The sequence below is a fragment of the Streptopelia decaocto genome (genome assembly GCF_964273445.1).
Source record: "Streptopelia decaocto genome assembly, chromosome: 1".
Taxonomy (NCBI): domain Eukaryota; kingdom Metazoa; phylum Chordata; class Aves; order Columbiformes; family Columbidae; genus Streptopelia; species Streptopelia decaocto.
In genome coordinates, this window is record NC_138663.1 from 191,404,893 (window position 1) to 191,693,250 (window position 288,358).

The 288,358-nt window shown below is 39.8% G+C and overlaps 4 protein-coding genes across 7 annotated transcripts; 3 read left to right on the forward strand and 1 right to left on the reverse strand.

Annotated features, from left to right (window-relative positions):
- Positions 1 to 6,071: 6,071 nt before the first annotated feature.
- SPATA13 (spermatogenesis associated 13) lies at positions 6,072 to 53,271 on the forward strand. Of its 2 annotated transcripts, XM_082059618.1 has the most exons (12): positions 6,072 to 6,346; positions 19,885 to 20,247; positions 23,178 to 23,322; positions 34,579 to 34,715; positions 35,139 to 35,318; positions 36,388 to 36,573; positions 39,252 to 39,431; positions 40,102 to 40,334; positions 42,953 to 43,082; positions 43,655 to 44,027; positions 47,979 to 48,053; positions 49,300 to 53,271. In XM_082059618.1, exons 1-12 carry the CDS (start codon positions 6,122 to 6,124, stop codon positions 49,479 to 49,481), a joined length of 2,409 nt encoding a protein of 802 aa, XP_081915744.1. In that variant the 5' UTR covers positions 6,072 to 6,121; the 3' UTR covers positions 49,482 to 53,271. The 2 variants fall into 2 exon arrangements, with proteins under 2 accessions (XP_081915744.1, XP_081915745.1); XM_082059619.1 differs by lacking the exons at positions 6,072 to 6,346; positions 19,885 to 20,247; positions 23,178 to 23,322 and adding an exon at positions 31,918 to 32,155.
- Positions 53,272 to 59,983: 6,712 nt separating this feature from the next.
- On the forward strand, positions 59,984 to 63,144 carry LOC309435267 (uncharacterized protein; the record flags this gene model as incomplete). The annotated part of the gene is made up of 3 exons (XM_082043325.1): positions 59,984 to 60,149; positions 60,832 to 60,894; positions 62,339 to 63,144. The coding sequence occupies 3 exons, from the start codon at positions 59,984 to 59,986 to the stop codon at positions 63,142 to 63,144; spliced, it is 1,035 nt and encodes a 344-aa protein (XP_081899451.1).
- A 1,837-nt stretch (positions 63,145 to 64,981) lies between these two features.
- Positions 64,982 to 142,122, forward strand: MIPEP (mitochondrial intermediate peptidase). Its single transcript, XM_082044690.1, has 19 exons — positions 64,982 to 65,226; positions 68,545 to 68,718; positions 72,560 to 72,648; positions 72,959 to 73,045; positions 73,966 to 74,029; positions 75,796 to 75,978; positions 80,035 to 80,191; positions 80,634 to 80,682; positions 81,333 to 81,393; positions 82,057 to 82,109; positions 96,444 to 96,597; positions 97,399 to 97,476; positions 98,451 to 98,655; positions 101,926 to 102,035; positions 108,594 to 108,668; positions 115,305 to 115,424; positions 131,388 to 131,509; positions 132,256 to 132,329; positions 141,870 to 142,122. The coding sequence occupies exons 1-19, from the start codon at positions 65,053 to 65,055 to the stop codon at positions 141,962 to 141,964; spliced, it is 2,124 nt and encodes a 707-aa protein (XP_081900816.1). The 5' UTR covers positions 64,982 to 65,052; the 3' UTR covers positions 141,965 to 142,122.
- A 19,353-nt stretch (positions 142,123 to 161,475) lies between these two features.
- TNFRSF19 (TNF receptor superfamily member 19) lies at positions 161,476 to 224,895 on the reverse strand. Of its 3 annotated transcripts, none has more exons than XM_082060081.1 (10): positions 224,408 to 224,895; positions 210,804 to 210,879; positions 208,836 to 208,946; positions 198,730 to 198,908; positions 195,303 to 195,388; positions 171,151 to 171,315; positions 169,920 to 170,045; positions 169,043 to 169,145; positions 166,163 to 166,563; positions 161,476 to 163,818 (listed from the first exon to the last, which is right to left on the reverse strand). In XM_082060081.1, exons 2-9 carry the CDS (start codon positions 210,867 to 210,869, stop codon positions 166,170 to 166,172), a joined length of 1,230 nt encoding a protein of 409 aa, XP_081916207.1. In that variant the 5' UTR covers positions 210,870 to 210,879; positions 224,408 to 224,895; the 3' UTR covers positions 161,476 to 163,818; positions 166,163 to 166,169. The 3 variants fall into 3 exon arrangements, with proteins under 3 accessions (XP_081916207.1, XP_081916209.1, XP_081916208.1); XM_082060083.1 differs by lacking the exon at positions 224,408 to 224,895 and adding an exon at positions 219,284 to 219,397; XM_082060082.1 differs by lacking the exon at positions 224,408 to 224,895 and adding an exon at positions 219,280 to 219,330.
- Positions 224,896 to 288,358: the final 63,463 nt, after the last annotated feature.

Here is a 288,358-nt window from a genome sequence, read left to right on the forward strand (position 1 = left end):
TTCAGATTTAAGAAAATATTTGAGTAATTATTGGTCTCTAGTAGGGGAAGTTAATCCTGTTCTCAGACACACTCATTAGTGTGCTGCATCCATGCTTCGCTAAATACTATGCGCATGTGGAAGGACAGACTGACTCAACGAACCTGTGAGAGTTAGCATACTACCAGTAGAAAACCAATGACAAACAAGTCTGGAAGGTTACAACCATAGTATTTACTTTTAGAAACTTGACAAATGTCTAATTGACTAAATACTGCCATATCTGTAATCGCAATTTTCTAGGTATTTCTTTTATTAAATGTAATGACTTTTAGGAAATATGACATACAAGGATGTTCTTACCTAATTACGTGAAGTGAGACTTTTAGCATGGCTTTCTAAGAAAACTGAGTTCTCACAAACATCTTGTTAGTCTGTCAGTACCTTCTCACGTAATTTCCGTCTCTTCGAGCAGTTTTTAACCTGCTGATGAACTTAACATATTTGAAAGAATGGTTCAGTTTATTTGAATTTCTGAAGTTCCAGAACCACTGTTGGCTGGATAAAGAAGAGACCCTGATTAGTGGCTCCATTCAGCTCAATGTTTTTTTCTGTTTTGTCTTTTTGTCCAGCTGGTAGAAAGGACATAGGAGGAACTGAGGGTTCCCTTCTCTGAGGGGGCCTGCGGATTAAAAAAGGTATTCAAGACTAATGCGATGGATATAGCTGGGATATTTATGGAAAGGAACATAGGAACACAAATCCATTGAAATTCAGGTTTGAATAGTGCTGTTAGACTATTTTAAAAGGCCAGCACAGGCTCCTAGAAGGCTGTGAGATAAGTTTACAAGACCTGTTGAAAATGTTTTGAAGGTTAACTTCTTAGACACTTCTTGTCTCATATCAATTAAATAATATTTCCCTTAATGGTGCTGCCATTAAGGTGCTTGGCCATTTCCACACCTTCACTGAATCTCCCTTCAGAGACTTCCTTTTCCCATGGTCTGAAGCAGATAATTCTTGCCTGCACTGACTTGAGAACTTCCTGCAGATAGTCCCAAGCTAACACAGATCATGAGCCATGGTCCATATAGACCCTCTCCATACTCTGTCAGTGTTTGCAGTCCTAATGTCAATTTCTCTTTTGCTTTCCATGACCAACACTGTAAAGCAACCATTTTACCCTCTTATTTGAGTCATGGGTCAAAACTCATTCCTTCCGTGGGATGTACCATAAAGCTGAGGTCAGCAAAACCTGGGCAGGTGGCAAGCTGTGCCTGCTGCAGCTGACTGCTGGAGAATCCTGTGGTCACTCCCAGAGTTATTTGCTACCTCATTTGACCTACATCCCTTAAACCCATTTGTTTGCCTCATCCCCTAACTACACCTTGCCTTTGAGAGTATGTCTATGCGGCTCTCCAGAGAAGTAATTACAGCTTGTACAGTCACATCAGTCTCAGAGGAGAGGCAGTGGCACTGATGGCCTTCGTTACTTCTTTAGAGTGTCTGTTCTGCGACAAAATCTGCGTTGTCCCATTTTCATTTTGCCTCTTATCTGAGGTACGTTAAAACATTTTTAGTTATGTCTACAGCACCAGTCCAAGTGTAGAAATATTTTCAGACAATAAATTGTTTGAGCAAGGGCTACCAGTTGTTATGGAGCTGTAAGACATGGTCTCACAAAATTTTCCTTGTAGTATATGAACACTGTTCAGATTGTGCATAAAATGTTCGTGCTGTTAACTCTGAGGAACAGTGGCAAACCAAAAAGTTGTCCAGATTTGGGACTGAAAGACAGTTGAGAACCAAGCATGACTATCTGAAAGAGCTTGCTGATGGCAAGAACTTATTTTCCAGCATATATGTTTTTAAGCTTAATAAAGTAAGCCATGTTTAGGAAAATATGCTGATTTGTTCACCAGTAAGAAATTTGTGTTTGACACCACAAACACAATGGGGTTCCAGCCCAATTTAAATACCAAATGAAAATACATTTTTATCTTCTGAATCATTTTGTTACAGAATACATAACTAGCTACTAAGTATACTTTGCTGGGGTGAAAGAGAACAACAAAAGACCTGAAGCTTTTTTCAATTGGTTTGGGCTTACTAGGAGGGTCATTTATATCGTGTAAGGAAGTGGACCGTTTAACCCACAGATTATAGCTGGGAAAAGAAACTTGTGTTTGGGAAGGGGTGAGAACTGGTATGTGTTGGCCAGCGCTGCACAAAGAGAAGCCTGTGCAAGGGCTGTGACCGTGACATAAAACAAGGGTGAGCAGAGCAGACGTACCTATAAAGGCAAAGTGAGCGGTGAGGCGATGCGGGGACAGCACGCATGACATTTTGAAGGTACTAAACACGATCATCCTCGCGTGGCCGGGTGCCTGCTGCTCGGGCACCGCCGTCGCACACGCCGAACGGCGGGGAGGCTCCTTCCAGCAAGTGGCCACGCTGGGGACCCGGCGGGAGCCACCTCGGGGCGGGCGGAGCAGCGCAGACCCTTCCCGGGGGGCAGGACCGAAGCCGCCGGCAGGCTCCACGCACAGGGGGAGCCGGGGGATCCCGCCCCGCCCCGCCCCGCCGGGCCACCGCCCCCGGCCGGCGCTGCCCCTGTGCGCCGCGCTCCCCGCCCGCCCCCGCTCTCCGCCCCGCTGCGGCGGCCGCTGCCATAGCGATGCGGGAGCGGGCGGCAGGGACGGGTTGCGGCGGCGGGGTCCCTAGGCTCCCCCCAGGTAAGGGCGCTGCTCCGGGAGTCGCCTCCCGGCAGCATCGCGGGGAAGGTTGTTGTAGACTCCGTGCCGTGAGCTGATTTTTTAAAATCTCATTTCGTCGTGTTTGTTCTGCGTCTCTCCCGCTCCCTTCTGCGTGCTCAGGTGCAGTTTCTCCCAAATCCGCTTTCTCTGCGAACTTTTTTACCGAGAGCAGCGTCTTATTCTCCTTATTGTTGTATATCCGCGTGGAACTTTGCGAGCGGTTGGAGAGCGCAAGGGCCAAGGGCGGGCCGAGGTTTCGGTGCCCGGCGGGCTTTTGTCCGGGCCCCGGAGCCGTGGTGGCGGGGCAGGTTGGGCTCGGCTGGACTCAGCCTTGCAGCCCGGCAGGCTCCCGCCGCGACTCTCTGAATGAGGGGGATTAAAAACAGCGGCGAGAGAGATTGCAGGCGTCTCGCTGAAACACGAGAAAATCCTTTTATCCCCAGAAGGACAGAGGCTCGCAAAAGCCCCTTTAAAGTGCATTCAGGAGGGAGCAGCCCTGAAAGCAGTGGATACGAGCTCCAGAACTCCCTCGTCTCACGTGGTGGTTGGGGTTGCGGGATCTGCTGCCGCTGCCCGGGCCCGCTCGCTGCGCTGGTATCGCGATGAGAAACCCCGACAGGTTCCGGCATCTCCGGCGGGCTGCGGGGGCTCTGCCGCTAGATCCCCACCTCGCCCGACCTCCTCCGCTGGCCAGTGGCCACCCCGCTGGCCCTCGGAGGCCCCGCAGCTACTTGGGTGGGAAGGAGACAAAGAAGGAGCCGGGGCTACCTCTCTCCCTCAAGCACAGCTAGACGTTTTTCTCTCCTCCTTTTACGGGGGATCCCTCTCCCCTCACCCTGGCAGTGGCAGGTTGGTGAGGGTCCCGCTGGCCCTTGCAGAGAGAACCGTGCCATGACCTTCGTTTTTAAGGTGGTGCCAGCTTTGATCTGGACATCTCGGTGGCCTTTGGTCCTTGTGTAGCATGGTGGTGCAAGGACCTGCGTGCTCAGCAAAGACCCTCAGCTGGGGCAGGGGAGGGGTGATCGGGGGTCCCCACACAGCTTTCGCAAACAGCGCAGCATGGCTTGGGCTGCTGGATCTCCTATTCTCAGCTGAGGGATTCCCTTGTACTACATGTTCCAGTAACAGAGACTCTGGTCACTTCCAAAGTCAAGTTTTCATCGTGCCATCATGACAGCATAGGGTGGCTTCTGGCTTCACATATTACTGAATCTCTTTTTCTTCACTAGGGAAAAATACTTTGCTGTGCACTTGATGTAACTTAAGTTTACCTGCTAGGGGACAGATAAGACAGTCAAGTGTTACGCAGCCTTCCGACAGCACCAAGTGTAGGAAAAAATGTGTGTGTTTTCCTCTTCTTTGCCTGCTGTAGGAGGATTAGATGGTGCTTGGTGGACATGCTCTTTTTTGGGGATGAAAACTTCTCATATATCTTGGGACTCAGTACCTGAGCGCTGTGAGCAAGATCACTGGATTGATGTTGCTGAGGGTTTCTCTCTCTAAATGTGTGCAGGGGATATATGTTGTGCTGTAAAGTAGGCATGATAGTCATACTGAATGTATTAGCTTATGAAGCATTAGAAAAACAAGTACATATTGAAATTATTCGGATCTCTTGAATTGCTAATGAATGCAATTATACTTCGAAGGAGTTATGAATGTCTCCTCACCACCACTGTAACACACCTTTGTTCAGCAAAGAACTCCTCTATTTCATGCATGCCTTTATTTCCTGCACTGAGACTCAAACTGCTTTTACCTGGGGACTTTGTAAGGAAATTTCTCTAATGATTGCTTTTGTTTTCCTGACGCAGGCAGTGCAGCCTGAGGAGCTGAGCTCACCCAGGCGATGTGAAAGCAAGACAAGCCAAGGTGCAGCAGATGAAGAAGAGGCAACGAGGTCAGCTGATGGGGACACCAGTGTCACTCTGAGCTACCCCAGCCTCAGTCTCCATGCGTACAGCATCGAGAACATGACAACGTTTCCAAATAGCTGTGGAAATGGCAGTGCCATTACTTGTGTAGTTATGGATAATAAAGACTCCGTAAACCAAGGTACCTGTGTCAGTCATAATGGGGGATACAGCACCAGCAACAGTCATGAGGAGGACATTCAAGAGGATAAGCTCAACCCTTCCAAAATCATGCGCTTTTTCACCACCCCTCGTAAACGGGCTAATTCCAGCTCCGACAGGCCTCGTTCCCTGGTGTTGATGGGCAACTCGTCCACGTGGAATGCTTTGTCTTCTATCAAAAAAATGGGATCTTTCAAGAAGTTGAAATCTTCAGTTCTCCAAGGAATTCAAACAAAGGAATGCTCAGACATTTTAAATGAGAACACTGTAGACAAACATGGTTCAAACGGGGAAGTGATGAGAGTTCAGACTAACAGGTATTCTTATTCAGGGCCTTTACATGATTTCCAGAACACAGTGGATGGTTTAGCTTCTGACTGCTCTGATGCAGAGGAGAGCGATGAGTCTTTTCTGAGGAATACTCATCGCTCACGCAGCATCCGGCGGGCTTATGGTGCTGGCCGCATAAACTTGCTAGACACGGATGAAGTTCAGAGTCATCACAACTGTACTAGGCCAACATCACCTGTCATTGCAGAGCCAAAGATCTGTGAAATTTTGGTGAAGGACCCTGAAAACAACAGGATCATTTATCGGAGAAGCAAAAGTTCAGATAATTTGAACTTTCTGAAAAAAAGCTCATTCAAACGGAAATCCACCTCAAACCTCACCGACCTCAAGGTTGGAAATGAAAAACAGATGCCAACAAGGACTGTGAGTGTTACTTCTGCTGACTCGGACAAGACCGGTGGGAACCCTGAGAGGAGATCCAAGCGATGGAAGAGCCCTATCAGGGCAAAAGATTTTGACCGAGTTTTGAAACTTGTCAGTAACGTTACAGATGTCGCATGGAAGAAGGATGCCCCTAAGAGCATGGCTCCTTCTCCCAGCAAGCAGTCCCAGAGAACAAGGTCAAACAGCAGACTGCACGATGACTACTCCCGCAGGGTTTCCAGCAGCACAGATCATGAAAGAAAGAGATGCACCTCCCCAGTGTCTAGTCCAGACTCTTCCTTGCCAGGAACACCTTGTCTGCAAAGCCCCACGGTTGCTCAGGATAAAGAGGCTGAGATGAATGTAGCTGTGGCTGAAGACAGAAGCCTCAGGACGTCATCGGGTATCCCAGACTCTGATAGCTTATCACCCACGCTGAATGACATTAGTCCATTTCCCAATGAAGTGTTTTATTCGGACTCAGATGAACCAAAAACTACCCAGCAGTTTACGTATGAAGCTGAAAACCCTCATGCTCCAGTCAGGCCGACTACTCCAAAGCCTCAAAGTCCCACTGCAGAGAAGGTGAAGTGCAATATGAATTTCCAGTTCCCAAACCATCACAGCACATTGTCACTGAGCTCATCGGAGAGTGAGGAGAGGGTTGAGGTACCGGGGATGAAGCTCGGCAGGAATCCTGTTTGCTTCCAGGACTCGGTGCAAACTGTGTACTACGATGATGGAAATGAAGATAGTGGCATAAGCAGCCACTCTCAGCTGAGCCTCAATTTAGCCTCTGGTGCTGAAGAGAAAAAGGAAGAGGTAAGAAAGAAAGCAAAATCCTTTAGAAGGTGTATATATATCTATCCGGTTTTGTCTTTATTAATGCAAAACAATGCAAACAATGCAAAATAACCTGAATGCTAATGGCTACTGCAGCTTGTTATTGCTAAAATATGCTGACAGCAATTATTTCCTTTAATATATTCTGTTTGGATGCTAACATCAAATTATTGTTTCTTTGTGCATTAATATCAAAGTTTTGGCAGCAAATCTATTTATGTACATTTTCAAGGGCAGCTTGTTGCCCCCTGCAGATATACCACCTTGTCATGTGGGCTTGTCAGATTTTACCAGCCTAGGCACGGTCTGGCTGTGTTTCCTTCCAAGCTGAAAGGTCTCTCAAGAGTCTGTATATTTTAAAGTAGTGTTGATTCAGTGTAAACCACTTTGCCTGTGGAAGCCTTGCAGAACATGGTAGTACTTGTAGACCAGTGTGGCATGAAAGATACAGTATAGAGGTTTAAGCATTCAGTTGTATCCGATGTTTTCACTATGCAATCATGGCCATGCTCAGGGTTAGTTTATTTGCCTGCAAATTTACATGCTGGGCTGAGTGTGTTGCTACTAATGTTTTGGTGAAGACACCAGTGTTTTACTGCACCTAATGCATGATTTCCTACTCCCAGGAGATGGGTACGTGTATTGCAGCACCTCTGAGGTAAGTTCACTTAATAACCCTGTGCCCTTACCTAAAGTACTGTGTGAGCTGGGACTAGAGCAGTTGCAATGACGTGTCAGTGTTGGTGAAGAGCTGTCAGACATATCCTGCACCTATCTGAAACAGTGTGGCTTCCCTCAGCCCCGGCAATGTACAGTAATGTGGTTTTGAGCTACTCGGGGTAAGGCAGCAAAAAATGGTTTGCTGCTCATTGGGCAAAATACACCGGGGCAAAAATCCCTCTGTATCTGTATGAATATGGAAACTATTTACAAAATAAAGCTGAGGTATCTTCTAAGCCACCTAAGTTGGACTGAAAGTATCTTACACCTTAGGTATGAGATAGACAAAGGCAATTGTTGCAGCTGCACAAATTTCAGCCTTACTTACAAAAAACTGCCGTTTTTTTGCCGACTGGCTGTAAATTGTTGCAGAGCTTATCAGTATTGTCCTTCTGCAGGAGAAAAGTGTGTGTGTTTACTGTAGTGCTTGCAGCTATGGTAGGACTGGAAAAATAAACCCAATATGTATAAATGTTGGGGCTCTGAGATTATTCCTGTTGTGGATTCCCAGATTTGCCACAGCCATCTGACTTTTCCAAAGTTCTCACTTAAGATCGTGCTTTCCCACTGCAGAAGAGGTGTGAGCCCTAGTGTGGACATGCATCAGTTGTATTTCTCAGGAATAAAATGAGAAGTAAAATTAATGCTGCTGATCTACCATCTAGTGGTGATCTGTGATCACAACCCAAGAGAAATTCAGCTTGTCCCTCCCCTTAGCTCCTGACAGACCAGCATAGTTTTTAAACGAATGTGTATATCGGGTGGATAAAAGTTACCACAGTTTTAATTTTAACACCACATCCTGTTATTATCCATCATGGAATTTAAACTTTCTCTTTATATTATAACATATTTCAGGTTGGTTGTGAGTGCCTTTTAGTGCTTGCTTCAGTTGTGTACACAGAGCATGTGCACTGCTGGCAGCTCTGGGTCTGTGCAGTGCGCAGGCAGCAGGTGTGGGATGGAGCCCTGCAGGAGATGAAGGAAGTGGTGGCCAGGGGATGGACCCTTGGCTGCTGGGGCAGCAGTGAGGTCCTGTAGCCCCCTCACTGCTGTGAGTGCTGCCTTGAGCCCTCTGGGAATGGCAAGACAACTGTGCCCATCCACATGGTGCAGCTGCATCCAGACCTCTCTTCTGATCCAAAAATCAACATTTTTGAAGGTGGTAGCTGTGGATTGGAAGCAGGAGCTGTGCAGGACAGGGTTTGCTACTGTCTTACTATGCAAGGAATGTAAACTCTGTCTCTGCTTTTTTCCACGCCTGCTCCTCATCCCATACAGAACCCTAAAGCTGTGGCACTCAGGGTGACTACAAACCAGGGAGAGTGGTGTGGTTTCTCCCTGACATTTCTTTGAAGGCTTTCATTGCTCATTTTCTCCTCCTTTACAGCATGCTTCCCTCAGCATGGAGCTAGCTTGGTACCAAAGATATTGTCTCTTTATGCCAGGTTATTTTTTAATTGGAGTTTATTCAGCCGGCAGGCACTTTTATGAATGCTGCATACTCACACAATGAGGTCATTGGGGTTTGAACTTTTGACTACAATTCACTTTTAACTCTACCTTACACCTCCATGTTACAGAACTGTACCCACCCAGAAAATTTTTCCTGTGACAGTCAGGTTCATTCTCAACAATTATTTCATATGTAATCCTGAGCAGTGTAAATCCTGAATATTTAAGGCTTTGAACCTTAAATACATTGTGTTGATGGACAAAGCTGCACAGTTTCCATGTTTCATGCATTTTCGTTCTATATGGATTTCACATAAAAGCCAGTATGTATTCCAGTACAACCACTAAAATCTCTGTGGCTTGGAGACATATTTCAGTACAAAGCTTACAAGGCACTAAGTGGTCAGGCTCAAACGTGTTCTCCTTCAAGGGGTGGCTGCTGTAGTTGGAAGAAAAGCTAGTTTATTCCCTTACCCACTCATCTAGTAGATTAGTCAGCAAATTAGGTCTGTGGAACTTGTTAATCTCTATATTTTCCCAAACGTGGAAACTAAATGTTTCTACCCTGCATTTACCCAACACTGTAAAGCTGATTTTGCAGTATTCACACAAGGGCATCTATCCATTTACCTGAACTGATGTTTTGGAGGATTTTTTTCCTGTCTGATTCAGGCTTGAGATCCTGTCACTTCTGTCACTTTGTTGGTTTCACCAAAATGCAAGGTTTAGACTGAAGCAGGGGAGGTGTTTGGCCTCCTCAGTTGTTGCCATAGGCTGCTTCCCGGGAAGAGCTAATTGGGTGCAGCCCGGATCCCTGCTGCAGCACTTCTGAAGCTGCAGAGGGGTGAGTCACCCTAACTCATCTGTGACAGCCCTTGCTTTCCCAGTCTGCTTTGTGCTCCTGTCGCTTACATTCAGTATGTTGCTTTTAAATAGCATCAAGAGATGATTAAGTACAAGTTTTTATTTGGACTGTTTTGCGTAGTCTTTACTGTCCTGAAAAAGAGCCGCATGTCACTGTAAATAATAAAAACTTAAACTCTTTGCTTTGGACTGGCCTGTGTCAGTCACTAAGGCTACATAAACAAGCACTGTTCTGAATTTGTTACAAAATAAGACAAATCAAGTTATTTGACATTTCCCCTAGTCTTTCACAGGCTCTTAAAGCACCTGCTATTTAAGTTGCCATGCTGGCATCTGGCTTCACAGTACACCAGACTTTTTATTACTTTATGACTGTAAGTGAAAGATAAATTACAGTGAAGAGGTAACTCTGCTGTAATGAGGGCTGAGTCACATTTTGTGTGCAAACTGTGTTTTAGGTGCTCTAAGACCTGTCTGTTGTCTTATTTATGTTCATGCCATGCAAAAGTCAGTGTTCCAAATTAATCCACATCATGCAGACCTCCAGCACACAGCTGCTGGCAGGGCTGAGCTGGTCTGTCCCGTACAGGTCACTGGGCTCTGAATATTGAGCACGGGTGGCTTAACTTGAGGACAGCTTATGGAGGAGAAGAGGAAAAAGAAGAGCTGCATGGGTGAGAATATGCAGAGGATTCAGCCTTGTCGTTACTGTTCATCCTCCCCATTTCGTGTTTCAGAGTGTCCTCACAGGGAAGGAGCAAGGGCTGGTGGTTGGATGTGGTCATGTTCAGTACCCACAAGGAGCATGGAGCATCCAGGAGCTGAGGATGGGCCTCCTTGGCACCTACCACAAGGTCCTGAGTGCTGTGGGGCTGGGCATGAGCACCCCTGCTGGGAGCTAGCTGGTTTCAACTCTCTGGACTCTTTTTGGGCTTATTCACCTGTGGTTCATCCACAGGCAATTAAGAGTGTAGCTTAATCAGCTTAATCTGTATAACTGAAAATGTACTAAACTGTGAAGGATAATTAGGCAAAGTAAATAAGGGGGGAACTTCTTAAACTAGATTTAGTCTTGTGGGGCTTGTAACTAGAAGCAAGGGCTCACCACTCTGGTGGCACTCTGGTCCTGCTGGCTACAGACCCTGAGGACAGAGCAGCAGAGCACTGGAACAGGCTCTCAGAGCATCTCTGATGGCAAACTGAGGTTTCAATTAGACTAAACAACATTAGATTTTCACTAAACTGCCTGAACTGTCCTGCACAAGTCAGGATACCTCACACAATGTCTTCACAGTTGCTCAAAGAGTGAATTCCAGGAGCACTTGCCCAGAGCTAAACCAGAAACCACTGTGCATTGCTACAAACTCAAGCTGCAGAACTGATCACTGAAATTATGCAGAATGGAGTCCTCAAAAGACACAAATATTTTCCTGTTGCAGCACAAACTCTTCCTACTTGCTGCAGCAGAGGTGTCAGCCATTCAGTACAGCCTGTAATCTTTTATTGCTGTATCCTCTACTAGGAGGAAGAAAAACAAGGCAGTGGTGACAGTAAACCAAATTCTGTGTCAGGTTAAATTTTAGACTGAGTAATTCTGCAGTTCTGAATAAAATTTGCCGTTCCTGAAAACCAGGGTTATTGTCATCCCTGTGAAAGGGTTTGTGGATGCTGAAAGGGGGAGCTTGAAGGGACTCCACTGCAGTTCACAAGCTGTGCTCTATCCTTACTGCATTCATGCTCCTCTGCTTTTCTGGAGTGTCAGATGTCTGCTCTGTCTCTCCTCTGACACCTCAGAGGCACTTCTCACCCTGGGATCAGGAGTAATAGTACCCTAGAGAGTGGAACAGCACTTTCTGGCCATGTCATTTGCTTTTTATATCGAGCATGGTGTTGAGTTGTCAGTGCTGAAAATCCGTCTCGATGCTAGCAGGTTGTGACGTCCAAATTGAGCAGAGGCAGCTGCAGAGTTTCCTTTCAGCTGCCTGCGTTTCCCCTTTCTGGCATCTGGAGGCTGCTGTGCTGCTCGTGGTAGTGGATGCTGAGCAGGATGCTGGGTGGGATGTTGGGCGGGATGCTGCAGCAGGCCAGCCCAGCACTGGGGTAGACTGAGCACAGTGACCTTGGCTCTTCCTATTCCCAAGCTCAACCACTGCAGCCTCACTCTTACTCCATGTGCTAGGAAGTAATGATTTGCAGATGTAGAGTTGTGCAAGCGTGGGCTGGAGTTTGTGACTGCTGCTGGGACCTGCTGATGGCTGGGCTTGGGCAGGGATGATGAGGCTTTCCTCAGAAAGGGCGGAGAGAAGGAAGAGCCAGAGGACCTCTGCTGGGAGAGACACTGAAGAGACACAAAGGCCTATGGCTTTTTATGTTTTTGCTTTGCTAGCATAAAGTTCCACTTCCAACCTGTGGTTGTCATCCGGCTTTTGAGGTTCTCCAGTGGATATTACAAAGCCTGGAAAAAGTTTCTTGTTTTGATAAATAAAAGGAAAATTGATTTTTTTCCTAGACTTGTTACTTGATCTAAGGTGTTCTGAGTTGATTTAGAAATTACTTAGGGATTTATTTAGGGATGATTAATGCCTATACATCTTCTAAAAAGAGGTAGAGGGTTTGAGTACTCCTTTACTATATGCTACATGCTTGCTGTTCCAGTTGAGATACTGAAGTAAAAAAGGGACAGGGTTGGAGCATCACCCAGCCATTCCCAAGTATCAGTCACCAGAAAACTAGTGGAAACAGTTTTCTGATTTTAGCACACTTGCAATTTTATATGACTGATGAGATTATTCCTGCAAAGCAAATACATTTTCCGCAGACTCCCCTATGCCAGTCGGAAATGTTAGCTGATTTGGTTTTGGAAATAGTTTGGAAGAGAGGACGAAGGAAATCCTTGAGGCTGAAGAGCAGATTTGAGAATCATGAGATCCGCCTGTCATTTCCAGTTCAACCCTGTACTTCCTCTGTGATTTACATGACTTAACTGTTTTATGTCTGCTCCTTATCTGCGAAACATGGATATTACGAAGGTGAACTTGCTAATCTTGGTAAGGCTTGTTGCTGAGAGGGAAAACATTATGCTTGTTGATTACGATAAGCACGTTTCAAGGATCAGGTTAAATGAAGCAAACCTGAATAAAAAATGGCTTAGAAATACATGGCCAAATTTTGTTTGTGGTTGTATCTATAACGCCTGATCTTTTAATGCAGTTTTATAGGTCTGTTTGTTAGTTAAAACACTACAATTGCTTTGGTGTCAACCAATCCCAAGAGTAGAATTATATTCTTTTTTCCACTTTGTAAAACTTTAAAAATTAGTGTTTTACCACAGTAGTTATTGTTGCTAATGGGGATTGATTTTACTATATTACCAGGCACAGTAATGTAATTTTCTTTTATTACAAAACAGTTTTTCCTATATTCATTGTAGGAGCTCATATAGTATAGTGCAGTGGTATTCCTTTAGGGGTCCACCTTTGACGCAGTGCTCTGCAAATTTTTAAGCTGTGGGTCTGCCAGATTTTGGGTGGGGGGAAAGAAAAGCAGATTATCTTGCTATAATGTTTATAACTTCAAAGCACCTAAAACTTACATTAATTTTTGAATATGGTTGTATTATTTTGATTTCTTCTGCTTTGCTTATTTGTATAGTTGTAAATGCGTATGTTCTTGAAGGTTTTATTTTGCAGTTGTTCACAGATTGTATTCTCCTGTCTTGCAGACCACTGGTCAAACAGCACTGCGCATGCTTGGGATAGATAATCAATGCATTCATTTGGGATCTTCTCAAAGGCAAATTAAAAAGAAAAGGTGCTAGTAGCAGAGGAGGCAGAGGGATGTAGAGAAAAAGAATATAGTGCAATTTGCACCTAATTAGAAAGGAATAGGTGAAAATTTCCTTCCTGTAAGTGAACCGGACTAGTTTAATAATTCTGATAGAGGATGCAAACACGGACTGAATTGGTGCTACAATAAAAGCAATTATTTCCACAGTTACTATTGCTGTGATGGTATCACTGTTGCAAACTGTCAGCCTGATGGATCAACAGGGAATCTCTAGGCCCTCATAAGACTTCAGGATCTTTTTATAAAATCTGGAAGGCAAGCAATACATATATTTTCTCTGGGAGGCTGTATTGTATCTGGAGTCTCATAATCTCTGTGTCTATCACAACAGCTTGCAAATAAAAATATTGATTATGTCCATGAAACATAAAACAAGCTTTTGACTTCAGTTAGTAGTGATGATAAATGAACTTCAACTAATGCTCCCCTACTTCTGTTTAGCAACAAGAAAAAGTGCAAAGGTTAGCTTTTATCATGTACCTGGGTGGGGACATGTCATTTGGACTTTTAATCTGTTAAGTGAAGGTGATAAAATAATTTATGATCACTAGGTCATGATTACTTGCTCTTTTATATTTTTACTACCTTACATGAATTGAAAAATCAATTCTAATATTACTACTGAGTTCCTAGCATTTGGCAGTTAATGTCAACTATTAAATAGTCACTAGTTGTAATACTCGCATAAAAATGTCATTGCTAGCATAAGAAGTTTGTACATTTTTTATATAGACTCCTAAACATACACAGAAATGCGTACGCATGTGATCAAAGTACAGAGCTACCTACACAACATAGGGCAAATACCAGGATTTTTCCCTGTAAGTATTTCAGTTTCCTCTTTTAAGCCTTGTAATTTAGAGAAGAACAATTGATTATCCATCACAAGTTTTCACTGAAAGTATGTAGTAATTGTGTTTTGAAACTTCTCAGCCTACTCGGGTTTTCTTTGTCATTTATTCTCAGGCAGAATGATTTTTTTCATTTATCACACCTTTTTATAAATTATATTTGGAAGTGAATATGCATTTCTTGTGAAGACATTAGCAGGAGGTTGGACTCAATGATCCTTATGAGTCCCTTCCAACTTGAGATGTTCTATGATTCAATTATTAGATTTTTTATTATCTTCTTCCTCTGGATTAGAAAAAGGCAGCTGTAGTTAGCAAGGCTGCATTTCAGCCAGGCAGCTCAAAAATACAGAGATACCAAAACAAGAAGCAATGCAACTTACCATGAAGCTAAGAAAAAAAATAAAAGGCAAAAGAGGGCCAGTTGTTCTAGTGAAAAACAGCTATAAAATACTCTTGAGCAGCATTTCCCTGGGGGTTTGTGTGCAGCAGGAGGAGCAGCAAGAGCCTGTCGGGTGGGCCTGTGGCACAGCGCCGCGGGAAGGGAGGATGACGCTCTTTCCCCTGGAGAGCAGCAAACCTGAGGGTCCTTATCTAAGAGGCACCTACCTGTGACTTCCCAGCAGATTGCCACGTAGGGCTGTGAAATCCAAACATTAATAGGTACTCTGCAGGTCACAGGTGTTTGACTTTAAATGAAAATCAGCTTTTTGAAGTAGGACTTTGAATAAGCTTGAAGAGCGTCTAACAGGCATGGCCTAGAGAAAAAGACACCCTGCAGCCTTTCCTGTGTGGCAAGAGAAAAAACTTGCTGGAGATTTAAGTGTCCCCTGCCATACTTGTCTATAAGTACATGTTAGGAAGCATTAATTGTATCCGTGCATTTATAACATAAAAGTAACATTTACAAAATCCAGATAGGTAATGGTAGGGGTAGAAATGCAGATTAATGGGCAAGGAGCATCAATAATCTACACAGGCATTAGCCTACGTATAAAGCTGTGATTTTATTTTCATTAGGGAGTTTATTGGCATAACTACATTAACAAAAACTTACCCAGGGATTGTTTTTTCTTTGCCAGCATGATGGCAATAGTATGTGAGCCCTTGCAAGCTCACAACAGCAGCAAGCTGACCAGCAGCAGGTTGTGTTGGGTCAGACCTACAGTCTAGGCTTCTTCTGCAGTGGAGCATGTGGTCAGGTATAGGATGAAGTGTTATTCATGGTTGGTATAAATGTGCCAGCAAAAGTCCTGCCATGCAATTTCAGGTACTGGCAAATTTTGCCATTTCACTGATAAAAGTTGCATCCATATAAGTGACTCTTTATCAGTACTGTACAGATCAGATCTCATGCTCCATGGGTAGTGCTCCCTCTGAAGACAATTTTGGGTGTTGAATTTATCAAATACACACCATAGCCTGAGTTATAGTTGCAGAACCTGGCTCTCACCTGGCTCTAAAGACTAAGCTAAGATTTCACTGGTTAAACACCCGGTGCTGATGTTGCTTACATTGGTATTAATCAGTAACAGCGAATGCTGACAGCAGTCATGCGCCACTAAATTGTACCAATGCCAAGTCAGGATCAGTGAGATCATGATTAAGTCCTTCAAGCTGTTGTGCCTGGATTGGGAAATCAGCGTGGGCCCAGGAAAAGGAGAGATTTGGTCTGTCCGGGCTCAGACTCCGCGGTGGAGTTGGCTACTAGGGAGTAGGCTGGGAAATCACCCACTGTAGCCAGGTCAGTGTGGTCAGGGGGCCCTGGGAAGCACACCCCAAACAGCACATCTGGAAGTGGCACCTAGAGCTGAGCCGAGTTACCTAAAAATAACTGTCAAGTGCAGTGAGGGGCAGGTATCCAAGACAGCTGTGCGTGGCTGGAAAGCACCTTGCAGGGAAGCAGCACCTTGCTGGAGGAGGAGATGGTGACCAAGCAGGGTTCCCCACAGCATTGGGGAACATGGCTATAGTGCCATCTTACATCTATCTGCAATTGGTTTGACACCTGATTCCTGCCCACAGTGCTGCCTGGCTGGCCTGCTCTGTAGGCTTGGCTGCTGCTCCTGTTTGGGGGCTCAGCTCAGTTACCTGAACATAAGCACCAAGCGCTGCTGGAGGTGCCCTGGCTGGTTCCCCCTCATCTCTAGGGGCTGCCCCTGGATGGCCCACACCTCCCATAGGTCCTGTGTCAAGGTCACAGAATGCATGGTACATGGAGCTATTCTAGATCCTTTAGGACATTTGAAATGGCCCCAAGTGCCAGTGTTCAGGCAACAAAATCTCAGCCCAGATTTCTACAGGCTGCGGTGACAGCTTTAACATCTGGCTAACACGCGAACATACCATTGCAGACATCAAAACTGAGATGTGGGAGTCTGGACCCAAATCCCACCCTAAGAGCGAGATATTACATGGGAACAATAGCAAATAAAAGTGTAGCCTGGATCAAAGTAAATATTCATTTTAAACAGTTGTATTTGCAGATAGCTATTGTCAGGAAAAAAAGGAAAACGATTGAAATATAATGATTTAACTAATATGCTGTCATAGGAATTTAGCTGTCCAGATAAAACGAATTCATTTGCATCAGTATAAATAAATAGATGTGTTTGTGTTTGCAGTCTCAGAAGAAACCTAACTGAGAATGCAACCTAAAAGATAAGACGAATAATCTTGATTGCACAGGATTGGTGATCCTGTGCTGTTGCTAGATTAGCAGGTGTGAATTTCAGAAAATGCAATGGGGATTCAGCTTAGACCTTTATTTCTCAGAAATACTGACGTTCCTTGCAATTTTTGACCAACACTTACAATACGTGACTCAGTGCATGACATTTTGATTTTCATCCTATATGCAGTGCCATGTATATCTCTGCTCATGTCTACAGATGTTACCAATAATAATTATATAAACCTGATTTTATGTATAAAGGATTAAATCAAGAGAAGGTCATTTGAGGTGAGTGTTGCTGCACCAGTATAAAGCCAGTGATAGGTGGAACAAAATTTTTTCCTCAGAACGTTTTCATTGGTGTCAAGAATCACACTTATGCTTAAGGGACTGCAATACTGGAGCCTATGAGTTGTGTGCTGGATATTTTATTTCTAGTAGTAAGTGGTCACCTGATCAGGTCTCGCTTGGATAGGTCACTTAGAGGAATGTGAGGTTATCAGTCTGGTTTCCTCTGATTTTTGCTATGAGAGGATTACATTTTCTGTTTTATTAGTATTCTTCAATGCAGTTTATAGGTCTAAGCCTAAAAATACACGTCCTTCAGCATTGTTTATTGCACAGCAGAGATTAATCTCATTGTCATTGGGGTCAGTCACTACTTGTAGGTGGAGTGCTGCAGGAGAGCAGTCCTCTCTTTGCAAATGTTATTGCTCAAGATAAGGGTGGAAAAAGCAGATTAGGAGACAACACGTGACGTGTCCTTCCCTCAGTCTAAAAGTACAGGATCATGGGATGAACTTTGCCTGACTGGTTATGCAGAGAGCGTGCTCACGTTAGTAGCTCTTACAGACAAGATTTTGCAAAACAAAAACATAAAATGACCCTTGTGAGCTCCTTTCTCAGCCACTGCATATGTGGAGACCCTTTACCTGTGTCTGATTCTGAGGTAAGAACCTTATTTAACTTGTGATTTTGCTCTGCTGACCTCGGAGGGGCTGGTTTAAGAGGCAGGTTTGCTGAAGCTGTGTTGGCGCACCAGCCAGGGCGTCACTCTTGAATTATTTCCTCTTACTATTAAAATGGCTGAATCTGCAGAGAAGCTGAAGCATGCTTGAGTGACAGGTGTGATGCCATAGAAATCAAAATTTATGCAAGTGTTCTATTTAGAATGAATTTCATGCTGTAAGTGAAATAATTGAATGTAGAGCAATGTGTGACATTGATAATTTTTTTGCAGTAATCATGTTAAAATGCTGACTATTTAATAAGTCTGCCCACTAGTGGTTTCGTACAGTGAAGCTGTCTTTCAGATAAAAACCAAAATCTGCCTACTCTATCAGGTGACCTTCTAAAAAAGGCTCATCGAAGTTTTACTGATCTGGTTGCAAATGGTAGGTGGAGAAGAAGGTGACAGAAGAGAAGTCCTCTTTCACTGTCATAATTGTAAAACACTAGTTCTAGGCTGCATGGTTGCTCCAAATATGCAATACCTGAAATGTCTTTGTCTGGTCTGAAACAGATAAACAAAATGTAGCCAGAAACAGAAAAAATGATGCTTCTCTTTACTGGAAAGCTTATTACCTTTGAACATTCTCAGAAATGCACTTGGGTAGTCTAAAGTTATCCTAATAAAGAAGTAGACTGATTCTTTTACAAAAGGTCAGAATTTGTTTATAATTTGTATGAGAACTTGGGACAGTGTTCACTTGCTCAGCAGTGCTTTGGAGTTTGTCATTCACTCCAGGCGTTAGTGCGAGCTGCCACCCAGCCCAGAAACACTTGTCTTCCTCTCTCTGTTTCTTTTCTGTTCTTTATAGAAGAGCCAGGACAATCGAAGGAAATGCTGAGAATTTGGAAATTTGAGGGAAAGGTGATAATAAATTTTTATGTGCAGCATTTTTTCTCAAAATAAAAACTGCAGGGGTTTTGCTAGAGAAGTTTACAGCAGTATTACTTCAAATACATTTAAATCCTTAAAAATGTTCCTTCTAACAAGTATTTTATTTGAAGTTATTTTATTTCCAAAATTGCAGTACCAGTACACTGATGACACCTGTAGGTATTAACCTCTGTGAGCCAGATATGCTGTTAAATAGGAACAACATGCTCATTTTCCAAGCTTCTTCTCAAAAAACATCAGTTTTTCCTGTATTTGTGCTGTAACGTGTCTCTGGTCCTACTCCAAACGACTATAACCTCCCTGAGCATATAGAAAATTAGCTTCTCCCTTCCCAAGTGGATGAGCTCGCTCAGCCAATTCACATGTGGCTGCACAACCTCTGGATCTGACCCAAGTGAGAGTGGGAGTGAGCACACGGAGGCAACGGCGCTGCCCACTTTAGTATCGGCTCACGGTTACCTGGGATCAGTGAGCAGTCAGACTGCAGCCTTACTGTTTGTTTTCATCACTGGGTAGAAGTAAAGCAGAGGAATATCACAGAATCATAGAACAGCTTAGGTTAGAATGGATCTTTGAAGATCATCTAGTCCAACTCCCCTGCCATGGGCAGGGACATCTTCAACTAGATCAGGTTGCTCAAAGCCTCATCAAGCCTGACCTTGAACACTTCCAGGGATGGGACAGCCACAGCTTTCTGTTCCAGTGTCTCACGACCCTCATTGTAAAGAATTTCTTCCTTATATCCAATCTAAATCTACCCTCTTACAGTTTGAAACCATTGTTGCGTGTACTGTCGCTGCAGGCTTTGGTGAAAAGTCAAGACCTAAAGAGTGCTGGTGGAATTTCTTTCAGTGGTGTTAGATGTAGCATCCTACTTGTGCATGGGAACAAGTGCTGTGAGTGCCAGAGCTGTCTTTTCAAGACATTGTCCTGTGAATTCAGTGTTTATGATAGGTCTTGTCTGTACTGGTGAGGTAATAGGTAAGGTTTTAGTGTTATTAGTCACGTTTGCCTAAGAGGTGCTGCTAGTTGGGTGTTAACCTTACCACGCACTCAGTTCTTCCTGAACCGTCAGTTGCATTTGTTGTATTTATGGTAATGCTTTCTTTTTAGCAATGTTAAGTTGATCTGCCATATGAAAAACTCTCAAATTAATTGTATCAGAAAATTCTGTGGCTTATTTGACTTGTTCACATTTAAAAAGGTTGTTTCTGATGACCACTGGAAGAAGTCCCCATGCCAGGATGAAGAGAAGACAGACACACAAAGGGTCGCACCCAGGAGATGGGGCTCTGGAAAAAGATCTCGGCCCAGACCTCTCTCAGACTATGGCCAAATGTCGATCAGAAGTCTCTCTATACCAGAAGATACAGTTGCGTTGGAGTCTCAGAAGACAGACTGCACAGATGGAGAAAATCATCCAGTACTGGCTTCCGTCGGGTCTGCGATCCAAAGCAATACAGTAGGCTACCACAGAGGGCGAAAAAGAAGACCCATCTCTGTAATAGGTGGGGTCAATTTCTATGGCAGCGGTCCAGCAGAAGAGATAGAAGGTCTGCTGACACAAGTAAGATAAGAGATGTGCTCTCTGCAAACCGCAAAAGACCCTTTCACTTCCTTGTCTCTATCTTCAGCCTAGAAAATAGAACGAATGCTTCCTTCTCTTCCTTCCCTTTTGTCAAGCTGACATCATGTACTTACAATTCTGCTTTCCTGGTCACTAATTACTTTGTCTTGTTAAAAACAAAACAGCATGGAATAAAACTGATAATCTTTTCCATATTGTAAATTAACCTTATTTTTTATTGGAATGGCTGTTATGTCGCATGTTGGTGTATATGAGCTGATTTGTGTGTAATACAGCTGTGTGGTTAGTCACCTTACAGGGTGTAGGGCCTGAGGAACAGACAAATACAAACAATAGGATAGTAAAACATTTTTTATTCATCATTTCAAATTATCCAAAAGCAGGCCTGTTCAAAATCTGTGGCATGAGCTGTGCTGTTCAAAATCTTTGTATTGGCATAGCACTGATACTTAATAAGGAAGTAGCTTTAGAAACTTGGTAATAAATGAAGGAATTATTGAAATAAAGAGTCTAAGAAAATGGTGAATATGGAAAAAAAGCCTGTAAGAAAATAGCAAGTGAAATAAAAAAACTTCAGAAACATAAAACCAGCTCCTTTTTCTGTGCAGGTAGTCCTGAGCAGGTACAGTGGTACTGTTCTGATGGTGGCCCCATCTTGTAGTTGGTTACAGAGCTTCAGCCTCATGGGCTTTTGTAGTACTGCACTGAGCAGGTGTTTTCCACTCTCCAGAAAAGCTGGAGGACTCCTATGTAAAGCAATTGTCAAGCTGATAAAGCAACAGAAAAAAGGAAAAACAAACAACAAACAAAAACAACAAAAGAAAGAAGTAGCATTTACATCCTCAAAAAATGTATTCCCAGTGGTTATTAATGAAATTTGAATCCTCTTAATCTTTCTCATGCCACTCGGTCTCTTGCTGGGAAGTTCAATGCAGTGTCATTTATGGGTGCAGTACTCCCCCAACTGAAATAAAATGCAGAAACAATGGCAGGATTTTAAGTCTCCCGTGAAAAGCAATTTTTAGCATGAACATTGTTATTGCATATTGCACATTTTTTCTTTATAATTCCCCGATGAAAAAATGGATCCTGAAGTCTGTAGCAGCAAAACTCCAACTGAAGCCAATAAGTGTTTTCCCCAGGCAAAGGCAGTAATTTCAAACCTCATATAATTGGGATATTTTAAAAATAATCTTATCACTACTTAGCTTGGAGGACAAAAAGAAAAGAGTTATTGTTAAAAATTCTAGGCCATCTTCCTCTAATAGATGTATTTCAAGTGATACTGAATATCAGCAACCCAAATAATCCTTGGTGTACCGTGGAAGTTATTGAACGCTCTCCAAGCTCTTCATTTACTGCTGAAGACAAATTGATCTCTCCAAAACCTTGCTCACATCAGGTTATTAATGAAGGAATATGCATCAAGGCAGCCGTTTGAGTTAACTCTTTCTATGCTCTGATGCTGCTGCGAGGGCTGGCTTGGGTTAAAAGAGCACAGTGCCAGATCACTGTCAAGACCAAAACTGTGGAGCGTTCCCAAGTGGGGCACGTTTCTAACCCAAATGATGGCCTTCCTGGGCCTGCCACTGAGTAACAACAGCACATCCTTGCCTGTCCAGGGAAGGGATCTGGACTGAAGACCTACACGAAAATTTTAATTGCCCATAAATAAATAGCTTTATTGCTATATGCTGTTTGCATATAGTAACTGACATTACTTCTATTAGCTATTTGATGCAATATAGCTGACTTACTTTTTGTGTTGTTATTCAGTGGTAGGATCCTGACTTATTGCTAAAACACTGAAGAAATGGGGTTTAAAGGTGAGGTTGTAGTTAAATCATATTCAACATGCATAGAAGTTTTTGGCAGTCATATTAGAAGGTAAATTAGTAGCTGGAATGTAAAAAAGGACTAATGAAGCAGGAATACATGTGCTAGAAGTATTTTATGAGGGGCTTTCAAAGACTGATGTTCACCTTGCTGATTTTTTTTCTTAAAAGCTTTGAAAAGCCACAGGAATATTTGAAGAGCGTAATGCTCATCCCTTCTTTGTTGTGTGTTGTTTTGGTCTGACAGCTTAGGTGTGAGGAAATGTTTTCAAACAACACTAATTCTTTGGTTTCATAGCAGTGTCAAGACGTCAGAAAAATCCAACTCTGATCTTTCAGGTTACTTGGTAGAAGGTCCTATGAGAAGTAACAACTGAAAGAGAAGATGTAAAGACAACTTTCTGTGAGGCTTGTCTGCTGAGGTCTGGCTGTTTAATGTTGAATGTCTATGCAAGTTCATTCAGCCTGGCTAATGTGAAGTTGTTCAGGGTTGACATAAAATTAAACTCAATTTGCAGACAAAATGGGTAGGTTCTCTAATCATAATTAAGCAAATGAATGATTTAACTAAAGAATATGGCTTCTAGATAAAGTTATGAGTGAACTTGATATTAACTCTTATTAATGAGACTCTTGGGATCTTCAGAGCAGAGGATCATTTAGCCAATTATTTTGCCTTGTGAAATATATTTATTTTACTTAAAAGCAATACACTTGTTTGGAGAAAGCAGGTGTCCCAGGAAATGAGCACAACTTCCAGCTGTTGCATTGTGCAGGCTGTTCTCAAGGCAGTGTAGATCCCAGAACATTACAAGATGAAAATTATAGCATGTGTCTGATCATACCAGAAGGCTGTGGAGTTTTTAATGTAACCAAGAACTATAATGTAATAAAATAATTTCTGTAATGCTGGTGGACATGGTATGCAGTGTTTAAGCAATGTCGCTTCAAAGTAGGGGATATTACTGGCTCTGTAATTAGCTGGACTATCTGAAGAAACCTCATACCTGAGTTTTGCTCAGTTGGACTTGCTGATAGCTTTACTAATACTGGATTTTCCTGTTTTCTCTGTAGCCTGCAACACGGCCACCTGTTCCAGCACACCAGGTCCCCCCTTACAAAGCTGTTTCCGCCAGGTTCCGGCCCCTCACCTTTTCACAAAGTACCCCCATTGGCCTGGACCGGGTGGGACGAAGGCGGCAGATGAGAACATCCAATGGTAAGATGGGCAAGTCTTTTTAATTTTTTAGATCTCAACTTCTTACTCCAGCTTGGTCAGGAAGTAGATTATACTGCGGGACACAAAAGGGTACAAGTTAACTTCCTGACAAAGTAGTACCCAGCTCAGTTGCTTTGTTTTGCGAGTTTCTCATTAGTAGCTGCTGTATTCATGTAAAACTTGCATTTCACATGTACTGTTTGACATTGCTATGGTTTATTCTTCTGTACCATTTCCATTACTGTATTTTCCATTCGCTGTTCACATACTTGCCTGAAGATAGTAAGAGATCATGAAGGAAATAAGGTCTAATATGCTTGAGTTCATACCCAAACCACAGCCATACCACACATGTGTTTTTAATTTTCTGTTTGCACTGCATTCAGCTTATCTACCTAGATAGGCAAACCTTAAATAATTAATTAGCTTATTTCAGAGAACTGTATGTAGTTGCAGTTGCTTACGCAGTGGTGAGTGGAGCCCAGCCAGGGTTCTGGTACATGGTGTAGAGGTTCTTGGAAAAGATTGCCTTTTTGGAAGCATTACCCTTTATCAGGCTCTCTGATGTGCTCTGTGTATGTTTGCTGTAATTGTTTACGATTAGCATGCAATGCTTTCTTCAGTTAATAGAAAGTCTCATCTAGTACTAGTGGGACATTTTTTGACAGGTGCCACCAGCAGAACCTGGCTTGATACCATTTGTGTTCTTTCAGACTGCCATGGGCATAATCTGAACAGTTGTTCATGTTTCACTGGCAAAAGTCGGAAATAAAAGCAAAATTATGATATTATATCTTTCAGTGTTAGTAGTGAGCAAAACACTCCCAGGAACCTTTACTCTGCCTCTCTGTGGAGACAATAAGTGAACGTGTCTGCAACAGCGCTTGTCATGACTGAAGTAGGAAACCTAACAAATAGCATTTTCAATGTTTCTTTATTAAAATTATACATATGTTTACTAGTCAGTATTTGGCTTTTATGGTTCTAAGCTAAGTTTTAGCTGCAATGATGTCCAAATTCTGCTCAAAAAATCCCTCAACTACAAATTAATTTATTAAACATATTAAAACTGTATTTTCCAGTCTTCAATGGAACATGACAGTTCTCTTCAGATAATGCTCTCCAGGGACCAGACTTGAGAATTTCTAACTGTAGCAATGACATACATGGTATATATTATATTAGTATTTTCCTTATAATTTATATTGTAGTGAAATATTGGGGAACTACTGTAAAACCCATGTCTGGCATGTGTTTTTGCTGTATGTGTCTCAGTATACTTAATGATCCAGATTAGACATGAAGGTAAATTGGACATCTAATACTGCGACCTTTGCTAAGATTATGTGGTACCTCAGTCCATGATTCCAGAAAGACTGTGCACAGAGTAACAGGTTTGCCATGAGCTAGTTTTGAAGAAAAAGAGACTTTAAGTGTCCTAGAGTAGGAATTATTTTTCTATTTTTAGTTATCCTTTCCGTTTCATGTTTGGAAACCACATGAAATAATATTAGTTACCTAGACAACTGTCTGAGAGTAGTATCTTTCCAGGTATTTAGCTTTCAAATAACTGGTCTCCTAAACATAACCATCAGGATGACAAATACACAAATCAAGATTTCTGCCACTTTTCAAGACAATGAAGCCAAAGCAATATTGTTTATACTAGATATGACTTCTGTGTCTCATTGCAATAAACATAGAAGTTGAGCAACAAAAGCTTCTGAAATAAAAGCCCTGGAAGAAAGTGGGAATATAATGGGCTTGGCAGTTTGAGAGCAGTTGCAAAGATCCAGCAGAAAATAATAAAGTAACTGGTGTCACACATTCTGATCGCTTTCCTTTTTCTCTTAAATTCACAAGGCATTTCCTTGTCTTTGAACATGTGAGAGTTTTTTGTTTGCTCATGTACAGTGAAATTTGATAGCACAAAAGCCCTTTATTACAGAAAGAAATTCTAAACCCAAGCACTGAGAACCAGTGGTATCTTATTTTAGTTCCTTGCTGAAGCCTAATACATTGCATGTCTACTTTTATAACAATGGGAGGTTGAATTGGAGATGGAAATTTTTAAAGAACAGCTGTTACAAGATAGTAAATCATCATGCTGTAGGAGACAGAATAATAACCAGCCAACACATGAGGGAAACTTCCCTTGAGACTGATATTGCTACTTTTGTGCTTAAAGGGTTACAAGTGTTAAACTGTATTAAAGAGATTACCTATTTATCACAGTAGAGCAATTTTTCATAAGTATCTTAAAAAATAAGTCATCTTTTTTGCATATTGCGGTGTGAGACTTGAGTTTGGCTAGGTTATCTGGTGAGCTCCTTTAGATAGGGCTCAGCTCTGAATAGGTGGGATGGGGTTCAGCTCAAGTTTAAAAGTCACTTAATTTTAGTCTAAATGCAGGCACTTACATAAGAGTTAAACTTTAGAAGACCCATTTCAGGCGGTGGAGGACTAGGGCTTGATTCAGTTACCCACCCCAGGGTCCACTGCTGAGCATCTCCTGCAGCTGGCAGGCATGACCGAGGACCTATGGGAGACCTGTTCCTTTCTTCAGTGGCAACTGGAAGCCAGCCATCTTCAAATGGCTTTAAGTATCTACATTTAAACAACTGATCTGGAACCCTAGCCATTGCAGTCAATGAAGGTTAAGAGTAGGAACTGCCTTGGGATGAGGTAGATTGCCCTCTCAGCTGTGTTATTGTGTTAGTAATTGTGAGCAATACCTGCTGATTTAGATGGTTTGTTCAAATGTGGGTTCTGGCACTTAGATTAATAAATTTAAGTGTCTTTAATTCAAGTAGTATCCTGTCCTGGATATTTGCCTACAATATTACACTACCATCAAGCTTCTCCCAGTTCATCAAGGTTGGGTAACCAAGTAGTTTCAGCCTGTGTGGAGCACAGCTCAAGAACTGAGGTGCAAACAAACTGGCTGTTCGGGAGAGGAGATTTTCAGGTTCTCCATCCCTATCACCAATCAAATAAAAATCCCCACCCCAAGTAGGTTATTGGCTACAGAAGGGAACAAACAGAAGGTATTAATCACTCCTCGATGTTTGCTGCCATCTACTCGCTGCCCTGTCCTTGCCCCGCCTTGCCCCGGAGAGCAAGGATGTAAGTAGGACAAAATGCAGGAAGCGCAAATTCCTGGGTTACTACACTGAGTACCGTATTTGTGATTACCAGGAGGTGGGTGGAATATGTCTGATGTTGCAAGCACCTCCATGGTGGTTGCTGTATTCTGTGGCCAAGGTGTCTGAAAAGCTCAGGAAGGCGGAAAGACTCATGGACAGGATGTGTAGGAGCATCATGAAATATACTGGTCCATGCTAAGCCGTCCCAGTGTTGCTGGGGACAGAAAAGCCTGTGGACTGGAGGATAATGGCTATGTGGTCCTTTTACGGATTGCACACTTAACTGATGGGAAAAGACATTGTAAAAACTATGCTGGTGGATAATGGGATGGTTAGTCACACGGATAGCTGGGCTTGATGATACAAACGGGACTGAGCAGAGTGTTCGGAGCAGGTGGTACCTGCTCAAGTGAAGCACCTACGCAGGTGGTACCTGCTCAAGTGAAGCACCTACGCAGCCTGAGGGACTTTGGAGGGGAGCTGGTGGCTGTGGGGCAGGTGAGTGCCAGGGAGATGGCAGCGGACAGTAAGCAAGTGCTGGAGGCAAGATTGAAGCTGTCAGGTACAAGCTAAAAAACCAGGAGCCCAATGGTAAAATTGTCCAAAGTGCAGTCAATACCATGCTCAGCGTTGCATTAAAAAGAGGGAGATTTAGATTATTTATGAACCAATTTGAAAAAAGAAAAAAAAAGATCCTTTGTTATCTAAACCAAAACAAAAGCAGGCTGCTGACATGCACATCAAGAGATTAGGGAGCAGTTTCTAAACAAAGGACTAGGGGATAGCTGGCAAGGTAAAATAATACACCGTGTGGCACAGCATATCCTTTACAGGCAATGTCTATGATCATTGCATCCTCAAATGAAGGATGGGGAAGAAGCTGACAAAACTCAAGCAAGAAATAGTCAGAAACAGTTGGACAAGTGCTGTTTAAAGAGGATTTAGTAAAAGAGACAACCCTGCTAGTAACAGTGAAAGTTTAAAAAGATGGAGAAATAAACATATTTTTTAAGAAGCTAGATGGCATATATCCAAAACTTGGTCGAAGGAGGATAACCAGTGGAGAACAACCAGCATATCACCATTGCATGAGCTGAATAGGAATAGCAGTAAAGACTGTAGGAGTGAAAGATGGTCTGTAATGTATTAAAGAAAAACTGAAAGCCAAATCAGATAAACAAATTGACTCCATCATAGTGCCACAAGATCTGTGGACTGGAATACAGGGAAAAGCATAGTGACAGGATTAAATTATGAACTACCTGAGATCACCAGGATGGTGATAGTAAATTGGACAAACCAAGGAAACCAGAGAAGTTTCAAGGACAGCAAGCACAGTCAAAAAGAGAGACTTAAATTGCTGTCCTGTGGCTTAAGTGTTGTAATGGGGCACAGTGCTTTGTTTTTAGGTGTACTATCAATGACTCCTCCATGCAGCTCATCAGGAGACCTACAGGAATGGAAACAATTCTTGAACCGTTCCTGAGGTGTGTGCAGGTTCACACATAAGAGCTATTCCCTAAGGGTGGGATGTGTCTCATCTGATTTTTCAGACTTCTTAGCTGATCTGGGTGATCCTGACTGGAAGAAACACATAGGGTGCTGTTCATTGACGAAATACAGACAGATAATGAATCTTGCCCTCTGTGTCCATAATGCACTCTGAGCCAATATCCTTGCAGGGGTGAAGGGAGGCAAAAACTACACTATAGTATGTGTTTTAAATTAAAAGAGAGAATGTAAAGAAAGTGAGAAGTCCTTCATGTAACAAAGGAACTTAAAGGAGCAGCCAAAGGTGTTTAATGTTTGCAGGCAGCACAGAGGAGTATTCAAGGAGGTATATTAGATGCTTAGAGCAAATTCATGTCACCTGTCAAAACAGAATTTGGAAGCATCAGGAGAGTTCTGTCATTAAACACAAGGAAAAAGAAACTATGAGGAGAAAATAAAAGGCATCCTTCAGATTGTTGAATTGTATCCAAATAGAAAACAAAACAAAACAAAACTCTAGTAGTTTTGATGTAAAACTACAGGAACTTAGAAACAATTTGCCAAAGATGTAAAAACTATGTCCTTTTTCAAAAATATGAGAAGCCAATAGATTACCAGACAGTCTGTAGGCCTTGCAAGTGACTGAGAAATAAAACCTAAGCAAAAGTCAAAATCTCAATAACAGTTTTAGATTAACTTAATGAATAGTAACAAATTGCCAGAACTAACACTTCTGAAGGGATTTCAGAAGGAAATTGCCAAGCTACTGCCTCAGCATGGAATTTGTTCCCAAAAATTGCCTCAGTACAAAGAAGAAGGCAGCACTGGGATAACCGTTTATAAAGAAGAGTCAGGAGGGATCCACTGAACAATAGACCAGCAAACCTGATGTAATAGTACATAGAATATATAAGTTATGTATTTATGTCTTAAACTGTAACAGAGAGTAATCAACAGGGTGATGGAGTTTTATGAGGAAGAAGAGTCTATGTGCCATATGTAGAAGAAAGTTGTGCTCCATAAATGGATTAGGTTTTCTGAAAAACATCACTGAGGGTTTGACAGGTATAATTTACTTTATTCTCCAAAAGGCATTTGACAAGCTCTCTCAGAAGTGTCTCTTACTAGAGGCCTGTGATAAGAAAGATTCTCCCATGCTTTAATGAGTGAGTAAGCACTAAGAAACAGAGAAAGTGCTTGGTTTTCTTAAGGAGAGAGGTCATGGCTGGAGTCAGATATTCAGTGTCTTCACAAATAATGTGGTAAGGGATGTACAGAATGAAAATATAATTCTTGCTTGTGTGCTAAATTATTCATGGTAATAAAAGCACAAGCTGCTTGAACAGAGTTGCAGGAGGATTTCACAATACTGAGACACGGTGCCCTGCACTGGCAGCGGGTGAATTGGTGTTGATATAGGCAAGGTGGCGCGCATGAAGGAACATGAGCCTGGTGCGCTTGCAGAAGAATGGGCTTTGGGCTGGATGTCGTCATTCAGGAAGAGACCTTGCAATCCTAACAGATAAAGTGTCAGTTCAGTGCATAGTAACAGTCAAAACAGTAAATAGAAGGGCAGGAATTTGTAGGAAGGGAATAGAGAACAAAACAGAAAGCCCAATTGTGCCACTGGTGTGGTGTGTGGGGGTCATCGCTCTGTTCCTTTCTACTTCAAAAGGCATTTTTTACAGGGAACAGAGAAAGGCAAAAGGACAAGAAAACCTACTCTCTATGTGAGGAATGGTTAACGCGGCTGGGGCTCTTCAGCTTGGAAAAAGGTCAATAGGGGAATAAAAGTATCATTGGCATAGAAAAAATGAATAGATAATAGTTATTGTTTTCAATCATGTAAGAGCTAAAGGACACCAAATAAAGTCAGCAAGTTGAAAAAAAAAAAAAAAAGCTTTCACACTCTATAAAATTGAACTATGAAATTAATTGCTACACATATTTCATGTCCCAAAAGTTTACAGATATTTAGAAGGAGGTTAGGAAAATTCAGTTCATTAAACACAAAGATATCACTTCTGCCTCAGGAGGGATCTGACTCTGATCTGCAGATAGCTGGAATTTAGGAAAGTACAACAGAAAAATGCCATTACATGCACCATCTATTTTTATGTTCTCTGGGCATTTGCTACTGGCTGCTGTCAGAGCAGTGGGTGGGGGAACCTTTGATACCAGCAGGCTATGTAGAACTGGATTTTCTTGAGGTGGTAAACTAGCTTTTAGTTCTAGTATTTTAGTATGTGCTACCCACAGCCTTTTCAGAGTGCCTGGTGCAGTGGGTAAGCCAGCTCAGCATGTGTTTGAACAGTGTCACTGTGGACTGTCACCACAAAGGACAGCCTGCGCCTCCTCCTGTCCCCGGCTGATGCTGTGAGGAAACGAAGCCGCCACCAGTTCACCCCAAATGAGGACTTTTGTGGTGGTTCAGTTTGTGGCTGCACAGTTGCTGGACGTGCCCACACAGAGGAGGGAGAAAGATCACCCTGCTGCCGGCAGCATCCCACGGTGGTGCTGGGGTCATCATCAGGCGAAAGCACACAGTCTGTTCCATTCTGCAAAAATCAAACCAAATGACTGGTTTTAAGAGATAGTTTTTAACATTTCTTCTAGAAGAATTGTCTGGGGTTTGATCTCATTTTCCTTTAGCAGTTCAGCTGGTTTTCCCTTGCAAGTAGGAGTTTGACACAGCTGAGAGCTGATCCTCTGGCTGTGATTAAAAGCATGAAGCCTTCACTTGCAGGTCCCAGGATCATCAACACTTCAGTGTCCTTTCTGTTTGCTGGGTTGTGCTTGTTTGTTTTTTTTTTACTGATTTCTGCCAAGAAAAATTTGTGGGCCTTTGTATAAACATAATATGTAGTAGCTTCTTTTTACTGTGCTGTGCAGCAAGTCTCCTTGCAGCAAGAAGTAATAGGGAAGTTTGGGAATCAGTCTCCTATGTGGTGCAGCACAGTCTGGATTTTTGTGGGAAGATGGCATTAATATTGTGAGGCGATGTTTAGCCTTTCCTTCTCTGTCTGAGGCAGCGCTAGGGGAAACCATGTGATTTCAGTGGGTGTTGAGAGGTCTCTGTGTGCAGAAATGCCTCCAGGGTTTTGTGAACAGTCCCTGGAGGAGGCAGTCCCCAGTTTAAGGACAGGCACAGCTGAGCAACATAGTTTGCATGTAAAGAATGAGCCATAAAGTTTATGGAGCTTTCCAATCATGAATGTAGTGCTGTGTACAAGTGCAGGTTGCAGCAGGCTTTGCGCTCTGCTGATGAGAGCAGCTCCTGCCTCTGCTTCCAGTGCTTGAACAGATGAAGCTTCCCTGCAGAACAGTGCAGGTATTAGGGTGGAGAATTAATGATGTTGTGCTCTGGCTGGGTCATTCCCAGCAAAAGTGGGGACTGTTTCGGTGCTTCCCTACTTCATTCTCTGTTTTCTGGAGCAGCTGAATTAAGTTTGTAGTTTGAATGAGAAAATGTCTCTGTCCCTTTTTTTCCTGGGAGCAGTCTGCTGCAGCCTTAACGCTTCGGCTGCTTGCGCCCTAAATAATGGTGCAGCATTTGCCTGTGAAGCAAGAGAAGTTTTAATGGCCATGCAAAAAAATACCTTCATTGTTTACTTCTACTGGAATTTTAACCGGTATAATATAACAAAGATAGGCCGATACTCCAAACAGTGTTGTAATACAAAGAACTCCCAGCTCCCATCCAAGTAGTCTTTCCCTTTGAATTGCAGTCATTTGAATATAGATTGAAATCGCATTAAGCTGCCTTAATGAAAAACAAATGTACTCCTTGGCTTGCTGCGTTGGAGACGCTCGGGCACTCTGGGAGCGGGGTGGGCAGTGCTGGCAGCTGCAGGCGCAGCGCGGCCGGGGCCGGGCAGCCAGGTTTTTGTTTCTTTTCTGGAACTTCCTCCCCAAGGGCACCCCATGATGTCAGCGAGCGGCGAGGGAGCGGCGGCCAGGCTGAGCCGCGGCAGCTCCCCGCCGGGCTCGGGGGCACAGCCGGCAGCTGAAGGCAGTGAACGGGCTGTTTCTCCGTGCCGTGGGTAGCTCAGATCCTTCATCATCCTCCGCCAGCCCTGCAGGACCGAGCATCACCTGTCAGAAGTCAAGCCCTTGCTCTGGGGTCCAGGCTGACGGCAGCATGGTAGCCAGGGGGTCAATGGCACGATTCTGGAGTCTGGAGAGCCTTCAGATGGGTCCGTGTGAGTAGAACGTGCTCTCTCTTGCTATTTTTTACAGTGTTTTTAGATTGAGCTGATAAACTGTGGCAATCAGGGGGCCTGATTCTGATCACGCCTGCACCGTGTCATCCACGGGAGTCTGCAGCCTTACACTGGTGACAAAGCTGCTCAGAGATCAGACAGAATCAGTCCCAGGCTGTCTTTTAAGTTTCTGCATCCCGTTGGTGTGATCAGGAGAGCCCAGCCCTACCTCTGATATTTCTGGCTGTAAACAATAGAGGAATAGATGCAGAATGCAAGCGACTGGTTTTTGCTTGAGAATAACTACGAAGACAATGTAAGCTTGTTGCTTCGGTACAGAATAATGAACAGTTATTGGTCCCAAAATTGCAGTCATTTTTCATCTGAACACAAATGAATTAGGTTGTTTTGATGTGTTGTTATTACTGGAACAAACCAACAGGCAATACTCACAGTACAGTGGAGATGTATAAAGGATCATTTGGATTAATTTTTTTGGTGTTGCTTTATAAGCTAAGAATTTATTTAATGAATTATTTATTTACAGATTTTTTTTTAATAAAGCAGTTTCAGTAAGTTTCACAAGATGTATTTTAAAAGTTGATAAGTGCTCAGATTTATGAGTCTGTAGGGAAACAAATATTTGTTTTTTAAATAGGGATTCTGCATCTTCCCTGGTTAGGCAGATTGTGCCATTAATGCGAGTGTATATTTTAAATGCTGGGGAGTAGAAGAGAACTGCCAAATAGCCGTGTTCAGTTACATCAGGAGTATGCCATGGTTCTGCACTTTTAAAGGGAAGGGAAATCTTCTAACATTTTTAGTGAATCTGTGCAGTAATCAGCTTTGATCTCTCTTGCAAATTAATACCCAAGTGACCAAAGATGCTAGTGATGGTACAAGCACCCATGAGGAGGGGGTTGAAGTGTTTCTCCCTACAAGGTAAATAATGGATAGGCAACGGTGTGTCTGTTAGTTGTGCAGTGTGTGCAGTAAAACCAGGAGTCATCTCCCTGCGACTCTCACCCATCCGGAGCCCAGCACTGGGCAGGCAGGCGGTCCCCAGGCTTGGCGCAGGGCAGAGAAGAGGCAAGGTCAGGGCCAGGTGGAAGCGGCAGGTTCAATAACTCATCATAAAAGTCCCTTCCTAGACACTCAGGAATGAGAGAGATGCTCTGTAGGCTGCATGGCAGCTTATCTAGGACACAGTAACTGTTAGAAAAGGAGTTTAGTGATAGCCGCCTATTTTGGGTTTTTTGATACATATTTTTTACATAATTTTTAATGGGATTTTTGGGCACTGTATGATCTTCAGACTCTCTAGTTTTTCACAGCTTGAGCCTGCCATGGGAATAAATCTTTAGGGATAAATTAACAAGGACCACTCAAGCATTGGGCCACTGGTCATAAATGCTTCTTGATCACTATCTCATCTGTTTGAACTTAGAGCTGGCTTTCAAAGGCAAACCTGCTCTGAAAGGGTCTAGCACTGAGCAGTGTGGACATGGGTCAGTCAGTGGCCTCATCTGTCCACAGACTTCTTCCTCTGCCAGTAGAGATGATCACCAAAAGGATCTACCACCCAGCAATGTAGCCTCATATGGCTTTTACAGTTTTATACGGTAACTGCACATTTAAATGTGCATAGTGACAGTCACTTAAATGATGTTTCTTGTGGTTTATGTGGCTGGGTAAATAAGATGAAGCCCATCTTAGTTCTGGCATCTGTTTCTTTACAAAGCTGCCTCTTTGGTCAGAAAATGCACAATTGTCAAACCAAGGGGCTTTTTTTGTATTTGGGGCAAATAGAACAAGTTCTTTCACAGGCAGTCACACTGTGCTCAGGCTGGACTCCGTGGCCCTTTGGGCCACCCCACAGGTATCGGTGCTGTCAGAGCCTGCCGTGGTCAGAGCAGGGCCTGTGGTGTGGGCTGCCCACCTCTCTGATGGGTGGGTGGGCATGGAGTTGTTGGGTGGTTACATCCCTGCAAGGAATGTGATGAGGTGACAGTGCCCAGCCTGGGACCAGCAGTGGTCCCGTCTGGCTGCTGGGGGCCCGTTGGAGCTCTCCCGCCTGCTGTGTGGGAAACGGCGCTGAGCCCTCCCTTCTGATTCAGGGCCTCTGAGATCTCCTCTGGATAAAAAATAAAAAAATAATGGTCGTAGTTCTTGGTTTTGTGCACAAAAAGGAGAATATCTCACTTTCATCAGCTGCTAAATGAGAAAATACCGAAGAAGAATAAAAAGTATTTAATGGCGGAAAAGCAGTTTTCCTGAGAGGTTTGCTGCCCTCCACTTCTGCTGTTATTGTTATATTCCTGACAACAAAGGCGACTTCTCAGCGATTCCTCTGGTATTGTTTTTTGGGGAGAATCATAAAAATGATGAAGCAAACAGCTGTTGCACCTTTGTTTTAGTTGCTACAGATGGCGGGACTGAATCTTCAGCCTTAGTGGATGACAATGGCAGTGAGGAAGACTACAGTTACGAGGAGCTCTGCCAAGCCACCCCCAGGTACCTGCAGCCCGGAGGGGAACAGCTAGCAATTAATGAGGTAACGTCCTGGGCTTTACATGGCTGTAATGACGGGGTGGGGCATGTGGGGTGTGTGGTTTCCACAGGTCTGAGGTTTCATATTAATAAAAAGTGCAATGACAGTAGCCAGCATAGTGAAAAATCCAGCAGCCACAGTGTCCTGTCTCTGGCACAGCCTGCGAACAGATGCCAAGGGAAGAGCACAGGGACTAGTACTTTTCTAGGAGCCTAGCTCATTAGCCTAACTGCTTTGGAGTAGGACTCTTAATTGTTCTCACTATTAATATACGCAGAGATGTCTGAAAATCCAAAATGTTAGTTTTATCCTGTAGTAGGAGTAATCATGGACATGCTATTGAGGTATTTTAATATTTTTAGTAGTTTATAAGCAGTTAATTGTTTATCCTTTGTCCTTCACAACCTCATTTTCTTCCCGTCTCAGCTGATCAGCGATGGCAGCATTGTCTATGCAGAAGCTCTCTGGGACCATGTGACTATGGATGATCAGGAGCTGGGCTTCAAAGCTGGAGATGTCATTAGAGTCCTAGAAGCTTCCAACAAAGACTGGTGGTGGGGGAGAAATGAGGACAAGGAAGCCTGGTTTCCAGCGAGCTTTGTCAGGGTGAGTAACTCTTGCTTTTGCACCGTTGTCACACGAGGTTCCTAGCAGGGTGCATCAGTGCAATGGTCATGGCATTAGATTTAAGTGAAGGGCCTGATGCTTTGCATCTTTGTGTCTGAACATCAGTGGTGTAACTCTAAATGACTTCACAAGGAAAAAAAGCAATAGAGAATCACACCCCAAGATCCCTTAGCTCCTCTGACACCTTTTACTCTGCCTTCTTCCTTTCTATGGTCCTGTTGTAGTGAAAGGAATTTCTCGAGCAGAAATGAGGGCATCAGAAAGCTCAATCGTGAGCAATCTGTTTGGAGAGGACGCAGCAGTTTTCATGAGGGAGTGGGGAAAGTTATACTGCAGGGATTTATTGGTAACATAGGGCTTGATTTATTATCACAGTGTTGTGTAGGCATCTGGTTCACAGTCTGAACTCCCAAGTCAGAACTCAGCCAGATTAATGACAGTATAATTCTCGAATCACTTAAAATTGAACTATGTTTTAGAAATTATTTTGAAGTACCTTTTTGAGAGCCTGTAATGAAGCTAGGGCCACAATGTATGAAGTACTACACAAAGTGCCAGAAATGGTTCCTGCCTTTGCCCTTCCAAGATCTCTAGCCAACATGGGTAAAAGTTGAAAAAAGAGGTGCTGTTAGCCACATCATACAGACAGGGAACTGGGGCAAAGTATTAAAAAGTGTTTGAGTTGTCTACTTTTGTAATGTTTACCCATATGCTGGCTTGGCCAAAATAACACATAAACTACTAGTAAGGGTCAAAAATAAGCTTAGGTCTGAAAAATACATAGGCAACACAACATGGTGTTTCTCAGATACTATGAGTAGAAAGCCATGTATTTAACCAGGCAGAGAGCTCAACACTTGATTTGAATATGCAGTGGGTACAATGAAATAAATTCTGTTGTGGAACTGTCTCTATAATGTGAGAATGACAACATTTAACATTTCTGTAGCAAGTCCTCTCTTAATTCTAAGAAGTTTGTAACAGTTTTATCACATTTTGTAAAAGTTTGCTGCTTTACTCTAGTTTGCTTTGTTTGTTCTGGCTGCAGCTGCGAGTTAATCAGGAAGAAGTGCCAGAAAATGGTAGTAGTATCCAGGATGAAGAACAAGATGCAGATATGAGCAAGCATCGTCAGAAAATAGCTGAAAACAAGGATCAGATGAGAACCAACGTTATACAGGAAATTATGAACACAGAAAGAGTCTATATCAAGCATCTCAAGGACATCTGTGAGGTACACACCTGAGGGCATTCTGCTGACCTTATGTAATCCCATATAAGTTGAGAACTGGAGTGTTTTTTCATATCAGAATATTCCCTATTGCACTTCTGAGGCTGTCAGTCAGACTTTTCTTGTGTCTGCTTATGGCTTTCCTCTCTGCCGACTGCCACAGGGCACTGCTTCCTTCTTTTATTAAAAAACAATCCACTTTTGACATGGAAAATGTGCTTTGCTTATCTGACTATTTCCCTAATAATGCGAGAAGGAAGTCCAGTTTATTTAGAACTTTTTATCACTTGATTTAGATAGAAAACTTTCTGTCACTTTGATAAAATCAGTTACAGTCAGAGACAAAACTTTCTGAAAGTAACTTGCAAAGATAAAGTTTACTGGATTAAATTTTTTTGTTGTTGTTTTCTCCCAAAAAGAGATTTTTGCTGGATGCTTAGTAGCTATGAAGAAGTCTATATAAGGTGTTTTAGAGCTGCCTTGCTTAATGGAACCATAAAATGTGGGAATTTTTTCTGCTTTTTGTTCAAATTTTGTTGGAGGCCCACACTTGGACAAGAAGCTTCTTCATACTTTTCACTGAAGTTCGCCTCTTCTGACGTGGACTGTGACACATTTGACCTGCATTTGACTTGTATTTGTGGTTAGCATCTGGAAGAGCGCTGAGCAACCTACCAAAATATTCTTTGTACCCTTAGTTTGCTATGTCTCTGTCTGTATTTGTCATGTCATTCTCCAGTCCACCACTCATCATTAGATTCTTTCATGGACAACCAAGTAGACAAGACAGCAGCGTTTTTTGATTCTTGTTTTTAATTTTTAAAGATCAGGCCTTTTAAATGCAGTTTGAAGAAAAAAAGGAAAAACAAAACAACAAAAATGGTTGCTACTTGACTAATTTTTAAACATTAAATGTAAGTTTTGCCATTTAGACTCACTATTTACTTAAGCTAGTAAGCTTGACTGTGCCTAAACTATCAGGGAGGAATTAATACATGCAGCTGTGTCGCTGCCATAGTTAGCTGAGTTCTGGGACATGACATTCTTGTTTTACTGACCTATTAATTCTTAGACTGATATTAGTAATTATTTTTCTCTAATACATATATTCTGTAACTCTTTCTTTAATCTGACATGCCTCTGAGTTTAGCACAGGAGAGCAAACACAGATTTTCCAAGTAAAGAAGTGATGTTCCATGTTCACATGTGGGGTAGAGATGGTCTGCTTTCCTCAGATTGAATCTGTAGGGTGCTGCAAGCAGGTCATGAGGCTGAAAACATACTCAAGTAAGACTAAAACAGAAAAGCCTCTGCAGATAATAATCCAAATTTGCAACCTCTGCGCTAGAATGAATCACTAGGGCTGGTGCAGCCAGGATCAAGCTGGAATATATACTGAAAAACATCTTACACTGAAGAGGTGTCTGCAGTCTGCATGACAAGAGCTGCACAGGAATTAGTTTTCCTTCTGAGTGTTATCATCCTAACAGCAGTAAATGTGGTAGCTGGCTTGCAGTGTAGCCACGGCACAGCTCTCAGAGCAGATGGCTGTGGAGGAGCGCCAGCAATAGTCAGGGTTGCTTCCTGGTAAACCTCACTGGAGCAATTGCGAGGCTTTTTACAGCTGTCTGCTCCCAAAGCGATTTGGGGAAAACCTGCCTGAGAGCAGCCAAGCGGAGAAGCCTGGCAAATAACCCCTGTCACACCAGTTAACCTTCACTCTCATCTGCACCCCAGCACTGTAACCGACTGATAGCAGAGCACGAGCACAGCAGCTGTTGCTGGACATTCAACCCCTGCACTGTGTCCTCCTCACCACACTCAGCTTTGTGGAACAGGTACCTGGGGACACGCTGGCTGTGTGTAGCGGCTGCTGCTGCCTGTTTCAGCCCTTAGAGACCCCCACCACACCTTTGCCTCTTAGCCATGTGAGTGCTGATGCCGTCTAATGTTGGTTACTGATGGCAGAGCAGAATTTACTCTGAGTGTATTTTAAAACTGGAGGACTCAGTTGTGTATTTACTTAACACTGGATGTGAATGAAGTGTACTGGACCCCTGTGTTGTTCTTACAAGTAAAGAGAAGAAAACCGGAAAACTGATTGCTGATCGTATTTTTATGTGCGGTCTTGCTGATACTTTTACCTCCTGCCAATACTACATGGATTTTACCAAACAGCAGCATTCTGACTGTGTTATAGTAAGTTCTCCATTTTGCCTCTCTGGCTTAGACTGTGCCCTGCTTACGTACTTGTTAAGGAACCTGTACTTTCGCCTTGGTAGAAATTGTCTTTATATTAGTTGTTTTGGGGTTTGTTCTTATCCACATAGAGAAGAACTGTCATGGCACAGAGCAATTGCTATGGAGAAGCACGGTGGCTGAAGCAGCAGCACACAGCACACACGGGGCCTCACGCTGGGCTCACCACCGGCTTGGGGGCTGGTTGTAACAAGGAGATACGAGTAGGCTTCATGCACTCTGCAGGTTTCTGGTTCCCTGGTTCATTTACGGTACATTTCAGATGAAAATTTGAAACTGTGTGTTCGTGTATGTGTGTGTATGGCTGGGAAACCACTCACCTGCCCGTAGATCACAGGAGTTTTGCCAACTCAAACAGCCTTTTCAGGGTAGAACCTGTTTTCACATCTTCAAACTAATGATTTTTTTAATTTAATTTCCAGGGTTATATTCGGCAGTGTCGTAAACATACAGGAATGTTCACCGCAGCTCAGTTAAGCACCATTTTTGGAAATATTGAAGATATTTACAAGTTCCAAAGGAAGTTTCTGAAGGATCTTGAGAAACAGTACAACAAAGAGGAGCCTCATCTGAGTGAAATAGGGTCATGTTTTCTTCAACACGTACGTTGCAAAAGTAGATTTTATTTCTGAAATTATCAAAATGTGATAAGAAAATGCTATGTTATGATGTTAGGAGGAGATAGTAGTAATAAGTGCTTATCAAATACTAAACTATGTATAGATAGCATTTTAGAGTTGTAAAATAATTTACAATTAATTCATTATTTAGAAGTTTTAGATTTCTCCTCATCTGTAGCCAGCCTGTAACTTTGTACAGAATTAAATTTCCTTTTCAAAACTAATTATCACAGGTGAGCTGGACTATTTGCAGTGATCTCATATTGGGCGTGCAAAAATTTACTAAACAAAATAAGGAAAGAAAGTGATGGGGAAAGAGGCTGTGAATTCATGATAGACACTTTATAAACCTACAGCTGTCTTCCCCAAAGAAAAGGACTTCTTAAAGTGGGTTTGATTATCCTAATTCAATGGAGGCCTCTATTTTCTGTATTCTTATAAATAAGGTACATAGTTTGGACAGTTACGAAGTAGATTTCCGCATACTTTCAAGGCTGATCAACCTGGAAAGAATATAGGAAATGGATTATTTAATATAATTAGATATAATAGAAGTTACAAAAATCTTTCCTCTCCAGTAGACACATACTTTAGTTAAAGCTTTGACTTTTTTCTTTTTTTTTCTTTTTTTTTTTTTTTTTTAATTTTGTAGCAAGAAGGCTTTGCTATTTATTCAGAGTATTGTAACAATCATCCCAGTGCCTGCATTGAACTTTCCAAACTAATGAAACAGGGCAAATACCGTCACTTCTTTGAGGCCTGTCGCTTACTTCAGCAGATGATTGACATTGCCATTGATGGTTTTCTTCTCACACCTGTTCAGAAAATCTGCAAATACCCTCTGCAGCTCGCAGAATTGCTCAAATACACCACTCAGGAGCACAGGTGAGAGGATGAAAAAAGGCAGATTTTCTAATTGTAACAACACTCGAGCTTTCTGGGTGACACAACACTGAAGCTTTTGAGGTCAGGAACAAAAGTCATTGCTATAGGTGGGAGCTGCTTACTAGATGGGCATCTTGGAACCATCACAAATATTAAGAAAAACAGTATCTGAAATGTGGCACAGGGGACTGACAGGATATGAGACAGAATGAGGAAAAACTGAAAGAGGGAGAAGGAAAAAGGTGCTGAAATAAGATGCAGGGAGAGATGTGTGAATCAGAGTGAAAAAAGCCAACGTGTCAAAGAAATTAAGGAGAAGGAAATCCACAGTAGAAAGGGGGAAGCTGCATAAATGTTGTGGACACAGGAAAAGGTGAAGAGGGCCTAGAAAAAATAACCACAATCTGAGCAAGTTTGAAAGTGAATTTTTTGTAGAAGTTTATTAGTAATAAACATTGTCTTTGTTTGCAATGAAATCCAGCCATTAGATTTTTCAGCTGGATGAATAAGAACTGAAGTTGCAGGTTATTAGCCTTTCCAGTATACCCCTGAGCTGATTAATTAGTTGACTAAATTAAGATTTTATCTTTAAATGTCTGCTTTTTTACCTTGTACAATCACAAGAAAAATGTTCCATTGTGACCTCTGTGCTCAAAGTCCAAATGCAGCCTGAGGCAATGCTTCCTGGCCTCAAGTTGCACCAGGGGAGGTTTATGTTGGATATCAGGAAAAATTCTTCACAGAAAGGGTTGTCAGGCATTGGAACAGGCTGCCCAGGGAAGTGATGGAGTCACCATCCCTCATCCCTGGAGGTGTTTAAAAGACGTATAGATGAGGTTCTTAGGGACATGGTTTAGTGCCAAAGTTAGGTTATGGTTATACTTGATGATCATGAGTGTCTCTTACAACCTATGATTCTATGGTTCTATTCCTGGGCCAAACTCTGCATTCCTTTAATCTTGAGAAAACTTCCCTTGGAGATGAAGGGATTTTTCCAAGAGGCTGTTGCATAGAGAACGTCAAGTACTGACACTCAGGTGCGAAATGCCTCCATTCAGTTCTGTGGTTACCTGGGAAGACCTGCAATAACAATTTCTAACATGGGTATCTGTTGAGCTACTAAACCTGTAGATGAAGTGACAGCAAGGTCTCGCCACCTTCCACCCATAGTACCCATTTTCCTCTTCTGTGGCACAGCATCTAGAGATGCCCCCATACACAGACATATGCCCAGATACAGAGATGCTCACAAATGGGCAGGTCCCCACCCACACAGAGCCTTGGTAAAGCTCCAGACAAGTTTGGTTTGGTAGCTTTTTGGTTTGTTTTCCTAAAAAGTTTGAGGATCCAATGTGCACAGCCTGCTGCAAAGGCCAGAGGTTATATGCAGCAAGGAAAGAATAACTTACACACCAACAGAGAAAGAAGGAACTGAGATAAGGAAAGGCAAGAGCAGCAGCGTGGCTATCATGCAGTCACCCTGTGGGACATCTCCCTGGTGTTAATAGGATCCTGTTATTGTTAATCTCACTTTTTGTAGACAGGGTGGCAGAAAAGAGTTTCCAGAGGTATAAATAGAGAGAAGAGAGTAACGTGCAGATTCAGAGGGGAAGCGTGTCTATCAGCAGCAGGCAATGAAAATAGGAACTGAGACAGAAGCAGATTAAAAGGACAGAGAGGCTGACCCCTTTGCAGGATTTATTTCTGGCTTGTGCTGTTTTCTGCCTCTGGCTGCCTTTTCTGCAAGAGACATTCTGATAAAGGAGGGAAGGCAGCTGCTCTGCTGGGACTCTAAGGCAAGAAATACATCTCTTTCCTTCCCTCTTCTCAGAGACTCTGTTTGAGGAAGGGGAAGGAGCAATGGGTGCTATACAAATAGAACCAAAACCTTCCTACAGGTTTGGGAGATTCATAAGCATGTGGGGAGCTCAGGGAAAGAAGGAGAGGAGCAGAGCAATGGAAGAAGACAGGAGGCTTGCATTTGACCTGCAGCAGGCAGGCGAAGGTGACAGTCTTGGCTCTTACACATTTGTTCCATAAAAATGGGCCACTTTGTCAGCATTGTCGCCTTAATTCTTCTCTTTGGTGTCCATATTCTTGGTTCCTTTGCTCACCCTGTTTGAGGTTGCTTTCAGTATTTTTTTCTACCTAGATAGTGTTCTCTGTCTGCGTTCACTGACCCAGCCATTGGGAACAAGAAGGAGAAAATAAAATTGCTAAACTTGATTAAAGAAATGCCCTTCCCAATAAAATCTCAGTAAAATCTTACTTAACAACAAATTCCTTTGGTGAAATGTAGGTATCACTGAGGTCAATGAGAGTTCTACCATTTTTTTCAGTAGAGACAGTATTTCAATTAATTAATCTACCTCTTCTGCCTTCTTCTACCAGTTTATTAATTTGCTCCTGGACAAAGCCTAGCAGTACCACAACACTGAGTTGTACAGACTACTGTGTGAGGTTCAGGATAGCAGAGAATCAGGTTTCTCTTACTTAAGTACCCAGAATAGAGGAATAAATGGGCAACGTGGGTTAATACTTCAAGCATCATGTCATAGTTTTTGATTGCATCATATCCATTGCTTAAGTGATCTTTGAAATGTGCCTACATTTCACAGTGATTATAATAACATAAAAGCTGCATATGAGGCTATGAAGAACGTAGCGTGTCTGATCAATGAGCGAAAACGAAGACTAGAAAGCATAGACAAGATTGCACGTTGGCAAGTCTCTATCGTAGACTGGGAGGTAAGTGTCAGCGGGTTCCTTCCCAGAGCAAAGGTACTGTGTACAGTACTTAGTGTCCCCTACAGTGTATATTTTTCTGCATAGTAGGTAGTTTATGGTGTCTACTTTTCAGCTGGTCATTGCTCAGTTAAAAGTCCAGTTGCTTGATTTGCAGTGATTCTGTTACTGATTACCTTGTTTATTACTGAGGAAGAGCAGCATGTGTTAGCGTGGACACTTGTCTTTGACGTGACAATCAATTGAGTTGACAAAATGGATGTTTTTTAAAATGCTAGACCTATATCTGCTTTTGAATTTTGATAGTTTTATCAGAACTTGAACCTGCTTCACTGACTTTAATGACTTTCTTCCTGATTTGTGCAGAAATAAAGTAGAGGAGAACTACATTCATTGAGTTTGCCTGTATGAGATTATCTACATTGCATGACATTTTCAAATATATAATTTCAAATAATAAAAATACAAGAAAAGTGAATGAACTTAAGACTTGATTGTAAAATGAGACTGGTTAGGCACACAGTAAGATCTTAAAATATTATTTACTTACTACATATATATATATATCTCCTTAGGGACCAGATGTGTTAGCCAGAAGCTCTGAACTGATCCACTCAGGAGAACTGACCAAAATATCAAAGCAAGGCAAAAGCCAGCAGAGGACTTTCTTCCTTTTTGACCACCAGCTCGTGTTCTGTAAGAAGGACCTACTGAGGAGGGACATCTTGTATTATAAGGATCGTATTGACATGGATGAGATGGAAATTGTGGACACTGAAGATGGCAGAGACAAAGACTTTAACGTTAATGTTAAGAACGCTTTTAAGATAATAAACAGAGCAACAGAGGACATTCATTTGTTCTGTGCAAAAAAACAGGAGGATAAAAAGAGATGGATGGAGGCTTGCGAAAATGAAAGGAGAAGAGTTCAGGAAGACAAGGAAATGGGTGAGTGGAAGGATTTCCTCTCTAAAAGGTGGTAAAAACAAAGGGGAATATTCTTGCTTTTCCACTTCTTTATGCTTTGTGCAGATGTGCACTCTGTCTTCTGGGACTGTTTTGTCTTTCTTACCTGACATGACCTTTATCTGCGTAAGTGAAGCCTGTCCAGTGCATTCAGCCTGATGTCCAGGACAGCCAGCTATGACATCTGTGTCACAGCATCGCCCGTGTCATTCTGGTGCATTATGGAGCAGAATGAGATATGGCAAGATGCAATTCACAAAGACCAGTCAATAATAAAAACCCATCCAAAATCCCAGCACTTTTGTATGAATCATTGGCCCGAAACATTTGTTTGTAAAGGACACTTTATAATACAGCCAAGCAGGAATAATTTATACTGTCTGTGACCTATAATGGCACCTCCTATGCCAAGGAGACCTGTGCAGTTGTGTGGTACCATTAGTTACAGACCAAACAACAGCACTGGGCAGTTTACAGATAAATGAAGCCAAATGTTGAGTGAGCAAGGAAAAATGTAGGACCTTGCAAATCCTAGCATCAGCTTTAGACCCACAGCCTGCGGGACAATCTTCGGTGCCTTCTGCGTGAATGTACATTCAGGATTGTTATTTTAAAATTGTGGGGTTTGCATAGTTTCCTGCTTCCTTTAAGATCAGTGACAAAAAAATGCAACAAAGTTTCATTGGCAAAATATACACAAGGGAGACAGTAACACTAATAAGAAAAATGAAACTATTTTTAGTATTGCTGAAGAAGTAATAAAGTTATTAGTGCACCTGTGTGTGTTGACTGCATAAGAACTTATTTTTATAATATTGTCCAGGTTTTGGATTAAAATTGGAAGTGCATCGAAGTAGATGATATAACTCAGAAATGATTAAAATTTAAACAAGATGCCAAATCTCACATTTCATGTTCACTTAAAACATTGGTCAGAAGAAGAGGAAAACAGGACTAACCCTTGGATTACCAGTGTAAACCTTTTGATCTTAGTGGCTTTTGCTTGTTACTGTTGTATAGATGAGAAAAATAAGGCCTCTTCCAAATGTATTGTAGATACTCCATAAGCTAAAGAAAATACTTCCAAGTTTACCAATTCATACTCTAAACCCAGTTTTAACTATTCCCATTGCACCAACAGTTGCAGTTAACGCAAATTGTCTTGATTCCAGAGTAAAAAATGAAGCAGCCATTGTTAAACTTTCCTCAAACTTTCCTCAAACCTTGCAAATTTTTCAAAACCAACTATTCTCCTGTTCTGAACATCTGTGACATTATCATCCTGTTGAGCTCAACACTGATGGCTTTCACGAGTTCCTCTGTGTAGAGCTTGTTCAGTCACCTTGTGCTCATGGGGATGAGTGGTGGCCACCTTTCCTAATCTGCCTAAACAGAACTCTAAAATGAAGTGGATACTGCAAAAGGGTGAAGGTGATTGGACGGTAATAAAGCAGTGCAGAGGATCTGATGATGAGGATGCAAACAATCCCCCTAGTAACAAAGTTACTGAAAGCTTCAACTCCAGCATAGGGTGAGAACAGCAGTACAGTCATATGGAAGGACGGTACTGAATAAATCACAGCTTGTGCACTTTTGTGAACAGGGCTGAGCAAAAGAGGAGAAAATGTAAGCATTTGCCATTCCTGTGATTTCTGAGGAGCATTATTTAGCTCTTCAAATCTGTATCTACACCTCCTCCTGCAGTGGTTGCTATGGAGCACTGGGAGAGTATGTTGAGCAGGCTAAACACCATGTGTCAGGATGTTTCTGAGGCTTGTACCTAGTGCTTGCTGTGGGCAGCAGCAGGGCTTGCATGTGCAAACAGTGAGGTGTTACCATTCCTTGTAGGTGACACTGTTTCAGAAATCCCCAAGTATGAGGAAACTGCAAAAGTGTAGCAGCTACAGCCCTGCGTGTAATTATTTATTCTACTGGGACCTTATGAAAATCAACATGTGACACTCCAAAGGGTAACCATACAACAGCGATGGCAGTGGCAGTGAGGATATTCATCATAATAGCGCTAACCCTTCTTTAGGACTAGGTCACAAATTCCCCTGGTGCTGGGCACAAGTATTGTGAGGGAGGGTCCATCGTGTTTGCTGCTCTTAAGGCACGGTGCAATATCGTGAAGCAAATTCAGATAATGAGAAACTATTTTTTTATAATGGCACATAGGCACATACAGCCTTTTCTGCCCATGTGACATCCAGCCTTCTGGAAACTTGCTTTTCAAATATTACAGCTCATTATTCGGATTTGGTGGTACCTGGTTTTGGCGTAGGTATCATGAACCAGAGGAAAGATAGTTGAATTGTAATAGCTAATGTCCATCTGGCCTTGTGAGTCTTAGTGGCTCAGATCTTTTCTCCATTACCCAGAAGAACTGCTTATTTTCTAAAATTTCATTTTTTTGGCATAATTAAACATTTCCTTTAGCCAAAACCAGTGGAAAGGCGCCAGTATTCTCAACCTCAGGTTTAAATTTATCTTGTTGATTTTGTAAGCTATCATGCTGGACTTCACGCAAAACCTCTAATCTAACCTTTCAGAGAACAAATACATTCTCTTCCAGTTCAGAATTGCAAATGGCATTTTACTTCTATTTTCAAAGTCACTTTGGTACGAGTCACTGTCTCCCAAACCATATCTAGCTTTTCTTAGCTTTTGTGAATATATGGGAAGAAAAGGCCACAGCCAGAAAATCCTTCTCCAAACCACTAATAGTAACCCTAAGAAAGTGGTCTGATCTCTGTTGATTAAATTGCTTTCATTTTTTAAATCTGTTTCCTTGTTTCTATAAAGGAAAAAAACCCCTGCAAAATAAAATAAACTTCTGCTACCCCAGAATTATGGCTAAGTGCTGTTGTATTGTGAGTTAATAGGCTGATTTGTCATAACTTCTTCCTAAGTTCAGGCTAAAAATAAAGGGAAGATGCAAAATGGAACCAAACAAGACACTTCATTCTGACTTTGAATCACAACTTCTGTGCTCTTTATGTGCATATGAGTGAAACGAGTGACATCATGTGCATGCTGTGGTCTCCTTGTGCTCGTGTGTGTACCACATCAATGTATCTCAACTGTCCTTTGCACAGGGAGAGGACACTAGAGTGACACCGGCCACTGGTGTCACCTTTCACAGCACAGGTCTAGTGTCTCTGTACTCAGCACAGATCTGTCACACACCCATCATGTGACAGTAAATAGCACAGGGATCACCACACACTGTAGCATCATGCAAGTCATACAAGTACACAAGCAAGTACATGAGAAACCGGGGTGAGGGATCCAGCCCCAGTCTGGTGCAGCCCCAACCACATCTGAGCCTGCTTTGGGGTCTGATGGATTGTGTGATACTGTCACCTCCAAGTGGAGGGAAAGGTACCCACATTTGTACTGCAATACCAGTGACTTCAATTTGTTTACCCCATGTTAGCTCAGATTGAGTGAAAAAATAAACAGATTCTGCATTTGTGATTCACTATTTGGTGGTTTGTAGCTTTCTGAAGTGTAAATTTACACTTTTTTTTAATCTCTAGTTACCTGGACTTATTTATAATAATAACTTTTTGTGTACTCAGTTCCCCAGTGATTGCCATTTGCTGGAATTGGAAAGCAGCTTTTCCCAGTAATCTACAGGCAAATTAGTTCCTATTGGCATCCCAGTGAAAAAAACTGTATTTAAATTTATATGACAAAGTAAAACATACTTCTAAAAACTTGATGTATATCACTCTTAAGCTTTACTAAAATTGTTTAAAATATTCAGAGTATTTCAAAAAGATGGACCAAATTTGAACTCATACTGCTTTGAAATTGGGTCTATCTTTTTGAAACACCCTGTAGTTTGCTTATTGGTTTTAATTGAACATAATCAGTTATTAGATACAGTATCTTTATACCAGTGCCCTAATTTACACTTTGACCTAGGAATGGAAATCTCAGAAAATCAGAAGAAACAAGCTATGCAGAATGCCCGTAAGTCAAGGCATGGAAAAATTAAAGGTGGGTGTTCAGAATTGCTTTACATTCTTACTGTGTTCCAGTGTTCTTTATGTTAGGAAATAGCACAATCTGGCTGTAGTTGATTTCTTCAATCTTTTAAAAAATTTTCATGGTTTACATGGAGTTGAAATAGTTTCCATTAACCTGTATTTTAATATCAAATTTGAAAACCTTTGTGAACTGTCTGCTAGATCAGCTCCCCAGTCTCCTTCAGACAGGCAAGTCAGTATTCTCTTTATTAGAGAAGAAACTCAAGAGGTGAGGCAAGTGGTTTATTTCAGGACGTGAGAAGGTGCATGCAGAGATTAAACTACAAATGAGGGTTACTGATCCTTCCTTTGCTTTCACTCAAACAGCTTGTTCTTCTTAGCAATTCTGTGCGTTGTCTAAAATATCCTAAAGTTCTTCCTGCAAGCCACATGTTGCTGTAGTTATGATAACACACTCAAAATGTCTTCTTTCTGTCCTAGACTAGATGGAAGGGTGGACTAGAAATGTGTTTTTCTGGAAACAGTTTTTTTATTCCTTTTGTCTCTCAGAAAATGTGTTGCGATTTTGTCCTTTTCCATCTTAAAGTCAAATTTGGGTCAATCTCTAGTGTGTTGAGAGAATAAATTGAGCAAGTTGGAGCAGATTAAGTCTGAATTTAGAAGTGGAGGAGTTGATGCTAGGTAGTTCTCTGCTCCCTGGGATTAATATTATTAGAGCATTTTCTCTTGATGTCAGTCACTAGGTACCTATAAAGCCTGTCTGGATTTTCAGGGGAGTTGCTGAAAATTGTGATCAGGAAATTCTGCTCAGAATACACAAAGTCTGAGAATATTAGCCTGGAAAAATATTTTCCAAATTAAGAAATAGCGTTTTTGTTAGTAGCAATATTTTACCCAGCCTTCTACTGAGAGTTGACTAAAATACGAGTATCTACCATGTTAAGCTATTCCTTTGAAATACCAAAATTTACTTGTGCAAACCAAATAGCCAGGCTATGTGAAATTGCTGCTTATTTTTGGTAATGTTATTTTACTGGTATTACTCTCTTCTTAAGCCAAATCAATGCAGCAATTTAAAAAAAACCCTGGCATCAGAACATGTAACCTTTAGTTGTACTTCCATTCACAATCATGGCAAAATTCGACTGGCTTTACTGACTATCGAATTTGTCCCATGGTCCTGTGCTTCAGTTTTCCCAGTATTAGTTGCACTGCTAGCTGACTCATAAGCTTTCTTAAAACTGTTCCTTTTGCAGGTGTCAGCTATAACGGGTGTCCTGTGCCTCCCCCACACCAAAGCCTGCATCCTATCCATCAGCGCCACATCACTGTGCCCACCAGCATCCCGCAGCAGCAGGTTTTTGCCCTGGCAGAACCCAAGCGGAAGCCATCCCTCTTCTGGCACACCTTCAACAAACTCACCCCCTTCAAAAAGTGAGAGGCCAAGGACCTGGCAAAGGCATCGGCACGGAGGCAGACTTTCTCCAGAGAAAGACCTTGGAGACACAGTTAAGCTCAGTGAATCTCCAGTTGTGGAGGGAAAATCTTGGGCTCCCTTGAGCCAGAAATAGCACCTTTGTCCAGAAGAAGGAGGAAGATCCTCAACACTGCTCTGAAGTCAATGTTGCCAGGTGCGAGCATTGCTGATGAAGAGCGATTTCCCTTCTGACAAAGACAACTTGCTGTTAATCTGAAGCAGCAGCAGCAGCAGCAGCAGCATTTGATCTCTGTTTTCTCAGTTATGTTGAAGTAGTGATGGAATCAGGCAGGTCATTGTAACATTTCATTTTTCTTAATCTTACATAGATGGCCAAATTTAGGTTAGGGAGGGGTTTTTCCTTAATGGTAGGTATATCAGGAAGGACTCTTAGGAGAGTTTTCTCCTTCTTTCTGGAGCACTGAGCAGAGACTGCCCATTAAAATCAGGTGGAGAGATCCCATGTGATTAATCTGCTGTTGCAGAATTCAGTGGACCCTGATCCTTCCTGTCTTTTTCTATTAAATTGCCAAATGGCAGGAGAACATCCCGCAAGGCCTTACCATATTCCAGATTGGAACAGGGAAATTTTATTCTGTCATATAGAAACATGAACAGAGTGCGAAATGGACTGTAAAGATGTGTGCATTTTTTGCACACAAGTGGAAACAAGAGGAGCCCAGGGTGTCTTGGTTTGCTTACTTTCAGTCGCAGCAATACACTGCATGCATGTATGCTCTTCAGTGTAGAGCTTTTATATCACTTTTTGTGCACTTCTTAGCCTGGGAGATACTTCTTTGTATTTCCAATATGCTTTTTTCTCTGTGTAAAAAGTATTTTTTTATTTTTTAACAGAGATTATGTGAATGTACAAAGTCAGTTGAGACAGTATGTGCTGACTGCTTGCTATGTTACATAGTTCTCACACTTCATATATCTTGATTTAGAAAATGGATTAATGGTCATGTAAATATATTGAAGTGGTCTGGGATCCATGCTTCTTATACACAGTCAATTGACAATGGGTTTTAACCAATTATTTCTTCACAAAGAAAGAGAAACCCTTACTGAAAGAGACAAAGAAATTGTGTGGATCAGAGATGGATTTTTGCTCAGAGTCGTCAGTCTGGCATTGCTGTGATTTGCCTACGACATGAAGCTGGTTTGGGAAAATAACTTTTAAAAAGCCACCGGGAAGAAACAGGATCTTGATTATTTGCAGCACTGATCATTTCTGCTTGATAACTCTCACTAAGGATGACAAAACTGTTGATAATAAGGAAGGAAAGAAAGACTTCATATGTTTCAGAACTGATGTGTTATGAATGTCTTTACAATACCCTATGCTGCTGATTAGGGGCATTACCTGATGATAAGGATAGATCCAAGAGTATTCTTTGACAATGGACACAATCAGCGTTGTCATGAATCTGTAATATATGAAGAATAAACAAGGGGCTAGAAGCCAGGCATCTTAATAACAATGTAAAAAAAAGCCTTATTTTAAATATGTACTTGTTCCTACTACTTTGTTACCTCTATCTTTTTATTTATCGTCAGTGTTGTGAAGCCCACTAGTCACTAGATTTTGTGATCTGATAATTTTGTGGCAACTTCTGCAAAGCCCAGGTATGTAGTTTTGATTTTTAATCTTTTGAGAACTGTACATTTCAAATGCCTTGTGTATATAGTGCAGCAATAATGATGCTCAGCCGAATTGTTCACTGCATAGTGAACTTCATTGCTTGTGTTTTCCCATAGCGATGGAAGATGACCTGAAACTGTTAAGAACTGGAAATATGCACTGACATTTTCAATGATCCAGCTTAAAGAAAATGCACTGGAAAGTTAGTGAAAAAAAGCTGGCTGGGTTTTATTTTTCTTTTGATGTTTAAAACAAGCCATCTCCTTCCACATTTTTAAAAAATATAATTCTAAATGCTCAAATTAAACACAAGGAGCAGACTTCCAAATGCAGGCATGGATGCATGCCCTTCCCCTTAAATGAGCAACCCTTCTGTGTTTCTTACATAACCAATTTCATGGGTACTTGGCACGTTCAGGCCTGCAAACCAAAGTGGTGTGGAAGTGGAGATGATGTTTTTCATAATCATATTTTGAAAGATTTGTTCTAGATGCAAAAAAAATGCCTGAAGTTAGATTGCAGTGCTCACCCAGAAACTTTCGCAGCTGGACCTGAAGACATTATGAGATCCACACTTATTTATGTATTTGTCTTTGCTAAAACCTACTTCCATCCAGGCTTTGGTTCTGTGCAATGCTGCAAAAAGAAAAAGGAGATTTTGGGATATATCATGACATGTCTGTGCCCATGAAGGCTCTTCCCATGTAGTAGTGCTGGTGCCTTAGCCCTAAAAATGAACAGAAATGTTTGCATACGGTTTTGGATGCAGCAGGTTTTTTTCTCAATAAGCAAATTTCAGAGAGAAAAAAAGTAAATGTTTCATGGTGCAGATTACTCAGGACAGTTTTACATATCGTACCCTACATAGAGATATGGTTGTTTTATAATATTCTTTGTGTCTTTCTTTGCAACCTGACCTTGCAACAGATTAAGATACAATATAACAAGACAGGCCAAATTTAGATTACACCATAATCTTTAAAACAAACTACAGTTAAATGAAAACACAATTACATTATCCAACAATTAAAACAAATATTTATTTGGGGTTCAGCCTGACTTTAGAATCTGTGGGAAAAGGAGTTCCAATTAAAATGTAGAAGTTTGTATTGTAGCAGCTCTTACCCTGATACTTCATTCTGATGACAAAGCTTATAGATGATCGAAAAGGTGTCATGGCAGCATCTGTTCTTTTCCTCTCACTTTCTCATGCTCTAAGTTACTATAAAAAGTTTAGGGCAACTACTAAGCACATTTGTGCCTCGTTTAGATAAAGCAGAGCCAGAGCCTTCCCCATGGCCTGCTGAGCAGATAACCTCAGACTTCATGCATGAGATGCAGTAAAATATAGTTGTCCTCAAGTGTGTTCCCACTGAGTTAGGATAACGCCAAACCATAATTGCATCTAACTCAGAGCATTTGATGTATAAAATAATAAGATTGTTTTACAAGTGGCTTTTGCCATGCTAAATTTCACATTGAGTTTTAGTGGTCGGTGTAATAAGGGAGCTCAAAGACAGACTACTCAAATGTTCCACGTTTTAGTTGTCTTTTGAAAGTAATTATAACAGAATTTTGGAGCCAAAGGTCTTTAGCCATAACTAACACAGTACCTTTCTTTGACTGCCTTTCTGCTTTCTTTTCTATATATGTGGCATTTGTATGAAGGAGATGCCTTCTGAACCATCTCTAATTTAAAACTATTTGTTGTAAATACTAGGGATGACTTGCATATATATTTTATTTTGACAAGTGTTTTGTAACATTTTATCTTGCGTCCATTGCTTTGTGCATCTTACCATCTGTGTGCTGTTACACGTTGTAAATGAAGTGTCCTGGCTACAGAGCAGATGAATTGGCTGTTGACAGCTGAATTACAATGTATAGGACTGCAGTAGCTTGATGTGCATTTGTTCCGAAGTAATTGCATTACAAAGTATATTTACTCTTGGAACACTGTTTGTCAAATGAATCTATTTTCTGGAAATAAGTACACACTTACATTCCCATTATTTTTCTCTTACTGTACATGTTTGAATTAAATAATGTACAAAGCTGAAGTTCATCAGCTGTGTCTTATAAAATTTTACTGTGCAGTTTTAAAAATATTGTGGTGGTTTTTTAATGGTCTACAAAATCTCTTAACTGTCATATTTATTTTATTATTTTTAAGCAAAAAAGTCACACCCTCCACTTTTGGTTTTCCAGTAACAGCTACAGTACTTCCCAGTACAAGTTCATTTTAACAGGCTACTAAACCTGATTCTGGGGTTGAAGTCTTCGTCATTCAGGCAAAACCCGTCCTTGTTACTGTCCCAGCTGTATGCATCTGTGCTCACTGTGCTTTACCTTGTCCTGGCAGACAGCTCCCACAGCACCCCTGGGAAGTAAATGGAAACACAGCTTCTGTATTAATGAAGCTCCTGCTAACAGAGGACAGTGATTTAAGTACTGTGGTTTGGGTAAGGAAGATTAAATTTTATTTTCTTTGGAACAAAAGCAAAACTTTTTGGAGGGGTTCACCCAGAAGGCATGTTCTGTGAATGGGTGTGAAGAAGCTTACCTGACTGCTTGTTAGAGCAATTGCCAATGGTGCTGGAGTTTCTACTGCTCTGATTCAGGGAAGTTTTTCATTTCTTGTTATTTTGACAGAACAGAGAACCACATCTGAAAGTTGTGTGTGTGTCCTTCCTGCTCAAGGCTGCATCAAAAAATAGGTATCACTGAGACACATTAGCTTTAATAACATATTTTGCTGAAAATTTCTCATCAAAAACACTTCAGTGCGCTCAAATGCTGTCAGATTACTTGGGTTTGCCAGCTCTTTCCCCCTCTTTCCAATGTCCTTATCTCTGTCTCTTGGTTCACCTCAAAGCTCAGAGTTTCCCAGGCCTCCCAAGTGCACTTTGTGAGGTCAATCAGATGGCTGCAAACCATCCCTTGAGCAAGTGCTGGGGTGCGGCATTCTGATCAACAGGTTTTCTCAGGAGCCTGAAATGCATCTGGCCATGGTGAGCTCATTTGTGTGTTTTATTTCATTCTTTCGCATTCAGGCCCAATCCTGCAGATTCCATGCCACCAGGTTTTAAGTTCCTGGAGAGCTGATCTATCAGGTGGAGCCATTAGTGCAGAAATAGAAATAGCACTGCTTGTCTCTTTGTCTCTCTTTTTTTCTTTTTAGTTTGGTGTTGTTTTTAGAGGCTACATGATGGTAATGAAGATAAGAATTGAAGCTTTTCTATGTTACAGTATCAAAACCGCATATCATGTAGCCCGTAAGAAAAGTACACAAACATTTAGTGTGTTTCTGAATATTTTTCCAAACTCAGTTATTCTAACTAAGTGGAGAACATGTAATTGTGAGAATGTGTCAAAACTATAAACTGTCAACACAACTGTTTGACATTTTTTAAATCTTAGGTCTGTGTTAGGCTTAGTTCACTGCAGTCAGGACTGACTGGTTTTCCAGGTGAATATCTAGGGCTGGGACATCGCATACTGCCACTATTAGATATCTAGGCTCTGGTTTCAAAAAGAGGTGTGTGTATGTTTGTATACATATGTATTTACATACATCCCCACTCTCCCAAACTCCCCCTCCCCCTATAAGCTCCATATGGCACCCCCAGATAATGTCTCTGCTGGCACGTACCGCGGTTGCACCAGACAAGTGACCTACACCCATCACACCCTCCCTCTGTTTACGTTACAGCTTATATTTCTGTTGTGCAACTTGGCGGGGGGAAGGCAACACCTGGGAAAGGTTTTACCTGAGTCATTTAAATATTTCAAGCATTCAGCGTGAGCCATCAGCAATGGCAGACAAACCACTCTGCAGGCAAGTGAAGGCTGGAAGTTGCCTGCATCACTGGAGCCTGGTGTCAGCAAAGTCCAGGAGGACAAATTGAGAGGGCAGAGGTCAGCAGAGCAAGGAGATCCACTGCCCTTCATGGGCTGAGTTGCACTCTGAAGAGAAACACAAGATGGTGGACTAGTAGGATTTATCGACTCTCCTAGCAATTTTTGGAAAGCTGAAACTGCTTCAGGGAGAAGGAGCTCCAGGTGCTCCCGAGGGACTGTGCTGGCAGAACTAGGCACAAGCCAAATTCCTCCTTGTTTCTGGCACATAAGAAATGAGAAGGCAGAAGGCCCAACATATACACTGAAATGAACTGTCAGTAGATGAGCCACTAGGCACAGTTAACCTTGGCCTCTACCTATGAGCATCCACCAGACTTCAGAGATGCCGACTCATGAAAGACTGAAAAAGTGTTTAGAAGGTGTTCTGCTAGTAAGGTTGGGTACATCTTTTATTAATCATCCATCTCATTGTTATTACTGCCATATGAAGCTCCTAACAAAGGTAATTAGCATTGCAATCAAACTAAAAAAAAACCCCACATCTCCTGCCATTCAGTTGCAACATTTTTAAAGAGCAAATGATGAAGTGGTATAATTATTTCCAAGGTATTGTTTTGTGACGTGACAGGGCATACTAAAAAGCAGCTGATGGTAATGTGTCTCTCTAAGGCCATTCCTACAACACTTCTCGTGTTTCTCTGCTAAAAAAACATTAAACTGGACTAACTGCAGAGTCCATCAAGGCAGATCTAACTAATGAATGATATTATTCTCACCTCTGGATTGGGACAGACAGACCTTGACTGTCGAACTTGTAAAATTCACAGCCTCTTTTGGGCCAGTATAAGGGTTCTGCTGCCCCAGGAGCCCCTGCTGGTGCCAGTGCCATGTCCCCAGGAGCCACCAGCTCTCAGTGCTGTTCCACAAAGCCACCAGCCTCCCAGCATGCTGCAGCCAGGAAGGTTCATCAATAGATCCAGATTTTCTGCATGGCAGGACAGATCACTGAGGGTGCAGCCCTAATCTGGCAGGGTGGGCTATTTTTTAATGACTCAAACTTTTGAGATGTGAGAAGAGGCCAAGGCTGAGCAACCCTAGAAAATTTCACATGGTATCTAACGGGTAAAAAGAAAAGGATTGTTTGTCATGGCTCTCATTTCTTCTTCTCAATTAGCACAGCAGCAAGGCTAATTTGGTAACGGAAGTTCATTCAAGGACAGCAGCTAATTGCTGCACATTGTCCTTTCTTTTCCTCAGAGCACGGTAGACATAGCGTCCCAGATAAAAACCAGGGCACCATAAGTCTTGCAATATTTTTTTATTACCACAGGGTGGTGGTGAAGACCTTAGTGAAAACTATTCACTGCTCAGCTGCGCTGAGGGTGGATTATTTGATATGCAGACCATACATGTTGTATCTTTGCAGTGTGGGAACCCCCTCAGACACAGTCACTTGCACCAACAGGGTGAATTAAGGCCACTTCCTATAAAACATTAACTCCTGTCACTATTGGTTTTATCCTTCACTGTTCATGATCAGCGTTAAAGGAGTTGATGATACGCTCCGTTGCTTTACTTCCCCTAGTACTCAAACAGCAGCAGTTTCAGTAGTTTCAAGACACAGTTAAGTATCAAGTTATGGCTTCTTCAAATCTAGGTACCAATAATAAATTTAGCAGCACAATAGCTCTGACCGGTGCTTGAATGGCTAGATGGGGAGCCTGCTAATTACACGAGAAGCTCTCTTTGTCATTCAGTTTATTTACTTTAATTTAAGCTTGTTACTTCTTTTCCATAATCATCTAATACATGTAGTGCCATATTCACAACATTATTTTTAATTTCTATAGAGTCTTTTTGTCCCTATTTCCATTGCAAATTGCTTGATACAGAGGTTAACTTTATTACATGTTTTTGCAGCACAATAATGGTATAAGATGTGCCTTCTGTCCTACAAACCAACCAAGCTGTCAAAGGCTAATATTTGTGTAATACATTTTTATAATGAAATGTGATACATTTTTATAATGAAATCAAAGCCTTATTAATCCATTTTAACAATTGTCTTTCATGTAACAGTGGCAAAAGCCCAAGTACAGAGCACTTCAACCTTAGTATTGGAATAAACAGAAAGATTCCAGTTTAAACCTGTTTTAATTATTGAACAGCTCTCAAATTTAAATCACTGACCTTTGAGAATTTAGTGACCAAACAAGTGCTTGTCCTCAAGGCACGTATTTGGATCTCACATTAATTTACATGAAGCATTTACACTCTGGTTAAACATGCCCAAGAACACTGCAAGTACAGAGTGAATGAGGTAAGACCAGAGATCCTATACCTGTGATGATGGTTGTGATGATGATGATGATATTGATGTTGTCAGCTTGTGGAGAGGGATGCATGTATGGGGATCGGGCTGTCTGTTCCTTAAGCAAGAAACACTCCCTTAGACAACAGGGAATGGAGTTTTCTGTCAGTGAACAAGGACTGTCAGACTTCTCCGTGGGGTGCATCATATCCTATCAATGGCAGACAGAGCCCTTCTTCCTTTTGCACTCCTCTGGAGTTGTTTGACTAAGGCAGAAAATGTTTTAATGGCTCCGAAATAGCAAATGTTTGATCTATTTTCAACTTCCTTTCAACTAACCAGCAGCAGCAGACACAGCAAAATTTTGCTGGTGGTGATCAAACATCTTTCTGTAGACCATTGGTAAGGGCACCATAAATCACATCTCCAATAATTGTTGCAAATTGGCAGCTTTTCTGAAGTCATAATTAAAAGATTAAGGAAGATGTCCCAAACATAAGGTCTTCCCCTATAAATTATTTTAAAAGAGTATTTAGATTGAATATTGCTGACAGGGTGTAATTATTCTTATTAAGAACATACTAGTCTCTATATGGTATTTGTGTGCATTGCTTCATAAGCTTGCGAAATGGTAGTGAAGGGATTAAACATAAGATTAATTTATTTAGTCAATGCTAGTTAATATTTCAAAAGGAATACTGATCTTAGTATTAAGGTCTCACTAATGCACAAACCAATTCAAAAGCCAATTATTTAAAGTTTATTCATTCCGACTATCATTTTTACCTGTATAAGTACTTAACCTATATAGCCCAAGCTTCTGTGCATTAGACGTTTATGAATTCTAAATAAAATGGGCATTAATTTTGTTGCTGTTTGATTTTTATTCCTCCATCTAATCTCCTCCTGTTAATTGCTATTAGACTTACTTAAACCAGGTGTGTCCAGAATTAATATGAATGTATTTCAGCAGACATCTATTAGAAGCCTTAATATAGGAGTGACTCTCTAATGAAACGATAAATATAAGATGGACTTTAATAAGCATTGTCACACGAGCCGGAAGAACCAGACTAAAGACCTGTTTTTGCAAAAAAATTCTCATACTTGATCCCTCACGTATTTGCTCTCATCTTACCCTGCTCCAGCGCTGACTCTCAGAGGTCGACCAACTTATTAACCTGGTAGATGACTAACTCCAATTTAAAAAAAAAAAAAAAAAGGAGAAAAAGGGAAAAAGAAAAAAAACGGCTTTGTGAAGAGTGAATGGGTTGAATTGCTGTAGCAGCACCAGAGCCAGCTTCTGGGAGACAAGAGGCACAACTGAAGTCATGAGCAGGCGCTGGGAGAAATGTGAATGGAGAAGCGGACATTAATATCTCTGCTTCTTCTTGGTTATGAACTGTGTGACTGGTCCAATTATATTCTTTTCCCTTAAGAAGCTGTTAGATAGATACTAGGTTATTGATGTCCAACATTATCCAATCAAAAGTTGGAGATCAGAAAGATGAAAGGTCTGCTTACAGGCTCCAAATGCATAGGGTGCCATTTCATAGGAAGTCCTTGCGCTGGAAGACATAGACAGGCTTCTGCCTGGCTCTGAAACACAACAGTGGCCATGAAGTAGCTCCTCTTTGGGCACTGTTCTGGCCAGAGGAGTTTACAAAGCAATTTCTGAACAAGAATGCCTATATGTTTTATAAGATAAACTACAGCTCAAATAAACAGGACATTGTATGAATCATTGCTCCTACCTGAATCACCCCTCAAGACAAAATTGTGACTGTCCATTTGGGCTTAGGACAGCAATAACATTATTATTAGTGCACTTCCTTGTAGGCTTACCAGACATTGGGGTTTCAAGGTTTTGGTCAGAGTAAGTCAGATCACTGGAAGTTCTTTGGCATACAGCTGCTGCAGCTGTATATTCCTTGCTGGGAATAAAATAAAATAAAATAAAATAAAATAAAATAAAATAAAATAAAATAAAATAAAATAAAATAAAATAAAAAAATAAAATAAAGATGATAATTTTTTGCTTGGGTTGCCTTTCTATTCCGATCTTGAAATCCAGTTTAAGCTCAAGTGAATCCATGAAATCTGGACTTTGTCAGTCTACTCATGGTCAAAATAGAACAGTGAGAAACTATGGGATGCACAGAGCCGTTGTTTGCTGGCTACATCCTGAGGACATCAAGGGCAGCTCTAAACTTCTTGTGACTTTCAGCTGTACCCTCTTTGCAGAGGTACTTATTTCTACAAGTCGCATTGCATAAAAAAAAAAAAGAAACAGAACCTGATGCTCCAAACCACAGAGAATTAAGGAATAATTTAAGCTGTGTAGAGCTGAGTTAAAAGTCTCAACCATGTAATGAAGCAATGGCTGATATTCCCATTAAATTATTATTTGGAACAGCACTTAGTAATTTCCAGGATTGTACTTAATGCTATATACAGACCTGTAAATAAAACAAAACAAAAACAACAGACATGGTGAAAAACCATTTCCTCTTTTTCCTCCTTCCTCTACCCTACATCCCCTCCTTGAGCTCACAAGATAAATATGGAAAAATAGATAATCACTTAGGCAGATTTAACTTTTCTTTCTTATATCTTTCAGACAAAATCATATAACCTATCTAAAGAATGAAAAGCTGGATTATACTGCTGGCTATTGTAGTCAGCACAGCAGAAACACAAACCCAGGATGTCTGTACGCAAGGGTATCCTGGCATGCCTGGTAATCCTGGGCACAATGGCATACCTGGTCGGGATGGACGTGACGGTTCAAAAGGTGACAAGGGGGATACAGGTACTATGTTCAGAATTAATGATTTAATGTATCAAATTCAATGCCATTATTTTCCAAAGTTGTCTGTAGTCAGTCCACATTAACAGTATTATTCTGCCTAGCCTTCACAAAACATTTCAGACATTTTTCATTTGCTTGTTTGAAGAAGGAAATACAAAGAAAGACCTAATAATGAAAGCAAGATAGCTAATACTATTAAGAGGTCAGGTCTGTGAGATAAAAACAAAAGAAGAAAGACTTTCCCTTCTATCGTGGGAATATTTTTATGTCTGTTTGAAAATTTTAAAGCCTGTAAACCTGCTCCTGCACCTCTAAAATAGAAACTATATTTCTGCAAAGAACTTCAAGCCCAGTGAAAGAAAAAGCAAACAAACAAACAAACACACACAAACAAACAGAAAACAAACAACAGATACCATGTTTGGTGTAATAAGCAGTGTGCAGTGGTAAGAACATTTCTCTTATTTAAAGTCTACAGCTGTAGAATTTGCTTCTGAGCGTACCTACCTGCTGTAACTCAAGAGCCACTGGAGTGGAGGAATGGAGACTACTGAAAAACAATCAGGAACAAGGCTACTCGTTATATTAGCATTTAGCCAGGCTTGCAAGAGGAAGGATTAGAGGGTTCAGCTCAAGTTTAATGAATTGTTTAATGAAGATCTGCTTTTCTCTTCTGTACTAGGCGAAGCAGGACTTCCTGGCAGTCCAGGGAAAGATGGTGCAAATGGAGAGAAAGGCGAGAAAGGTCAGAGAAGAAGCATTTAGATTTATTATTTGTCTATCCACTGCTACCCTTGTGTTTGTGAGCCCAGGATGTGCTATACATTCTAGCTGTAGTGAAAGTACCATAAATTATTAAAAACCCTTTTCCAGAAGTAATAGAGGCTGCATATGTATGCTGAAAATTACAAAAATTTGCCACCTCCAGTTATCCCACTGCCTCTGATGGACAACTTGTTCCCTCAGCCTGTCATCCTACCTTTCTCATCTCTGATCCTTTTGTCACCTGCTGAGGAAGACACCACATCTGCAGCTACCTCTTGTGCATCCTTACAGTAATTGTGCATAGACAACGTATATATCCAAAATTGTGGAAGTCTGCCAAATACACTGTGTCTAGGTTCTCCAAATTCCTTACGGTGGTCCTGAAAAGTAGCACATGGTATACGCATCGCATAGGAGCAATGACGACTTGCTCTACACCCCTCAGACTTTTCTTCAGTCTATTAGAAGTGACAGCAGTCCTGGAAGGCACATGAGACACAAGGCCACAAATATTGTTTAAAATTACCCAAGCTACCTTTTCTTCCTGTGTCTTTGTCCTGATCGACCTGCACTGCTTTTCTCAGAGGCTCACTGTAGAATGTTGCCTATTTTCAGTTAATTGCTGCTGTTAAATAATCTCAATTGTAAATTGAGAAAAGCAAACTGTAAATATAGTGTTATTCCTAACATCAGAAAACAGAGGCTTTTATGTAGAAATTATCAGCTTCTTTCCCTGACTGATAGAATGTATGATCATCATGGTTTCTTTTTTCTGTCAACTGCTTATGTTTCCTTCACATCATGAGACCTTCATCTTCAAACCCTTGTGCATCAATCAGTGGATTTTCAAAGGCTTTGAGCTTCAGTCCAAGACTGGATGAAGGATAAATGAAGCATGGGGTAACAAATCACAAGGACACAAAGCCTGTAGTTGCACGTTAGTAGCAACCTAGGTAACCCAGGCAAAGTTCTATCATGTAGAAATTATGGAAAAACACAGCAAGCAAGTTCTGGGTGTTGTTCAAATAGAACCTTTTTCTGATTAAACTCCAAACCATCTCCCCCATTTTGTATATCAAAGGCTGAAAACAAGTGTCTGGACAGATGCCACTTGTGCCTGAAATGATGTGAGCTGTCAGTTCTACCATCAGCATGTAGACAAATCACATCTTCCTTTCTTTGAGCTTATTCTTGCTGCTCTCAGATTGGGCAACTGTTTTCTAACACAAGATCAGGTTCTGTAGATGTTATGCTTATCCTGCACTTGAATGTATGAGGAATTATATACATACAGTGAGCACAGTATGTACAATGGTGACATACACCTACACATACTTGTCTTCGTGCTGAAATTGGTGTTGTGCCCCACTAATCCAATAGAAGATCACAAAAAAGTGTGGTTTTTTTTTTCTTTCTCCATTTAGGAGCCAATGGGACTGTTGAAGAGAAGGGCAACAAAGGAGATAAAGGAGAAAGAGGACGACCTGGGAAACTGGGACCAAAAGGAGTTATAGGATCAGTGGGTTACAAAGGTCAGAAGGGAGAGCTGGGACTGCAAGGACAAAAGGGGTTAAAAGGAGATATTGGGCCCATAGGTCCAAAAGGGACAAAGGGTGAAATTGGCCATCCTGGAAGAGTTGGTTTCCCAGGGCCTATTGGCCCAACTGGTAATCCAGGTCCTAAAGGTAATACTGGAGATCTGGGACCACAAGGTAATCCAGGAGTTCAGGGGGAAAGAGGCTTGAAAGGCGACAGAGGGGATAAGGGGAACATAGGTGCCCCAGGAGTCCTGCCAAGGAGTGCTTTCAGTGTTGGCCTTACAATCGCCACCAAATTTCCCCCCCCGAATCGCCCGATCAAGTTTGACAAGGTTCTGTATAATAGTCTAAATGACTACAACCCAGCTACTGGCAAATTCACCTGCAAACACCCTGGTGTTTACTATTTCACCTACCACATCACTGTCTACTCAAGGAACGTCAGAGTAGCTTTAGTTAAAAATGGCATCAAGATGCTGCACACAGTGGACAGGTACCAGAGTGGAGAGGACCAGGCCTCGGGAGCCACCATCCTCGAGCTACAGCGGGGAGATGAGGTGTGGCTGCAGGCTCACCAAGGAGAGACTTTCAATGGGCTGTTTGCAGATGCTGATGATGACACCACCTTCACTGGGTTTCTCCTGTTCAGCACCTCTGACCTGCTGGAGCCGCTGCCATCACCCACCGCATAACTCCATGTTATCCATGGATGCTGTACATCTGTGTCCCTCGGCACTCTCTAATAAAGCTGTAATCTGCCGGCCAGTTTCTACAGGATTCAACGGAGAACTGAAACTACCCAGGGAGGCATGCTGAGGGCTGAAAGGGAGATGCAGGACTGTAGGGCAGGTTAGGACCAGCTAGATATTTCCCTAAAAGTTGAGTAAATTTTTTTTTCTGACTGCTGTAGTCATCACAGTGGGAAGGTGTAGGATCACACTGCCTGTACGTGTAGGAAACCAGGTCTCATTATGCACACAACTGCTCATTTGCACAACTTACTGTGATGAAGCTCTCATGACTAGCTGCTAAAACACAGCTCAGGGCTTCAGAGACATAGTCAGAAGAGTTGAATTAAACCACCTTCTTGTCCCAGCCACAAGATACCAAGGGTTTATCCATTAAACTGTCCTAATGTACTGTTGCCAGCTTTGTTTTTTAGAACTCAAAATTTTAAAGTTCCTAATGTGCATAAACCGTCTTTATGGCTGCAGCTGCTGTACAGTTGGTTTCAGGAATGGCTGCTGCACAAGAGAGGGCAACTCTAAAGTGTCTAGAGTGCTGGGCTTGACACATCACTGGTTTCATGACTTACTGTCACTATACAGGGCGCATGCACCAGTTCCGTATGACAAATGTTTTAAAAGAAAGTGGGATGAAAGAAAAGATAAAATTTCAAGTTCTGGAATTAGGACATGTGGGTCCTGGCCGTCTTGTGTAAACATCAAGCAGCAGTCACTTCCACTTTATATCTTTCTGGGTGGCATGTGTAAGATGGACTTGAAACTTGGTTAGTTTGCATCCAACCATTTCAAAATAATTTTTCAATCTGGAATTAGCAGTTTGATACCCTCACAGGGGCTGCTTATGAGTTTTGTTGCACCTAGGTGGATTTTGCAGCTTTTAAGTATGGTTCTTCACTCTCTGTATAGCTGAATGTCTGAAATAAGAGCAAAGGAGGAAGTGCCATGTGGCACATTCTTTGATGTGGGCAGATACTCAGTGTTGGTGCAAAAATACGGCATAATGCTGCTGTACTTCAGAATTAGCAGTGAAAAACAAAATCTCTCAAATGAAAGATAATTGACACTGAATCAGGCAGAGTGGAGAACCTATGAAGTGATATTTGCTGTACCATAAAACTTTTAGAAATTTTCTCAATTTTTTTTTTTCTCCCCTAAACCTCAAAAATACAACAGATGCTGGTAAGTCTTGCTCCCTCGTCTCTTCCAGTGAATAAAGTGGAGATGCCAACTGACATGGATCAGCATCATGAAATTCCGTGCAAATGCGACGCAGGAGCACTAACTCCACACCGCCCGAACGCTGCCGGGAGACACGGAAAGGTGGACACGTCCCCACAGCTTTTGAACCCCGAGCGCAAATACCAGATGCAAACCGAACATGGCGAGCTGGGTTTCTTCAGGAAAAACGGCTGCACTCCTCCTGCCAGCTGAATCACAGCGGGGGAGGGCTGGATTACAGAGGAGAGGGTTTTGCGACTTTAGCTGGAAAACATGTAGGAGACACATCAGTCGGCGGAAGATACTCCTGTCCCCGCGGGCTCCCGCAGGCCTGCGGCCGAGCGCGGCCAGCCCGCCGGGCCCCTCCCTTTCCCACACGGCAGCGCCAGGCCGAGCCACGGCCGCCGGCAGAAGCGGCCTCCGCCCCCCAGCGGCCGGGGGTGGAGCGCGGGGGGAGGGAAAGCGGCAGCCAGGCGGGCGGGCTGAGGGGAGCGGAGGCCGGGCAGCTCCGCCTCCCGCTGCGCTGGGCCCGCCGCTGCTCCTCCTTCTCCTCCTCCTCCTCCTCCCCTCGGCCCGGACGCGCGGAGGTCGCGCCGAGCCGGGCGCGCAGGGCCTGGTGTCAGGCTCCGCTCCGCCATGCTGGCCGGCTGCCGGCGGGCGCTGCCGGCGGCGCTGTGCCGGGCGCTGCGGAGCCGAGCGGCGGGGTCGGGCCGCCGGGCCGTCAGCACCAGCTGGTGCCCGGTGGGCGCCGCTTTCGATGCGAAGCAGCAGCCGCAGCAGCTGCGGGGCAGCGCGGCGGGCAGGGAGACGGTGAGCGGCGGGACGGGAAGGGCCTGCTGCGGGCGGGAGGCGGCCCTGGCCGCCGGCAGCCTTGGCTTGGCTTGTGTGTAGTTTTTTATTTTTAAACCTCTAAGTCGCGGTGACGGGGACAGCTGGGCTGTTACCAGAGCGCTAGGCGGTAACATCTTTGTAAGGGTTTGTTTTGGTTCTGGTGAACCAAAACGTTCTGTCTTCTGGACACTCAAGTGTTTGAAAATCACAGCCATGTTTATTGAGGCATTTACTTAGAACCTCAATAGAGACCATGTGTGTATTTATATATATACATTACCCTTTCCACTCCCAGCTCTTGCCTGCCTATGTCTCTTTTTAATCTGTCCGTGTCTGGCAGTGCTTCAGAATCAGTGAGACCGCTGACATGCTTTTGCATGGATATTGTTCCTGACATTCAGTTGCTTGTGGCAGAAAGCATTTGTTTGCTGGGTTGGTGACACTCGGGCGTTTTGATTTATTTCTTTTTAGGGTGAGTTGAGTAGGTTTGTTAATGAGAGTCCTGGGAATCAGAACAAGTTCCTGGACAGCATGTGTACTTTCAATGGCCCGGTGCAAACAGAATACTTACACCTCTAAAATCCAGGTGCTAGTCTGCTGACTCCGCTATTCCTGCCATGGTATCAAGGCTGATGAAGCTGTTGAACTATGGGATTGAGTGATTTATAGAATTATAGAATAGTTTGGGTGGGAAGGGACCTTCAAAGCTCATCCAGTCCAACCCCCCTGCAGTGAGCAGGGACATCTTCAACTAGATCAGGTTGCTCAGAGCCCCGTCCAGCCTGGCCTTGAATGTCTCCAGGGATGGGGCATCTACCACCTCTCTGGCCAGCGTGTTCCAGTGTTTTACCACCAAGCTTTTAGTTTAAAACCATTGCCCGTTGTCTTGTCGTAACAGCCCCTGTTAAAAAGCCTGTTGCCATCTTTCTTGTAGGCCCCTTTTAAGCACTGAAAGGCCGCAGTAAGGTCTCACTGGAGCCTTCTCTTCTCCAGGCTGAACAACCCGAACTCTCTCAGCCTGTCCTCGTAAGAGAGCTGTTCCAGCCCTCTGATCATTTCTGTGGCTCCTCTGGCCCCTCTCTAACAGGTCCATGTCTTTCCTGTATTGAGGCTCCAGAGCTGGACACAGGTGGGGTCTCACCAGAGCAGAGCAGAGGGGCAGAATCACCTCCCTCATCCTGCTGGCCATGCTCCTTTTGATGCAGCCCAAGAAACTATTTGTCTTCTGGGCTGCAGGCATACATTGCCAGCTCATCTTTCATCCACCAGTACCCCCAAGTCCTTCTCGGCAGGGCTGCTCTCAACCACTTCATCCCCCAAATTCAGTGAGAACAAACTTGACCTCTGTTTATAATCCAGCACTTGTCTGGGAAATTCTTCTGGCTGTCTTGCCTCTATGTGCACGCTGATGTAAGTCTTGTTCTGGGAATTAATCCAGTTGTGCTTTTGCTTGCTTTGGGGAATGAGTTCTGGATTTGCTTGGTCCACAGAGAGGTTGTAGAGTTCTTTGGGAATAGAGATGCATATTTCAGGCTTGCAAAAACACTGTGACAGGTAAAGTGTAAATGCAGAGGCCAAACAAAGAGAAGAATGGTGCAGCCTTGCAGCCATATTAAAGAACACGGAGACATGCACCAGGCTTCGTTTTTTGTAAATTTTAAATTTTTATGTCAAACCTGGTGTCATGTGGAAGAAGAGCTCCATGGCTAATTTATGTCTAAGAGAAGATACCTCCTGTTTACAGAGGAGTATATGTGCAGGAGGAGCTCTCTGGGGAGAGTGAATAGTGATGTCAGGCAGCAGGACCTCTCTGGGACATTGCAGAACTCTGCATCAGCTGGCTGAGGACCTGAGTGATGGAGCAGTCCCATGTCTCTTACACAGTTAGTGTTATTGAAGGGTGGTGTGATACCTGTGTATTTGTTTGTGTGCATGTGTTTATATACGTGGGTATATATATATAAATGTCTTCTTCAGTGTTCATTTCAGTCCAGTTCCTGTTCCCAAATAATATATTAAAACATGGGAAGTGTGAGAAAGGGTTTCTGTCTTAGGGTGGCCAGCTTACAGTAAGAGCATTAGAAAAAAAAAATCAGTTTTAGCAACAGCAACAGATAGAAAGTAGGAAAAAGCAACTTGGAATGTCCCAAATACCTTAGGACGTGCTTTTGCTTTAGAATATATACTTTTACAGATAAACTGTCGATTTGCAGCTTTTCATTTTATTTGGATAAATGCTTGTAAGCTACATGCAGACCTGCAACTGACCACTATAACACAAAGAGTTTGCAGAAGGTGCATTGTGAAGAGACTGGCCTGTAGATTTTCAGATCCAGATGTTGATTGTCAGATGCTGAGCTTGAATTTGGGGAGGGATGGATGTTTTGTGAAATTATGTACCTTGTACTGTTAGATGCTGTAGTCAGGAGGTTGCTCATGGTGCAGTTGGGTGATGGCAAAGGGAGTGTATTGTTTGCAGAGATGCTGCATTTCTTAAATGAAATTTTGTTCCTGTTTTAGGTCTTTATCATGGATCTTCTTTAGCAGGTAGTGTTAACAATTTTGTTCGCTCTGCAATAGGACTTCTAACTCTCTTCCACAAATGCAGAATGTAACTGCTGTTTGTGTCTACCCTGCCCAAGTCACTGTGTTTACTCTGCCCTGTTGGACAGGGCCAGGCTTGATAAAAACTTAAGGAATAAAACTGTTCATACCATAATGTTCTGAGTTTTTGCTGATCATTCCTTTTGAGATCTGGTTCCAGTATTTGAGGCTCATTTGGTAAGCGCGAGACTGCTGTCCCATTGCCTGCAATATGTTGATATCTGGGGCTGATGTCCAGCTCATTCACTGTTTTGACACTCCTCCATAGTCCTCACATTGCCTGATAAGACTCTTTTACTTCAGAGGGATGATTTTTCCCTTATTTCAGAATGTAAACAGACTTCCTATGATTTGTCTGGTGCCCGTGCTTTGGAAGTGAGATAAAAAATGCTTTGACAAAAGGATGGTGTAGGAGACTATGGAGTGGAAGAGAACAGCCCTGGCTAAAAGAACCTCAGTGAGATTTTGGTCTGGGAAAGGAAGATGTTTACCTGTGATACCAGTGTCTGTGACTGATTTTCTGACTGTTCTTTCTACAAAGACACAGGTGTGGGACTATTTTAGTGAAGCACCACAGTATACTAGCTAGGGTCATTCTGGTAAAATTTTATGGTGGTAATTATATCCTCAAACAAAGGGGCAGAAATCAAGGAGTGTAATAGTGATGTGTTTTCATTGTGTTCTGCACTGCAGGGTCTGTTTGGTGTTCCAGAACTGAGCTGTCCAGAAGGATTTCAAGAAGCACAGGACAAAGCATTGCAAGAATCAGAACAGCTAGTCCAGAAGGCATGTTCAACGCCGCCTGGGGCCGAGACAGTAATGATCTTTGATCAGCTTTCAGATGCCTTGTGCAGAGTGGCAGACTTGGTAAGTTACTTTTTAAATTATTATTTGAAGCAAATTCTTTTAGACTGCTTGACTGAGCAAGCCTACACCGTGTTCCATTTTATGATTTTCTGCACTGCAGTAAATAGTAGATCAGCTCTGTGAAATTTTGCATTGAGACAGAAAATTAAATTGATTCAAAGTTATTTACAAAGACTTTTACCAAATTATAGGTAGCTACAAATCCTGCCAAACTGTCCAGTTAATTTTAAGACAGATGTGAAAATAGTATAAAGGCCACAACAAGAAAAATAACAGTGAAATTGAAGCCTATTTCTGCTGTAGTATTAATACATAAACTTTCCAGTGTCACTTACATTATGGAAAATAGGGGGTTGCTCTCAAAGTTAAAGCTGGGGTTGCAATATACATGATTTTAAGTCCCTGAAGTTTATAGGTGAAGGTCCATACAGACTAGAAGCAGCAGATGGAACTAAAAAGTATCACCTTTTATTCACAGAAGAAATAATGCAGTGTTTCCTAGATTGCAATTTCTGTCATCCAGAGAATTAGACTACTTGGTCTGATATTCTGTATCACAAAATTTTAAGTTTAATGGAGCGCTTTCTATTGCTCTGTAGAAACTGTTTGCCTGAAGTTTATCTTTTATTGAAGCATCACTCTTTGTTTGGAGTAAGCAGACCCAATCTTCATACTGAAATGAGTTCTTAAGAAATGGGTCACTGATTTTTTTTTACTTTGGTTTTCATATTTGAATTTCTCTGTGTGTTTTCAAATCTTCTCTCTTATTCTTTTATAGATTCAAGAGATCTTTTGTGCCAGGAATTTCTTCTTCTGAAAGTAGTTACATGCTCTGTCGAGTCACTAATTCTCCTTTTGTCTGTTGTATTTTATATAGACTATGCCTAATTCCTCTTAATCAATCAATATCTAACTAAAACACTGATGTCAGAACTCAGTGGTCATATCACAGTATCACAGTATGTTTGGGATTGGAAGGGACCTCAAAAGATCATCTAGTCCAATCCCCCTGCTCTGGAGCAGGAATGCCTAGGTGAGGTCGCACAGGAACATGTCCAGGCGGGTTTTGAATGTCTCCAGAGAAGGAGACTCCACAACCCCCCTGGGCAGCCTGTTCCAGTGCTCTGTCACCCTTACTGAGAAGAAGTTTCTTCTCAAATTTAAGTGGAACCTCTTGTGTTCCAGCTTGATCCCATTACCCCTTGTCCTATCATTGTTTGCCACCGAGAAAAGCCTGGCTCCATCCTCATGGCACTCACCCTTTATATATTTATAAACATTAATAAGGTCCCCCTTTAGTCTCCTCTTCTCCAAACTAAAGAGACCCAGCTCCCTCAGCCTTTCTTCATAAGGGAGGTGCTCCACTCCCTTAATCATCTTCGTTGCCCTACGCTGGACCCTCTCCAGCAGTTCCCTGTCCTTCTTGAACTGAGGGGCCCAGAACTGGACACAATATTCCAGATGTGGTCTCACCAGGGCAGAGTAGAGGGGAAGGAGAACCTCTCTCGATCTACTAACCACCCCCCTTGTAATACACCCCAGGATGCCATTGGCCTTCCTGGCCACAAGGGCACAGTGCTGGCTCATGGTCATCCTGTTGTCCACCAGGACCCCCAGGTCCCTTTCCCCTACACTGCTCTCTAATATGTAATCTCCCAACCTATACTGGAACCTGGGGTTGTTCCTGCCCAGATGCAGGACTCTACACTTGCCCTTGTTAAATTTCATTAGGTTATTCCCCGCCCAACTCTCCAGCCTGTCCAGGTCTCTGGATGGCAGCACAGCCTTCTGGCGTGTCAGCCACTCCTCCCAGCTTAGTGTCATCAGCAAACTTGCTGATAGTACACTCAATTCCCTCGTCCAAATCGTCAATGAATATATTGAATAATATTGGCCCCAGTACTGACCCCTGAGGCACTCCACTAGATACTGGCCTCCAACTAGACTCCGCACCATTGACTACCACTCTCTGGCTTCTCTCCCTAAGCCAGTTTGCAACCCACCTCACTACTCTATTGTCTAGACCACACCTCCTCAACTTAGCTGTGAGGATGCTGTGGGAGACTGTGTCAAAGGCTTACTGAAGTCAAGGTAGACCACATGCACCACTCTGCCATCATCCATCCACCTTGTTACATTCTCATAAAAGGCTATGAGGTTGGTCAAGCATGACCTACCCTTGGTAAAGCCATGCTGACTGCCCCTAATAACCCTCTTATCCTTGATGTGCCTTGAGATGGCACCAAGGACAAGCTGTTCCATTACTTTCCCAGGGACAGAGGTGAGGCTGACCGGTCTATAATTACCCGGGTCCTCCTTCTTGCCCTTTTTGAAGACTGGAGTGACATTTGCTTTCCTCCAATCCTCAGGCACCTCTCCCGTTTCCCAAGACTTGGCAAAGATGATGGAGAGCGGTCCAGCAATGACTTCAGCCAGCTCCCTCAGCACCCGTGGATGCATCCCATCTGGACCCATGGATTTATGGATGTCCAGACTATTTAATTGCTCCCTAACCCAGTCCTCATCAACTAAAGCAAACTCCTCCATTGACCTGGCTTCATCCGGGGTCTCAGGGGTACAGGGCTCCCCAGGACAGCCTCCGGCAGAGTAGACAGAGACAAAGAAGGCATTCAGTAATTCTGCCTTCTCTGTATCTTCTGCCACCAGGGCACCCACCCCATTCATCAGTGGGCCTACATTGCCTCTGGTATTAGTTTTATCTGCTATGTATTTGAAAAAGTTCTTTTTGCTGTCCTTGACCCCTCTCGCCAGCTGTAATTCTAAGGAGGCCTTGGCTCTCCTAGCTGCCTTCCTACATCCTCTAACAGCAGCCTTATATTCCTCCCAAGTGGCCAGCCCCTGCTTCCATGACCTGTAAACTCTCCTCAGTTTGCAGAGTTAAAACTACCTCCTATACACTGCTTTCAGGTTTACATGTTCAAAGATGCAGAGCTTGCAGAGCTCTGTCTAGAAGCAATTTGGTGATTGTTTTCTGTTGGCAGGAATTTTGAGATCTGCCATTCAGCACCTATTCTGTCTATAGTATAGAGGATTCTAAATGGGGCATTCTGAGAAGTAAAAATCTTACGTGCACAACATTTGTAAGGTTGCCTTTTCAATCAAAATGCAATCACACTCTGAAGTCAAAAATGTTTCATGTGCTTTCTGTAAAGTCATGCTGAATGTCTTCAGTGTATTCCCAGTCTTTAATTATTTATAGTTTCAATGCTGGAACTTCCCTGAATTCATGTCAGCAGTCATGGAAGCTCCTAGCTCCACAGCCTCCTTTTAGCATCCTTCTGGGCTTCCAAACTCCTTTACATATTTGGAGACTTACTAAAAATCTATTTTTAATCTAGAGGAACTTATGGGTTTTCCCTTTAAACATATTTCTTCCTTCTAGGTAATGCTGTCAAAGCATAACTTGATTATCCGTGCACAAGAGTAAAAAGGGTTTGAAAACAAACCCTCTACACATATTTGGGAGTGTGCTTTCTTCTTAACTGTGAATTTTAGTTTTAAAAATCTTTTGTTATAACATTTGAATACATAGGAGTATCTCTGTAAGAACTCTAAGATACACACCATACTAAAATGTTTTTAAGAAGTGTATGGATTAAATATATTGTTTGGAAAGACATGTTCATTTCCTGGCTTAATAGTTGCCAGCGGTTTTCCAATAAGCTTTATTTTTTAGAAAAAAGGGCAAATTCTGCAAATAGATTGCACAGAACTATAGAAATAAATGTTAATGTGACTGGAACTACTTGAGTGCAACTTTGTTTATAATTCAAGACTTTTTAATTTGTCTTTTTGCTTCACTGTTTTCTTACAATGTCAGGCTGATTTTGTGAAAATCGCCCACCCTGACTTTGCATTCAGAGAGGCTGCTGAAGAAGCTTGCAGGAATATTGGTACCATGGTAGAAAAGTATGTTTTCTGCTTTTTTTTTTTTTTTTTAATTTCCATATGCATCTTTAAAAATTACTGTATGATCATCTGTGAAAACAGCAATCAACAAAAAAAAATGTAGCAAGGATTTGCATATTTGAACAAAGCATCAGTCTTACAGTTACAGATATTTAAGGATTTGGCTTTGTTACAGTATCTAATGAAAGGTTGTTCTGTTTTAGTTTAAATTTCTATTCTGAACAGTTTTTAAGTTACCAAATGACGCCAAGAGATTCGAATATTAGTGTTTGTTGCTCCTGCATGATTCTTTTACTCTGTATCTTTCCAGATTAAATACAGATGTTGAGCTGTGTCAGAGTTTGCGACGTCTGCTAGCTGATGAAGTTGTTATGAGTTCCCTAGATCCGGAAACTAGGTACTTATTAATGCTTATAGATTCAGATTTTTCAATAGTATGTATTAATTCTTTATTGTGCTTATATTTTGTGTTTTGTTAAATTAATTAAACAACTGGAAAACATACTACATCTCTGTTACTAATTTATTAGTCACTACTAAATTATCTGCACAGGAGTTAGGTAGTTTCTAGTTCTGTAGTCTTGTAGGATGTCTGTATGACTGTAGAACACAAGATATATTTAAGGTGAATTACTGAGATCTCAAAAAACGAAAATGAAAACAAGATTATCTTCAATAAAACCATTTTGATTAAAATAATGTGCTGTACTGCAGTGTATATATCAGTGTTTTTAGTAACGAAAGTAGGGAATAGACTATATAACTTGGTTTCAGTGTATAGAAACTTATTTATATATTTCAAAATAGGGTTATCAGTATGTTTATTTAAAACTTCATGATTGCAGTAAAATATTTTATTAGCTGCTTATTCAGTTACAGTTTTGAATTATTTGTTCATTGGCATGGTTAGAGAAGTTTCATTTTTTGAGTATGTTTCTTCCTTCTTCTTTTTTCCCCACATGCTAGATTTGAAGAGATCTTTTTCTGATCTGTTAGAATAAATGAAGTCTCAAATTAAAATGGTAATTTACACAAAATGCTTAAACATTTAGGTTAATGTAGTGGAATTATTTTGAAGGATATTTTCAATGCAGATGATTAAAATAACCGCAAAGGAAAAATCCGATTTTGCTGAATAAACTGTTAAGGACCTAAACCATAGGAAATCTATGTCCATAATAACAATATTCATATAACTGTGTCGTTATTCTTCATGAAAGACATCAAACCTAAATAACTATTAAGGGCAAAATCTGTTAAGAAATTATGCTTGCTATCGGATGAGGCTGTTTTAACAAGGATTTACTGTATTTTTAGGCGAGTGGCAGAACTTTTTATGTTTGATTTTGAGATCAGTGGCATTCATTTGGATGAAGAAAAGGTAATTTTTGTCTACAATATATGAACAGAAATTTACCTGACTACCAAAGACCAGATAATGAAACATGTGGGACATGAATCACATGATTCTGGGCCAGTTTGTACTCCAAGGTTCCCACTGACCTCTGCGGCATCTTGTCCTCTCAGAAGTGGTTAATTTTGTCCATTTAAAATCACTTCTAAATTGTGTTTTTTCATATTGTTTTTGGTATTAGTTGGCTGTTCTTCCCTCATCATTCCTTTGTCTGCTCCGAAGAGTTATAGCCAAGACCTAGGATCCTGCTTCCTTTGATTGCTGTCTGCATCTGATATTTAAAATCTTACTCAGCTGTCTGAACAAATTATTTAGAGGGGGGAAAGCAGCACCTTGTTAATCAAGGAGAGTGTTTTAGAAGGGATCAGGTGTGTTTCCAGTCTCTCCTTTGATGCTCATGTAACCAGAAGGTGTAAATTTTGTGCACAACTGAATGTCTGGGCATGATCTGAGTACCTCTCAGAGCTTTTACATGCCTTTGCAGTAGTTAGTGATGGATTTGCCAAAACCATCAGCTTTCACCATGCTTTGTGGTATGGATGCTCTGCTGGATGTCTGTTCATAGCTCACATCCCTGTATGAAGTTAATAGCTTATTTACTTGAGTCATTCCCTCTATTGAGATCTGCACAAAGGCTCTTTTACCAGATTTATGTGGTAAAGTTACTTTGGTTGTGATGGTGTTTTGTGACCTGGAAGATCTCTCTAGAATATATTTTTACAATTGTGTTGTACAAAGAACAACTCTGAAACTTGGACTTGGGTTCTATTTCTGTTTTGACTATTGATTCTACATTGCTTCATACCCTTTCAGTTACAATTTCACTTGCCCCCTATTTTTGCATGTTTTTCTCTTCTTCCCTGTCAATTCCGCTTTTCTACTATTACTTTTTGCTCCATGTCATTGTTTCTTTTCATTTCTCATTTCAGACTTTAGAATTACTTCACTATTGTAAATTGAAATTGACTTCTGCTACAAAGAATGTCTGCTTTTTAAAATAAAAATCAAAAGGTGTGTTTTAAAGAGTAAGAGTGGACTTGGGAGGACGGACTTGCAGGTTTTGTCACTCTTTGGACTTCACAAGTATTTATACCCTCAGCCTTTTCTTTTGAGCTATGAACCCACAGGCAATAGAGGGCATGCTCTACTAACATGAGCAAGTTCACTGAAGCAAATCTTACAGTAGGGTTAAATGTGTGAAATACTGTAATGATGGTGGTAAAAACGTAAATCACAAACTCCTCAGGGAAAGGTTGAAGTACCATAAATGCCTTGCAGTCTTCAGAAAATAATGCAATATGAACAGTAACAAAAGAACTGTAATTCTTTATTTCAGAATACTAGGAGGATTTATCCATCTCAGTGATGCTTTTTTTTTTTTTTTCCTCCTCTGTCTTTTACGTAGAAATCGTATTAGGCATAGTTTTATAAATGCTTTCCAAGCAGCTAACAAAGCTTATGTAAATTCTAGCTAAACTCTACTGTACATGTACATGTTCTTACTTGCAGAAACAGGTATTTTCTTTCAAGTTTCGATCCTATATGAAATTATAGATCTGTACAAGCATCTGATCTTGTTGACTTCAGGCCCACATTAGGATTTTATTGGTGTTGTCTTAAATGTTGTATTTTCTGCTTCATTTCTGGAAAAGTCCATTAGGTTTTAGAAACTTTGAGTTCACTTATGCCATGTCTGAATATGTTGTGTATCTTGTACTTTCTTTTTCTTACAGCGTAAAAAAGCAGTCAACCTCAACGTCAGGATATTGGATTTATGTAATGAATTTCTGACAGGAGCTCACCTTCCCAACAAGATTGACAAACATGTTTTACCAGAGCATATCCGGTATAATTTTACAGCTAAAGGCAATTACTTGCAAGTTGCTGGTCTGCATGCTGATTGTCCTGATGATCTGGTGTGTATTCCCAGAGTTTGCTTTGGCATACTCTATAGCAAAAGCGCATAACAATTATTTTAATTGTTATTGAGGCAAATGCATGTAGTTTACGATGGTATGACTTAACAAGTAAGAACTGTTTTAGAACATAATAATCAATGGCAGCCTTGGCTGTAGCACCTGTGAAATAAAGGAGGTGAAGATCTTGAATAGATTGAAGAAGGGGCGCATAATACGGACTGGGGATTTCAGGCAAGCAGACTTCAGCTTATTCAGTAAACTGGGAGGTGCAATCCTGTGGAATGCAGCTATGAAGGGTAAAGGAGCTCAAGAAAGCTGGCAGTTCTTGAAAGATAGTAGGATACTAAGATACGCAGTAGTGGCATGTCCTGGTACTTAGAAAGCCAAGCAGACATAATCAGGAGCCAGGCTTGGCAAGCAGGGAACTCATGACAAGGCTTCATCTCCAAAAGGCAGCAGACAGGCAGGGGAAGAAGGTACAAGATACAAGCGAGGAATTTAGAAATATTGCCTGTACCTGTAGGGATAATGCCAGGAAGGCCAAAGCTCAACTGCTGTTGAGGCTTGCAAGGGACATCAAAGGCAACAAGAAGAGCATTTACAGCTGCATTCCTACTAAAAGGCTGGGGAAGGAAAAGGTGGGCTCAGTGCTGAGTTAGGTAGGTGGCTTAGTGGCAGGAGACACAGATAAGGCTGAGGTGTCGATCCTTTTCTTCGTCTCAGTGTTCCCCAGTCTGTTCTCCCCACCCACTGTGCTTAGTGGGTGGGTTTGAAAGGGTTCAAAGAGAAGAACAGCCAGCAGTAAGTGAGGATCCAGTTTGGGATTACTTGAGAGAACGCAACCTGTATAAATCCTTGGGACCAGATGCCTACATCCAAGGGTCCAGAGAGAACTGGCTATTGTCCTTGAAATGCTTTCTGTCTTTGGTAGGCTGTGAAGATCAGGGAAGAACCCCAATGATTGGTGGAAATAATATGTTCCACTCACCTTCAGAAAGGCCTAAAAACCCACACTGGGGAACTACAGGCAACTTAGCATCACCTTGATCCCTAGGAAGATCAATGGAACAATCCAAGTTAGGAGATGGAGTTTAGATTGGTGTTCAACCAGACAGTTAAAGAAACCTCATTTCATGATCAGCGTCAGAGAGTGGTGATTGAAGTGTTGTACTCTACTGGAAGGCTGGTAATGGGAGAAGTGTTGCAGTGGTCTGTCCCAGGACCTCTCCTGTTTAATATCTTTATCAATGACCTAGAGGAGGTGACAGAGTGCTTGCCTACTGGATTTGCAGCTGATACCAAATCTGGAGGAATAATCAATACATTGAAGGGCAGGGCTGACATTCAGAGTGACCTGGAAGCTGAGGGAATGATCCAAGAAGGACAAATGCAAAGTCCTACACCTGGAAAGGAAGAATTCCTGGCAATAGCACAGGCTGAGAGTGCCTGGCTGGCTCTGATCTGTGGGAAAGGCCCTGGGGGCTGGTGGGCAGGACACTGACCATGAGCTGACAGTGAACCTGGCAGCAAAGAAGGCCAACAGCATCCTTGGCTGTGTGAACAGGGGCAGAGCCAGAGACTGAGGGAAGAGATTATAGCCCTTTACTTATCACTCTTTAGGAGTGACTTCAACAGAGGCCACCAAGGTGGCCAGGAACTGGAGTGCTTGCTCTGTGAGGAGAGGCTGAGGGATGTGGGCTTGTTCACCCTGTAGCAGAGGTGGCTTTGGGGGACCCTGACAGCAGCCTGTCCATACCTGCAAGGATATCATGGAGAAGATAGAGCCAGGCTCTTCACAGTGGTGCATGACAGGACAAGTGGCAGCAGGCACAAGTGGAAGTGAGAAATGCCAATCTGAGAAGTTTTTTTCCCAGGCAATAAAAGATAGAGGTCATGCTGTCTATCCATCTGTACAGAGTTTCAGGACCTGACTAGAAAAACCTTTGTGCAACTTGGGTCTTACCTCATAGCTGGCGTTGCTTTGTGCAGGAGATTGGATTAGAGACCTCCTGAGGTCCCATCCAACCTGAATTATCCTGAATGATCTTATTTTAGTTATTGCTAATGATGCTTTTCTTAAAAGAATTCATTTAGAGTTTGTTTCTTAATTTAAAATTAATTTAGATTCTTTGAAATGTGACAGTGGTTCCTTAGTCTTTTGGATATGACTTAAGGATCAGGAGTGAATTGCAACACTAAAATGTTCTGTTTTCACTTACTATATTGTTAAATAATCAAGCTGACTTTGAAATCTTGTTTGTCATGAAAAATAGAAAAGCCTACTGTGGTAGAACCCAAGCGGTAATGTTTATTTTCTTACAGAAAATAAACATGAATTAAATTATGGCACTGATAGGCCACAAATAAAGGAATAATATTAATTACATATCATCTATAAACTCTTTTTGTCCTGAAAACAGCGTGATCTGTAGAACTGGTACTGAAACTATGAGTAATACATCGATTAAAGAATACAGTGCTCTGAATCAGATCTTTGGAGAGGGTCTTTGGAAATAATGTCATTTTGGTTGGAAGGGACCTCTGGAGCTTGTCAGTTTGAGTCTGATCCTGTTCAGAGCAGGATCAAGTAGATCAGGTTTCTCAGGGACACATCCAGTTGAATTTCGAACACTTTCCAAGGATGGAGATTATATTACTTCTCTGGACAGCCTGTTTGGCCACCTTTGTTGTTGTTGTTGTTATGATTATGATTATTATTATTTTCCCTGATATCAGATTGGATTTTTTCATCTTCCAGCTTGTGTTTATTACATCTCCTCTTCTTGCTGCTCAGTAGCTAAAGATCTCTTTTGAGCTTTTTCTTCTTTAGGTTGGACAAACCCAGCTCTCTCAGCCTCCATTCTGTGCCATGTGCTTCAGTCCCCAAACATCTTGGTGGCCCTATGCTAGAGTCCCTCCAGTATGTCAGTGTCTTCCTTGTCCTGGGGAACCCAAATCTGGACATTGTATTCCAAATGTAGTCTGGGCAGCACCAAGTAGAGGGAAGCAGTTGCGTCCATGGAGCAGCTGGTTGTACTCTTTCTAATAGAACTCAGTATGCTCTTGGCCTTTACGGCAAAGACACGCTGCTGAATCAAGGATGGGAAACCATCTCACTTACTTTGTTTGTTGGTGGGTTTTTTTTGTTGTTTTTTTTTGTGTGTGTGTGGTTTTTTTTTTGTTTTTTTTTGTGGTTTTTTTTGGTTGTTGTTTTTTTTTTAAATGAAAACGTGGTGGAACAGAACAGGTATGAAATGACTTGTACATTATTATGGTCATATCATAGTTTCTATAAACCCAGGACCTTTATTCTTGATGAATATATGATCCAAGAGAGAAGCTTATTTCAAATGAAGACAAGTGTAAGTTGTTGCTGAATTTCTTAAGCCTATTCCATAAAGATTATCTTCAGTTGGTTCATGAAACATAAAAAACACTTTACCAAATTTTCTCAGGCTTGAGGTGATTTTTTTTTCTTTGAGAGTTATAAAAAAAGTCCAAACAAAGTAGAAATAGGAGAAAGCCTGATTGTCTGTGGGCAGATGGGCAGACTAATAGCTTGGTACTTCAAAAGAAATAAGGCTTTTCTCTTCCTTTTTTTTCTCTCCCATGACCCTGGCTCTGGTTCTTATCAGATCCTTCCATAAGCCAGCTTAACTGACGTGCAGAGAACAATTTGGCTTTCTTTCGGGTTTATTTTCAGAAGTTTTAGTGAGTTAAGACAGCCCACAGAGTGGTCTGAGAAGCACAGATGTTGGCAGGAGGAGGGAGGCAATGAGCAGAGAGGGGACTGTTGACTGGAGTAGAGAACAGGACCCTTTTTGGCAGTCTTGATCTGTTAAGTTGTCTCATTGCATTTTTTCATTTGATTTTTAATGGATAAGAGAGACATAATTGTCAGGCAGTCATAATTGCTATTGTTAAAAGGCTTTAGGCCTTTTCCCAACAATACCAGTGAAATACAGATGTAATGCCAGATCTTCAGTTGCATCTCTTGTTTCCCCTAAAAAATGCACTGTAGTAATGTGACTTTTTTTTTTTTTTTGGTATTAGGTGCGAGAAGCTGCTTACAAGATTTTTCTTTACCCAAATGCTGAGCAGCTGACCCGTTTGGAAGATTTGCTTGCTAGCCGAAACAGTCTGGCACAGTTGGTTGGGTATGACACCTTTGCCCACAGGGCTCTTCAGGGAACAATGGCCAAAAATCCAGGTATAAGGCATGTGTGGAAGGACATGCTGAGAAAAGAAAATGCACTGTATTAGGTATGAGGTCATAAGCTGCTAGTTTCTTTTGCTAAGTGTACACAAATTTCTTCTGGTGAAGTATCTTATTGCAGTTACATTTTGCTGTATGCAGTACTCATGCTTTCTATAAATGGCAATATGCACTGAGTAGGAACTAGTGTTTTTGTTCAGAATCAATGCTCACTCTTTAGATTAGGAAGTTGCCATTATCTCAGAATGTAACAAAATAAATGGAATACTGAATTCTCTTGAAATGATGGCACAGTGTTCAAAGGAGTAGCTTTTTGTTCTAAAACAACTTTGTTGTTCTAAATGAACTTGTTTTGTTTGGAATATTTCGATGTAAACTTAACATCTTTTAGGGGAAGGAATCACTTTCTTAATTTTTTTCCCCATTTTCCTTCTAGAGACAGTAACACAGTTTCTGGAGCAGCTTTCCGATCAGTTGTCTAAAAGGTATGTCTTGTTCACTAACTTATGTTTCTAACCATACTCTTTATTTCAAATATAGAGAGACTTGTGCATTAATAAGTCAGTCAGTGCTGCTTAACATATGCTCTGATGAAACAAAAAGCAAGACTTTCTCAGAGTTTTGAGGGCAGCTGTCGGCTTAGAATACATTTTTTGTCTATGATCAGAGAACACCCAGAACTGAATGTAACAAGTGATGTGCCAAGAAATGCGGGCAACAGCAAACAAGAAGATGAACTTTAAGTGTTGAAGAACACCTCTCCAGGTCTTCTTGCTGTATGCACAAATCCATATATTTTACACCTATAAGCAAATCCCCGTTTGTCCTTCTTGCCTCCCTTAGTTCCACACAGTACAAAACAGATTCATCGCTCTGTATAAATGCAGTGTGTTGTAAGGAAGAAAATGCTTTGGAGGTGTACAACCAGAGTAAGAGGGACTTGATTTGGAGGTACCTGAATGACAGAAGCAGAATGGAGAAGTTCTTTTACCATATGGGATATGAGCCTGCCCTTTTATAGAGTACTATCAATCTCTGATGATGGATATTGTCTTAGGACAGATTATTATTTTGTATTGTATTCCATTGCTCAAAAATCTTTCTTTAACATTTTTGTCATAAAAATATTTTTCAGAACTCAAAAAGATTTTGAAATGATGACAAAGATGAAAATGAAGCTCAACCCCCAGAATTCAGTAAGTTAAATTTTCATTTGTTAGTTTATGTTTTATTTCTTTTTAAAATAATAGTATAAGCTGACCTTGTTCTACATGAAAAATTAACTCTGTTTTAGTGTACAACATGTAGTGTAATTAGAAACTTTCTGTCTTCTGGTTTCAAATGCTTTTTGATTGCTTAGCTGCTATTTGTATTAAAACCAGTTATTGAGTGTGAGGTAGCTGTTGGTTTATACAGAATGAACTGAGATAACCAAAACATAAAATGCTGAAAGTGAATATTACTTTGTTTTGAATTAATTAATAGATTAATTTGAAAATAAATGCAGCACTTTGAGTTAGATACATGTCCAGTTTGTATACTGTGTTGTATGTATCCTAATTCTGTACATAACTAGGTTTATATTTTTATTTGAATTGAGTGTATTTCTTGAAATCTGGTATGTAGTCCTATTATATATTTGAATAAGAAGTACCATCTTGAAGCAAATGTTAAAAAGGTTTCAGGTTACAATACATGATGCTATTTCTGATTATATTCTTAGCACTGAATGTTTCCCATTGTGTTTTGAAAGTTCTGCAACTTGTCAAAGCTGCAAAAATATTCAAAGGAAACAAAACTTTTACTTTGGGTTCGCTTGTTGTCCATGATTGTAATTATAAGCTGGAATTCTCTTTCAGAAGCTGATGCCGTGGGATCACCCTTACTACAGTGGCGTCCTTCGTGCTGAGAGGTAAGCTCCTTATGTTTGTGATTGTAATGTAAATGAGTGTCTTTATTTCATTCCTTGCAATAAGGACAAAGAAAGTTCTCAATGTAAACAGGATTTTTTTTTTTGAAGATGTACTTCAATATGAAAAAATGAAGAGTGTCTGGTGGGGCAGTTGTTCGTAAGATTTCTTAGTTACTGCTGGAATGCCTGCAGAAGTTTTTGGCTCTTCTGTTGTTTTACGGGGGAGTATTGGCCCTCTTTGAAGATATAAGAGGATGAAATGGTTTCAGAACAGCTAGAAAATCCTTACTATTGTTTACTTTTAGCTCTTAGCTGAGCTTCAGTAATGTTTAAAAATAAAGTTTGATCACTGAATACAATCCAACTTCTCTTCATGCTTTAACTGTACTGTACTTCTCACTGAATATGCACCTATCGTCCCCTTCTACAGACTTGAAATAGCTGTTTATCACTGTTTATCAATAGAATTCATTCTCATAGCTCCTGCGAAGACTGGGAAATAAATCCTCTACACAGACTTAGATAGTGCACAAGACCTTTGCATATAATGAGGTAGCAGCTCTGAAAGACAGGAGCCCTGCATGTTGCCTTTCTTGCATCAGCAGTGGTGGCCTTTTAGATTTGTGTCAGAGAAGATGGTTTAAAGTTGTGCTTCCCTTCTAAGTGGAGGAGGAAAAATCTTCCTTCACCATATATTTGTAGGTTTTTGTTTTTTAAACAGAATTAGACTGGATGTGTCTGATTAAAGTAGTAGTTTACTCTGGATAAGAAAGCTATGGTAGTATAGATGTGGCCTGGCTGTTCTGCTTTCTTGTACTTTATTACTGATGCAGTAGTTTTATGAGCAACAGCTCATAAAATTGGCCTTGTTTCAAGGTACTGCATGCTCATGTGGGAACTGAGCCGTGTATATGCAGCAGCATTTGTGTCCAGGTGCTCAGAATTTGCCATGCAGGGGAGGCAGAGGGATGTCCAGCTGCTGGGGCTGCTCCTGGTACCTGATGCCAGAGCACACAGCACTCCACGGTATACACGTGGATTGCTTGTTTGTGGTGTGGCCTGGGAGCAGCTGCTGCTTTTGTTTCAACCTGTACAGGTAGCAGACATGCTTCTCTCAAAGTGGGAATGAAGTAATGGTTATACTGGAGGAGAGTCAAGGTCCATCTGGCTCCAAATTCCATCTTAGCAGTGGTCAATAGCAGTCTGTGGAAGAGCACTGTCCTACTGGTTCAAGATACTATCTTGTAGCTTATGGATCTCCTTTACCTTGTCTGTGGAGTGTCTTCGAAACAGGAAGAATTACATTCTGATATGAAGTGCTTAACATTACTGTGAAATGTTGATAAAATTTATTGTCTATGTATCCTCTTTGCTTTCTACATTTCCTACAGTGTCTGCTTTCCCTGGTAGTGTATCTTTGCTATTTTTTATTTATTCAGGCACCAAGTCTGGCAGATGGATCAGTGGGAAGAATCTCCTGAGCCTGTGTAGGGCCTCCCTGATTATAGCACAGGACTGGGGCCCAGCCTTTTTCTCCCTCTGGGTTTGGCAGGAGTATTTTTTTCTGGCAGGTATACATGCATCTACAAGACAGGGAAGGAAAATTAGTTTTCATCTCAATCGTCTGCAGCAGTATTTCGCTAAAAACCAAGGGCTTACATCTTTCACAGTCCTGTTTTCTGTATAGTGGTCTGTCTTTGGGAAAAGTTTTTAGTCTGGCAGTGTCTTAACAATGCTCTACATTCATTCTGCCCATATTGTAGGTATTTAACAGGGCAGTGAATACTGGGTAATCAGCTCTGAAAAGGGAAACTCCCTTCTCTACTGCAGAGTATCAGTGGCTGTGCTTTATGACTGAAACGAAGCAGGAATCACAGTATTCATACAGCAACCAGAGGACAGAAATACACCTTGTCATGTCTGTGCCTTAAGTGTCGTCTGTTATCTATGTAAATGTGAATCCACTGCCCTTTATCTTGTAATTGTATTTACCTCTCTTTGCCCACATCCTTTCTCAAATGCCCCTTGGATGCTATAGTATGTTCATTGGAATGCTCCTGTAAGTGGAAGATGAGAATCATATCTGTCACAAAGCTTTATAGTGGCAGGAGTTTGACTTCTGTCTATTTGTTGTTACTGTCCTTCTAACTGAGCCAATTATCTTATATTAAATTGTGTCTCTAGAGGAAAAGTGATGTTTTTTTCCTTTTTTTTTCCTGGAAAATAATTTTTACTTTTTTTTTTTTTTTTAACTTTTATGATGTTACATTTTATTTATTTATAAAATAAATTAATTATCTAATTTATTTTTTACATATTGTATCCTTTTTTATTTTGTGTTTTTGCATCATGGGAAGACAAAATATGTTTTCAAACAAGAAATGTTGTGCATTTCTCCTATTCTTACTATTCTTTGTTTAATAGATTATTTATTTTGTTCTTCAAGGGATTCTCTTTTTGGGAAGAAATTTACTTTTAGCTTTATGTCTTCTGCAGAAATGCCATAGTCATATTTGTAGTGGTGCTGTGTGCAGCACGTGGCTTACACTTTTTTCTGTTGTGTTTTGGGGCTCAGAACCAGTTTGTATGGTGGATGTCTATATTGTTAGGAGATTTTTTTTTTTTTCTGCTTACTAAAATGTTTTTGTTGAAAGGGAAGCAGATGTATGCTTTTGAGTATTGCTTTTGCACTAGTATTGTCACCATGGCTCCAGCTGCTGTACAGAACCATAGTTTCCAAGGTACTGTCAGGCGCATAAGATGCAGATTGTCTTTACAAACCTACATACACAGCAAGGGACTACAGGGGTTTAGTTCTTGATGAAGTAACTTAGCAATGTTCTAGTATGGGACAGTGTCTATGTCTGTTGAAAAAGGTTTCCTGTTTCCTGTTTTGGTCTGTGTGAGCGTGTTTTCAAACAGAAATGTTGTGAGCAAATGTTAGACAATGTGATCCTGCTGTCATCTTTTACCTCCTCTTTAGTTCTCTGGATTTTAAACAGCTGCATCAGTTTATCTCAAATGACACTGAAATTCATGACATATTTTAATGTGTCTATTTTATATCTATATGCTGTATATGTCAAATGTATTTATATATTTTTTATTCTAAATATGTATTTATTCAGTATTAGAACAGGACTAAGGAAACAAATCCTTTGTTAGATTCCTCATAATTAGTTCTAAGAGCTGGATATTTACTTCTGAAGAATGTAGGATATTCACATGCGTTTGGACTTGAATTTTATTGACATTTGCTGTCATACCAGGTTGCCTTTGTTTTCACTCAGCTTCTACAGTTGTTACTGACCATCTCTGCTGTTCTGCAAGTTGAACAGCAGGAGGAGCTCCAGACTTAATTCACAGGGTATGTTTTTCTCTATGAACCGCAGTAATTTTGTTTCTGTCAGCTTTCACCAAGTTTTTCCTTGGAAACTTGATCCTACTTCAAAAGCATAAGTCTCCCATTGATGGTAACAGGATAGTTTACTTCTTTTTTCTTTTTTTTTTTTTTTTTTTTGTTAAATTATCTTAAGTAGCCTCTCTGGCTTTAAACCCACACTTATGACAGTGTAATGTTTTTGTAGCTAAGTTTGAGTGGTAGAGAAAACAGACGTCAGTGTAAATGCACATTTAAGAGAAACTGGAGACAAAAGTCTGAAATTCATGGTAGTAGTGTCTTAAAAGAAGATAGAGTAATTAGGAGAACCGCAAGAATTTTGGCAGGCTAGGGTCATAAAACAGTCAATGCTAGAACATGCTTCAGCCTTTAACAAGTAAGAAAGTGTCTCATATGTATATTATAAAAATAATACTGCTGAGTTTTTAGTGTAGGCAAGTAACATAGTATTAATTAAATCCTATTATGTCTCAGTAAGTGCAGCTGCAGTTATGCAGCTTGCAAAGATGTAGCCTTGCTGAAAAAATCTGGAAGAGACCTTTTGAGGTCAGCTATTTACTGTGAAGGTGGATTGACTGTGCTTAGGCCACTTCTGACAGAGACACAGAGCTTTATTGACAATGGTCAGTGGTGAGCTCAGTGTGTTTGGTGTTGACTCCTGTTTCCCAAACTTTTGGTGCTTACCAGGCTGGGCTGTTTTCACTGGTTATGATCTACTGTTGGGATTTTTGCCAAAATGTCAAAGACTTTATTCAGCTTGCAGCTGGGATGTTCTCACAGGGTACTGCGCTCTGTGCTGGTCTGTCTTCTTGGGACTGCAGAAATAAATAAGACTGGCCATGGAGATGAACAAATCAATGCCAAAATAAACCAATTTCCTGCTGTGTAGGAAAAAGAAGCCACCACAGCAGCTTTAGGTGTTTTGGATCTTGGGGTGACCATCTGATCAGAAATTAGGAATAACTCATCTCCCTTCTTGCTGGGACTATACATGGGCTGCCAGCTTCAGGGAGAGGGGGCAGCACTTTTGTCCGAGGGCTAGGGACAATACTGAGGGACCTAAACATGACTCTGGATGTTTCTAAAGTTGCTAAAAGCTGCAACTAATGTGGAGATTTGCAAGTTACTTGTAAACAAACTTGTTTATGGCTGCTTTTTGTTAAATTATTTTTAGTTTTACGAAAGAGTGCTCTGTGTTGGAAACAGCACATGGAAAAATAACTCAGACCCTTTGTGGAATATGTGAGAAAACTGTCACTCTGTTTGAATTGAAAGCTGAAGTGAAACAATAGTGCAAAGTTTAAAAAGAACCAGAAAATCATTCAACCAAAGTGCTCATAGAGAAGAACTTTCTATAACTGTTTATAAAGAAGGGAAGGTATGCTTTCTATTAAATCAGCTAATGGATGTGCAAAAAGTCCATTTAACTTACCAGTCACTAAGCTAGTGGACTAAGCTTTTTGGAGGAAAACCTGAAAGTTATTGAAAAGTCTTAATGTGAAGCAGAATTCAGGTTTCATGAATTATTTCTTTGTCCAAAACATTGTGGAAGACAAAGAAATTGTTAATGATTTGAAAACAAAGTCAAATCTAAAAGTTGCATACAGTGTCAATACCAAACCGATATTCTGAATTACCCCCTGACCTCCTCCATGAAGTACAATTAACAGGAAAAAAAAAGGAATGTGAGATACAGGTGCTAGTTTACAGTTGATGAGAGTACAAAGGCTTTCTATTATTATTATTATTATTTTTAAGAAATCCAGAGTCTTCTATAAATCATGGTTAAGAGTCTCCCTTCAGGTAAAGAATTAAATTTCATAGTCTGGCATGTAATGAAAATTGGAAGGGATTTTCCTTGTCTTGATCTCTTTAAGTTAACCTGAGGGGTTCATCTCACTTTTATCTTCCAGTAACAAGATTTTTTCAAGTTTCTTTGAAAGTTTTAAGAGAATCTGTTTTAGATAGTTAATTTAGTGTTCTATATTTTCATGGATGCCAACAGCATAATAATTCTACTACCAAAAAAAAAAAAAAGTCAGGATATATCAAAGACTGCATATAATAACCACTGATAAGAATTCTTGCCAAGCAGCTAATTTGTGATTGTTAAGAGTCTGAATGCTCATGTTCTGAAGAACAATGATCCTTACTCAAATATCCCTAATGTCCAAGTTTATAAAAAGCGTTCTTAATAGAACAGATAAAAGTCATGCTACACAAAACTGTCTTAGTTTCCTTCCAAATATACAGCTTAAATGAAAGTGATTTTTGAAGTCTGGATTTTATTTAGACTCAGTGAAGTCATACAAGCTTAGAAATAATTATTTGTAATGACATACTACATCTTTGTTCTTCACAAGGACACAGCCTTTTTGTTGGAAGCTTGCTGTTCTTGAAGAATAACCAAACCTCATTGTGTCAGTTAGCTTCTTTTTAAAATTGATTTTTAAATTGGTTTAGCTACATTACTTCTTTTAAAAATAGTATACTGTAAAAGTAAGGTGTCTGGATTTTTAAACATCGTTTATCCTTTAATATAAAGCAGGAATTTACATCAAAGAAACTGCTGTTTTCTTTGATATTTCTACTTTCTTTAGGAGGGTACTAAGATTTCTCTTTGTAAAGTTTCTGAGCTCACATTTTGACACAAAGTACGTAAGAAAGTTTTCATTCTTTCCTGAGCTTTGTTACAAATACAGATGCTTTGGTGTTTAAAATCAGATGTTCAGTGTGAATTAAGTTATTCAAATATGTTTTAAGGTAGAATAAAAGCAGAAGGATCTTCTTTTGTTCATTGTTGTACTTCTCAGTCTAATAAACTAATAAACATCCAAAACTGTGAAAGACTGAGAAGTACAACAATGAACAAAAGAAGATCCTTCTGCTTTCATTATGACAATAAAAGGGACTACTTTTAATTCTTGATTTTTTTTTTTTTTTTTTAATTCTAATTCAAAGTATCTAAGAAGGGTTAGAAGAAAATTTACATGCTCAGGTTCAAGGGTAGTTGGGAAAACTTTGTAGCTCTACAAGTATCAAAAATCAATGCATACCTGTTTTTCTGACCCCAGATACCCTAGAAGAAGGATTCTGTGGTAAGAAATCCTTTTGACTGGAATATGTAGTTGTCTGCAAAGTTCTGTTGTGACTCATCAGACCACCTGTTCTTCCATCTCCTTTTCAAAAGCATCTTCCCATAGCAAAGGCTCTGCAGTTCATCCTCTTGGGATTCAGGCTTATGACATGCAGTCTGGTCAGGGAAGCCAAAGTTCCAGAGAGGAGCAAGAGCTCATAGCTGATTCAAGACTTCTGCTGCTAAGCTCTCATTGGTACCTTGCTAATCCTGAGAGTGGCATTATATTTGGGTATGCCTTTCTCTGGTGACACAGCCATCCGAGGTGCCTATCTGAAGTGCTCTCAATCACCTTGTCAGGGCCCAGAACTCACATTTTCAGTGAAAGGGTATCCAGACAGGATGTTTGATTCTTGGCCTGGCTGGTTTAGCTGACCTGTATCCTTTTTCTTCCTTAGGAAGTACTGTGAGCATGTTTCCATGTATTTGTCAGCTTTGGAGACAGCGGTACAATGCTCTCCAGGTGACATTAGTGCGCCCTGTGCATCATCCTCCCCACTGCATTCTGCCTGTCCGCGCTGCTGGTGCAGCAAGCAAGCTGTAAACTACAGCACACAAGAAAACCTGTCTTCGGGCACTTCTCTGCAGTTGTTGCTGAATGGAGCTCCAGTTGTTTTCCAACACAGATATTAGCTGTCTGTCTCCAGAACATTAACTGCTAGTAGCAGTAACCCTTATCAGAAATTTTACTGGTAGCAGAATGCCTGTTCGCATAGTTCAGTATGGGTCATAATAACTTCCTTTCTGATTTCTTTTCCCAAAAATACTTGAATGCATTTTCTGTTGGAGATAACAGTTGTAGTTTGGCTGATTAAATGTAGAGGCAGCTTGCCAAAGAGTGACCAGAAAGAGTGTGTTCATGTTAAAGCAGCTGCTGCTTGCAGTTTTATTTGAGTTTTTCACTATTTGTTTTAAATGGAAGGAACAAAGCCAGGCAACTATCCAAGTCCACAGTTGATAACAGCTTGAAAATCGTGCATAAAGTGATTCTTAGAATGGCTGCTACTTTAACATGTAGTATAATAAAATAATTATATGCACAGTAGAGTCATCAACAGTTCTTAGCCTGTAGATTATGCAGATTGCTTTGTTCTGACCAGTGAGCAGTTCAGGGGCAGGCTAAGATGGAGTACTTTGGAAACTGTTCCTTTTTATGTTGAGTCAGTCACTATCAGTTAATTAAGTAACTAAAGTTTTTGTCCTTTCATTCTGTCAATAGAGAAGTAATGTGTGGTGGAATGCCTTCTTTTGGTAGGGTTTTGTTGGGAGGCTTTTGTGTACATTTTCAAATACACTTGGTTTCAGGTTTGAAAAAAATGATCAAAGAAACACCGTACACCTGGGGTAGAAGATGGTGAACTTTGAGTTTCCCTTTTAGCTTCAGGAGAAATTCATTTAGCAGTCTTGGATCAGCCCTCAGAAAGGCTCTGCATCCTACACAGACAAGGTCTGTCTTTGTTACAGGGCAGTTTAAAGTGCTAAAGCAGTCTCCATCTTGGAGTTTTATGTGGTTTTTTAGATAATCCGGCCTGGGTCAGAGAGTGTTCTAAAGGTACAACCGAGGCCCTTGAACAGCATTAGGAATTTCATTCCAAGGGCTGAGGGAAGTTTCACTTGCTGTCGCGCTCACAGTCCCCATCGCTGCCAAGCAGTTGTGCTGCGGTGTTGTAGATTAACGCAAATCTGAGCACTGAAATACTGTGCCTGGGAAATGTGTTCTTGCCGTTTCACTAAGGTGATGAAACTCTGAGTAACTGAGGTTGGGTAATCATTTGCTAGCAAACAGATGCTTTTTCCCTGTCATCTGGAAGTGATGAAGTTGCTAATGGCTGCTACCGTTTGAGTGCCTGGAATCAAGCAAGGATCTTCAATAAGAGAGCATGTATTTTGTCTGTAAACCGTTCCAAATACTTCTCCACCCACTCTCTCCAGCCGACTCCAGTTTTACACATCTAGGAGAGATTGTAAAATTTCCTCTTTTGGTCATTGAGTGTTCTTTTTTGGGGAAAGATTCAAGTATTTTAAATTAATTTATTCCCTTTTCTCCATTGTCCTCTGATCTTATCTAGTGTCCTCTAATCTTGCCTTACACCTTTAATTCTGCAGTGAGTAGCATTAAATCTTGAAGGTGAGGGCTCAGAAAAGAGTCAGTCATATGCTTGCTCCTGCCACTGAGAGGCAAGATCATGTACTATTAATAATAATAATTCCAGGAACTGCATTTTTGGTTATAGGACATCAGCTTCAGATAACTGAGGTTTTGGCCAATTTCTGTTCCTAAATAAGCCCAAAGAGAAAAGTTTTCCTGGAATCGGTACAAATTTGGGATTAGACTTTCTTCAATTGTAATTGCTCTTGATATGTGAAAAGGCAGTTCATGTATGAGGTAGGATCACATTCAAAACTTTTGAATTTAATCTGTGTTCTGGTGTCTGGAATGTTTACAACATAGTGGGTATACACTGATATTAGAGAAAGATTTTTTTGAAGATGTGCTATCTACTTCCTGAGGAGTAGCTTGTTTTCAGTACCCAATATTCATTTTGAAGTGTGCTATTAATTATTATAATCTGTGAAAATTGCTTTATATTACCATATTTTAACCAGTTTCTTCACAATTCCTATGACATTGCAATGGCTAGTAAACAAAACCTATAGATACCAGATAACTTGCAGTATAATAATCACCACTGGCTGCTCGCAGGATTGTCCACAAGCAATTTAAGTATCAGTCTTGAGTCATGAGACACTAGTGCTATTGGAGGATTTTTTGATATCTCTGTCTTTGATCTTTATTTGTACAGTGGTGTAGCAGTCAAGGCGGAAATGAAGAAATAAGCGAGATCGAAACTATAAAGATTTTTTTTGGCATTTTGTATAAAAAATGTTGTTCTTGTAAACTTTTTTGCAGTTTTCCATTGACAAGAGGAATATTAACACACATCTTCCATTAAATGTGGGAGAGGTTTGATCCTAACAACGTTCTACCAACAGTGACTGACATGAACTTTCTGTAGTTATTATTAAAGTGGCTGTTTAATCAGGACCTAATTGTATTCAAAATGTCAGATTGTGACATCTTCAAACATGAGCCAGAGTAGGGGACTAGTTCTCCAGGGGAGTCTGCCTTAAGCCAGTATAGTCTGTTATTGCTATTTTCATGTGTGGGTGGATAAGTTTTGTGCTTTTCCAAAAGACAAAACTATTACAGACTATTTTCTCCCACTTTGGATAGTGACAGTTTATTACAAAATACTTATCAGAAAGCTTTCTCCCCATTGTCTTCATCACGGACTAAGTTCATGGGGACAATGCACATGTTCATACAGTGCTGAGAATGAGGAAGAAATAGGCGCTGCTTCCTGTAATATGTTGATGTCAGCTCTTCTGTACATGAAGAAATATCACTGCTTTCTCCTGCTAGTATGTATCTGCATTCTTGACAAAAACAAAATGAAACATAAAGTAGTTTCAGAGTTTTTCTGCTCTGCCCTCCAGCAAACTCGTTAATCCAGTATTTCAACTGTGGTAATACTTTGCAGTTACTGTGAAATGTTGTCCTACTCTAATAAAGCTGTAATCTATTTCATACTGTAGCTGTGTGGTCTTAGTCCTTGGCTCCAGATGACCTCTTTACAGAATCACAGAATAGTTGAGGTTGAAAGAGACCTCTCAAGGTCATCTGCTCAAGCAGTGCCACTTAGTGCTGTTTGTCCAGGACCCTGTCCAGACAGCTTTTGAATATCTCCAAGGAGGGAGACTCCACAGCCTCTCTGAGCAACTGATGCCAGTGCTTGGTCACCCTCGTAGGGAAAAAGTGTTTTCTGACCTGCTGGTGATACTTTGCCTGATGCAACCCAGGATGCCATTCAGTTTGTTTGCAACAAGAGCCCATTACTGACTTATGTTCAACTTGGTGTCCACCAGGACCCCTGGGGCCTTTTTGGGCAAGCTGTTTCATTTCTGGGTGATCCCCAGCATATACTGGTGCCTGGGATTGTTCCTCCCCAGGTGCAGGACTTTGCACTTCTTGTTGAACTTCATGAGGTTCCACTCAGCCCATTTCTCCAGCCTGTTGAGGTCCCTCTGGATGGCAACACAACCCCCTCATGTATCAGCCATTCCTGCCAGTTGGATGTCTTCAGCAAATGTGCTGAGGGTGCACTTTGCCCCATCATCTGGGTCATTAATGAAGATATTAAACAGGACGGGACCCCGTATTGACCCCTGTGGTACACTACTAGCCACTGGCCTACAAACAGATGTTGTGCCACTGATCACCTCCCTCTGGGTCCAGCCATTCAGCCAGTTTTCAGTCCAGCTCCCTGTCTGCTCATCCAGCCTGTACATCGACAGCTGCTCTGAGGATCTAATGGGAGATGCAATCAAAGACCTGACTGAAGTCCAGGTTGATGATGTGCACTGCTCCCTCTTTGTCTGACAGGCCAATTTGTTTCATCAAGCTGGTCAAGCATGACTTGCCCTTGGTGAATCCATGCTGACTACTCCTGATGACTTCCTGTGTGAATGTAGCTTAATTTCATGAAGTGTTTTAAAGGATGCTGTTACTGACTTTCTTACCATTTCATAGTCTCTTTTCCTGCAGCTGAACTCACAGGTAGGAGTTACATGTTTGGATTTCCTGCAACTGTGAAAATCCGATGGTTTGCTATGACTGTGAGCTATTGGTGGAGTGAAATTTTGATTTATTGAAGTGTGTGTTTGTAGTATTATATGGATTCTTTCTCAAAGTATCTCTTACAATCAGCTTTATTCTCCCAGTTGACAGGGAGGAAATGGCAGGGAAACTCTGGATGATACTGGATGTCTGGGGAGAGGAGGATGTGAAGGTACTAGATGGACTTTGCACATGGTCAGTATAGCTTCGGCAGTGCTGATTGAGATGGGCTATGCAACCTCCATGATAAACCACTTAAGTGTGTCTGCATTAGTCCCCTGTTTTTGAGATAGTGTTGCAGCTAGGCTTTGTGTTACACCCGGATTAATAAACCTTTCTGGAACCTAAACCAAGGTATGGGAAATTTGAGTGGCTCTGCAGAAACAAATGTGGGATGGGCAGGCTTGGGGCAGAGCCAGAACTAATAAATGCTGCTCATCTGAATTGGCTCTGAGGAGATCTAGCTCTAGGTTACTACTCAGCTCAAGGCTGAATTAGGACTAAAAGTAATGTATAACTGTCCTTTTTCAGTGTAATTTTTTAGCTGCACAAGAAGAGTATCATTACCTACTGTCTTAACCTTAATTAATTTTGAAATGTTGTAATTTTTATGTGGAGAAATCCTGCTTCACATTACAGTGAACTTCTGTTAAGACAGTACTTTTATAGCAAACTTTTCTTTTATGGTCAGTCCTTAGTTAAGGAAGCAATTGTTTGAATTACAGATGGGAAACTCAGCTTAGTGTTCATAGCACTATGTAGGATGATGGTGTAAGATTTTTAAATGATGTGACAAAAAGCAGTCCTAAACTATTACAGAAGTTGTTATGATTCACTGCTGAAAGGTGTTATTTTTCCTTTTAATAAAGGATCGTTTTAACATGTCTTGTAGTCTGTATGCAGGGAAAGCTTCCAAGCAGAATCAGGAGAACTGGAACACTTAGTGGTGTGTTTAGGTTTTCACAGTAGCAATCTGAGCAGAAGACAATCACAGGGTGATACTATGAAAGTCTGGAGACATCTGAGATTTACCTTCTACAGCTTTCTAAACAGTGCCACTGTCGAAGGAGCTGCAGTTCTTAGGAATTACTGACTTAAAAATCTGAGGATATTCGACACATAGACTAATTCTGTACTTCTGGGGGGCTCTAGTGTCTTTTTTACTCCAGATTTCTGTGTCTTGTTACATGGAGATTAACTCCTCTCCTCTGCTTTCTTTTAGAGACATGCTTCCAGTCTTTTTACCTAACTCTAAAGTTATTGATATCATATGGGTTGTTTTGTTTTCTTTTGGTGTAAAGATTCTTTTTGAGTAAAAAGGAAAATGTGTGTATTGCAGTGTGTGCATGTAGAGTATGAATTTAAATGTTGCTACGCATCTTGAAGAAGTTCTGTCAGTATGGTAGAGGCAAAATCTGCTTTACTTTCTGTGTTCTAGTATAATTAAAAATATAATGGAATACATTGGCTGTAGCTTCTTGCATTTGTAGTGTGAAAATAAGCAAAATCCTGCAGCTGAGCATACCTGTATTTTTGACAGATACATAGTTGCAAAATGCTGGTAGAGTATGTGATAAAGGTAACATAAAGAATGCTAGAAAAGGAAAACAAAATACAATGCCATATTTAAGGATGAGTGTCGTGGCTTAGAGCAGTAATCCCTCGCTGCTGCGCATTACGGTGCAGTGAAGCTGAGTAGTGAATTGGAGCTGCAGTTGTAAGCAGCAGCGTATTGACAATTGCAGTATCCCCAGTGGTCTTGGGGCTGAGGTCTTTTGTGTGGGGAGGGAGGGAGGGAGCTAGGGAAGAAGGAAGGAAGGGAAGGAGGGAGGGAGAGTAGGTAAGTGGATGGGGACTAGCTGGCTCTTTCACAGCTGGTCTCTCACTAAGCCTTCTGATCACAGGCCTTAGCATAGTGTGGTTCTCCTCTTTGGTGTTCAGCTATTGCAGTCTGATTGATGCGTGTTTAAATTCAGTGACTAGTTACCATGTCATTAAGAAGCAAAATCACAAGAGCATGAAAGAAGGAAGAAGATAGAAGGGAGAGACTGATATTCTTTAGAGTGAAACAGTCTTTACTATGAGACCCCAGAGAATGGTATAAATAATTTAACACTTGGACTTTGTATGTGAAATGAGAGAGCAAGAACATTTTTGCCATTTGGGGTACATGCACAACTACAGGCAGATTCCATTTCTGATTTTGCTGTCATCTCTAAAGAGTTGTGTGACCCTGAGCAGCTTGTGGAATCTGTAAGTTTGTAAAGCATTTGTTTGCTTGATACACTTACAGTTTGTTTACTTTTTAGGGTCAGAGTCTCAGGAAGCTTGAGCCCACATATAGGCTGCAGAAATCTTTGAAGTACCTTTATAATTGTTTTTTGTTCATTCTTAGTTTATGTGTCTGCATGCAGATGCACAATGTCTTCTTCACCATGTGTGTCTTCTTTGCTACACTGTCTTGACCATAACTTCATTGTTCAATGTTAGGCTCCAGCAGCTTGGCAATGTTTGAACTCCAGGTCACAAACTAAAATGTTCACGTGGCTCAAAGCTGTCAGATAACTTCTACATGGCTCAGAGAGTACCCAGAGCTTGAGGTGTGATTCATGCACGGGAGGTGATTGTGTCTCCATGGTGTTTCTATTGCTCCAGCAGAAGACCAGACTGCAGAGGCAGGGGTGCTTACTGGCTGGTGTCCTGTCCTACCTGAGGATGTGGTTACACCATGGCCAGAGCCAGTTCCATCTTCTCATCAGTCACACGATGTGGCCTTGGCATGGGAATTACATTTGAGTGCCGGTGGCTCAGCTTGGGCACCCATGGTGTTGCCCTGGTCAGTTTGAGCTATGTGTTCACCACATCTCTGAAAATCATAGTCATCATCTGCTGAATTTGGTATCCAAATTTGAATATAAGAAAAACTGAGTCACTGCGAAGCGCTGTGCCATAACTATTCTGATTGAGTTTCACTGTTTGAAATATTGAACAAAATATGCTCAATAAGGGCCTTGTGAGGCTCAGCTGGTGTGTGTTGTCACATCCTATGACCTGGAGGTGAAGACTGTAGTTTATGTAGCAAAGCTAACTGACTATTTTGGGATCTTTATATTTCTGTAGGTACAACATTGATCCTGGCTTGTACTGTCCATTTTTCTCTCTTGGGGCATGCATGGAAGGTTTGAACTCTTTGTTCAGTCAGCTCCTAGGAATCTCCCTTTATGCTGAACAGACACAGAAAGGAGAGGTTTGGTCTGAAGATGTTCGAAAATTGGTAAGTATTCTTGTTCCCAGCATCTGAAGTGACAAAGGGAAGTTAGACAAGGTGGTGTGCTCCTCTGAGCCATGAATGAGATTTTGTTTTTAAATTATTTGGGTACCTATCAAAAGCACAGATTAGCTGTCTAAATTTAGTTGAAGTTTAGTTTTTTTTTTAGTTTCAAATGACTGTAGACGACTAGAATACTCTAAGTGCATATTCTAGCAGCCATGTGTCTTATCCTTATTTTTGTATTTATATTCTGTATGTCATCTTTACTTTGAGATTGGTTTTCGTGTCTTTATTTTTCTGCCCTCTTTTCAGAGGAGGGTGGAAATAAAAACTTGGGCGATAGTTTACTCAACAGGCTCCCAAGTTCTTCTGTTGTCTTCCCTCCATGTATTCCCTGCTCGTCTTCACTGCTCTTCCACCTCCAGCAAGAGCTGATGTTCTTTATACCCAGTGGGTTAATTTATGATTACTCCTTAGTCTTTCTGTTTCTATGTTAAATAATATTGTCTTACTGTTGACTTCTCAGAAGTCATTTAGGGGCTACAGATGGTGTTTCTTTTAATACTAATCTGTGACTTACCAGTTTTGAGTGAAATGCAGAAATAGCTGCAGTTTGAGGGGTGAGCATTAACTCTTGTATAGTTTTTTTCAACTAAAATTACCAGTGGGTATTGCATTAATTATTCCCAGTTTATTTGTCATTTATTAATCGTAAATCTTCAGATTAGAATACTCCATCTTAAATTTACGGATCTTAATCGGTACTTTCACTGTGGAAGTTACACTCTTTGTTTTTTTCTTCAGGCCGTTGTTCATGAAACCGAAGGTTTGCTAGGATACATCTATTGTGACTTCTTTCAGAGACCTGATAAACCACATCAGGTAACTTTTATGATCTGACTCCAGCATAGGTTTTATTTGGGTAATGACTGTAGTGTTAGGGCCGTTTGCATTCAATGTTAGTTTAGTAAGATATCTCTCGATTTAAAATAAATTAAATTTAAACAGGGAAAGTCTGGAACTTCAAATGTAGTTTTAGGTAAAATATTTTTGTAACTAACCTTTCATTTAAAAAACGTCAGTTGATAGGCTGAACTCAGACTCTTAGTTCTACAGATTGTCAGCCACTATGAGAAGTCATAGAATTCTGTTTAGAGAACTATTTACTATATAAAAGTTAAAAAAATCTGAAATTTTAAAACTCTCTAAAGGTGAAAGGTCATAATGACAACACATTTTTATTCAAAATTCTACTTAAAACCATAGATGGTTCCAACTGTTGTGGATCACTCACTCATGGTGCCTAGTGCCAGTATATTAACTAAATGATGCAGTACAATAGACACTTCACTCTGTAGAAACATCTGCAGATTACCACTCTTGGTGAGGTGGTAAGTGGACAAACTTCAAATCTGCATTAGTTTAATATATTACTCTGTTTTGCTAGTATTTCACAATGTGCTAGGAGTGCTATGCAGTGTATTTTATAAGAAGTTACTGATGAAGAACTATCTATAAATTATGGATTTGGCACATCACTAAATTTCTTTGAGCTAGTGATATTTTTTGGAAAAATTGAGAGGGTTTGATAATTCTAAAATAAAAAATAATATTTTATTTTTGAAAAGCAACATGTTTTCTTTATGGAATAAGGTAGTTTCCTTATGAATATGAAGCAAATAATAAAGATGGAGAAATGCTGCTGTTGAAGAACACTATGGTAATTGAAATCAACTGGTGTAACTGAGTATATGTTTAGTTTGATTTAATAGTTTAATTGAATAATTTCATCATTGTTTTAATATCATTGATATAATGACATTAGCTATCCATATGCTTGCTTTTGCCTTGAAAAGGATTGTCACTTTACAGTTCGAGGAGGCAGGCTAAGGGAAAATGGAGAGTACCAGCTGCCTGTGGTTGTTCTGATGCTTAGTCTGCCCCATTCAACAAGGGGCGCACCGACGCTACTGACTCCTGGCATGATGGAGAATCTCTTCCATGAAATGGGACATGCTATGCATTCTATGCTGGGACGAACTCGGTACCAACATGTCACTGGTAAGAAAGTTAGAATAGTGATTTTTTTTTGTTTGTTTTACTTAAATGTTTAATTTCTAGAAGAAGGAAGTAGATTAAACAAACAAACAAAACAAAATTTTAAAAATAGGATGAATTAGAAATGATTGAATCATGTTGATACTTCTAAATCTTTGATGACGTGAAAATACAATATCAGATTCCCAGACATTATCTAAAATGCAACTAAACAACACTTGAATATTTTTCTTCTCCTAATAAGAATTAGCCATTTGTAACTTTTCTTTCTGTTCTGCTGATCTTCGTTCTAGTGGTGGTATCCACTCTTGCAAGTTTGCCTTATGTAGAGTTTATAATAATGAAATAGTTGGAGGGTTGAAAATAAATTAAGGTAAACTTGTACCTAGTATACAAGCACAATGAATCCTGGGTTGGAAATGATTTAGGAGAATCTGTAAAGCCAGACTTAGTTGATTCTGATCAAAGCAAAATTGATAAATTAAATATGTATTGAAATGGCAAACATGATAAACAGGTAGGCCTTTTTATCATACATAAATGAACATGAATGAATATGCAGTCACAGCTTAGTGGATACACAGAAAAGGAATACTGCCTTTTTTCATCTAGTCCTTTTTCTCAAGCAGTAGCAATGGGTGTATTGGCTGACACCTGGCAGGCTGCTGTGGCCTTCTACAGTTGTGGCAAATGGCTCAAAGACGTGATCTGACTACAGCTGTTCCACATGCTGCTTTTCTTACCTGCAGACAGCTTGGTATAATAGTGTGTTGGAAATCCCATTTGCATTAGACATTTACTTATTAAAAAAACCCCACAACCAAACAGATGAAATGGTATCTCTCTTGTCTGAAGGATTTTTTTAGTGTTTTACCATTTTTGTATTATGCTAATGATATAAAGGGAAATCCATGGTAGAGTTATGTGCTATGAGCAGATACTTTGCACCCAGTGACAGAACACACTTTCTTAAGTTTTCCACTTAAGATAGACTGAGCTGTTTGTCAGTATGTCACTACTGGTCATTGTTAAAGCAAATGACCACTGTATATGCTCTTTCAGTGTAAGCTCTGTGTGCTTCTTGGGGCAGTTAACTGCTCTTCTGCATCCCTTCCACTCACATGGCCTTGCTCTTTTTGACTTTCAGGGGTGCTTATGTGCCCAAAGTAACTGCTTTGGGGGAATTCTTCTGTTGTGGTGGTGAATTGTATTCATCTACATGTCAGAAAGGCCTGAAGGGGCAGGAAATGGCTAATTTTGAGGCTCTGACTTTCCATGAGCCCCTGTATGTGACTTCAGCATTGCCTTAGCTGCAGACAGTCCTGCGTCCCAGGGGATTTCACTCTAGAGCTAGCATTGCAAAAGCAGCATTGGAGGTCAGTCATGTTGTTTCTGCAGATAATCCTTTATTTTTAGGGTTTGGAATGTGTGACAATCAAATGGCTCATCCCCAGGGATATCTGTTAGGACTTGTCTGCTCTAAGGAGGCACTATGGTGGCTCATTTCCACACTATGGTGTGAAAAAAAGATGACTACAGGCTATTGTGGGAACAAGAAGTTTGAAATTCTAGTTGAGATGCACTCTGAGTATTTGACATCTTTCCTACTTTCCCCTGCCCCTTTTTTCTGATTAACATGCCCAGATATTCAGGAGCCCATTCTGCTGCTAATGGACCTAGAACTTGGATAACACTGTACATTTTCAACTTAAGATGTAATTCTTTTAAAATTAATCTGTCATTTTACTATATGCATGTATTGATTGTTTAATGCATATGGGCATAGATTTTTTCAACCCCCAACTTGTATTCCATTTTGGTTTATCATGCAGTAGAGAATACCTACATTTGTTTTACAGGAGGACTAATTTTTCCCAGATAACTGCCCAGACTTTTACCTTTCTAGTTTTCAGATAATGTAATTTTTCAGGAGTCTCTTTAATGGTCATTAAAAGAATTCTGTCACTTTATTGAGGAACACTGAGAAAGCATAAATGGCTAGACGAACATCAGTGTAGTTCTGCAGGCGTTTGTCTTCAGTGCTGCCTTGTTTTAGGCTTTTTAAAAATTATTTTCAAACAATATCAGACAACTCTACTAATGAAATGTGATGGCACAAAAGAAGGATTTGGGTTATTGTATAAGAAATGAATGACTGAATACTGCAGCATTAGAAGTATTAGAGTGATTAAGAAAGATACTGGTGATACCTCATGCAATGCTGGAGCATGGTTTTGTGTCTAGTATGAAGGTGAATTCAAACTGAAGCAGGTGCAGAGAAGAGCTAAAAGTCTTTGCCTTCAGATAATGATGGCTGAGAGTATAGTCTCAATTTAGAAGGTAAAAAACTGTGTGGGAAATGCTATTTATAGTAAAGGGCAGTACTGGTCTGAAACCATTGAGTATAAACAGATTATGAATTCAGGTTAAAAATCAGAGATTTGTAAAAATCAAAGGAATGATTTTTAAAAATAGCCTTCAAGGAAGAATAGTAGAAACAAACCCCGTACTTACATTTAAGACTAGTTTTGAATATTGACATTGTCTTTAGCAGATAGGGATAGAGGTGATGAACCAGTGGGTCCGTTATTAAAGCAACAATTCTGTACAACCTTGACTTTGGTATAGAAATTGGAAATGCAGCTCTGATTTGGTGATGTGGTGTACTTCCATTGTGTGAGGTGTTAGTAAAGATTAGAGTAAATAAGGTTTTTGGGAAAGTGCTTTTTTGCAGTTGCTAACTGCTAAGATATTACCTCTTGCACTTAGAACTTCAAACTGCAAGTGTTCCTTGGATGAGTGACTTGGTACTACAAAGCAAGGTTAATATAAAGCAGAAGTAGGCTCAGCAAACAGATGCAAGCTAAAAATTGTAACTGTGAATGGGATTAAGGCAGAGTTTTGTTTACGTTGTAGTTTGATTTAGGTTTAAGACACTTAAATGGATTTGGTGTTTCATGTAGGGCCAGTTTGGCTGCAGCCTGGTTTAGTTTAAAAAGGGTGTGATCCAGAGCTTTATAAGGTGCCTCACCCAGCTGTTCAAATATTTTGTTTTACTTTCTGATTTATAGTAAAATGTGTAGGATTATAATGAAGCTTTTCTGGCAATATGTACAATAATGCTATGGAAATAAAATATTGACTTAATAAATGAAAGAACATTGAAGTTCACCAAAAGTCCAAACTGAAAGTTGCAAAACATTTTGGGAAGAGTTAACTATTTGTGTTAATGAAAATAGTAAATGCTAATATGTACAATTATTCTACCTCTAGGAACCAGATGTGCTACTGATTTTGCTGAAGTTCCCTCAATTCTGATGGAGTACTTTGCAAACGACTACCGAGTGGTTAACCAGTTCGCAAGGCATTATAAAACGGGACAGGTAGGGCAAATTAATATGTAACACACTGAAAGTAGAAATAAGTGTATTTAGGGACAGTATAACATTTTCTTGAGTTATGTGTTAATAATTTTAAAGTAGAAATAAACAATGGATAGAAATAATGTTAATATTATAATTCTAAGTTTTCAGAAAAATGTTAACATTCTTATTCCAGAAAAAATAAACGTAATGTGTAAAAAATACTAGATCCTTATATCCAAGGTTCCAATTTCATATTTAAAATCTTTTTTTTCCTATGAAGGTTGTGTAATTTCTACACTAGACAAGCTTAGTGTGGTAGGTGAACAACTTCTGTGTGAATCAAGTTATGTGGAATGTTTTAATTTTATTACAAGTAAGTTATGACAAAAATAGTCATTCATCATCAAACTGTCTAAAGTCTGTCTTAAAATAAAGCTCAGGCACCAAATCATAGAAATAATTGGAAATGATCTTCAGTGTTTAAAAACTCCTATTTTTAGCACAATATGGGGTAGTGATTGAAATATTTTGTGATATTTCTGTGGAAAATTTAGAAAACAGTGCTCTTTGGAACAAGGTGACTTTTGGTGGTTGTTTTAATACACGATAGCAGAACATGATTTATATTTGTATAGCCATTTCAAAAACACAAACCAGGCAACAATAGCCAAAGATCTTTTTCTAGTGCTTTTGACTGGGACAAGTTTCAGTGTGCTCAGATGCGATGGTTGAGGAATAGCCTTCCCATCAATGCAAACCCAACAAATCCTCTTAAGTTGTGTAGTGTTACACTTCACTGAAGCCTTTTATCCAATACTAACCATTCACTATGTTTCAGTATTATGTTTGCCTCCATTGAACAATTAAGAAAATATGTTCCTTAACTTCTATTTTAATAGATACTACAAAATTTGCTCTGTAAATCTGCCTTTTTTTTAACAATTACTTCTGCAGAGTCGATTGCACTAAGAAAGTCTCCTTGAAAGCTGAGAGTTAAAAATACTTGGTTCAGAAGAGTTTATCATTTGTATGTTTGTGTCCACTTACCAAAATACTGCTTTTTAGTGTTCTCTATAAAGTTCGTGCAGTGTTTAAGCATAGCGGAGTTAATCTGATTGCATATGAGTTCAGAGAATGAGCTTGACTAAAACATCTGAAAAAGATTTATGGAACATTATATATGGCTTTGTATTTTCAGAATGGCTTAACAAATCTAAACCATGTTTAGTTGCAGTGCAAAAGCTTAGAACCAGGCACTGTGTCCTATTTGGCATTTCCAAAAACAACTTCTGTTTATAGATGGTGAAATCCTGCCCTTTCAGACAGCAATTGAGAGAGGTTTAATGTAGAAATTCGGTCTGGAAGGGGGCAAGCGTGGATTACGCTGGAAGACGAGAAAAAAGAGCCTGAAACTGCTGTGTGGTTTTTGAGGGCTTTAGACTGCTTCCTTTTAATTGCTTTTTTAGAAATTTTGAATGTAGTTTTAAACTGTTATCCAACATATCATAAGCATACATATGCTTATGCTGGTTCATCTAAGCTAGTTTTAAGAATCTGATATCAGATTTCTGTATCTGTCATTTAAATACAAATAGATCGAAGTTGTCTTTTCTGTTCTTGAAATTCAGTGATTGTTACAGGAATTCCTTTGATCTGTTGTGTATGTGTTGCAAAGTACCTCAAATAGAAAATCACAACTGTCTTAGATTTACAACTTCACAAAAATCCTTTTGGAGCTTATATTTTCTCTGCTCGTTCCCTGACTAAGTTTTTTGGTGTGCAAAAAGAAATGTGAATCAACATTTTATTCTCCAGTTTTTTAGTTATTTGAAGGTAAAATGAAGTCACTTTACCCCCTTTTCAAGGGGAAGGAAGGTAGATAGAACAGTTAAAATGTGCAGTTTTTAAAACCATTTCATCCAAATGTTGTTCTATAAGAGAACTTCCATTAGGCTGTTTGTTTTGTGGTTTTTTTATGAATACAGAGACAAAGTTTTTGTGCGCAAGAAGGATCTTTCCTGCAACAACCTTACCAACATAGCTCTGCTAGATATTGACAAAAGGCTTTTTACTGACCTAGATTGTTGAGGACACAGTGCAGATAATTTTTAAAAGTATTTTTGCATTGCTGCATCTATGTTATAGTTTTTGCATAGAAGTGTTAGGTGGTGTCATTTTAAACATTGCTCCTGAGCATAATTATGCCAAAAAACTTGGTAGCATAGTCCCAGCTTCTGAGCCAATTATAGAAGGATTGGTCCTGAGCTGCAGTCCATGCTGAGGATCAGTGCTTATGCTTAGGGGGAGAGGAGAGGAAAAAGGTGGTGTTTTGATTATGAAAACATATGCACTGTTAAAAGCTGGCTTTTAGCAGCATTGCAGAAAAAAAGATTTGGTGGGCTGGCTTTCACAGATGAGAATGCATTATGCATATAGATGTGGGCCATGAGGATCTGGTCTAAAATATCCTGTAGTTTATAAAAAGCCTGACCGCTTTCTGTGCATTTTGGATGGTTCTGCTGTTGAGTACAAAAGCTTGCAAACTCTTCTGGCAAAAGGAGCAAGTCTTGTGAGTTTAGTTCAAAAAGCTGGCCAGCACAAAAATATTGGTTCCAAGAAAGCAGCAACCCTAGTCCTTTCATCTTAAAGATAACTCAAACCAGAAAACCCTTGAGAAAAAAAGGAATAGAGAGGAGTGCGTTAATTAGTTACTCAAGTTGAATTGCTCAGGTAAGCTCATGAGTTCAAGCCATAGCAAACTGAGGTCCTAACAGTGCTTGAGCAGACAATCTGGTGCATGCGTACCATTCGTTATCACTGTGTTTGTTTGTTTAATTTTGTTTGTGAAGTGCACAGATATGTGGTAGGTCTGTTGAGCTAAATCATTTTAAGCTTGTGTGTCTTTGGAGGCTCTCTTGAACAAAGGCCAGTATTTCAGCTGTTCAAATTTGAACTGACTTCATTTTTCACAGAGATGGAATTACAAAGGCAGTATTGTATTAGCATGATTACAAGAATAAGCCCATGGACAGTAAACAGTCGTAATGTGTCACAGTTACTCCACAGCAGTAAGGAGTTAAACGTGCTTTGGGACACAGGGAATTCTGTTCTTTTAGTCACTGTGGCAAACATGCTGAAAAATTCATGCCACGTTCTTAAAGTTACTTAATATAAAAGGATGGAAAAGTGGAACCCAAAGTAAAGCATGTAGTGTTTTAAATGTAAAAAATTGAATGGTTATTCAATTAAAATAGTTTTAGCTGAAGCACTGTGAGGTCTTTCTTTCAGAATGAGGATCACAGTTCAATTCTGGTTTTATCAGAGAGCTCATCTTTCAGGATAAGTAAAATAATCCTCCTGATGCATTTTTTTATTTTTTCTTCACTCAGCTGCTTATTAAGGGGCTGTATGAGATTGTAATGGAGAAATAGTTTCTGTTGCCTGAAACAGTACAACTTCCTCAGTACATTCAAGACCTCAGCGTATCTGTATGCCTGACATCCCCCCAAAAAATCTTGGAGGATGTGTGATGATCTTTGAAAAACCCTCTGGAGTCTAATTTTAGTTCCCTGAAATCTTAAATTCTAGAATCCTAAAGGTGCTTTTTGAAAAATAAGTGATCTGTTTTTTATCATTCTTTCAATTTAATCTAATTTTGACAATGTTTTCCTGGTGCCAAATCCACTTGGCTTGTGATTTATGATCACAGCACAGTCTTTGAGCCAGATCAGTAGCACTGATAAATTTAAACCAAAGAACATTTATTTTTTTCTCCTGTGCCTTTTTGTCAATAGGTATTGTCATAAGAGTGATTTGTAATTTCCTGTTGATTTTAACCAGCTCAAGCTGTAGAGGTTGATCTTCAGAGCAGAGTAGAACTACATTGTTAGATATTCATATGGCTGCAAAAAAGATGGAGGCTCTTGGTACTGTCTGCATTTTACTTGATCTCTAGAAGGCAGTGCTAAGCCACTGCCTGTGCAAAGATATGTTAGTACTTTACTAATGATTGTTCCATGTCTTCCTTCAGGAGCTGGATTTAGAACAGGATAGATGCTTGTAGCAGAACATAAGGACGAAATGGGTGAATGCAGAGGCTGCCTTTTCAGCACCCTTCTCTACCTGAGCTCAGCTATTTGCAGTCCAGTCAAAAGAAGGCAAAACTCTCTTGGGTGAAGGGTCTGTAAGAAATGTTTAATCTGAACTGAGAATTAGACCCACTTCAGTTGTTCCTTGAGCGGGGCTGAATGCGACCAGCTCTCCAGGGAGTGTACAGGGTCTGTCCACATCACCAAACCACGCTGCTCTGTGCCCCTGTGAACTGCAGACTTGGATTTCCCAATTCAGTTGAGGATCTGTGGGACTGTGGTTTGCCAGAATGCCAATTAGAAAAGTCTTAGTGCCTTTTGTTCTATTTATTTTGTGTACCAGCTGAAAGTCTGTGCACTTAACTTCTACTTACCGTGATTTAGTGTAGCCAAAATATAAACTTGAAAATCCGCTATGTAGAAAGCGTTGGTTTGACCTTACTGGTAGGAGTGCTCTTGGCTTTAACACTCTTAAATTATAACTGTGTTAAATATACATATTTGCTATTGCCAAAATTTAGGATGTTCAGCTTTTCTAACACTGACAAATTACAGTCTAAGAATTCTCATTCAGTTTTCTCATACCTTACTGTATCCAGAGTACAGGTGCCCCTAGAAGAAATCGGTTTTGTTTAGTTCCCTACTGCACCACTTCAGTAGGAAGTGAAGGCTCCAAAAAGCTGCCAAAACTTGCTGATAGGCTTGCCGCTTAGTAATAAAAACTGTTCAAAATTCTATAGGTTTCTTACACAAGGGTTTCTTATATGACAGCTGAATCTGTGTTATTGCAAACCCACATGTGCTTTAGTTCCAGGACAAAAGTCATTGAAGTGTGTGCCTTACTCTGCCTGTGTAAGAGGATGAGACAAGATGTTCATAGAGCCAGGAGAAAAATTGTCTGGCCAAAATACTTTTTACCATTTGTAATTTTTTTCTGCTTTGCTTCTTGCCCGAATAACTTTTCTACATAGTTATTAATAAGTAATATTAAATCCAATGTGGAACCTCAAGGTAGTCAGCTACTAACATCTTTATTACTATGGATAAATGCCCATTTACTCTTACTCTAGTAGTCCAAAAATCATGATGTAATTTGAAATGGAATTTTTGTATTTGGGAAGGGTACATACTGCCCTAAGAAGGACATAGTGTAAGACAGATTTCATGTTCATTGGTTCACTTTTTTGTCTCGGAATTTAACAGCTGTGTACATTTATGACAGGCAAAATAGTGGGTGTTGTTCTATCCCATTTTTGACCCAGCTAACATTTGATATGGAGAAGAGGTTACAAGCCTTGGCAAACTACTGCATAAAACAGCTGTGCAACTTGGGAGTTTTTCTTATCTGCTTAAACTTCCAGATTCCTCAGAGTTAATTGATAATGTTTTCCTCACTTATGTGTAACTTCTCCAGAGTTGGGGTTTTATCCAGTGAACATCAACGTTGTTTCTCTTGAAGTCATGTAATTTGCTCAGAATCTAAACCTATGGCTCTAGCATCACGGTCTGTGGACTTTCATGTATTATTTCTTAAACACTTCAACAGACTGTGAAAGTGTAGGTATGCTTTTAGAATTCAGTCTAATACCAAACATCTTTATTACATGTACAAATTCTAGTAACTTTCTTAATATTTTAGCAAGAACCCAGTTATTTTAACCATTTTTAATATGTTTGGTTAAATAAACTACGGGGAAAAAAAAAAAAGGTTATGCTTACTAGGAAAAACACCTATTGAAAAGCTTCAGGAAGCAGAGGAAGAAGTGTGAGGTCAAGCATTCGTTTACAGGTATTCTTAAAAATCTGGTATTAAAAAGCCTTTGGATGTACTTGTCGAAGTCTGGATGGAAAGTCAAAAAGAGTTGCTTAATGACTTGAACAATGCGTCTGACTTTCAGCCTGTGGTGGCATGGTTAATTTTATTGCCATAGATGTGGAATAAATTGAATGTTGTTAAAAATTTCAAAGGGTAGATATTTACTGTTCAGTATGACCAAACGTTCTTATGTGCGTTAGGGTAGAAGGCCTGATGCTGTCCCTGTTGAAGTTACGAAATCCTCCCAGCTCAATGGGAGTTACGTGGGCCTCTGCGTAAATCTAAGTGAGCTATACCAGAGGACCAACAGGAGAATCTGTTATAATATCTGCTTTTGAAGACTTGTCAGCATGACCTGGGAGGACTTTAACTGCCCTATCTGTTGTTTATCTCTGAAGATACTCATAATATTTTTAACATGCATACAAGGGAGCATAGGATCAATTTATAGAAAAACAAACACTGACACACAGGTTTTTTTTGGTTGCTATATACATTACTGCTGATATCTTAATTGCCCATTTAATGCTTTATTTAGCAAATGAGATTTCCTTCTTTATTGTTAATTCCTCAATGCAAGGCACTTCAAATATGCCTTTTCTAGTATTAGGCATACTATTTACAAAAATGCAACAGTTCTAAATGTATTCTGACTTTTTTTTTTAATTCAAGCCACTGCCAAAAAACATGGTGTCAAGACTATGTGAGTCCAAGAAGGTGTGTGCTGCAGCTGATATGCAACTCCAGGTATGTTCTTTGCATACTAGTCTGTACTACATTACCTAACTATATGCAAATCAGCGAAAATAAATTATTTCTTATATTAATTTTAATGTTTGTTGTTGTGAACATATTCCGTTGCTGTCTGCTTAGAGCTAAATGTATAAATCTGTAGGAAAATGTCTTGAAAACCACAGGTTTTGAAAAATATTCAGATTATCAGAATTACCAAATGTAGTTTGAGTTCTTAAATTCGTAAATCATTTAAGGTGAACTTGCAGTACAGGTAGTATTGCTTACCTTGCCTCATTAAATTGTAGTAGGACTGAGAGATAGGGGCCACCTTAGTAAAATCAAAACAACTCGCTTATTTACTAGAATATGATTTGAGTTCCTTAACTTCTGCATCTCCAGTATGAAAGTGGCAACTTGTTACTTGTGTCAAAATTAATGGCTGGGCTATAAGGCTGTAAGACTTCTCTCTCATTGTGTTGGGAGCAGTAATTAAATTCATAAACCTTGATCTTCTGTGGATAGATGTGATCGATTAGTCATTCCCAGAAGCAAACTACCGCTGTTGTTTTTCTTCAAAGGAAATAAAGGAAATTAGGGTGCTATCTAAAATAGGTATTTACGATTTTTTGGTTCTGCAACAGCATTTCTCAGATGTGAGCAGTAGCATTAGCAACCAGCCAAGTTTTTTCACAATGAGAGTTTGGCTGCATTTAGTGTGCTACAAGCTTCTGCTGCAGGATTTTTGTGATTTCATCTTCTTCTTTTGCCTTAAGCCAGAAGCATGTAGTTTTTAGAGTTGACCTAGTGTTTAGGTGAGATAAATCTGCTAGTACCATAATAAAGAGTAGTCATTATTTTTTGAGATGTGGAAGAAATTTAAAGATCAGATCTTTCCAAGTCTTTACCGTGAGAAGTGCTCGAATGATTGCAACTTTGTCTACAAACATGAGCTGCACTGCTTAACTGAAGTTGATTTAAAAGAAAAACTTAGTTAAATATTTACAGTTTGCTCTGTGCAGTTATTGATAATGATTTAAAACTAATTAGAATACTGGAGTGTGGGCCTGTAAATGTATACATGTCAGTTACACTAATCAAAACCAGACCTAACACTGTTTTCAGTGTATAAATATGTTTTTCATTGGTTAAACTTAATGGATTTGTGAATTATGCTTTTGGTGCAGTGCTGGTAGTCAGTGGCCAGTGTTGGCTGTGCAGGAGGTGTGAACAAGAAGGGTGCTACCTGTCACTATACCTCTGCGACATGAAAAGAACTTCATCCTCTCTGCAGCTCTGTTTTTGAAGTGCATACTCTGGCTCTGAAAGGTTCTCTGATAGGGGTAGCTGAGAATCCAGAGAGAATGTGGGCAAGAACTAAGTCATATAGGATTTTTCTGCAGAAAAAAATCTGAATTGAAGTAAAATTTATACTGACAATGCTTAGTGCTGGACCTCTGTTCATAAAGTCCACCAACAGAATAAATTGCCAATATACAGATCAGTAACCATCAAGTGCTTTCACATGCACCCATTCTTTTCTGCTGTGTCCACACCAGCTCTATATAGATCTGACAGATTTCCTTTCAGCTTTTAGTATGTACCTGCTGTAATCCTGTCAAGGTTTAAGACCAAATTGGCAGTGTGGGCGCTAAATGGGCTTGGATACCAAGAGCACTTTAAGTCACAGATACATTAAGTGACACGGCCTTGTTGTCCTCGGTGGGAGGGAGATGGCGTACTTCGGGAGAGTCATTGCATCAGGCTCCTGGGTTGGGCTGTGCAATCCCCTGTGCAGCTGCTGGTCCTCAGCTGCTCCTGGGGTCCTGTAGGGTCTGTCCCAGAGTGACTCCAGACCCCATCATTTTAGAACTGAGAACACCCACTTCTGGTAGGCTCAAATTCCTGTGGGCACCTAATGACTGAATGGTGCTGGCGGCTTGCCTTCAAATGACTCTTGTGTAACTAAAGTTCAACCAGTTTCAACTCATGCCAAATGATCACAATGCCACACTGAGTAATATTATTAATTTCCTGCTTTCAGCGCCCTGTTTTTGGAGATTCCAATTGTAATGCCCACGGAAGTGATCACTCTTTTCAAAGAGACTGGCTGGCAGAGCCACTCTGTTTATTAATTGAGAAAAAATGTCCCAGAGAAGTTGATTGCATGGCAAATATAAAGTTCACACATTTCTTTGTAGAAGTGTGTATTGTTACTTATGCAGATTTAAAAGTATAATAATTAATTGAAGAAAAAAACATACATTTCAAGCTGCACATGCCAAAGTATACACGTACTACTAATGTATATACCTGAACAAACTGTGAATGATAAGTGTAAAGCCTTTCCTTCAGGCTTTGCGAAGAGTATATTCTATATTGACAACTATATGCTATGTAAGGCATATTTGACCTTTAAAAGAAAGAAAAATGCTTACAAATTTTCCAGCAGTGGGAAAAATTCCTAAAGGTTCTTTTGTGGTCTGTTCAGAAAATAATTCTGTTGGCATGGGAAAATAAGGAATGATGCTGGTTATTCATCATAACTACGATGCCTCTGGATTGTCTTCCAACTGATGCAGTCATTACTCAAGATGAAAAATGGGAGAATCCACACACCTTCTCATAAGGCTTTTGTCATGCAGATTAATCACAGAATCGTAGAATCGTTTTGGTTGGAAGAGACCCTCAAGATCATCAAGTCCAACCATAACCTAACTCTGGCACTTAACCATGTCCCTAAAAGCCTCATCTACGTGTCTTTTAAACACCTCCGGGGATGGTGACTCCACCACTTCCCTGGTCAGCCTGTTCCAATGCCTGACAACCCTTTCTGTGAAGAATTTTTTCCTACTATTCAATCTAAACCTCCCTTAGTGCAACTTGAGGCCATTTCGTCTTGACCTATCGCTTGTTACTTGGGAGAAGAGACCAACACCCTCCATGCTACAACCTCCTTTCAGGTAGTTGTAGACAGCGATAAGGTCTCCCCTCAGCCTCCTTTTCTCCAGGCTAAACAGCCCCAGCTCCCTCAGTCGCTCCTCATCAGACTTGTGCTCCAGACCCCTCACCAGCTTCATCGCCTCCTCTGCACTCTCTCTAGTACTTCAATGTCCTTCTTATGATGCGGGGCCCAAAACTGAACACAGGATTCGAGGTGCGACCTCACCAGTGCTGAGTACAGGGGGATGATCACTGCCCTGGTCCTGCTGACCACACTGTTCCTGATACAAGCCAGGATGCTGTTGGCCTTTTTGGCCACCTGGGCACACTGCTGGCTCATGATCAGCCAGCTGTCAATCACCACCCCCAGATCCACCAGCAGCAGCTTTCCAGCCACTCTTCCCCGAGCCCGCAGCGCTGCCTGGAGTTGTTGTGACCCAAGTGCAGGACCCGGCTCTTGGCCTTGTTGAGCCTCATACAATTGGCCTCAATCCAAAAATCCAGCCGGTCCAGATCCCTCTGTATGGCCTTCCTACCCTCCAGCAGATGAACATTCCCACCAACTTGGTGTCATCTGCCAGCTTACTGAGGGTGCACCCAATCCCCTCATGCAGATCATTGATAAAGAGATTAAACAGAACTGGCCCCATTACTGAGCCCCAGGGAACACCACTCATGACCGGTCACCAACTGGATTTGACTTCATTCACAGATTAAGTCCCAGAGTCTTTCAGTCAGTAATAGGAAAAAGCATAACTATTTACATTTAGTACTATTTAGCAGATAAGGAGCTGGGAAGAACAGGAATCAGTTGAAACTCATAAATACCAATGTCGGTGCAAAACAGAGAGACAGCAGTAAAAAGATAATTATTTGATAGCCTTTTTATATTTTTAGGTCTTTTGGTAATAGTGTTTTAATGAAATTAGATACCATCTTCTATCTACTGCTTAGTATTAAATGTTAGCATGCAGCAGTGTCACCTAAAATCCTGTGGTCCTGGGATGTGTCTCCTTTTCCCATTTCAAAGGCCTGTGTAAACACACGGAGCGGTGGTTTGTAGATGAGAATGCTTATGGATATAAAGTTCATGCAAGTTTATTTTCAGGGATGGATTTTTTTTTTTTTTTCAACTATGCTGTCCAGGTGGCCTGTCTCATAGCTTTCTTCCTACGCTTTACGTGTGCCAGGATCAGGGGAAACCTTATAGCTGGCTTCAGTGACTCATTTCCCTATCACCGCGTTGTTCTTGAGGAAGTTTGTTCCACTGACCTCCAGCTCCTGTTTCCTCTCTGCTTGGCTGCCTGTTAAACTTTTGCTCCAGCTCCCAATCCACAAACTGCTTGACTCCAAATTGAACTTTAGAAGGTCCACTGCAGAGCAGGCTGCTCCATCTTGTGAAGAACACTGAAGAGCAACTGCAAACAGGTCCTAACAAAGCTGGGAGACAGAAGACAGAGGATCAAGGATGGGCTGAAAGCAGGATGCCAAAGTTTGTGATCAGATGCAGAAATTCCTGATGTTTGGGTTGGGTTTCTAGACAGGATGTGGAAGTTGGTGTGAAATGACTCCTCCTAGAATCACAAAGGTGACAGGAAAAAGTGAGTTTTCTGGGACTATTAATTCAGGTAATTTCTAGATCTATTCATTGTACTTAGTGTTGATCATATTCTGAGTCACCCTTGCTACTGTAAATGCTGTAGCTTTTGTTAAACTTTGTTAAAAAAGTGATCCAAGTTTCTAGAGACCAGCTCTGAGGATGAAAATAACAAGCAAAGGCATTGCCAAACCTCTTTCTCTTCTAAGAGAATAATAAAAAATATTAGTTTTTACCATAGGTTTTTCTCTAGATTTATAGTTTTTCATGTTATCAGTATAAAGATAGAAAATTTTAAATACCTCTGCAAAGTTTGTCTTTAAGAAGTGAAGTACTCATCATTGTTTGCCATTTGGTGCAGTGTCTTCATGGAGTCACCCTCTGCTGCCTACTCGGGGTTTGTAGATGGGCTGATGTTAAGTGCTTCTATCTGTTGCTCAGTGTCAGTATCTAGGACACAAAACTTGCAATGTCATTAATGGCTGATGCTGCACGTCCAGGTCTTATTGACTTCATTTCTCATTAACCATGTAGGAAGCAAGCAGGAAATTCAGGAATAGCTCCTGCAAGCAATGGCTTCTTCACCTCTCTCCTTATAGCCCTCAGTTTTTCTTGAAAAAAAATCAACTATCATGCTTATAATTTGAAAGCAGTTTCAAAGGATTTCTCAAGATTCTGTGTTAGAAGACAGCTTATTTGAACAGAAGGAATATGGCCCTTTAGTAACAGTCACATTTTTGATATATGTGTTATATATCCAACTCCCTCCTCCCAGTGTTGGAATTCTAATAAATAATTAAAGAGTTCAAAGTGTTTCTGTACCTGATTTTCATAACAAAGAATCTTTTCAGAGGTTGGGGGGTTGTGTTTTTCAGATTGCTTAAAAAATCATCCATTCTTTATGGACAGAGAATGCCTCTGAAGAGCCTTTTCTGCTTTTCATGGTTATAATTCCTAAACCAGTGTGTTTCTATCATTTGGAATGGTATTGCAGTATCCCTGGGAGTGTGACTGGACCTAAATCTTTAGCCAAATTATTTGCTTCATCCGTTGTACAAAAGGTTTTTGGGGCTCCCTACCGTTAATTTACCACCACCACAGTGTGACCTGCCCTGAACTCTTTGGCTTCAATATTTGGATGCACCAAACTTCTAAAAAATATGTTGTGGTGCACAGCAATGGGTGTCCTCCTCTTCTGTCTTTCCTGCACTTCCACAGAATAGGAAATCTTTATATTACAAAAAATAAATACTGCAATTTTTTTCGGTGGTGGCACACTTTGAGCCCTGGCACAGTCTTCTGTCCATGCTTATGTCATGTTTGCTGTTAAAGTGCCAGATATTCTGCTTTGCTATCTTTGCCTGAAAAGTCTTTCTATTGGTGCTGCTTTCCTGATCTCCAAACACCTCAGTGCTTTAGTCGTGCATCTCTGTTCTGCCATGTTTCACATGCTTCTGCTCAAAAATTGCCTGTGAACCACCTCTTACCTCTGAGGTTAAGCACCCTCCTGGTGCAGTGTGATCTCAGGCTCAGCTTACACTGCAGCAATTTATTACTCTGACTGTGAGAGCTAAAACAAAAGAAGCATCTTCCTTAGTACTACACAGTTCCAGTGCCCTAGAAGAAACTCAGGGGCATCAGCAGCTCCATGTCCAGCTCCTTACATTCACTGCTGGGGCCGTAACTTGCCCTTGCAGGTGTGATGCGTCCTCATGGCTGCATGCACATCTTGGAATAGCTTATTGTGCTGTGCCCGCTCAAATAACTTTAAGTCTTTATTAAATCTGGTTTAAAGTATTTTTTTCAAAAAGGAGAATTGGGGTTTAGGGACAGGTCTTAGTTTTATTTTTAAATGCAAGTGATTTAATACTACTGGTGTTCTCAGTGACTTAAACACGGATTTATGGTAGGTCATGATGGTGGTGGTTGGTGTACTCCAAAAACCTGTTTCTCTCCTTGTATGTGATACTAAGAATAGAAGATTTACAAAACCATTTATATTTAAACTGTTCCCTTTCCCTGTCCTCTCTCTCCCATTCTTTTCTATTTATCTGTTTTGGTTGTCAAATGCCAATGCCATGTACCAAAGACATTTTTTTTTATCCCTTCAGGTATTTTATGCTGCCTTGGACCAAATCTACCATGGGAAACATCCTTTAAAAAAGTCAACCACAGAAATTTTGAAGGAAACACAGGAGAAAGTTTATGGACTGCCATATGTACCTAATACAGTGAGTAAAACACACTGACTGTAAAAGCTTCACCTTTTCTTTGATAGCATATTAATACCCCTACCTCTCCCTGTCACTTGCTCCCCACACTCCCATGCTTGTGTTGTTGTGTTAAAGAGTTTTCTTTCTTTCAGCAACTCCATCCAGAGAGTAACGTTTTGGAAATTTTCAGCTAAAAATAAAAATTTAATGTACCTGCTTTTGTACAGGTGTAGTCTTGTCATGCTGAACTTAATTACTTTTCCTTTATTTTCTTATTAAGGAAGGTATTAGAAGAAATACATTGGAAAGAGGGATTATTCTAGCTTTGCAAAGGAATGTTTGTAAAAGGCAACAAAACACTGTGCTGCATGTTGGTGTTTGTGCACTGTCAGTGTCAGCATGTGAGAGCCGGTCAGTCTGAAATAGGACATGGAAGTGAGTTTTTCTCACTGTACTGCTGTGACCTTTGGCATGTCACCTTTTTATCCTTTCGTGTGGTATCTGAAAGTGTTAAATCCTTGAGTTCTACTGAGCTATGTAATTTTGATCTTCATCATGACTAATCGTGCATTTGTTCTGTACTTCTTGTGACATCCAAAGGTACAGTTTGCATAGATGGTAGTCATGGGGTTTCCTGGGATGTCTGGAGCCGAATCCCCAGCTGGAACAGGGCCTGAATCACTGTTTGACACCTTGGTCAGAATACCTAGATACCTGCAATACCTCTGGTTTTTGCTTCTCAGGAAATGCACTTTTCTCCATAGCATAGGTGTGACTTCTGTTCTCTGAGGAGAGTATTAGGATAGCCACTGGAATGTTACTGCCTCTGCTGGCCTGGCAAAGCCAGAGAAGTGGAAGCAAGGTGTCTTTGCAGTAGAATGTCTGACTTCTTAGCATTTTTATAACTGGTGTTTTACACCGTTCCTATGTAGGTGTTAGTTATTCAGTGAAGAGACTAGTTTTCTGCTTCGAAAGTTAGCCTGTGTGTTTTGTTCCATTTGAAATATTATTTATTTAGCTGCTACCTTCGAAAGAGTGTAACATCTTGTAATGAGTATAGCCTCAATACAAAAAGGGACAGCAAGCTTTGGCCTGTAGCTTTATCCCAGCAAAATGTACTGTGAACTTTTGAATTGTAAGAAAGTCTATTGAACGTTGAATTAGTGTGTCTAGTCAAGAACTGTAACAGTATTTAAATTTCAGTAAAGCTTAGTGAAAAATTACATCAGAAGAACGTTAGCCCTCTGTAGAGTAATTAATGTCTGTAATTTGGCTTGGTGTCCTTTGCTGCTCTTTCTTCTGAACTTAAGATATGTTTTCAGTTTAATTTGTAGTCCAGATGAAAAAAAATGAATTTATTGAAAGTAAAAGTTTGGGGTATTTTAAGTGAAGAGAGTATATTCCTTCCTTTCATTTAATATCAAAACTAGACACTGAAATATAGTAAGAGATAACAGCATTTATTTTCATCTGTCGTTTGGCTAGGTGTATATATGGCTAGCAGAGAAAACACAGTATTTTGATTATTTTAATTTTATCTGCTCTATATATATTTAAATTCAATTATTAATTGCTAAGTGAGGCTTGTATATCTTAAATTAGTGGTGTTTGGTAAAAGTAGTTCCTCTTTAGTGAAGATCTTAACTGCATTAATGTGATTTTTCCATAGTAGCATTGTCTGTCAGGGCTGCACAAGCATCCATTATCTCCTCCTTAGAAACCGTAATTCTCTCTTACTGCTCTTGGCATGCAAATAAACTTAGTAAATATCCTTCGAACATACTTGGGTTTCAATCTCAGCATATATCTTCAGCAGATGAATTTCTGTCTTCTGAAGTACAGCTCAAATAATAGGACAACTTGCATACCCTGTCGAAGTCTGTATTTGCCATTCAGAAAAGTTTTACAGGCTGTGGGGCAGTTGCCACTGCATGTAGCAGTATTTACATTGGCTTTGTTGACACAGTTGCGGAAGCTGGTCCCACATGCAAGGCAGAAAGGGAGAGCAGAGCAGACTGCACACAGATGGGAGCACAGAGAACAGCACTCCATGAGACCTTGTTTTCCTGAATGATGCAAATCTCCATTTCTGGCTGGCTGTTGCTTAGCTGTTCAAAAGTGCATAGGGTTTGTTGCTGGCTCCTGGAGGATGAAATTCCCTGGGATTTCTTTGTTTTATTACCAAGTCCAGAAGCTGGCGGCTGCCAGGCAGGGGGGCGAGGAAATGTATCTGCCTGTTTTTGTAGTGTCTAGTGGCTTTGTTGCCAGAGGAGATTTCTGTTACTGAGTTTGGAAAATGAATAGAAATTTTGTGCAGGCTGGATTCTTGAGTCCTTGCGATGCCTTTAGAAAGCAATCAGTCTTCCTTTTGACTCTTCTATGAAAGCAAGATGAACCAAATAATAATGACCACACATTTTCATGCCATTTCTTCGTGAATGTACTTGGTGTCAAAAGCTTTGCACTGTGGGGAATTCAGTACTCTGCTTTTGCTCCACATTTTTCTTCAGCTTATTTCTCATCTCCTGTGAAGCCGGTTTCCATTTCCTACGTCCTGCCTTGCAATTGATAACACTGTGTGCTTTTAGAGTATCTCCTGTGGTCTCTTCTACCTTTGTCTCTGGGATGCCCAGAGTATCAAGTGACCCTTTGATCAACCTGAGACCTGATCAAAGTTTCTCCCCATGATCTGTTGCTTAGTCTCCTGCCTGTCCCCCAAGTTCAGACTTGACAATTACTTTCCTTTGAGACAGTCATCAAAACTTAATGATATGCCATTGTTAGTCCTGTGCCAAGCATAATAATTCCTATCTCCTGCTGTGGATTTTGGTTCAATATTGTAACAAAAAATGAGACCCAGGGTAAACAGGCTCTGCAGTGATAGTGGAGGTTGCAGCCTTCTGCAGCTACAGGAAAGAGCTCCCAGCAATGAAGTAATTTACAGTAAAAACCAGCTGCCCAAATCATCTTACCTGAATTTTCTTTGTGAAATATTGAATTAGTTTTAATTATTGATTCTTATTTAAAAAAAAAAAATATGTATTTACATATTAATTGCTGTCCATCATAGTAACCTTTCTTCATTCTAATCTGGAAGATAGATGCAGGTTTAACTTGTGTTTTTGAAGAATGATGGCACAGTGAATATGAGTTCTTTTTTAGATTGCTGCCAAATACTTCCTTTTGCATTTTATAAAATTACATGGCCTGCCAGTAAGCTTTTCTTCCAGAAGCAGAAGACGTTCTTGTGTGGTACTTGAATACACAGTGTAATGTTGGAACTAACCCACACACATCACTATAATTATATTTGATAGGAGGGAACATGTTGGTATGTAGGGAGCCTTTTGATATTTTTGGAACACTAAATAATTTGCTATATACCTTTTTGCTTTGGCATGTTAAGTACATATAAATTCAGAAGGACCACCTCTACTGGTGGCTTAAAATTTACATCAGGTTACAGGTTTAATTATGCTTATATACTTTTGTCCAGAGTGCAGGTTTCTTTGGCAGCATTAGAACTTCTTAATGGCCTATGGTTCCTAGTGACTGGGGAGACCAAAACACCTGTGAAACCAAATACGTTAGCCAGCCAAGTTTGCCAACAGAAAACAAGGCATGTATTGTTATAGATACCCTAGAGGGAAGAAGTGTATGAAAAATGGTGTATCACCAACGTGGTTATTAGTCTTGCTTCTTCCTGCAGCTGGGTGGACTCTGCCCAGACAGAGATCCTGACCGTGGAAGGCTCCACCTAAGTCCTTGTCTTAACTTGCTGGGATTGTGTCTGTCGTGTTCCTGACAAAGGAAGTCAGTGGATGAGATGCACCCTAACATTTGGAGCGTTTGTTCAGGGAGGCTGTCAGGCACTACAGGAGGATGTGGCTTGCCATGGCTGCTGAGGACACAAGGATTCCATTAACAGGGCACATGTAAAGGCATCTGGGAGGCTGGTCAGCTGAAGAAGAGTTGGTGTCACTAGGTGGAGAACTAGTTTCTCTGCAGAGAGAAAATAGTTTCTGCATCAAACATTGTCACCATGTGCCCAAGCCCCTATTTTAGTTTGTTGAAGAACATGTGAGAGCAAAAGAACACCTGTATGCATCTTTTTCCTGCTTAAGAGCCTTTTCTTGGGAGTTTGAAGGTGTCCTGACCCCATGCGTAGTTGTGTTAGGTAAGCCAGAGGTCACAAATGGAGTCTGCGGTTCCTGAAGTGCTGTATCGCAGTTTTGTACTGATCACAAACGCCATCAGTAGTAGTGCCGCAGTGAAGAGAGGAGTATCATTTTTAACAGGCCTATTACTCAGTCTGCTGAGGGCTGGCTGGCAGTTTGAGTGAAACATCTTGTTATTGAATCTGCCATCTGTGTCATTGTGGCATCTGATGTCTTAGGATTTCTTTTAGGTCTATGGAATGACTACTAATGTGTAGTTGTAATTCTGGTCGTGTATAACATTTCATGTGAATATCAGTAACACCATATAAAAAGAATAAATAGTCAGACTGGGCAAGTGATGAGTCAGCTGTTTTAAAATAAATAAGTGATAACCTTTAACCTCTGAAGGTAAAAGTGGTTTTGAATTCTGAAAACTTTGCTCAAGTGGTTAACATAAATCTTGAAATTATTGGTAAGGAAGACTAAGTAGTGGCTGTGGTTCATTTGCGCAGGGGGAAAACATGAAAGGCCAGAGTTCAATTAGAGTTGAAACTGGCCAGTGTTGTTACAGATAACAAGAAGGGCTTTTTTAATTATGTTAATAGCAAGAGGAGGTCTAAAGAAAACATTGGACCTGTACTTGTTGAAGATGGTCATCTAACAGGGATGAAGAAAAAGCAGAGGCATTCAATGTGTTTTTCCTTCAGTCTTTGATAATACTGATAGACCTTGGGCTGCTCGGTCCCCTGAGTCAGAGGACCACAACTGTGGGAACAATGACTTCCTGTTTGTGGACACTGAAATTGTAGGGGACCAGCTTATTGTTCACAAGTCCATGGCCCCTGATGGGATTCATCCCACAGTTCTGAAGGAGCTAGTGGCTGTTATGGCGGGATCCCCTCTCTACTGTCTCCAGACTCCCAAGACCTTTGGTAGAGGTCCCTGCTGACTGGAAGCTGGCCAAGGTTATTCCAGTCTACAAAAATGGTGAAAGAGAAGACCCAGAGAACTAAATACCTGTTAGTCTAACCTCAATTCCTGAAAAAAAATACAGAGAAGATAATACTGGGTACTGCTGAAAGACACTTGAAGAATAATGCAATAATCAGGCACAGTCAACATGGGTTCACAAAGAGAAAGTCCTGTTTAACTAACTTTATATCCTTCTATGATAAGGTCACCTGCCCAGCAGATGAGGGGATGGTAGTAGATGTCATTTTTCTGGATTTTAGTAAAGCTTTTGGTACTATCCCTCACAGCATCCTTCTGGACAAGTTGTCCAGCTGTGCAATGAGCAGGTTCATGGTGTGCTGGGTGAAGAACTGGCTGAAGGGCACAGCTCAAAGGTCTGCAGTGAATGTGGCTACATCTGGCTGGCGATGGGTCACCAGGGGTGTTTCTCAGGTTTTAATTCTAGGGCCAGTTCCGTTCAATATATTTATCAACTATGTGGATGCACCATTACTAAGTTTGCTGATGATGCCAAACTGGGACGTGCTATTGATGCTCTTGAGGGACAGGAGGCCCTGCAGAGGAATCTGGTTAGATTGGAGCATTGGGCTGTAACTAATGGGATGAAATTTAACAAACTGAAATGCTGGATTCTGCACCTGGGATGAAGTAATGTTGTGCACAAGTATAAATTGGTAGAGAAGTGGCTGGAGAGCGGCCCTGCAGGAGGGGACCTGGGGTGCTGGTCAACAGCAGCTCAACAGGAGTCAGCAGCGTGTGCCCTGGCAGCCAAGAGGGCAAACGCCATCCTGGGGTGCATCAAACTCAGCATGAGCAGCCATCAGAAGAGGTGATTGTCCTGCTGTATTCAGTGTTGGTGCGGCCTCACCTTGAATACTAGGTGCAGTTCTGGGCCACACAGTTCAGGAAGGATGTGAAGGTTGTTGAATGCATTCAGAGGAGGGTAACAAAGCTGGTGACAGGGCTGGAAGGAATGTCCCCTGAGGAACAGCTGAGGACTTTGGACTTGCCTACTCTGGAGAACAGGAGGCTGAGGAACTACCTCATCGCTTGCTACAGTGTCCTGAGGGGAGGTGGAGAGGGGGGTGCTGAGCTCTTCTCCCTGGGGCCCAGTGACAGAACATGTGGGAATGGTTCTAAGTTGCACCAGGAGAGGTTTAGATGGGACATTAGGAAGCATTTATTAACCCACAGGGTGGTCAAACACTGGAACAGGCTTCCTAGAGAGGTGGTCAATGCCCCAAGCCTGTCAGTGTTTAAGAGGCTTTTGGACAATGTCCTTAATACCATGATTTAACTTGTGGTGAGCCCTGAATTGAACAGACAGTTGAACTACATGATTGTTCTAGATCCCTTCCAACTTAAATTGTCTGTTCTAGTTTGTATATAGAAAAGCAGTTAAATACGTAAGTGTTTGAAGGACAATAAATGCCAAAAGAGTGTGCTTTTATTCATAGGATGCTGTTAATAAAATAATATCTGTGGGGTTTAAAATATATTTTAGTATTTGATGTTGGAGACTTAGCAGTGGGTATTGTTGTGTCCTGTAGTAGGTGTATACCTCTTAAAAAGATGTAGAAAAAAATTGAAGAAATACAGAGAAGCCGTTTTGGAAAGATAATAGGTTTGGAAACATGACCTATGAGGGAAGTTGAGGAAAAGGAGTTTATTTAGCTGGCAAAGAGAAAATTATGTGGACACATATGAGTATGTTCTGGTATTAAAAACCTGTATGAAAAAAAATAATTGGAATTGAGACTGTAATCATGTGTTCCTTATAAGTGAGCAGATAGTAGGAGAGAAAAACTGGTTTAATTTACAGCATATGTGATTATGGTTAGTACCTAATCTTTTAAACTCTTGTTAATATTTTCCTTCATTTGTTGAAAAGAAAAGCAGACACCCCATGGGTCTAGGATCTCCCTTATTGAGAGTTTCAAGAAACCACTTTTGTAGATCACAGACATAAATGTCATAGTAAAGGCATAGAGCCTTCATAGAAGATTGCTTTTCCACTTTTTCTCTCTCTTCAGTTACTTGAAGAGGCGCTGATGTTACTCATACTCCACTTTTTGGAGTGTTTTGAAGAGAGATGAAGTCATATGTCATTACTCAGCCTCTTGAAGTTTGTGTAACCCCTTCAAAGTAATTTTTTACCTTGCCATGTTGGAAACCAAAGTTGTTTACACAAAGTGCAAATCCCTGGATTAGTTTTCATCTGAGCCTTCTTAAAAGTATGCTATAAAATCAAGTTGAAGAGCCGGGGTCTGAGGAAAAGATTAATAAAGGAGTGCACAGTGAACTCTGGGGAAGTGATAGTTCTATAAATAATTAATAGCTAAAAGCCATTTCAAAAAGATTGGTGCCCTGCTGAGGTCAGCATTAAAGTAGATGCTGGGACTTTCAAAAGCTCTTAAAGTCACCCTTCAAGGTTTGTTTATGTTTCTGTCGTTCTGGAGCTGAGTTCATTTTACGATAAAGAAAATGCTGATAGCAAATACTGTGAAGATTTGTTTTCCAGTGGTAATATGACACTATTCACTGGGCAACTATCTACAGCAGCAGAGTGTTTGCAGATATCATGAGATATGAAGCACTTTTAAGGAAATTCTTTTTGCAAGTGTGAGCCCCATGAAACTCAAACATACTTCAGCGACAGGGCGTTTTAAGGAACAGTGCTGGAAGTAGTTGCATACATCTCCTGGTAACATTTTGAAATTGCTATATGTGCTTTAGATATATATATATATATATATTTGCTTTGATTGCTTTGTTTAGTTTTATATAATTGTGTTCTCACAGATCAGATGTCCTCTTTTTTTTTTTTTTTTTCCCCAGGATTGGAGTGCTGGAGCTATATTTGATAGTGATAGATATAACTGAATATATCATTGCCATAAACACAGGATAGAGGACCTGAAATGAAATGCTCTTCAAATGTAGTGGGAGATTGTCCATTCTATGAAACCTTGCAGTCAAAACAGAAAAGAACAAGAGAGAGGAACTGTTATCACCCTCACTTAACAGGAGGTAGCAATTAGATTGAGAGGGGAAAAAGAAGTAGTTTATACAAGTTCATACTGCTGTGTGTGGCAGACTCAGGATTAGAGAATCATGATCTCCTATATCAGGGATGTCAGACTCCTTTTTACTGGGGGCCACATCGCCTCCTGGTCTGGAATGGCTCTGGCAAAATATAGTAAATGAGCACTACTGTAAAAGAGTAGCTATTTCATCCTCCAGTATAAGTACAGATAACTTACATGATTTGATTGTATTGGCAAAATATTTTGCAGTTACAATGTTGCTTGAGATATGTGTAAATTTTTGTAAGAGCTTATCTAAAGCAGCATGCATCATGTTTGTTTTAAAATAATAAGTTAATACTTAAAATTAGGTTTAGCTGGTAGAGTAGAAATCTGTACCCAAAGGAAACCATGATGATCTGATTCTAGTTATCTTGGGCTTATGGATCTTTAAAGCTTAGGCAGTAATAGGAATAATTAATTGGTAATAGAATGATGTGTGTATGTGCTGCATGTGTGTGTATATGTTTGTAGAGTTACACGTTAAAACATGAAGGACTCGTTTGTAAATTGTCTGTTGCATATTTTTTATGTTTTACTTTAAAGACTAGTTATAATGTTTACAAGTAATACTGTCTCTCAACTTGTCCAAATAGGGTCAGTTGAGGGACACAATATAGAGCCTGTGCCTTTTAATCCGAGTTTTAAGGACAGTGGAGCAATGCAGATCATATGTGCAGCTTTTTGATGTCAGTATTCTTTGTTACCTCCCGTGTTCTTCTTTCCCTGCCACTTTGTGGGGAAGAGAGAAGAGGGTGAAGAGTAAATAGTTTTAAAATATTTTGCTATAAGCAGCTGAAATGCATTAATAGTTTATAAATGAAAATGAAATATTTTTCTTTAATTTAAGTAATTCGGAGACCATATGGTACATATCTAGAATCACCTAAGTGGTTAATTGCATGTTAAATTCCTTTCCTCTTCCCTAGTGTAAACAACTGCAAAAATATTTACATTCCCTGCCTTGCTAGATTTATTTATCATTTTATAATAAAAACACAGAAGTGTTATAAATTGAAATCTTAATCTCTTGCTTGACTCACTTTCTAAAATGTCAGCGATGTCTCTGGGTTGGTTTATTTGTGTGCTTTCCCACTCCTAACACAGAAATGCACAACACTGAAAAACTGAAGAGTATTGACATTAAGTCAGGGGCGCAGCACAAGATGTGGTTTCTTGAAATTAGCTCTCTATTATTCTAAACAAGATTAGAAACTGCAGCAAAGGAAGTGGCTTTAAAGCTCTTTATTGGATTTTTTTATTATTGTGAAACTCCAGAATGATGATGTAATTCTATAAAACTCAGAGGTGCTTGGGCAAAAAATACAGAAAGTAAGTTGACCGAGCAAGCCGCTGCACACCTATGGAGAGAGCTGGTTTTGCCAGGCAGCGAGTGTTCTGGCTTTTCCCCAGAGGCAGCTACCAGCACAAAACAGTTTGCAAACTCTGTGCTCCAAAACTCATTAAACTGTTTCTTCAAGAGAGAATGAACTGAGGACATCTTCAAAGCACACTGTAAGCTGATGTAACAAACTAATGCAATAAGGAAAAAAATTATGTTATTTGTTTCAGAACAAAAGAGTGAATTCTTTAAGCTGCAAAGTGTATGTGAAAAGCCTTTTCTCGTTTTGTAAAACAAATGAGTGGTTTAAACAGAAAAGTGGGAGAATAAATTCTGCGATGTGACAGTTTGGCCTCCCCAAAATAAGTGTACCCAGCAGCAGAACTTGAGCTTTGGAGCCTGGCAGCCACACTGGCCTTCTGCTCCCTGTGCTGGGCTGCTCGTCCCATCGCTCTGCGGGCCAAGGACAAAAGAGGAGCCTTCCCAGGAGGCTCCTCAGCTCATCTAATGGCAGGCTCAATTATTCTGGGACAGGAACAGAGAAGAGGTTCAGAAAAGGACATTTAATTCAAGTAGATTAGCACACTAATTCTGGGAGTCACTGTGAGGAATGAGACTGAAATTTTTTGTTCATGATGACTGGATGTTGTTGCAGTTCTGTGCTATGAGATCTCTTGAGTATCTTCCTTGAATTTTAAGAAAAGTGATCCTGAACTTCCATCTGGGACAGAATACGGGTGTGAAGAGCATGAAAATGCAGAGTGGACTGAAAGGAAGACAGTAAGACCAGATTTCCTGGTTGTCAGATAATAGAGTCTTTTCTTTTACTAAAAGCACTTTTTCCCTCTGATATTATATGATGCCTGTGAGTTCAGCGTGTACATCAGAATGGAAAACTTGGTAAGCTAAATGTGAAGTATCCCTCTGATCTGCACCCCACAGTAAATTTACCAGTTTTCTGTGCTGAAAAGTGGCCTCATAGTTCTTGACCTGTAACCTGCAGCTCCTTATATTCCATCTCTCGCTCCTGCTGTCTGAGTGGCTGACACAGTGCCAAGAAAACATTGCCTGTGCTAACTCACCATGCACTTGTTAGCCTGCCAGAGTGATGTCCCTGGAGTTCCACTAGTACTGATGAATCTTGGTCTCAGCAGAGGGAAATAGCTTGTACCAATTTCCATGCTAATCACCCTTCTCTTCTGGCTCCCAGGTTACCTGGAGCTTCTTCATGACTCTTAGGAGTTTTCCACCTGTGCTGATAGCTCAATTCAAGGGCATTAGGAGCAATAATATCGAGTTAGTGCCAGACCTAGGGGTTCTCCACCCGGTAGCCCCTGAAGGTCACAAGTTGGCTGCTCCTCTATTGGGTTTCCTGCCAGAATAAGAATTTAATTAAGAAGAAGGGTTCTGAATATCATCTCCATCAAATATTGTTCCTCGTGGAAACTCTTCAACAGCTTGCTCATTGATGTAATTACTGTAGCACACAGTTTGTAATTAAAAGACTTCAATGATGAAAACACTTTTCTTAATTTAGTGTTGTGTCTTTTCAGGTTCTCATTTGTGTTTTTTCTCTTAAGATGAAAAGCAAAATGGACTTAAATATACTTTGAAGTAACTGAAGTCACAGCAGAAACTGTTGGAAGAGCATTTTGAAAAGTCCAAGCACTAGTCAAGAATTCCTGCGGGATTTGTTTGTTTTTTTTTCTTTCCAAAAGATGTAGTAGGATTTTGTAGCACTGATTCCATGTAATTAGTGCAGCTACATGGAACAATGATTACTCACACTCAAACAATAGCTAGGTTAGTATATGTTAAGCTACTTGTAGGTTTGTTTTTGTTTTTTTTTTTTCTTTTGGTTTTGTCTTTTTAGAATCACACCTAAATTTTTATGTCAGATTATTTTTGTGATAATCTTAACAGTTCTAAATTTAAAATTCAAATAATTGAATCCTAGATTATTTTATGTAGTCTTCAAAACAATTTTGTTTAACTGATCCTACCATATTGTTAAAATGAATGGTGGCCTAACTTTTCAATAAAAGGTAGAAGTTGCAGTAAGTTTTTCTCCAAGAGCAGTAGTCCTGTCCTCTCCAAAGATAACAGGAGAAATGCTTCTGTCCTCTGACTACAAAGGAAGCCTATGTGACTAGTTTGGGCAAGATGCCTAGTATAAGGCAGCTAAAGTAAAACTTAATCTTATTTTAAGAATGTATCCTACAAGGACTTTAAAAAAAATCCTGATAAGGTGTAAGAATATAAAAATATAATTGAAGGGCTTTTGTTTATTACAGGATGGGATGGAAAGCCATTGAACATGGAATTTTGGAAATATTTCAGACATGGTTATAAGAGAAGATTGACGATGTTGGTGGAAGAAAAGGGCCCCTTTAATAAGTGCAGTGGATCAGTTGAACACCTTTATTTCAGTCTGTTGTGTTGGGGAAAAAGCAGGCATGAACATGACCTGTGGATGGCATATTATCATAACCCATGGGCTATGCTGCAAAATGCACTATTTTATGAACTCCTGGAATGGCTTCATGGAACTTTTTGAAGTTGGTGATTACTCAGAGTCTTCATTAACTTTCTAGCTGCTTACCAAAAATATAATGTTTAATGAGGAGAGTGCCCCTGTTCTACATGTCTAGCCTTTTTCCTTTCCAAAAGGAAAATTGATGTCTTGTCTTTTTTTTATTTATTTTTAATATGAAGAAATCATTCAGTGCTGAAAAGCAAGTAATTTTGCATCCATAGCTAATTTTATTACAATGAAGTTTTATGTAAAAAGGTGAACCATTTAGTTTTATATACATTTACAGTGGTGTATTTGGTTTTTTTATTGATCACAGAAGCTTTTAAAGGCGTATTAGCCTATATATTCTTGGCCTTTTTGAGTGTTTTATTGCCTTGATTGTAATCTCATCTGTACGAAATAGGTAGTTTTTCAATTCATACAGGTTATTCCATGTGAATTAGGGTAGAGGATATGTCTTAATGTTTAAATATTTGTTTACAGGTAGCAAAGTCCAGTTTTGAAACATTAATTGCTAGAACAGCATAGAATCACAAAATGTACTTGAGTAATGTATTAATAAAAATGTATTAATAGTAATGGGTAACAGGTAGTGGTGAAGTATTGAAGACTGGGAGTTCCTGGTCAGAAACTTTGAGTAAGGACTGAGAAAAATGTTGTGTCAGGGAAAGATAGCATACTAGAGTTATTAATACTCTAGAGTGGGGCAAATCTGTACTGGTTAAAAAATAAAAATAAAATGTAGGCTTCAAACTTCACTAGGGAATAGCAATGTTCATAATCAGATTTCCTTGACTGCTGTTTGCAGCATGAAAACAATCTTAGTTGCGGTGTGCCTGTGTGGATGGTAATCATCATAGATAACTTGAGGTGTCTGAAAGTATGTTCCTTATGTGTTGCAGTGAAAGAAGAGAGAGTCATGTATACCTTATCTGTCTTAGGCATCTGTCTTAAGATTGATTGACTCATCCTCTATTTTTGTTTCCTTTTTTGGATACTGACCTGTTGCCAATGAATTTTTGATTTCTCAACTTCATCATATCTGAGAGCCTCCCCAAGCACGGGGAGAGAGACGAGCAGTGTCTCTCCCTGGCCTTTCTATATCCTTTCCTTTTCTCTTTTGCAATGAAGCAATGTGAAGTTTCTTACTTCAGTATATTAGCAGAGATGAGGTCAAACAAAATGTCTTATATTTAAACAGAGGGTGCTGAGGCCTGTTCTAGGTGCAAACTCTGAAACAAATTCATGGTCTTGGACAACTTGCTGAGAAAATGTTCTTTTCTCCTTGCTTTCTTGTGATAGAGAGTTTCAGAATCCTGATGAATGGGATGGTTGGTCATCCTAGAAGTGCAGATGAGCGGGTTTAGGTGCAGCCCATTAAATGCAAGAGCATTTGACATGAACAATGTAATATGAGCTGTTGACGAAGACATACTGTCCTAGTTACAATAATTCCTTTCTGATGGGGAGGTGGAAACGTTCTTCCCTATGTCAAGCTCATAGAAATTATTTTTGTTTGTTACAGAAAAAGCAAATTGGATTTTTCACTGTAATGACCTATTTGGAAATTACTTAAATTTCTGAGTATGTGAAATCAATTCATCAGCAAAGCTTTCCACATTCCTGAGAGAGTTGTAGTTTCAAGTTGAAACCTTTAATCTTAACTTTGTAAACTTACTACACAATAAAATAAAAACTGACATGTTCTCCTGCTCAGTCTTCTAAAAATGTGGACTCTCTGATCTGTTTCAAAATGTGCTTTTAGTTTAGTGATTATGGTTATAATTAAGAAAAACTGTAGCTTTGAAGTATAAGCACGGCAACCATAATACTTTTCAGAGCAAACTGGAGAATCTGTATCCAAGTTGAATGTTTTTGTGTACTTGCAGTACAATGAGATACAATACCATTGCTGTTTACTTTAAAGGAAAAAAAAGTTGATCATTCTTTAGAATTTGCATCGTGCTTCAAGACACACTGGAAAATTGAAGGCTGGTGAATTTTTCATCTTCCCTAACTTTTCTGCTCCTACTTTAAACTGGTTGTGCAGGCTACCAGTAGAGGCTAAAATGGTCACCTATGGCAAATTCAGTCTATTTTTGGACACCTGTCTTAGGGTAGAGACAACCATCTTGTCAAAAGAAGCTTTTGAATGGCTGAATTACAGCTCACTTTGAGAACTTGATTTGTAGGTGTTGCTCAGAAAAAGAACCTAACAGCTTTGTTTCTCATAAGCTGTTATAGGCCACTGTTTGCTACCCTTTTTAAGGTGAAAAGGCTGATTAGAAGCCAAATACTTTATTTCCACACTCTCAGTTGGTCAATTTATTTAACATACACATAATCTTTGACTTGGATAACGGAGAATAAGATGCTGATCAGCACTTTATCGAATAAAGAAACGTAGTTTATTTCAGCTGTCAAAAATGAGGTTGTTACTTACAATGAATAATAATATAATAATATCAAAATAATTATAATGAATCGCGGTCAAAGATAAATAGTTGTGAGAAATGAATTGCTAAAGCCCCTTTTCTTTGTGGCTGCCTCAGAATTTCATCCACTGCATGTAGGATGAGAATGAGCATCTGACAGCCCATGGTTTTAAACTTAAAACATCTGTTCAGCCACTTTATTTATCTTCCAGTTTGTCTTTAAAACTCTGTTTTCTAGAATACCTACAAAAATCTTGGCCACAGTCACATCACAAGAATGTTAAGATCTTTGATTTTGGATAGGAGGACAAATAAGATATGGGACTTGTCTCCTCTTTGGTTTCCTCAGAGAGCCAAAAGGGCAAACTAAGTTTTTTACTCCTTCCTCTATATATTCATCCATATTCAGTTCAAAAAATGTGTATAAACCTGTAGGGAAACAAAGGCTTTTCACCTTGGACTTGCTTGCCTTTCCACATTGCACCAGGGACATGATGAAACATTCATCCCTGGAGATACTGGGACTTCAGGCAGACAGAGCCCCGAGAAACCTCATCAGAGCTGGCCCTGCTTTGAGCAAGGTTGGACCACATGACCTTCAGAGGTCTCTTGCAGTCTAGACTACTCTGGTACTGTCAGGGAAAGAAAAGAAAGAAAAGAAAAGTACGAATACTTGTGATTTTTCTCTGCTAAGAAAACATAAGTAAACAGTCAACACCAAACAGCATTAAGAAAGGAGTCCACCATCACAGGAATGAGTCATAAAGCCAAGTAACAATACATAAATGAATAATAATATAATTATGGATGGTCATCTGCTATGTATATACATCCAGAAATGTACAAACAAATCTGTGAACAATGGCATCGCATGTGGATGTAGTTTGTCTACCTCTTGAGTTTTTTGGCATATGGGAAGCTGTGTTTTATATAGTAACAAATGCAAGTACCTACTATAATTTTTTTGTGTGTCAAATGTTTATAGATTGAACTTTTCCAAGTGTGACATTGCATGGTAGATGATAAAATATGGTGTTACTTGTAATAAGGTAATGGTGGTTTTCTTTCAAGACCAATAGAACAACATAGGTAGTGTTGAATATGAATACATTTTTTACTGCTTGGTTTTCTCTAATTCTGTTCCTGTTGATGTATATTTTTAATTGTGATGATCAGTATATTGGACATACAGTACTTCAGCTGAAAAATGCTTCTTATAATAAAGGATGTGTTCATTCTGGGATTTCTGGTGGTGGTGGGTTTTTTCCTTTTTTCCTTTTGTTTTGTTTTTGTTTGTTTGTTAGTTTTGGTGTGTGTTTTGATGTGTGGTGTTTTTTTTTTAACTGTTTGTCATTACTAGTATAATAATTCTTCCATCATACTTCAGAAAATGCTGAACTATTTAAAGGATGGCTACTATTCTGTTTTTTTGTTTGTTTTCTCCTTACAGGCCTGGCAGCTGCGATTCAGTCATCTCGTGGGCTACGGTGCCAAATATTACTCCTACCTCATGTCTAGGGCTGTTGCCTCCATGGTGTGGAAACAGTGTTTTGCTCAGGACCCGTTTGATAGGTAAAAACAGAGAAAATAATAAGTAGAATGAAGTGTTGTGCTACTTCTTTCTGGAAAGCATGCAACAAATGGGGCCACATAGGTTGATTTTTTTTTTTAATGACAATTAGTTTTTAGCCTTTTTCTTGATTTTAAGAGGATTACAGAACAGGAAATAGCCGCAGGTATGAAGTGTACTTTCAAACATGTTCATTGGTGCAAAATACCACATGTCGATGTTTTAAAATACAGGTGTGCCAATTGGGAGATGCTGAAATCCATATATAGATGTAATTAGAGGGCTTGATTTTCATAGGTGCCTAATTACTTGTAATTTTCTATTGAAATCAAAAGCAACTGTGGGTATTAAACAAGCTTCATGTCATTGACTTCAAAGCTAAGTGTATCTGTCCTGCTCATTTTGCTTTGTGAAATTAAAAAGTAAATTGTGAGATCACAAATTTTGAGTGTTCTTATACCTTAGGTGAATGTTTATAGTGTTGTAACAGAGCAACTTTTCCCCTTGGAGCAATGAAGGCTAAAATATTGTTAGCAAATTAACTTCTATAAACACCAACACATATTCGTATGCATAAAATTTGTCTAGCTCAGTTACTTATAGTATAATTTTAGATATAATTTGAATTTGAGAAGTCAACATGGATTCAAGGCAGTCATTGTTTCATAGCGGAAGATTTAGAAGAAAACCTCACTGAAAGTTTAACAGATTGCATTTGCAGATCACTCTAACATCTGTGCTTCTCCAGGGCAATGGGTGAGCGTTACCGTAGAGAGATGCTGGCACACGGCGGTGGAAAAGAGCCCATACTTATGGTACAAGGTAGAAAAAAATTAGAACTGTTTTATTCCCTTGCTCAAGGAAGAAATAATTTAGCTGTATTTCCCAGTTTGATCTTTTTAGTTTAATCATGGTTTTAACTGGACTTAGGGAAGAAAACTTGTTCTTTTACATAGTTAAGTGGACTGGTTATCAACTTTGTGTCATGATCAGTAGAAGTCCTTGTGACATACAAAATAAAAGACACACAGATATTTGAGGTGAAGTGTTGGAAGTGACTGTATTACAAGGCTGTCTAAATAATTCATGCTAATAGTATCATATAGTTGAAGGAAGTTAGATGACACCATTTTTGGATACAAAAAATGAGTAACTTCTACATACGTGGAATTCATAATAGATCTGTTTATTTTGCATACAAGAATTTGAACTTGCTTTGGCCCTGTCATTTTAGTATCATCAAAATACTTTTGGTCGTATTAGTACCTTGAATATACATTTTAATGAAATGGAAGTCTGAAGACTAATAAAGGCACATGGTCATTATTTGCCTCAATACCATATTTGCCTTCTGAGTCTGGAAAATAGCTTTTTAAAATCATTCATATAGCAAAATTACTGCACTTCATATATTAAAAAAAATTATGTCAGGAGAATAAAACAAGTTTGAGAAGCTGCTGAGTTTTTCTCAGATCTGTCAATGAGATCAGGATAAAGACTTTCCTCTGTAATGTTGCAATATTCAAACCAACCAATTTTACATTAGTGTCACTATTTCTGATATGAGTGCTTGGTAAGTACTTCATCTAATGGGCGATTCTTCAAATTGCTCTGAAATTGTTAATATTGAAGATGAATATTAATTTGCTGACCTCTGATTGCTCCAGTTTGGGAGACTGGAAGTTGTGGCTTTTTTCTACAGATAAGGAACACAGTGGTAACATGTCTGTATTTCATCATGAACTTGGCTCAGTTTCATAACTAGAACATTTCAGTTCTTTGACCCATTTGTATATGTTTGAAGCAATAACCTCTGTTCTCCTTAGACTCATCATGTATTAAGTAACTATATACTCTCTAGATAAGTCTATTTATATTTCTGATCAACAGGGTTGCTTTTCCTTCAGCATGACTTTGAAAATTTACCTTTCTTTACTGGTCTTGACGAGCCTGTGGTTGTAACCTCAGAAAACTGCAGCTCAAGATTGTGGATTGTAGTTGCAAGGCAGGAATGCACATCTTTACAAGTAAATCCAATTCTATTGCAAGTCATATGGTAGAGAAGGAAATAATGGTTTTAAACACCATTTATGCTCTCTTCTGTTTCTGGGATGTATTTTTAATTTTACTGAGCATGAGATCTTCCAGGAATGTCCTAGAGGCTATGTTGAGGTTGCTGGCACTGTGCTCTCTTGAATCAAATGTTATTGAAATGAAGTTTGCAGAATTCATCTCTGGATGAACTTAAAAAAAATTTATGGATTTCCCTCTTGCATGTGTGAGAATGCAGTGGAACATGGTCCAATCAGTTTGGGGTTGAGAGTATGCATCAGTTATTTTGGACTTGTTACTGATATTAACCTGAAAAAATGACATAATAGTCCAGGAAATTTCAGGTTTATTGTAAGTTTAAAGGAAATATAAATATGATGAAGTATTGCAAGGTACATTGAAAGCACACAAGTGCAATAATTAGATGTTTTAGGCATTTGAATATTCGTAGTCCTCATGCTTATAGTTCTCATTTCATTTAGTGCAGATACTTCATCAGTGAGTCCTCAGGACCAATAGTGAGTAATGAAGAAGTGAGAGCTCTGCAGCCGGGGGGTTTGAAGAAGAGAGTGAACTGTTTTTAAGGAATAGTTGTGCATACTGCAGGACAGCGAACTTGGCATTAATGGTAGAATAATGGGATCTTGTGTGATGTCACCAAAAATCTTATGTACAGCTTGATTTTTTTTTTTGTTGTTTTGTTTTGGTTTTGTTCAAATCAGCAAATGAATAATCACTAAACAGAACTTTGTGTCACTTTAAGGTCAGTAACAGTAGTGGACCTGCTGGTGTGTTTGTTCATGTGCAACAGGAGAACCAGAGGGCAGTAACTCCTCTGCGTCAGCATTAGCATGAATGATATGGTGATAAGAGAACACACTTCTGATTTACCAAAAATGGCACAAGGCTTCAAGATGTTTTCACAGTATTACAGAATCATATAATAGATGAGGTGGGAAGGGATCTCTGGAAGTATCCAACCCCCTTGCTCAAGCAGGGCCACCTAGAACCAGTTGCCCAGGACCATGTCCAGACAGCTTTTGAATATCCCCAAGAATGGGGACTTCACAGCCTCTCTGGGCAACTGGTGCCAGTGTTTCCTGATGTTCAGAGGAAACTTTGTGCTGCCATCCAGCAAGACCTGGACAGGCTGGAGAGTTGGGTGGGGAAAAATTTAATGAAATATAACAAGGGAAAGTGTGGAGTCTTGCATCTGGGTAGGAACAACCAGTATAAGTTTCCAGTATAAGCTGGGGAATGACCTGTTAGAGAGCAGTGTAGGGAAAGGGACCTGAGGTCTTGGTGGACAGCAGGATGACCATGAGCCAGCACTGTGCCCTTGTGGCCAGGAAGGCCAACGGCATCCGGGGTGTATTAGAAGGGGAGTGGTTAGAAGGTCGAGAGAGTTTCTCCTTCCCCTGTACTCTGCCCTGGTGAGACCACACCTGGAATATTGTGTCCGGTTCTGGGCCCCTCAGTTCAAGAAGGACAGGGAACTGCTGGAGAGAGTCCAGTGCAGAGCCATGAAGATGATTGAGGGAGTGGAGCATCTCCTGTATGAGGAAGGGCTGAGGGAGCTGGGTCTCTTTAGATTGGAAGAGAGGAGACTGAGGGGGGACCTCATTAATGTTTATAAATATGTAAAGGGTGAGTGTCATGAGGATGGAGCCAGGCTCTTCTCAGTGACAACCAATGATAGGCCAAGGGGCAATGGATACAAACTGGAGCATAGGAGGTTCCACTTAAATATGAGAAGAAACTTCTTATTGAGGATGACAGAACACTGGAACAGGCTGCCCAGGGGGGTTGTGGAGTCTCCTTCTCTGGAGACATTCAAAACTCGCCTGGACACATTCCCGTGTAGCCTCATCTCGGTGTTCCTGCTCTGGCAGGGGGATTGGACTAGATGATCTTTTGAGGTCCCTTCCAATCCCTAACATTCTGTGATTCAGTTTATGCCCATTGCCTCTGGTCCTGTCACTGAGCAACACTAAATAGAGCCTGGCTCTGTGTTCTTTGCAGTCTCCCTTCAGGTATTTATACTCGTTAATAAGACCCCCTGAGCTTTCTCTTCTCCAGGCTGAACAGTCCCGTCTCTCCCAGCCTTTCATCGTAGGAGAGATGCTCTGGTCACTCAGTCGTCTTGGTGGCCCTTTGTTTGAGTCTCTCTAGTATGTCCATGTCTCTCTTTGTACTGAGGAGCCCAGCATCAGACCCAGCACTCCTGGTGTGGCCTCACCAGAGGCCAGAGGAGAAGGATCCCCTCCCTTGATCCGCTGGTGATACTTTGCCTGATGCAGCCCAGGATGCCATTCACCTTCTTTGTGGCAAGGGCCTGTTGCTGGCTTCTATTCAACTTGGTGTCCACCAGGACCCCCAGGTCCTTTTTGGACAAGCTGCTTTCTTGTTGGGTGGCCCCCAGCATATGTTCATTCTTGGGATTGTTCCTCCCTGAGGTGCAGGACTTTGCACTTCTCTTTTTTGAGCTCTGCCCCATCCAAATCAACCCAATAGTGACCCCCATGATACACCACTAGTCACTGGCATCCAACTATACTTTGCAGCACAGATCACTCCACTCCGGGCCTGGCTGTTCAGCCAGTTTTTCAATCCATCTCCCTGTCTGCTCATCCAGCCACTACATCGACAGCTGCTCTGTGGGTTTCTTAAGGGAGACAGTGTCAAAAACCTTGCACAAGTGTAGGTTGACAATATCCACAGTCTTCCCTCATCTGCCAGGCCAGTAGTTTCATCATATAAGGTTATCATGTTGGTTAAGCATGACTTGCCCTCAGTGAATCCTTGCTGAATATTCCTGATGATTTTGTTGTTGTTCATGAGCCTGGAAATGGTTTCCAGGCTTAGCTGCTCTGCTACCTTCCTAGGGACAGACATGAGACTAACCAGCCTGTAGTTCCCTGAGTTCTTCTTGAATATAGGAGTTACATTTGCTTTTTTCCAGTCTTTTGGCACTTCTCCCAGTGGCCATGATGAATCAAAGATTACTGAGAGTCACCTTGCAATGCCATCTGCCAGCTGCCTTGGCACTCAGCATCCCTTCAGGGCCTGTGGGTTTATGTATCCTCTGACACCCAAGCGTACATCTCCTTTGCTTCAGATTACCCCATTGGCCACTTTTATGTTCTGAATTTCACTTTTATACTCTGAATTTCTTTAATGTTGCTTTGAAAAGAAAATTTAGAAGGTATTCAAGATAATAAAAATAACCAGAATTCATCAGCAGGTTCCTTGCCTGTAAGTATTGTGATGTTCATCTATAGGCAGTACAAAACTTAAACAACCATGCTTGAATGACTCCCTGAAAATGAAATTGAGGTGACTCAGGTCTTTTGACAAGTTAATAATTTGATTGTTTGTTTGGGATTATTTGAAGTTAAATCATAGAACACACATGATGGAAAAGCTTATTATATGTTTATACTTAATTGCTCTGTAGTTATTACAAAAATTGAGAATTTAAGGAGAAAAGTAAGAACAGTTACTTGTTCTTTAGTTTGTTTAAGTTCCATAAGCTTCTGACTCCTTTTGCTGCATTTTTTCTTTTCATCCCGGATGTTTCAGAATACTTGATTTCCATCTTTTGTTTATTTTCATCAGTTGCAAAACTGTGCTCCCATAGCAGATGACCAAACGGGTTCCTGATTAAACACAGATTGCACCACACTTAAAAGCTTGTTGATTTTACTGTTCTTCAGAGAAAGAGTCCGGATTCTGTGCCCACTAGTGCCATATTTCAAAAACCTTAAGTTCTGTGGCTGTTATTTCAGACGTGTTTTTTATATAACAAAATGCACTTGTACAAGTCTGATTTCTGGAGGCACGTATGTAGCCTCACCCTTGAAGTGAGCCTCACCCCGTATCTCATTGTGAAGTGAGCCATGTTCATTGACTGAAAGCAGATAACTTAACAAGTACATTTCATTTATGCAGTTTCTTTGTTAGGATTTTTGTCTCAGAAGCTATCTATTGTCTTTCTTTTGTGTTTGGATATGATCCTACCTTTTCATCTTTCCCCACATGATTCCATAGACGTACTGATTGGGGAAGATAAAGGATTTGACCTGCCATCCAGTGGAGTTACTGACAAGACTCCTGTTTGGACTAGTCTTTAATTAGAAAACACAATACACTTTTCTGTTGTTGTTTTCATTTCATTCTCTTGGCATTTGTTTCCATTAAAAAAAAAAAAAAAAAAAAAAAAGCTTTATGAAACCTTTTTTAACATGTTCTGAAGTGACCTATTTTACTCCTTTGATAATCTCCAAAATACAGAAATGGTTGTAAATATGGATAGCAAGAGCAATTAAAAATGAGTGAACAATGCTTTATCCAAGAGGCTTCCTTTTTTCTTTTCCCCCCAATCCCCTTAGAAAATACAGTTTGAGAAAAACTTGATGCCTCTGTCATTTTGGGTTGGCCACATGGCTCTTTCAGACCCTCTCCTTCTCAGAACTGTGTGGCATTAGTGATTCCAAATTCCTTTAAAGATACATAGTGCAGGTGTCCCTTGCCGGTCCAGTTGTGTGCTGGCTGCAGGTCTGAACAAGATTCAGGTGTGCACCATCCCTCCCTCTCTCCCTTGGCACTCCTGACTGGAAGGAAACCCAGGTGCACAGGCAGAAAGTGAATTGCAGTGTGAAAAGTACTGGGTTGGATGATCTGGGAACTGAGAGAGTGGAATAGATCCTGGAATGTGCTGCTCCTGCAGTTTTGATGCACTCACATTGCCCTTTGGGTCTCTGAAGAAGACCTTGTGCGAAATACATGTGAAGTTTTTGTTCTCGATTTGTTAATGCTGTGTTATATTGCAGACAGACATTCAGTTGTGTACATGGTAATCAAACCAACTGAATCTGTAAATAAACATGCATTTGCTCCCGTGCAGTTTGAAAATTTGTTTTTCCATGCCTCAAATTGTATTTCATGAAATAATGATGATTTGAAGAGGCTGTAAAAATCTTCAGATAATGATTGTGTGTCTCTTTGAAAGTATAAGGAATATGCATAAATCCTAAAACTGATGCAAATGGCAACATATGTTAACTCAAACTACATGGTCCCAAAGTAATTAGTGTTCCAAAGGGACAGAGGCCAAATTTTGCCACAGGCTTTGTTCTTTGCCCAATTTCAGTGATTGTAGGTTATAGCTAAGCTGTCTCTCAAAAGGGTGTGGTTAACCACAGCGCTGTAATGTGAAAGAAAACTTCAAAGCAGAGCAGATAAGCTATGCAGTTGCCTTAGGCTTGGGAGAGACCGAGCTGAAATAGGAGTTGGGCTGAATGTATAAAATACACTCCTAGATTTTAAAACTACAACCTTCAGACCTTGTGGACATCTTACTAAATCATTTAGGCTGAAGTGCTGAGTACTGACAATATATCAAAGCTGATCTTGCTTTAAAGTTTACAGGAGTTTAAAGGGAGACATGACCATTTTTAACACATCTGGGTAGAGTAAGAGGTTAAAACACAGAAATGCCATCAGTGTCTGTTTCTTTTGGAGTTGTCTGCTCTAAAATCTGTGGTTATTTATTTCATAAGTGCATGATCATTTTACTGCAGTAGGAGTTCTTCAGCAATGACCTCAGTTACTCTTCATCCTTCCCTTGCAAAATCAAATTTTACTAGTGTCTGCTTCTGATGTCAGTGATGGGAAAATAGCAATGCAGTAGACCAGTAAGGCAAGAAATCTGTTTGTGTTATTGGAAGTTTGAAGTACTGGGTAGGAGTTCATTTGACATCACTAGTGCCAGAAAGATTTTGAATTTTCCTACATATTTAAAACAAACTATGTGAAGTCTAAACAAATGCAGTTTGTAGCACGTTTTGAGTAAGATTTGAAAACACATGATTCAGCTGCACTAAAATTCATTCGAGGGTACTGTAGTTAATTATGTTTCTTTTATTCATTTTGTAATATCCAGGGTTGGAAGGTTTTTGTTATGATTTACCATTTTTATGTAAGAGGGAAATTAAATCTATTTGAAGATAATCCCAGCATCAGTCTCTTCCCCCTCATCATTATACTGTTAGCTTTCCTTCTTTTGCAACATTCTGATAGTCGTAGTTTAAAAAATTGTCCCCAGCAGAATAAGTTTTAGTGTGTCAAATGAATTGGCTAGGCATTATCCAGGCTGGCTCTTTTTCATAAAGTCAGTATTGGAAGTGTGGTTTTGTATTTTGGGGCTTGGAGAGTCGTGGTTATGTCTGTTGTGGCCATCTTTATATACTGTCTGTGCAGCATTAGTCATCCCTCCATAGAAAAGGGCGTATTGGCTATAGAAAAACTTTCTTGTATAAAACCACATCTTAAAAATTGAAAGGAAGGAATAATTTCACCAACTTGAAATTTTTATACCTGAGTTATTCATCTAGGTTTCCTTTCTGGGATACAGGGAAAAGTAGGTTCTTCATAGGCACAACTCATCATAGAGGCCAGATGAGGGGCACCTGTGAAAGTCTTCCCACTGTTCAGTCTATAGAAATAGAGCCAGTTAGCTCAGATGTAAATGTCTGGGGCAAAATGAGGCCAAAGAAAGGCGAAATGAATTGCACTGTTGGGACTGGACTGCTCCAGCTGAGTTTAAGGTGAAGCTCCAGAGTCATGCATGCCAGTACATGTTCCAGTGGGCTGCCGTCCATGTCACCTTTCTAAGGCATTCTCTCCACTTCTGAGAAAACTTTGGGAAAATAGTAGGAGTTTTAACTGGTTGTTAGGGAGCAAATATGCATGTCCCCCAGCCAGGAACCAGAGAGGGGGAGTCTGCAAGAGGCCGTGGCTCTCTGGGGAAGGCAGATTAGTTGCTGGTATCTGGACACATCTGTTTCTCAGCCCAGCATATAGCAAGTCATTTTTCATTGTGAACTAGGAGTAATTCCACAGCAATTTTACTTACATTAGAGTAGATGAAAAGTTTACTAAGTATTTGGAAATATTAATTCTGTTCTCTTTCATTCTGAAAATAGCTTGATGCAAACTTCATTTAACAGCATTTTGGTCAACCTATATATAGTTAGATATTTGTTTTCCTTTAGTGTTCAGTATTAATCTACTGGGTCATGGCCATTTGTGATGACGCATGCGAAATGTGTTTAACTCAGATTGAAATGGGACTCTGCGAGGTCTTAGCAAGAGCATTATTTTTGGTCACATAAAAAATAACCTCAAGCTGGTCTGTTACCTGGTGGGTTTTGAATCATTGTGTTGCAGTGAAAGATTCCGGTCTTTTCACAGCATGCAATTATAATTTCCACTGAAAGCAAATATTGTTGAGGATGTGAAAGAATATAAAATTATGTTCTGTAGGTAGGCTGATCAGAAAGGGTAGAACAAGGTTATATTTACATTGGCAGTTGTCAGAAAGAACAGATCACTTCAAAGAAGTACGAAGATTAAATTTTACATTATTTGGCAGCTGCACTGTTTTTTTTTCTGGTACAAGTAATGCAGTAAATTTCCATATATAATCTTGAAAATGTTAATAGCAGTGAAAAGACCCACATTAATGTAATGTTAAATACAAAGAAACATCTGAAAATAATTTACAGTATATATTCCCATGCTTTCTAAAGACTGGGATTCTAGGGAGGAAGGTGTGAGACTTTTAGTTGGTCTGCTTATAGAATTACCTGACAAAGCATTTAAGTGTGATTCTTCATTATGCTAGTTTCCCTGTCTGTTATTCTCTAGCCATCTGCTACAGCTAACATATGCACTAGTAACAATTCTTAATAAAAGGTAAAGTCTTGGTGCTGTGAAAAGGCAAAACTAACAGTGCAGTGCACTGAAAATGCATTTGTTTAAGTATGTTTCATGCCTTGTTGTACATTTCAGAGATATTTGTACTTTGAATACTAAATAAAATGTTTTTAAGGTGAGTAACACTTTGAGAAAATATGGGATTTTTTTTTTTCTGGCTCAGTGAGACCTGAGACTCAGCAGATCAGGATTAAGATACCCACTCAATCATGGATTTATTCCCGTCATTTGGAAATGACAGTCTGTGGCTACATTACTTTAAAATGCTTATAATTCCCTGCTAAAGCAAGATTGTGATGATAAAAATCAATTAACAATCTTGAAACCTGTCAACTCTGTGATAACGTGTAACAGGTAGCTTGAAGAAATTAAATAATCCCTATACATTGCTTGTATTTCTCGACAAAGAAACACGGTAGCCATTTCTATCATATCATGACATTAAAAGTTAGTTAGCAATAAGCGTTGTTATTAACAAAGCTTTTAAGGTCACAGTATTCTTGCTAAGAGTCTGTTCTCTTGGTTTTGCAGGTATGCTTCAGAAATCACCTTCAGTGGAAGATTTTGTGGATGCCCTTGTTTCAGACTTAGACCAGGACTTTGAAACATTTTTCATGGACTCCTAAAAATGTTCTTCAGAATTGAAGTATTTTATGGAACATTGCATACATTTTCATAATTGTGGATACCATATTGTTGTGACTGGTTTTGCTTCTTGGTGAACGCTTGTAAAAGTTTGAATATTCATGTTGGTGGAATAGTAATAAATAATTCCATTGAATCACCTGGTTTCGTTTATGAAGATGATGGCTTTCCTTTGTGTAGAAACTTAAGCATGGAATTTGAGAGAACAAATCCTCTTACTTTACTGTTAGAAAATTTGATGTTGTTGGAACAGCTGGTTAAATGGCAATTGAACTCATCTTCAGGGTGAGTGGAGTGATATGAATGATCTTTTGATAGGCACATTGGATTCAGTATTGGAACATAGCTAGTGAGTGTCACGACCCAGAACTGGGTCTTTCTCACATGCTCGTGGATATTCTTTAAACTCGTTTAACCCTGTCCCTTGCAGGAATCCCCTATTGGGGAAAAGCAAATTGTGTTTGCAATGGGGAGGAAATTGGAAAGAAAGATAAAGTGGAAAACTGGGAACTATATTTGAGGTAGTGAACAAAAAGATGGGAGAAGAAAAACTGTAGTCATACAGGTACGTGGTGGAAAATGTTAGGGCGTGGAAGAAAGATAATCTTGCAACACAAAAAAAAAAAAAGAGAGATGAAAGAGTAAAATAGGTACCGCATGAGTGTTTCCTAGCGGATAACACGGAAGGTAGCCATGCTTTGGTAATTGTGTTGATCCAGTGGGTATATGTGTGACCGTGTTTGTAAGTAGAAATAGTATCTTTTGTTATACAGAGCCATTGAGCTGGTCTTCTTCATGTTTGGAACAGAACAGCAAACTTCAAAGTTAAACACAAAAGATGGACCGTTCTTTGTATCAGGTGCATAAAATGGTTGGGAGGAGGAATGGAATTTACAAGGTGCCATAAAACGGGTCTTGCTATTGATTTGGTAGTTTTTAAAACATCCAACAGAGCTAGTGTTCTAGTTGCTCGGCTTATCCTTTGCAGATCTTCCACTGATCTTCAGTGGTCAGGGGTCAGCAATTGTTTTCTGAGGAGTATTCTCCCATTATCTGGGTCCTGTTGTCCTTTTATCTGTTATCTAGGCATGTTTGTTTTATTGTGTAGTGGTGGTTTAGTTTTGTCACCGTTACTTTAAAGGCTTTACTGGATGAAGTCTGTCGTGTTTTGGTGAATACGGATTTGTGGGCGTATTGATGATTCCGTTGCAGAGAACCATTACTGTGGAAATATGTTGACAACATTGCTGCAAAGGTATGGCCTGAATCTGGTCCCTGCGTGTTTGTTCACATGGAGTTTACTTTTAATGATGAGTGGATGAGTGTTGGGGAACTGTTTAAAATACAGGAAAGCAGGTTTGGGGGGAAGGACGACACAAAATCATTCAAAACAAATATGTTTTTCCAGAATAGGCTGGAGCATTTTAAGGTTGCACATTATATAGTGAGGGATGAACATGAGAAATATTACTGGTGGGGTTTTGTTTTTCTCTTGAAGTAAATAATGAAATGGTATTGGAGTGCCTACTAGAAAAAAAACAAAAAAAGTTGACTTTTTCTTGAGAAATGGCTTTGTCTTTTTGAGGTCCTCTCTAGGTTGTTACAAAAGGTATTGGAAGTATCCTGCTCAGCAGAAAGGCAGTGGAAGAGACAAGTAAGGAAGAGAACCAAGGTTGACAGATGTGGGCTAATAGCTGGGTGAGGAGCAAGTGAAGAATAAAGATGAAGGTTACCTAAAAACATGGATGTTTGAGAAGGGATAAATAAGACGAGGAGCTGATTGGATGATTTGGCCCTTTTTTAGCAGAGTTTGTGCTATTTGGTATAATTTTATATTTTACCCTATTTTTTCACTTTGTCTATTTTTGCATTGTCTTGTATGAATAGTGCTGCCATTGTATTAGAACTGGGTTATGACATTTTTAGATACGAAATGTTTTGATTAAACAGTCGCAGGTGTATTTTTAGACATGTATCACAACAAGGCTTCTGTGCTGTATGTCTGACTGGCTACATTCTGTATCTGCAGTTGGTCCCACTGAGGAGCAAATGAATGGTTTCACTTATCGAACTAGGGTGGTATTTTGCTGGCATTTAAGTGATTAGAATAAAACCACAAAACCTAAACAAATTTGAATTTAAGTGTGAGTAAAAACACATTGTGAAGATGAGAAGCTCTCAAAAGGAAGCAATAGCTCATGAACATAAATTTGACAGCCCCTCATAGAATATTTAATTGAAGTATGTTTTAAAGGGAATTCAAGGGTGTTGCTAAGGGAGCCTTGTGGTGTTTATTGCCTGCTTTTTGTACTGGAGCAAGCTACCAATAATGTTTATCTGGAGTTGGCACATGTTGAAAGATTCATTGTGACAAAAATAACTTAGCAAAAGGAAATCCTAGTGCTGACATGGCCCTGGGAGCACTATGGTAAAGAAAATAAAGCATCGTAATTGGCGAAATTAGCAGAGTGATTAAAATCAAGAGATTAATTTGAAAGAAATGCAAGTGATGCTGGTTCTAGAGTGTAGATACTTTATCAAAATATATGTAGTAGTCACACCATTTTATGCCCTTGGCTACTACTGCTTCCTTAATTCACTGTCTCATTTGATCCTTCTTTAAACAACAGTCTTTTCAAGTTTTCATCAGAGTGATGTCAAACACCTTCCTAATACTGAAATCAGATATAGCTAAAGAAAGGAAGAAAATCTTGTCTTTTGCCAGAGCACAGCAGACTTCAGCTTGTTGTTGCAGATTCATAGCTCTTGGGACCTTTGACAAAAGTGGGAACTGGTAGAAAAATATAAGTCAGAATGACAGCTCCATTTTTGGTTGGTTGGTTGGTTTGTTTGTTTGTGAAGAAACTCTGTTGATTCCACTAATTTTTTATTTATGAAATAACCTTGGAGGATTGAACAGTAGTTGTGATTAAGCCTCTTGAGAACATATCACATCACCACTACCATGCTTACTACAGAAAGGGAAATTAATTTTTTTCTCTTTTTGGTAGTTTCTAAAAGTGCTTCCAGTTGTTCAAGTGTCTGATGCTTTTTCCTTTCTTTTTTTAACATTTTATTTTTATTTTTGAAAGACTTTTATTTTCCAGCAAATATGTGTACTTTCAGTAATGTGAGACCTTTCTTGTGACCAGCAGTGTAGCTCTTCTTAAATGTAAAAACCACTGTAATCCCTTTCCAGCATTCCATATTTTCCCACTGGGGCTGCTGAACGAGCTATCCAAAAGTTGGTTTTCTAATACTATAGCTCAGCGTCACGCTCTTAATCTGAAATTCTACTATGTTTTGGATTTTAGCTGCTACAGAAAATAAGTAGTGAACATCTTCAGAAGAAATTATACCCTTATGCAATCCTGAAATAATAACACATAATTAAGACACATCAGAAAAACATGTGGATTACGTTTGACCTGAGGTGTCAACTCTTTTTCATGTTTGATTTGATTATTTTTCTGATTCACTTAAGATAGACTGGAATATTGCTTAATAATTGCTTTCTGGTGACATAAATGCAGGTGGTGCTGCATGGAGTTCTCTGAACACCTTACCAAGAGAGGTAACAGGAGCAGAGGGCAGCAGCTAAGTGAAGAAGGCAGGGAAGAGAAGGGAAGCAGAGCAAGGAAAAACTGAACAGAGATTAGAAACCAGGCATAAAAAGGGCTTGATACAGAAGCAAAATGACCTCTGAGATAAAAACTTGGGGAGAATAAAAGAGGGTTTTCTTTCCAAAGCAATAGCTCGAAAATGGAAATGACAACACTGTCAGGAACAGAGAAAGCAGAGGTGTTCAAAAATATTTCTGCTTTGTCTTCAGTGGAAAGCCAGATGGAGGAATTCATGTGTTGATAAAAAACTTTCAATGGAGCAGCTTGTACAGTGGGTCAGACTTCAATCAGCATGCAAAAATAAAAAACGAATATATCTCAAAGTAATGGAGCATAGTGTCATAGGTGATACTAGAATGGAAATGAAGAGTGTAGGTCATAACACAGCAATATTGATGGCTCGTCAAATATGCATTTCACTTTATCAGAAGATTAACAAATCTTAATTGTGATACAGAAGCAGAAATTTGGAAGGTTGAGCACTGGTCTAACAACAAGTGTTTAACAGGAGCTGGTAGCTAAAAGTTTAAATTAGACAAATTTTCCTGTAATTTATTTTTTTGACAGCAAGGACAACTGGGCACTGGAACACACGTGAAGGATGGCGCTGGGGCTGACTGGCCAGCACTAGAAGCGTACATCAAAACTGGACAGTTTTCACAAAAATATTCCCTAGTTCAGATTAGTTCAGAGAAGCCCTGAACCCTTAGTTATGCCAGGGGACAGCCATCTTTTCTGGTTTTACGAGCTATGAACAGAGTGTCTTTGGAAGGTTTTGCCAGGAGGGCAGCAAGTCCCGCTGGCTGGGTGACTGTCCTGCTGACGGCATCACGGCTGGGGAGGAATTCACCAGTGGAGAGCTGGAAAAGTGATGTGAGCCAAAGCACCTCCTCTGCTTGCCGGGACGTGGGAGGCCCTGTGCATCTGCTGCTTCAGATTGCTTCTGGGCACGGGACTGGAGATTTTCTGTTCCCAGAGCCAGCGATTTATTTATGTGGTGTCAGGAATGAGTTCAAGTGAGTGCTTTACCCTGGCAGATTTGCAGTCTACCAAAAGGGGAATATAACATTAAAATTAGGAGACTTAAATAAGTCGAGAATTGAAAATGCACGACTGCAGAAAGCAAGCTCACGGATTTCCCTGGGAGAAGGATCGTGGGAGAACAGCTAGCGTGCTCGGGGAGGAGAGGGAAGGAGATAAAAGATAAGGAAGAACAAACCAGCCCCAGGACTGCCTGTCGGCCCTTCTGATCTTCCCTGGGCTGAGATTTGTTTACCTTTAAAGTCAGCTGCGGCTGCTCTGCAACAGATGGCTCTTTCCACGGAGCGCGGCGGCACGCCGGGGCTGCGCGGTTGTAGGAAATCGTTACGGCTTGTTGATCGGAGGAAGTATCACAAAAATCTGTTAAAGACAAAACGCTTAAACCAGAAGCAAAGTGCTGATAAAGATCTGACAGGATGACTAGGTGGTGCTCTGCTGGTGTGTAGATCTGAAATCACAGAGGAAATGGGGTGGGATGCTTCTTGCCAAGTAGTTGTCTATGAGCCTGTTGCCTCTAAGGCAACTTGTAGTGGGTGAAGGTTGCCATTCCAGCTGCCTTCACGCCTGATGAGAAGAAACAGGCACCTTCAAAATCGGACATATCCTGCCTGTCATAGGATGGGGTGAACCAGCTCTTCAACATGCCTCTTTGTTGCTCCTGGAACTACATAGAGAGCACAGACGGCTCCAATTTAAGTGTCGGGAATCCTGTTTTAAAGTCAGAATACCTCAAAATGCCAAACTTACTCTCTTTTCTTTGACGTCACCATTTTTCCATCATCAAATACCACCATCATTTACTTTTCCTGCCTGTCATATATAATTGAATTTATACATTAATGATAGTATAATGTAGGACAATACTAAAATAGTTGCAGAAGATGCTTTTAATTAATCTTCAGGACATCTTGGGTCTTATGAAGTGGCTTTTGGTAGATGTTCCCCTGGCTCCATACAGCTCCCTCACTTCACTCCTTAGATACCTCCAGATGGCTCCTTATCCCTCTGCTTTTACAGCTGCAGTGGGGCATGACCCACGAGGTGGGAGTAGCTGAGGTTTTGGACTGTGACTGACTGGTGGTTGTGATCATATGGAATCATAGAATAATTTAGGTTAGAAGAGAACCTCAAGATCATTGAGTCCAACCATAACCTAACTCTAGCACTAAACGATGTCCCTAAGAACCTTGTCTAAATGCCTTTTAAACACCTCCATGGATGGTGACTCCACCACTTCCCTGGGCAGCCTGTTCCAGTGCTTCACAGCTCTTTCCGTGAAGAAATTTTGCCTAATATCCAATATGAACCTCCCCTGGCACGACTCAAGGTCATTTCCTCTTGTCCTTTCACTTGCTGCTTGGGAGAAGAGACCAACACCCTCCATGCTACAACCTCCTTTTAGGTAGTTGTAGACAGCGATAAGATCTTCCCTCAGCCTCCTTTTCTCCAGGCTGAACAGCCCCAGTTCCCTCAGCTGCTCCTCATCAGACTTGTGCTCCAGGCTCCTCACCAGCTTTGTTGCCCTTCTCTGAACTCTGTCCAGCACCTCAATGTCTTTCCTGTAGTGAGGGGCCCAAAACTGAACACAGAATATGAGTTGCAGCCTCACCAGTGCTGAGTACAGGGGGATGATCACTGCCCTGGTCCTGCTGGCCACGCTGTTCCTGATAACAGCCGGGATGCTGTTGGCCTTTTTGGCCACCTGGGCACACTGCTGGCTTGTGTTCATCCAGCTGTCAATCAACAGCCCAAGGTCTTTTCCACCAGGCAGCTTTCCAGCCACTCTTCCCCAAGTCTGTAGCACTGCCTGGGGTTGTTGTGACCCAAGTGCGGGACCCAGCAGTTGGCCTTGTTGAACCTTTTTCCTCACATCAGAGAAAAAGCACAACGGCAGCATGGTAGATTGTTCCCACCCTGCCCACAGCTGCTGCTGGCACATGCCCACGTAGCCTGAAGTACATCTCGTGCTTGAGCAGCATTTCTCACCTGCCTTCCCTGTGCCATGGGAGGTGAAAGTTGGGAGATATGGGCCTTGGGGAAATGCCCTGAACATGACCTGCTGAGAAGGGGAAGCATGGCCAAGCTGGGGCAAGTGGGGATGGATGAGCCCCTTTAGGTCACACGCCACAGGACAGCAGCTCCCAATACACCCCAGGCAGCTGGATCTCATGAATAATGGTAATTTATCAAGTGAGTGTTTGAACAGTGGCTCATCCCTTCAGCATGGTCAGAAACCTGTGTTTAGCTGATGTTTGCAGCAGCCCTTGAGGTAAGGGTTGGGCAAGCTCAGTGACCTCCTCTGGCATACTCACTATGGGTTAGCAGGGCAGTTGTTAAAAACAGAGTCTGTTTATTAATGGGACCCTTCAGAAGTGGTCACAAGGCTCAATCAGAGCCTGCTTTCAGTGTTCAAAACACATATGAAAGAAAAAATGCTTATAAAGTCTGAAGAGATTGCTGGTGTCACGTAGTGCACACTCCTACCAAGCTCACTTTCCTTCCTCATGAAGGTGGAATCAAGTTAACTCGCTTTGCAGCCCTCTGTATAGAGCCAAATCCTCATGCAGGGTAAATTTGCATAGCTCAAATGAAGTTATTAAAGGCCTATGTTATTTATATCTGTTGAGCATTTTCCCCAAGGACATTTGACAGGCATCCCAGCTCCTGGTAGCTGAGCCGCAGCGTCTGCTCTCAGCAGCCATGAGCTGCATGGAGGCAGCTTAGTTATTGACGGCCTGGGAGGAAATTAGTATTATCTTCAGCTTTGAACAGCTGATAATGCTGGAGTCCAGCAGTGATTGCATTTCTTCACATGGATTTTAGAAACTAAAAAGGCAGCAAAAATGCCATGAATGTCTTGGCTGACAATGCTACTCTTGACATACAGATGTGCGCAGTTGTCTATGCTTTAGTTTCCAGAAGAATAGAGTTGTAACAGAATCATTTTACAAGAGGGACCTGGGGGAATACATGTGATACAGAAACTTTTATAGCATACTAAAACTTCTATAAAACTAATTATATGTGTTATCAAAATGATTCATGCTAGCCATAGTAAATCCCATTCATTACAAATGAGAGTTGAAATTACAGTTCTCTGCCTCTGAAGATTTGTGCAAATAGTACACACTGTCGCTATGGGGTTGAAACAGGAATTCCCTGAGAACTGGAGATTTAATTGCCTGCTGCAAGAAAGCCCCTGTGCTATTCAGACCTGTCACCCAACTCAGCTGCCAGAGAACAGGTAAGTTCTGCTCTGACCTGATTCCTCACCATCCTCTGCAAATTTCCTTATTTTCCTGTAAATTTAATTTGCTGTCTTGCCCTGACACCTGCCCAACAAACATGTTCTTCAGGCATTGAGAAGTGCCATGTGTCTGTGGATGTTGCTTTTGCTGAAACTATTTAACATTGAAGGCCTTTTGCAAAACAGTACTGAATTGCTGGCGGTGTTTTCCCTGAGCAGGGATTTAGATAACTTGTTCTACGTAATCAAATTAGTTATCTCTGATTCAATCTGGTGTTTAAGCCAAATTCCCAAGACAAGGTCGTTTTAGTAGTTTGTTCAGTTTTTAATCTGTTTTCCAAGAAAATCTGCTTTCATTTTTTTCTTTCTTTGGTTTCTGACAGTCTCAAATGTGTATGAAAAACTGATGAAGGCTGGCTGAGTACAAGGAAATAGCTAATTTGGCATTCAGTTTCTTAATTTTGTGAGCTATTCTGTTTTCCACACCTTTCCCTTGGTCTGTCAGAAGTATCTGTTTAGCTGGTCTGAAGCCGGTGCCTCGCTGGCTTCATTCTGATTTTTTCTTCTTCCCTGCCTCATGTTTGTTTCTCACTCCATCTTGCAACTCCAGCTTTTTCTGTTTCAGTTGTGAAAAAAATACATTTCACCAACTAAAGTGGTCAGTAAAAGGTAAACTCTTCTTGTAGCTCATTCTCTGTGTGTTGGGACCCTTTGGGCCAACTGAACAAACACTTCAGATCCCGGTTGCTGCACCCTACCTAACAGGTCACTTTGGTGCAACCTGTTCAGAAGTGCAGGACTTGTTTAAATAAACTGAACCCTTGAGCTTTTCCCTTCCTTTTTCATTATCCACCTTGGGTTTTAGGCTGAAGAAGTGAGGCTGTGCACCTTGTATCGATGTCAGGACTGGGGAACGAGACAGTCCGAGCTCACATTATCCTCAGCTAGAGGTCCTTTGTTGCTTCGGCTCTGGGCAGAAGGTCCATCAAGAGACACACACGTGTGTTTTATTATCTCTGGTCGTCTGAAAAAAGTGTTTAAGGACCAAAGTTAGTAATATCTTGGGAGGCTTTGTTAAAAGTGAGAGCCATCCAGATAGCTGCTTTGTTTATCAAGAGCTGAAGCGGCAGTCACAGTATGTATGTGGAAATGGGAGACATATGAATTTGGAGCATGCCAGACATGGTTTGCAGATGCACCCTGCAGTACACGGCAGGCATGCTGCGGTTCATATCAGACCATCCCAGAACTGATTGAGAGTAAAACATGTCCCATCTATTAGACAATGCACACAGCAGATGAGTACAATGTGTCTAGTAGGAGTATTTCTATGGTGCCAAGACACTCAGGTGATGAAATGAGGTGGCTGATCCAAGTGTCTCCTTCCTGGATCCCCAAGTAGCAGCATTTTGCTGCAGACCTACGTCACCTGTCCAAGGGCTGGCAGCCAGCACACTGCCAACAGGCTGCCAGTGCCTGCCAGTGGGATTGAGAAGATGTGGTTTCAACTGCGGAGGCAGCTGACAAATTACTGTCTGTAGATGAATCTCTGAGCAATTAAAATGTGAATAAACCAGCTCGCAGTGGAAGGAGGCACTGGATCGCGCAGTGACCACTGTTTGAAAAAGAGTAGGTGTTAATACGCCCAGAGGTCATCTGGGGCAATTAATAGTCCTGTAACATCCCTTGGCAGGGCATGTGGCAGTCAAACCGGTATTTCCTTACTGCTCTGGAGCACTGGGGTGTTTGGCAGCAGCTGTAGCCACCACATCTCCCTCCACTTTCAGGGTCATCATCAGTGGGGCTGCTGAAATGCCATCCCTCCTGCGGGGACTGGAAGTTGTTCATAAGAAACTGGGCACTGGCAACAAGGAGGGGATGAAAAGGTCAATGACTGGTGGCTTTTCTAGGAGAGGGCTGTGCCTGGCGGGTTGGCTTGGCCCTGCTCTCACTGCTCAGAGGTGCAGCCATTGCATTAATGCCCCAAGTGCATGTATGTCTTCCACGGCTTCTCCTGTTGGCCTGGGTCTGGTCTGCCTCTTCCCTGTCTCCCAAAACGCTCGCACAGGTCCCACGGCAGGGATACCTGCTGTGGGGCCACCTGACCCCCTGTGTCCTGACCATCCCATCTTCAGGGTGTGCACAGATGGTTTTGGTGTTCATGCTGGTTGTCAGTCCAACATGACAGAAGCCCAGGGGATGAAATGGTGACAGTAAGGTGGGGAGCTGGAGGGAAAGTGGGTGTAACAGCACCATGCCAAAAGCCCTGGGCATGGAGAGATGTTTGAGGATCGAAAGGCTAAATTAGGGTGAAGGGTTTGTCTTTGCAGATGCCAGGTTCAAAAAAATTCAAGCTGGTGTGGCAGGGAGGAGGCCGTGGGTTGGAATAAGGACAGAAAAGAGAGAAGGGTGCACGAAATACGTGTATCATGACATGGCCTTGAAATGAGAGCTACGAAATGAGAGTTACAGTCCTGCGCCACCACTCCCGGTTACTGGCAGGTCTCTATCTTTTTATGTTTTAATATTGCGTGTGAAATCTTCTATACAGGACAGAGTCCAACAAAATGTGTGCATTTAAACATAACTTTTTCTGGGTAAAGCACAGTTTAGGTGGCTCAAGGGCCAAAGAACAACTGTTCATGGTCAGGCCAGGTCCATCTAGGAAAGTCCCTCTCCTAGCTTTTGCTTTGAATGGGTCATATCACAGCTTTGTTATCTTCAAGGGAAATCTGAAAAATGCTTCTGTGAAGCCCCATGCAAAGTCCATGTGTACTTTTAATTTAGATGGCCACAGCTGGCTGCTGGAAAGCTGGATTAAATCACTGACTGAAGAGTGTCTTTGTTTTTTTTTTCTAGTCTCTTGGTATGCTCTTGAACTGGTCAAAGGTGTAGGAAGGGCATCCAGACATTTCTAGGAGGAGAGGTAATAAATAAAATTGATTCATAAAATTATTATAGTGTCAAATAAAAATAATATCTTATTAGTGCAAAAAAGCGTAGTGAAAATGGTGCAAGGTTCCGAAGGGAGCATCCTTCTTCACAGTAACCACAACATGCTAAATGATAAACATTGTTGGCTTGCTCAGCTGGAAGTTTATAGTATTTAAATTATAATTACAGGTCTGAACTGTTCTCTACAGGATGGTGTAGCGGGATCAGCCAGCAAAGGAGTAGGTAATTAAAAGTCCATTATATTAAGCTGGTCCCTATGGGGACGTAGTGGTCATGACGAACACACTTGCTGTGGTCAGGTGCTCAAGTGCACTCAAATGCCTTTCTGAATTCAGGGCTGCTGAAGTGTGTTCTTATGAGTCAGTCTGAACTAAAGTGTGTCCGTGAGAGCTGCATTCATTCAAAAAGGAGAAGTGTCTTAAGCTCTAAGGAGGAAATTAAACCTTGCTGAGGCCAGCCAAGAACATTTTGAGATCTTTTAGTTTCGCTGGAAACATGTAAACCTGCATACCTGAGTCAGACACTTAAAAACTGTTTTCAGAAGCATTTTTACGGAGAAAGCCCCCATCACTGTCCCCATATATTCATAGCTGGCATATACATATACACACTTTAGACTCTTTCAGGAACTGTTCACCGTGCAGAGAAAACATGAAGAGTGAACTGAGGCACGTGGATCTGCAGATCTCACCCGGGAGCTGCACTGCACTCAGTGGGGATGCAGAATGTTCCTTTCTGTGCAGGGAGAGCTAAGAGGCGGGTAGTACAGTTTCATATCACAGTTCAGCACATTTTGACAGGGAAATGTGCTCTTCCTCAGCCTTTGATGGTGCCTGGGTTAGAAAAGTGTCCACTATCCTGCTGGTTAGCACTCCCAGTACTCACAAATACTGAAAAGGAAAAGGAAGATGACAGATCGCTAGTGAAGTCCCAAGACAAGTTCTAGCAAAATCCAGAGCTATGTTGCAGTGCTCCCAGGGCAGCTGTGCTGTCCAGCACTGACCACGTGCTGCAGCAAGGTGTTCCACACCTTCTTGTTCTGTAGCTCTACTGGAAGTAAACAGATGGCAAATTAGCCCTTAGGTGTTGCACTAAATTCAGGACTGAGGCTGAGCTCATGTAATTTATACATTGTTCTGGGCTCCTTAAAATCATTGCCATTACACTAATTTTTACACCCACGCTTTCTCTGTCTGCAGCCTTGCCCATCCTTTACTCATCACCTTGGAATCTGGCCCCCTCAATCTAAAAGAGAAAATGGGATTTACAAACCCACTCCCAGCTTCATACCATCATCTTCTCCTCCAGGTGCAGCCTTCTGCTTTTCCACCAGGCTGTGTACCTGCAAGGACTTCTTTAGCCTGGCTTGGACTCAGGGCTCTGCACAGAGCTGTCTTGGCCAATGTCAGTGCATGGGTGTTACACATAGATGATGAGTCTTTAGCTGGGATGCTGTACAATGGTGGCAGCATTTTCAGTCATTTCTGAGTCTGGATTTTCACACACCACATATCGATGAATTGATTGCAGCCAGGAATATATCCTCCAGCTGCTGGACGTCCATGAGCAATGTTAAGAAAAAGGCTCACTCACTGAAACTAGTTTGCAGTTTCCCACTCCATCACCTAATAAAGAGCCAGAGCCAAACAGACCAAGTGCAAATGCTTCTTTATGGTCAAATTTCATAACACAGCAGTACATTGTAATCTAGTGTGTGTTTCCTGTGTAAAATCCATTCACCCACTGGAAGACCATGAGCAAACACCAATAAAATTCTTAGCAAAAAAAGGAGGGTGGGGAGGTGGAGATGTCAATATAATACAGTATTTTTTCTGCTGCAGGAATGGATGGAGGAGCTGCTGTGTGCGATGGTCACAGCATGACTTGTGCATTCATCTGGACGAGGTGAGGAGCATCACACTGCAGAGGATCTGGATCTGCCAGGACCCAGCCCTCATGAGCTGGGCCTCTTGAAGGGCCCTTGTCAGGCCCTGTAGTTTTGTTCCATAAGTAAATGTAAAGATTGTAACAGTATAATATAAACAAAAAACAAACCAGACCAAACCCAAAAAAACCCAACCAACCAAAAAACAAAACCAAAAAACCAAACAAACACAAAACCAACCACCACCACCAAACCACAAATCACATTATCAGCCATTTTTACATACTCTCATTGTTAGCTCTGTCTCCCTGCTGTGACAAATTCCTTGTCTTTAGTTTTCACAGAGGGTTCTTGTGAAAAAATCCTGATCAGGGCATGTCCTTAAAAATCACCATTTTAAGCACTCAGCCACTATTTTCCTTTTTAGAAGCAGCTGTGCACAGATAGGAATCCAACCAAATAAATTCCCGGTAGGCTGGCTTTGAATTTGAGCTTGCTCTTTCTGAAAGTAAGCTTTACCCAGTGCTGCACTGGCCAGCATTTGCTTACTAGAGTTGGGTAGCTTTATTTCCCTCTCTTTTTTTGTCCTTTGCATTTATATAAAAACAGATCAAAGCCTTGGAGAAGCTTTTGTACATTGTGTTACATCTTCCACGTTCATTAAATGAAATCCACAATTCTGCATTCACGTGGCGATGGGGAGCGGACCAGCTCGTGGAGGGAGGAGAATGGGAAACAGAGACCTGGAGAAAAGAAGGCAAAGAAATATACCCCATAATTGCAGCAGTCATAAATAAGGCAGAATGGTAGGGAAGAGCCAGGAGGGGAAGCAGAAGAGATAGAGATATTCCTTTCCTGGTTGGAAAGAGCCTTCAGTGCCAGGCATCGGTTACTATCTCTGGCACTGGGCAGGGGATGGAGAGGGTGAACCCTTCTGAGTCAAGAATGAGGAGCAAATGCTGCATGTCTGCTTCACAAGACCAAATTTTTATGAAGAGCAAGAAGACAAAATGCCTGGGATGCTGGCAGGGTGACTGTAAAGATCAGGAGAGTTTTTCTTCCTACTTGTGTTCCTGTGCAACCCAAGGTTATTTAGCTTTTGTACACAAATGGAAACTTTGCTGAATAAGCCTCCAGTATAATTCTTTATGAAGGTTTTTTCTCCTGTCTCTGTCTTCTTTTTTGTTTGTTTGTTTTGTTTGTTTGTTTGAACTACCCATAAGCTGTGATTCAATGACAGATTTCTAAAGAACAGGTTGTTGGTGCTGGTTGGGGTTGCTCTGGTCAAAGACACGTCTTAATTTGGTCTGGGCTGCTTCCTGACCGAGGGGACAGAGCTGCAGAGAGACACGCTGGTAACAGTGTGAACCAGCATCTGATTCCCGGGCTGTCTTCTGGGCGGCTTTAGGGTAACCGCATTTCTTTTCCATGAGAAAATGAAACTGTAGTCTTAACACAGAATCACAGAATGTCAGGGATTGGAAGGGACCCCAAAAGATCATCCAGTCCAATCCCCCTGCTGGAGCAGGAACACCCAGATGAGGTCAAACAGGAATGTGTCCAGGTGGGATTTGAATGTCTTCAGAGAAGGAGACTCCACAACGCCCCTGGGCAGCCTGTTCCAGTGTCTGTCACCCTCACTGAGAAGAAGTTTCTTCTCAAATTTAAGTAGAACTCCTTGTGTTCCAGTTTGAACCCATTACCCCTTGTCCTATCATTGGTTGTCACCGAGAAGAGCCTGGCTCCATCCTCGTGACACTCACCCTTTATATATTTGTAAACATTAATAAGGTCACCCCTCAGTCTCCTCTTCTCCAAGCTAAAGAGACCCAGCTCTCTCAGCCTTTCCTCATAAGGGAGATGCTCCACTCCCTTAATCATCTTTGTTGCCCTGCGCTGGACTCTCTCCAGCAGTTCCCTGTCCTTCTGGAACTTATGGGCAGCTTGTGAGTAATAGTGACTTAAGCAAAAATTGAATAAAGTTTTTTGGGTTTTTTTGGGTTTTTTTTTTGGTCAAAAAATAGGTAATGGTGAAAAGAACAGAGACTGGCAGGCATTTAAATCCTCCAGCTTTTCCAGCATGAAGTGTAACAAGGCCAAACTGAAAGGTAACTTCTACTCCCTAAGGTCAGGTGGGAATTGCAGGAACATTCTCAGAGCCACAGCAGCTGTAGACCTTTAACTAGATGCAAAGTGTGCAAGCAAACATTAGAAAGCAGATCCAAGAAGGCTTTGAGCCCAAAACCTTTAATTATTTTTCCTTCCTCCCCCTCAACTCACAGAAGATATTAATTTCTTTTCACTTATAGCTTTCAGCTACTGCAGCTGCAACACTGATACATCTGCAGGAGGTGCAATATTGCATCTTTGGCAATCTTTGTGCTTCTAAGCACAGTTACAGCTGATCTCTGCACAGCTGAGAGACTGGTGGGGGGAATTCAGCTGTGACGGTGTGTGCTGGATGCAGCAATGCTGTGTCCTGCTCTCCTCTGGCTTCTGCAGGCGCTGCTGCTGCTTCCCCACCGCCCCCATCCACCCACTGCAGAAAGGCAGTAAGAAGACATCTTCACTAGGAGCAGAAAGCATCTGGCTGTGAAGGCAACAAGACCTCCTCAGTGATATTCTGTGTATTAGGAAACATCATCTGGCAGACAGATATTTTCAGGAATCTATTACAGCACTTGCCAACACCTTGAGTAAACTCCAACGCTATCTGTCTGTTGTGGAAAGCCACAGGAGAGGTAATTTATGGCATTCTTGCAGCCCCCATAGCCTGGCTGAACTAATTAGAGAAAGGGCTGAACCCACACGGCTTGCTTCTTTTAACCCATCAGTGAAATAGGTATTTTATCATCTAAAGGATTTATAGTTTCTTCTGCCTGAGTCCATCTGTCCTGCTAGTTAAAGGCCAATTTATGAAAATAACTTTGAGGCAGTTCTTGTCTGCATAAATGGACTAATCCTCCTTGAGTAAAAACAACTAACCCTCCAAAGCTTAAAATGTATTTAAAGATAGATACAACTTCAATTAATATGGAGGTTTTCCATTTATTGACGGTTTAACATTGAGGGTAACTGCACAAACCCTCTTGGAGAAAATACTCTTATGTGACATTCCACAGCATTTTGCCATCATGTGAATCTTTTTTCAAACAAGGAATATTTTCTATTCATAGTGTCAATATGTGTAGATGTGGTGTTGAGGGGTATGGTTCAGTGGTGGACTTGGCAGTGTTAGATTGGACTTGATGATCTTAAAGGTCTTTTACAACCTAAATGATTCTATAAAAATATCAAAAAACAGTGAGGAATTTTGACAAAGTGTACCACGAGTCTTATTTGGTGAACGTTATGGGCCTGTTTTGCTGTCTCAGTAGGAAAGATATTCTCACTCTTGCACAGATGCGGTGTCACCTTAACCTCTATTGTTGAACATCCTTAGCATTAAGGTTTAATAAAGCTGAAGCTATGAGTTACTAATGATAAAGGAATTCAACTATTGTTGGGTCTAACAACATAAAACAGCATCAGGTTGGTCAACAACTTCCTTTTTTGTCTTGGAACAGGGTCAACCAAATGGCCGAGCCAATACTGGCTGTTGAGTTTCCAAAGGTTAAATTCAACTACCATATGTAGCAGGAGTCAACATAATCTACAAGAAGCACGTTTGCAATGTATGAACAAAATCGGTGCAGAAAATACTGTTATTCTGCTGGTTACAGATCTTCCTCAACTTGTTTTGGCCAGGTGCAGATTTTTTGTGAGTTTAAGTGAACATGCAGTTAGAGACATCAAGTGGCTGTAGACTAGATCTTTACTTTGGCTTTAAAAGTATGATTATTTTGCAACATAAGGGTTAGTTTTGCTTTGGTGGTTTTTGCTTTGTTTTGTGCACTAACAGCTAGATGTTGTTTTCTCATTATCATTATTATTTTCACAATGAAAAACCTCGTTTCTGTTTTGTTCAATGTTGTTCTCTTAAATGCCCATGCTCAGCGTGCTTCCATTACAAAAAAGTCCTGCTGAGATCCCCACCAGCAGAACAGAAGCTCGTGTAGTGCAAAGGTCTCATCGGAACTGGTCCATAGTGTTCTGTAATTTCATCATGTTTAAGCACTTAGGAATAAAATTACTGTAACCAGCCTGGCAATGCTTTGCCTCATATCACATGCAAGACGATTTTTTTTTTTTTTTAAAGAAGGTTATTATTTTATTCTACTGTAGAATAGACCTTTATGTACACATATACATTCTGTATTTATATATGTTTATCATTATGTTCCAATGAAATGTCTGATACAGAACTTGGGCAAAGCAGGGTGATTTATTGAATTCCAGTGGTTTAATTTTCTAAGCTTTAAACCAGCATGCTCTCCCTTAAACTGTTGATTAAAGACTAGATTTTAATATAGAATCTGCTATACTTAGGAAAATTCTTGCATGCTGAATATTACATAAATTGTACATTCGCAAACTGAAGCTGGGATCTGGGCAGAAGAAATGGAAACTTCACAAAGACTGAGGCTCGGGGAAAGCACTGCTTAAATGCTGCATTCTTTTGTGTGTGTGCGTGCTTTTCCACCAAGGCATGAGAAAAATGTCATTTATAAAGTTTTGAACAAGCCAAATCTCCCTTTGTCAGAACAACGAAAACAAATTAAATACAACTGTGGTGAGGAAGGATTGAGAAAATCAAACGATGGGAAAAGTCCCCATCTTACTCAACTACCCCTGCCGTTGAAGCCGTGGCTCTTGCCAGCAGCCTCGTGTGCCCTCCGCCAGCCACCCCGGCTGTCAGCACAACATTAGAGACATTCCCACTAATCCCATCATTCACCGCTCTTGTGGAAACCAGCAGGCTCACGAGCAAATCCACCCGCTCTCCTCCTATTGAAAGCGCCACCTTATCGGACATAATCAAAATGGCTCACGTGCAATGTGAAGAGCAAGTGGGTTTTACCAACACTCACGGCAAAACTAAATATGGATTAAATTGCACCCTGCCGGCACAAAGTGTGCATTGTGTGGCTTTGCTCTGAGTACCCAATCTCAGCTTGCTCCATGCCTGATAAAACACTACACGCTCCCTTCAATACCCTTTTTTAAAAAAGGGTTAAACAAAGCAGCAGTGTCTGCACTGGAATGTGCTGCAGGTAGCGATCGAAACCTCCATCACCCAAGTCAGCCAGAGGATTAATTTAATGCATGAAGGTTATTGCTTGGAGGGACTTCACAGGAATGCAAACCAAAGGCCCTCAAAGAGCCCACAACAAAGGGAAAAGCCATAAGATCTCCAGCTCAGGGTAGGATGAGGAGCTTTGGATTGAGAGCTTGGTCTACCCTGTAGAACAGACAGGAAACACCGTTGTACCGAAAAGCCATCCGACCAGGGAAAAGGTTTTGGGGTGGCTTTTTTTAAACTGTTCTGTAGACCTCTTTTAGAAAGATAGTTGGATAGAAGGTTGCAGCCTTACTTTATGACATAATATCTTTTATGACTATGCAAGTTTTATTACGACATATGTAATTTGTTTTGAATTGTATTTTGTTTCTAGTTGAAAGAGAAGAAATACCTGTTTTTCAATTCTTGGGTTTTTATTCCTTGTTTTTTGGGGTTTTTAAAATTTATTTATTTTGGGCAGGGGCACGCTCCTGTGATCCTTGCTGTGCTGAGAGTCACAAAGCTGCCTTTATGGACACAAAGGGGTAGAATTGAGCTGCCGCACCTGCCGAGTGCCCTGGGCTGCTGCCGTGGCTCGCAGCCTCAGCACAAGACACGAGAAGACCACTCAGGAGCACAGCACATGGGCACAGCCACACAGGGAGACCTTGCTGTTCTGGGAAGGTGCTCTCCAGCTACGCTCTGAATTATGTGCTTAAAAACTAGAGAAGTAACAGCAACATAGAGACAAGAACCAATGCAGAATTTGCTAGATGGAACTAGTGACAAGGACAGAGCAGCTTTCAATTTCTCTCAAACTTTCCCATAAAAACCAATAGTGCTATAAATTTTCCACCACAAGCAACCTGGCTCTATGTTGCTTACCATCCTTGTCTGGATTCAGTCTCCAGTCACTGTTTCTTACATCTTTTCCATAAGAAGTCATATAATTATATGCAATTATCAAATAACTCTTCTCAGTCCTCTACTCTTGTCAGTCAAACCATGCCACTCCTTTCTTAATAATTTAAATTCTGGAGCATCCCACTTGAGTAACATTTTTCTGAATCTTTTGAACATATAAACCTCTTGGACAAAGTTTGAAAAATGGCCCAGGTTAGTTTTCTCCACTGGTATTTTCTCATTCCCTCTTCTTTCGCCAAGGTTTGGAACCACCCCTGGCTGCTGCAGCACAACACAAGCGCAGGCTCCGTGGGGCCTCTCAGGGCCATGGTTAGCGCATCCTTTTCTGTTTCAAAAAGAAAGCTATTTTCTCATTATTTACCTGTCTACCTTCTCTGAAACAGTCTGCTGTGTGGAGTACTGGGTTTTCTTTTCAAAGACATTAGACTGTAGTGCTCATCAGCCTTTTTTCTTTTAACTTTCTAACTTACAGCTTCTTCGAGGCCCTCCAGCTTGAAGAACAACGCTACTGTTAAAAAGAAAGCATCTCAAGACAAAGATGTACCAAATTATACTGTAATTTTAACACAAATCATTATGGAATTCTAAAAATAATAAATAGTTTATCACTAACTTTGTACAGAATGCTATTATCAATTTGAGATCAACAAACCAAGACCAATTCATGTAACATTTTATTCACAAGTAGAAAAAGTATTACAAAACAATATATAAAACATTTTAATTTACATTCCTTAAAGGAGTATTTAAAACAGCACTCTAAATCCCTAGACATGATATGTGGGCAGTCTAAATGCGGTGGTAGCGTATGTTTTCTATTGGCATGTACAACATTGCTTGCCACAGGCAATATAAAAAAGACCAATTTGGTTAAATTAAAGAAAAAAGTATATACACAATATACACATATATTTAGAAAGCACTCTCTTAATTTTTTTCCCCCAATTTGCTCTCAAGTTATCTGTCACTCATTTAAAGACATGAGTATTTTTCTCGCCAGACAAAAACAATTATACAAAGTGTAAATTCCAATGGGAAAACATACTGTGGCAGATGCTGGCAAAACCTTTGAAAATAACATTTTAAAGAACTGTTATTAGTGAAAAGTTAAATCTCCATATGTTCTAAAAATATCTTGCCATATACTGAAATGCACTTTGGATTTTTTTCTATTTACAAAGTATATACAAAGAAGCACACATCTCTTCATGCACATGTAGTGAAAAAAGAATGTTTTGTCACTTCTTAAATGTATGGAAGTATTCAAAGAAATTATTCAAAACTACTCTTATTTGAGTATATAAAGTATTTAGCTGAGTAATTGTACACCCTGTATAAGTGCATATTATTCTGTCAGTGACCAAATGGTGGTATTTACCATCATATAAAAAAATTTAAAACAATCACATAATTTCTTCATTTACTTGGTTTGGATTTGGTAACTGTTATTCATGATTTTTGCACACATGAATAATCTCACAGGTTTTAGCTGAAGAATCTCACTGTCACTACATCTACTTCAGTTGTTCTTGTGCAGGTTCAAGCTTCTACTGGGTGCTTCCAAGAAAAAGTCTTCCATTTTGGAACATGAATACTCAACATTTCCATTGCCACACAAACCATGTGTGGAAAGATGAGTAATATTTATTGCAATTTGCATTTGTTTTGCTGATCACATTGCTTTTGTCAAGGCACACTGGGTAGTTTAAAGAATAATTGGTGGAGTTCATCACTGACAGGTTTGAGCCTGTTGAATGTAATGAATCAGTAGAGGTTACTGGGATTACCCACAGAAGTGAAAACTATTTTAGGGATAAAAATGGCTGCAGAACAAATGGCATTATGTTATGGGATGTGGTGCAACAAACTGCAGTTAAAATCTTAAAGAACAGTAGTGAGGGCAGAGTTGATGATTTGCTAGGCATGCGTGCAACTTTAAGGATTCCATTCAGAGGTATTTAAAAATGTTATGAATTAATGTTTACATTTTGCATGAAAAAAATGAATTTACACAATACTAGAGCGAGAAGGACAGAGTGACATGAATGAAAAGGCCTACTATATAAATGAATCAGATCACCATGAAGCTTGACCCTTGAAAATAATGCATTACTAAAAAATATTAGTAATAGTCTCATTGTATGAATACCTTCATGACATTTTGATGTGACAGTTGATTATATTTATTTCAACATCCAAAAATTACATGCTATAACAACAAGTGCTTTGTTCCAATACCAAAACTACCAATTAAAGACAACATCCCTACCTATATGGCTGACTTTCACTAAACTAAATCTAATTTAAAGCTAATTGCCTACTATATTTAAGAAAATAATGCCCCCTCCCACAAATGTAACAATTGGATGGAGGGGACTTCAACCATAGATATTGTAACATGCAAATTCTCTAACTTCCCAAACTAGCTTATTGACTATAATGTAGTACATAAGAAAAGCTTCAGCTTATCAATAGATGATCCTTGTATAAATAGAAATGTTTATTTTTTAAGTCCTTCAACAGCAGGAAACTGAGTTAAAATTAGAGCCAGCCAAAAAAACCTTAATGGATGCATAAATCTGCAAGCAGAATAACTGGCAAAGTCTTGTCCCACGCCTTCTGACATCTGCAGCTGTATTTAACATACTCACCTAAACACACTGAAGTATTTCTATTTCTTGCTCTATTTGTGTATGCTTTTAAACTCTCTCCATTAGACTTTTTGAGAATCTGAAGGAATGGAAGGTTTTGTTTGTTTTTTTAAAGAGATGCACAAGGTCATAAATCCACCTTCATGGTTCTCCCAGGATGCTCCTTCACGTTTCACTTTACAGCTGTTACGGCTCAGATGCAACTGCTCAGAAGGTGTGAAATGGTGCCATTTTTTTCCAGCTGATTTTGAAACCATGCAACATTGAAGACCAGATTATGTTTGATAAACAGCACAGGAGCATTAGGGAATCAGTCAGCTTCAGGGCTGAGAGAACTAGCGTGGCTTCCTAGAAGAAAGTGATAGAACATAAATTCATTAAAAACCTCTGTGTACGTCATACTTGACTAAACACTAAAAGAATACAACTACACTTACTGCTTGCAGTAGAAATTCACCTAAACCTGAATATTGAAACTGCATTAAAATACCCATTAAAAATGTATATTTATGTACACAGAAATAAAAACATGTGATCTTCTGATTTTATTACATTATTATTTGTTTTCCGATGTGATAAAAGTATGGCCCTATGCAAGACTGTAATGCATGCATATGTACTAAAAAAAATCCTTCCCGCCAAACATTTCAAAAAGACAAGAAATTTGAAGGGTAAATTGAAAAAAATGAGGTAGACTGAGATAAAATAATTTTCTTGGAGTTGTACAGTTTGTGAGTTAAGCCTGAAAATACATTTCTTGTAAACCTAGTCCTGATAACATCCCTCAAATGCTACTTGAATTTCTTCATCAAAGATGCATATGGACTGATGCAGTGTAGAGTATGATGATGGAGGAATTGTAGAACACGAATCAGCAAGGTCTATTAAAGCAAAAAAAATGAAGAAAAACCTAACCACCTAAATCATCTCATTCATAATCATACACAAATCTCAACAGTAATACATAATAACACTAAACCATTGAAGAATACAGGAGTTTGAAATGTCATAAAAGTTTTCTACACACACATATGAATCAGTAAGAAAATTTTCAATTTAGGTATTTTAACAAATACGGTGAAATGTAAGTTAATTTTTAGTGATATTTTGAAATTTGTGGTTCCTTTCATATAGAAAAACTCTAATATTAATCACATGTCTCTTCAGTTGAAAACTGAGTGGGCAAAACTACCCACAAATTAATTTCTGATTTTTAAAAAACTGTTTAACATGGCAATATATTCCCTTAAAACACTGAGAGAGCATTCAACTTCCATTGATAAGCATTGAAAAACGAAGAACTAGCAGCATCAATATTTGCAGTTACAGTGATACCATTGTCCCTTTCTATACATACCTAGAGAACAGGGCTATCACCTAATGGTATTTGGCATATACCAAACTGAAACTATGCCAGGGGCTACCTGACACAGGGACACTTAGTGCCAGACATTGTTACAGACAAACTATATATTATAAATAATATATGGAGAAAAATATGTGCAACATAGATAAGGTTAATATTTTCAATGACAGCAGTAGATTTTTGGGGTGATATACAAATTCCATTGAAGCCAATGCCAAAAAAATTCCTGACTTAGCAGTCTGTTTACCTGCTCTTCCACCTCTTGAAAACATCACCTAAAGAATTAAGGCCTGATTTACAAAGAATTAACTATTGCACTTGCATGTTTTCAGAATTTTTTTTTTTGTTGTTAAATACTAATTACTTTCTACTCATTTAAGAACAATACGAAAGTGGCATCAAACCAATTGGAAAAGGATCAAAGGAAGGCAGTTTTATTTCGGCAGATGGCCCAAAATTTTCATAATTACAGATAGGATAATTTTCTTAATTAAGTTTGGTGGATTATTAATATTAGTGGCAAGTACTTCTGTTCCTGCCTTTGTGTGCATGCACAGGAGGCTATTTCAGCTTTCCAACCACAGTCTACACAACCCTTGTGTAACACCACCAGTGCACATCCATACTCTGGGATCCTTTACTTCCAGCAGTGGAAAATGTTATTTTAAAAATACAGAGCACAGCTAATATTCAAAAATATATAATGATGAAGCAGCAGCAGTCTGACTTTTTTGTGATGGTAATAGTGCTTGGAATAGTAAGTTTTTATAGATTAAGTCATATTTTATGGACAAACTTACAGAATGTTTTGTCTGATGAGATGGGAATATATATGGCATTAAAAAGCATTTGAGATTCTCCTGTTTCTGCTGCTGCTGTAGTAACTTCAGAGAAGGCTTTGTAAATACTTTTTGATGAACACTTGCCATGTCTTTTATGCCTTGTGTACAGTAAGCAAAGACAAGTTCTCAGTTCTTCCCTCATAAACAAGACGAGCTTCACATTACAGTCTGGTCATAAGGCTATTAAACCGATTTTTTTTTCCCTGGAAATTAAATGGAGAAACCTGATAAAAGCTAACTGGTGTACAGACTTACCCCTGTATTCTGGTTCACATTCTCTCAAGGTTACACTATTCAAATTCAGTCAATGATTTAAAAACACAAAACTGTTGGATCTCTTGTAGAGTTTTAATTCCTTTCAGCAATAGCTAGGTGTAACCTAAGGAAAAACATCCTAACCCTACAACTTTTTACAATTCTATTTTTATCTAGCTCTACATGCCTTGAGTACTCATTCTCACTCCTTTGTAGTTATGGGTTTTACCTCTTTATCAGTCTGTAGAGCCATTTGCTGTTCCATTACACTCTGTATTTGGCTGGCTTTCAGCAGCCGCTGAGTTCCGAAGTGATGAAACTTCTATGCAGGTTCTATGTTTGGAGATTTCAAAGGACTTTGCAATGTTTCCATCAAGAGCCTTAGCTGAAATAAGTACTTCACTTAGATCCTGCTTATTATCCGACTCAACAGTGGCTGCATTTTCAGTCTCAGGACTGCAGGGTTTTGCAGATCCTCCGGCCACTTCTGAATATGATTCACAGAAAGAAATGCTGTCACAGCAAGCTGAGTTTTGCATAAGGGGCCAAGCATCTGAAATGTCTCCACAGGTAGAGTGTGAAAGAGACCCAAGGAAAGTAGGAATCATTTCTCCAACAGAATCAGAAGCCCTGCAAAAGGATAAAAAAGGACATGGTTTCAAAAGCATTCCAGAAAATATTATTAGTATAGTAATTACTGTCATTAATATAATAATTACAGGTATTTCAAGATGGTTTAACAGGGTTATATTATGCTAATACTCTAGAGGCACCCTGTACAAACAAGTTCTTTTGAAAAGGAATAGTTTGTTCTTCATCTGGAAATGAAGAAAACTCTGGAGAACACCACTAAACGTAAAGAGGATGCCTAGAACCTTTCATGCTGTGAATTCATGGTTTTAGAAAACATGAACTACATTTGAGGTTGTTTATAGTCTAAATAACAGAAATATGATAAAAAATACTATAATACTGTTCAGATACAAAGACTGTTTCAGAGAGGAAGGAATTTGTTTGTTCACAATGCATGGAGGGGTTAAAACAAGATACAAGATTAAATTGCAGTAAGAAAGATGTTTGGGAAGACTGTGGAAACTCCAACACTAGGTTTTCTTTTTAAAAAAAATCAAAACCAACCAACCAAACAAAAAACCACAGGCTAGACAAATATCTAATGGAAGTAAAAGAAGTAAAGTGGGTTCAGATTGGGAAAAGGGAATGCACAAGACTGTTTGAAACTCCTTGTATCTATGTGATTTCATACTGAACGCACATTCACTTTAGATTTTTCAGTTTTTCTGTCTAGCCTTCAAAACATGAAAAGTTTTTCTTGTATTGTCTTTCATGTGGAAAGAACAGAGTATTAGTGAAGAGCAAGGATTTTTAGTTCTCACAAGGATCATTTTTATTTAATAGAAAATGGGAGATAATGGAAGTAGAAACTCAAAGTTATCTGTCTCAAATGTATTTAAGGTACATGATGATACATGTGTGAGTGTACTACACATGCCTATCTCTGTTGAAAGCCCAGTAGTGTTTTTTACTATAGTATACCTAAATAAGTATTAAAAACCCCAAAATAATGTACTAATACATTTTGTTTTCAAAAACTGTGTACAGATTTATAAAATATAAAGGCTTTATTAAGTCTAATATACAGTAATAATTAGTGTGACAAAACTCCTCCCAAATTAACATTGCCTATAAGAAATTTTAAGTAGCCTTACTAATTTCTGAAACATAATGCTTTAATTGCTTTGATATACACACAAAGTATTTTCATAGATGAGGCCAAAAGTCAGGACATCGCACCACAATTGAAGGAAATACATTATTTTGGCAAAGGAAATTGAAGCAAACCCCGTTACTTCTGGAAGGAACCACAGGATCTTTGATGTCCACATAGCATGGGTATGACATTTATTTTTAAAGCCTTAACCAAAAGATCCCTCAGAAAGTACACAACTTTCAATTTGTCAGCCTTAGTGGTATAAAAGGATGACTCAAGCTTGCTGGTATTTAAACAAGTTATTATAGAAAATTTAGGTATTTTGTATCTTGTACTTTGGTCACTAAGTCACCTTGCATAAACAATACCTATGAAGAGGCTGCCTCTACATTTTTAGTTACATTTGGTCATAAGAACAAGGCAGCTGGAGACCAATTTAAACCTTATATGGAAAACAGTTCTAGCTAAAATAAATAAATACATCCTGTGTTAAAATCTGTAACCAGGAAACTCTGAATGACACCATAAATTTTATATATTTAGCTCACAGCACTGCTGTAGAAATAACTACTCTACTACTGTATTTTATTTAGCAGATCACAAGAAACTAATGGTTACATTCTGTTAGAAATAAAAAACTAGATCTTTCCAATCTCACAGTCATTAAGAGCTTCTAAAAAAAAGAAAATCTTCATGACACTTCTAAATGGTACCTTAATCCTCCCAGATTCGCAGGTTTATGCAGCACCTTGCTAACCCACAGCAGAAGAGGGGGTCACCAAAGCCTCTAAGGTACCATAGAATAATCACATAATCATAAAATCACAGAATGATTTGACAGTTTCCACTAGACCAGGTTGTTCAAAGCCCTGTCCAACCTGGCCCTGAACACTTCCAGGGATGGGGCATCCACAAGTTCTCTGGGCAGCCTGTTCCAGTGCCTCACTGCCCTCATGGTGAAGAATTTATTCCTTGTATCTAATCTAAATTTCCTCTCTTCCAGTTTAAAGCCATTACCTCTTGTCCTGTCACTACATGGCCTTGTAAAAAGTCCCTCTCCAGCTTTTCCGTAGGTCCCCTTTAGGTACTAGAAGGCTGTTGTAAGGTCTCCCCGGAGAGGGAGAAAGAGGACTGTCTGCTTGTGAGAGAAATAAGTCACTTCTTTGTCAGAGAAATGGATATATCATGTCAGTATTTATTAAGAAATACTCCAAACTCGTTTTTCACTATAAACCTCTTTTTGCACAAAACAGAAGTACATGGCTACAGTTCATCAAAATACCTCATTCCACTCCAAACAGCTATTCTATCTGTATAAATATTAATTTGACTGCATAAGAAATACATAATGTTTAATAGACATTTATAAAACTAAGTTACCTTTCATTAAGTGTAGTCTGTGAGTGGAAAGCACAATTGTGACTGCTGTGATCCATGCTACAGGTTTCATCACAGCACAGTGATGGAATCAAGTGAACTGGTCCTAAGGAATGAAAATTAATTTAATAATATTAAAAGTGTCAAAGGTCTGTGTAAACTTAGCCTCTATACTCTTTCAAACCTGAGTATTGGTTTTCCAGTTAGATTATAACATATGGATTGAAGAAAAAAATCTTATTGCAAAAAAATGGGTTCTTTAATTTATTACTTTAAAATGGAATTACTTATAAAAGCCAAGCCATTCCTCCAAAACTAATGCAGATGCCAGTCACGAATATCTACTTTTTAAATTAATTTACTTTTCAATTAGATACATGTGAGAGGAAGTATCACATTCTGAGTTAACATATTAGGATGGTACTTAAGCCTGTGCTCTTATCTTAAATTACATATTTGTCAATGTCATAAATGCATCTGCTCTGAAATTACTTCACAAAATCTCAATGATTTGAATTGTTCAGATTTTTAATGTCCTTTAGAGTTCATATCATGTTCTTAGATACTGTGTGGTAAATTCTTCACATCAATTTAAGTCTCAAAGCCAGATGCAGTGCTATTTTTATCAGAAAGAAATGAGATGATAGACATTTAAACTTTTTTTTTTTTTTTTTAAGTGACAGGTCATTGGAATGAAAACAGAAAAAAAATACCATAACCAAATATCTACTTGGAAATTCTATGTGCTTATTGAGAAATTAGCCTAGGACAAAGGGTACTTGACAACATTAGCTCTGTAGTTAAAGTTAAATGTTGCAACTCAAGTGTTAGATAAATGTTCATCATGCCATAAAGTCACTTTTAAGTAGACCTAACATACCACATGTCTGTGATGTGCTTCTCTGGCACTGGCAACAAGTTCTATGTTCATATTCATTTAGCTGTGGTCTATCAAAACATGACAATTCAGAGCCATTGTAGTGAATGTCTTGTGATCTCAGAGACCCTTTGGACAAAATGAATACAAATATATATTAGTAAATTATACTATTTTTCCTGTTCAGAGCCTCGTATGTTCACAGAATACTTAAATGTCACACTATACAGTATTTCCATACATTTTCCAACTGATCGTGTGGTTTCATATAAACCACAGATTTTGCAACAAGCCTTAGGACAGCTGGTTCAACTACAGCCTCTTCTAGGAAGACATCTGCTGTTATTTTGATGATGATTTGAGAGTATATCTTATTGACTGTTACATCTTCTCAGTGTTTAATGATTCCCAGTGATTCCCATCTGAAATTTTCCACATTCAGCTTTCAGCCACTGGGATTTTGTTTATGCTATCTTAAAGAGCTTTATATTAAAAGCAGATTTCCTTTAATCTGTATAGTTGTAGGCCAAGGCAAACAAGTTACTAAATTTCACTTACTGAAGTTTGGATTCACTATGTCTGAATTTCCTAAAACTTCCATTGCAAAGCATCTTCTAGGTTAGGAACAATTCTCACAATGCCTCTCTGAATCTTTTTTTATTTTTGCTTGTGCTTTAAGCAGTGATAACACTGATTCTTCCTAGTTATTGTTGTTATTGTTTGACATCCAGTGCTCATTAGATGCTGGCTTAGGTACTTAATTAATCTTGAATATGCCTAAAAAATCAAAATTCTAAATGAAAAATCTGCTATCTGCACTGTCCACTTCCATAATCTCGACGAGCTAAGTTGTTTCACAATGGCATGTGATGCACAGATCCTCCAAGTCGGTATTTCCACATTAGCACTGCAACTCCATAATGACATCCCAGCTTGGATCCCAAATGGTCCACATTTTATCTGTGCAGCATCTAACAGAGCATGGCACAGAATTAATGCAACTGGATTATTTCTGGATATCTGCACAGCATTTTCTCAGTAGAAGCTGGAACACCCAAACTGGCCTGGCAAACATGTATGGATATACAGTTTTGAGCTTCTGCTAGCTTGCTCATCTCAATGCTAAATTTGTTTGAATGCTGTGGAAATTTCATTTGTTTACCTACAGAGATATTTGCCAAACTAATACACGTACATAAACATCACAAAGAAACAATAATAACTGGAAACTTACAGCTTGGTTTCTTCTCCATAAACTGCCTCTTACAGTAGATAACACAAAGAATAAGAAGAGCTAAGAGCACTGTTGCAAGTGCACTGCATATAACAGCTGCTAGAGCAGTGTCTCGAGGACTGGAAGCAGTTGATGGGATCTTCACAAGGTTTACTTTGGTGGTACCTGAAATAAAGTTAAATAAGAATTAAGGCAAACTCTAAACATTTCAGGAATATACATTCATGTAAATGAAGGTATGGGAAATAAAAGAGGTTCACACCACAGAAAAAAAAAGGATGTTCCGTCAGCTAATGTATAAACATCAGTTGCACATACAAATAGATAAAACTATGAGCAACCACATCATGAAAAAAAACTTATTAAAATATATTGCAAGGTGAGTGGTAATGAGTGGAGATGAACACAAACACATTCTGACCGTCCATGGGAATGGAATCAGATCTTTACCATGGAAACAAAGACTTCTCAATTTTTAATGATGTCAGATTGTCTAATATGGAAACATATCCTAGTGCACAGTTGAGAAAGCTATCCACTAGAGGGGGTCACAAATACACGCACTTTCCTTAATGTGGAAACTTTCTGAGAACTGTGACACCCACAAAAGGTCAGATGCCGCCAAAGGTCAAACCATTTTGTTTGGTTGCGTGATGTCACGACATCATGGCCATTTCTAGGATCAAACCTACGAGTTCAACTGTGCTAACTTTTTTTGGTTCAGTGATAGTTTTTTAATACAGACAATATCTCTAGCAAAAATTCAGTAGACTGACTTTACATCCATGTTAGTAAAGACTTAGTGTTTCTAGCTTGGACAAACATAGTTACTTTTACATGGAAAGTAAGAAAGTATCAAAAGTTTTATTAGAACTATTGAAATTATCTTAAATTACAAATGGTCTTGTAAAATTAAACTCATAGAATTATTTAGGCTGGAAGAGAGAACGGAGAAGAGACCAACCCCCTCCATGCTACACCCTCCTTTCAGGTAGTTGTAGACAGCGATAAGGTCTCCCCTCAGCCTCCTTTTCTTCAAGCTGAACAGCCCCAGTTCCCTCAGCTGCTCCTCATCAGACTTGTGCTCCAGACCCCTCACCAGCTCCCTTGCTTTTCTTTGGACAGTCCTTTTTTTATTTTATTTTTTTTTAACAACTTACGAATTCTGATAGCTCACCTGTTTCAATCTATTTTGAAGTTCACATCAATGAAACAGTATTTTATGAGAAAAGGAACAAAATATTGAGTATTTCTCTGACAGCAAATTTTTAAAAAACCACAAACCATATTTTATTAACTTAGAAAATAAGTTAAACAAGCCTATTTCCCCCTGAAAATCTTCGGTTAAAACCTAAAGACTATAATTCCCAGGAAATGGTCCATGCAGTCAAAAGCTGAAAGTGGGAGATAAATGTTTGCCAGACTACATTAAAATCTCTAATAAAATTGTACATAGATGCATTTGTTTCAGGTCCTAACTGCAATATAATACTAGCAGGAGAGAACTAACTTACTAGGTTAGTTAATGCAATAAACTGGTTTCTACTATTCAGGAATACTTCCCCTACATACATGAAACGTGGGCAGCAAAACATTTACAACTCAATATTGCTTTGTTGTAACAGGCAGATTGCCAAAGAGCTAGATATATTGAAAATCAAATTTATTAGATCCAATTCTAAGTCTTCAGACCACTTACACCAAAGAAAATATTAATTTATAGGAAATAACCCAAAGTTTAAGAAAAAAATATGTACAACTTATCAAATAAAGACAGTTTCTGTGGATTTTAGTATCATGTAGTTGCTGGTAAGTGGAAGAATATAAAAAAAAGTGGAGAGGTCAGATCACAGCTATTATTCAGAAGAATTTTTGTTCAATGTGAAGAAAAACAAGTGCTACTGCATTTACATCTGCTTGAATATTTCTGTTTACCTTTGATTTGTACTATTATGTTCCACTGCCACATGAGAAGTGCAGAGGGCAAATTTATAGCATATCTTTTTTGGAGCTACTGGAGAGAGTCCAGTGAAGGGCCACAGAAACGACTGAGGAACTGGAGTCTCTCTCCTGTGATGAAAACCTGGGACTGCTCAGCCTGGAGAAGGCTCGAGGGATATCTCATCAATGTGTATAAATCCTTCAGGGGAGGTTGCAAAGAGGACAGAGTCAGGCTCTTTTCTGTGGACCAGAGGCAATGGGCACCAATGGAAACACAGGAGGTTCCTTTTGAACATTAGGAAACACTTTTTTAACTGTGAGGCTGACCAAGCACTGGCACAGATTGATCAGAGTGGGTGTGGAGTCTCTCTCAATGGAGATGCTTAAAAGTCATCTGGACATGGTCCTGGGCAGTCAGCTCGAGGCGTCTCTGCTTGAGCAGGGGTGTTGAGCCACATCATCTCCATAGGTTCCTTCCCAGCTCAACCATTCTGTGATTTTGAGTTATTAAAATACAGCAGATCTCAAAACTCAAGTCAATAAAGAGGCTGAAGTCTCCTACATGAACGAGAAATACATTTTTATACTGTCCCTGTGCTGAAATGCTATCATTTGCATTATCATAGCAGATAACCTATTTATCAGTTCTGTTTCAGATAATAGAGTACAATTTAAATTCAGGGTCTCTGGTACTTTTTCTGTTAAATAATTACTACCTACCCTTCTTATGTTCTTCTGTAATTCCTATTACTCACAGAGCTAAGCGCTATGACCTCTATTCCAGATCTTCATTGTTATTTAAAAGAAAAAGCAACCAATGTTGTAATCTTTTTGTCATAACTTCACTGCTCTTGGCAGCAGCAGTGCAATCTTGCACAGAGAAAGCTTTTTACTCAGAAAGCTTTTTACTCAGCAGTTGTAGTTTTAAGTTTACAATTTAACAGACTGCAGAAATTTCTGCATGTTATGAAAAGTTCCAGAATATAATTCTGTGAGAAGCAGTAAAATTATATATAAAAAAGCTATCCATACAGCAACATGTGTTGGCTGTGGTGTGAAAACCAAGCAATATGCTTTGATATTGGGTTTTCAATTTTAGTCAAGTGTTTGATCTATTCTTTAGAAGGGTAAATACACCCTGGACAAGTATTTAAAAACAGGAAAATAAAAACCTGATCAAAATATCTTCCAATATTTTTCATACACATATTAATATATATTATGCATATCAATAGCTGTATCAGTGTACCAACCCAAAATACTAAGCAGTTCTAACAAATTAGGCCTTCACAATTAGCAGTATTCTGGGAAATCACAAATTACACGTATTCCCTTAGTGCCCATCAGCAACATCCAAACTGGAAATACAGACATTGTACTTTACACTGAGATGGCAAAAAATAAGTTTATTTTAGCTATCTGTTTATTTAAGATTTACTTTATTTGGTTGATTTTTATTTATTTATTTACTTATTTGCTTGAGAAAGCAATTTTCTTTTCCTGAGAATGCCTACCACTCATCTTCACCTTCAAAGAACTTTTTGGAATAGCTACTGTGAGCAGTCCATTGTAGTGTAGCTCTAATTATAATGATAGTGATCTTCCCTGCAGAGACCAACACTTCAGAAGTGGATTGCTATTGTAGAAGTGGCCCGTTGGGCATTGCTGAACTCTGCTTTCAGTGTTAGGTGGATATGTATGTACTTTCACAAGCCCGCTCCTTCTTTTCAGGCTCACACACTTAATGGTCACATTTCAGTAAAGCAAGGAGGTGCATTTTAAACTTTAAACTTGCACTTACATCTATTACATGATTAAATTTAAATATGTAATTAAACCCTTTGTGGATAGGATGTGATACACTAAGAACAGTGCAAGGAGGTGCACATTGTTTTGATTTTGGAAATCATGTGCATATTACATATCACACAAAGAAAACAAAAAATACATTTCATTTGAGAAATAGATTCCTTTTTCTAAATCTTAGTTCCAACATACTCTGGAAATGTGCTGGTGCTACAGAAAAATTAACCAAAATACCAAGATGTCTCCTGCTTAATTTTGAGCAGGAAGCATAAACACACATTCTTCCTTTAATTAACCAATAGTGCATTGTAATGTCAGTATATGTGAAGGTGTGGTTCTTAAAAGCAAGTAAAGTTTCTGCTAATCCAAGATGGTTAAATAGCAGTAAGTCAGCTAATACGGAACATATGAATCCCAGCTGTATCACTAGAACTTTTGCCAATAAACAGAGTAGTTGAATTTTCAGCCTATTATACCAAACAACCAGAGACAGGACAAAATGTATAAAGGCTTCCTTTATCACTTATTTCATGTTTATTTTCTTGGATTTTTTTGTCAGAACCATGATTAGTTACAGTCACTACTGGAATCAGAATGCCTAAAAGAAAGCTTTTTGTGGTAGATTAACCATGTGAAAAAAGAGCTTGTGACATTTTATGTTTCTTCCGCGGGTATAATAAAAAATAATATAACAATAATAATTACCAAAGTTGAGGAAAATAAAATGTGGATTATGTTTGGGTTTTCTTTCTTACCATGTCAAGTCAGTGCTAACCCAAAGAGGGTTTACTCAATAAAAGAAAGCTAATCAAATTTCCGCTTAGATAGCAATAACATGGTAATACTGGACAGACTGCCATCGTTTACTATGAGGATTGAAAATAACACACAAAAGTAAATTAAAATATTGTCAATTCCTGGAATATGGGTATTTCTGGTCAAGAGAGGGGAAAGAAGCATTCGCCTATTATAAAAAGTGTTTTCCCACCTTTATGCTTATTGGCACCATGCAGTGCCATCAAGCTGAATTTGACAAGAATTAAGGGCTCAGACATACCCTCAAGTTACAATAATCTAACAAGTCACTGCCTGCCAGCTGAATTGCAGGGGCTATCTGTATGTGTGCTCTTGATCCATAGAAAATACAAGGCAATTTGGCTTATCTTGAAACTCCTTCATTTTGAAAAATGTTTAAAATATGTTTGTGTACATGTAAAAGAAAAAAGGCAATACTTCTACCTAGTCCCCAACAACCAAAAGAATGAATTATGAATAAATATGCTGTGTGTGTATATAATTCAGATACTACATGTATTATAGATGTGTGTATATATATAATACATGTTATATATATACTACTGAGCATTAACATCAATGGAAAGTAAGTGGTCCTGAGTATATTTTTTAGTCTTTACAAGGCAGAAGGTTGCCTCCCTTCTCCAGATCTTTTAAGTAGGAGGTAAGAAGCTTTATTAAACATTACTGTTGAGACTGTGGTAAACACAGAGAGAGAAAGTCTCCCAACATCTGTAAAAGGGCAGCCATTTGCGTGCATGGCCTATACCCAAAAGTTCATCATGTCAAACCACATATTTCAAATGTACTCCAAGTGCTGACTTTAAAGCCTTCAGTTTCCAAGTTAGTGCCCTACAACTTTTTTGTTGGTTTTGTTACTTTCTTAGTAAATGTACCAAGAAGCCCTAGGGGAGAAAATGACTATTCAAGTATTTATCCATTGTTTGGAAATCCTGAGAAATGTGCTTATAAATGAAAATCTTCTGAATTTGATTTATTTATTTCCAAGACCATTTCTCTCGCACTGCGTATTTTCACAGACTACAACTGCTAACAGCTTTTTATGTTTAAAACGGTAGAACAATTACACTGTGTATGTGAATTTAAAATATATGTGAACTCCACAATATTGGATACACATCACTATGTCTCTAAGGCATAGTCAACTTCTGCAACATGTTTTTCTTTTAGTAATTAAGAGCTGTTAATTCTTGGCACTACCATGGTCATCTAAATTGAATTGATACATGGGCACAAAAGTAACATTGTTTCATACACAAAACTTTCACCTTTGAGAACTGTGGAGCCATTTAAAAATACTAATATGTGAGGATAAACCCTCAAATCACTGATACCCTCAACCTGGAAAAACTGACATAGCAAAAAAACATAGAAAGTGGGATAAAATCTGTGTCACTGCTGAACTACATTTCCCCCTCCCTGCAACATAACATAACTGGTTATCAATGTGAAAAGACAGTATGTCTCTCCTCCATAAATCATAAATACTTAGCATGATCTGGTGGCACAAAGTATATATTGCTGTTAATATGACTGTGGTTTTGTCAGCAATTACATTTCTGAATTTTCCTTCTAGCAGCTCACTTTTCACCTCTGACAGTTGAGGTTGTTTAATATTGACTTTGCAGAAAAATGCAGTGCCTCTCTCAGGTGTTTTTATGTGTTAAATCAGTAGCACAGAAAGTTTCTGTCAGAACATATGAGATTGCCAGGCACAGCAGAAAAACTATTTCTCTGCTTTACTTCTAACTTGTACTTTCAACCAAATTCCTTTCCAGACATGTTTTGGGAACAAGAACACATTATTTTAGGACATTCTCTTGTTCAAATCCAACTATAGAATGCATCCATCTACCCCACTCAGATTATGAAAGTTGCTTTGTCTTTTCAACAGAAGTAGAAAGCACCTGTTTCATATTCTGTATGTGCAGTACCATTTCATCTCTAGGACTACCCAATTATACATTAAAAACAACCTGGTGCAGTATTTGAGTCAAGTCAGTTGATGACAGTTATTGCTTGTACACACACTCTATCACTCTCAGTTCCAAAATGCTTATACAAGGCATTACCCACATAAGCAGAAATAGAGTTTGTGTTGTCTAAGTACACACCATTTCCAAGTGGCTAACTGCTGCCATTACCTGCTTTCTGAAAGAGGAGGGGAAGACCATATACCCTTTGGAATCTAACTATTCACTAGTTAAGTGACAATGGCACGTGTGTAAATGCATGTTTGAATGTCTGTGTTGCTTCTTAAGCCAACAGAGAATAACTCACATCCACTAATCAAAAGTGTAATTCAACATCGTGAATCCCATGCATATTATGATCTGTTCTAGAAGTTTCAATCAAGATGCCATATTTGCAGTGTGATGAACTTGCAGATTGGTGCATGGATTGTTTTTCAGTATGGATTGAAACACGACAGTGTGGAAAGTTCCATCCCGTAAGCGTGAGCAGCCCGGCAGGCCTGAGGTTTGGCAGGGCAGCTGTGATACATCCCATTCTCACTCAGGCAGGGAGCATATACACTCTTCCAGTATGTCCACCACTTACTTTTTATCCTGTTTATAATCATGTTAAAATATCACTAATTTAGTTTAAATTCTCCAGGCAAGGAAACTACTTCTGAATGTGGAGTAGCTGTTGGTTTGGATTTCTTTTGGGACTGGGGGGCTTGGTGGTTGGGGTTGTTTTTTTGTTTTTTTTTAAAAACATAACTGTAAAAGATTTCCACATATTGGGGGGAAAATATGTCTGTACTGTGGAAAACAGAGTGTGTTTATGTAATCGAGACTGTTTCATAATACTTACAAACAACTGGGTTGAACTATGATTCTGAATTAAGGTGGCAGTTATGAGTTGCATAACCCACCACCCTACTAGTATTTTCTAACATTTTAATATTCAACTTCGCAACCTCAGCATCTTTTAAAAATGCATTTTTTGGGTAAGTAACCTGAAATATATGAGATTAAATATGAATTTTCATAATTTTATTACATATAGCCTTAACACTTTAAGAAGCTAGATATTTATCACCAGCTTTTTGTAATACTTCAAAAATCAAAGTAAATGTCATTATTTACTGTCAAGAAAGTTACTTACTGTGCAATAGTAACCCAACACATGAAAACTATAGTACAGATGAAAAAGCTGTAGCTTCCAAGTCAGAAATAATAACAGCTTATAAAAAGCAGTTTTTAATTCACCGCTTAAAGCTTTGGGGATAAAGTCAAGTCACATAGAACAAAATGCTACTGAGTACAATACCCTTGTTTTGTTATATCACCCAATCTGAAACATTACATCTCCCCTCCTTAACAGAATTCAATGGGAATTAGTCATAGAATACATAGAATACAGTCTGAAAGGTTATCTTGGAAAAGTCAAGCTCTATTGGTGAGATTCATCTGACTAAAGCAAACATCTGCTTCTAAGGGAGTCACCTGGACTTCGTCCACACAGTAGTGGGGGGGATGAGAAAGGCTCCTTTAGGGTGCAATTAATCCAATTGGTTTTAAACACCTCCCTTGATCATTTCTCTCCACTGAATACAGAGTGAGTCTAAGGTGACCAGTTTATAGATGTAGCCATTATAAATATCCAGTCAAGAAGGACACATCCTTCTCTGGGTTTATCAAGTAACAACACAGGGATTTGGATGTCTGACTATTCTGACTTTCATTTATCTGTTTCACTTCGTTAGCTGTATAACAGACACTATACATTTTACATCATTTCTACTGTAAAGATAAAACTCAACAACTGCAAAATTTGTAACAAAGTTTTTACAGTGGCAGAACCACAGAAAAGTCCAGCAGTAAATTAGAAACTCACATTCTGTATGAAATATAAAATAGTGTGTAGCAAATAAGGCCAGACACAGAATTATAGGTTTTGCCTATCCTGTGCTTTAAAGGAACAAAGGCCCAGTAGGAAATAACATATGCAACTATGTAAATAAAACTATATCAGAGTGACTATATATCAAGGAATCTAATTATGGCTGCAGGCCTCAGTTGTGGCACATTCTAACTTTGGCAAGTTTTCTCAGAATGGGGGCTTCAGTTCGTAAGAAACATTTCATCAAAGAATAAGAAAAGTATTTTTATGAATTTATTTAATATATGTTTTTACTTATTTAGCAGGAGTGAAAAAAAATCTACACTTCAAAAATCAAACTTTCCTCATATTTTATCTAAAAAATGGTAAGAGGAAGATCAGGTTTTAGGAAGACAGATACAATCATACAATGTTGAATTAGTAGTTTTCATCTAACTTGATATTGGCATCTAGATGAAACTCTGAAGTTCAGAAGCCTGAAGGTCTAAGGCTACTCACCTTAGGCTCTCTTTCTAAAACAGAGACAGAAACAGACATCTCCAGAGAAGTAATTAAGCTGAAATGGCTTGAAAGACTGCTTAGTGTTAGTCATTGAAGCTTACCTCATCTGGCTTGCCTGAACTCTAGAAGTACCTAATTCTCTCTGCTGATTATCAGTGGGAGTTTGAGCTGACAAATTCAGAGTTAAGCATTAACATTTATATACCTAAATCAAGGTGCATTAGTTCCATCCTAAATTTCCACATGCAGGTATAGTAACTATAAATTACATTCAGTAGGATGCACATACAATTATACTACTAGACTTAAATGAAACTTTATTAAAACTGGTGGATACAACCCTTTATTTAAGAAAGCTGTAACAAAGAGCTAATCTTTCTAAGAAACAGTCACAGCCTATACCTCAAAGGCACATGTCACTGCCTGAAATAATGCATGAGATGACTCTAAGATGTCTGTAAAAGAGAAGGTTTGCAGCGCACTGCCTTAGCACAAGTGAAACAGTAAAAGTGAGAATGTGCAAGGCCTATTACCCAAAAAATTAAAGGTGAGCAAAGCAGACGACAAGTGGAAGGATGCAAGCGATCAGTAGCAACACTAGGTCATTCTTCTATTGGGTTGTCTCCAGCTCATGAGGTGTTTATAATGAGTAAGTACTGCTAAGGCCCTTAGTGCACAAATCCAGTACTAAGGCTATCACATCTTATCCTGTTTCCAAAACATTCCAGTCCTCTGGAGTGATATTTAAGTGTTCTTTTGCTTGACAATGATTTTCTTCATAGTGAGTAGGCAATATGGGAAGTTTCAATCTAGATGGATTCCCTGTTTTCTGTGGTGTTTTTATTTTAAACAAGAAATTTAAGAGAAACACAGCTTAAGTATTTTGTAGCCAAGTAACATAGCCAACAGTATCTACCAGCAAAAAGTAGAATAAAAAACCTCAACACAGTATTGTACATTTAATATAGCAGTATTTTATACTCACATGTCAGTCACAACTTGGACTCTCTGTACCCAGAAGCCATAGCAGTCAGCATCTATTTATGTCATACACACCAAAGCTCAGTGCTGTCGCAATGGTGCTAATGCAACCATTCCCAGAATTAGCTGGGTCATTGTATGAGATAAATTTTAAGTAATATTTTCAGTCTGAACATAGAGTAAAAGCATGGCACTAAATTAATATATATATAAAATACAGCCATATGCTTCTGTGGTTAGAAAATGCCTAAAAAAATCTAAAAAAACCCCACCCCAAATTACTGCAAAGCTGTAACTACTACTCATTTTTTCAGTTTATCCCCAAACACAATAAAGGAAAAGTTAACTGAAAAAATGTTTTCCAGCTTTACTGCAATGTATGCAATACCGGAATAATTTTGATCAACCTAATGGCCAAGTTAAATAAGAACTTTGGAAACCCACTCCATACAATGAACAGATAATTACTTACAGCCACTGCCAGACTGGGCTAAAGGGCTAGCCACATTAGCAAGTACACATAAGAAAAAAAGCCCATAGGAAATAGTACTTATTCAGTACAGGTCAACGATTAGCCCCTTCTCTCTAACTCAGGAATTTCAAGTTCACTTTAATCTAGTGTAATTGAGCTAACCAGCTCTTACATTAAAAAGTAACGATTAAGTTAAATTTCTTGCAGACATTCTGTACCTAAAACAAACACGCAGCATGCCTCTGGCAAAGAAGGATACTAATTATAGGATTGACTCATAAGATGAAAGGTTGCACAAGTTACTACAGGAAACAAAAGTATGGTAAACTGGTCTGAAAAAACATATTGAAATTCTCATACTCTGCAGTTAAGCTGAGAATTTCATTTTCTAACTGTACCTAACAGTGTCAAGAAGCAAAACAAAATATGCTTGCAAACTACTTGTTCATATTTTAGATTAACAAACTAGAAGTGAATACTGCAATTACAAACTTTATCATTCCATACACTAATGAATTTCTTAACCTAATAAACAAGAGAGGTCTCTACAGTTAATTTTAGTACATAAAATAACGCAAAATGAAGTATTTTGGTCACTCTCAAGCTTTCTTTCCTTATATAAAACATGCTCTTAAAATGGATATTTAAGGATTCATTGCAATGTCATGCAATGAATGCCTAACTTCACTCTTAATGCAAGAGTTCATTCCCTGATTGAAAAAAGGATCATAAAAGAAACACATCACCAAGGCTCCAGACATCTGTGGGGAAAGATATGCAAGTTCAAAAGCAGTTTTGTATTTCAAACCGAAGCTTTCACTAGGATTAGTAGATAGGGCTGCCAACTGTGAGCTGGAACAAAGATATGAAATCTGCCCTATACGTTACTGTGTACTTAGTTGATATAACCTTCTGAATGCCAGATGGGCACCACTTCTGCAAACTCCTAACAGATGCATGACCTTGTGATATGAATTCATGAATTCATGAAATAAATGAAATTTGATTCAACTTTTTAAAAATCATAAGTTGACCTTTCCATTTTCATTTCATAGAATCACAGAATGTCCTGAATTGGAAGGAACCACAAGGATCAGCAAGTCCAACTCCTCTCCCTGCAAATGACAACCCCGAAATTCACACCATGTGTCTGAGGGCACAATGTCCAATCACTTCTTGAAGCTATACATTTATACATTTCAAGCTATATTTTTTTCATCATATTGTAGTAAGCAATGAGGAATGTATTTTCAAAGAGATTTACACTGGAATTTTGTGTTGTCCCCAAAATACATTACTACATGCTTTAGTAGATAAAAATGGATTACACATTATTAGTGCAACTCTCATGCTGAAGCTAGAAAGCCAATTTCTCTCAATGCAATTCAGCTTGGTCAAATATCACTTCAACTTCATACCATCTACTTAAAACTTCACTGGATTATATTAATATATTTTATATGTTAAATTTTCAGAGATTATAAAGAAATAGTGTTGAAAAACAACATTTTCATTCCTGATTTATTATATTATTTCCATTTCTGTGATGGAAGTCATTTACATTACTTCTCCTTACTCTGAAAAAGCATTTAATATTTATATTCCTAACAGCGTTCTAAGTAGGGACTACTAATAGTTATCTAGTAGATTTTATACTAGAGTAGATCTCAAACTTCTCAGACTTCTAGTACACAAATGTTCCTGTTCCCTTCCCCAATCATAATAAATGAATGCTGTAAAGAGCATTTCTTTTGCACTATTTTCCTTTCTGTAGATTTTGTGCTGTTGATGAATGTGGTAGGAGCTTATGCTACAACTTTTTCAATAACTGCACTAAAGTAGCTCTCTCTGCACTATTAGATCACTAGATCAGAAAATTCCTTGTCTAAGGTCTCTGTTACTCTGTCAGCATGGATAGAAATTAGTTATCAATGTCAAAGGATTGAAAAGGGCTAATAAATGACAAGAGTGTTGTATATACTGTGTTCACTTAGGAAATCAAATGGAAGAGGGCAAAATTTGAAGCTTATCATTTATCAGGAGAGGTTGGATACTTAAAAATTATGAAGTTTCCAATAACACTTGAATTTACAATTATGAAATTATTTTTAGCAGCTAGAAATGACAACTGTCACATCTAATGGGCCACTGGCAAGATTCAGCATGCTTAAAATAAGTAAGAGAGAAAAACAATTAAAGACATATGCTCTGTTCTCAGAAACCTGGACTTCAGTGACCAGGAAGGAAAAAGGAGTTTCCTCCCAAATAATGCTAAGCTGCCAGGGAGGAAAACTCTTTCACAGATCACAGAATCATATAATAGAATGGTCTGGGCTGGAAGGGACCTTAAAGATCATCTAGTTCCAACTCCACTGCCATGGTCAGGGACACTGCGCACTAGACCAGGTTGCTCAAAGCCCTGTCCAACCTGGCCCTGAACACTTCCAGGGATGGGGCATCCACAGCTTCTCCAGGCAGCCTGTTCCAGTGCCTCACCACCCTCATGGGAAAGAAAGTTTTTCTTTCTATCTAATCTAAATCTCCCCTCTTCTAGTTTAAAGCCATTACCCCTTGCCCTATCACTACATACCCTTGTAAAAAGTCCCTCTTCAGCTTTCCTGTAGCCCCCCTGCAGGTACTGGAAGGCTGCCATAAGGTCTCCCCAGAGCCTTGTCCAGGCTGAACAACCCCAACTCTCTCAGTCTGTCTTCCTAGGAGAGGTGCTCCAGCCCTCTGACCATCTTTATCGCCCTCCTCTGAACTCTCTCCAACAGGTCCATGTCCTTCTTATGTTAGGGGTGCCAGAGCTGAACACAGTGCTCCAGGTGGGGTCTCTCAAGAGCAGAGTAGAGGAAAAGAATCAACTCCCTCGACCTGCTGGTCACACTTCTTTTGATGCCACCCTGGATACGGTTGGCTTTCTGAGGTGCAAGCACACATCACTGGGTCATGTTGAGCTTCTCATCAGCCAACACCCCCAAGTCCTTCTCCTCAGGGCTGCTCTCAATCCATCCTCTGCCCAGCCTGTATTTGTGCTGGGGATTGCCCCCAACCATGGGCAAGACTTTGCACTTTGCCTGTTGAACTTTATGAGGTTTGCACAGGCCCACCTCTCCAGTCTGTTAAGGTCCCTCTGGATGGCATCCCTTCCTTCCAGTGTATCAACCGTGCCACTCAGTTTGGTGTTGTTGGCAAACTTGCTGAGGGTGTGTACTCAGTCCCACTGTCCATGTCACCAACTAAGATGTTACACAGCACCGGTTCCAATTCAGCTCAATCCAAATAAATCTAGAACTTAAATGACAGGAATCTAGAATGAACGTTTGACTGTCAGGAAGAAAGCACTTCCTATTGACAACCTCTTACAGCCTCAGGCACATCTGTGAGGGTCAATCAGCACAAGGGTGGGACACACCTTGCCAATTCTGGAAGAGGAAACCTGATGGCAGTATCCCATCTGAGATAACATCACAAGCTTGCCCAAAGTAACAGCAAGAAAGAAGTAGAAAAGGTAGTTTTAGTTTGGTATTTTTGCTTTGTTGCAAGAGCTACAACATTCCTTCGTTCTTCAGCTAGCAACAGAAGTAGTGATCATCACTGGTCTCTAGCCTCAGAGAGATGGTAAACTGTAGATACATAATGAAGTACAAATGTCTTAATTGGCATGTTAAGGTAAAATAAGTATTCTGCCTCCTTATTTATCACTTCCTAGCATCAACAGTATTTTCATAAAATGTGTATATATGACCGTCCCCAGATCTAAGGAGGGAGTATTATTTTCACAGCCACATAAAAAGCCTAGCCTTCACTTTGGCCAGGACAGAGTGAGGTTACGATATTGTCTGTGTACTGAAAGATGGATGGTTTTCGCTGCCTGTGTATCAGTTTGGCCTTCCATTAACTATCACTTCAATCAGACAGATTTCGCATACATAAAACTTCACTGTGAAACTTCCACAATCCACCATGTGTGAAATCAGTCTAACAAACCACATTTTGCTGGAAGAAAAGTCACACACTATAATTATCATATATGATAAAAGGAAAGGTTTAACAATTTCCTTGAAAAATGACACAATGAAAAGGGGAATTCAAAGTGCATCCTTCTGTAGAACCTCCAGAAAGAAATACTCTCAAGGAGTATGCATTAAATCCAAAATGTTTTTGGCTTTGCACTGCTACTGCAACGTTTATGTTGGTGAATCACACCTTGATCTTGCACATGCCACAGAAAAATTTATTTGTATGTCAAGGACATTCTGTGTTTTTTAAAACTGCTCAGAAGATATTTTCGTTACAGAAGTATGAATACAATTACAATCAAGGAAAGACAATATTTTTCTGAATTAAAAGGTACAAAACCCACACCAGTTAATAGAGCAGAAATGTCTTTTACTGATTCTTTTGTGCATATTCATTACCTGATGTCTAGGATTACACATTATAATGCATTAGGCAGATCAATAAATCATATTTTAGAATGTATTCCTGATGCTCTACTTGATGCTCTACTTGAATTTACAATTACCAAATTTTATCCCATTACTCATAAGTCAGTTCCTTGAAAACTGTTGCATACTTTCCTTCCTGTTGATCATAATTTTATTGGAAGGAAGAAAAGAAGGGGGGAAAAAATCGCAAGTAAAACTTTTGCTTTTTTCTGTTTTTCTTCCCTTTTTTGATATGCATTCATTTTTTGATAAATTTTGCAGAGATTTTTACAAAGCTATATTCAGCTTTTTAAATGTCCATTGGATGTTATCAGCAGACCTCCTCTATAATTTTCTGGCCAATCTTAACACATCTAGTAATACAAAGGTAGCAAGGAGCAAAACAGAAGACTACCCATAACTTGAGAGTAAAGAGCAGAATAATTGAAACAGAAAGGCTGACCTAGTCACTTGTACCTCACACAAACGTATAAGGCAGGAAGTAGGAAGGAAAGTTTGGTTGATTAGTCAGATAATCATTTAAATGGAAACTCACTAATTTACAGATTAAGCTTTACTTCAAAAACACAACTCAAATTCTTAACTATTTGAACAAATTTCCATTTCATAAAAGAACAGTCTTACTGGTATATTTTCATCAGTATACCCAAACAGCAAAGACAGCAGATAGGCTTCTCTCCTCTTTTTGAAAAGCTATATTAAAAGCTATTAAATTGGAATCTTTTAACCATCACCTGTGGTTGCAGTCAGAATGCAGTCAGACATTATGAACTATGTAATTATCTGAAGGAGGTATCTTAGAAGAATTGATCTGTATTCAGACTTATTAATTTGGTAAGGCATGGAAATAGGTATGCTGATTTTGGCTGGGACAGAGTTAATTTTCTTCATAGTACCTCGTATGGGATTCTATTTTGGATTTGTGCTGAAAACACTGTCGATAACCCAGGGACATTTTAGTCACTGATGAACAGCGCCTACACAGAGTCAAAGTCTTTTCTGCTTTTCTGCTCCTCACACCCACCAGCAATTGGACTGGGGGTGCACAAGAAGCTGGGAGGGGACACAGCTGGGACAGCTGACCCCAACTGACCAGAGGGATATTCCACACCATATGATGCCATGTTCAGCATATAAAACCGGGGAAAGAAGACGAAATCGGGGGACATTCAGAGTGATGGTGTTTGTCTTCCAAAGTAACTGTTACTTGTGATGAAGTATTGCTTTCCTTGCTTTACCTCAATCCATGATTTTTCTCATTTTTACTCTTCTGATTCTCTCCCCCATCCCAGTGGTGGGGAGTTAGCGAGCAGCTGCATGGGGCTTAGTTGCCAGCTGGAGTTAAACCACAACACTAGAATCACAAAACAGACACAGGCCCTGCATTGCTAAGCACTGTATCATTTAGGCTGTGTAAACAACGCTGGGAACCTACTCATGATGTAAGAGTCAAAGAGTAAGTAGAAGAAGTCAACACACAATCAGTCACCATGATAAGGAAATAATTCTGGACTCAAAGAAGTTATCAAGAAAAGGAATCCCAGACAATATCCTGATCTGATCATTTCGGCGTCAGAAGACACCATGAAACAGATTGTCCAGATGGGTGACAGACTGATTAGCCTGTAGATCCCAATGGCTTCAGTGCCAGATGGGCACACAGCTGCTGAGTGTTGCAAATGTTTTGGGATCACCACCGAAGAGCACAGAGAACTTTGAAGGTGCCTCCTTAAATTCCAGTTCCATTACTTCTTGGATTAACGATGACACAGACTGAGGCCTGTCTTCTCCAACTGGACATCTATTGAAAGCACCCTGCCCAGTCCATGCATATGCATTTCCTTTCCATGGCAGCTGGGGGAAAGCAAGTGAACCACCACCTTTTTGGCCTAATGCAAACCTGCAATGTGTGCAAGCCACCTGGACCCAGAGTCAGTGAAATACTCCTGGAGGTCATAGTCCCTTGGATTTTTAAGCATTTGCAGTTTGAAGAGAACAGTGATGCAGTTTTGGAGTCAGGATCCTAGGCCTATTTGGATATTTAAGCCTTAAGTACTTCTAAAAACCTGACAATGACAATGCTGCCTGTATTAAGCATATTTCTAAAGCATTTGCTACTAGCCCAGTTGTTTTAGTATGTAGCCTGAGCTGAGTTACTTGAAATTCACTTGGCGAAATAAAATTTTGATGTGCAAAGAAATCTAACTTAGATGAGATAGCAGGAAGATCAGGAAGTTCAAACCGCTCATTAGAATTGCTGATGTTGTTCAGGTTACTATCGTTTACTGTACTCAAGTGATAAATCTTTCGTAACAGAGCAGACATGCTCTCCTGAGTACTTCCACTCTGCAGAAGTTACTAGTAAATCAGTTCATTAGAACAGCCCTCACACACTTTTGCAGTCCTAAGTTATATTACAGATGGCTGAAAAATCTTTATAATACAAAAAATTTAAAAAGTAAACCACATGGAACAAAACATGTAAAGGTAGTGCAAGAAAGTGGGCAAAAGTCTACCAGTTTAGACTGACTGAAAGCCCTGGGTGCTTTGGCTTGATTCCTTGGTAAAGTGTCTGGCTGGCTACACACAGAGATTCTGTTGGGGTTGGGAGTAGCAGCTCCTTGTCAGGGCTTCCTAAATAACCTGTCACAGGAACCCAGAAATCCAGGCTGATATCACTTTGCAAAGCAACATGGGATGCTTTCTTGAATGTTTTAAAAAATGTAATTTCATTTTGGCAGTTTTAAGCTAAACTTTGTTCTACGGAAAGTTCATTTTTTTTTTCCCCTATGTGTTTCTCCCTCCCCCCTCCCCTTTTTTGTTTGTTTTTTTTTGCTTGGGCAAGGAATAGGGTGGATAGTGGATAGAAATGAGGGAAACAACTACAACCAGTTCTGCCTACTGACTGTAATATATATTTAGCGATAAGTAGCTACATAATGAAGTACTTCTCCAGATACAAGCACAGAAATGAGAAGTACAGACAACAGGACTTGGTGAAAGAAAGCTGGAAATGTATATGCAAAAAAAGGTTATTCTCTGATCTAGGCAAGTAAAAGCTTTGGAACATAATTAAATTATGCAATGAATCTAAATTTCCTCTCTGTTTCAGAACTACCATAACTGATTTTAGTGGTAACATCTCTGTGACTAAAAGAAGGAAAAATCTGCCCTCTTCTTGTTTGCAACTTTTTGTTTTAGGAAAGGAGCCCAGCCAATTCAGAACATGAAGAAAAGGAGTTGTTTCACTCCAAGTCATACATGAATCTTTCCCCAATGGGTCAGAAGCATCAAAATTATAAAGGAGAAGGAATTGAAAACATTTAGATTTTCTAGGTTAACTCTTTGATCTATGTTGAGTGAGAGAAATGGAATTGCAATAAAGCTTTATAAGACATGAATAGCAATTCTCATCTCTCTGAAACACCTAGTCAAATTTGTTTTAGACTTCCTGAAGATAAGCTACTCTACCATCAGGCCACATATGGAAAATATCAGACTGACTTATTACATTTTTACAGAAGTATACATTTCAGTTATGAGATAATGGAAAGCTAATGTCTGTAATAAAATAGTACTGATATTTATAAGCTAGTGATTCTATTAGCTCTACTTAAATTAGCTGTCACTCCTTATGAATTTCATGAAAGGTTTATACAATATTCCAGATGCTTTCTATCACAGTGTCCAACATGGCAAAGAGGATTATGAAAGATGCTATGAGGTAACCCTAAATCAGAAAAAAATACTGAAATAAGATGGGCATACATGTTAGAAGCAAATAATTAAGAATTATTTCACTTGTTATGTACTTCCAGCTGCCAGTTGCTTCATATTAACATAAGCAGCCTATCTTCAAAGGCTGCTTTGCATTAGTAATACAAAGTTTACTGTATAAAGCAACCAAATAAAAATTACAGAAAAACTTAATAACTGGAAAAACATTATCTGGAGTCTGACAGCTTTCAAATAACAAAATTCTATAAACAGAAAGAAGAAAGTGATACAAGTAAATTAAAGTTCCACTACGTAAACAGAGGAACTATTGTGGAATTGAATGTAATCCAAAAATTACTCTCAAGTTAAAATGCTATTTTTATGTTTAGTGAAATAATGTAAAAAATACAGTAAAGCTGAGACAGTAGAAATTTTCCTCTTTTACCATTAGTGAAAGTATTTTATAGGATACATATGTAGCTAGCAAGCTTCCAGCCCCTCCCTTACTTTTAATCATGTATTTTAGCACCCTACAATATTTCCCTGCAGATGGTAATTTCTAGCTTTTTATCATCTTTGCTCTGAAGTTTAGTCCTTGCATACTCCAAATACCCATTACACTCACACGAAAGTTTACAAAATCACAGATCCTAATCTTGTAAATGTAAATAAGTAAATCTTACTTTTACTATACTAGCCACTTTTAATATCAGGAAGAAGGAAATAACACCAAATTTTGTCCCTTACATAGCACCTTTCATTAGGGAAACAACATACCTTGTAGATTTAAAGAGTGAGACTCAGGTGCAGTTTAGGACACTCACATTTAATTCTCAGAAAAACGATTCTGTAAACATACAGAAGCAAACTAACTTTTAAAAATGTACAGAAGAAAACTGTAAGGGGAGCTTTGCAATCAGTCTTAGTGGAGGTAGTCAAAGTGTTGCAGAAGTTCCTTAAAGAAACAAAATTTAAGGCAGATAAGATATGGATGTCTCACACAAAAGTGTAATGTTTTCACTATGATCTGATATATTTATTATGTCTCAACAAGCTGTCCTCTTCACTTTTATTCCTCATGCAAGCAAAAACTGCTTATTTTCTAATTTGAGATCTTCTTTATATTTGAAACCACTATCACTGAAATCAATATCTCAAAACATGGCTCATGGCAAAAAGCAGCAATTTTAGAACTGAGTGAGGGTTTATTTAAAAGGCACATGATGTTACAATCAAATCATAGATATTTCCACTGCTGTGACTTATTTAACAAAACATTTCTGCTTCATTGAAGCAAAGAATGCATTTATTTCCTGGAACATGTAGAGGCCAGTTTCCCAAGCTCCACGCAGAATGGTATCTTGCCCCTGTCCTGTCCCCCCTCCCCATCTTCCCATGCTTCTTGCTTTATGTCATGAAAACAAGCAGAAGTAATCCTGAAGAAGGAAAAGTGAATTTGGCTGGAGATACTGTGCCATTATGTTGTTTGTTTGTTTTTTAAATATAATAGTGCAGATAATTAAAAAAAAAAAAAAAAAAGGACAAGGCTGTTCCTTTTGTGGTGGTTTGGCTATAAAATGCTCTTGGTGTCCAGGTGTTTATTTCATCTCTTCCTTGATTCCCACAATTTATTCTAATTTAACTGCTTGTACATCCAAATTCTAGACTGAATTTGCACATAACAGGGGAACACCACTAGATCTAGATTGATCTAGAAAAAAAACCACCACAGTAATGTGAAAGTGCTAGGGACTATTTTTTTAATAGAGCTTGAAAAAGTTCAATGTCACAGGCTCTTCTGCTTAGTAGAAAGCCTGTCCAGAGGCTAAAGGGTTCTGGTGACTCTGATACTGTTTTGCATTTTGAACTGAACAATACAACAGGAATCACTTGTAGGAATAGCTGACATAGCCAATCAGATAAAATAATTCTGCTGCTTTAATTTTCATGTCATGTTCATATGACTAAAGGAAGGTAATGAGTATGGTTTCTAAAGTTTTTTGTTTATATGCTAAGACAGACTAGCTGAAAACATAATGCTTGCTCAAAGAAGTCAACGATATCTTTGGAAAATCTTCTGCTCCTTACCCCAGCCTTTTGCACTACCCTCCTTCACTTGTGCCACAAACTCATTAGACTTAAAAATAACCTTCAGAATTGAGTTATTTTAATTCTTTTTAGATCATGGATAGAGTCACAATCTCACTTACTGAAGAGTTTTATTAACAGTTTAAGCAAAACCATTGTAGCAGCCCAACACTGGCCTGAGAAGACAGGAGAGTGAACTCACAAGCCTAAATTGGTGCTGAAAAAAACGAATCATTAAACGGTACATACATCACTTTTTCTCTACTGAACAGTTACCAGTTTAAGACAGTCTGTGCTGCTTTTCATTTCAGAAATTACATTTTTGATTGATAGAGTTTTCACTTTAGTTCCTAGTTCAAAAGACTCCTTTTCTGTCATTCAGTTGAGAAAAAAAAATGTCTTCAGTTTAGAAAGTGAATGTAAATAGTAATTTTAAAATCATGCTTTCATTTCTAATCTGATGTTTAGATGCTGATCCTATATATAGGATTGGTATTTACAGTTTATTTACCTGAACTAAGCAAATTAAAATATAACTATATTGTTGTGTATTTAATTTTCTGACATCCTAAAAACACACATAAGTCACGGTGTCCCTTTTAAAGTTTACACAAAGGTGATTGAAATTCTCCTGGCCTCTAATGCTCTCTTTACCTGCTCATTATGGAATCCTTTCAACTTTGCCTCTAGCAATTCACAAACTCATTTTTTCATGAGTAAATATTTAAACCAGATCTGGTTTAAAATGTCTACAGAAAGGAAGAAGATAAAAGAAGGTATTTAGATTTATAGCTAACTGGGTAATAATCAACAGCTATTAGTGCTAAAAGAACTTCATCCATGTCTCAGCTTTAAATTGAACCTTTAGTCCAGGTAGGGGGCTGTGAGCCTCTGTACCCTTATGGTAATATTCTTAAGCAAACAAAAGATCACCGCACACCTCATAGGACAACTGATTCATTGAAATAAGACATTTAAACTTTTCATTTTCATCTGTAATTTAAGAGATAGTTGCACTAATATTTGACTTTCAGTTTCACAGCGGAAAGAAGAATATGAAAGGCAGAGAAAGAAAACTTAGTCCTCTGATCACTGAGAACTTGCCCCATAAACTGAATGGCTTGTCTCCTTTGGACTTCAAGTAATGCAATCTTAACCATCTTAAGTATCAAAATATATTCATTATTGAAATAAACAGTAAACATGTTCAGCATTAGGTGGAAAAAGCTTGCTTTCACACACCATTATTTATACTTCATTGTAGAATCATGTTTTTGACTTAGTCTTAAAACTGAGATATTTTCACCTATTTGATGTTGAGTAAAATTCAAACCAATTTCAGTTCCTTTACCCACTATTGTAGGAATAGCTTCCTAGGCTGCTCTGAGGAAGGCATGTACACTTGCTTAAACTGAGACAGCTTATGTTAGGGACCTGAAGAACCAATATACAAATTCCAAACAAAAGCCTTCTGAAAACCACAGTGAGAGAATAACCATACTTCATGGTAGGATTTCCATTATTTAAGATTTTAATGGCTCATTAGTATGTAAATAAAGAAAATTAATGATTTCAAACTTTTTATTATTGCTTCTGTAAAAACTGGAAATACCTGCCAATTGTCACAAATTGACACTGTAAATATGAAAAACAAGCAATTGTCAACACTTCTGTTATCTAGCCAAAGGCTTTGTCACAGCCATGAGATTAGGGAACAACAAAAAAGTCTCTAATTTGGATTTACCACTGCAGTTTGTGCCAGAGAAAATGCTCTTCTCCATGAAGTTGTCTGTTGCCCACTTAAAATTAGCAGTAGCTTCCTAATAGTTCAATTTAGGGTCCAAGCTTAGGCTCAATTACAGAAGCCAAATCACTATAAATAAACAATTCTGAGTTATTTCAAAAGACTTTGTAACCATTCTTTCTCTGTCTTTTAAAAATCAAAATTTGTGACTTTGGAAAAGACAGAAATATGCCTATGAGTCACTAGCTACAGTCAAAGTAGAAAGATAACAAAGGTAATTTCTTCTTCTTTCCTGTCTTCTATTGCACCAGAAAGCAGAATTCATGTTTGAATAACATGCTTTCTTAGAAGAAGAGAACAAAAAAGAAAAGAGGAAAAACTGCATTAAATGAATTATAGTGAAGGCGATAATACCTAATTCGGTCAATTAGGGAGACTAAAAAAAAATGTACATATGAAATTGCCTGTTGGGTTCAAACTCTGTCTAGAAATACCTTCTGCAACTCATTGAATCTAAAGTGATTTGATTCAGTATGATCAAGTTGGTTCAGTTGGTATCAAACCCCATAGGACTGTCTATGAAGAACATACTTTCTCTAAACACTTTTAAGATATTATATTGTCTACACTACAGAAATAGTTGAAGAGTTTACTTTCTAAGCTTATGTTGTACATTGAAAGGAGATTTCATAAGTTTATTCCCCCAAAGGCACTAAAACTACAATGGAAACAAAACAAGGAAGGCTGGCTCAGTTGACAAACAACTGTCTAAGCAACACATGAAATGCTGAAGAATTGTTATGTAATTAAATACAATATAAAACCACGTAAAAGTACGATTTTAATGCACAATAGCATATACTTCATTACATTTTAATTTAGCACAATTAAAGAAGGAAAAATGTTTATAAGAAACAGTGTATTCTTATTAAAGTAGCATGAAGCATTCAGAACTTGACAATTCATTCTTTCTGTAAATAATTGTTTCTGTTTGGAATAGGGGAAAACATTGCCAAAATGTAACTTCAAATTACAGAAACAAACAAGTACCCAAGGTTTTCCACAAGGTTATGTTGAATCAATTATATTTTTAACATTATAAAGTCAACTTCAATAAATGCAACAAGAATAATTCACTCCTGTTATTGAATTAAAACTTGCGTCTTGGAAGAAGTAGTAAAAAGGCTTGTGTTGCAGAAAACAGATCCTATCTTGTTAAAGAGATTATAATCTTCCCATTGGCGAAAAACAAAGAGAAAAACTGATTACTCATTTTCTTTTTAAGGTATATGGTAGTATAAAGATATTTACCTATATCGTTCTCTCTTGCTGTAGCCTTAGTACAAAAGTTATTTTTAAAGGTATCAACAAGTCACACCTTTTGGTTATCAGGACAAATTCATACTCACTGAGGCCTACCTGGTAGTAGGCAGAAGGTCTAGGAAGACTGCCTTTCTTTCGGCATTAACACAAAACAGAAATTAAAATTAATAGCACAAAATCAGTAGTGGACTCAAGGCTCCCTAATCATGTGGTATGACAGAAATGTTTATCCTCAAGTGACTGGTCATATGAGGGAACTCTGCAATTATGGTGCTGGACCTGCTGAAATGTATTAATAAAATCATTCATTCAAAAGAACATGAGCCTTTAAAAGAACATGAGCCTTTAAAAGCATTCTTCACAACTGTGACTGTTATTTTTGGCCAAGCTTTCAAGCTAAAAGAGAAAACATTCTAAAGCAAAAAAGTTAATCCCACTCCAGCAGGAGGAAAAGAGCACTTACAGTGAGGTTCATAGGGAGGAGGAGGATCACCACAAGGAACACACTCCATGTCTTGAAAGCCTCCAAGCTTAGTCTTCCTATAAAATCTGGAAGAAAAAAGAATGAAAAAAAAACAGTAATTCAAAACCAGTTATTTCTGCTCACAAAATGAATCAGGTATTTTAACAAAATACTCTGACTGCAAACTTTTGTCAATCTGCATACCAATGCAAACTATCAGGAAATAGAAGAAAATAAAAGCAAACGAGAGTACAGTAGATATGAATAGTACAGCAGTAGATCTAAAGTAAACTGAGGAAAAATTCTAAATCTATCAGTCCAAATGCACAGCCACTATAATCTTGGATTCACATAATTCTGGAGATTTCAGACAGAAATCAATATCCCATTTTCCACACAGATCGCAACATATAAGACAAGTATGATGAACTTACATTATGCAAGCTTATTTACACATTTAAAAAAAATAAAAGTGAACTGATACAACTCTCCTAAAAGAAACAAGATATTACAAAGTAATTACCACCAATAACAGTATGTAATGGGCCAGACGCCAATGTTTTCTAATGAAAATCTCTAAGGTATCCTCTAGCTCAGAGAAGGAAAAATCACTCAGAAATTGGTTCATTTATGTACTTGTACAGAAGGGCATCCCCCCTTCAAAAAAGTTTTAACATGCTGTGTGACAAAATCTTCAGAAAACAAGATTATTCTGATTGCTATGTAGAAGAGCAATACAATAAAAATTGCTTTTCAGAACTATATTTTAGCAAACCAACAATCCCTCTCCGACTCTTCCTTCTCCTCCAGGAAGATCTTCACCACCAACCAAAATCACAACACGCAAATTAACCAAGTGACTATATGTGTCCCCATGTACATTATCCAATTCTCCACTTCATTTTCGCATTCTTACTTAGTTCTAGATAGCAAGCATTCTGAGGTATGAAAAAATGGATATTGCAAACAGAAGTATCAGTCAGACGGTTTAGATAAGTAATAGCAATGGGAGGCCACAAGCAGTAACAGGTGAACAATAAAATAAAACTCTAAAGCAACTAAAACAAACTAACCAGCCAGCTACCCATTCCTAAAGAAATTAATGCAAAAACATTTAAAAAAACCCCCCAAAAAACTACTGTCATACTCTGGAAATCTGCTGCAGTAAAAAAGGAGACATTTTATTCTAAAGACCCTTCAAGAACTTTACTGTTGAGTTTATGTTTGAAGAGCTTAATGACTACAGTAACAGGCAAAAGCCTACATTCCTAAACCAGGGAACAGAAGCACACCAAACAAAAACCCAGAACTTTTCTATATTTAAAATAAGTTTAAGTTTTATATTTAAATTTGTATGAGAGTATGACATCCTCTGAAGAACTTATCTACAACAGCTCCATAATTGAGTAGATATGTCTGTCTTTCAACCAATCATTAGTACTAAGCTAGAATCAATAGCTACGGTCTGTTCAAGCTGAGTACATGAATTGTTTTCTGTAGCTGTAGCGGCACATTAAATAAAAGGTACTAACTCTACTGATGTTAAATAACTAACACTGCAAATGCCATTGAAGTATGAAGGCTGTATCAAGTAAAGCAAACAGCTTTCCAATTGCTCAAGAAACTCATGTTTTAACAATGTGAACAGAAACTATTCATAGGCTGTAAGACCGAAAGGGGCCACTGTGGTAATTTACTCTGAATGTAATGTGTTAACATTTGGTTTTGGCTGACATGCTCACTGCAGTGTTTTGAAGCTGAATAATAGCAAATGGCATGTTGGAAATCCATCCAAAACAGAAATAAATATGATTGCTGAGAGGTAAAACATTAGCTAAACCATTTGATTTGGCTACCTATTAATATATCCTCCATTCACGTAGGCAGCATCTAAACTGATGGACAGGTATGAGTGGTGGTGTGTTCTAAAGTTCTGTTCCCCAAAACAGTGACCTGTGACTCCCCTACACGACTCTCTCTGTCCTCATATTTCCAACCTTGCTGCCAGTAAAAACAGGTTGTGGAAACAGCTCTCATTTTAACATGTACTCAACACACGTATCTAAAACGCATTCTAGACCATAATACTGAGAAGTGTCCCCAGTTTAGATTTACCCTTAATTCATGTTTTAATTTGGGTTCTTTTTTGTTCTTCTCTAATCTTCCAAAATTTAGTTTATATTGTTTACACCATGAGAAGAAAATTTTCTTCCTGCTGATAGCCAAATAAGCCCTACTATAGATATATATATATGTGTGTATATATATACACATATATACATAGAATATGCAATAAGAGCATAACTCAATCCATCATCTGGTTGTAGGTAGTATCTAAAGTGGTTGTGAGTAACATCTAACGACTGGGGCTGCACCTTCTTATACTGTAACTTAAACTAATGTTAGTTACCAAAGCTTTACAAAGTGTTTTTAAATGAAAAGACCTCACTTCTGGCTGAAGAGGCATAACTGTAGGAGCTTCAGTGTTCAGGGATTTGATAGCTGGCATTAAAAGTATATATATAAATAAAATATACTGGCTGAGATATATACAGAAAACAAATGTGTGAACCTTTAAGCATCTCTGAAACATATACCGTGAAAATACAAAGGCTGTTAAAATTGCAAATCAGTCCTCATAGCCTACCCCTATCAATTAAACTACCAATCCATTGTTCAAAAAAAGTATCAGAAATGCCTTTTAACAAATTCATGGGCAGGTATTTATAATAGCAGAACTTGGCCACAATGTAAAGAATAGTGTTTTAGAGATCTTAACTCTTAATACTACAAACAGAGAAGATTACCAACAGAGATGTGACGGGACAACAAACTAAGCACAGGTTTTCATTTACAACAGAAGTTTCAGTAAATCTCTACACTGTTATAATTTGTTCCAAAACAATTCTTTCAGATGCATTTATGATTTTCAGCCAGGATCATGTTCTATGAACTAACCAACATGGTGAAGGAAATTCAGGAGCATAGATCATAGCCACTACTTTTGACCTAAAAATATATGTGTCTGAAAATTACTAGGCATTGACCTAACAAGGGGGAAAAAAGCAAGCAAATAATGTGATCAGTCTTCAAGAAGGTAACTCTGTGTATTTCCAAATGTTTATTTCTTCATAACAATTAAGTAAGTCACCAGTAACACTCAATATTTTGAAGTATTTTGCTCAGGTACTGTATAGGCAATACTCCCATAGGTAACTATCAAACCCTTTTTATAGATGAGATAATTAAGACTGCAATTCTGAAATTAAGTAAGATCATACAGTAAAATGTTGGCAAGGTCAAGGTTAGAATCTAGGACCTTCATACACACTTAAAGGATACAAACATCCGTAAAACACAAACAAGAAAATGTCAATGCAAATTAGTTTTGAATTTGTTCAAATCTCATCTTCAGAAATTGACTTACCCTGGTAAACAGTCTCCACATAATGCATTGCTGGTGGCAGAACAGTTGGCCTTCTGAAACCGGTTAACTAATGCACAATCCAGACAAGGCTTGCACTTCTGAAAGCCCCAGTCTTCCTTGAATCTGTTTGGCCTGCATGTCATGCACTGTGCATCCTCCCCATATCCAAAGCCGCATTCCTGTAGAGATTAACAAGCAATAGCAAGCTATTCAGTCACTGAAAGCGTGAACAAGAAGAGAATGCTGGGATAAAATTAAGACCTAGTGTAATTATTGCCGAGAGTAGGTCTTTCTAGAGACAAAAGCCACCCTTTCAGCAAGTTCAAATGTGTCTTCCACTGCTAATAATCTCCCTTACTTCTATAAGTAATACTTAGTCATCCACTTTATTCATGAAACCACTGCGTATTTGAATGATAAAGGGCTTCAAGGACTCCCACAGTTTCATTATTACTAGCTTATGGCAGAATTATTGAGCTGTCTGTTTTTTAATTAGGTCAGTCATGTGAAAGTGCAGAAACTGGGACAAGTGAAGTATAAAGACACTTACTCAGTTACAAAAACAGCAAAGAAGCACTTTGATATTAAGGTTCATAGCTAAGGTGAACAAAGTTAATTGCCAAAGAGAGTGCAGTGATCTTCAAAGACTTGGAATTTCTGTTACCAAATAAAACAGAGCTGGTTAATGACCACCAGCTAGGCATGAAACATTGCTTAGCCACTAAGAATTTCAGAAACTCAATCCTCTCCAGTTCTAACAGTTCTCAAACTGTTGGAAAAGTTTAATAGCTCTGAGGGTCGCAGGGAGACATAATATTTTACTACACAAGGACTATTGTTATAGTTGGTTATTTATCCCAAATTTCGTTGTTTAAAGACGTTATTTCCATTTATTTACAAAAGGACACCTAATTGGACTGACAGGCTCCAAAGAGAAACACTTCACCCAACAATATGTAGTAAATGGGGACTGAATTCTACAAACTGACTATCAAGAACTATTAATCTACTTCCTTTTTACGCCACTATTTCTTAGAGTTACCAAGTTACTAAGAGCTGGTCTTCCCTTTTCCCACCTGAATATTCTGTATTTTTTTTCAGTACTTTGAGTTAGATTTGATGCATTAGTGACACACCACAAAACAGCAAGAGGAATACAACTAATTGCTAGAAAGGGCTAATAGGAAAGGGAGTAGGTGGGAAAGGCACAATCTCTTTCTCTAGTACATAGTCTCAGTGGAAGAACAGGGCATCTTCCCAGTGGGAAAAATATAGGAAATCTTCAGCTGGGGCAACTTAAGAGAAGGTGTCTACCAGTTTCTTCCACAACATATGCATGTTCAATGCATATAAGTAATTTTTTCTAGAGTCACCAACCTAAGCAAATCAGCTGCAATGAAAAAAGCTTTGAACCTTAGAAAGGCACTCAGGATTCTCCAAGGTTTCGCACTCAGAAAGCATCTATGGAACAAGCTCTGTGATGGAGTTGATCAATATGTATTTCATAGTGCCTCTAATTTGCAATTATAAAGTAAAAATAAACAACTTTGAGTATATCTTACTGGACATTTGAAGAATTTTCAATTTTCCTTTATGTTTTATGTCTTTATTGTTCTCTGAAGAAGAGCAAGCACTCAAGTACACAGAAAATGAACAATTCTAAGAAAGCAGCTACAAATGGACACTAAAAATAGCCCTCTTCCTCAGTCTCTAGACCCAGGAATTTAAAAAAGAAGTTTTAGTTTTTGTTTTGTGCTTTAGCTGAAATGCAGTTTCTTACTGTTGACTGCTATTTCGATTAAGGAGCAGACAGACAAATCACTGCAGTTAGTAACAACCAAAAAAAAAAACCATACTACAGTTTCATACTGTACGGCACACTCCTCCTGTGAGATATTGACCCTAATAAAGCTGGCAGGCAAAAGGGGATAAAAACAGGTTTTTTTTATTTACTTCAGACATAGAACATTTTCTATAATTTTATTTCAATCCTACTTTCTCCTGGGGACTAAAAATGAAGGTTCTAGCAGTTCTATTTTATGTCACAAAAAATATCTTGCTCCACCCAATTTTATACTCCATTTCATTTATGCAATTGTAAGCCTGTATACAAAGCTACATCACTACCACTGTGGACTTGAACCAGACTAAATTCTGTAAGGAGATTTTGCTCTTTGTAAATATAATAAACTTTTACATTGAATCTCATTATTCCTTAACACATTCTTTCTAAATACCTACTCTTTCTGTTTAGATCATCCAAATAGTAGTGTTACAGGATATATGACATAGCTCACTGAAATCATGTATATTTGGATCTTTTAATAAATCACTTGGAATAAGTCCCTTCCAAGTCCTAGTAAACTTTCAAATATAAGGCTCAAATTAACTTAATTATAAGTTTTCCTTTCCAGACTTCCTTTGAAGTTTCTGATCAAAACCAAGCAAATATCAGGAAATAAAGTTAGAATTAAATGTCTCCAACTCACTTGCCCAAACTACCAAAGCTTGGGTAAGTTGTTTCCAGCTCTATCAGATCTGCTTTGCTATAGTTGGATGTATGGACACATCTTAGTGGTCCTTTGTAACATGGAGTGGTTTACTTTAAAGCTATAAAAATGGTGGATGCAATACAAAGAAATTTCTGCCTAAGGATTTTACAGTCTCCAGTATTTTCAAAGATGGTTTCTAAGTCCTTGCCAGGAATTCTGCAAATATAATCCATAACAACTATATCTTTCTGTATGTGCTTTTTATGTTCACATAATATTTGAGGTACTTAACTGCCTGGCAGGTGCAAATAAATATTTAAGCTTGTAAACCAGGCAGAACTTCAAACACATCTGCACTCATAATTAACCACATTCCCAAAAGTGAAGGATATGATTTAGCTGATGGATTCGAATTCTTTGAAATCTTGGACTTTATAATTTAGCAGCCCAGCAAAGATAAAAGATGAACAGTTGATTGTTTGTATCAGTACATGTGCAGAACTGATGTGCACCAGTGTCTATTTATGAAGCTGTCAAGTCATATGGCTGATGAAATCTGAATAGTTCCCAACTTCCCTCACCCCTTCGATCCTCCCACTCATATTTTTAAAAGAGGGCTCATCTGTGGCAGTTTACCTCAGGACTGCAGAAAAGAGAAATAAAACTTGTAACCTCAGTTAGCTGGATTTTAAAAAAACAAAACAAACACACAAAAAACCAAAACCAACCAAACATCACACAAAACATATTTTTTTATTTTTGTGCCACAAAAAAAAAGAGCAGTTAAATATACTCTATTTCTCCTACTGTGAGGCGTACTATGAAGAACACTTAATCTACTCTTCCCTTTTCACTTCCCCTTTTCAGTGCTTCCATCAATGGTACCAGGTAACTCTAATGAAAAATTCTCTTTCAAATGATACACATTAGAAGTCATGAAAATCCATACACTAATTTAGAAAACTACATTAAAATTGATTTAAATAAAAATCCTCAAAATTCAAATGCACTTTTGTTTCCTGGATATTTATACAGCTTTCACAACTACAGTGTGGTGATATCTCACTACCTTTAATGTATGTGTCCCCAGAACAACTTTGTTCAGGTTTCATTAAGGTATCAAGTGACATGACTGGCTAATGCCACCTGGGAATCTGTGACAAACCAGTTAACTAAACTCATAATTCAATTTCAATTTAAAAATATTAAAAACATACAATAATACAGACACCTCTTAAAATATTACCTTGGCAGTGTTAACACTTTCTTTTAGTATATACTACCCAAACATTGACCCAGACAGAAGGACCAAAAGTATAGTAAACTATAAATGGTGATGGAGTTAAGTGTTATGGTTTTTCCTGAAAAGTTCAATGCATTGCAGAAAGTAAATGAACAGTAAATCAGATTTTAAACATTATTTCAATTAAAATAACCTCAAATTTCATTTAAAAAAATGTTTGCAGGCATCATTAAGATCGTAATCCAAACATACATTTTAGAATTTGTTTCTAGTTCCACCAATTATCTACAACCTATGTACATCATAGAAGACCCTCAGGATCATTGAGTCCAGTCATAACATAACCTAATTCTGGCACTAAACCATGTCCCTAAGAACCTCATCTACACACCTTTTAAACACTTCCAGGGATAGTGACTCCATTGCTTCCCTGGGCAGCCTGTTCCGATGCCTGACAACCCTTTTCGTGAGCATTTTTTTTCCTAATATCCAATCTAAACCTCCCCTGGTGTGACTTGAGGCCATTTCCTTCATCCTATCACTTGCTACTTGGGAGACAAGACCAACACCCTCCATGCTACAACCTCCTTTCAGGTAGTTGTAGACAGTGATAAGGTCTTCCCTCAGCCTCCTTTTCTCCAGGCTAAACAGCCCCAGTTCCCTCAGCCACTCCTCATCAGACTTGTGCTCCAGGCCCCTCACCAGCTTTGTTGCCCTTCTCTGAACTCTCTCTAGTACTTCAAAGTCCCTAGAGAGCACAGCACAAAGTTCCACTTATGCCAAGGTAATTACAAGAACATTTGAGTACTCAAGAAAAAGCCTTCCAGTCATCAAGACACATCAAACTGATGTCAGGTCACACAACAGGTTGCAGTGCTACACTGGTGCTGAGAAATGAAGATTTTCGTAATACCTTTGAGTATATGGCCTTGTTAAATAGCACACACTTTTACCTTCCAAAAGTACCTTAGGCTGTGGATCAGCCTCATCTAGAATTCAATAGTCAGCCAGATCTATCAGGAGACTGACCCAGAAACATGTGTTAGCTTCTCCCACAGTGGGATACAGCAGGTTTCCTCACCAGTAGCTCTCTTGCTTTGAGAAGCGACAGGGTGACTGCTAAACATGGAAGCAGCTGCTCTTGGTAACGTCACTGGGACAACCCGTCAGACACAGCAAGCCACCTTTCATGTTCTGCATTCAGGAGTAGCTTCAAACAGTACTTTCCTATTTAATTTACAATTCCTTTTCTGAGCCAAGATGCAGGTCTCCTTTTCCTTCATCATACACCTGCTGCAAAGAAGCAGTCTATGATGTGTAGCCCTGCCTTAGAAACCATCAAGCTGCCTCTGTCCAACAGGCCCTCTGTACAGCAGCATTCTCTTGGTGACAGTATTTGTCATCATGCATATGGTGGCAAAGCTGATTTAGGGCACTCTCTCCCTTCCATCTTTGCTTTTTCTTCCTTGTGATCCATTGTCCTCTACTGTACTGATACAACTAATTATGAGGCACAGGTGCAGATCTGACCACAGGACTGATGCAGGCTAAAAGTTCAGCAATGTAGAAAGAACTTAATATTGACAAAACTGTCATTTCAATGTTTCTGAACTACAACCTCACATGTGATATGTTGACAAAACAATCTAGAATTGCAGTTAAAGTTCTAAGTTGCAATATAAGCTTGATTAGGCTGAGATATGGATTACTTTTTCATAAATAAAGTAAAAAATACATGGAAGCTATAGAGGGTTACAGATTATGGGTTTTTTTTAAGAAAGCAAATTATGGTGAAAGGACTGGAAGGACTCATTTCTATACGGGAACATTTTCAGGAAAGGGCTGGAACCCAGCTATCCCAGTTTATTTTTTCTGCATTAATTGTGATATACATATATTTGAATCACATATAAGATTTGATTTATACAGAAACACATTACTGGTAAGATGGGACAAAAAACTATCAAGACCCACGAATGACCATTCAGGCACTGGCACCTTGAAGCCACATAAAGAACAAAAGATATTAAACCACTTGCTTAACTACATGATGCTTTGATTCTAAGTGAATGAGAAATGAAATTATGCTGAGCCACATGAAGCAAACACTTCATTCTGAATCGATATAATAGTCTCCCACCCAGAAGCAAGTGCTGCTTAAAAAAAAAAAAAACACAAAACAATGAAAAACCCCAAAACAATGAAAAACCCCAAAACAATGAAAAACCCCAAAACAATGAAAAACCCCAACAACAACCAACCAACCTCAAACAAAAACCCCACACACTCAAAAGCAAGCTATTTCAATGGTTCAAAGGCTTCACAAACATTAGCAAGGACACACATTCATGAGAAGAAAAGGCTACATAGATTATTAAATGAACAAATAGAAGCAAACCAACAGGAGAAGCAGCTTTCGCTCCCTTTCCCATCAATGTTATTGATATAATAACAAAGCTGGCTTTCTTATGAAGGCAATATGTTAATAGCACTTTATAAAAAACAGAATTAACATAAGCCATCAATGCATTTTAGTTCTAAGTTAATGCAACATCTGCAGCATTGCTGTTAGAACAGTCAATAGGGGATCAGAAAGGAAAAGTTGAGAGTGTAACTTTTTTTTCTCATTTTCAGGAAGAAAGGATTACTTGCAAAGCATTATTGAAAAAGAAAGTCCCATGAAACTGCAACAGCAAAAACTGAAAAGAGTAGTCTAGATTGGAACTAGTTACATGAAATAAGGCTGGGGTTTTGTTTGGTTTTGGTGGTGTGGGGTTTTTTTTGTGTTTTTGGTTGGTTTGTTTTTTTCTTCATGCTATTAAGGGTGTCTGAAGTTGCTTATCTATGCAGACAGGAAGGTAAATCCAATAGATTGAGCACCAGTTTATCAGTTTGTAACTAAAATTAAATGCTCATCATAGAATCATAAAACAGACCATGTTGGTCTGACCGTTCATGGGACAGAAAGCCAAGATGAGATGATCTAGCACACTGCCATTGCATCCTAAAATCCTCCAGTGATGGAGACTCTGCCATGTTCCGGGAGAGGTTTATCCAGTGAACAATTCTTCTCCCTCTGTACAATTAAAAACAAAAAACTCTTTCTTATATAGAGGTAAAACCTTTCTCCTGGTAGAGCTTGTCCTTGCTGCCCCTTAACTTGTCCATGTGGTGCCTTGTGAAGAAAGAGCTTCCAACCTCTTGTTCCACTCTGTGGCCTCTGTCTACTCTGTTCCACCAAAAACTTCCTGTATTGCTGTTGGTAAGTTGATTTCTGTGCTAGTGTCTCATGTATAAATTAAGTAAAGGCAACAGGATTTCCCTTAGAAAGGTACTATGAAATGCTCACAAAGCATAGCAACAAAGGTCTTATAAGTAATTCAAGTTAATAGTTGTAAAAATAAGTATATACACACACCCACTCTGTACAGGGGGTATTTTGCCCTGCACATGTATCCATACTGCAAAGTCTGAAACCTGTCAGTCAATTGCTTAAAACACTTTGAGGGCGGGGAAAGAGGAAAAAAAACCAAACCCTGATATAATTATATTTTGCTATATACTTTAGAGTTATGCTCACACATACAGCAGTATATCTAGTTTTATCCACGAGTATGAAATATTTGATAGGAAAACAGACACATCATCTGTTTTTAAGAAACTGTTGTTAAATTACAGGATAATTACATCAGTGCTTTCTCGCATGTAAAAAACACAAGCAAACAAAACTCCCCCTGTGCTGCAAATTACTTCAAGTATATCATTAAATCCCTTTTCCCTTTGCGTTCTGACCTTTGACTTAACACACTTTGTTGCTTCAAGCTGTAGTTCAGCAAAACTCCTTTCAATTGCATTTCAGTAACAGCCACAGCACCACATCCTTCACCACGATTCACAGAAAACTTTACCTCTATTTATAAAGGAAATTATGCTTCCACTCACTCTTCGGTTTGAGCAAAATCTGTTTAGTTATTTCAGTTCTAACATAGTAGCAAAAAATAATATTTGAAACCCTATTCACGTCTGGGAGAAGTAATTGCTTACACATTGAAATTAACTGAGCAATTATATTTTCAGAAAAACTAGTCCTAAGAATCAGTATTATCAGACTGTAATCAAAACTAGTTGAAGTAAAAACATAACTATAACTTTCCTATTTCAGTTTAGCATTTTTTATTAAATTCAAAGAAAACTGTAATTACTGAGGGCATTAATTTTTATGCTTTTGGTTTTTGTTTGCTGACTAGGTAAGTATGCTACATCAGTGTGTATAATACTGCTTTAGTAGGAAAACTGTTATAAAATGCCATATTTACAAGTGCCTTTATAAATTAAAACAGCCCCCTGAACCTTTCAGTCCTCAAATTCAAGGCAAATCTGAAAAAAAAAAAAATCTAAACAAAACCACAACCATACTGTTAATCATGTTCAAATCGTTACTTTTAGAGCATTGTTTGTATGACTAAACCTTAACTAATACTGCCTAACATAGAAAGGAATCCTCACTGAAGTGTGAAACTAAATATTTCTGTTAATGCACTGAACACTAGCTACAAGGCATGGAGAGATATGGAAAATGTGTCACTCAATTTCAGTAAATCTCTTCAAACCACCCACAAACCAGAACACTTGTGTTTTTTTCAGAGCTAAATATAGTAATACAAAGCCAGAAAGCTGAAAGCTTCTTGCCTGTTGTTTAAACACACATACACACCACACTTAGTAATGTCTCATGTAAAAAAATTTTCAAAAATAAAATTTCCAGTTCTTCTGTAGATCTATGTAACATACTTGCCTGCAAAAGCAACCCTGAAAATTAAACTTCACTCGTAAATACCACTCTAAATTCTACTTTCATCATCCCTTTTGCAGTAAGAGTAGAAAGCAGTTTGCCCTACCATGTGCCAAGGCACTGGGCAGGGCAGCTACTTCTCTCGTGCTTTATGGCCCCACCTATCAGGTATTGATCAAACTGCACAGTTATATCTGGGCCGCAGTTTTATTCTCTAACAATGGGAAAGATGCAGGTATAGTAGCTGGATGCTGAGAAACGCATCTTACGCTTATGCATGAGACTCAAAAAGTCTGCTCGCCTTTCATGATACCAGCTTGCACCCTCTTGTTTTTGTCTGACCATCTTCACACACCTACCATTACGTACCTGCTACCCCAAAACATCCAGTCTCCCCATGACACAGAACTCATGCTGTGATCCCTCTCACCTCCAGGGATCGAGTTAGTGGATCCTACCATACCCCTCCCTCTTGTTTCAGCTGTATCTTCCTTTGTTGTTCTCTGTCCTTGCTTATACATAGCACCTACTTTCTCTATGCTGCAAGCAACTAAGACTGCCCTCATGGCTTGCATTCAGACTTGGAATTTTGCTGGAAATTTGTGAAGTTAACTTTCTAGTTCTACTGAATCCCAGTCCATAACCTCAGTCACCGCTCATCTCCATTGATTTATTTTTGTACTCCTAAAAAAGCTGCTAATTCCAAAACTTTTGTGGGGAAGGAAGAGGCACAGTTGTTGTAAAAGAAAAACATTCACATGAGACTCACAATAAAAATCTTTCCCTCGCCATGATATTAACAAGGACTTCTTACGTGCTTTTTACATATTACCTTGTATTTTTCTGGCCTCAATCTTCCCAGTTACTTTACACTGCATAAAGATATGGCTAAGGCTTATAACATGTTTAATAAATCGTAAAATAAAGAAATTTAGCCTCACTTGAATCTAGATTCCCAACACGAAGTGAGCTACTGAAAACAGAACAATCAGCCGTCTTCCAGCTGTTCTAAGAAAATATCTCAGATCTCACTTGAATCCTATTCTGTATTTACCTGCTTCTGCCCTTATTTTTATTATAAACGATTCTGTTAAGACAACTTGTTGTACAGAAAATATTTAAACACTGTCTATAGTGGGAATTTCACCTAAACTCCAGAAGTGATTCTGAAAGTCAGCATTGTAAAAATCAACCCCCACCTATTTCAGTGGTCTGTACCAAAGTCTAGTTTGAAATTCATTTTTCGTGCTCTCCTCTACACAGTGAGGTGATCCAGTCTTAATTCCCTGGAGTTTTTTCTCTCTTGCTAGCACTAACTCACATTTAAAAAAAAAAAATTTAATTTGAGATCCTATAACCAGATCTCTAATGTTACTGCCTACTTTATTAAGGGCATCACCATTTTCTGAACTGAGTATTTTATACAAAGAGAACCATAAAGCAAGGTACTTGAAAAACTGTAAAAGGTTCAAACACCAAAATAATTTAAAAATATTTCCACATAAATAGATATTTTTATTATTCAAACCACATACATAAATGCACTTACTGGAAACAATGCAAAGCATGCTTTGCTTACCTTTGAGAGCTCCATTCCAGGTCCACACTGTTTGCAGAGGATACAGTTTCCAGTGTGGTCCCTAAATTCTTGCTCTCTGCAATCTCCAGTCTCACAAATAACCCTATTTAACTTAAAAAAAAAAAAAAAAAAAGTCAACTCACTAAATATAATTATCTGTGATTAACATGTAATTTATATAAACTTTAAATCTGAGAAATAAATTTGTTTCTATCTTAAAAAAGACTTCCTTCATTATCTAAAGATTTAAATATGGCAATGAAAATTAAAAATCTATCTCCAAATATGGATAAGTGGCCTGAATTTTAAAGGTTCTTCATACCGAAGGTCTTGCCATAATTTTACAATTTTTAGAAGACCTGCTTGATATTTGGCACTTGTGAAATTTCAAGACACTTAATGTTTGAACTTGACTTTAGGTTCCTCACCTTACTTGTCATTATGAAAGATGGACATGACTGTTAACTAAAGCTACAATTTTCATGACAGTAAGTTATGTCACATCACATTATATTGCCTTGTTTCATCTCTTTGAGATTTAAATTTTTTTTTAATGATGCTATTACAATTGAATGAATAAGATAAAATCTAGTCCTTTAAACAGAAATATTTAGAGATTTTAAAAGGTTGCTCTAACCTTTTGGAAACTTAAAGAATATCCCAAACTGGTATGAATACTGGATATTCTAAATTTCACTATCGCTTTATATTTAATGGGACAAATGAGAGAGAATCTAATTTGTGCCTTCAAAGGCATTTAAGTACATTATCTGACCAAACCAGAAACTAAGGTTATAAGAAATACCATGAACAGTAATATCAGCCATGCAGAGTCTCAGTATAATCACTGGAATCCTACCCAGGAGCATTTGCAAGCCCTGTGAGCTCCCTCAATAGAATTTAAAATTAAATGACTGCACAGAATCATAGAATGTCCTGAATTGGAAGGGACCCACAAGGATCATCGAGTCCAACTTCTGTCCCTGCATATGACAACCCCACAGTTCACACCATGTATCTGAGGGTGTTGTCCAGTCTCTTCTTGAACACTGTCAGGCTTGGGGCTGTGACACCTCCCTGGGGAGCCTGTTCCAGTGCTTCACCACCCTCTGGGGGAAGAACCTTTTCCTAATGTCCAACCTAAACCTCCCCTGGCACATCTTTCTGCCATTCCCTCAGGTTCTGCATATAGGCTTCCACCACAGAAAGTGGTTTCCACAACTGACACTAAATTCTTACTTGTGTATTAACTTTTTCAGAAGGACCAAAGCCTTTCTGACAGCTGTGAAGCATTAATTACCCTTAGTTCTAGATCAGGGGTGTCAAACTCATTTTCACTGGGGGGCACATCAACCTCACAGTTGCCTTCAAAGGGTAACTACTCGTACATTTATCCAGTCCTAAAATTACATTCAGCCCTTTGAAGGCAACCGTGAGGCTGATGTGGCCCCTGGTGAAAATGAGTTTGACACCCCTGTTCTAGAGCTTGTCTCTGCAAACCAGAGTTAAAGTACGCTTAGGAGGCAATGTAATTGTGTGCTATGCCATGTTCTGTCAATAAACTGAATACTCCAAACTTCTAAACTATGTATATAGCACACTGTACTAAGAGATGGTCACTGCAAATTGGTGGCAACTCTTGTCATCCCTCTGAAGTGAGGCAGTACCACCTTCATAGCACTATATTCACCTATATTTCCTGTCCTAGTCCAAGCCTTCTTCTATGAAGAGGCTCACAAGGTAAAAATTTTTAATTGGATGTGGGGAGTAGTAAGAAATTATACAAATCAGTTGACCAAATTAACTTTAAAATTGATAAAATGCATATGCAATTGTCTGCATATACTTATTTAAGACTTCTAGTGTCAGCAGTAATGTTTAAAACTAAAGACACCATTCCTGTATCCAAAATTCTTTTTTTTTTTCAACATTTATCCTGGGAGAAAAAATAACAAAAAACAATCTTACCAAATATGCTAGTAAAATTATGAACATCTTCAGTTTATCTTCTCCTTGTAATACTTTAGCATCCATTTCTGTCTCCCTAGGAAAAAAAAAAAGAAAAAAAAAAAGAAAAAAAAGAGGAAAAAAATCATTATATTTCACAATGTTGTTTAAATCGCAAAAGTCACATCCATGTCATTCAGCATGTCAAAACATATACCTGTTAATGTCATTAAAATATTTCAGGTGGGTTCCTGGAACCTAAACTACAAACATATGCTTTGAAAATCATGTCCTTTTTTAGAAGATAAGGCAATATACATGAAGTTTCTATAGGCTTAATTCTCAAAACAAGAGACTGCTATCTAGACTAGGGAACACAAACATTTGTAACTCTAAAATCAAACATCTCTAACACATCTTTCTTGTGTGTTAGATGCCCAACTAAGTACCTGATCAACAGACAAAAATCAGTTTCTTCAAATATGCCACGTATCAGCCAAGTTTTAGCTGATCACAAGACTGTTCCCTCTATGTTGCAATGTGGAGCAGAATGAGTTTACCTAGTGGCTAAAATAACCTATTTCATTTTGCAACAAACTGGAGGCATATACAGGATCTGTATCTACCATTTACCTAAGAGATACTGATTTCTAAAGATGTGTTAACATGATTGTTTATTGTCTGGTAGGCAAAGGCTATTATAGACGACATTTTAAACTGCAAAACCAAATCACATCCTAGGGCAGACAATTTTTATCATGATCTCAGACAAACACGAAAGAAGAGTCCATATGGCCTTGCTTGGTTATTTTTTAAAAAGCAGTAACAAACAAATGATAGGAAAAAAAACCACAACAACTAAGAAGGGGAACTATTAAAAACTGTCATGGAAAGGAAGATCTAATTTGGGATTAGGTTTTTTTTTTAATTATTGAATCTGCACCCCCAAAGTCATTAAGACTATTGTGCTGAGCCAACAGAATATTTTTTTCTCTGCTTACTTTCCTTTTGCTTATTTGACTCTTTGTGTTTGCTTCTGGTTTCTTACATTTTAGTTTTGTCAGTTACCTGGAAATGCAAGTGTAACTTTTAGTCCAGAAATCCAAACTATATAGCAACAATAAAAAGAAAAGAATCCAGTTAAATAAGATGCTATTTGAATTTGATCCTAATTTGCATACCTTATGAGACAGTAATATAATGCCATTGCTTTCAGCTGGATATGGTCTATTTCAGAGCTTAAGGACTGATTTAAAAGACAAAATAAGTAATTTTATCATTTAAGAGTAGAAGAGATGGACAAATGAAACAATAGAATCCAAAACATAAGGAAAGTCGTATAGAAAGCTATTAAGAACAGTTGCAAAATGCTTTACAGTATGAAACTATAACAAGCACAATACACTTCAAAAAATACACAACCAGAATGAGCATAAACTACAACTAACACACAATTTCAGATTTTACTGCATGAATACCCTTATTAATGATTTCAAATTACAAGAAGAAAGGATATTTCAGTGTCACCATTAATATCTTTTAAGATAAGTTGTATTTTGAAGTGTAAAAAGAGCTGAAGTCTGCTAGGTAGAACAGAACATACAAAGAGATGTGTCAGGCAGCACTCTATAGGAAAGTCAAGATTACATTTTTATGGTTATTTCCCACTTAGTAATGGTAATGGTCTATGGGACAATGACAATTGTCAGATTATATGCATGTCAACATGTTTAAAAAAGAAGACATACCATCAAGAAACGCAAATACATACAGATAGAGTATTTGACATGGGTTGCTTTTTCAAGTCTGAGTTAAAAAAAAAGATAAGCAGAGAAACATGAAATGGGAAATCTCAGAAAGAATTCTGGATGACCCAAATACAACAATTTACTTTAAAAAAGTATTGTAGAACAAATGGAAAAATGGAATGGGAGAGTCAACAAGTTTTAAAAGTTACTAAGTGCACAAAGTTGGCATGAGAAGCTGAAAGTGCTAATGCTGAAAAAAATAATTAGGTATATAAGAACAATACCATTTCTAATATTAATAATAGCAAAGACCAAAGAGTGGACAGAGACAATAAAAATACTGTTAAGGGAACTCAGAAGAATCATGCTGAAACAAAAATAATTTGGGAGAAAAAAAACCATTGACTTCTTGCTTTCATATAATGGCATTCAGTGGAAAAAATTAAATACTTTCTATGGTTTCTTAGTTGCTATAGGAGGCAAAACTTTACACGAGCATGCAAGTGAAATAAAGCTGTAAGTGTAACTGAGTTGCTTAGAACCGAATGTCAAGTGATTATTCTAAGTTGTATGACTTTACAGTAATTACATTCCTTAATAATATTATCATTAAATAAATAAAACATAGCACAGTTCTAATGTAATTATGAACTTCTATACAATACCACAAAAAATAGGATTCTTTATAAGGTTAAAAGTATGTTTCATTTTAAACTTTAGGATTTACTTTTGCTTCTGAAAATAGATGTGTGACATATTAAAAAGAAACTGAATATTGTAATAATTGTCTATTTTATGTCAAGTTTCATGTGGAATTATCAATACAAATAATATTGTGAGCTGTACTGATCTAAAATATGAAGTTGTGGCATAATCTAAACAGGCTGTATTTTTTTCTGAGCATATCACCTGAAGTATAGAAAAATAAAGAAAATAAAGAATAGCCAAATCATCTGGCCAGTAGATTCAGTAGTCGGTAGTAGAAAGTAGTACGGAATAACAAGCAGTTTTCAAAGTGTTACTGGTCATGCTGACAGCTTGTATTTCGGTTTTGGAGTTGTCATATCGGTATATAAGACAATCTTACAGCAAGTACCTCCAAGACTGTTAGAAAATAGAAAGCATGCAGAGAAGCATGCTGTACTAAAACACATTTTGTTGACTTAGGTGTGAAAATTTTATTGCACCTGTGAAATATTTTATATTTAAAAGCAAATCTGCCTTTATAACACTCCTGCCAAATCCAACACCTTCAAACATCAGGAGTTCCAAAATGCAGAGTAAATTTCCAAACTCAGGTGTTTTAGAAGTGGCATCAAACTATCATGGACTTCTCCAACTCATCTACACATTTTACTGAGCTTCACATTTGTTGACTGATCATTATGTGTATGATGCAATCTCTAAGTCTATTATATGAGATATCCCCTAGATAATTTGTATTTTATAATCATCCAGTCTTCCAAAATGAGCTTGCAGGTCTATGGGCCTTAAGTTTCAGTGCACTTCAGTAGATTTAGTAGCACCAAAACATATTCAAATCGTTTCAGGAGACCTGTATGAATGCCTCTGGTGACATTGTGCTTATTGTCCCAGTGCCTACCAAAAAACAGACAAAGAAAGACTAGATACTGGCTCTAACATCCAAGAAAGAAACTAACTGATGTACAATAAAAAAGAAACATTGTTAAGAGAGCAAAAAATAAAATGTTTCTTTTTATGACAACATTTTGATAAAAATAATGCAAATGGGTTAAGGCACATCAGTAACTCATTATATTGAAAGCAGGTCCCAAAGGAGACATAACTGTGCCAGCTGCTTGTTTCCTGTTTCTGTCTCCAGTTCGGTTAAAAGCCCTGCTTAAAAGGCAGACACTGCAGCACTTAATAATAGGTTGCCATTGGGTAAATTTGTTCTCTCTTGAAATCAAGAGGCATTACACTGATGTCTGCTGGACACAAGCCATTCACCTCATATGCATTCAAGAACTAACCAGAAGAAGTTTTTGCCTCTAAACTATGTGTGACCAAATAGAAGTTCAATATATTTAGATATTATTGGTTCTTGTCCAGATACTGATATTTGCAATGCTGAGTTCAGTTACCCTTAATTTTATTAAATGAAAACCAACTACGGACACATTTTTTTAAGCTCAGTACATCATTCCAAGTGCATCTTTTTAGGTTAACAGTAATACATGTGCTCAAAATACTCGGGGAAAGCCATCATCATTGGCGATGTCCTGAACTCAAGACACAGAACTGCCATTAAGAAATGTGGTTGCATAGTTTTAAGGTTGTGTGGGGTCTACCATACGTATGCATACAGATGGCAACACCAAACAATAAATTAGGAACATGTATTAGGTTGGTGCAAAAGAAATTGTGGGTTTTGCACTGTTGAAATTCGCCATTTGCTATTGGAATACATTCTGAAATAAATGTGATGTTATACATCATTTTAATGCACTTTTCTCACTTTATGCTTTTTTGCTAATGACTTATTACTTGCTGTTTATTTTATATTTATTTTAGACTACGATTATGATATCAGACAAAAAAAACTAATTAGAGCGATTTTCTCATTCAAGTTTGAAATGGGTCATAAAGCAGTGGAGACAACTTGCAACATCAACAATGCATTTGACCCAGGAACTACTAACAAACATACACTGCAGCGGTGGTTCAAGAAGTTTCTTCAAGGGGATGAGAGCCTTGAAGAGCAGTAGCATAGTGGTCAGTCATTGCAAGCTGACAATGGCCAAACGAGAGCAATCAAAGTTGATCCTCTTACAACTACATAAGAAGTTGCCGAAGAACTCAGTGTCAGCCATTCTACAGTCATTCAGCAATTGAAGCAAATTCGAAAGGTGAAAAAGCTGGATAAGTGGGCGCTTCATGAGCTGATTGAAAATAAAAAAAAAAAATGTGGTTTTGAAGTGTCATCTTCTCTTATTCTACACAACAACGAACTATTTCTTGATCAGATTGTGACATGCAACAACCGGCAATGACCAGCTTACTGAGTGGACTGAGAAGAACCTCCAAAGCACTTCCCAAAGCCGAACTTGCACCAAAAAAAAGGTCTCAGTCACTGTTTGGTGGTCTGCTGCCGCTCTGATCCACTACAGCTTTCTGAATCCTGGCCAAACCATTACGTCTGAGAAGTGTGCTCAGCAAATCGATGAGATGCCCCAAAAACTGCACCACCTGCAGCCAGCACCAGTCAACAGTTCTCCACAACCACAGCTGACTGCATGTCACACAACCACTGCTTCAAAAGTTGAAGGAATTGGCCTATGAAGTTTTGCTTCATGCACCTACTGACTACCACTTCTTCGAGCATCTCAACAACTTTTTGTAGGGAAAATGCTTCCACAACCGGCAGGATGCAGCATATGCTTTCCAAGATTTCATCAAATCACAAACACAGATTTTTATGCTACAGGAATAAACAAAATTATTTCTCATTGACAAAAATGTGTTGATTGTAATGGTTCCAATTTTGACTAATAAAGAAGTGTTTGAACCTAGTTACAATGATTTAAAATTCACAGTTCAAACCTGCGGTTACTTTTGCACCAACCTGACAATAAATGTACCATGGAAATAAGAACTTCCAGCCTTCCAGGATCCTCCAATCCACTGACCTCCAAAATTTACTCCTATGTTTACTTGCTTGGCTGAGCAGCAGTGATCATTCTATTTCAACGTCAATCTGTCAGAAAAATATTTCTTCCTTTTCTCCAAAAAATAAAGCTTAACCATGAAAGACACATCACCTCAAGACTCCATGCAGCATCATTAAGTTATGGCCTGCCTGCAGGTTTCTCATACATGTTAGCATCAAAACTTCGAAGTCTACATCATCCGTCTTCTAAGGGAAACTTTAGAAGAGGTGAAGGGTCCCAACTTCAAGTTCACTTAACTTCCCTAGATCTTATAAGTTTCCCATATTTTATTTGACATTCATACCTGTTGACCTCTTTTCATGCTCCCTATAACACCAGCAAAATGTACTCTGAGCAGTTCTGGATAAGAAAGAGGGATGAATGTATAACCATCTTATCTTGCCAACAGAGGTCTCTGGTATCCAACGTACAGGATCTCAGCTTCCTTCTAACTGCCTTGTTTCCCACCTGCAGCTGTCAACTGCATGCAATAAAGTGACAAGGAGTGGCAGATGGCTTTGGCAGAGTCAGTGCCCCATAGGCAAGAAACAAGAGAAGGGAAAGTATTTGTGCTGCTGCAATGATAAAAACAAAGGGAACAAGTTAGGGACAAGAACTTCTGCTACAGAGCTACACTTTGTTATTCTGTCTCATATTCTAAAACACCTTCCCTTTACACCCTGATCACAACCCTTGTACTCTTCCCATTTTTTAAGTAAATGAGGTCTTGTAAGAACACATTTGCTCCAATTGCTCTGAGAAGTCCCTTGGTGGGGAAAAGAAATACTGTCAGCTAGGAATCATTCATCACATTACATATTGTGTTGAATAAATCTGTATTTTTCAGAAGCTGCCCTAAATGAAATTGTGCAAATTAGGCAGCTATGAATTTATTTCTAGTTTTGTAAAGACAAAAGATTAAAGTTGGGATATCATCAGTGATAGAAAACAATTACATCTATTTTAGGGGCTGAGGGAGGAGAGGAAGGAGATTTATACAAAGTCAGGAAATATTTGTGCCCTTTGTGAGTACCATATGCTTTGAGTTATATTAGCTGAAGTACCTGATTTTACAAGAATAATGGTGATAATTTAACACCCCAAAGCAGCATCTCTACAGTGTCTTCACTATCATATACAGCATTTACAGAATGCATTATATCCCAGCGTCTCAAAAAGAGTATAATCTGCAAAACTTGAGAATGTGCTACATAATTCATCTCGTTTTGCTACTTACAAACAATGTTCCAAATCCATGCTGGTAAAACTATGTAAAATAGCTTTATCATCTATGTTCTTCAACATATCCAGACCATCATTAGAGTGAAATATCATAACAAAGGTGCAATGTGGTGACATTTTTCCTACACTTAAACAAAGCTCTCTAGAGAATTAGAAACTGTGATTCACAGAACTCATAATCCCCTTGAAACTGATGAGACTACTTGCATAATGAACAATTCTGTGCTTCAACATCAAAGCTGTGATAAAAACATGTTGCTCCTTCTGCTTAGTACATCTCATGCATCTCAAGTTCTAGCAGACACTACTGTGTTAGATGAAACCTCAGTGCAGAGCTGCATTTGTACATGTTTGCACTTAGATATGTGAATAATACAATAAAATGAGAATGCCATTAGTACATTCAGATTTCATTTATATCGAAGTATACCAATAGTTCTTTTGCAACGTAATTTTTAAAAATCTTAAATTACAAAGCACTGAGCTGGTTAACACATTAACTATTGCAATGGTGCAATGCCAATGCATTACATTTATCCAGCCACCCTTTGGTGGTTTTGGATAGCATGCAATGTCTTAAAAAGCACAGACGAGTTACTTTTCTCAGCATTCTCTGTTATTAGGATTGCAACTGCAATTTGTGGAAACTGAAAAAAGTAATTTATTGCCTCTTTAACTGACAATTTAAACAGCTTACTGAACTAACTATGAAGTCTACTTCTAAAAAAGAACAACCTCTTTGCTTAGATGGTAAAAAGCTTCCAGGTAGCATCCCTAACCAGTTTTACACATGATGGGGAAGGTGTGTTTTAAAGACATTATGCAGTAGTTAACAAACCTATCAGATTAATAAACCTAGGGATTGAATCAATGTGACACTTTTACTCATATTAAGTGCTACTGGACCCCTTTCTTAATTTGATAAAAGCACTCATTTAAAGTAGTTGTAAGTATAAAGGTGGTAAATAGGTATTGAGTATCAAGATTTTTCATGAACATTAGGTAAAGCTTTCTGTCCAAGTTCAGATTAACAGAGACAGACATCAGGAAAGGCAGTCAAACAACCAAAGGTTTTTCAACAGAACCATAACTGGGGCTTTTCAACCTCTTACCAGCAAAGAGAAAAAGTTACTAGCTCCTGTTCCTTCAACTCCAGCTCCAAAGCTGTTTGAAGCAAACTTATTCATGCAGTAGACACGAGAAGAGCTAGTGAACACGAAAGCCCAGCTTTCAGGACTTTTTGTTCGCCGCACTCCGGAGCGCGGAGGAGTTCGTAAGGCTGTCGAGCTCTGCAGAACCAGCAACATCAGCCGCAACTCCCTTTCGCTGCGCCGTGCCCTTCACACCCACCGCGGGACGCCTAGGGGCAGAGGGGCCGGCTGGAGAGCGGCGGAGCTGGAGCCATCTCGGGGAGGAAGGGATCCAGCGGAGCCCTCCCCTCCGGCCTGTCTCCCCTCGCCCCGCAGCCTGCGCTTTTCTCGGAGGCTCATTCCCATCAGCTCCTCCCGCACCCGGCGGGCCCTACGCGCAACAGGGAGGCAGAGCGGGCCGGTGCCAGGCGCACGGCGGGCTGCGGCCGCCCAGCACTTTCGGGTCAGCGCCCAGCCAGGCCGGTGCCCCGGGGGATGGCGAGGGGAAGCTCCGCGGAGCCCCGGGGAGCGGAGGCGCCGCTGCTTCCCCCCCGTGGCCGCGCCACTCCGCGCACCTTCACTTCAGAGCCTCCCTGTTGCCCGCAGAAGGGGGCGAGGCGGCGCCCCTCTGACAGAGGATATCGGCCAAGCGCTCTCCGGAGCTGAGGGGACTGTGTCCACCCAGCTCTCCCACACACGCACGCACCCACCTGCCGCGCCGCGTCCTGCCGGCCGGCCGCCCGCACCGAGCAACTCCCGCCCGCGCCGGCTCGCCCCGTCACCCCGGCAACGCCGCGCCGCTCCCCGCCCTCCTGCGCCGGAGGGGGCCGGGCTCAGGTGACCGCAGGCAGCCAATCAGCGGCCCCCGGCCCACGTGCCCCGTGGCGAGGAGGCGGTGGCGGTCGGGCGTCGCACGGGCCCCGCGGCGGGGAGATGCCGTTACCGGCCGTTACCGGCCGCCGCCACGGGGCGCGGGAGGGGCCCCGCTGCCGCCTCCTCTTCTGTGGGGACTGCCCGCCTCCCGCTGCCGTCTCCTCCCCGCCAGGAGATGTGTGCCTGGTGCTGAGGGGTGGGGTATACCTTGCAGGGTGGTGTTAAACCAGGGTGGACCGCGAATGAGGCGCTCTGGTCCCTCTTTATTCTGTCAGGGATGGCGGGGGCTTGCGGAGCGCACCGAGGTGGTGCAGTGCGGGCCGCTCTGTCTCCAGAGGCAGCCTGGGCTGTGGAGCTACATCTTTGGTGTGGCTAATCTCCCCCAGCGTGAGCCCTGGCTTAGAAGTGCCATTGGCTGGCTAGCGCCGAGCTGTTGTTAAATCACACAGAATCACAGAATGTCAGGGATTGGAAGGGACCTCGAAAGATCATCTAGTCCAATCCCCCTGCCAGAGCAGGAACACCCAGATGAGGTTACACAGGAATGTGTCCAGGCGGGTTTTTGTCTCCAGAGAAGGAGACTCCACAACCCCCCCGGGCAGCCTGTTCCAGTGTCTGTCACCCTCACTGAGAAGAAGTTTCTTCTCATATTTAAGTGGAACCTCCTGTATTCCAGTTTGTATCCATTGCCCCTTGTCCTACCATTGGTTGTCACCGAGAAGAGCCTGGCTCCATCCTTGTGACACTCACCCTTTACATATTTCTAAACATTAATGAGGTCAATGTACCGGGCAAAACCCTCTGCAGCCGTTCAGAAGGTGAGTGTAGGAGTCCTTGTAATTTGCCAAAGTCCTTTCTGCTTGTTCAACCCAAAAAGCACAATGGAGGCCCTCTGACAACACACTGCAAAGTTCTCTCCAAAGTACTTTTTTTCCTGCCATCTCAGATTCTGAAATATTTTTCCATTCTGCAGGTAACAAGTTACCCAGCTATGAGCATAGTGTCAATACGAAATGCGAGTTCAGAAATCCAGCCCTTCACAGAGAATAAATTGTTTGCAGTCACTGGAAATGGTGTACTTTACTGCTACTTACTGCGATGTGAATTAAGAGCTCTTCTCAAGTTAGTGATGCTCCAGGACTAGTGAAACCCATCCTGGAGACACTGGTGAAAGAACTGCTACTGCAGGGATTTTACTCATTAGCTTTACTTATAATGAAAAGGTTAATGATTTGACTATGGTTGTATGGATATACTGGGAAATGAGTTATGTCCTGAAGAGAATAAAGTAATGGATATACTTGGCAGTAAAGCATTTAAAATAAACAGAATTTTTTTGGGAGCTTCTCACAGAGATAACATTTTGGAGTTCACCAGCCACGTGGACTTCTGTAAAAACAAGCAGTGCTTACTGAAATACAGCAAGATGACTGAGAAGAGAGAAATTGTTGCTGCAAAATTAGTTCTTTTCAATTAAAAAAAAAAAAAAAAACAAACTAGCTTGGAATTCATGGTGGTTTTCATGTAATTATCTCATAAAGGGCCTTCAAAGAAGAGTTTTGCTTCAGGACCTTTGCCAGAAGGAGATTTGCAAGAAGCTGGAATTTCAGTAAGGAATGGCACAGTACGACACAATTGCAGCGCATCTGTTGTGAATGGCAGCTGCTGCACAGCACTGGGCAGGCTGCATCCTCTCGCCATTTACGGACAACTGTTTTGAATGTTATCTGTTTTGTGTAGACACCAGTGAGATGTATTGCCTGAGTTTTTCTAAGTGGAGTCATCATGTCTGTTCCAGATAGTCGTTTTAAAGTAGTATGGTTAGACAAGTGTTTTAAAACATCCCAGGATTCCTGAAGTGTTGACTAAACACTGAAGATTACCATATACAGAAACATTAAGACTTTCTCATCAGATGGGGGATTACTATGCCAAGGAATTAAGACCAATATGTAGTCTGTAACACTGAAACTTAAAAGTTGAAGTCCCTGTTGTTCCATGTGAAAGATTTCCTGTAAATGTAAAATGGATGAGTTAATCCATTCATCATTGAAAGATGTTGAAAATTGCAGGGTTTCTTTTGTTTTAAATCATGATGTTTCTTCTAAGGAAATGGAAGAAGTGAACTGTTAGAGCAACCAGTATAGATGCAAGTATAGAGATTCTCACTACAGTAGAGAAAGCAGAAAATAAATATTTGGAAAGTAGTTTCAGCTGATCCCTTTGATAAGACTAAGTTGCGTGACATATCTGATGTGGAAGCAGAAATTGTACAGCAATAGGAAGTTGTTATCTCCATATCTCAAATGCTAACACAGTTCCCCCAGTCAACTGTGAGATAGATCTACTCTTGTTATGACAGCTGTTGGGAACTGGTGTCAGTATAACTGCAGTATCTTTTGATAGTCTTAGCTATTACAAACCTTAAAATATGTTTGTGATGTTATCTAAGACACACTGTTTGGAAATGGCTCTATTTATAATCAGAAATTGCTCAAGCTATTTTAATAAATAAATGAAGATTATATACTTGTGAGTTTCCTAGTCAGATTTGCTTGAAAAAGCATTGTGAACTTTTTCTTTCTGAAGACTCAAGCCTGGGGATTAATTAATGTTTATACAGTACTTTGTAAAAGCAAAGCCACAAGTGCCAATAATTATTATTATTTAATCTTCAAAAGTCAGATCAATGAAACTAAAGTGTCAGAGAACTGCTACTTAAAATAACAAAAATGCTGAAAATCCTTCTCCACCCCCATAGTTAAATATGTCCAACTGTCCTTTCATTTCAGTCTTACATACAAATATATATTTTTAGTGTAAATGGATTAATGCCCATCTGTGCTTAAATATATGGGAAGATTACCTAAAATCCTAAGGAATTTTTACAAAAAGAAAAAAATCTTTGTTTCTGAAATACATTTCTAGGGCCTGAATATTGCAATATTGATATATGTAAGTCCTACTCATAAGTGTAATCTATCTAATTAACCGGTATTACTTCCGTGTGCAACTTTACCCATTTAAATGATGGGTCAGATCCTTATAGTGATAGTTTAATTGTATTAGATTCACATAGCTATTTTGACTTTGGAGGAAAACGAGTCCTTATGCTATTTTTAAAATTTGTTTCTTTTTCTACTTTACAGAAAACAGAAGTGTCGTTTAGAAAAAAATTTCCTCAGAAAATAAATGTACATATTAGACAACTAGCAAAAAGCAAGAGATGATTGGAAAGGTAGTGAAGTATGAAATTAAGAAACCCATATTTTCAGGGTTAAAACCCCCCATGTTTCAGTACATCATTGCCACTTTAGGCAAAGTATTAAATTTTGCTTTGGCTATGCTTTAAACAATATTCTTCCTTGACAGCTATACACAGATTATTCATGCAGTGCTAATTACTTTCCTTATAATGTAATTGACTTGTTAAGTCAGAATATGAATGAATTGGTGGTATAGAAAACTAAATGATACCAAGTCAGGCCAAGTTAATCTGTGTCTGGCATATTATCTCTTGATATTCAGTACATTTAAAATTTATATATACAAATATAAACAAAATAAAGTTTGCAGACTGACTAATGAAAGCTGACTACATTTATCTGGGAGTGCTGATAACTTAATCTTATTCAGATGCAAGCAGACTGTTAAAATCTGGGTTTGCATGTTGCTGTGGTGCATACTGAAATATGAACGTCTTCGAGGGTCCTATGGACTGATAAACCTCTTGAAGAACAGTTTTTGAACAGTGCTGAACAGCTATCAGTTATGCTGACTTTTAGTTGCAATTTGTTAATAAACAGATGTGCTTAAGTTTATATGCACTTAAATTTAGATGTAAGAATATACATTTAAAGGCAATATTTCAGAAGAAATCAATATCCACCATTAAGACTAGATTTTCAAAGAGCTCAGCATCGAGAATGTTGAACTTCTTTGCAAGTCTGGCCCCAGTTATGGGTTCTAAGTTCTTCTGAAAATCTAAATTATATTTAAAACCTACAGAAGAAGGTTGAGTCTTATTTTAACAGACTAGCTCCAGTTACAGACACAGAACACTCAAGGACTTGGCCCAAACCCACACAAAAATTTGGCCCTTTGAAACTGCAAATGCATAGTGAATAATCCTAAATACTTTAATGATTGTTCCTTTACAATGAATTTCTGGAGTAGATGTCTTAAATTTTCTTAAACACAGTACATGTTCAGAAATATGAATATCAGGAACAGAATACAAAATATTATGAATGGAAATTTCTTCACTGAAATAGGAGCAAAACATCCATGAAGTTCAGAAGAACTAGGTGTTTGGTCTAGATAAGCTTAAGATTTCTTTAATATCTTTATTTAAAAGCCTTAAACGAAATTTCTATCATCAGATTAAAACGTTACTTTTGTTATCAAGATTTCTTTTTATATGGCTTAGTTGAACTATGATCTCTCCAATACTGAAATAAAACGATTTCTCTTTTGTATATAAGGATGTTGTTATATTTATAAAGTTACATCAACTTGTGGGAGAGGAGGCTTTTTTTATCTCAAGTATAGAACTATTAGGATTAAAAGTGTCTGAAGAAGTCACAGTTTAATAAATGCACTGAGAGCAGATAAGTATACAGTGTGTAGGAAATCTGGATGGTCTTTTCTTAGAAAATAAATACTCTTCTAATTCATGTAATACATTAGAATATAACTTTACAAAACTATAGACAGTAGGACTGAGCAGTGCACATTGAAGTCTTATATACCACCAAAATATTGAAAAAATATATTTTGCTTCAGTTTTCAATTGTCTTTTCTCAATATAATTCCATCTAAGAGTTGCAAATCAAATGCTGCGTAAATTATAAATAATCTTTTTGAACTTGGTACACACAATGATATTACTGTTTATGTGGACTTTATAATTTCTTAAAATCTTGCAATACAAAACTGTGAAAACATACAAAATCCAGTACCTGTTGTCTGATGAAGTTTTCCAGCGCCCAGGCTTTCTGCAGCTTAATTTCACACTGCCAGAGCTTCTGTATTAAATGCTTTTACCTCCTTAGAAAAAAAAAAAAAAAAAAGAGTATGTCAGCACAAGCCCAGACGAAACTCCAAATCCGGGAAAATAAAATTAACCGTGCAGATCAAAGGCAGACGAGCACTGAGACCAAATGCCTGTAATCTGATCAGTGATCAGTTGCCATACATCAAAGGCAGTGCTTTGGAGAGGAAAAAAAAATAAAAAAAGGCTCCTTTTCCAGCAGGTAGTTACACTCTTAAATTCTGCCTTTCAGTACTCTAGTTCTTTTGTTAAAAACCGGTCACTAGCCTTTTTTTTTTTTTCCCACTTTCCTTTCTTGTGCTGGGAGAAAGCACACGATTCTGAAACGCTCCGGGTTGAGTGGCTGGATCTGTAGCTTTTGAGTTCCCAAGCTGTGTTGTGGATTGTGTGTTGGAAGCTTTCCCCAGTGCCAGCGGGTTCCGCTTTATCCCTTTCATCTCGCAGAGCTGCAGATCCCATGACATCATTCAATGCTGTGGGACTGGTTAGAGAGCTATAATACAGCCTGTGGGGGAATACAGCTCCAGAGCAACAAGAGTTTGCATGATTTCTAATCAGGTTAGTCCATTGTAATAAACCCAGGGCTCACGTCAAAGGTTTCATTACATTAAAATGTCCTCCCAAGAAGGGAGGATAGTGTAGCTATAAGGTTTTCTTTAAAAGATGCTTTATAATTTTATCTGCAACAGGAAGTTGCGATTTTCCATAAAGTTCTGAAAGTCAGGCATGCAGGTCAGTTTGCTAGGCAGCTGTAACACATGACAGAAAACTACTTCTGTTTGCCTCTGCATTGAGGATTTGAGAGGAGAAAATGGTGTATTTTGTGCACTGGAATTGGTTTTCTGCACTGGCAAAATCAAGCACAATAGAGCACGTTCTTAGTCCTCGATTCACGTCCTCCCTGCTACTTACTGTGTGGCCTTTTGCAAATCATTTTATTTGAGCCTTGTTCATCTGTGGCTCATGCTTCCTTTATGAAAACGAGCTGTAAAGCTGCCATAAGTAACTTTCAGAAGCTTTTTAGTATAAGGGCATTTTTTAGGTGGAGGAGATTCAAAGTGGTCACCATTGCATTGTCAAGCAGAGAGAGGATTTTGGAGGGGCTAAAAGTATGTTGACAGACATTCTCTGTGCTGCTGCAGGTCATAGACTCAAGAATTGTTGGAGGATCCTGCGCAGCTGTGGAAAGCAGGAGAATTCTCAATGCTGCTGTGACTTGCACTGTTTCGGTACAGAGGAAATGCAGAAGAAATGTACAATGGAATTTCATTTTCTCAGATTGGAGGCGAGGCTGGCTCTTGGCACAGAGATTAATTCAGCCCTCTCTACTTCAGCTGTTAATAAAACATACAAATATCAAGCAGGATGGCTTTTAGGATAATCAGCTATGTTGAAGATATCACAGAAGTTCTCATAAATGTATACCCCATCCTTTGGGTATATATACACCACATGTGCAGATAAAAGCGATATGAGCATGTCAGCTTACGGTACCATTGGTAGACTCCTGCAAATATTTGCACACTGAGTAACTAAGAACTAGTTTAAAAGGCAAAAGCTAGAACAGGAAATATGCTAATCATGGTTGCCTTGAGCATTAAAAACAAAGGTAAACAATCAGGAGATAATGGGTACTGGATAGTCGAGTGCGAGAGTGATAAAGTAAGTGTCTCGTTGAGATTCCTCGTCCGATGCCCGGTTTGCGGGCTGCAGCCTCCTCCCTCTCTCCGCTGGCCCCCTGCCAGCCACAGGCCCTGTCCGACGCTTGCAGCCTGGGAGCTGCCCGGCCCTGCCTGCACAGCCGTCCCTGCCTGCACAGCCGTCCCTGCCTGCACAGCCGTCCCCGGCCGCTGCCCCGGGCCCTGCCCGCCGCGCTGGGCGCTGCCGCCGCCGGGGCCGCCCGCCCTCCGGCCACTGCCGAGCGGCTCCTGCTGCAGGAGCCTTCTGGATTGTGGGCAGCGCTAGCCAGTGGGGAGCGCTGCGCTTCCTAGGCCGCAGTTAACACTTCCACAGAGCTTTCAGATCGTTATAAGGGGCGCGATATAATGTAGTTTTGTTCCTAGTTGGACATAGTTTAAATACTGTTTTGGATCGTCTATGCGGGCTGGCTTTTTTTGGGATGTTCTGGTAATTGAGATGGAGGTGTTGCAGGTGTAAAGGAGTATCATGCAGGTAATGAATCCAACTTTCAGGAATATGCTGCTGGAAAAATCTGTAAACAAACCATAAATTTATCTCTTTCTCTAATTTCCACTTCCATCTATTAGAAACAAAAGAAAATTATCCAGGACACTTCCTTCTGTTTTAACATTAATTTGCACTCTTCTGACACACAACTTCCCCCTACTCAGTGGAAGATTTTTTGATAACAGTCCCTTTGTTGCTTTCATGGTAAAACTGGAAAGGCTTATGTTGAAATATAGTTTACGGGTGAGCTGTACAGAACTGAAATAACCCTTTTCATTTCAAAGATGCCTTTCTTTAAGAACAATACTGGTCTCAGAAGGCACCTTTTAGTTCTCTGCATTTTAAGCAAAAGCAAGACCTGAAGGTCTTTTAGAGGTCTTTGATCTTTCTTTTGTACATATGAAAAAGAGAAGTAAGGTTAATTATTACCAATTTAACCTTCTAAAGCTTAAGCATTGCATTTTGCATTTATGACACTACATTTTTACTGTGGAGGCTGAAAGCCTGAAATATCTACTCTTTCCTATTCTACAGCTTCCTCAAAATCTGTTCAGAAGTGTGTAATAATAATGTTGTCAATATAATTCAGTATTTTTCTATCGGTTGATGATAATCTTTTCTCCTTACATAAAATCAGAATAATAGGCACATATTTGTATAAGGCCCAGAACAAACTAGTACCAGGGCCAGAATTAGAGTCTATGTAACATGACACTTCACTTATACCTTCTGATCATCAGCTCGTGCTTCCTCTTGTAGTCACTAATCCAGCAAAGCATTCAAGCACAAGTGGTCTGATTAAAATCCATTCGACTACTCACTAGATGTTTGATACTAATCACTGAAATTACTGGGGTAGGATCTGACCTGAAATTACTGGAATTGGGTATCCAGCTTATATTCACTGTTTAGGTATCTAAAAAGCTTTTATAGAAGTACTTGTTTTTCCTGTATGAAACCAGAGAGGTGTCTCTGACACCCTGCAGAGGGAGATGCTGTCTTCCTAATTCATTGCTTAAACTTTTCTGTGCTTCGAAAGAATCTTCCTTGAGAAATATTTGGTGAGTTTATCATTCTCTTTTTACTATGTGAGGACCTCAAGCTGTTAAAGAGGTCACTTCATTTTTCTCCTAAAGATCAGGCAACAATTAAACAAAGCTTAAGTTGGGCAGGTTAGATCCCATTTCAGGAATTTTTAGGAAAACAGAACAAAGCCCAGGGCTGCTATTCATGCCCAAATTGCTTCATTGGTTCAAAGCCATAAAAGAACAAGTCAGCTGACAGAAATTAGAACTTTCTGGAGATGTTTCTTAAATGTAGCTAAATCTTAAGAAGAATTCTTTGGGGAAGAAACAATCAAACCTATCAAACTATTGACAGCGGTTATACAAACCCCTGTCCCATGCCAAACAATGCTCTTCTAGTATTCACGCTGTGCCTAACATACTTTATCATATACATCAAACAATTTACCATATTGCTTTATATACATGCTATCTGCACCACGTCACTGTACCTCTTATGTCACCTTTCCTCTGGTTCAGTCCATAGGACCTCCGACCAAGGTTCAGAGAAGAGGTCAGAACTCACTCATCATAGGAAATGCAGTGCCATCATTGCAGCCCACTCACTGGCTGTGCAACCACTGCTTGTGCTACCACAGACTTTTGAAGTGTGGCACAGATACTGGATATCCTGTCAAAAATGCCACACCAGCAGCATCAGTGCAGTTGCAAGCTTTCATCATGCACATCTACTAGGGCATCTCTGTCCTGGTGATCACTGATGCGCTGCTGATTTACAGAGATAGAAGATAATTTTCAGAGTCTTCTGTGGCAGGTCAGCTCTGGCTCTGAAGCAGTAGTTGTCAATCGAGGCCCCAGTTTTAGTCAGAAGTGCTGATCATCACTCTTCTAAAGGATTTGGGAAATTGTTTCATGAGAATGGTCAGTCCTGTGGTCAGGAGAGATGCTTTGAATACCCAAATCCATCCTCCTACATGATTTGGATTGCCATCCCAATAAAAGCGAACACCCCGTTTCTGTCTTATCGCATGAGTGTTGTTAGTCCATGTATTGCTGATTCTTACTCCCACTCTCTGCTGCAGTGCTTACAATCTCCTTGATAGTCATAAGGTTCGTAAGAACTTCGACTACAGCACCTTTAGGCAGAAAAATCAAGACCCTTTGGCATTTCCTCAAAGTCTGGCTCACTGTTGTCACAGAGCATGTCATCAGACTTTCCCTAATCTGCAACAGTCTGCACAGTTCTTGCAGAACAACTCGTTCTAGTTAACACTAGCTTAGAATGTAGCCCCAGTAGGTTTCGACTTTCAGGGAAAAGCCCTGTTTGCCATTTATCTGTACTTGCAATGGCAGGCCTTTGACCTTATGACTTATGAGGAGAAAACAGCTTTGGTTTGCCTCTCTTTGGTCCTGAATTTTTATTGCTGTTTGTCTGTGTTTTTTTTCCTCATGGGTCTTCGTAGGATCCAGTTTGGGCTGGTTTTCTTATAAGTACCCTAAGATCTAAGTGAAATGGAGATTTTTGGTTCTTGGCTTGCCAGGTGAATCACTCTGAGGGAAGCCTCAAAGGCATTCCCGCATCTAGATAATGTGGGACGTTGGGAATTTGGCTTTGAGGTTGTCCTCAAGGATAATGTAGATGCACCCTGTAGGAAGTATTAATTCACCTGTGATTTGGAGTCAGAAGTTGCAGTTTTATTTCTGGTTCTATCACATAAGTATGACTGGAGATGAGTTACTTTTTCTCACTGGGTTAGATCTTCAGTTGTGTAAGTAACAGCTAAAATTTAATCAAAGGAGCAATGGCAGTTTATGCCATATGGCCATCCAGTCATCCCCAGCATATCTACTTCAGATAGTGCAAAACAATTATGTGTGAATTCCAAACCAAAATAATCTAGTTTTGGAACTTCAAAAGTTTCTGTATTTAAATTGTTCTTGAAGAATAATAAGAATCCCTGGGGCACTAGTGCACTTCTCACTTCACTGTGCAGTGAAATTTCACAGCCCTTAGCTGTCCTTAGACACATCTGAGAGGTGAATCAACAGCATGAGAGTTGTGTCTCTGTAATTATTCCTAATTGTTTCTTTAAATGAAAACATAAAGTTTCTTCTATCTTCCACACTGAGTTTTTCACTTGTACTGAAATGGTCCCATGCCTGTTAGGGTGGATGAAGCTCTGCACTAGCCTGGAAGCTCTGATAACACAGCATTCTTTCCAGAGGTGCTGTTGGAGTTGGGTCAATGAACCGACTTCCCCCAAGGCTGTTGGAGCTTTATCAGCAATATTGTTCATGTAGCTAGAATGAGAGATTTGATATACCTGTGATTTTTAATTTGTATTTCAGAAGTCAATGGATGTTTTTACGCACTATATTTTTAGCCTACTTTTAAAAAGATTCATGTACTTAGTAGCATGCCCTTCTCTTCAGAGCACTTTATTATTTAGCCTTTACTCTTCCAGCATGGTAAGGTCTCAACCAGGTTATGCCACATTTTGCTAGATGTTGCAGAAAACAGTGTAAAAAACCAAACATCCCAAATCCAAATTTAACTATTCTATAGAAGAGACAAAGAAAGCAGTCTAAGTGGGAAGGAAGGGAATGGAGAAACCAATCTGATACGTGCAATTAACTGATCACGAGTAGAGATCACAGCTGGCCACCTGCCTAGTTGTTGTCAAAACACATGTTTAGAAGTATTCCCTTAAGGCAACTCCAGCAAAACAATTTCTAAGAGATCATGAAGTTAGTTTCAACTAAAAAGAACGTTCTAATTCTAGACAAAATGATATTTAAAAATACTTATGTCTGATCATAGAAAGACTGCAATCACATGACCACATTTCTATCTTCAAACATCAGTTTTGCCCTTTATTTTCACTTTGTAGTTCAGAATTTTCCCCATTTGAATAAAACACCCTCAGTCTATCTCATAGATCTTATGTTTCTTGTTTCCTTTTCTTTTTTTTCCTGTCAATCTGAACCAGAACTGTCCCTCTTTCCCAAACTTTTTTTCCCACATGTAATCAAAAAGAAACTAAGAACATGTTTACTTACTTGTATTACTTTTTTAATCAATACTGCATTTTAAATTGTTTTCTAAAATACTACTTTATGCCAGAGCTTTGATTCAGTGGCCTGTTTTGTTAAGGCATACACTTGTAGAGATATAGTAGATTCTCAGCTAATGCTTGTAGTTTCCTGTGAGTCGTATCAGTACAGACCTGCTAACGATACAATTCTGCTTCCCCTGATTCATGATTACTTTGGCATCTGGGAGCTCACTTCAGTAGTTCATGTAAAATCCCATACTGCCTGTATCAAATTCTCTCCTCCAAAGTACACAACATACTGCAAACAGAAACCTAAATTTCTGTGCTGAGCAATTTCAGTTGCGCCTCGAATTACTACGAACTGTGGGTACTTATTCCTTCTGCAGTTAAGATCCTAAGAACCCAAACTTAATCCCTCAGAAGTTGATTTTTGTCTTGAAAAGTGCAAAAGGGGTAAAGAGTTGGTGTTTCTTTAATTCCATCTCTATAACAAAGTGCTGTATGTCTGTTTCCTAAAGCAGGAGACAGTCAATAGAGTTTAAGTATATGCATATTTCTTAACTGGGGCCTAGCCCACATGTTATTTTTGGAGATTTGGACATAAAGAGCCTTTCCTCCAAAGGCGATATAGTAACTGATTTGTAGAGCAACATTAGTGTAATTTTTGGATGAGTTTCACCTCCTAGAGAAAAGTAGATTTGAAGAAATTAAAGACAAGAAGTTGTACAGATTGTCACCACTCTCAACTAGGCAGCTTTGATAAATAGCGCTGTCATTAAGAAGACATCTGAACAGAATCAGTGTCTCAGAAGAAACAGTAACAAGATCTAATCCTTATGAAATTGTCTGCAGCCCCAGTTGCAATACATCATTTTTTCACATATTCTACTTTGAAAGAGTTGACAGATTTGATTATTTTCCTTTTTTTTTTTTTTTTTCCTGGTTATAGATGATAAACTATACTTTCCCTGTATGGTGTGATAGCAGCTGCATCCTACTGTCTATAAGAAATCTTCCATTTTAGCCACAGCCATAAAAATGCCAAAAGAATAAGAAAAAAGTTAAACAAAGGAGCATAAGTTATAGAAAGGATTAGGCTCAGCTGATACTCGCTGCCAGCTTTTTAAAAACAGATGTTGTTCTTCTGACATTCATCTGTTTTCAGTCTAGAGTTCTGTATTTAGTTTGACACACATTTCCTAGCTCATGATTTGTAAAGCTTTCATATATTTTCCCTAGATATATTGCTGCACTTTTCCTCACCTTAAAACTCCTTGTGCTCTTCTAAAAAATAAAGACCTATTAAAAGAATAGTTTAAAACAACCTAAAAGCAAGAGACTATAAAGACTACATGAAGATGACTTAGGAAAAGCAATCATGGGCTCTAATAATATCTACAAAGTAATAATATAAGTGATGAGAAGACAGCTTTAAGATTTGATCAGAATAGGTTATGAAGGTATAACAGAATTTTTTAATCAGGAAAATTCTGTGACAACAGTTTGTCTTAGGAAAGAAATCATAGTCAAGATCGGTGACTATCACCTAATGCATATTAATTCCTTACTGAAATTCCACAGAAAAATCACTTCTTAGCAAGCTGTTTCTTCTTTGGAATGTGAACTTGCATGACAAAGTGTTTTATTTCTTGGTTTGTTTTTGTGTGACATTCTTGCTTTCTCTCAAAATGTTGAGGTATAGAAATGTGGCTCCATTATTCACATGATTTATTCCAGCTTCTGACCTATTCTGTGTACTTTGGTGTTAAACATAAACATTTATCAAGGAATGAACTAAACTTTATAGAATGGCTAAAACCATCAGGAACATGATAATGTCTCTATTTTTCTGCAACTTAACGTCACGCTGTATGAAGCAATTCCTCCTTTTGTTCATTCTGGACCTGGTGACTTCTTGTTTTATTTGATACCCACAAGTTCTTGTAGTAAAATAAACACTTTTTATATTTGTTCCATACTAACATTTAGAATCTTAAGTTTTTAATAATCTTTGCTTTTGCACCCTAGAAAATACTGTTATGAAACTACTGTGTTATTTGGCATTTAGCATTAATAGCTTGCAATTGAAGGGCACCATGGTCTATGAGACATTGGATCCCTGGTGTGTTCCACAAGATCAGAGCAAATGCCTGGACTAAGCCTTGTGTTCTGTTGGACTCCTGCCCAATTGCATGTTCATGCAGAAGTGTTTAGCTGAAAAAAAATCATCTGGAAGCAACTGCCATAGGTAGGTGTAAAAAATGGAGGTATCAAAGGGATCAGATTCAGAAGGATCAGAGGCCTATGTGGGAAGTGTCAGTTGGCCAAAGGCAGCAGCCTGCTGCGAAGGGAAAATCACTTATTTGGGGGCTGGAGATTTTGTAAGCAGGAATTGTGTGGAGATGCAGTCTACAAGATGCTGTAGAATAGGAATGGATCTATAGGGTGATGATGGGTTTTATACTGACATCACCATAGTATCTCAGTAGCAAGTGTTCATAGAAATTTTAGGTGCCACTGCTGTGATAGTGTAACAGTTTGCAGCAATCACAATACAGATCTTGTGTTCAGCTCCTCCTGACTCTGCAGCATCTGGCCCTACACCACCTCAGCCTTTCTTCTGCAACCCAGAACAGACATGACTTGAACAGCCTCCTTTCTCCAGCAGAAGGAGCAGTGGCTAGAAGCACTCTGTGTTCTGATGTCCTTTTCTCTGTCCTTTGAATCACCTGCTGCTTCTCAGAGCAGCCTGGAGTGCTCAGTAGGGAATCTTTATGCCCTAGAAGGGGAGAGGATGATGAAATGGGGTACTGTGGTATAGAAGAGCCAAAGGAGGTGATTGCAGAGGAGATCTCAGTGGTCTGAGAACCAGCCCACTTTGCAGTATTCACCATCAGAAGTTATTTTGAAAGAGAGATCCCAGTTCCTCCGTGAGGCCAAAGTGACTGCTCTGGAATGGCACAGACCATTTGTGCAAAAGATTTTAGTAAGACTGAAACATTTATGACTTCATGAAAACTACTTGGTACAGATATCACTGAAAGATTTTTGAAGTATCACTCATCACTGCTACAGGAAAAACATGTATGAAGGGATCTCTGAGAATGGTTTCCTCTTATTGCTTAATGATCTTTGCCATATTTCTTTACCTAAAGTGAAGAAAGCCTGTTGTTTCATCAGCTTCTATATGTCTGTTCCTAATAGAGTATTTGTTCAGGTAAGGAAAATTAAATCAGTCAAACCAGCTATAAGTACCTGCTCTGCACAGCTATGATGTACTCAAGTTCTGTAAACTGCAGCTACACTGACTTCTGCAACCCTAGTTAGGCACTAGGCTTCCTACAGCCACATCTTTTGGTCTGAAGTGCCAACCAAATTGTGCCACTGATCATATTTTCTTCAGAGAGTCTTATGGAGGAACCTTTTTGATCTTCCCTTTCACATGATGGAAACTGTGTGCAACACGCCAACATCTTAAGTTAAATGAAGCACGTAAGGCTGTGCCCAGTCTTGACTCCATTACTTGAGATACACCAGTGCCGAAGAGCATCATTTTCTTGCAGCGCCTCTTTCAGCAGGACCAGAAACAACAGCAAGAGCTTTGGGTTCCTCTCTGGGGGATGCAGTAGGTGGCTGATGGGATAACATGCAGATTGTGTTTGAACTTGGCATTACATTGACACCAGGTGCTGATTTTAACAGCTATATAATCTCCTGTACTAAACAGTAATCGGAAGCAGGTTTGCTGATACTGAGTTGTCAGGCTACATGCGGAGCCCATCAGTTCTGTCTTGCAGAACAGGGCTGTCAAGCACTGCCTGGAGGTATCTTGGTTGGAGAAAGAAAAACTGTGTGGCTGGGCATTTGTGAGGCAATCATTCCTGTGATTTATCCAACCTGCGTGAGCACTGCTGATGAACAATCATCTGACTGGGACAAGGGAACAGCCAGAACGATCAATTTTATATAAGTGCTCTTCGTTTCCCTTCCTAGCTCTTCTTGGTAAATATATATAAATACTTTGAAAAGAAAGAATTATTATTCTTCGATTTCATACCTCTTCATTGGGCACAGAAAAGAATGAATGAGAACTGGTAAGGATGCAATGATAGGACATCTGATATCTCTGAGACTCATCTGTCTGAGGGACAAGGGAGGATCTTACTACCTCCAAATAAATGTTCAGGACAACTGTTCATTGTTAATTCAGAGAGCACAACCTATTTTCTAGTGGCCTGACTCACAAAGCTGTATGCTGTACCTGGTGGAAGATCTGATTACTCAAAGACTAGTTACTTGATGGTGTTAGAATTTTGGCTGACTAAAACAAAAAGGTTTTGTTCTGTAAACCCATCTGAATGGTGATGTGTCTAATGCTATTCATGCTGTCAGGAAAGAGCTTTAACAAGAAGTGTGCTTAAGATAGTACCTGATGACAGGTGTGGCTTCAGGAGCACCGCTACTACCTGGAGGAGTGGAAGATGCTTTTTGTGAAGAATTAGAGGAGAAGATGGGATGGGTATCAAATACATAGTAATTTGAGACATTTTTATATGATTTCAAATAAACTCTTATATCCTAGGCTCTTTATGTTGACAGGAATGTGCAGACACGGGCCAAAAGCTATTAGGTAGAGAGCTTAGTTTCAAGAAAGCTCTCTTTTCCTGACGATAGTCCTCATATTATTTTAAGAATGAACTCCAGTGGAAGATGTGAAATCATTAGAGAAGACCTCTAGCACAAAGGAAGCCAGTGGGCAGAATGGCAAGTGAACACAAATGAACACAATGTTGAAATGTGCAGGAAGATGGTGATAACCTACAGTTAAGAGGTATACTGTGGTATTTATGAAAATGCACTGAGGTTTACAAATTGGTGCTACATTTTCAAAAAGTGTCTTTAAGACCTTGCATAATGTTACAGTTATTTAAAGAGAGAATTACAAATAACAAGTGCTATAATAGATACTCTATGTTTTGCAACATGAAATGAAAGCTTCTAATGTTTCAAGAATCCCTCAAGATCCTTAGTGTTGTAAATGTCTGTATGTTATTGGTAGTTTATTCACACTATGTTAAAAGCTCATATTTTAGGCAACTATGGAAAAGTGACTTAATTTTCAGCAGTTCTGGACTGTACTAACATGTCATGTAGATTAACTCTGCACATCTGCTGTTCCTTCAACCCTGCTAGCTCAGCTCTGGTCAAAGCTCAATGTTGCCTGGCCAGGACAACATTAAGGTTTTGTGGGCATGTTGCCTCCTTTGCTGGGGAACCGTTTACCTGCATGTCATACTCACCACCCCAAGCCATAACCCATGCAGGATCCCTGAAGTCCTGCCTGGCCGTGCTGGTGTTGCCCCTGAGATGCTGGGTTAGTGCGCACTGGCTGCCCCTGGTTTGGGCTGTCTGGTGGGGCAGTGGTCCCCACTGAGTCACGGAGCAGATGCTGCCTTTCATCCTCTAAAAAGACTACATGCAGCATACTATGTGCTGCTTGGTTCTTTCTGCCAGACATACTGGGAGCAGTGTGCTACAGCACTGGGGGCACTGCTTCGAACTGAACTGAATCAGTATCAATAACTGTACTATTTATTGAGCCTTTAATTATTTGAAAAACATGTTAACACTGTATCTCTTGCTATTTTGATATTCACAATTTTGGCATGCCTCTTCCTCAGCATACAGGCTTTGAAAATAGAAATGCATGTAAGAATAAGACTATATAGAAGGAGAGTATAAACTTAACATTTGGGAACCAGTAATCTCTCTGATTTAAAAGGCTTTGATAGCTACCTTTTAATTAAGGAGCTGCAAACAGCAATTTTCATCCCTGTTTCATAAGAAATAGAGTTCTGTTCAAAGTTGTCTTTTTATGGCATGATATGATTACCCCAACTACCTTTTACAGCTAGGTTCTTTCTCTTGCTGAAATGATGCAGATACTTATTATGAAACACAAGGTATTGTGGACATGATTCACATTTGCCTGTCGTTCTATTTCATCTTCATCTTTTGTGAATAGTATTTTGTGCTTGCAATAAGTGATTTAACTTAACCACTGCCTTCCACAGAAGCTCAGAATTAAACTCTAAATGTTATTTACTTCCCTTTAATTATAAAAAGACATCAGGTTAGGTTATAATTAAAGATAATGATAACGTTGCTTGATACCTTGTGGGAAGAAGTTTGAATATTCCCTGACCAAGGAGCTGTAGAAAGGAGGGCAGCAAAGATAGCAGAAGTGTGTGTGTGGTTTTTGTTTGTATGTTTTTGTTTGGTTTTGTTTGTGTTTTTTATCTTTCTTTTTTTTTTTTTTTTTTTTTCCCCTTTCCTGGAATGGACAACAAAGGTAATAAATGTCTGGTGAATTTGGTATGTAAGGAAGACAGTAGCAGTTGTAGATCCACTGCATGCAGGAGAAGAGAGGGAAGACTCAGAAGCACAGAGATGAGCTTATGCAGATTTTGAGGCCTGCTTTCAGGAGGTCACCACTCCTAACTGACTGCTTGTGTCTTCCCAGTGGAGACAGCAGAAAAGGGGCATCGGGGTATTCAGGTCAGTTCTACCTCCTCATTTAAGCTGCACATAAAAATGGGTAATGAAGATGCCAGACTTGGCACAAAAGTGGCTGAGACTTTGTTGGAGGTCCCTTTCAGAGGACTCTTTCAAAGAGGTGGAACAGACAGTTGGAGCTCCTAATTTTCTTAACCTAGCACAGCAATATACAGAAGTGCTTTGTCGGCACTTTTAAGTAAAAAGGGCCACTGCTGAATGACATCTTTGCATCCTCATGAGTGAAGTCAGTATCTACTACAGATAAACGTGAATACGTGAGGAGGATTGTTAAAAAATTTGAGGTTTATCAAGTCTGAATATTTCTTGAAGAAATTGTTTTGTGTTTGATATTTAAATATAATGAAACTTTCCTGTATCTTTGCTATTTATGTCTTCACAGAGGGGGAAAGATTGAAGAGAATGAAGGACACTATAGTACCACTCATTCACAGTCAATTATCATTGTATTGAAAAGTCAATACATCCCCTTACCACATAAGTGAAAAATTTACCTTATACATTCTTGTTGTTTCACCCCATGAATGTTCAGCAATGTAGCTAGCTTTTATATCCCTCAGGACGTTTTAAATGCCAGCCCATGAAACACTGTGCCAAGGGATGGCTTTCCTTCCCTACCAGTTAGATGAAAATAAACCCAAACTGACATTTTGAAGTTTGCAGTATTTACATCTCCTTCCCTCTCCGAATGTGTATGTAATAGTAATACGTTCATGCAGGAGTTAATCCGTCTTGATGGAGTTCTTTTGCATTTGAAGTATACCGACATATGTGGGAGACAAGAATGAGAGAAAAGAAGGTCTTTTACACAGCTGTGAAGAATGACTGAAAATCAGTCTGTTCTGGCTGTATGGGTTCACAGTATCACAGTATGTCAGGGATTGGAAGGGACCTCAAAAGATCATCTAGTCCAATCCCCCTGCTGGAGCAAGAACGCCTAGGTGAGGTCGCACAGGAACATGTCCAGGTGGGTTTTGAATGTCTCCAGAGAAGGAGACTCCACAACTTCCCTGGGCAGCCTGTTCCAGTGCTCTGTCACCCTTACTGAGAAGAAGTTTTTTCTCAAATTTAAGTGGAACCTCTTGTGTTCCAGTTTGATCCCATTACCCCTTGTCCTATCATTGTTTGCCACTGAGAAGAGCCTGGCTCCATCCTCATGGCACTCACCCTTTATATATTTATAAACATTAACAAGGTCACCCTTCAGTCTCCTCTTCTCCAAACTAGAGAGACCCAGCTCCCTCAGCCTTTCTTCATAAGGGAGATGCTCCACTCCCTTAATCATCTTTGTTGCCCTGCGCTGGACCCTCTCCAGCAGTTCCCTGTCCTTCTTGAACTGAGGGGCCCAGAACTGGACACAATATTCCAGATGTGGTCTCACCAGGGCGGAGCAGAGGGGAAGGAGAGCCTCTCTCGATCTACTAACCACCCCCCTTGTAATACACCCCAGGATGCCATTGGCCTTCCTGGCCACAAGGGCACAGTGCTGGCTCATGGTCATCCTGTTGTCCACCAGGACCCCCAGGTCCCTTTCCCCTACACTGCTCTCTAATATGTAATTTCCCAACCTATACTGGAACCTGGGGTTGTTCCTGCCCAGATGCAGGACTCTACACTTGCCCTTGTTAAATTTCATCAGGTTATTCCCCACCCAACTCTCCAGCCTGTCCAGGTCCCGCTGGATGGCAGCACAGCCTTCTGGCGTGTCAGCCACTCCTCCCAGCTTAGTGTCATCAGCAAACTTGCTGATAGTACAGTCAATTCCCTCGTCCAAATCATTAATGAATATATTGAATAATATTGGCACCAGTACTGACCCCTGAGGCACTCCACTAGATACTGGCCTCCAACTAGACTCCGCACCATTGACTACCACTCTCTGGCTTCTCTCCTTAAGCCAGTTTGCAACCCACCTCACTACTCTATTGTCTAGACCACACCTCCTCAACTTAGCTGTGAGGATGCTGTGAGAGACTGTGTCAAAGGCTTTACTGAAGTTAAGGTAGACCACATCCACCGCTCTGCCATCATCCATCCACCTTGTTACATTCTCATAAAAGGTTATGAGGTTGGTCAAGCATGACTTACCCTTGGTAAAGCCATGCTGACTGCCCCTAATAACCCTCTTATGCTTGATATGCCTTGAGATGGCACCAAGGATAAGCTGTTCCATTACTTTCCCAGGGACAGAGGTGAGGCTGACCGGTCTATAATTACCTGGGTCCTCCTTCTTGCCCTTTTGAAGACTGGAGTGACATTTGCTTTCATCCAGTCCTCGGGCACCTCTCCCGTTTCCCAAGACTTGGCAAAGATGATGGAGAGCGGTCCAGCAATGACTTCAGCCAGCTCCCTCAGCACCCACGGATGCATCCCATCTGGACCCATGGATTTATGAATGTCCAGACTATTTAATTGCTCCCTAACCCAGTCCTCATCGACTAAAGCAAACTCCTCCATTGACCTGGCTTCATCCGGGGTCTCAGGGGTACAGGGCTCCCCAGGACAGCCTCCGGCAGAGTAGACAGAGACAAAGAAGGCATTCAATAATTCTGCCTTCTCTGTATCTTCTGCCACCAGGGCACCCACTCCATTCATCAGTGGGCCTACATTGCCTCTGGTATTAGTTTTATCTGCTATGTATTTGAAAAAGTTCTTTTTGCTGTCCTTGACCCCTCTCACCAGCTGTAATTCTAAGGAGGCCTTGGCTATCCTAGCTGCCTGGGTTAAATATATTATTTACTGAACTTGGGGGATATACTGAAGACTGGATAACTTTTGTTGAGTTTGAAAGACTCTATTATTTATTTTGTAAAAATATTGCTTTATAAGACATTGCAAATCTGTAAAAACTGTGCTACAGCATTGTTTTTATCTACAGATGTTTGCTATTTTAGAAGGCAATAAAGTTTACAGCTGAGATCACATTTAAACTCATATTTGTAATATTCTCTGCCTTGCTTTTTGAACTTTTTTTGACAGAGATGTGGCTGGTCCTTTGTGAATGCTTTCAGGTAAGGGAAGTGAGGCCATTAGTCATAATTACCTACATTCCTTAAGTTCCTTGAATACAAAGAACAAGAAAAGTACAATTGCACGTTGACTCTAAACGGATTGGAGAGGGCAAAGGAACTTAAATAACACCTTATCTAAAAAGGCCAGAGCCTCTCCTTTGATGTGGGTTTGCCCCAGCAGAATCAGCTAGAAATGTTTTTGGGGATTCCTGCGAGGCTGTGCCATGGCTCCACCATCCTCAGTACAGCAAAACTCCACCTGAAGTAATAACAGTCCATGCACAGTCCCTTTACAAAATGAAAGGGTCTTTTATAATATCACAGCTGCATATGCATATATGCAATGCTGTTGGGAGTTGTGACTGCGGTGTGTGTGAGCATCCTGAGATAACATCCATTCAGGTAACAGCAAGCTCAGGCAGCGAATCAGTGAGTCTTTAGTGGTGCTGGCTTTACAATATGCTATATAAAGATACATGAATACTTGGTTTTCTAGATTTTCCTGAAGTCGGTGCTGCCACACCTTTACTCATGTTGCTCCCCGAACTGGAGAACTTAAAGCTATCCAGGCCCTCCTTATATGGGCTATGATTGCACCTTGCTGCAGTGAAAGCATACCTAACGCTGCAAAAAGTAGTGAATCGAAGTTTTAGAAAGAGAAGTAAATAGTCTTCATTTTATGTGTAGCACTGCCATGGAAACACTTTTTAATGCCTGTGTTGGCTTTAGACAATGCTATTATTCAATGTTATCTGGCAGAAGGTTTAGATCCACCCCTTCTCTTTCTGGCAGCTGCAAAGAACCTTGTGTGTATCAGTGAATTGATGTAGTGGACGGAAATGCCCTGAGAAAATTAGAGGACACAGCTGACAAAGTCTTTGCCTATATTTCCAGCTGAACCGTTTCCACCCCTAGAGTGGAGACAGCTACAGATGTTGCAGAGACCCATTTCCTCTTCATGCCATGTCAAGGGTAGGACCAGCTTTAATGGCTACAAGTTGTCCTGTGTAAAGTGCCAGTATTTCTATTTAATGCTTGTGGTGTGTCCTCCATGTAATTGAAAATCCCTTGTAACTCTTAATCACATTTAATGTGTCAAATTGCTGCTGCTGCTGCAGTTTTATTTAACAGGGACAACTTATAGTAACTGTAATGGTTTAAGTCTCTTTGAAGCCAGTGGCTTGGGCACTTCAACTTATTACATTAACAGTTGAAACAGAATAATCTTCACCGTGCATGATTCTAGATTACAGCATTATGATATACTTTGGCTCACATTATTTTGTTTTGTTGAAGTTTGCATTGACAATGGGCATGAGCAGCTACCACAGCTTAGCTGAGACTCAGCAACTTCTCTCATCTCTCAGCCCCTAGTGTAATGACATCCTTCTTTTAAGTAGAAAAATAAAAACAAAAGAAAAATAAACTTTTTTTTTTTTTTAATCAACTATCCGAAAGAATAGAAAGCATCTTACAGATGTTCCTCAATATGAAGAACAGTTAGGATGTACAGGAGAGTATATGTTTTGACAACAGGTACGATAGAATCACTGAAACATAGAATATCTCAAGTTGGAAGAGACCCATAAGGATCATAGAGTCCAACTCCCTGCTGCTCACAGGACCACCTTAAAATAAACCACATGACTAAGAGCATTATCCAGATGCTCCTTGAACTCTCACAAGCTTGGTGTCACGACTGCTTCCTTGGGGAGCCTGTTCCAGTGACTGTCCACCCTCTCAGTGAAGCACAAAAAAAGAGACCAAAAAAGGAAGTCTGAAGCAACTCTAAATAAGTAGCAGAAAGCCAGAACAGAATGAAGAACACTGCAGTACAGCACTGTAGAAAAAGATGTGGTAACAAGCTTTCAGGCCAAGGATGAATTGGTGCTGGATTTGCAACTGTACTTCCCATTGCTTGAATGATGTCATGTCAGGGAACAAAGGCCTTGCCCATTTTTTCTATCAAGAAAACACCCAGATCTACTTAATTAATTCTTTACCTGGAAAAAGTGTGCAACTGTCAAAACTAGCTAGTAGGTATAGCAACATATAAATATTGTATGTTGATAATAATATGAAGTATATTTCTTTTTTTATATCTGGGAATAATTTTCAGTACAGTAGGGGAAAAGGGAACAAAGGGGTCTCCTTTTGTGATGATGGTTTTGTTATTTTTACAAATAGCATAGAAGGTGGAGACGTAGTGACTTATATAAGGGATAATGAATTTCAAAATTCACATCTTAAAGCTGCCTTACTGGCCTTTTTGTCCTTCTTACTTGAAAAAAAAAAAAGAAAAAGAAAAAAATTGGATATTTGAAAACTCCATTACTTGCCAAAGCGAATACAATCTCTGCAAAGTCTAGACTTGTTTGATTTTGCTGAGGGACTTGTTTTTTCAACATTTCCCAGCAAATTATACTCTGAACTCTCCCACTCTACTCACAGTGTTAGGACTACTGAGTTTTCTTTGAAGAGTTCCTTTCTCTGACTTCTCACTATTCACTGCATGTGAACAGGTGATAACTAAAAAACCCATTATGCCCAGTTCTTAGTAGTCTGACATTTCCTTTCTTTTTCAATTGGTCTTCATATGCCCTGATGTATACAGGGTCCCACACAGCCCCCTGCCTCCTGCCTGACACTGGCTGGGGTCAGATCCTTCAAAAGACAATACGAAATCCCGCAACAGCTCACAGTGGAAAAAAAACCAGCACATGAAAATCCTTACCAAAATTCCTGAAAGCCACAAGTTGACTTGTGCTTGACATCCAAACAGTTTTATAATTTGTACATAAACCATTCAATTCTATCTAACGTAGAATCTCTAGATATTTTCATTAAATGCAGGAATTATGTCTAGGGCCTTCTTTTGTAAAAATGTACTTGCTCTAACAAAAGATATAGTATGTTATAAATTCTCACTTAATTTTGATCACTCAGGTTTTTTATTATTACCATTGCTTTTTAAATCCCCTGAAAAATGTAATAAAAGTAGAAATTCTTACTTGGATTAAATTCTTCTCTTTACAAGTAAGAGCCAGTGATGGACACAGGCTGAAAACAAAAAATTGAAGATGCTTATGTTTCTCGGGTTACAAAATTTTAACACTGAACAAACAACACAGATGTTGGAAAATAAGATACATAAAAGTGTTTTAAATTCAATTACTGAAGACATTTAAAAGTATTTAAGTTACAAAAGGTAGAAAACACAGGGAATTTTGTATTTTCATTTTTTTGTTGCCACATATGCCGATTGAAGTAAATAGAACAATTCACTTTACTGCAAAGAAACTTTTTATTCACCTGCTTTAAATTGTAGATTTCCTGATGTAAATTTTTACTTCAAAGTATTAGGTGCACAGTACGCTGAAGCACATTTTCACTTGTTTCCCAGTAAGTAACTGCTCCTCTCCCTAGGAGGTCAAAATAGAAGATACCATGAAAAGAATTAGAGGGCTCTTCAAGTAGTATGAACACGGAGGCCCGTTTCCGTATTCTAAATCTTGTACTTCGTGATGGTTTTCAAAGTCTATTTTGTTCTGCCCACCCATAGTGTAACTTGAGCTCTTACTAGCTATAATTTCTGAGTATTACAATTGCTTTGTGTGATTTATGTTCTCTAAGTGCTGCTGTCTGTTAGCTGTCATTTCTCTGGCAGGAATTTGCAGCCACCTGTCATGGCGTAAATACAGTTTTCTACAGTATCTTATGCTATGTAGCCTTATCTAAGCTGAAGATGTGTCATGGTTCCATGTTTTATCTTTTTATTTTAATTTACTATTCCAAGTCTTGTGCCAAAATGATTTCCTGAAACTTGTGTCTATCTTGATACAGACAACTGTAGTTCTCTTTTACATGTAGCCTCCCTCTTTTGCATGCATATATAATTTCATAGAAGGTGGAAGTGCATATAATCTGATGTAGTTGTTCCACACATACACCTACCTTTTAAGAATATTTTATATGGACGCGCAGGTGCCTTAAGATCAGAAGTCTTAAGCAGGTTTTTCTGGGTTATCAAAATGCCCTAGATTTCTTCTTCCCATGGTAAAACTTATATGAGGTATTCTTGGTTAGGGAATGTGTATGAAAATCTCCTTTAAAAGTCTGTGAAGGTGAATAATACTTTGTTTGCCATTCTATTAGCTCAGAGACTCCCCCTTGAGCTGGGCAGATGTCCCATATCCTCTGTCATTCACTGAGAATCACTTCAGTCCCCACCATTTATGTTTATTCCGGGTTCCAGACGAGTGCTGACCCTGCAGTATGTGCAGAAACGTGCCAGCTATCTCAGGGACTAGAAGCCATCTGAATGCACAGCTTGGTGCAGGGAGAAGGACAATCCTATGTCAGGGTCCAAAGAAGTCACCTGCAAGCAAGACAGGTTATCATTATTTTGCAGTCTGCAGTGCCAGTGTACCACTGCCTGCTGAGACCTAAGGCATAAGGGCATCCTGGCTCTGTGCAAAGGAGAAAGACCTGCAGTTCTACTGCATCTTTTGGGGGGACATTTCCTGACCTGTGGAGGAAGCCCAGCATGTTCCTTTAGACCTGACTCTTGCTGTGTCAGCCCTGCCTTCTGCCATCTGTGACACCTTCTGGGGGTGCCTGAGAGAGGAGTTAAGTGGCAGAGATGCCTTCAAATGTCTCTTTTGCAGAGAAGGCAGCAAATTCTTTGGGTGTGGAGTGATGAGTGCCACATGTGAGGAGTTCCTGAAAGCATTGAGGTGGGCCAATAGTTTAAGCATTGTAGGAGATCATATTAATTTACTGAGATCTTGGCTAGTCTGATATTTGTAGTGGTTTCATTTCTCTTGCACTTTCCCACCCTACAAAGGAGTAGTGATTAAGAACTACTTTTTAGTTGATTACTTTTTAATTTTACTGCTTTAACTGGTGAAAGTGGATAAGATACATTAAATATATTATACTGCTTGCACTTTATGGCTACTCAGGTCTCTAGAGCTGAACTAAAGCCAAAAGGATCAGGACCAAAAATGATGAATCATAGAATCATTTAGTTTGGAAGAGACCCTTGAGATCATTGAGGCCACCTGTTAATCTAACACTGGCATTAAACCATGTCCCTAAGAACCTCATCTATGCATCTTTTAAACACCTCCAGGGACAGTGACTCCAGCACTTCCCTGGGCAGTCTGTTCCAATGCCTGACAGCCCTCTTTGTGAAGAATTTTTTCCTCATATCCAATCTAAATGTCCCCTGGCACAACTTGAGGCCATTTCTTCTTGTCCTATCACTGGATGCTTGTGAGAAGAGTCCAACACCCTCCATGCTACATCCTCTATCAGGTAGTTGTAGACAGCGATAAGGCCTCCTTTTCTCCAGGCAAAACAGCCCCAGTTCCCTCAGCCACTCATCATATTTGTGCTCTGGACATCTGCCCTTTGAAACCAGACTTGATTAAGCACTTCCATGTATCTCATAGCCTGGGGTGGGAAAACTTGTAGGCTTTCAGCTGGGACTTGCCAGCAATGCAGATGCAGTTCTTCTGCCAATACTATAGCACAGGGCTGTCAGCAGTGCTGTCCTGGCATGGGACAGCTGGACAATGTGGCCTTCAGCTGCAGGAGGAGGTGAACAAGCAGGAGATGAGGAGGCCAACATCAGCAGGAAATGTAACACCGACTTCTGTGCTCTGCGCTCCCCCAAATTAGGGCAGGACAGATGAATTCCCATTGCACTGTTATCACCCTCATCCTCTGAACTATCCCTGAAACTTCCCCTGCTCTACAGATCTCGGAGGATGTAGTAGGTGTCACATGGCCTTTGATCCTGTGAAGATTTTAAATGCTTATAAGGAAAAGCATAACCACCTGGATGGCAAGTCCTTAGAATACTTTTACATAAAGGAATAAAAAGCTATCTCGCTGTGACTTCTTCAAAAGCACTACCAACACTTCTTCCTTTTGATCATATTTTAATAACACCGCATTTCACCTGTTTCACTGCTCTAAGTGATCCCGTGTAAATGATTTTCATTTCATCCAGTGACTGACAGAAATATCAAGTCTCTTCGAAGAAAAATATTTCTGAGACATTCTGTGCCTGCACAGCTTCCTTGAAAGTAGCGTTTTTGACTTTGGGACAGTAAAATTTCAAAATCACCTGTGTATGCACTGGCAAATGCACATGTGCACATACAGACATGTGCATGCTTGCAGACAAAAATGCCATGTCACAGAATATTACTATGGTTTCTTTCACTGCACATTTGTCACATTGTTTTGTTTATCTATTTTTATGCCAATTTCAAAAAGGAAAAAGTTTTTTTTTTCATTATTATGAATTGTTATTATTATTTTTTTTTAATTAATCTACTGAAAAGACTTGGAAAAACATCAAGAATCACAGCGGAATTAATGTTATTGTAAGCGAGCACACTGATTGTGAGATGCAACCAGTTAACAGAAGAGAGCTAAACTATTTCCAAAGTAACGAAAGTACTGAAATGCAAAATAATTATTGTAGAAGAAGAGCACACATCCTTATTGGAAGAAAAAAAAGCAAAGAGAGCCAATTTGTTCTGTCTGGAATGCAAACAGCAGACAGAGCTTTCCAATTAAATATAAAAGTAATTTGCTTTGAATTGGTGAACCTTTTTAGGTGAGGATCCTCCGATAGTTTTACAAAGGAGGAGGTCAGAATTATTATCGTAAGAACAAAGAAAGAGGACAAAACCCCCCTGTATCAAAAATATCCATTCAAAATCTGTTGGCAGACACTAAAAACAAGACCAGATGTGTAGATGCAGAGGAATTTCTATATCCTTGCTGGGGTGCTAATTTACGGAGACGATTTGTTGTGGAATCCACCGCTCGCTGCAGAATTGTTGTCTCCATTCCGAGGGTGTGCCCACACTTGTGAAGCTACTGGAATTTATTGAAATAATTATTCCAGAATAATTTGGCAAATTTCCAGAGAAGCTTTCCAGCCCTTGTTTTAAAATGTTTCTGGCCCTGATGTTTGGGAAAATATTTGGGTTTATATGCATGGTTGCATGGAAATGTGGTTGTCTTCCTGAGGTCACAGAGAAAGCCAGAAATAATAATGCTGAGAGATGGGACCTGCTCTGTGCCAGGCTTGTTTAAACTTAAAAAGGTGAGTCCACAGCATAGTAAAGATGAAATGTTGACTGAAAGATGACATAAAAACAATTCACTATCAGATAGCACAGAAGCAGCATTATTGAATGTATACTTCATATTAAAAGAGTAACCTGAGTTCTAAGGCTCTGTGAAGCTGTGGATTTCTGGCTGTTTACACTCAAGTACTGTAAAATTTTGGGTCCTTCTTGAAAAAATTATACCCAGCTTTCTGCAGACCACATGAAGGCTGCAACAGAAGCAACATGAGTTGCACTTCTTGAGGTCTAAGTAGGAAGATTAGCTTACTGGATAAAACTACACATGCTTTCAAACCCAAACTGCTATAGCTCTGTATAAGAACCTCATAACCTAAAAACACTCACATGTAAATAACTCTTGATAAAGGTGACACGCAGGGTCAGTTAGGTATGAGGAGAAACACTGGTCAATTCAACAGAGCACATCAGGATGTAGAATTGATATTATATTAGCAGCACATAGGCTCCAGTAACATTAAGAATTTCTCTTCCAGTTCAGTGAATTGTTTAATTTTAAACATGCACATATGGGAGAAGTTAAAAAAAATCTTAATGTATTGAGATGGGCAATAGTTTTACTGATAGAATAAATTCTCATCTGTGGGATGAGGAATCTGGACTCTGTAAGAAGAGTATACATCTCCTCTTTCTCACACCATATTATCTTTTGTAAATGTTTTCATGTTCACTCTACTTGCTTCTTTTCAAAATATAATAGTCGTAATTTTTATAACAGGCTTTATTTAGGATTTTTAGTGCTGTCTCTAGGTTAAATCTTTTCTCCTTGATGTATATATATATTTTTTTTTTGAAGTAGATAAACAATATGTAATCCATCACTCAAATATTATGTGCACCATTGTTCTGTCTAGGAGTAGGCATTTTATTTTATTCTTTAAAAATCAGTGCTAGAATCTCTGCATGTGTTTGATTTCTTCTATATATTGCACACATATGGACCTCAAATGTGTCCAACACTGTCATGAAAACCTCTATGTGGAAAGCTGAGATGAAATTCACATCAAAATATATGAATATTCAAAAAGTGGTGGGGTTTTTTGTCTGTTTTGTTTGTTTGTTTGTTTGTGGTTTTGTTTTTGTTTTTGTTTTTTTCTGAAGGACATTTGCTTGTACATACCTGCAAGAATGCCATTGGCTCTCTCATTGGCAGTTGTCTACTTTCAAATATTGAATGTTGGGGTAATCAGTTCCTGTTGGAAGAATTAAACTCGTCTAACTTCAGCTATCCAGAAGCTGGAGGCTAAAACAGTTATTTACATTTTCTTAGTAGCCTGAGGAACCAAATAAGGGCTTTCAGGGAGGGCTTCATCCTGCCTCAAACAAGATGCCCAGGGCAGGTGGGGTGACTCAGCCTCCAGGGGTGTTGATCTTTGTGCACTGCCTGCACGTGGGGTGTAGGGGTGACCAGTGCAGACACCTAAGGCATCAGACTCCCAGGTAGCTTTGATTTGGTGAAGAAAATGTGTCCTGAGAGTCTAAACCAATCTAACAAACTGTGGGCCTGCAAGACCCTCAACAGCATAGGTCCCTGTGCAGAACAGTGGGACCCTGCTTACTGAAAGTTATATATATCTTTTTTTTTTCCCATTTGTTTTCTGCAAATGTATATTGTATAGTTCATGGGATTTGGCTTTCTGTTATTGTTGTTTGGTTGGTTTTGTTTGTTTGTTTGTTGTTTGTTTTGTGGTTTTGTTTTTGTTTTTTAATTTTAGTGACAAAGATAGCTACCTCAGACACCCTTAAAGTACTAGTACTTATTTTCAGGTCCTAGATAACCTCAAACCAATTCACTATTAATCAGTAACAGGGAGAAGGGAATCACATGTCTGAAGGGTATCACCAGGACAAATACTTACTCTGGAGTAAATTTTGCAAATACTGCTACTCTGCTTACAGAGAACCTAGCCATAAGCATAGTACAGTACATACATATTTACTATTTAGCCCCTTTTAATAACCTTGTATTTGAATTTGAATGCTTCTGTTCTACTCGCTCTGTTCTAAAGAGTTCAATGAGATCACGGTCCACTATTTGTTTATTTATTTATTCATTTTTAGAGGAGCAGTTCTGATTTGTTTATCTCAATTTAATGAGAATTCTTAAATTCTCATGAAATAAATACTAATTTTTAAATGATGGCTGCTAAGTAAACTTTTTGGCCTCTATTTGCCAAGCTCAGTTGTCCCATGTTTTGTTGTTTTTGATTTGTTTGCTTTGTGTTTTTTTTTTTTTAATAGCAACAACTAGTTTGTACAACAGTGAATTATTTTGTTCTCTCATTTTAAATTCTTTAAAAACCTGTGAATGAAGCAATCCAATCCTAGTTTTAATCCAGTCCTGAGTCAAAAACATTGAGGTCAGAGGCAGTCCTTTTGCTGGTTTCAGTCGATTTTATTTGAGGATGTAAGTAAGTGATTAGTTTTTCTTAACTTGTTCCTGTCTAAAATTCATGGAAGTAGCAGAAAGTTAATGCTGGGGATATTTATGTTCCTATTTCTAAGTTTTAAATTGCTTTGATGTAAAGATAGTAAAAAATATAATCTAAAATATTCTACAGAGTACATTAAGAACCAATGATACTTTCCAGTTCAAGAACCCATGATACACTATTTAGAGACAGTTTTGATATATTTCAAATGACAAAATTTTTAGAAGTTTCAAGGAGTTGTAGACAAATGTGATTTTTTTTGCATCCATTATTATCTTAATAGGTGAAGATAAAAGGAGATTAAACACCTGACATAGATCCAGAAATATGCAAAACTCACTTCAACTTCTTTTAGGGGACAGATGGACGTTAAAAATAAAAACAAATCTTTAATTACTGAAACAATAGTATATTTTTCTGTGGTGTTGTTAGGCATATTTGAACATTTAGCATCAAGATGGTCTGTGTGAAAGCTAATGCAAAAACAATTCTCAGTGCTCTTATATGAAACTTTATTCTGATATTGAGATGCCTGAGGAAGGACTAAATTATGCTAAGAACAGATTGTGAATGCAGGATCATCTGAATAATTAGGGAAATTTACTATGAAGAAATGTTTGGGCACACTGAAATGTCCATATGCTGAAAGGAGTCTTCAGGCCATAATTACAGGAGATGGGCCTGGGAAGGAATGACTCCGCAGAAGTCTTGAGCATCGTGATGGGATGCCATCAACATCTCCCCTGGGTGAATTTGTATGGGCGGGATCTCTGAGGCCTCTGCATGTGGATGCAGAAATGAAGTGACATGAAGACAGAATGCTGAAGAAAGAAAAATTACATGCTGAGAAGTAGCATGTGAAAACCTGTCAGGAGTTGACAAGCTCTGCAGCCTCCTGGTCCTGGCAAACCCATTAGGACAGATAAACTCGGGACAGCAAGAGCATGTGCAAGGCTATCAGCATGTGCTGAGACCTACTCATACCATATTGTGGACCACAGTGGTTGCTGCATCCAGCTTGACAAAGCAGGGGACCAGGAGGGACTTGCTGAGCACCCACTTAAAGCCCCCAGAGCCTCAGCAGGGCCCTCCATTTCTGAGCAAGCCACCAGAACGGGCCTCCCAGTGGCTGCTCCAGCTGGGCAGCAAGGAGTGATCATGAACATGAGTCTTGCCTGAGTGCTCGCATGTACCTTTATCTACTATTAATAATAACAGCTTAATGCTACTACTAGTAACAGTTAAATCCATAAATGCTACCCTGATAGATGCTGGTTGTGACGTGTGTCGGCCTCTTATGAAGGAAGTTTTCAAGCAGATTATCATCTGAAAATCATGCTTTGGTGAAAAAAAACAATTTCCAACTTCAGGTGTGTAAACAGGGGAATATAGTCTAAAAGTTTAGACTGAAATATTTGCTGTGGCTCCGGATGTTCATGGAACACAGGAAAAAAAAATAAGTGCCAGGGTCTTATGTGTACATGTCAAGAAAGTGAAGGGTGTAGGAATGACCAGAGTCCTTGAAAACTTGCCTCGGGGTGAGAGAGTCAACAAATGTGTAAGTACCCAGATCAAAACCAGAAACTCGCTCTGAAAAGGCTTTTTGAACTCTAAAACAAACTAGCTTTTAATAACATCCAGTTGGTGCAAGATGAAACAGATAGATGTAAACTACAAATAAAGCACACATTTTTAATAGAGATGTTAATTAAACTCTGGAACAGTTTATCACGGGTTGTGGTAGATTTACCATCACTGGAATAATTTAAATCAAGTTCATATGTATTTCTAGAGTTTTCCTCCAATTGAAAGGGGAGTTAATTCAAGGCAGTCCTGTTGGCCATTATTATTCAGAGATGGGTTAGATGATCTCAGTATTTTCTGTTCTGGTTAAATATTAATCTAACAAAAACCACTTTGTCTATGTAGAATTAGAAGAATCAGAAACAAATAATACATAATAAACTATTTAAAACAAAAGGTAGTCTCAGAGAGGGAGCAGGGGCTGGAGCAGGTGGCTGGGGATCTTGCAAGACAGTTAGATGTAAAAGGAACCAGGGATGTAAAATAGCCAGTGAAATAGCATGAAAATGGAACACAGTAAAAACACTGATCTTCTGGAAAAAACAAACAAACAAACAACATCATTTTTTACATGCTTATAAGGAATGACAGGAGGGAAGAGGATTATTGTACATATAAGACACACAAAGATAGCCTTGATCAGAGACTATGATATGTGGCAATGGTGAAAAAAACAGCAAATTCATCTCCAAAATCACACTCCCTCCATTTGGATAAAATGAAAATTAGTTGTACCAGTGTTGAAACACAAAGAGGACTAAATAATTTATATTTGAGCAGCAATGATCTTTTGCTCAGCACAAGTCACTGATGTCTATGAACTATTGAAAATGGTATTTACAGAGGACTAATAGATAACAGTAACATGTTTTTTAAAGCTGATAAAATTCTTGATCAGCTTATAGGAGTTTTTAGTGCATAGGTACTTGGTTAGATTGTAAGGGTATGCAACTCTTGAATTATACTGTATGGCATCCTTTTCTTTTTAATGATGCATTTTCCTAGGAGTGTATTTTGATACATTTTCTTGAATCCACCTGCATTTATCAGGTGTAAATTGTAATGGCCTTATTCTAATTTGGCAAGTTGCTTTCCAATTATTGCCATTAACATAACAGTTATGAGTCACAAGGACACACAAAGCTGGCATAGCAATGAAATAAGGCAGCTTAATCTGTTTTTAAAGTGTTTGTAACCAAAAGGACTGCAAAACCACCCCAAAACACTACTGCAAAGTAAAGGATCAAGTTTTCTATACAAGTGGATAACTGCACTGTTCTGTAAAAGATCTCCTTAGGGCCCTGGGCTACGTTTGACACTCATGGAGAGGTGGGATTAGCCCCTCTTGCTTGCACCAGGCTTGTGTGTGGTCATGGCTCCATGTTGTCCATCTGACACCACTTCTTCTGGATTCGCTTGGGGAAATAATTTTCAGTCTGTATACTGGGACATACCTGAGGTGTCACAAGGTAAAAAGTGGATGAGGTTATCCTGTATTTGGAGGTTGCAAAGTGGTCCTTCTCCAACCCAAGCTTCTGTGAGAGGAGATCACAGCAACACAGCTGCAGAGCTTGGAAATTCTCTAAGATAATTGTTGGGTCTTTAAATTAATTTATAGGAAAGTTTTAAATGTAGCACTACTTCACAAATCTTCAAAGTTGGATTTTAATCCAGGCTCTGGATCAAAGGCACTTCTGCTTTGCAAAGGAGAGCAAATTGTCTCTGCATGACAGGCAGAGTGTCAGGTTGCATCCCGCTGCAGCAGGAAATGTAGCCCCAGGAGATGACTGGCCTGCACGTTGACTGAAGGTGGGGACCTTCTTTTTTGCCATGAGATTCACAAGCAGCAGCAGCAGGGACTCAAGCTCTGAGAGAGGTCACCAGCTCCTACAGCTGTGTCACTTCTGTGGGGAGGTGGCAGCCAGGGTGGGTTGTGGCTGGTTGTCACTGCCACTTTCCTCTTCAGGCCCCAGCCATGCTCTGCCTCAAGGCATGTGCAGGTTCTTTCTCCTGAAGAAATCAGATAGGAGTGTAAGTGATGTGAGCCCAAATGAGGATTATAGAATCATATAATAGTTTGGGTTGGGGACCTTTCAAGGTCATCTAGTCCAACCCCTCTACAATGACCAGAGACATCTTCAACCAGATCAGGTTGCTCAGAGTCCCGTCCAGCCTGGCCTCGAATGTCTCCAGGGATGGGGCATTGATTCCTTCAATCTTCAGCCTTTGTTTGTTACCAGGTGGCACGTGGTGCTCAAAATAGAGCTACCTGGGGACCTCCATAGCGTGGAGAAGTGTGTGTCCCTTGGGGCAGGGGTCCCAAGGACACAGGACAGCCTGAGTGGCACCTGTCCTTGCAGTTTTGCTCTAACTCTGCAGAGTTAGACTTACGTGTGATACTGAGGGCTAGTTTGGCCATCCACAAGCCTGGGATAAGGGGACTGGAAAAGTGACTGATACCCATTTTCTACACCCATGTCTCCTCTCTACCAAATGTGACCATTGTACAGCCTGGTTTTATACACTTACACACACACTCATCATCTTGAGATTGCACTTCAGAGTATGTTATGGACACAAACCACAAAACCCTGGTAATTTTTATGGTGCCCAGCTGTACCTTCAGGTAACATCTCAATTTGTTTTTTCCTGAAGACTGCATTTTTGTAGACAGGAGTGCCAGTGACTCAGTGGTCATAACTTCTCTCAGCTACTCTTCTGGGGCAGCAGCATAATTAGCGGCAAAACACATGCAAAATGAGAGCATAGAGATTTTATTTGGTGATCAGCTGGAGAGAGGATAATGTCCTTATCCCAAAAGCATGAGCTGGGAGGCAGGTAGGGCAAGTGCACAAAAAATGTTGATTCCTTTTAAAAATGTAGATTAAAGTTGACATTCAAAGGGTAGAGTATCGTACAGTTTATTAATGATTTCACTATAGCAGCTGCTTGTGTAAAAGCTTGTCAGAGAAAAAAAAATGTAATAAACGTTCATTTAAAAACCAGTTTTCTTTATCCTTTGCCTTTGTGCTAGTTTTCAGGGCATAATGAAGATATCCTTTAAAGTCTGAGGTTTTAAAATTAAGTAATTTTAAAATTATAAATACAAAAATTCAGGCACTTTATAACATGTGAAACCAGATGACATTTTTATTTGCATCTCACTCAGTTTGATGGTTTTTCATCAGACAGAGCTGGGAAAAAAATCCTAAAAGACCTTCTCTGCATTCTGGCAACAAACAAGGAAAAAAGAAACTGTGTGGTGGTGGGAGCAGCATAAAGGAGGGCTGAAAAAAAAAAGAAAACTGAAAAGCTGAAAGAAAGAAACCTCATTTTAGTGTGAACTTTGATTCTGCAAATGTTGACACAGATGCCAAACTTCTTCTAATTCAGGGCTTCAGGACTAAGTCTTTTATAGATGTGCTGCTCAGCTCTTCAGGAGGATTTTTTCCTGTCTGAACAGCAGAGGTGAAGGTAACATTCATTATACTTTCCATTACACCTTACATTTTTCTCATTACACTTCACAGATTCTTTATTAATTCCATCTTTCCTTTTGCTACAAGTTTTTTGTACATGGTGACAGGACTTGAATCTGCAGTAGCTCCCTAACACATACCAAATCTATCTTCTTCAGTCACTGACATTATATAAATCTGATCACTGAATAGCATTATTTGCATCAGTTTCTCAAAAGGAAGATGAAATAGTAGGAGAGCTTGATCTAAGAAGAGATAACGTTATGTACAAACATATGGACAAAATTGTGAAGGAATCTGGGAAAGCCAGACTTCGAGTCTTTGTCCCACTGTGGTCCAGATGTGAGTCCCCTCTGGTGCATGGAGGAACCACCGCAGTGGTGTTGTCCCTATGGGTGGAACCGGTTTCTTCTGCTCCCTGCAGAAAGCTACCTGTGTACCAAGAGTGAACAGCAGAGCATGTGGAAAAGTTTGTGGAGCCTGGAGAACAGGCTTTGGGAAGAAAAGGTGAAAATTGAATGCTTTATGTACCACAGTCTGTGGGCAGATGGCTTGCTTTCTGAAAAAAAAAAAAAAAAATCTGTGATGGTTGTAGAAATCATAATTGCATTTCCCTTCATAAACTACTGGCACCATACTTTCCCTGGGAGAAATCTCTGTCATTACCACAGTACTTAATTTTTCCCTGGTCTGAATTTTCTCTAGCTCTCAATGATTTTGTCCAACGATATTCTCTCTATTATGATAAAAATAGCTATGAAATTATCAATAAATCTGTGGTATTTTTTTGGTGCTGTCAATTGCCAGACTAATTTTTGTTAAAATGATTTATGCATCTATTTTGCACCACCTTCTGGCAAATGAACATTTTTCCAGATGTCAAAGAAGGCTATTTTTTCCCACTGTTTAATGTGTTCTTAAAATTATCAAGATATTTACCTTTATTAAAACATTAAAACTATTCTGGGAAAACAGTCAGCTCCCTGTCACCACCTTGTTAGCAAGTTATAAATGGTTTTGAGTGATAGCAGTACAAGACAGGTTGGAGAGTGTTGTATAATATAGAGAAATAGCCATGTATCCGAGATGGAGGTTGAATTCAGCTCTCAGAAATTTTTGTTGCAGTTTCTGAAGAGTGAAGTAAGAAGCTAAGGGCTAAAATTAACCTCTGTAGTCTTTGTGCTTAGTACTGTTTATTTTCTGTGTCCTAAAGCTTGTAAGATTCTTTGTAGTCAGAACTACAACATCCTGTGTTAGAGTGGTACCTAAGTCCTCAAATGCATAAACTGCAGCTTTATTTTTGTACCCTGTCGTCCCACTCTTGACTGGCACCTGGTGGTGCAACCAAAAACTAAGTAATATAAAAAAAAAGAAAAACATAGAGAAAACAAACAAACAAAAGATGTTTCAGCACTTTTTCCGGGTTTTACTCCCATTGCTTCTTATGAGATATCCATTGTTCCCATTTTTTATCAGTAATTTTAAGGCACAGTTTTAAGGTCTGCAACACAGAAATCATGTGGAGAGATCTGAGCTGGCTTGTTGTAGACATTGCATACAGTTTATAAATTATGGCTTTTTTCCTGCTCTAAAAGCAGAAGATACATCCTTTCCCGACTTCACCTCTGCTGGCCCATGAGACAGAGATTACACCTACTTGTGCCAACATGGGCCAAGTCAGCCCTGGAGGGATTCACCTGAGTGCTGCCTTCCCACCTTCCAAATTTCTGGTTGAGTGGAGCAGCAGTATTTGGTGAAAGCTCCTCGACATCCCCCCACTGAATAAAGAGTGGGGAAAGGGCTAAGCCTTTTGCTTTCCAGTCACCTCACTTATGCCCTTGTCGTAGCCAGCCCTGCCATCATAGAGGTTCTCAGGAGAGATGCTTGTTCTCTGGTAAGGGTTAGCCAGTCTCCAGGCCTCCCTAAGCAGGCTAAGTTTAGGCAGAGAATCAGAGAGCTGTAAGCAGTTTCCCGAAGTCTCCTGCTCTGCTTCACTGAGGGTAGGCAAAGCAGTCAGTCTAGCCCAGTATGCCCACTCCAGCTTTTAAACCTTTTGCTCTAAAGACATGATAAACTAATCCAACATTCTCATGAAATTCAAACGACTATTTTTTAATAAAAGCACATTCATATACATTTTTGGTACTGATCGTGGGAACATCTCATTCACCAGATGTGTAGTCTGCGGGTGAGGCTTTTCCTGTGAGACAAGTGTGTTCAAATGCCCTCAGACTGGCATTGGCTTAGAAGATGGGTCTCATACCTCCTAAGAAGTACATCAGTAATTTTATTATATGATACAAAACTGTACAAAATGGACATAATAGCAGCATTTACATGAAGCACAAACACTAAATACATAAAAGCCTGATTTTGCAAAAGCTGTGTATCAGCGCATATGAGATTTTTGCTAAAGTCATTACTCCGTGGAGACTTAGGTATGCTTTTCAGCAGGGGTGTATGCTTTACTCCAAAATTCTGAGATAGAGCCATGGGGCAAGGGACATACGCAAATAATGCCAGACAGAAAAAAAAAAAAAAAAATCTAAAAGATCTTGTGTAGATCTATTGTGTAGAAGGCTTCCTTTGGGGTTTTTTTTTTGAGGTTTCACAGTTGGTTTGACATGGCACATCAAAGAGAGATTTAAGTCTGTGCTGGCTGGGTCTGAGCTGGAGCTGGCTGCAGGCAGATCTGGCAGTGGGGTGCTGCATGCTCAGACCCCAGTGAAGACACTGGGACTTGCCCTTCTCTCTGCATTTCCTGCTGGTCTGTGTATTTGGCTATACAGTTGGGCTGCTGCCATGTAAGGAACCGATTTGTGTTTGCTTCCTACTTCACCAGGTGGTGTGGACACTTCAACATCTAATTTTGGGCTATGAATTTTGATTTGTGCCCCAACACCTAAGTGTTCATGTGGCATTGCTCCATAGCAGTGCTCCAAGCACTTCACTCTTCTTCGAAGTTTGACATTGATGGGTATTAAAATGACATAGTCATGACAGAAGTGCTGAACATCCTAACAAAGTGTATTATAAACAGTCCTGCATATCTGAGTTAATGTCCTTGCCAATCTGATTTTTCAGTTAAGTCAATTATTGCTTTGTTTTACATTGGACAAGTTTTCTTCTCACAATTGTGGGCTCATTTTACCTCAAGCACAGGGGCTGTATATTAATCACAGTAATAAAACCATAAACTGAGAAGCCTAATGCTGTCATTAGAGATATCATATTTGATTTTATACTTAATCATTCAAGAGAACTGTATTTACAATTTTTAAAGCCTGAGGGCTGAATCACACTATACAATATCTAGTTTCATATACCAGATAAGTGCTTAGAAAATATTAAAATCAATTATGCCATTGTAAAGTTTTAAAGTTCTAAGGGTCTGAGATCTGTAAAAAATGTTTAGATGTAATCTTAAGGCAAAGAATTAGGTACTTATGGCTTCATTTGGAAATGTGCTTCACAATCACAAGTTATTTTGTTCCGTCAGTCTTAGCTTGGGACCCAATACTGTACTGTATTAACAGGGGATTTGATGAACGTCCTTAGTGCTGAATTACAGGAAGCTCATAGCTGAAATGGCATTGCAGCAAACACCCCTTTTACTTCCATTTTGCTAGTTTAATCCAGTAAGAGACTGAAATACTATATCACAGAAGCCTTAGTAATTTTTTTATTTTTTTTTTCTTTCTTTTTGGTGTCTTGCAAGGTTCCAGTCCTGTGAGCAGTGTTACTGAAGTCCAAGGAACAATGTGCTGGGGAGCACATAGATCACAAGTATTCCTGCAGCAGTATTAGAGGTACAGCACAGAGAGTTTAGGAGAGAGCAGCCTGTGCTTGAGCATTTGCAGACACAGACCTTCACGTTCTCTGTTTGAGGCAAGCAGCACAGCTGTGGGGATCCCTGGCTTCACAGAAACACGCACCCCAAAGGTCGCTGCTTGAGGCTGTAGGTGCTGTGCAGCAAGCTAAACAGTGGAGCTGAGACCTTTCTACTAAGACTGTGAGTTGTTTTGAACACAAGATCCTGAAGCCCCTCTTCCTGCAATCTTTTCATCTAGTACAGGATGATATGTACAGCCTTCTGTGCCAGAACTGAACCTCATCCATAAAGACTAGGGAAAGAAATAATGGTTTGCAGGTTTATATCCATATTCCTCACAAGAGAACTTGTTTTAATGAAAAAGAAAAAGGCTAAGGCTCTATTTTAGAACTAGCTATGCTAAATTCTTTGGAAAAATAGTTCTGAGAGACTGAGAAGGATTGTATCTACATATATATTGAGAATGGAAAAATACATACCTTTATGCTCTGTGTACATGGATAAGCGTGGGCACTTGCATCTCTGCGCTCAGAACACAAAGGCGACCTCAGAACTAACATCCATACAAGCGTGCTCATGTAGTATGAGCTATTTAACGCCACTTCACAGCAAAATTTATTTCTTTAAACTCAGGGCTCTGTTAATACAGCTTCATGGGCTGTAATAGGGCTTGGGCAATGGGTCTGGCAGATGTGCAGCTGTTGCTATCAAAGCACATAGACATACACACAGGCCTCTGTACAGCTGTAGGAAGGCTGGTAGACTCTCCTTCCTCTTAACTTTTTCCTGACTACTTTTTCAAAGTTTTTATTTAATCCCTTTTCTTATTGTATCTCCATTTCTAGACCAGTGAGAGAGCTTGGGGAGAGGTGCCTACAGCTGAGCACCATGCATGCTGCAAAGCCCAGCACCCTTTCACCTTTCCTTTCCCAGAACCACATGGAGTGAATTCCTAAGGAAGAGAGTTTATTCTAGGAATGGAAGCAGGACTACAAAAAACTACAAATGGAACTGTAAACTTTATTTTTTCTTTTATAACCGTTCTTAAACCCCATTTGTTACAGCAGCTTTCCTGCCAATATTTTTAATCCCCACTCTTGACACAGTTGCCTGTGTTTTTTTTTTTTTTTTTTTTTTGTCTTGCTTTACTCTCCAATTTGGGGCATAAAAAGAGCTCATGCTGTTCTTTTTCAGAGGTTCCTAGTATTAGATGGTAAACTTGCCAGGGCATACTCATACGTTGCTCATTTAATGTGAGTACACTTTGCTTCTGTGTTTGCAAAGTAGGACTTAAGAGATTTTATTATTAATAACAGTAAATTATTCTACATTTTCTTATCAGATAATATGAGATCAAGTAGCTGTCAAGACATGTTGGGCAGATATCTACAAAAACAATGATATCTGAAGATCCACAACAAAAAGGAAGAATTTGGAAGGTCTTCAGTCAGCTCCTAGCAGCTGCAGATTTTGCTTTGGGTGAGATAATGAACCCATCTAAGGGTCTCTCTCTGAAGACGGTCTTGCCGAGTTATACTTGTCAGAAGTTGTATTTGGCTTCTCACTTTGATATATTCCAAGAAAAGGAATTGGAACAAGCACCAAGAACTGGGTAAGTCAGCGAGACATATAGGTAAGATTTGAGTGTATAAATAGTATAAAAAATAGTGCCCCTATATGCAGGTGATTGGCAAAAATAAGCTACTTGAGACGCTGCTGAAGTTGCTTTGATATTACTTACCTAGTTCTCTCTCTCATTATTTGGATTCAAATTTTACACTATACAATATGATGTGCAAGATAAACCTCCAATCTAAAATCAGCCAATGCCCCTAAGGTCATGATACAAGTGCTTCTATGTGTGCAGTATTTTCTTAACTATTATATTCCTCTTGTTTCAGAGTTTAGATTTCTGTAATTAAAATGAGTGGCTGTACTGGCAATTAACAATACAGAATCTAGTGAGGAAAAAAGGATTAGTGTAGTTGCAAACACAGTGAAATAGAGGCAAATTATTAGTAGATTACTAAAATGTTTTATATTTGCCATTTGGACTCCTGTTCCTTTGTGTTGATTTGAGGATATTTTTATGCACAGAGAGAATTAATGTTTTCTGCACAAATGCAACTATTGAATGAAATACATAAAGACGGATTTGTCTTAATTTTAATTTTATTTTTGGACACAATCGTGTTATTGTGTATGACAATGATTTTTTACTTGAAAGTTGTAACCCGTTGTTGAAAATACTGTGGTGCAGCAATAAGGATGTTCTACTCCTCCACCGTTGTTTTAAGGATGTGATTTATTGTAATTTGGGGCAAAATTGACACTAATTTTGCTAGTATTTTAATTATATTTGCATTTACTTATTTTTGCCAGATTTACTAGTTGAAGGCACATTTAGCAGCTATAGTTAGGGACAACAGCATAATATAGATGCTGTATGTTAGCTGAAGGAAATAACTATGGGCTGTTTGTATGGTGAAAGATGAAAAATTGTCAAACACCTTTGTGCATGTACATGTTTGTGCACTTGCACGTTAGGGTGTGGTAACCTGGTACATCTTCTATACGTGCCACAGCGCTTCAGTTGTAATAAAGCCTTTTTGGATGTAGAGTCAAACAGGCTTTATTAGGGTATCCAAAAACGTGTTTTCCAAAGTTAGACACTCTAATACTGTATTTCATATATATTTCAAATCTTCATTTATCATCATGAAAGGAGTTCATATGTGCCCTATGCACACATACTGTAAGTGATCAGGGAGGTCTCATATGGCCTTGATTGGCTCACAGTTCAGTTCTTACTTGCTTGCTGAGAAAACAAGTGACATATTGAGTATATGCTCCACGAACTACCAAGTCAGAGAATTTGCAGGTAGAAAAGGCCTTATACTTCAGATGACCACAGAGTCCTCCTATTCACAGCAGTAAAACTCACTGCATCTTGTCCTCTTTCTTTCTCACCCACTAAGTACTGAGCTTTGAAAACCATGCTCATGTATTAACTGGGAGGCTACTACCAGTTCAAACAGTCAGGGTTCCTGGATTCAAAAGGGTGCTGACATGTGGTGTTGTCTAAATGAATAACGATCAGTTTGCATTGTGGCATGGGTGGCAGGCCAAGTTAATCAATAATCTAATTACCAGTGACCCATTTTGTTTACTTCTAGTTGAAAGGGAGTTTCTGCATTCTTGCATAAGTTATCATTTATTCAACTTCTTACAGATGGATTCAGGTAATTATTTTCCTGCCTTGAGGTAAAAAGGGTTTTTCAAAATATATTAATGGCAAAAGGCAAACTAGAAATGACATTGGTTTATTACTTGACAAGCATGGTCACCTTATTAACAGGGACATAGACAAAGCTGAGATCACAGAATCACAGAATCGACTGGGTTGGAAAAGACCTCAGAGATCATCGAGTCCAACCCTTGGTCCAACTCTAGTCCGTTTATTAGATCATGGCACTAAGTGCCATGTCCAATCTCAGTTTAAAAACCTCCAGGGATGGTGAGTCCACCACCTCCCTGATGTTTAATGCTTTCTTCACCTCACTCTTCAACACCGACGATGGACTTGGAGGCCCCCATAACTCTGGGCTAGAAAACCACGGCTGCAAGAATGACAAACTCCCAATAAATCCGTAACTTGTACCAGATTTGCTACTCCATCTAGATCCCTACAAGTCGATGGGGCCTGATGGGATTCATCCAAGGGTGCTTAAAGAGCTGGCTGATGTCACAGTGAGACCTCTCTCGGTGATTTTTCAATGCTTCTGTGAATCTGAAGAGGTCCTGGATGACTGGAAGCTGGCAAACGTTGTCCCAATCTACAAGAAGGGCAACAGGGATGATCATGGCAACTACAGGCCTGTCAGCCTCGCTTCTGTGCCTGGCAAAATCATGGAGAAGATTGTTCTGGGAGTTATTGAAAAACATCTGAATTACAACACAGTCATTGGTCCCAGCCAGCACAGGTTCATGAGGGGAAAGTCTTGTTTAACAAAATTTTGTTCTATGACAAGGTTGCCCACTTAGTTGACAAAGGGAAGCCTGTCGATGTGATCTTTTTGGATTTCAAGCAAAGCCTTTGATACTGTCTCTCACAGTATCCTCCTGGACAAGACGTCCAGCACACAGCTGGGTAAACACATAATGTAGTGGGTGAGCAATTGACTGACAGGTCGGGCTCAAGGGTTTCTAGTAAATGGGGTTATGTCAGGCTGGTGACCAGTCACTAGCGGGTCCCACAGAGATCCATCTTAGGGCCAGCGCTCTTCAATGTCTTTATAAATGACTTAGACTCAGGACTTGAGGAACTACTTAGTAAGTTTGCTGATGACACAAAATTGGGAGGAGCTGTTGACAATCTCAAGCACAGAGAGGCCCTGCAGAGGGATCTGGACAAATTGGAGAACTGGGCCATCACCAACCACATGAAGTTCAACAAGGGCAATTTCTGGACTTCGCACCTGGGACATGGCAACCCTGGCTATACATACAGACTGGGGGACGAGATGCTGGAAAGCAGCTCCACAGAGAAGGATCTGGGGGTTCTGGTCAACAGCAAGTTGCTGTGCTTGATGCACCCAGGACACGGGAGGTGACAGTCCTGCTCTGCTCTGCACTGGTGCAGCCTCACCTGAAGCACTGTGTGCAGTTCTGAGTGACACAGGATAAAAAGGATATAAAGCTACTGGAGAGTGTCCAGAAGAGGGACATGAAGTTGGTGAAGGGTTTGGAGACAAAGCCATATGAGGAGCAGCTGAAGTCATTTGGTTTGTTCAGCGTGGAGAAGAGGAGACTGAGGGGAGACCTCATGGTGGCTACAGCTTCCTCATGAGGGGAGGACAAGGGGCAGGCACCAAACACTTCTCTCTGGCGACCAATGACAGAACCTGAGGGAATGGCAGGAAGATGTGCCGGGGGAGGTTTAGATTGGACATTAGGAAAAGGTTCTTCACCCAGAGGATGGTGGAGCACTGGAACAGGCTCCCCAGGGAGGTGTCATGGCCCCAAGCCTGACAGTGTTCAAGAAGAGACTGGACAACACCCTCAGATACATGGTGTGAACTGTGGGGTTGTCATGTGCAGGGACAGGAGCTGGACTCGATGATCCTTGTGGGTACTATCCAATTCAGGACATTCTATGAATCTGTGAGATGAACTTAATCCAATATTATAAATGAAAAACAGGTGTCTAGATACACATTCTTTTTCTCATAGCTTGCATTGCATTTATGTACCTAAAATAATTCCTAACTCAAGATTTGCTGCCAAAAGTTTAACTCACCTTCACTTAAGGTGAGTGTGGCTGTGGATGCAATCACTGCAGCAGCAGAAAATAACTGCTAGCAATGTTTTTTTAAAGTTGCAAACCCTTGTGAGAAGGCCAATGTTCACATGTTGTAGTTATTATTATTATTCATTTTTATTGGGAAGGCAGCTGGCTAGAACTCCAGAAATAGAACAGGTTTAAAGTGAAGCAGAAATTCTCATTTGTCTCTAAAAATAAGTCATCTTCCAGTGTGGAATTTGAAACTGCCAGTTTTTATGCTTTTGAATTCCCAAAGTTATTCCTGTTGGATTTCTCTTAATATAATTTTAATATGAACCCTTTGAAATTGGACCCTGCCTGAAGTGTTTCTTTGGCTTGAAAGTCTGTATTTCACTTGCAGTTGTTTTAGTTAAAAAAAGAAAAGAAGCTGGATGAGAACAGGTGGTACAATGTATTTTTTTTATAAGCATTCTGGATTTATGTGGTGTGTGGCATCGTAGTCATCACTACAGTCAGGTGGGTAGCCAAGAAGCATGCATTATGTATTCTTGAGAGATTAAACTTCTATTTGATCTGCTCTTTTGATTTCTGGTAGCATGATATTCTCTGTATAGATACCCTAACACTTTGCAAAAAATTACTGTGTGTGTAGTAATTATAATACTGGTTAGAGATCTACATAGAAATTAGGATGTTTGTGTCTTAACTCTCAACAAGGCAGTCAGGAGCCTGTTCTTATTCCAAACTGATAGCAAGCAACATGGACAGTACAATGGTAGTATTAATACCTCCACTGCGCAGATGAGAAACCTATGCGCAGGAAAACGTAAATTATTATCCCAGAAGCACTAAGCCTGTGTCTAGACACCATAACCTGGGAAACATCTGAGTTTCTGAGTCAGAATGTGCACAAACACCATGTCTGGATCGCATTTTGGAATGAAACCCATGTGCATGCCAGCCATCCCTCCCCAGATCCCTGGGTTCCATAGGAAGGACACCTGGGGATGTGAGCCAAGCTGGAGCTGCAGTGAACCCCAAGAGATGCCCAACCTGGCTGGTCAGGGAGATGAATACAGATGATGGAGCACCTTGGCAGTTAGGTGTGTTTCAGGCAGAGCCACAAAAAACAAAAATAAATACCTCCATCTTTTACAATGCTAACTCAAATACTTAGGTGCAAATCTGTCCTCTGTGGGACCAAACATTTAGTAAGATTAAAGCATCCAAATGATTCTCAGTGCATGGGAACAATTTTTAAACAGAGTGATGGGGAAATGGTTAGACTAGTTCCACTATTGTCCAGAGCCTTTTGCTGGATCCTGGAAATAGCACTTCTGTGCAGTCGCCGTTTTCAATACACACAAAGGAGGTTCATTAGACATTTTGGAATGTGCAACATTTATTTTAAAAAATAAAATGTCTACTACATCATAGCTGGGTTACTGATGAACTGATAGATGTTTTAAAACTTGAGTGTAAGGAAGAAAATGGAGGGACACTTCAAACTGAGAATCCTTCCAGTGAGCAATATCTTCCTTTAGTCCTACATAACAGTGATCATTTAAGGCCATAAGCAAGTTAAAGTTTGTGAATACAAGTAATACAGTCTGTATTATCCAAATATGATCTTTACTAGATATTTCTATAAATACTGTTTTTGCATATTTATTTCTCAACTGTCCTACTTTTAGCATAATGATCTGTACCTTTTCCTAAAAGTTTTTTTGATAAAGCTACTACCTAATGTGGAATATTTTATGAAAAGTCTCATGAGCATTTGAAGCCAAAGCTTTACTGTTATTTGCACCTCAGACTTCAATATAGCTGTAGGATTTATGCTTGCTTAACTAATCACATCTTCAGAGAGCACATACTTTCATTTAAAAATGTGCCTCAAAATGTGTACATTCACAGATGTTAATGATTACGCACATGTTTTCCCTTATTGCTTCAAAGCCAGCAAAGGCAAAATTCTTCTGTAATTTGTACCACAGTGATGAGATTTGGATTCATATCATTGAAATGAAAGACCAAATTCAGAGACTTGCTGCTTTCTGCAGATAGTGGGACATTTCTGGAGAAGGAAGTCCTACACTTTAGGTGACAAGGCAGCAAGAGGATTGCTCCGAATGGAAAGTCAGAGGCATGCAGGAACCTTCTCTACCCAGTGGCAGGACCTGGGTGTTGGAACCACTGTCAGTGTGGTATGGGAGATAATGGAAAAAAGAGGTGGGTGAAAAATGCATTGATACCCAAATGCAATAGCAGTGATGATGTTTGCATACTACACGTTTCAGCTATGCCCTCTGGTCGACCATATCTATTTGCATCATTTCATGTGTTTCCATGCATGAATTTTTGCTGATATATCCATTTAAAACAATATAACAGAATCACAGAATAGTTTGGGTTGGAAGGGACCTTCAAAGGTCATCTAGTCCAACCCCCCTGCAATGAGCAGGGACATCTTCAACTAGATCGGGTTGCTTAGAGCCCCATCCAGCCTGGCCTTGAATGTTTCCAGGGATGGGGCATCTATCGCCTCTCTGGACAGTCTGTTCAGTATAGTTTCCCCATTTCTACAGTAATTCTGATACCAACCATCATAAGGTAAGACACTGAAATATGAAAAAATATGAAAAAGCCTCTCTATACTAATATGTGTTATCATAAATAGTTTAATATCAAGTAGAAATGTATGCCCTGTGAAGAAAATTTTCACATACTTTTCTTTCTTTGAAGTTGATGTAAACATATGGGTTTGTTCAAGTTATTTCTAGACAATCACTAAGATTTTAAGAGAAGACTAGACTTCAAAACACCAATTTGTGGTTGTATATAAGCCCTCTGTTGCACTTTCCATTCACATTGGAAAGACCCACTAGACACTAACAATTTTCAAAATTTAAATTAAGTGTTTAAGTACAAAGCAGCCAGACTCGAGGCATTTGCTTCTGAAATTTTTCTCTAATCTCTGCAATAGCCCTTTTTAAGTTTCTGTTTCCTATAAGTGGAATTTAACGTGTGTACAAATACACATGTACACAAATATTTTTCCTGTCTCTGATACTGAAACAAAAAGCCAGTGCCATAATTAAAGGCACTACTGTAAGGCATTGAGCTGGCACTTCATACAGATTATAATTTACTGTGTGATTGAGGTCTAACACGAGTCCCTGCAACCGGCATGCTGTTGCCCTTTGGGAAGGGCACTCCTCACCCACTCCTCCGTGGTGACAGTTATGTGACAAACACGACTCCTGGCTCACCACATGGTAGTTTTGCAGTGATGGCTGCAGTCCAAATGCCTGATATACTTAGCGTCAGAAAGTAATTCAAATTATTTTAGTTCATGTCTTTGGTCTGGAAATGTATTCCCCTCTTCAGTCATTCTTTAATGACAGGATAACATTTTTCCCTTCTAATCAGCCACTTAGAAGGTTACTTCATTTCTCCCCCAGGTCAGCCAGTGGTAAATCATAAGCGTTTATGATTAGCTGCATGCAAATACATGTATTCTGCTTTGTGTATTGCAGTACATTGCTGAGGTATGTTACTGAGGCATCATACATTCATACTTGAGCTAATTCAGCAGTTTCACTTGGTAACAGTGCTATATACTTAGAGACCATTTTCCATCTGGGAATTAAGCAAGATTTTTAGGAAGCTTAGGAAAACAAACATGTAAGTCTACTGGACTGTATTCTTACAATATCCTAATCAGAAGTCACTTTCAGAATTTTGGAGACTGTAAGTAAACTGGGCATTTTGTTGTGACAAAGCATTGCAGAAAGTTTTATGCAAGCTAAAGCTGTTGCCCTGGTACAGCAGTGATGTGAATTACCAGGCTTAATTTGTTTTGCCATAGTTTGAGACTCAGTTTGGTGATGCAACGGGAGCCCAGATTTATCACTGCAGTTGGTGCAAACAGGCTTTAAGAGACTTGGCCTATACAGTCTCTCTACAGCTTTGATGTCTAAGTGGAGCTCACAGTAGGACCAGGCCCAAAATGACCTGCTTCTCACATTATGCAGTATAACTGCAGGCAAAGGAAGCTGAGGAACCAGATTTTCAGACACTACAAAGGGCACTGTTGTGTAAACACTCTGAGGGTATTGAAGGGAGAGGTTCAATCTTGTATGGTATTTTTACAGGTGCTTAATTTCAAACATAAGAATAACCATACTGATGTCAACGAATCGCTTATGAACTTAAACACATGCTTTGTTGGATTAAAGCTAGGACAGAGTTTTGCCCCATTTAGCCCCTGGTTCTTTCTAACTGTACAACTAGGCCAACCTGTTCCTCGCCATTCCCTTCTGCAATAGTGATTAATGTGCAACCAGTTGGTCTCTCACACAACTTTCAATTTGAAAAAAAAAAATAGAAAAAGATGTGTGACAACCACTGAGATGCAGCACTCATCAAAACTAACAGGGTGGCTAATGCGCTGCCACCTGCACCGTTCTTTCATGTTGATGAATATTGCACAGATATGTGTCACTTTCACTACCGTGAATCATTATTCATATTAACAATTTGGCTGAAGCACACCCAAGCCTGAAGTCATCTGGATGCCTACCAAAACACAGCTCAGAATATGCTGCAGCAAAAGCAAATGGCAAGTGCTGTGTGAAAAGAAGGTATAACACGTGTCCATTTGCTTGGGCCTCTGATGGCACCCAGAAATTTACACTTCCATTATAATTTTAAAAGTAACTCTGGAGGAAACTGCCAGTAGTTGGTTTATTTGAAGTCTCATCAGAGACAGAATATTTTTGAGTTATTCTGAATATTTGGTCAATGCCATTTTTTCTAGTTCTGGTTTTGTTATTATTTTTTAACTTACTACCTATTAAAAGAACAACATATCTAATGTCAGTCTCTGGGGTGATATAAATGCAACCATGAGACTATAAGGCAGGAATTTGCAAATACCATCATTTAAAATACCTTCTTGTGTGAAGGAACTCCAAGCACAACCACACAGTATTGTAGACAAGCTGCGAGCAGACTCTGCTCTCTGCTGGATATTTTCCTGCAGCCTCTTCTTATTCCCAACGCAATTAATCGGGGGGCGGGAGGGAGCAGAAAAATCAAGTCTCACATTTACGGTGCTTAACTTAATTTTAGACACCCAAGGCTCACTAAGTGTCTTGCTGAAGCTCCCCCCGGCCGCGGTGAGCAGTGGTGCCCAAACCGAAGCGCAGCCCTGCCCGGGTGCCCGCAGCCGCCGCGCCCCGCCCGGCCCGATCCCCGCCGATGGGGCTGGGGGGACCTCTCGTGGTAGAAGTCGGGGCAGCAACCCCTGGTCCTGTTCTCCCTGACACGTAGGGCAGAGCTCTGCTCACAGGTGAAGTCGAGTGGAACTGAAAAAGCCAACACAAGTGAGAACTAACAACAAGAAATTAAACAATGCAGCGAACACTAATTGATGTCAGTGCTGGTTTAAACTTGGGTACCGACCTATATTTTAAAAACATGTTGCATAAAGAGTCATACTTTTCTGTCTCTGTCCAGACTGAACAAGCCCAGCTCCCCCAGTCTCTCCTCACAGGGCCAATGCTTCAGCCCCCACCATCTTGGTGGCCTCTGCTGAACTCCATCCAGTTAGTCAATGTCTCTCCTGTATTCAGGGCCTCATATTTGGATGCAGTAATCTAGATGTAGTCTAATGAGTCCTGAGTAGAAAGGGATAATCACTTCTCTTGTTCTCTGGCTCTGGTCCTGTTCACGCAGCCCAAGATCCTGTTGGCCTTCATTACTGCCAGTGTCACTGCTGGCTCATGCCCATCTTGCTGCCCACCAATGCCCAGGGTCTTCTCCACAGAGCTGCCCCCAGCCAGGCAGAATCAGCCTATGCAGTGCCAGTGGCTCTTCCTTTCTAGGAGCAGGATTTGCCTTTGTCCTTGAATTTCATGACTGGACCATTCCTCCAGCCTGTCTGGGTCCCTCTGAATTGCCTGCTCTCAAGTGTATTACTGATCTCCCCTGTCTGGTGTCATCTGCAAAATTTAATTAGAAATAGATCCATGCCTGCATGGATATGGCTACGTGATTTTGTCAGACCAACAGGAGCTCACTCTTTCCCTGCTTCAAGTGTTTATGTGGCATCCAGACTAAGTTAATAAACTTTGCCTCCCACTAGAGCTCAATAGCTTGGGATCAGGATTGTGCTAATCACAGCTAAATGGCTTTTGGTTCAGAGCACAGGACAACTGAGCTGTGTCTGCTTCAACATCTCATGTGAGTGTAATACCTAAGTCCACCAAAACACATGTTCCATTAACACTGGTGGAGCTCCTGAATGAGGAACTGGCAAGCCTGAAAGATGATATATTGTGATAAAGTGGATCTGATTCCAGTAATGGTAAGAAAAATGAGAGTATGAATTAATCCAAAGTCACTTACAAGAACACTGTAGAGAAATCATACTCCTGAGGCCCCAGAGGAAGTCAGGACAACGGAGGAGTCTGCCTTGGTTGATGAGGACTGGGTTAGGGAGCAATTAGGCAATCTGGACATCCATAAATCCATAGGTCCAGATGGGATGCACATGCGGGTGCTGAGAGAGCTGGCTGAGGTAATTGCTACACCACTCTCCATCATCTTTGCGAAGTCTTGGGAAATGGGAGAGGTGCCTGAGGACTGGATGAAAGCAAATGTCACTCCAGTCTTCAAAAAGGTCAAGAAGGAGAACCTGGGTAACTACAGACAGGTCAGCCTCACCTCCATCCCTGGGAAACTGATGGAACAACTTATCCTTGGTGCCATCTCAAGGCATATCAAGGATAAGAGGGTCATTAGGGGCAATCAACATGGCTTCACCAAGGGGAAGTCGTGCTTGACCAACCTCATCGCCTTTTATGAGGACATAATGAGGTGGATAGATGACGGCAGAGTGGTGGATGTGGTCTGCCTTGACTTCAGTAAAGCATTTGACACAGTCTCGCACAGCATCCTTACAGCTAAACTGAGTGAGTGTGGTCTGGACGATTGGGTAGTGAGGTGGACTGCAAACTGGCTGAAGGAAAGAAGCCAGAGAGTTGTGGTCAATGGTGCGGAGTCTAGTTGGAGGCCTGTATCTAGTGGAGTGCCTCAAGGGTCAGTACTGGGGCCGGTATTATTCAATATATTCATCAATGCTTTGGATGAGGGAATTGAGTGTGTACTCTCAGAAAGTTTGCTGATGACACCAAGCTGGGAGGAGTGGCTGACACACCAGAAGGCTGTGCTGCCATCCAGCGAGACCTGGACAGGCTGGAGAGTTGGCGGGGGGAAACTTAATGAAATACAACAAGGCAAAGTGTAGAGTCTTGCATCTGGGTAGGAACAACCCCAGGTTCCAGTATAGGTTGGGGAATGACCTATTAGAGAGCAGTGTAGGGGAAAGGGACCTGGGGGTCCTGGTGGACAGCAGGATGACCATGAGCCAGCACTGTGCCCTTGTGGCCAGGAAGGCCAATGGCATCCTGGGGTGTATTAGAAGGCGGGTGGTTAGTAGGTCGAGAGAAGTTCTCCTTCCCCTCTACTCTGCCCTGGTGAGACCACATCTGGAATATTGTGTCCAGTTCTGGGCCCCTCAGTTCAAGAAGGACAGGGAACTGCTGGAGAGAGTCCAGTGCAGGGCAACGAAGATGATTAAGGGAGTGAGGCACCTTCCTTATGAGGAAAGGATGAGGGAGCCTGGTCTCTTTAGTTTGGAGAAGAGGAGACTGAGGGGTGACCTTATTCATGTTTACAAATACATAAAGGGTGAGTGTCATGAGGATGGAGCCAGGCTCTTTGCGGTGACAACCAATGGTAGGACAAGGGGTAATGGGTTCAAACTGGAACACAAGAGGTTCCACTTAAATTTGAGAAAAAACTACTTCTCAGTGAGGGTGACAGACACTGGAACAGGCTGCCCAGGGAGGTTGTGGGGTCTCCTTCTCTGGAGACATTCAAAACCCGCCTGGACACATTCCTGTGTAACCTCATCTGGGTGTTCCTGCTCCCGCAGGGGGATTGGACTAGATGATCTTTTGAGGTCCCTTCCAATCCTTGACATTCTGTTTATCTCTCACCAAAACTGAGAATATAACCTAGTTGTCTGATAGAGCATCATCACTGTAATTTCCAGCATCATTTCTAGTATATGGAATAATATGCCTCCCAGACACCCAGCAACAACTCCCCTGGCTTTTGGCAGGCTTTGGGTTGTGTGAGTGCTTATGGGCATTGGCAGACCTGTGCACAGAAGAGCTTCCAAGTGTGGTGGCATTGCAGCTGATGGCAGCCTTGCTTTAGGAAGGAATATGCCAAGGAAAGACATGTCAGGCTCCTGATATCAGTCTGCAATAACCTAAACAGACATTGGAAGTGCAATGTTGGGAATCAGGTGCTACTTAGGGCAGAGAGAATCTGAGTCTTAGGGGAATTAATATTCCCTGAAGAGGTGTCTTTTGGCTTCCAGAGGAATCCAGTTAGACATAGAAAAGTAGGGTGACTAACAGAATGCACACACATTAGGGGAATATATATATTTGTAGGGATGACCAGGTTAACTGCATAACTTCTGCTCACGCTTACCTTGGAACCACAGCAGTTTATAATAAAGAATGGGCATGATCAAAAAGTCGGTAGCTGATGTTGTAAACAGTTGAAAATCTAAACAAATAAAGCAAGAGCCAGCCTTAAAGTTTCATATTCTTATGGAGTAGCTAGAAATGCAGTGCTGTGCTGCTAGAGGAGACTAGAAACAACTCTGGTACAAACCCATGAGGCTATTAGGAAACATCCCAAAGGAGCTGTAGAGTGCACCTGAGTACGGTGCTACCACTGAGTCTGAGGGCTCTGAGAGTATCAGAAGTAGGGGTGCTGCTACAGCCATTATTTTATTTATAGTTTTATTTATTATTTTATTTATTATCTTATTATTTGTATTTGAGAACTCCACCCAATATCTACTCCCTTAAGAGAGTTTGCGCTTCCTGGTAAATTGAAATATTCCTTGACAATGAAAAGGAGAGAGATAGCATCACTTGAAGATTATAATGGAAAATTGTTCACTGATCAGAGTCCTCCCATTACATCTGCGCAGGTTAAACCTCTTCTTTCAAGGTGAATGTTGCTTTTCTAACTATACTGCTAGGGTTTCTCTGAAACTGTTCTCTGCATCTTCTTGGCATCCTACTTAACCAGGATTAAATCAGAATCACGTAGAATCTTGAAAATAGCTTTCATTCACTAATAACTTCCCATCTTTTGTCTCCCATATCTCCCCATCACACTTTCCTTATTCATGGCTGTGCCACACCAGCAGATAGTGGTCATCAACAACCATTATGATCAAGATTATGATCATAAAATTACTTTATAGATTTTTAAAAGAAACTTATTTCTAAACAAAATACATACAATTACTTTATATATATATTTATGTATGTATAGAATATATACACAATATAGATAATATGTAAATTTTATGTATTATATTATTAATTATAGTAATTAACATTTTCTCTGACTGCAGGATGGAGGCAGGGTGCAGGCTTGTTGACACTGCAGTCTGACTCGCCACCAATCTGTCTTCAAAATCCAGTTTAACACCCCTCATTTCACACAGCCGGCTTTCCTGTTCTGTACAGGTACAGAGCAGATACATGAAAGAAAGATGAGAGATCCCTGAAATGTTTTTCATAACTTATATCTGTTGAGGTCCGTGAAAATTGCTACATATAATATTTCTCTGAGAGTATTTCCTTCACATTTAAATCATGGCACTGACTATTGAGCATCACAATTAATGCTAGGTCATGCCTATCTTACATTCCATGTGACACCACGTTTAAGAAGGTATTAGCTACCATTACTTAGGTGAAACATCTTCTCATCTAGGAAATTATCCTTTTTTAAATAAACCAAGAGTGGGAGTGACATAGCTCTGAGCTAATTACTGAGGAATGACCTGCAAAAGCACAGAACTAGTTCTACATAATTTTTCAAACATGGTAAACACAAAGCCCTTCCACGGTAAAGAAAGAAAACAAGCCCATATCAGGAAAAGCTGAACCAGTTATTTGCATCTATGTTCATCACAACAGAGTGCAGGGAAAACTCCATGCTGGCATCCTTCCAGATGGAAATTACACAGAGTAGCTGCCTTGAAGTGAAGTATCTGTAGAAAATTAGATAAAATGAAGAGTAACAAATTACCAGGGCCAGATGTTTCACCTAGACATTTTCAAAAACAAGTTAATTTAAGAACTCAGGAATGAAATACCTGAATAACTCTCCATGCTTGCAATTTTTGTTTCAAAACCCTTTGGTTCTAGAAGGGCTAGAAAAGCAACTGATGAGACCTTTTTTCAGAAATTGTTCAAAGAGGGAGATGAGGAACTATATGCTGGTATGTTCAATATGTGTACAGGACACTTTCACAAGGTTTTTGAGACCATCTAAGGAACCTCAAGGTGCACAAAACCATGGGACCTGATGAGATGCATCCATGGGTCCTGGGGGAACTGGCAGATGAAGTTGCTGAGCCACCATCTATCATATTTGAGCAGCCATGGCAGTCTGGTGAAGTTCCCATTGACTGGAAAAGGTAACTATAACCCCCATTTTTAAAAAGGGAAAAAAAAGGAAGACCTGGGGAACAGGCTGGTCAGACTCATCTCTGTGCCTGGCAAGATCATGGAGCAGATTCTCCTAGAAACTACACTCAGGCACATGGAAAATAAGGAGGTGAATGATGACAGCCAACATTCAAAACAAATTGTGCCTGACAAATCTGATGGCCTTCCGTGACAGGGTTACAGCGTTGGTGGATAAGGGAAGAAGCATTTGAGTTCACTGGCAAAGATTTTTAAGGAGTATTAAATGGTCCCAGGATAAGACGGCAAGAATAAACTGATTACTTGGTTAAAAGACAGTAAAAAAATAGCAGTAAATGGTCAATATGTATTTGTGAATATATATTTATAGTACACAGTGTATATATTTGCATATATATGAACCCTATTCTGTTCCTAAGATGCAGTTCTGAGTTTTACACTCATGCTCTGAGCTCTACAGCCCTACTACCTGCTGTGACATGGCTTCAGTCTCCTGTAAGTATCTGCTTCTACAAAGCTGGTTCTTCATGGTACCACCTCTCTGGAGAGCCTGAGATAAGGTCTCTGCCAGTGCATCCTCCACAGCCTTTTTGCCCTTAATGTAGAGTTTTGCCCCTTCTGTTGGTGTTCACAGCATTAATCATAGAAAAAGCCAATTGCCTGAATTTGAACACTTGGTGTCAAAACCACATGTTCATGTCAGCTCTTCCTTGCTTGGTTCCAGGAGGCAGAGAAGGCTGCAGTGCACTGCAGTAGCTGATGCACCTACTGCCCTGGGCACAGGGGGTCAGTCAGCCTGTATGGCTCTGCCTGGGCTGCATGCCATGGACTGCCAGAGCTGGCACTTACATTTAGAGGGTGAAAACATTTCATCATTGTTCTAATTTCCCTGCTTGGAATTCTTACTTGATAACCCAGTCTTTTTATGACTCCTCCTACCTAGACAATATGTTAAATTTTCCACTACTGCAGTGGTACAAATGCAGCAAAACATTTTTCTTACGATTCCATAAATATTTGAAATATAGATGTATATTTTAATGGTGAAGAGTATAGTTAATGAAAAAGCAGCATGTCAAGGTAATCTGAGCCTAAATTAAATTCTCAAAGGACTATAAAATTCCACACCATTGGTGGTGCTAACACTAATAGCCTGGGCTGGCAACACACTAATCACTCTGGCTCTAGAAGACCAGGCTGGTATTTTAATCACCCAAACACTAATAGCCTGACCTTGCTGGCATTATGATTGTTGTGGCACTAATTGCCTGGGCAAGATGGTATTTTAATCATCCTGGATCACAGCCTAGAAATGTTAATTTTTAACATTTCTGTGTTCTTATCAAGGTTAACAAGAGGTCTACCACAGATATGATCAATTACAAAATGCAGAAATCACTATTTTAACTTAAAAAAGAATCATACTTATGAGTCTTGGCACTCACAGTACAGGATACTTTTCAGTTACGTCACCTCTTTCCCATCTTTATTCTTTTTTAAAAACTTCTTTTCCCTGTAGTGCCTTCAAACCATATGTGAGTCACTTGGGATGGCTGGAGTGGCTGTGCTGAAGTGTTTGCTGTTCTAAGTTTTACAGTGATCTTACTACAACATCCAATTAATGCAGTCCCAGATATTTAATCTCATACAATAAAAACCCTCTCACTATTGTTGGTATTTTAAGAAATTAACTCAGATTGTTGTTTGGCTTTTAGAATCATTTCAGTTGGAAAAGGTCTTTAAGATCATTGAGTCCAACCATTAATCTAGCACTGTCAAGTCCACCTCTAAGCCATGTCCCTAAGAACCTCATATACACCTCTTTTAAACACCTCCAGGGATGGTGACTCAACCACTTCCCTGGGCAGCCTGTTCTAATGCCTGACAACCCTTCCAGGGAAGAAGATTTTCCTAATATCCAATCTGAACCTTTCACTAATTAGTTATCTGTTGAACATTCATTGGCTTCAAATAACCCATTTAGTCTTTGCTGTTGCATAGTACAGGTCACTAACAGATGGATTTTCCAGGAAGGTTTTATGGCCAAGCTTAATTTTTATCCCCTTTAATTTGAGGTTGAGCCAGGGGCTGGGGAGCTGGATTAAACAGGAAATTGCTGTTTTTCCTCCAACAGCTCAGGAGTGTGATCTTGCAATGGCTGGAAAAATTTAATCAAATTCTCAAGGAATTAGAGCTCTCTTTATGAAAACTAACTGTGGCTAAGATATTGATTTTTGTTTTGGATTTCTCATAATGGCTGGGTCACCTCTACTGAGATCTTCCAGAAAGGTAAAAAGAAGTTCAAGCTCCCTCATAACTTCTGAACTGGGTCCATTATGCAAATGCCGTGCATTGCCATTTGAGGGAGAGTTCAGCTCCGCTCATTGTGCTGGTGGCTGTGGGCTGCATGTGGACGATGAAAGCACTTGCTTGTCCTGGAACACTGCAGTGACATGGTTTGTTGCCAAAGTGACAACACAGGTTTTTGGCTGCCCCCAGCCTGGTGCTGCCCGATGGGAGCCCAGCTGTCCCCACCCCACCACAGCCACTGGGCTGCACAGTGATGAGTGCCTGAGGGGTAACAGGGGATGCAGTTTTGTGACTCTCCCTCCGTGGACATCATGCAGAGACTGCCAATACTGAGTGTGTTGTGTGAATGAAGGTGTCCCATTTTGGGAGGAGGGAGGTAAAATGAAAGTGGCAGAGAAGTAAGGAGAATGATTCTGGCTGAGGGAGGAGGTGGGTGAACTTTATAAGGCATCAGCATTGTGGGTGACCCATTTGAATAGCTGCTTGAACTTCACCCACATCAGCATCAGTGAAAGTCATAACAGGCTCAGCAGTGGTAATGAGACTTCTAATTTTACTTGATTTTCACAGCTTGGATGGTGAAGTAATCCATAAAATACTTATTTTTGTCTTTGTTTTAAAATGTCCCTGGAGGGGAAATTTGCCCTTCACCTGCTTCTCATGCAGGAAGCCCAGCTGCTCTTTCAGGTTCAGTTTCCAGACACAGAACTGCCCTCAGCTCACATTCTTCCATAAGAAGGTTGCTAATAATGCTAGCAGTTCCCAGTCTATTTTTTCACTCTAGGAAGGGAATTTCAAAGGAGGACTCTTCATGTCTGATGCTTAAAAAGGATTTGTGAGAGAATATTTTTAAAGCATTCTCTTTTCAATGTCCTGCCTCTCCACTGTCTCCCATCCTTGTGATGCTTCCTGTGTCATCGGTGGCTTCAATACCACCCCCTATATGGATTTTTTTCTGCTTTCAGGATCTGACATTGATAAACAGGGCTGATGCCACCCTCCTTTCCTGTGTGGCCAGCACAGCTCCAGGCAGTTGCAGCCAACACACGTGCCCTGCTCGGCAAGCAAGGCATCATTCTCAACGTGCCACTGCGTTGGAGCCCATGTGTCCGGCAGCTAAACTTAGGAGCAAGACGACAGCTGTGTGAGATCATTGTGTTGCAGGAGCTTATCCAGTGGGGCAATGTTTTGGAGACTGGCGCTGCATGTTTTCCTGGCTAAACAGTCTGCTCTGCCTGGTTACAATGTCCTTTTGTTCACTTGAGCTCAGAGAGGATTTCTTACCCTAACCATGGTAAAGCTGAGACGTGATGACCAGAAAAATGTGGTTTCCCTGATCTCAGTGCTACAAAAATCAATACTGTAGGGCAAATTTTGTTGCTTACTTATGCTCAGTACTTCTTGAACTTTCATGATCAGGGCTCTAAATATAAGGATGTTGGCCTCCTCCAGTAAATTGCTTGTGGTAACACAAATAATGTCACTTACTATCAGATGTACTTTAACACGAAACTGGCTCCTTTTCCTTGGAAGATTAATATATCTTTTTATACGATGCTGCGGATGCCTCTTAGTGTTTGCAGTGTCACTTTAACCTTCAACACGAGAGAAGTCAGCCTCAGCTCCCCGGCAGAGGAACAGGGTTTTTTTTAACCAAAAGCTGCAGAGTCATAGTAAAGTTCAGGAGTTCTCTAAGGAGGAGTCCTTTCTGCAATAGCGCTGTGTTTTCTTCCTGTCAGTATTTGTTTTCTCTGCCTCTGTGGGCATTACCCTGTAGATAAGCTATTTCTAGGGCATCTTCTGTGCAGCCAAGGACTGCAGAAGCAAAAAAGAGCTCCAAATTCCCTAAGAATCCCTAGTTTCATAATTTTGGCCAGTCCTGAAGCTCTTGTGAAGTTCTATATTAGTATAGTATTTTAAATGAAGACTGACAGAGGTTTGAAGTGTATGTTTGAGGCAATGGGTTGCTGGACTATGGTAAGGGACAGCACTCTGCACTGACACTTGGAATTCAAAACAGGAGGACTGGCAAGATTAGAAGAGCTCTCAAAGGAAAGGTTTCTTTGCTTTTCTTGGAGGACAACCTGACAGGTTAAGATGGGTGACAAAGGTGAGAGATCTAAGATCTAAAAATCTTACAAATGCCTTAACTTGTCCACTCTGATCTTTTTTTCTGTTCAAGATCTGCTTTACGCACAGCCAATCACCTGAATGTGAAGTACATAAGGAGCTAAGTTTTAAAATGAGTAAGTGCTAGCAGCTACCTGTGCCAACTCGGAAAAGAGAAACCAAACTGAGGATACTACTGGTACCACATAGTATTCTGAGTCTTGATGTAATCAGCACTGATGAAATTACTCTAAGGCAGTCCTAAAGAGCGTGAGCACTGCACACTGTTGGTAACGGAGATGGGCAGAAACAGGATAGTAAGGGTATTTACTAAAGCTGCTATACAGACAGAAGTTTTCAGAGAGCACTTCTTCAAATAATGAACATTTTTAAAAGTAAACATTATTTGACATAACTGGACAGCTCAAGCATGAAACAGATAGAAAATCAGCTATTTCTGTTGTAAAAGATGAAATAAATTGAAAAAGTGAAGAAATAATGCAGCAAAATATCAGGAAGTAAATTTGACTGAAACAGGACAAACCACAAAAGATATTTACTTCAAATGCAAGCCATGCCTGGAATAGTATCTCTTGAAAATGTATTATTTTGGCCTTCTGTCTCAGTATCCTTCTCTGTTCAATGACCACCCTGTGCCTGCAGTTTGTATTGTGCTTCAAGGATCATATCTCTTTAAAAAGAAAAAAAACCAAACCACACACAGACACACACACACAAAGACAGACAATCCCAGGCTGGGAAGGGGGAGCTAAAGGCTCTGCTGCATTGGGCTGCCGGGAGACCCAGAGGCTGCAGCAGCGCTCAGCAGCCCTCCGCAGCCCGCTGATTTCGCAAAAGAGGCTGGAAAAGGATCGTTTTGTGGTCCAGATGCTGTCAAACACAAGCAACCAATGGAAGAAATGGCACAATGAGCAGACAAGCATGTGGAAGCAGTTTATGAAGAAATAGTTAAACACCGAGCTTTGTCCCGGCTGATCCTGTAAGTACGAGCTCAATAGCAGATCCCGTGGTCACTGCAGTTGTTTGTGGGAGAGGTTTTACGGATATTCAGATGCTCTTAGCACTCACGGGTGGAGAAAGCATTGACTGTGACACATTTGATAGTGTATTTGGGCGAATAGCTGTATCGTCTGTGTCTCAACAGGATTTTTGGGTGAGTCAGGAGCTGCAGTGCGCTGGCAGGGTGGGTGAAGCACAGGACTCTGCCCATCAGCTTGTCCTCCTTTCCTGATGGCCTGTCTGGGCTCTGCTCTCCAGGGCTGCTGGCAGATTGCTGCAGTACCACCCGCCCTGGCCAAAGGCCTCGCTCTGAATTTCAGAGCTGCTTTCAAGCACTGGGATACACAACACATTTTTTTCGCACTACGATGGCTGACTTAATTGTAAAAAATCCTAGAATTATTTGTTACACAAGCTTACTTCATACCAAATGCTCTATTCTTAATTTTTTTCTTATGTATGCAGTTGTAAAAAGCTTATGAAATTCCAATAGCTTTGCGTGTTACCATTTGGAGGCTGGTTCTTAACATAGCTGTCCCAAAGAGGCTGCCAAGTATGATTTATTACTAAACGAATGAACATTTTCCTATCTTTGGGCTCTTTCTACTTAAAGCAGATGTATGCATTTTTAAATGTAGACAGTTGTTCTTATGGAAATCTGGTATCTTGTTCTTTGGCAAATGATTTGATGATTTTTTTTCTGCATATGTTCTAATGATCTAGTACAGTTTTAAAACCAAGTCAAAAAGCAGAGCTAGAGGAACTTTACTGCACTGTGTTTCTCAGCATTTTTTTTTTTTGTAATTAGGCAAAATTCTTTATTCCAGCTAAAACTATTCATGTCAGTAGAGCAAAAAAAACCCCTAAGTAATGATTATTTTCTTTGTTATTTTATGAGAATATTAATTTTGATTTAATCTGTCTAAGTACTGCATAAGGTGATTTGCTCTAAACCAAAGAATGTCACCTATTTGATGGCTTCTGCGGCTGTACCTTGGTACTTACCCAGTTGCTGCAGAAACGGCTGGGAGGTCTCGCTCCAGCAGCAGGGGAGGTGACAGCAGGGTAGTTGTGATGAACAGCCTGTGCAGGCCTGTTAAGGAGGATGAGCAGATGATGCAAGGAGGAGTCTTCTTTTGTGCATCTCTTTTGGGACCTGGCAGAACTGCATCTCCTGATGCTGACGCCTGCAAGTAACTACACACTTCTGTCCCCATCACGCTGATCACCTCAGTGGGGATGTAAGGCAGAATCCCGTTTTCCCATTGTTGCTTTTGGAGTTGCCTTCACCTTGTATTCTCAGAGGTATTACAGCTCCATCAGCTTTTTCTGTAAAACAACTTATTGCTTGCTACCAGAAGCTGATTGACGGTATCACAATTTATCCCTTAAGGAGTTTATAACAAAATACTGTTACCTAGGGAGTGCTCCAGCAGTAAATGTGAATACTGAGGTTGGGGTATTGTCTGTGGTTGTTCTTGTCCCTTTCCTCTCCTGTGTCAGGATTGTCAGACTCCCAACATCAAGCAGCATCTCTAATTGGAAACAGGATTTCCAAAGATTAAGGGAGTGATCATTCGCATTGTCATGTAAAAGTTGTAAGAATACAAAAAACAAATCCCACGTAGAGAATTTCTTTTCCCATACTGAAAATCTGCAGGACCATGACATAATCTAATTAGATAAAATTGTTTTATAGGCTGCCTACTGTTCTGTGAATACAGTGGGAGAAGTTCAGCTCCTGTGTACTTCCATTGTTCTCAGCAGAACTACACTAGGGTGAATCTGGCATTCTGGGGGTCAACTGGAAAACCTTTTCTTTCTCTGTTCCTCTTTCCTAATTGTTTTCCTGTTTCTCAGACATGATTTTTTATGGCCTCCAGGGCAACAGGCCCAGATTAATAGAAAAATAATATGGAGGATCTAAGATGCTCAAGTTAGGATGGTGTTTGCCTGTGGCTCCCCCTAAAATCAATGGAAACATGGGCACTTCCAGGAAAACTGATATACATACCTCAAATTAGCCAGTGGTCATTGTGCCTCACAATGTTTGGGGCTGCCCAATGTCCAATGTCTGCCCAATGTCTAGCTGCCCAGTTTATATAAACCCTTGGAGCAATGCACAGAATTGAAAAATGCATGTCAGATTTTGAAGTATTTGGAAGACTCAGTCTTTTTAGAAATAAGTGATAATTAGTTCAGCAATATTTTTTGTTATACACATAATTATTCAGCAATTATTTCTGCCTCAGCTAAGAAATATAACAAGCTGCACATTAATTTGGTACAGTAGGTTTTCTCTGTAGATGATATTCAGATTTTTCTTATAATTGTGTATTTAGAGGATATATTTGTATTTTAGCAATCTTGAACTAAATCTTTAAATAGGGTGGTCTAGCTTATTAGTATTTTTTGCCTTCTTTTTGACCAGCTCAATGGAAAATAGTTATTCTTTGGAATTTTTAGCAAGTATGTTGTTGGTTGTGATGAAGGTACACCAGAGCTGTGTGAAGAAGGAAGGCTTCATACTGCCTTTGGAGATCTACATGTGTTTACATACAAAGAAATGTGCAGCCATGAAGGTCAGAGTAGAAATAAATCAGGCTTAGCTGTCTTCCCCAAACTTACCTGTAGAAATTGTCTCTGCCCATGTGAATCCAAAAGAAGGCACCATTTCTGGAAGGTGATGATTACTCAGGATGTGATGGGGCAGGTGTTCTGAGCTCCTCTAGTGACCTCTCAGGGGGACACATATGTGCCCCAGGATCCCCTCAGTGGTAAGGTTTGGCTTCTTTTTTCTTACAGGAGAATGATACAGCTGGTTGCATATCCCAGTCACCACCTATTTGAGATAAGACAGCTGGTGGAAAATAGGAAAGGTCAGAGCTTTAATGCTCCAGTCTCCCATGAAGAATGAAATAATAATGTTAGTATTTAAATGACCAATTTTAGTTAAAGCTTCAGTGAAACAAAAGTAGCATCTCATACCCTAGACAGGCTAATTTACCTGGCTATCTTTTTGTTAGTTACATGGTGGAGCATTGCAGCATTAACAGAAATTACTCTAAGGTTTTAACTAATGTAAGCTGAGATCCTGGAGAACATGATAGTAGCTTCAGAGTGGTCTGATGTGCTTTGCAAGTGTGCACCAGCTGTCACCGAGTCCTGTTCCATAAAATCATTCACACTATGAAAGAAAATGCTAATGTCAGATGTCTGGAAACCTCTTGGGAGAGAAGGGGAATTGCAAGTACTGTGTTCTCAGTTCTTGCTTATGCTACCTGTGCTTTCCCCATAAACTGCCCCCTACATATTGTTCTTTTTGTCCTTCTCAGGCCCATTCCTATGTGAATTACTGCTTCCAATCAACCCTCATGAGATGTTTTTGGAACAGCAATCTCTCTTTTCTGCCCCAATCTCCCAGCAGCATCTCACATTTCTCCTGCTCCCCAGGAGTGAATTTGGAGGCCCCAGCCATCTCTGTGCTGCTAAATAATAGAGCTAGGGAAGAAAATCTGCTCTGGTCATTATCTCTCTCCTTTGTGCTCAGAGGTGCAGCCAAGCTCATGCCTGCACAGGGCCAGGACAGGCGTGTGCTGAGCTGGGTTCTCTGCTTAGAGCAGTCCATAGACCGGAGATCACAGGATCACAGAATGGCTGGGGTTGGAAGGGACCTCTGGAGGTCATCTAGTCCAGCTGCTCTACTAAGGCAGAGCAGGTTGCACATGGAGATGGAGCAGGCTGGGCACTGGAGGGTGATTTTTTGAACTGCACAGTGGTGTGGAGTCTTGTTCCAGGTGATAACAAGTAATTTTCACCTCATTACCTTCATTTTCATATTGGGACTGGCATTGGAAACACATCCCTGTCTCTTGGCATAGGGCCATGTTACCCTAGCAGATTTGTGCTGTGCAGTATCCCAGCATAATAGCGTTGATTCACCACAGCAAATTAAATTCAAGAGCTGAAGGACTTAAAGTGCTTTCTGTTTGTTTGTTTGTTGGTGTTTTTTGTTTTGTTTTGTTTTGTTTTGTTACTTCTGTCAATGCTAAACACAACTTTAAAAATCATATTGGTTGTTTGATGTTTAGACAATATATGTACATGTACACAGGGACCTCCTCCAAACAGCAGTAGTGATGTGGAAAGCTCATCACTTCAGGACATACACAATTAAACACAATAAATTATTTGGTTGCGTATGTTAGAGAGCACTCCCATCCTGCAGCAAATTGGATCACTAGACCTGAAAGAGCTTTTTCACCTCATCTGTGATGTCACAAAAACTGATTTATTTCAGTTTCTCATTAGCTGTGACAAGGATGATGTCAGACAAGTTGTGCATGCCCTGTCTTATACATAATAAATGAGGGATACGTTTCTTCTTTCTCTAATGGATCAGTGTTATAGATGGATGCAAAAGGCACCAGCTTGCTTTATGGAACATGATGGAGTAAGAAAATTGCTCAGACTCAGTTGAGTGTATTGATCCCAGGGGCTCCAGCTTGCCCCTTCATCTTGATCTCTGGCATCTCTCTCATCATATTGTAAAAGGAGGAATAACAATAAGCTCTTAAAGTTTTATAAAAAAAAAAAACAAAATAATACAACAAAGTGCATGTTCTTTTTGGTCAACCGTAACACTATAATATAAAAAACTTCCAAATATCCTTTCAGTGGAGCTTCATTTGTTAATTATTATTTTAGCAACTATATTCTGAAATGTGCTTCTCATTTCTTTCTTTCTATTGCAGTGCTTGCAAACAGTTTTGTTGTTATAAGCTTCTCATTAGTCATAATTTTCTCTAATAAGGTGCTGTTTAATCAAGTAGTTCAAAACACTCTGCAAGTACTCATGAATGCAGCTTTATGATACGCTTGTTGCTTTATATAGCTGTTTCTGAATAATGTTACTTCTGTTTCATATGCTAAAATGTCCATATCTGGTCCCTTGGTCATTTTCTTTCAGTGTTAGGCCACCTTTTTAGCCTTTTTAATTAGCGGGGGAAAAAAAAGATAATTGAAATGCCTGTTTAGAAAGTAATATCTAGAACTAAGTATGTTGTGAAGCAATAGAAGAAATGGAAGAGATGTCAGATCATGGGCACGCCATATCTTGGCAGAGTTCTGAGCATATTTTTCAACAACAGTTGCTGTCGTGAGACACCTGCTAAATAAACAGGCTACATTTCAGTGCTTTCACGTTGGTTTGCAGCATCAGCAAAGGAGTTAAGTATTCTCAGCTTTTAAAATACTTTCTCCCCACTGTCTTGGTATGCTGTACTGAGTGAAATCTCTTGTTAATATTGTTTCTGCAACATTTGGCATTCCTAGACAAAAATTTTCGGCATAGTGTGTCTCAAATTAGGGACAAGTCCTCCTACTTACGAAGAAGAAATTCATATAGATAAGTTCCCTGCTTAAAAGCATACTAGTCATAGAAAGAAAATGCCATACCATTTGTCAGCAGTTTGGGCTGACAAATGGCATAGATTAAAATACTTTTGGTCATGTATGTCAAACACTATCCATACTTGTGTAACTATGTAGTGATCTTAAGCGTGTCTTCCCACTGCTTTTATTAAAAAAATGGAAGATAAGAAAGAAAATGTACTTATTATGTGTGTAACTGAAAATAAAATTTGGCCTTGAAAAAAACACTTCAGAAGCCTTTATCTTTTGGTCTGAACAACACCCTTTGCCAGGTAGATGAGCAGCACTCATCAAAGAATGTCTCACTTTTGAGTCTGCTTCTGAAACACCCCCCTGCACTTTGCAGGAAGATTTGTCTGGCTGCTATATGGAATTCTTCCAGAGAGAGAAGACAGTCAGCAAAATATTCCCCACTTTTTGCTTATGGACCTGCCTCTCTCCTTGACATGAGTCAGGGAGGCATGCAGCATTAAGTCCATGGTAGTGACTTTATGCTACCTAACCATCATTATTTCAGGCTTTTTGACCTAAAAAGAATCCTGCTGTTCCCCCAAAACTCCTACAAATCTGCCATGGATGTCACATGGGGCACAGAGACCCAGGAGCAGGGCTATGTACAGGGTGTGTGGCCCAGATCTAGTCTGATTCTGACCTTGAGCTCATGTGAGTCAGTATGTACCATTTAGACTGGGGGCTAAGTCCTGCTCCTGGGGCAGAAGGCTGCAGTAGTGTAGACACAGTCTAAGTGTTGTATATGTTTCCAATATGGAAAAAGAGACAGTGTCCAGCTGGTCTATAGGCTATATACATTTCTGTAAATGGAAGTGGTTGATTAGGGGCAGGATGGAAACTCTTCTTAATCCTTCTGCTCTGCCATACAGCTGTCTCTGACTTTATCTTGTTGCATCCTTATCTGTCTATCCTGGATCCTAAATACTATAATACAGCATCCTTCTTGTGCTTTTGTAATTAGTCTTGCCCTGCTGATGCTGACCCAGATGCTGTTGTGCAAATGATTTTCCTGACTTGCCACTAGAGTAAGGCCACCCTGTTCTACGCTTTTCTTGATTCCTCTCTTCCTAAGCATCAAGCATGAGCTGCCTGTCCTTATTTTCAAAGCCTTTGCAGCCCTCATGCATGCTCCTCTCCAGCACCACAAAGCTGACCTCCTTTTTGGTTGGCTAATAATGACAGTCTCTAATGTTCTCATGCTATTTTTGCGACTGAACCACTCAGTATTTTCTCTCATGGAAGTTCAGAGGTTGCAACATGCTGATCTGAATCAAGTGAGGATGATGAGGAGGCACTGTGCAGCTTGTGTCTGAAACCATGTCACATAACGTGGCCATGTGTCCCCACCCGCTGGTGCTAATGGAGAGGAAGGAAATTACAGTTGCCTTTAGCTCCACCATGCCTTTCCTCATTACTGTCCTCTTCCAAAAATATCTTAGAGAATTCTTGTTTGGTAATGAGGTATTAAAAATGGACAGTCTTTCAGCTACTTCAGTGTTACGGCAACACCATGTCCTACTAGCAGGTACTGCAGGCTCTGCTTCCAAGACTATGATTCTGGGGTCAGTATTGGGGTGTTGGGACTGTCATTATTAGGGGATTTTGAACTGCCATGAAGGGAGTTTTCTGAGATACCAAGCAAGTCTCCGCACTTCAAGCAAGCAATTTTTTACTCAAATACTGTAACAACTAAATACCAAGTATTAATCACACATGCCAGTCAAGCCCTAAGCATAAGATACTGTAAATCTGATGCTCCCTGATTGGCCCTGATGGACACAATCTTTGATGGCTTAGTCTCTGAGGCTGAGATGACCAGTCTTGAGAGCTCTTCAAAGAGGGAAGCCAGAATCAGAGGGCTTCAGTTTTCCTCAAGTGCCACTGGGTATTGCTGGAATTTATATACACTTTTCCATACGTCAGGACCAGTCTGGTCCAAAATTATACCTTCTCTCCTCACAGGTCTGGTCTATTTGTTCAGGTAGCTTACGTATTTGCAAGCTGGTTGCTGAGTATATGATGCCTTATAACAGTAGCAGATTGAGTACCTTCAGTCTAGATTTGATACTATTATGAAACTGTAGCAAATGAGCAGATGTTACAAAATATTTTGCTTCCTGCCCTAAATCAAGCAGTCCTGTGGTATCTGGGTGGAAGGGAAAATTCATGTGTTTCACTTTTCTGCCTGAAACTGAGCAGTCCTGTGGTATGCCCGGATGCAAGCAAACAGAACAAAATCTTCAGCATCAACATAGAAATTCCCTGCTGGCTGACTGAACAACAGAGTGAGCTTCTGTTTCAGGAGATGACAGTAAAACAATTTTGCACTTAATGTATCCATTAATTTCTTGGTTTAGAGCCATATATTTAGAAAATCTGAGATGCACAAGTGAGATTTCTTTAAACTAAAGCTTTGTTGACACTACGCTGACAACACAAAAGAATTCCCATACCAGAAACACAAGATAATTTCATTTTATCCAGTTCTGTTAGAGAAACTGGGAGTGAATGCAGTGACCTGGTAACAGGGCCCACAGGCCAGCGAACTCGGCTGCTCTTGGGTAAGAGGGCAGATGTGAATTTCAGAGTTGAGTGCTCCTCCTCACCCCTCCCCAGCTCCCCTTTTTCCAGATACACAAATTTAGCCACTGTCAGCTTAGATGTCCCAAGTGATTCCCAGGGCTTGGCTGTGCACAGAGGAGCACTGTGGGCTTGGAAGGGATCTCCTGGAAGAGA

Excerpts from the sequence above, each read along its gene's own strand:
- SPATA13 (XM_082059618.1), top strand. The coding sequence starts at position 6,122 with ATGAATTTCCAGTTCCCAAACCATCACAGCACATTGTCACTGAGCTCA. Across the intron at positions 20,248-23,177 it reads TAGAAGGTCTGCTGACACAA|CCTGCAACACGGCCACCTGT; the intron begins GTAAGATAAGAG and ends TTTTCTCTGTAG. Across the intron at positions 43,083-43,654 it reads TCTCTATCGTAGACTGGGAG|GGACCAGATGTGTTAGCCAG; the intron begins GTAAGTGTCAGC and ends ATATCTCCTTAG.
- MIPEP (XM_082044690.1), top strand. The coding sequence starts at position 65,053 with ATGCTGGCCGGCTGCCGGCGGGCGCTGCCGGCGGCGCTGTGCCGGGCG. Across the intron at positions 72,649-72,958 it reads ATTGGTACCATGGTAGAAAA|ATTAAATACAGATGTTGAGC; the intron begins GTATGTTTTCTG and ends GTATCTTTCCAG. Across the intron at positions 74,030-75,795 it reads TTCATTTGGATGAAGAAAAG|CGTAAAAAAGCAGTCAACCT; the intron begins GTAATTTTTGTC and ends TTTTTCTTACAG.
- TNFRSF19 (XM_082060081.1), bottom strand. The coding sequence starts at position 210,869 with ATGGATGCTAAAGTATTACAAGGAGAAGATAAACTGAAGATGTTCATA. Across the intron at positions 208,947-210,803 it reads TAATTTTACTAGCATATTTG|TTAAATAGGGTTATTTGTGA; the intron begins GTAAGATTGTTT and ends TTTTTTTTTAAG. Across the intron at positions 171,316-195,302 it reads TCCTCCCTATGAACCTCACT|GTACCACCAAAGTAAACCTT; the intron begins GTAAGTGCTCTT and ends ACTTTATTTCAG.